The 281,022-nt window shown below is 40.1% G+C and overlaps 5 protein-coding genes across 5 annotated transcripts; 3 read left to right on the top strand and 2 right to left on the bottom strand.

Annotated features, from left to right (window-relative positions):
• Positions 1 to 62,858: 62,858 nt before the first annotated feature.
• VSNL1 (visinin like 1) lies at positions 62,859 to 124,750 on the top strand. Its single transcript, XM_059943113.1, has 3 exons — positions 62,859 to 63,020; positions 119,903 to 120,118; positions 124,410 to 124,750. The coding sequence occupies exons 1-3, from the start codon at positions 62,859 to 62,861 to the stop codon at positions 124,605 to 124,607; spliced, it is 576 nt and encodes a 191-aa protein (XP_059799096.1). The 3' UTR covers positions 124,608 to 124,750.
• Positions 124,751 to 134,205: 9,455 nt separating this feature from the next.
• SMC6 (structural maintenance of chromosomes 6) lies at positions 134,206 to 212,521 on the bottom strand. Its single transcript, XM_059942172.1, has 27 exons — positions 212,332 to 212,521; positions 203,907 to 204,049; positions 201,374 to 201,491; positions 199,248 to 199,353; positions 193,576 to 193,712; positions 192,866 to 192,927; positions 189,317 to 189,397; positions 187,942 to 188,043; positions 184,385 to 184,504; positions 184,184 to 184,282; positions 180,820 to 180,966; positions 180,473 to 180,561; positions 180,130 to 180,294; positions 179,541 to 179,719; positions 178,263 to 178,467; positions 174,625 to 174,739; positions 167,587 to 167,747; positions 164,022 to 164,157; positions 159,022 to 159,102; positions 157,744 to 157,914; positions 151,873 to 152,010; positions 150,738 to 150,883; positions 147,228 to 147,353; positions 144,211 to 144,316; positions 140,238 to 140,390; positions 136,960 to 137,057; positions 134,206 to 136,125 (listed from the first exon to the last, which is right to left on the bottom strand). Exons 2-27 carry the CDS (start codon positions 204,042 to 204,044, stop codon positions 136,011 to 136,013), a joined length of 3,294 nt encoding a protein of 1,097 aa, XP_059798155.1. The 5' UTR covers positions 204,045 to 204,049; positions 212,332 to 212,521; the 3' UTR covers positions 134,206 to 136,010.
• LOC132377087 (ubiquitin-like modifier-activating enzyme 5) lies at positions 161,577 to 162,885 on the bottom strand. The gene has a single exon (XM_059943112.1). It carries the CDS (start codon positions 162,785 to 162,787, stop codon positions 161,741 to 161,743), a length of 1,047 nt encoding a protein of 348 aa, XP_059799095.1. The 5' UTR covers positions 162,788 to 162,885; the 3' UTR covers positions 161,577 to 161,740.
• Positions 212,522 to 221,827: 9,306 nt separating the features above from the next.
• Positions 221,828 to 241,452, top strand: GEN1 (GEN1 Holliday junction 5' flap endonuclease). Its single transcript, XM_059943110.1, has 13 exons — positions 221,828 to 221,988; positions 222,677 to 222,863; positions 227,486 to 227,662; positions 228,774 to 228,884; positions 230,986 to 231,059; positions 232,737 to 232,828; positions 234,151 to 234,301; positions 234,604 to 234,640; positions 234,731 to 234,811; positions 235,780 to 235,910; positions 237,793 to 237,854; positions 239,432 to 239,572; positions 240,131 to 241,452. The coding sequence occupies exons 1-13, from the start codon at positions 221,828 to 221,830 to the stop codon at positions 241,450 to 241,452; spliced, it is 2,727 nt and encodes a 908-aa protein (XP_059799093.1).
• A 34,610-nt stretch (positions 241,453 to 276,062) lies between these two features.
• MSGN1 (mesogenin 1) lies at positions 276,063 to 276,644 on the top strand. The gene has a single exon (XM_059942622.1). It carries the CDS (start codon positions 276,063 to 276,065, stop codon positions 276,642 to 276,644), a length of 582 nt encoding a protein of 193 aa, XP_059798605.1.
• The last annotated feature ends 4,378 nt before the right edge of the window (positions 276,645 to 281,022 follow it).

Genomic DNA, 281,022 nt, shown 5'->3' with positions numbered 1-281,022 from the left:
ACCAACATAGAGCCAAAAATTGACTTTAAATATTACCAGTATTAATGCCATTTAAATTTCATGGTAAGACCAGATATTCGACAGGACAGTTCTTCTATTTTATGCCTCTTAATAAAGCATGTAAATGATGAATAAAAACATTCAACCTAAAACTTTATTTCAGACTAAGATAATCAAATATATTTTAAACACTTAATAAGAACAACTAACAAAAATATTTAAACCAGGGCTTCCCTGGTGGCACAGTGATTAAGAATCCGCCTGCCAATGCAGGGGACACGGGTTCGAGCCCTGGTCCGGGAAGATCTCACATGCCACGGAGCAACTAAGCCCGTGTGCCACAACTACTGAGCCTGTGCTCTAGAGCCCACGAGCCACAACTACTGAGCCCACGTGCCTAGAGCCTGTGCTCCGCAACAAGAGAAGCCACTGCAATGAGAAGCCCGCGCACCGCAACGAAGAGTAGCCCCCACTTGCAGGAACTAGAGAAAGCCCACGCGCAGCAACAAAGACCCAGCACAGCCAAAAATAAATAAAAATAAAAATAAAAAATGTATTTAAAAAAATTTAAACAAAATACAGGGGTTAAAGAGGAAAATATCACTTACTAAAAATATTTAAAATAAATATGGCTATAAATAACACCAAAATCAATTTTTATCAAGTCACTAAGAAGTTCTAGTTGGAAAAATATTTCAGAAAACCACAGTGCTCTGTACATCCACATAGGCAATTAACCTTTCAGCAGAGCAACAACTGTAACAGTAAAATGGTCTTAAATGAGACAATGTATAAGCAAATACTTTAAGCATTAAATCACCTCCTTATTGTCAATTTTCATTAATGACATCATTATCTACCCACTTTCCTAAACTAGAGACTCTTAGTGTTATCCTTAATTTTTTCTCTCTTTTACAGTCTTTCCCCATCACCCAACCCCTATGTAGACATTCATCAAATATTGTTAATTCTATATCAAATATAACCCAGGAATTAATCTTCTATTCTTTATCCATAACGTTTGAGCTTTATTTCAGGCCCTCATCATCTCCTGCTGAGAACAGTAAAAAGAATGATCTTTTTACTAGACTCCCCTCCACTTCTACCCACCACTACCATGAGACTTTTCTTCTTAAAATATTAATCACTTTGTTACATGTTTCCTGACTTAAGAAATTCTTTTGACTCTTTGATACATACAGAATAAAATACAAGCTCTTTAATTTGACATGCAAAGTTCTTCATAGTTCATCTCCAAACTGTTTTTTCAGCTTCTGTATACTTCCACAACACAACTAGCTTTCCTGCAGCACTAAGCTTCTCACCATTCATCAAATATATAAAGTCCTTTCACAATTCCAGGTCTTGGGCCTATGCTGGTTCATTTGCCTAAAGTGTAATGTCAGGCCTTACTTAAATCTTCTGAAGTCCTTCCAGTTTACAGCCATGTTGTATGTTTAGACATTCACAGTTTCATCTGCTCCCCTTTCTTTAGTTCTAAATATTATTTCATTAATGTACTATTATATTTTTTGCATATTTAGCTATTCAAAAATAATCATTTACCTGAGCCCTCAGTGTTGGAAAACCAGGGTGGGGGTGGGTGGGTGCTGGAAATGTTCAACTATTTCCAACACTCATCTGATGGTCTAATAAATTTCAGCATCAATTAAAAGATTCTTTGCTGCTGAAATAAAAGCAAGAGTCTGTATTATTTTGGAATTCATGCAACTGTAAATAACACCTCTTTTAAAAATTAATTGTGAATTCTTTTCAATTAAACTTTCACAAGAATCTTTTCAAAATTTTGAGGTAGCAAAATGTCTATGATTTTTATCATACAAACTTGTAATTACTTAGATTGCTTTCTCCTTTTGTATAGTTTTTCTGCTGAGATTAGTCACTTTGTTTTGGTTGGTTGCATAATAAATATTTAGCTGGACATGGCAAATTCATAGAACTACAATTTACTTCAAATTTTGAAGGAATTACATACATTTACATTAAATACAAAATACATTTAACATAAAAACTATGCTAAACATAATTTTTTATCCTGAAAGCAAAATAGAATAATATTTAGGTGAGTAGGTTCTGGAGTCAAATTGTCTATGGTTGAAGCTATGGTCCACTTCTTCCTAGCTGTGTAATGTGAGCAAATTACTTAACCTTTCTGAGACAGATTCCTATAAATGGGAATTATAAAGTAGAACCTACCTCATAGGCTGTTGTGTGATCTAAATGAAATACACCATGTAAGGCATTTAGAAGAGAGTTGGCTGTGTAAATAGATATTCATTAAACGTTTCTTAAGTAATGATAGTTATTATTAACATCACACTAGCAAGGTTAGACTGGCTCCTACAGTTTAACGAATTGAACATTGGCATCTCTTCCCAACCCCAAACGTCAGTCATTTCCTGTGGGTAGCTTGGAGTAAGCCATGATGGAAGTATTTCTATTTAAATTGCTAAAATCAGCAAACACTACAAATTAGGGAGTTTTTTTTTTTTTTCTTTCTAGAAAGCCAGTTGTTAAACAGTTACAAGCATAGTATTGAATCAAACTCTATTTCACAGTACTTTAGAAACATTATTGTATAAATCAATTCTCACTACAGAATTGCAGCCTTAGCAAGCCAGGCAGTGTTTTCTTTCTTGTCTGGCTAAGGTCAAAGAGAGGAAATTTGACAGACTCTATATTGGTGCCAAGACACAGTGTGAAAACTTTATTACAACAAAACAAAACAAACAAACAAAAAAAGTATGTTAATTTGTTTTCATCTCATTGGATCCTTTTTCATGAGTGAAGAGCCCCAATATTAGCCAAATACAAAAAAGTAACTGTACTTTTCAATATTTTAAGTTTGCTTATGGCTCTATGATTTCAGAATGGCAATAGGTTCAGTTCAGAGGAAAATAATGGATCAAAAGAATCCTTCTTCTATCATTATTTACGGCAGAGTTTAGTCACTGCTTACTGTCAATCAATAATCATTGACAGCTAAATAATAACAGTTTTCAAAGTACCTTAAGTAAATGCTCTCATCTGGTGATTTAATTATCCTTTGACTTGCTGAATGAATATCTATTATCTGCAAGAAAGTATGCCTCGTACTGAAGTAAATGCTATGACATGTAAAATGTAATTTTTGTCTCTAAAAAATGCATTCTGGCCAGAAATATGCATATAAAAAGATAAATATGCATATACAAAGATAAATATGCATATAAAACTAACACTACATGGCCCATTATGTAGCCTAGTTAATCAGGTCATTCACAACTTTGTGCTAGTCTATTTTCTAGCCTGATCTCCAGCAACTTCTTTCCCTTCTCCCATGCCTCTCACACTCTACCTCACCAAATTGCTTACAGTTCCCCAGATACTCATGTTTTCTTTTTGTTGTTCAGTTTTTAATACATTTATTGATTATCTATTATGTACCAGGCACTGTGTTAGGTATTAGATATTCAAAATTGACAGTCTTTTTTCAAGAAATTTACAGTATAGTAGGAGAAACAGACATATAGAGTTTATTACAATATAATAGGATAAGTGCTACAGTAGAGGAATATCCAAGCACTGAAGAAAGAGGACTAAACCTAGTCTGGAAGCTTAGGGAAGGTGCTCAGGAAGAAATGGTGCCCAAAAGCTTATTCTTGAAGGATACATTCATTCATTCCATTCCTATGAGCTGTAATTTTTTATAAAACTCCCTTTCTTCTCCATACTAATCAATTTTTATCCATGTCCCCACCATTTCAGACTTCTATTGTAATACTTATAAAATTACATAATGGTTGGTTGTGTATATACAATCTACTCCACTAAATTATTAGCTCCTTGACACTTAGAACAGTTACCTTGTTGAACTTTGTGTTTCCAGTGTATAGCATGGGACCTACCATACAATAGATAATAATATTTTTCTAATTGTTGTGTTGAATATATACCAAGTGAGTGATATATAAAATAAGCAGTATTAAGAAATAGATACTATAAGGAATTCAGTGAAGGAGGAAATGAGTTCTAGATAGGAAGGCAAGAGGCTTTACAGAGGGAAGAATTGAACTGGGCCTTGAGAAACGGAATTTAGACGGCCTAGATTCTGTTTCAACTAGAAAAGAAAAAATGACCTAAGGTCCAAAAAAATAGAGCTCTGCTTTCTCAGAGATTAAGGAAGTATAGAAATAGCTCTAGCATTGGACTGAGATATAGAAGTAAAGATGAACTAATTAGGAAAGTCATTAACCCAAGGGGTCTGGCTACAGGAAGAGCTACCCAGTCAGGATATAAAACAACTAGGATCTAGAAGAAACTGAGTGATATTTTTAAAAACCAAATCTAAATACAGTCTATGATATAGTAACGTACCTATTATGAATGTAATATATGCCCCAGAATTTCTCCAATTGTAATGAATCAGTTGAGCATGCTTTTCATAACTGAGTTCAGCATGTTCTATACATCAGTGGATCTTATAAGAGGAGAATTAATTATATAAAAATGTGACCAAGGCCATGACTCCCTTGAGCAGGTTTTTGAAGGAGTCTTGAAAAAGAGAGCCAAGAATCACAGAAAATGGGGAGGAAATGTAACTTTAGGACATGGGGAGAGGCAGTCAGTTGCCCATGGCAGTATGTTGTCACACAATTCTATTAAAGAGCAATCTTTTCCCTAATTTTTAAAAGTTTCTCATAGATAACTATACCCTATGAGAAACAAAGTAGGGCAAGAATACATGTTTAGTTTTGTAATGTTATCTGACACATATGCATTATATACATAATACAGTAAGTCCCCTACATACAAACAAGTTCTGTTTCTACAGTGCTTTGTAAATCCAATTTGTTCGTAAGTTCAACAAAGTTAGCCTAGGTACCCAACTAACACAGTCAGCTATAGAGTACTGTACTGTATGTAATAGGTTTATAATACTTTTCACACAAATAATACATAAAAAACAAACACAAAAAATAAACATTTTTAATCTTTACAGTACAGTACCTTGAAAAGTACAGTAGTACACTACTGTACAACAGCTGGTGCTTCTTAGCAGTACCAGCTATATCACTGCCGCTTTTATGCCTGCTTCCGGACATCCTGGGCTTGAAATAAAGCTACTGTCTTACTGTACTCTATGCATACCATACAGGAAAGTACACAAAAGCACAACAACTTGTAGAGGATGCACGCACGTGACGATGTACGCCAGACACGTGAGCTAACTTACGTGATTGGACATGCGAACGCACATTCTCATCTTTGAAAGTTCCCAACTTGAAGGTTCATATGTAGGGGACTGACTGTATTTGTTTTACATGGTACTTAATTATGAATAGAAAGGAAAGTTGCAAAACGTCACTTGTTTGACAACTTTGCCTGAGGCCAGTCATGCTAACCACCCACTTACTACAGTTATATATCAGCTTCCAAAAGCTAAGCCCATGATTTCTGGAGACCACTCAGAGGGACTCTAGAGGTGACTCTCTTAAAAGTTATGTAGTTCAGATCATGGACAATAGCCTGGAAAAACATAGATACAGGATATGGGCTACTGGATACAGTAAAAACGCCATCTTTTCAGAAAATAGAGAAACAGGGCAGGGGCTGGGCTTGGTACATAATAGTTAGCTAAGCAAAGACAGAACCACAGTAATCATGATTGGGATGATCCCTTTTTTATATGTGAAAAACTAAAAGGTGAGAAGGAGAAGCAGAAGCAGAAGCAGTGTGACCATATATTTCCAAGCTCTAATTAGGAAAAATAAGTATGTGTGTTCTCCAATATAAAAATAATATAAGGAATCAAAGGATTGTCAATAGGACTTTAGTTTAATATGATCTATGACCATCCATGTTTTGTAACAATTTAATGTTCAATAATAATGTACAAAAAGGCACAGAGGTTTTCTTTGGTTTTTGCTTATAAAATCTCTGCTGGGTGAAAACAAACACAAAAAAAAACCCACCTTATTTCAATTCAAACAATATTTAGTACAGAATATGTGCTCAATGCTGTATTGAATGCCATCCTCTTCTTGTAGTCATGAATACTTAAATATATATGTGTCTCCCTGTTGAATCGCCTTCTACTTGCAAAGCAATGTAATAGCTGCACCATCTTCTCCACTTTTTACTCTCCAAACTCCTCTCTTTAATAATTTTTTCAAAAAAGACAATATTTTAACTTCTGCATGCCATTGAAGAAAAGACCTCTTCCATTGGATTTGATCTATACACTAATTGTCTCAAACCATAATTACGTATCCATGAAGTATTGATACAAGGTCAAACTTTGTCAGGAACTTCAAAGTAGAAAGAGACTCTGTCAGTTTAAACTCCAAAAGGAATAGCTCAAGGGTCTGCAGGATAGTTTGGTACTGGGGGCTGACAAATAGAAGACTAGAAACAGAACTGTGACATCATTCACCATTAACCCTTTCCGCAGCCCTTGTCCTTTAGTACAGACCTACAACAAGAGCATTAGGGTTTGCATATAGTCAAAACTGCATTAACTGTGCTGCTCAGAAGTGTGCCTTTACTTTGCCAGAGCTTCAGTAGAATTACAAAATGATTTTTGGCTTTATTAATTTAAAAAAAAGGTATTCAAACTCTGGCAAGAAAATAACATCACATTTCAGGCTTTTTGCGTTTTTGTTGTTTTTGTTATTTTCTATTGCTTTTTCAGAATGAGCACTATAAATTTAAATCAACTTCAACTGAAATCATAGTAAGAACTTTAAGGTGGAGAGTAATGTCCAGAAATCTGTTGAGAGGCGATATAGAGAGTAGTTAAGAACATAGGATTATAGACTCTCTACCCCAGAAGTTCTCCTCATGCTTCAGTCCTCTACTTCTTTACCTGGGAAGTTTGTTCATTTTGTGATAATTCATTGTGTTGTACATTTATGAATGATATTTTTCTGTATGTATGTCTTATTTGCATTTTAAAAAAAAAAGAAAGAAAAAAGTGTTGATTCTGGAAGTAAACTGCCTAGATTTGAATCCTGGTGCCATAATTTACTATCTGTTTGACCTTGGGGTAAACTTCTTAACCCTCTGTGCCTCAATTTCTTCAACTGTAAGATGAGAATATTAGTAATAGTACTTGCCCCTTGTGGTGGTTATAGGATTTTATGATTCTATATGTGTAGGATTTTATATTCTATATGTAAAACACATAGAACAGTGCCTTACACATGATAAATTCTATATAAGCATTATAGTTATTAACAGTAACCCATTCACTTCTTTAACCATTCTAGAATAAGAATCCTTAGATAATCCTTTAAAAAATCATTTAAGGGGATTTCCCAACTTCTAGATTTTTCATTGATTTGTCAAATTGCTCATTTTTCCCCCTTTGTTTTACAGAGAGCTCCATGGGAAATAATTCTTTTTCATTTTCTCTCTAGATTTAATATAAAAGGAAAAGAGACTAAAATATATACCATTGGATATTTCCAAATATCTTCACTGATATATAGCTATCACTCTGTTTTTCAAATACACTATTAAGTCTGCTTTTTAAAGTGTCTATAACATATGTTTATTTATTAATCCTCATTTAAGAATAATTAGCTTAGCACTTTTGTGACTATATCCTGATTTTCTCTTCATCAATTGTTATCATTTAGAGTTTTTTTAATGGTTTTCCTAAATACAGCCAAATAAGACCCTCATTCCTAAGGACTCAAAGGTATTTACTCTGGGAACCAGTTTTTACTCAATGGAACAGACATTAAGTACTGAGTATCTATTATATATTCAATATTGTGCCAGGTGCCATACAAAGAAGTTATGACACAGAGACAAGGCATTAATAACAAAAAAAATTTAATAACAATATAAAGGTTTAAAAATTTTTATATGTAATTATAAATAGATTATATAAATAACGTATACTGTGGTTTAAAAGAATTGAGTTATTAAGGATTAGAATGGGTATAGGGCATCATAGAGAATATTTATGATTTGGACATAAACAGAATAGTAAAATATATTCCAGATGAGAACAAGAGCAGGAACAAAGGCATAAATAAAAGTGTAAGATATAATTGAGCAATAGTGAGTAAACAGGTGTTTTCGAGAGAGAGTGGTTTTGTAAGGGGGTAAAAGAAGATAGACAGGAAAGAGACTTGAGGTCAGGGTGTTCAGAACCTTGAATGCCAGGCTTAAAAGAAAGTGTGAACTTCATGCTATAGGGAAGACTATATTTGTGGGTTTGCTTCAGGAGAAAGAGGTATTTAAAATAGCCTTTCAGAAAAATTCACCTAGTGGCTGCATTTAGGATGAATTAGAGACAAGTGGGAGAGAACGCTGTCCCTAGCAGAAATTAGTTAAGAGGCTATTGCCATACACCTAGAAATATTAAGGATCTGTATTTGAGCATCAACCATAGGAATGAGAAGGAAAAAAATGGGAATGATATTTTTTTTAAAATATGATTAGAATTTAATTACTGTTGTGCTGTTGTGGAGGTAAAGAGTCAGCAATGAGTCCAAAGTTTCAAGTTTAGATGATTAGGAAAATAGAGACACCATTAAAAGAAGAGAGAAGTGGGAGAGGCTGTAACTTGTTTGACGATATATCACAAGGGTAAAGGCTAGGAGTTTGGTTTAAGTATATTGCATTGAAGAAATTGCTAAATGTTATTGCACTAGACTTCTAGTTGGAAAAAGAAATGGAGCTCAATAGCAGGAAAGAGCAGAAACTAGGAGGGTTTTGGTTTCATTTAGGGGCCTTCATTTGCTGGAGTTGAAGATTAAAAATTCTGGCAATCTTCCTTTTAGGTGACTCATCTAGAGTGTTAGAGCAGGTTTGACAGTTTAAATCTGGAGTGGCCATGTTTCCCATCCCACCCTGGTCCTTTTTACTGGAAGGGGAAGGGCCTGGTTCAGTCCACTAATAAACAGAGTTAAAAGCTACTGAGTGGAATCAACATCTGAAGGAAAACCAGAACTTTCTTTTAAAAAATCTGAATTTGATTGTAATAGTCATGAACAGGTTCATCAGATATTTTGTGTGGGAGCCTATGTTTTGTTCCAATCAATAGGCATTGGAAAAGCCCTAGGAATTGCCCAATAAAGTCATCTAGTATTAACCAAAATTTGAGAAACAGAGACCTGATTAAAATAAAAAGGGGCTTATTTGGGGTTTGTTAGGACAGCAGCCCAGGAGACATAGATTGAAGAAGCGCTTGAACTGTCAAAATGGGGGGGGATTATAAAGGCAAGAAGCACAAGGTTACAGTTAGTTATATGAATTGTTTATCAAGAATTATAATTGGATCTGGCAAGAAGTAAGGGTGCTTGTTAAGTAAGGATTGGTTGGGCTCTGAAATGGTTGCATAGTTAGAAGGGAGAAGAACCTTGAAACACAGTGTTGCAGCTAGCAGACGTTTTAAAAACCTTGGGTTAGGTATAGCTCACAGAAAATTCAAGTTCTTAGTGGTGCAGGGATGTGCCTGAGACCTGGTGCTCAATGGCTGCCCAAATCCATTTTTGTATGCCTGAACTATGATTACTCCATTATAATTTTAATTTGTCATCACTAGCAATTGCCCAAGCCTGATCGTACAATAAGTTAGTGGGGCTGGTGTTCTGGTTGTAATTCTAGAGAACTTTATGAAAATTTTAAACTGCCTAATAGACCACTAGAGGGCTAGCAAATGGATTTCATACAACTTCCTCCATCACATGGATATAAATGTATTTTAATCACGTGTGTATGTTTTCATGCTGGACTGAAGCCTTCCCTTGCAGACAGGCTACTGCCTCTTCTGTGGATAAAGTTCTTCTGGAAAAAATTATCCCTGCTTGGGGAATTCCTCTTGAACTTCATAATAATCGAGGAATCCAGTTTCCCGGTCAGGTGCTTTGACAAGTCTTCACTGTTTGGCCAGCTTTACAGTATTTTATTGCACTTAACACCCTAAATCCTGTTAGTTGAATAAATAGACAGCATTATTAAGACACCATTGGCAAAATTTGTAGAGGCCCTCCTAATACCCTGGCCAGAAGCATTGCCACTGGTCCTTCTAAATCTCAGATCCACCATTGTTGGAACTCATAAACACTCACCCTTTGAGATAGTCACAGGATGCCCAATGCACTTGGCTCCTGCTTCTTTTGACCCACAGCTAATATTGTGACCCACTGGAAATTTCATCTACTGGAAAAGACACCTCCAGAAGAACTTTCTTCAACCTTGCTGAAAAGGCTCCTATCAGATACTGCTAATCACCCCTTGTGCTACCAAACTCCAAGGAATAGATTCTTGGATTTATATGACACACCTAAAGAAAGTGCTGAAATCTACCTGGATCTGCACATCATCTGGTGACCTAAGAGTAAAGATTTTCCAGAAATAAACTAGATAACATCTGATGAGACAGATTTCCCAAGATATCTGAACCATGCCTCTTAGAATTTTGTCACCAAACCTTTGATGATAACATAACGCTTCAGATGCTCTCCAATGCCTATGCTCTTGATAACATATGGACTTTCGATAAAAAGTGCCTGAGAGGTTGTCCCTCCTACCCCTCCTTGTTACTCAGATGTGACTTCAATATGTTTCCCATCTGTGTACTTTCCCTCTGACAAGACACAGAACACTCAGGAAAGGCCCTTCCTGGCATTGAGGGACAAAAAGCCACTGAAACAGGGAAACCTGACTCTTGATCAGTGATGCTTTTAGAGAAAAATCTTGATTAAAAGGGAAAAATATGAAAAATTAATAAACAGAAACCTAAATTAAATAGACTCAGGAGACCAGAAGGGGGAATTCTCACACCATATGACAACAGCAGAGCCCAACAGGAAGAAGAAAAACTCCTCCTCTTCTTTCCTGGCAACAACTCAGCCAATGAAAAGCCATGGACTCTGTTTACTGTAGCCCTCCCAACTTTTCCCCTCTATAAAAGAGTTCTCCTCCCCCTGGCCTGTGCAAGCACTTGCACGTGGCTCACCATGGTTGCAGACCTCAATTGCAATTCTCTGTAGATCCTGAATAAACCCATCTTTGCTGGAAAAATAATTGGCTATCTATTTGTTTTAGATCAACAAGTATAACCTACACATAGACAATCACTTGCAAAATATTAAAATATATGACATTTCCTTTAGAAAGTATAAAAGGGAAAACCATTTAAACTTTTACAAAGACCTTGAAAAGCTATGATCAGGTCCAAGGAACAGTCAGAGAAAAAAATAGTCTAGCACAACTTTCATTTGGCAGGAGGAAGAAGAAGAAGGAGGAGGAGGAGGAGGAGGGGGAGGAGGGGGAGGAGGGAGGGGGAGGGGGAGGAGGGGGAGGAGGGGAAGGGGAGGGGGAAGGAGAAGGAGAAGGAAGAAGGAGGAAGAGACATCTATCAATATGTAAGGAAGAATATAAACATTTTCTTGGCTTGCAAATGATTATACTGGTTGCTAAAAGATGGTTTGGTTCCAGTGTCCAATGCCAATTGTAAACACTATTGCCCAGTCAAATAAATCTAGAAACTCCCTTTTGTCAAATATAATGTCCTCTTTCTTTCATAAATCTAATCACATGGCATTCACGGAAATTAATTCAAGCACTGTCACTTCTTGTTTAAATTCCTTTATAATATATTCTACTACATATGGTGCAAACCTATATTGAATAATAAGAAATATAATCACCTGCTGTAAGATGTTAAGTTTTCTCTTAAAATCAGTATAAAAACAACTGTTTTTCATTATTTGGGGTTCTGTAAACAGAAAATTATGTATCACACTTACTATACCAATTATGAAACAGAATCATTATTAAGTTATAAAAATAATCTTTCCAATTATCAGAATGCTCAACTGAATTTTAATTCTTCTAGATATAAAATCACAGAAAAATAACCCACTGAGAATGAACACTAAAGAGATAGAGGAAATTAATCCACCAAATAATTGCCAAGCTTTATTATGAATCAGGAATTTGGCATTTTGAATGAATCAAAGTAGAGATACAAGACACAGCTTCTGCACTAAGTAGCTTTAAAATATAGTTGGATATTAAAATCTAAAAGGAAAACTATGTGTCTTGGTGGTATTTCATTGATTATTCCATGCATCTTAAGTCTAATGAAAACTGAAAAGAAGAACTATCACTCTGGAATAGATTAATCAGGGAAGTCTTCACGGTATTTGAACAAGAACTTGAAGAATAAGTAGGAAATGTTACAGCTATCCAAATTCAGCAATGGCCTGTAATCTGACTCATTGGTGGAAATCTGCCAATCCATTCGAAAATTCCTCATTTGGTGGTACAAATTGGTGAGTCAGGAGATCTTTGTTTGAGAAGATCTTGCCCTGCTCAGTCTCATTTAAAAGATTCTACAGTGGGCCCTTAGTATCTATGGGTTCCACATCTACAGCTTCAACCAACTGAGGATCAAAAATATTGGGGGGGGTGGAAATTCCAGAAAGTTCCAAAAAGCCGAACAGGCAACTATGTACATAGCACTTACACCGTATTTACAACTATTTACATTGTATTCAGAATTAAAAGTAGTCTAGAGCTGATTTAAATTATATGGGAGGGTATGCATAGGGTATATACAAATACTAAGCCATTTTATATAAGGGACTTGAGCATCCATGAATTTTAATATCCACGGGGGTCCTGGAACCAGTCCCCCATAGATACCAAGGGACGACTGTATTCTACCCTAATTCCAGATCTAGGATCTGGTCAGAAACTACTACCACAGCCTGTTACTTGCCCCAGCTCCAGTTCACCCCACAGAAGAGTATCACCATAACTACCAAAGAGGACAATTTTCTGACGGAAAAATATTTTGTCATCAATCTGAAGAGATGCATCTTTGTCATCTTTCTATTCATTTATACTATTTTTGAATAAAATGCATCACCAAGAAACAGTGTGATCCTTCCTATGGGAAAAGCAGGAAAGAAATATTCAGAGAAATAAGTAGAAAGCATACTCACCTGGCAGCAGCAGGGACATTGTGTCTTAACTGCCTTAATGTTCCTGAATAAGGCTTCCTTAATTAGTTTTAAGGTGACCCTACAAGTTATTTTAACAGCTGCTGGAGAGATACAGACCACTCAGATGAACACTGGTAGTTTCTAAAGACATAAATAGAGTTGGGTTACTGTATTCTTTCCTCCTGGCCTAAGTGGCAAATCGTTCACACAGCTTTTAGGATACAAAGAGTACAAGCATAAATAATATCATTAATGGTCCATTCTCATAGATTAATAGATTTATTAGCTCCTAAGGAGAAAGAGCTTCAATCTATTAAGAAGTATTTAGAAAACCTTATTTTTAAAAATGCCTGTTTAATTCATAAAAGCCAAAGAGTAAATTTTAGCTGTTTCAAAACCGATTCTCATCCATTGGATTCAAATTGCTTTCAAAATGGCCATGATCTCAAATGTCAATCACTTATTTTTCAGGTAATACAATGATGTATGAACATTTTAATGTTTCCAGGTAGCAGGATTTTAATAAAATGTGGCCTTTATAAATTTAATCTTTGGGCTGTATCTATTTGTGAATGACTCTGAAGGTTATAATGACAGTAATATGTCATTTGCTAAAGCTCAAATGTAAACCTTATATGACTATGAAGCTGGTGGCTGTAATTGATAACTAAATTAATAAATCTGGTCAAATGACCACCCAGTGTCTGCACCTCAACCTAGCTTTGTTGTGCTTATTTAATTTACTGTCTCACTTAATATTCTATAAATAGGCAATATGGTTTACTTTACCAACAAAGCAATTTTATCCTAGAGTGATATTCATATAATAGGGAGTCAGGAAGGTCTTAGGACACATCCCTCAGGAATGTTAAGGGTCTACATTATATTAAGAAGCAATACAGTTAGGCTGTTATTTAGTCTTATTTTTTATCCAATCGAAAATCAACATGCTTGAACTTCTAATACTATATTACAATCTACACAATCAGAACCAATAAGGTCTATCGTCAATGAATGTTTCTAAAAACATTATATGTATTGTGAACTTAACATTGCTCTAAAAAGTAAAGTCTATTTAAAAAACATTATATTGGCAAAGTGTTATTTATATAAGTCTAATTTCAAAATATTGTTTAACACTACAGTGTTATTAATACTCAGGTTTATTAGAATATCTATAAACCAGCCTGAGAAATCTTAAACCAACTTGTACTAGGTCTAGCAGTGGTACTGGGATCACTGCCCCTAATCTGATTTTCATCAGCGATGTATGAAAGGTCTCTAAGGAGATTATTTTAAGTGAACTCAAAACCATGAATTTAATTTGGTTTTCAATTGGAAGAAACTGGCTCAATACTATCTTAGATGTAAATTAGCACTATTAACTTACTGTCTGGAATTTTGTGGATGTCCAATATCTTGAAGTTTTGAACTATAGAGCTCTACTTTTATAAATGAGGAAATCAAGGAATGAAGGGAACTTCAGTGATTTTCCCAAGTAGCAAAATTGGTTCTTGAATCACTACCTCTTAATTCAAAATCCAGTGATTTTTCACAGAAAAAAAAAAAAAAAAGAGGGGGATGGGAGATGTCTATTTGTAGAAAAGAAAAATTTATCTTTCTATTATCTCAATGCCAGAATATTCTTTACTGTAGACCTATCTGCTGAATACTATATTCAAATGCAGTTATCCTCTCTATTGATTTCCTAGGGCTGCTATAACAAGATACCACAGAATGGGTGACTTAAACAACAAAATTTTATTCTTTCACCGTTCTGGAGGCCAGAAGCCTGAAGTTAAGTTGTCACTAGGGTTGGTTCCTTCTGTGGGCTCTGAGGAAGAATCTGCTTCATGCCTCTCTTCTAGCTTCTGGTGGTTGCTGGAAATCCCTGCCATTCTTCGGCTTGTGCGTAACTCCAATCTCTGCCCCCTGACATTTTCTCTCTGTGTGTCTCTCTCTGTCTCTGTGTCTTTCCTCTTCTTATAAGGACACAAGTTATTTTGGATTTAGGGCCCACTCTAATCCATTATGACCCCATCTTAACCTGTAAAGAACCTATTTCTAAATAACGTCACAATCTGAGGTTTGGGATGGACATGAACTTTGAAGCGATACTATTCAACCCAGTACATCTTACCTAAATGGTGATAGGGGACAGTTACGAAAGATTTTTTTTCTATCCTGAGTTAACTTACCTTTCTTTGGCTTACAGATTTTTTTTAAAATATTTCAACATTTTATGGAACATTAAAAAGGATTTTCGGGCTCCCCTGGTGGCGCAGTGGTTGAGAATCTGCCTGCCAATGCAGGGGACACGGGTTCGAGCCCTGGTCTGGGAAGATCCCACATGCCGCGGAGCAACTGGGCCCGTGAGCCACAACTACTGAGCCTGCGCGTCTGGAGCCTGTGCTCCGCAACGGGAGAGGCCGCGGTAGTGAGAGGCCCGTGCACCGCGATGAAGAGTGGCCCCCGCTCGCCGCAACAAGAGAAAGTCCTTGCACAGAAACGAAGACCCAACACAGCCAAAATAAATAAATAAATTAATTTTTTTTTTTAAAAGGATTTTCAATGTGTAATAATTACTAACCTCTCAATAATTAACCAAATCTAAATAATTTCAAAATTATGACATGCATGTCCTGTGGATTCAAAATTCATCACATTGGATATGATGTACTAGTCATAAAATTTTAACCAAAAATAAAGAAATTGGAATTATATTTTGCCTTTCTACAAGAAAGTAGACTGAACTAACGGCTAGCCATATCTACCTGTCCTTTAAAGCTGGGTCTGAGAGAAGTTACCAGTACCCATTGAATAGGGAGAGAACCTAATGTAAATATAAACTCAACTCTGTTGGAAAATTTTAGATCAAATGGTGCTCACCAAGGAGGGATAAACAACAAAACAATATTGTACCTATGCATTGAAAATGCAAAGCCAGGAAAGAGGACGCTGCCCTAAAAACTCATGGGAAAATTTTATTTCTAAAAAATAAGAAAGGGAAGAAAATTTCAGAAAACAGCTATTTTGCATCTTCAGAAAAGATAAAAGAAATGGCCTCTGGAACTAAAGCAGGGAAATAGCAAACTGAGATGAAGGCAGAAATGCTAAAGCTGAAAAAGAAAACATACGAAATGTATTAACAGAATTAAAATCTGTACTGGACATAAAAGAGTAGAATTAACACTACAGAAAACCAAATCAATGCTATGGAAATCAAAGATTCAACCCTCCACAGTACACAGAGAAAATGGTCAAAGCTAAACATGATGAGAAAAGTTTACACATTAAATTTTCTGGCTCATGGAGAAACTGACACAACTCTCTCCATGTCAAGTTCAAACTTCCAGGATTAAAAACCCAGTTGGCGTTCCTAGGTTCTAATGTCCAAACAAGCAACACATAGTAGCCAAGGACCTGTTTCTTCAGACTAGAGGAGAGACCAGGGAGCTGTTTATTTGTGGCCTAGGCATATTCCTCCAAAAGTATCTACTACAGATCCCAAATATGAAAACAAAAAATTAGATGGATGGATGGATGGATAAATAGGCAGACAGACACAAATATGTATTTACATATAGATAAATTCATAATCATTAATTTAATTATTAATATTTTCTAAAGCAATTCAACCAACATGCATATATTTGAAACATATTTTATTTATTAACTATGGATCATATTCCCTTTTAGCTGGGTTAGATACACATAAGAACCCTTAACAATCATTATTTTAGTCCCACAAACACTTTTTTAAAGGCAATATCCTAAGTGTTGCTTAAAAAATACTAAAATGGGCAAAACAGCTATTACTTTCCAGGAGTTTGCAAACAAATATATAATGAGAATAACAAGTGCACAATAAACTCTCCCAAATTCCTTTTCCCAAACTTAGGTGATTTCTAGTTTTACCATTCTCATGCCTTTTCTCTATACTTGCCCCTTGTCAATCATATCTAGTCTCATGGCCTCAACCACTACCTGTATTAATAATTAATAGACAAATTGCTATTACATAGTATCTTATGTTTAAATAGAGCTTCATAGTTTGTATTCTCATATATGCTATCTCAGTTAACCTTCACAACAACCCTGTAAACTGTCTGCTATGCGCTAGGAAATGAAAGATTCTTCTGTCAGGAGATAATATTTTAGCTGAATTTGATGGATTAATAGAAATCTTCCAGGCAAAGGAAAGAGAGTTTCCCAAGAAGAATGAAGAAGCAAATGCAAAAGTACTGAGAAGTACAACTCCACAGTATGACGGAGCAAAGAAGAGTGAAAAGATGTAGCAGGAGATGAAGTTGGAAGGGTATGCAAGAGCTAGAAAATAAAGGGTCTTGTATGCTGTGCATTTTTATTTTTACTGTATAAAGTGAGAAACCACTTAATGGTTTTATTCAAGGGAGTGATGTGATTTTTTTTTTTTTTCAATAGTTATGAGAATGAAAAAGAACAAGTCTCAGGAGTGAGATGACCAAAGGCTGAACTAATACAGTGGCAGTGAGGGATGAGTTTGAGAGACATTCAAAAAGTGGGATTTATAGGACTTAAGTAATGATTTGATGGGGAATGAGAGAGATGGAGGAGCTGAAGGTGATACCCAAGGTTCTGATTTAGAGGACTGGGTTGGTAGGGGGCACCTTCAAAGTGCTAGGGTGCACAGGGAGATCAGTGGAGTTCGGGGGGTGGGGGGAAGGGGAGATAAGTATTTTGTACACGTTGAACCTGAAATATCTGTAAGAAATTCACATGAAGATGTTCTGTAGGCAGTTGTAAATAAGGAACTGGACAGTAATGTCTGGATTTAAGATCATCAGTGGTCATTTTTTCTCTTCTTGAACACTCCCTCTTTAGGATGGTAAAATGGACTTCGAGGAGAAATATAGTAAGGACAGAAAAAAAATGAGGGAGGCTTCTATTTCTGTTCTCCTTCAGGCAGTAGATGAAAAGGCAGGAATGCTGGGAAAGGTAGACTTTTATCTAAGCCTGTTTCCTTCCTGCTTCCCCCCACCCCAAAAAATAAATAGATGCTCTGTGGTTAAGGCAGCCAAGTAGCAGTCTGCCACATAGTGGAAGATTCTGAATACGTGACTTAGGGTTTGAAGTTTTCTCAGGAGGAAATGGGAGATTATTGAAGAGAAATAAGATGATCACGGTATACACAACACTTGTCTTGCATAGGTATATTAGGTGGATAAAAAAGTAGTAATTTACAAAGGGAGATCACAGTATCATTTGGAATGGGGTAAAGAAAAAGGAGGAATTAAGGCCAACTGAAGAAGGCATTTGGAGATGTTACTAATACATATGTTGCGTCAGTTTCCTCCTCATCTGTAAAATGGATTATAATAGTACCTATCTCACACTTCATAGAGTTGTTATTAAATACAATATTGCATATAAAGTGCTCAGTACACTGCCTGACACAAAGTAGGTGCTCAATAGGTGTCTGATAAATGAATAATGAATGAGATCAAAAGAAATTCAGCCTGCAGGCACTACTGAACACCACTACTGGTTACCGAGCATTTTCTTTCTTTTTAAAAAATCAGTACAATCCACTCTCCTAGAGACTATGGTACAGGTGCTAAACCTACGTTCTGAAAAAAATCAAAGGTCATCAATGGTCACTCTTTCTCTTCTTGAACCTCCTTAGGATGGTAACATGAACTTTAAAGGAGGAATATGATAAGAACACTAAAAATTGACAGAGCCAACTGTTTCTTTCCTCCTTCAGGCAGTAGGTAAAAATGTAAACTCCACTGTGAAAATACTTTGGTAAAGACTGTGGGTTTGTTTTTGTTGGTTGTCTCAGAGGGAGTGTAGAATTCATTATATTTATTTTTCCCTTAAATTATATGCTAAGATTCTCTGTTGAGTTTGAGTAAAAATTCAAAAGAAGTATAATAAGGAAAATAGAGATTGAAGGGAGAAACAAGTCATTAAGATCTGCTTTAGGCAGGAAGGGCTTTTGAAGACCCTTCAGGATCAGATGGTCTCCAAAGTACAGAAGTTCCAGAATATGAATCCATGATTATATTGGCAGTGGCTAGTCACACAACTAAAAAAGAGTACAGCCTAGCAAAAAGGACTACCTAAAAAGTCATCAAAGAAAAGGAACAGGGGCCATATATAGTCCAATTCTGCTATCATAATTTCTTTTGTGTCATCACTAACAATAGTAGTGAAAATTTCCAACTTAAGACCACTGCTATAAATTTACAGGTTAGGCCCAAATGTAGGAGACATGGAATGAATGGAAAGAATGGAATAAAGCATTTTCTATTTTTAAATAGTCATAGCAAGTGCTGTAGATCACCTGTGCTTGCTATGACTATTTCTAAGATTCCAAGAAACTTCTGGAAACTCAAAACTCTGACTATAATTCATTCAGCAGGGACTTTAATTTTTATTGTGGATTGTTCAAATTTTAAGAGAAATTGGTGACACAGCAAAGAATGATCTTTCAAACTGAATTTAGATTCAATCATGGATTACAGAGATAAATCAGGAGTGGGCTGGGTGAAATGATCAACTGAGTCCATTGAAACTAGGGCTTTTAATCCCTCTTCTGTGTAGAGAGGCATGGAACACTCCCTCTAATTGCATGGGAATCACTCCTTCATGGTCTTGCATTTTTCCACTTATTTTAGGAAAAAAAAAAACATGTAGAAAGAGTACAGACATATACAATGAAACACTTTATGTGTCAGAAAAACTGCTGTACAGTTTTATTCTAGGTGATAACTTCCTGTTTGAACTTCCTGTTTGTCTTTAGGGAAATTATTTTATTTTGTTGGTCTATCCATATATTTTTAAAAATAGGATTAAAAAAATCAGGATAAACATAATTATCTTACATAATGCCTCTCCTCTGTAATGATTAATACCCTTAACATTTTGAAATAAAGGCACTTTACTCATACAAGAAAATTACTATCATTATTCTTTATGAATTTAAATGAGTATAAATCCATTTTTCCAATTCCTGCGTCTTTTCATTTTCTAATGTTGTGTTCCAAACACTTACTTTTTCTTCCAATTTCTTAAATGCCCTCATGCCTTAAGTTCCACCCTTCTTGGCTCATATATTTTATACAGAGCATGTCTAATAAATAATATTACCATGAGGTCACAGGGCCACAGGCTTAGACCTGTTATATCACTGGCCATTTGCACTTTTACTGCCATTCTCAGTTTTCAACTTGTCTATGCCACAAATAAAGTGGATGGAAATATTAAATGAAGTTGTGTACACCTGAAAAATCGTCCTTGGTTTTATTTTGTTTGTTTGAATCTAGGAAGGAGTGAGGTGGAAGTAAGGCTACTTCAGAAAATAATATAATTTGTAACTGAGGAAAGGAAAATGGCTTCTCAGTTGTTTCCGGGCAAGTGAGGCTTCTACCAAGTACTCCAGAAAAAACAAACAACCCTCTCCCTAAAGCACCTTTCTCCCCTTCCCTCCTCCTGCCCCCGACGTACCGCCTCTCTCTCTCCCCAAAATCTCCAGGATGTGAAAGCTGACACCGCGGGCGGTCCGCAGTGCTGGCGACTTGGCTTCAAGTTATGCGACAACTGCTGCAGCTGATAGCTCCTTTACTCAACACGGTGCAGTGACCCAGTCCCTCTACCCCAGGGCAGCGCATCTCTGCTCTTCTGTAATTACATCTGGAAATGACTGAAAAAGGGAAGAAACACAGGGCTCCCTCATTTTTTAGTGTCCCTACCACAGCCCTCTTTTAAAGATCATTCTACCATCCTATAGAGGGGACCTGCTTTCTGTAATTTAAATGATAATTATCCCTTCGATGTTTTTAGGATGGGCTTCCCTACTGTGACTTCGTGTTGCATATATAAAAGGCATCACACACACACACACACAATTTTTTAACAACAAATGAGCTTAAAGAGATAAAGCTGCACAATTGCTGGAGATTAAAAAATAAGATATCGCCAAACAACGCTTCAGTGCAAATAGAACTAACAAGCAAAATCTTCTTGCCCAGTGAGACAAAGCTGCTTCACAAAAGCGCACGCTTCTCAATCAAATCTCCCCTACAGCACAACACGGTCTAAAGTATCAGTGTTCAGTTTTCCCTACACACAAGTTGTCAGTAAGTCATCAACGACCTAACATTGCCACGAAAGAGACCTCCAGGGCGCGATAAACAAGTACATCTCCTCGAAGCAAAGAAATGGCATCATGACCCCTACGGTTGATGCGGTTTGCAGCGCGGAGACTGTTCTCCGGAGAGAAACCAGAGAGCACAGCGTAAAATGCTAGAGTAGGGGAAATCGACAAAAGACTGGAAATCACTTTGAAAGCTTTGGAGGTTGTGTCCGTGACCAAACAAAGCGACTTATCGAGAACTGACTTTTGCCCCCACCCTCATCCCGAGAAACAGAAAGAATCGGGCCGGGCGAGCCCCGCTGCGCAGTGCGTATCGCGGCCGGGGAGCGCAGCGCTGGCGCCCGCCAGATTCACAACCTGCTCGGCTGCCGCAGCACGCCGGGGCCGCGCGCCCTGCTCCGCGCGAATCCACGCTCCGGGTTTCCGCGGTCACCGGCACCGCGCGGAAGAGCCCTGCCGGGAGGGTACCTCGGAGAGCCTTGTCCGGGGAGTCCCGGGAGCGCTCTCACGCTCTGCGCCACCTGCCCGAGGCGTCTGGCCCAGCGGCGCGCATTCCTGACCTGTGGGCCGTCCAGGTTGGCTTTGAGCTCGAGGCAGCGGCTTAGGCGTCACCGCCAGAGGCCCTCACCGAACACTAACCTTCCAACGCCTGAGAGTTGTCCGGCGGAGTTTCTTTTGATCTTTGCTTAAGTAGCCTCAGGTTCTTCCAAGCTGGACGCCCCCTACTAGCAGTCAGGGGTAGACTCCCTCCTAGCAATGGAGATTTGTCTGTCTCGAGCCCTTTGGCCACGGGAGATACTCATGGTGTCCTCAGAACCGAAAACGGCAGTTTTCCTGGACGTGATAAGGTATTTGAAGGCACTCTGCAAATCGTAAAACTCTCTGCTTAACGAGAAAGTCGATCTTCACTGCGCCTCCAGAATTTCCCTCTCTTGAAAATTCCCACCTGAATGTAAACCTCAAGAGGGATTTTGTTCGCTGCCTTTATCCCCAAGGCACTGAAAAGTGCCTAAAGTCAGTAGGCAGGTGGTCAGTGAATAATTGTTGAAATAAGCGAATGTACAAACAACACACTTGAGGAAACTGATCAGGTTGGGAACATGTAAGAATTCTTGCTTTCCTGGTAGGCAAGCCACCAAACATTTACTGGGCACTACTCCTTGCCAAGTCTTCCAGGCTTTGGCTAGGACAGTCAGGATCCGGGGAGGGCTGGCAAATGTACGTGTCCTTCAAGGACACAGAAAGGGGCTTTATAAAATGGCTTAGTCCAATCCCTCAACCCTGGATTCCGAGGAAGTTTCATTCCCTCCCCTTCACTATCCCCTCCGCAGCCCCACCCAAATCACATTCAATAAAATATATTTAGTGCATAAACAAGGCGCTTATTATTGAACGTTGGTTGATGATTAGCGTGATTTGCCCAAGGTCGCCCAGGACAAGAAGCTTCAGAGCCAGCTCCCTTCAACACACATTTCTCCAACGCCGTTCTGGACCAGGACCCTCCTGAGTAGTGGGGTACTAGAAGGCCTAGCTCCCTGTACTCCCAGTATAAGACCCTCGGAAGAAATGGCCCACACAAAGTGCCCACCATAAGAGTTTCCTCGACAGTGAGCCGGGAAGACGCGCTCACAGCTTGCTGGGAACTCTTCTTTCAGAGAAAGGAATTTCTGCAGTTTTCTCCTTCACCTTGCAGCCCGACACAGAGTGGGCCGGGGGCCCTCTAGGCATGAGGGTGGCGGGAAAAGCAGGCTCCACGTGTCCCAGCTCTGGCCTCAGCCTTCACCACCAGACGGGGTAACCGCGGGGCGTGGCGAGCCCAGCCCGCTCTGCCAGTCCAGGTGAAGGTTGCTCGAGTGGCCAGGCTCCCTTTTCTTAGCTACTTTCCTTTTGAGTTTCTGCTAAAATCTGGAGACATGGAATCCACTCTCGGAAACTCCGAGCCCCTCCCACTGAGCATGCGCCAATGCCTGGCTGCTTTTGGTCACGGCGCCAGATCTCTCCAAGCTGGGCTGCGGAGCCCGGAGGAGGAGGGAGGAGGGAGGGGGGAGGAGGAAGGAGGGGAAAGGGGAGGGGGTGCCTGGAGAGGCGGCGGCAGCTCCAGCGCCTGCGCATCCGGCTCCAGGGACCTTAGGTTTTCTATGGGATTCCCAATCTGCAGCAGAGACTTACCGGAGCGTGCTGCAGCGACTGCTGGACTTGCAAGGCGCGATCCAAGAGGGATTTAAGCACTCTAGAGCTCCACAGAAAAAAAAAGCGTGAGAGAACCATACACGGAGACGGCTTAACCGTTTATCCGAATTAAATATATATACATATATTTATTTACAAAGAACTGTTGAGTTTTATCATTTTCGCTAAGTGACCGTGAGCAGCGCTATAACAGTAAGTGGAAAATACAATCTTCGTTGCATTTCTGCATGTGTAGTGCAGCCAGTTGTCTGGGAGATGCTTTGACTATTGTCACTTACTTTGCTTTGCATAGATACATCTAAATGCACGGTGACAATTGCTTTGGTTAATGCTGGTGATCTGAACGTACTGTTAGTCCATGAGGGACCTTTTGGAATAACGGGGGTGGGGGGAAGGGGGAATGTTTATATGCAGCGTGTTTGGGGGATTGTCTTAGGCTAGACTTAAGATAGGTGAAACAGAGGTGCTTTTAAAGTTTGTCTATAAGTAGGCAGATTTCCTTACACAGATTTAAGTAGCTAATTGACCGACTGTGAAGTTTTCCGGTTGCTGATAAAACTATTGAGCGGTTGCAGTCAAGTACCAACCTGTCTTCCGTGGGGCTGGTGCACCATTTTTCTCACCGTGGAAGAGCAGCGAACGTGTTTGCTAAGTAAAACTGAGTGGACGAGATGGTGTGGAAACCAGGGTTGGTTTCCAAGTGGGATGTTAGTGTTTAGAACCACAGAGCTAGGCGCTAGAAGCACATTTCTCTGTTAGTATTTAGAAATGAGTAGATAATTGTTCGGTTTTGATTTTTCATCACGATGGTGAATGGGCAAAAAAAGGAAAAGATGTTCAACCGCCCTGTCAGCCCGGTCTATTCTGAACAGAGTCTGAGACTCAGAGCCTCTGAATGGGGATTGTCAGACCCAAACTAGTTACCTGCCTTTGCATCCTGTATTCGCATTCCGGAATGCAAGGGTGAAAAATGTAAACCCAGATGTTTTACCTTTGGTAGTGTTTCTTTAAAGGAGAAAAGGTCGTTCTGTGTTTTGAGTTAAAATGGGTTGTTCCTTGCCCAGAAATGGAAGAAGGGTCTTTGCAAGGTCAAACCCCCGTGGAAATCAGGGGCTCTGGTGAATTGGGGGAGGGGGCAGGAAATGGTGATGCTCCCTGTGGGTGCTCAGCGCTGCTCGGATCAGTGCCCTGTGAGATGCCAGGGTGGGAATCCATTTTTCTAGAGTTGCCCTCCTGGCCATATTTTGGAGACTGAAATGAAATGGAAATGCTAGTGGGTGTAGTTAAAACAAGTGTATACTATCTGTGTGTCATAGCCCACTTGAAGACAGGAAGAGCAAGGGAGCTGTGTTTCTACATATTAATTTTTTCAATTTAAAGGAATTTCACGTTGAGACAAATTAAAAATGAAACTCTTGGGAAGACACATTTTATCCTCACTGCCATTTAAACTGCCTACATGTGTGTGTTGTGGCTGGTGAGGGGGGGAGGGGCGTCCTGCTTCATTGAACACCTCACTCATGAGTATACTCTCATTAAACTTGGGTGTTAATAACCCCAGAAAATGCTGCACTGAAGCAGGCTGGCAGAAGGGCATGAGGCAGGCAGACAAGAGAATAGCATGACCAGTGTGTGCTGGATTTCCATGGAAAAAGTAGATCCAATTTCTGGGATGAAATGAAATAAATTTTGCCCCAAATAGGATAGATCATTATAGGACTTTTGGCTCTTTAGTCAGTCCGACTATCTGGAACCCTTTGAAGGAATTTATAATTTATTTAAGTGGATGAAATTTGAAATAGAAAATTCGAGAAAATCCTCTCCTTGGAAACCCAAAGTGTAAATCATACTGCCTTCTCTGGCCCTCCCTTCTTTACTCCAGGGCAGAAGAACCAATCATTTGTCATAATTGAGCCATACTCCTCGTCAACCCTGAAAGTTGGAATCAGTTCCCCGAATGGTGCGGGTGTAGCACTGCATTGATAAATGGGTGGTGGAGAAAGAAGGGGAAACCTGGTGTGAAAGCTCATAGATGTTTGCTCTCAGATACCCTGCTTCATAGGCTGACAGTTATAGAGGAAAACATTGGGCAGAGACCTTCGAAAGCATCTAATCCAAACCCGTTGTTTTACAGATGAGAAAATTGAGGCTCAGAGCCATGGAGCTAGGGGAAAGTCAATTAACTTCTAGTCTATGGAATAAAGAATTAAAAAGTATTGTTGAGTGGAGGTGTTCCCTTCTCTCTGCACTTACAGCGTCCTCAATGACGTAAATAATTGCCTGCTCCCCAGCACATCTTTCGAGAGAGTCCCAGGGTTCCTTTTCATACCATTGCATCTCTCTTCTCTGCCTTTTTTTTTTTTTGGTAAGGTCTCTATCTCTTTTTTTCTATTGTCCCTCACTTCTGATATACCCACCTCATTAGATGTTTAGTCTGGCCTTCCTAGCTTCTCAGTCCATTTCTTTAGAATCCTTCAAGTTTTTGGAGAGAACTGGCAAACCAGTTGGAATCTTCAGCTCCTGTTTGCAAACTGTCCAGGCCCATCTGTATCCCCTCTCTGCTCTATTCCCCAGAATCCTTTAAGGAATCCAGCCTTCTGAGACACTGCAGGTGCCTTCCCTCTTTTCTACCTGTCTCACCTCCTCCAGCACTGCTGCAGCTACAGGCACTGGGACCTAGTGGAGTGAGGAAGCTGCAGTGCAAACACACAGCAGGCTCTGCCAGCTCTCCTTTGGCTCCTAGAAGGCAGAACCCAAATCCAAGCTGCCTGTCTCCAGCCTTCATGGAAATCCTCCAGATGAAGCCACCTGCAGAGAAAGGGGCTGGGGGCTGGGCGAGAAGACTGAAGGAAGACGCCTGAATCATTCTACCTGAAGCAGGCGCTATAGAGGAGAGCAGTGCAGCTTTTTAAAACCTTTAGAGCTTTTAAAGTGCCCTCTTGCTGGACGGGGACTGCAAAGCAGGCAATAATACCTGCCTAATTGGCCCTTCTCTTTCCTTCTTTTTTTCTCCTTTCTGTTCATTTGCTTTCTCTATTTCTCTCTCATTTTCTCCCTTCCATAAAAATTTCCTGAGTGCCTGTGCAATAAAGCTCTAGGCCTTTTAAAGATAATCCAGGCATTTCTGTCCCTTCTCGAAGGTACTCAGAAAGAGACTGAAACTATCACAAATGTCCCCTTTGGGGAAATGCCAGGAATTCTTACCTGAAAAAGCTGAGACATTAGTGGAGGCTTGAGAAAGACAAAGTCTGCGTCTCTTCCTCATTTGAGAGATAAGCTAAATACACTTGGAAATTGTTGAGGAAGCTAAGGAAACAAGGTGGTGAGTTTCTCAACACGTTCCACAATCAACAATTTAATTTAACCACTTCCCTCACGGTAAACCTTTACTGAATTGGGATGAGCTCTGTCCCATAGAGTCTGTCCCTAACAGATGCTCTTGGGTCAGATGTCACCTGGTCTTGCTACCCTGTTCTGAAAACAGGCATGTCCAAGCTATTGTGAACACCACATAGCTTCTGCAGATATCAGAGACTTGTAGCTGCTAAGCGTCCGGCTTTGATTTGCTGTGCCATGAATCTCATTCTGTAATAGGATAGCAGGGTTAGAAATGTTGTCCTGGGCAAGCTATAGGTTTTCTATTTAGGTTGCATATAGGTATGGATTCCAAACATTGCTGAGGAGCTCCCTGTGGAATTTCATAGAATGACAGTATAATATCAATATGAAATGTGTGGTTTCCTAATTCGCAAGAGCAAAATATATTTAATGTCGTTCTAAACGTCTTTTTCCTTGTATGAAGTAATTTTTATGCTCCTACGATTAGTGATTATTTAGGAAGATAGGAAGATTCTTCTTATCGAGGAGATCACATTCAGTTAATCTAAGGTTGAAATTGACAATGTCCATCTCAGTTGCATTTAGTAGATATAAATATATTAATTTTCTAAAGTATCAAATGGTGCAGAGATAAATTAATAAATGAGCGATATTTCTACTATCCCAGTGGTTAATTCACGTAATTTATAGAGTATATGAACTGGATGGGATCCATATAAATTACCTAATCCATCCCTTCAGCATGTAAAAAATATAGTAGAGTAAGGAACATTTTTATCTTAAAGACATATCTGTAAAGTGAAAGCACATTTCACAAGGGCAGAAATTTTAATGATCTTTTTCATATTTCCACAATATCTATACAGTGTCTTATATAGTAGATACTCTATAATATTTCTCAATTAAATATTTGTTCTCATAAGAATCAGTTACATGTAACTTGTTAATTATGTCAAGAAATTAAATCATTTATACTAAAAGCACGCACAGAATTAGAATTGCTTTAAATATCTTTGTTACTAACAGGAGAATCTAGACTAAAAGTTATTTTATAATTTACTTTGAGTAAAGACATAAAAGCACTATATTAATACCTTTAAGCATGCTTTTTAATCCACTTACAGAGTAGACTCCCTTTTATTTCTTAATAAGTAAAAATGTATATTATTTTTACCTGTTTATAAGAATTGATATCAATATGTAAATCTAGACTATGGTAGATATGTGTACCAATTATTTAGATCATGGGTCTCATGAGCTGTGGAATTATTTTAACATGTTCACATTGTGAAGGGACCATAACACTGGATTTCTCATTTACAGTTTGTTTCTAAAGACAGCTTATGCTCTTTTAAGTGAATCAAAATAGTTTGAGTTGCTTCCAGCTTCATTCATTGAAAACTCCACAAATGGGATCTTGGGGGTGCTTTAGAAACTGCTTAATGAATGAAACAGAAATGGAATAGCAAATTACTGAAGAATCTTCAAAGAGCTTTGACACTTTAATAATAAGGTGTCTGTGAATACATTAAAGAGATGTTCTATACCCTTATCAGCTAACTTAAAGCATGCAAGTCAGATAATTTGTCCATGAATCTTCTGTTTTCTCTGGACTTCTCCACTGCCTTCCTTTACTGCAGTTCTAACACAGATGACCTGCTGTGTAGCCATCAATTGTTTTTTGGGGTTTTTTTAAGACAATGCACTGCATTTCTAACCATTTGTTGTATTATTTTCAGGTGAACAACCTATTTCCTTTTGTTCTAAATTACAATTAAGACTTGGAGTACTCTCATTCGCCAAGTGGCCTTCAAGCTCAATATATCTAATGCAATAATTGCTGAACTTTTTATAGAAAGAAGGGCTCTCTTAATTGAAAAGATTTCATTTTTTTGAAGTATTGCTCATAAAAGGCAAAGTGTTAACAAATCAGTTAAATTTACTTGCAATTATTATAGATCTATAGAATGAATACTATTTTTCTTTATTCTTGCTCGAATAGGGATTTTTTCTGAAAAAGAAATCTGTCACTTTAAGTGTATTTTTTTCTCCTTTCTTTGGATCTTGTTTATTATCTCTTGGGCTCTGAAACTTTTGAAGAGCTGAATGTAAATAGATTTTTTGCAAATTTTTAACATGTTAAATGTGCTTCGTAGCCTCGGTAAATTTTTTCCAATGTGAACAACTAGATACTAATATTTCTGTTGTTTCATACTTTAGAATGTTTATTGCATTTGAAGCCTTCTTAGAATAGTAGATTCTGGTGCTGCTGGAGTCTGGTGTTTTACATTTTGCCTTGGCTTTATTAATTTGTGATTAGCATGTTTATTTCTGATTTCTTGAAACCCAATCTTAAATTGAGTGAAATTTCCCATTGGAGGCCCATTAAGCATTATCAATAAAGTTGACATGTTTACTAATATAATATTTTATTTTTAATGTATGAAATAGTGCTGTACAAATCTGATTTTCAATTAGCAACTTCTGGATTTCTTTGGCTTTTGATGTTATCAGTTAATGAAAGACTATCAATTTTGTTTATGCCAGAAGTTCAAGTGTTTCTTAAATTTATACATAAGGTGCTTGGTGTTTGCTTTCTTACTCATATGGGAAATTTTATGAAAAATAAAAAAGAAATTGTGAAATAAGTTTAAATTCTAAACAAAATTGTTAGTTTTTCTTTTAAATGTTTATAAAGGTATTTATTCCTCAGAGTGAGGTGAAAACCATCCATTCAGTCTTCCCCCATTTTTAGTTAGTAAATGGAAAAATTCCTCAACCCTCACGAAGTTTTCAGTTGACCCAAAAGAAACTATAGGAGGAAATGTAAACCAAGAGTTTTCAAGCTAGATACATTTAGATAAAAATCCCCAGTTCCACAGTTTATTAGTTCTGTGACCTTGAATACATTGTTTAACCTCTTAGCCTCAGTTTCCATTTAAAATAGTAATTCACAGGATTGTTTTTTTTTTTTTTTTAACATCTTTATTGACGTATAATTGCTTCACAGTGGTGTGTTAGTTTCTGCTTTAGGACAAAGTGAATCAGCTACACATATACACACGTTCCCATATCTCCTCCCTCCCGCATCTCCCTCCTTCCCACCCTCCCCATCCCACCCCCCCCCCAGGCGGTCACAAAGCACCGAGCTGATCTCCCTGTGCTATGCGGCTGCTTCCCACTAGCTATCTATTTTACATTTGGTAGTGTATATATGTCCATGACACTCTCTCACCCTGTCACATCTCACCCCTCCCCCTCCCCATATCCTCAAGTCCGTTCTCACAGGATTCTTGAACAGAGAACAGAAGACTATGTATTAAAGGATATAATATGATGCCTCATTATTGAAAGTGTGCAATTAATGATAGTCATTGTCATAACTGTCATTCCTTTCATCAGAAATCAATGGTTCATAAACCACTTTAGTCTCTGAGCTGTAGTAATTCCACTCATAATGGAACCTCTGAATAAGGAATTGAGCTATGACCAGTGAACAGTTAATAGTGCTTAACCTACCTTGTAAAACAAATATTAAGTAAGTGTGCCAAGCACTGTGTAGTCACTGTGGAATCAGCATTAAATAAAATACAATGTCAGCCTTCAAGGAATTTATTCCTAATGAGGAAGATAAATACAGTTCAGTACGTCAAGTGAAATAAAAATGTGGTATAGATGCACAGAGGAAAAAATTTCTAGAAGAAGTACCTACACTGAGACCTCAAACTTCCCATTTCTCTCATTCTTTCTTTAAATGCATCCCATTTCCATTATACCTTTTCTTTACCATCATCTCCCTACCATATAATACCAGCATATAATTAGACACAAGAGAATATGGAACTAAGAGGACATTTTTAAGCTTGTTTCCTTATTGAATACATTTTAAGGTCATCTATTAATGATTTTCCAATGTAGCTAAATAATGTGGCCCTTGCCTCCCACCCAAGCCTCCAGTGGGTCACTGAAACTCAGTGAAAATATTTCAAGAGCCTTGCCTTTGGTTTAAATATTATACGATGATACTTCTATCCTTTAATACCTTCCAAAAGAGAGATTTCTGTCTGATACTCTCTGCTCACCTCCTTTATTACTCCAACTAATTTCATGACTAATCTTTCAAATGTATCTGTGGGAGGACTCATATGATCATACCATCTACTCCTTCATTTTTTTCTCCTAGGGCTTTTATGATAAGGAAAATATACCTCCTAATCCCTTTTTCCCACTGAACTGAAAACGTGTTTCCAACCCCTATATACATACACACACACACAAATCCAAAATGGCCTTACTGTCTTTAGATCTTCTAAGAGCCTTTTCACTTCTCCTCAGCTTTTTCCTCCCTTCTCCCCCTATTTCCTGCCCCACTTACTAAGGAATTTCAAGTATATTTCTTATCTGGAGTTAAAAAGGAGCATCCTTTTCTCCTTTTGAAGTCTACAAAAGTTGCACCTAAATTCTGACGCTATTTTGTATAGTAGGAGTATTGGATGATTCACAGAATTGGGTAGGACTTTTGATTCTAATTAATTTGGGGGGCTTTTTTTCTCACTTGTGAAATGGGATCATATATTTACCTTATAGGAATCTTTATATATATATATATTTATATATATATATATATATATATATATATATATATGGTGTCCTCAAGATATATATATATATATATATATGTATATCCATACCACCTAAAAGAGCTTAGTGCATAGTAAATAATTCTTCCTCCCCCTTCGGACCTCTACCTTCCCTCCTGCATTTCACCATTTCTCCTAGCAGAACACTTAGGTGTTCTGCTCTTTCCGGGTATATTTGTCCTAATTTGCTGGTGGTTAAATAATAGCTAATACACACATATCCCAGGTAGCATGGTGAGTGTGGTCCTAGAGAACGTATACTGACTGAATCAATGCCTTAGCATAGACCCGTGTTCCTGCATCTGTTTGGAAAAGTGCTCCATTCATTTAAGACATGCCTCCTACTAAAGTTCCCAGAGCTTCTATTGACTAATGTTCAGTTAATGAACAATCCGTCCCCATCCAGTGATTTATAATGCTCTTCATAAATTATGTCGGAGGATATCTGCCAACCTTTAATTATCTTCCAACCTTTATCCTCTCCTTCCTTTACCTTTTTCAGAGGTGCCCTGAGTGCGTTTGAAACATTCTGATGACATCCTTACTTCACTTCTTTGTGTCAGGTCTAGCATTATCAAACTTACATATTTTTGGTCCATCAGATGTCCATCAGATAACATCAAATAAATGGCAGAAAGGGAATCCTTAGTGGAGCACACAATACTATTACAGAGCATGCTCGAGGCAGGGTTGGCCTCTCAGAGCCTTTGTTTGTTGACCATTTGTAGAAGTGTGCACTAATGCATGTTGGCCAAGAGCAGAGAACGGCTCTCAAAGCAAGGGTGAGGGAGAGGTGCAGCTACATACAGATACATACCTACCTACATACATACATACACATATACATGATAGGCACACAATAAGCTCAATATACTGTCATAGATTGTTTTACATTTTAAGCAAAATATTTAAGAGCAAATAGCTTTATAACAAATCAGCACTTTTGAGATGGCATTAAAAGGAAGCCCTTTTGAAAGTTTTCTCATTCTAGGTGAAGTGGCAGAGTTGAAAGGGAAGGTGGTTTAAATTTGGTGGTAAGGACATTTTAGACTTTGTTTCTTTAAAGAAATATTTCCAAGACACTGATAGTTATTTCCCCTCAAAGAGTTCTGTGGAAACGTTTTTCGAGGTAAATAGTGCTTCCTACACCCCACTCTTAAATATTTTCAGTGCATATTTTCATATTAATAATAAATCTGAGTGGTCCTGTTGTAAAGACCCGGTATCTGCTTACTTTGCTTAATCTTATGTTTCCAAACCTGTTTACACAGAGAACTTATGTTGAAATATGCTTGTTACCATCTTATTGTAGTTCTGAAGAACCCAATAAGAAAAGAAGGACAAAAACTGAACTATGTAATGGAAAGTACATTAAGACCAGGAGTCATTAATTGTATGTTTTAGGCATCACAGCCATGTTTTAGGTATCATAAGTGTGAAGTCCTGGAAAAGTTACTTTACTTTTCTGAGTTTTAGTTTTGTCATGTGAAAATAGATATGAGATTGCCTACCCTCTCTAGTTAGGAGTTATTGTGAGATTGATATGACTTTGAACTTACTCTGTAGATTGTATAGTGCCATGTAATGGTAAGAAATTTATAATTATTATTCAACTTTAGAATTTTAGTTTATCTTTTATTTTAAAAGATAATTTAAGAATCAAAGTACTGATCTTGTGCAAATTATTGCATTGAGGTATGTCTGCCAAAATAAGTCCCCTGTCCTCCCCCACCTCAGCTCCTAGGATAGAATAACAAATATATGATAACTGTAACCAGGTTTTCACACAGTTAGACTGAAAACGTGATTTCGAAATAAAATAATTCTGGAGGGAAAACCTAAATTATTTAAGATTTGAGATACATCTATATCGTTTATATTTTTCTCAGGATTTCTCATGTTGTAGTTGAGCCCATAGCATTTTTCAGTGGAGTAAGCGTGTCTCAATTTTCAGAGAGAGTCTAGTGGAAAGAATGGCAACCATGGCATGCCCATGTGTTTGTTCCAGCAGGGAAGCTTTGGAAATAAGATTTTTATCCTAATGGGGTAAAGAGATCTATCAGAATAACTGGGCCTTCCATTCCTGGATTCAGCAGGTATATGTAGATCTGAACAATGTAAGGGCAGGGAAAACCGATGGAAGAAACAAAAGAGACCCACACGTGCATGTGTCCAAAGGGAATCCATTTTAGACAAGCCCCGTGCCTCTTAGTGCAGGCCAGCAGGGACAATGGCTTCTCCTCAGGGACAATGGAAATCATTTCTCATGAGTTTCCACAGCCCTGATGATCAAAATCTGATTCTTTCCTAGGAATCCTTCTCTAGTCATCCTAGCCTAGAGTTATCTCTCAGACTTCTTATCACATCTGGACTCATAGTCACTTGTATATGTGCCAGCTGTCCTATAAAACTGGAAGTTCCTTGAAAGGACATATGTCTGATAAATTTTTAGGTCCCTTTTAGAGAGGTGTGCCACTGGAGGGCAGTTGAATAGGAGTGGTAGCAAGTCAAGTGTACATTGCCCCATCAATAAGTTGTAAAGTTTGGAAATTTCTAATCAGGAGCTATTAAAGAGTTCACAAACACCCAGGATTATGAGAAGCAGCATCTGGGCATCTAACTCACAAAGGGTGTCAATGGCCACATTACACCAGCACCAGTCAAGTAAGACTTTGCCCATTTCCTATCTAACCTCCTTTTCTTGCCCACCTCCCTAGAGAAGTAGAGCAAAGGCTGGAGGAGGGAAGCAAGCAGGATAAAAAACAGATTACAATCTCTTCTCCACTGCTTAGTTCAAAACTGAGCTGAGAAAGGCGAGATCGGGTTGGATATATAGTGGAAATTTACATTTAAATTAGACTGAAATTTTTAATACCTTAGAAACAACCACTTTTCTGTTACCTGAAAAGATATAGATCAGCTCAAAATATCATCCTGGAAGGGGAAAGGGAGACACAGTAGAGCATATTTGAGGCAGTGATGAGAAAATAAAGCTATATAGCTAACCCATTCAATAAACTGGTTATAAAAGGAAGAATACAAAATAGCATATGATTCATTCATAAAACAAGAGGTATAGGCCAGAATTGCTGGTGTAGGTATTAGAAAGAAGAAACTGGTGTGAACTGGAGTGGCAGAGGAAGGTGGTCTGGATCCAGGTCACCAGTGGTACAGGAGAAACTGGAAAAGAGACATTCTTCCAAAGAGGTGCTCTGTAGATGACCATGTACACAGAGGCTTATATCATTCATCTTTGGCTCTTAACCAAGATCAGATTCATCTGAATATTGGAAGTTATCTCTAGGCTAAGTCAGGAGAGCAAGGAAATGAAAACAGAGATAATTTATACTTTGTAATAACATTAAATAGTAATGGTGTAAAGCAGGGGTCCCCAACCCCCGGGCCACAGACTGGTACCGGCCTGTGGCCTGTTAGGAACTGGACCGCACAGCAGGAGGTGAGCGGCAGGTGAGCAAGCGAAGCTCCATCATCTGTATTTATAGCCGCTCCCCATCACTCGCATTACTGCCTGAGCTCCGCCTCCTGTCAGCATTATGGCGAGTTGTATAATTATTTCATTATATATTACAATGTAATAATAATAGAAATAAAGTGCAAAATAAATGTAATGCACTTGAATCATCCCAAAACCATCCCCATCCCTTGTCCGTAGAAAAATTGTCTTCCACGAAACCGGTCCCTGGTGCCAAAATGATTGGGGACCACTGGTGTAAACAATTTAGAGTGTATAGGGCACTGTGTTGGATATTTACACATGTCACTTCATTGAATCCACATTACAGCTTTGCAAGGTAAGTGTCTGCAAGGTAAGCTTCATTTTATGACTGAGAACCTGTGTCTCAGAAAGTAATTTGTTCAAGGTCATACAGCTACTATGTGATAAAGGTGTTATTTAAACCCAGGACTCTCTCTACCTTTCTACACGGGCTTTTTTTCCCTCTTTTTAAAAACTTTTTGATTATGGAAAGCATACACATTTGAAGAGAATGATGTAATAATGCCCATGTACCCATCACCCAGCTTTAACCATTATTAAAGTCACTTTGCTTCACTTCTGTACCCATCCTTCCCCCTCCAGTGGTTTAGTTTGAACAAATTAAGACACTATATCATTGCATCTATAAATATTTCTATATGTATCTATAAGGACTCTTTAAAACATGTCCACAATACTGTTATATACCCCCCAAATTATTTAATATCATCAAATATCTAGTCAATGTTCAAGCTCATAAGTATTGTTATAGTTTTTCTGAATCAGGATCCAAATAAGGTCTACACATCCCAGTTGGCTAGTAGACAACATCCTGTTTTGTATAAGACATTTATATAAGACATGTTTCTCACTAGAGGGAAGTATGGTATGGATAAAAGAGACATGACTTCAAAGATGAGGCTAGTTGCTCTGAACAAGTTATCTAACTTTTGGAAAACAAGAATTATATTCCTGAGATTAATTGCAAGGATTAATAACATAATGTCTATGAAAGCACTTAGAACAGCCTCTGGCATATACAAGGATTTTAGTGAATTTTAGTTTCCTTTCTTAAAAGAATTTAAAGGAAAAAAAAATGGTATACTAGGCCAAAAAGCTTAAGGAAACTTCTTGGAGTACTTTGGTTACTGATCCTTTGAGATCACTCCCATTTTGTTTCTGGATTGAAATTTGACCACAGTTGTGCCAGAGTGGCTAGTGGTTAATAGCTCTGAATCCTCCCCACTGACATGTTCTGTATGGTTTCCCACATCAAAAGGAAGGAAATTTGTGATTTTAAAACGATCTCAAGTTCAGAAAAATGATTGTAAGATCTATATTGAATGTAAATTATAACCTGTCTCACAAAATTGTTGTGAAAACCAGAGGTAATACATATTAAATGCCTAGCAGAAACCTACCATTTAATTGACAATCAATTTTTAATAATAAAGTAGTATTTGCTATTCTCAAAGAGCTTTTAATTTAAATTGAGAAATTAAATGAATTCATAATCAAGAAGTATAGAACTGGGGCTTCCCTGGTGGCGCAGTGGTTGAGAATCTGCCTGCTAATGCAAGTGACATGGGTTCGAGCCCTGGTCTGGGAAGATCCCACATGCCGCAGAGCGGCTAGGCCCATGAGCCACAATTACTGAGCCTGCGCGTCTGGAGCCTGTGCCCCGCAACAAGAGAGGCCGCGACAGTGAGAGGCCCGCGCACCGCGATGAAGAGTGGCCCCCGCTTGCCACAACTAGAGAAAGCCCTCGCACAGAAGCGAGGACCAAACACAGCCATAAATAAAACAAAACAAATAAATAAATAAATAAAATTTAAAAAAAAAAAAAAAAAAAAGAAGTATAGAACTAAGTACAACTGACAGGCCACCTCCTGAATTGGGTACATCTAAACCATTTGTGAAGTTAATGGGTACTTTATTCTAGAACATGGATGTTTGAACTCAGAACATTGTATTTATAAAGGCTCATAGCCCAATGACAGTAGCGTAATGTTCTTGTAGTGCTTATGCCTGCTTATTTAGAATACGTAAAGTGAGCAGTTTCTTCTGTGTTATGTGGGAACCATTTCTTAAAATGCCAACCAGAGGTTGCCGGTAAAGAGTACTCAGATTTTTGTAATAGGTCTATAAGGCTATACACCTGTGAAATGAAACTCACTGGGAGGTAATACAATAGAAGGAAGGCTAAAAATTCATACAGCATTCCAGCTAGCTTCTCCAAATTGTTATTTGTTATTGGTTCCTATAGTAGATAATCAAGAATCACGTTATTTCTCTGAATTTGAATCTAACTTGGACACCACTGATTGTTAACATGGTGATTGAGTCTGCCTCATTATAACAATGAGAATATTCCAGTTTTGTGGTTGTCTAGGATTAGATATGAGTGTAGAATTTTTCTTTTTTAATTAAGTGAAGGAGAGATTGCTTTTTTCTTTCAAAAGACTTTTTTAATCTCATTTTAAAAACTAAGTTGACAAAACTGCAAAAACTAGAACTAAAGAGGGCTGCTGTTGGCATTCCAGGTAATTCATTGAACAAATACGGTACTTCAAGCCCCTATTCTTAATGACAGCTCTTAAGTGAGCTTCATTGAAAGCCAGGAATTTGCTCTTTTTAAGTACTTTTTCTGAATAAAAAGAATAATATTTACTCATTGTAGAAAAATTAGAAAGCAAAACACAGAAAAAATAAAATCAGAAAACAAAAGAAAAATCAGAGAAAAGAATAAAAATCACCTACAATCTATTATTTATAGGTTATATTGTCCTCCTTTATATTTTTTCTAATTGAGACTATTCATTTCTTTAAAATTTGTATTCTACTTTTTTTCCTTAACACCACCCTTGCAATTAAAACTCTTCACAAATGTAATTTTAAGACATTACACTCCACCATATGCATAGACAAGGTTTACTTCACTATTCTCTTACTGTTACACATTTTAACTTTTTATATATCACTGAATGGAATATCTTTGTGCACAAAGTTCACTGCCATTTTAAGGATGGACTGGACAATGTCCTTGGTGTAGATTTCTGGGCAGAGTGAGTAATTTCTTTGAACCCAGGCTTTGCTGCTTAGTGACAGAGAATGGGATTCTAGAGAAATAGTAGGCCTGAAGAGTCATAATGTTGAGTACTTTGCGGAAAATTCATTGAAACTAGTTTGTAGTTTTCGGAGCCTACTTTATGAGCAGATAGCTGTATTCCTTTCAGAAGCTCTGAAAAGCCTCTTCTGATCAAGACCTACCTGCAATTCCCTGAAACTTCATCACGTCTGTCACTTGGTTTTGGAGCAGGAAACAGGAAAGAGAGCTGAATCTAGGCTAACATCCCAGAACGTTATCTTATACAGGTTTTAATAGCATACTTTGCCTTTATTATCAGATCTGTGCTCTGTCCACTTACTTCACCTTGTTGCTTTTAGTTCACTCTGTTGCTTTTACATGAAGTACCATCTCTGTGTTTCATTATTCATTCACTCTTTCAACAAATACCTATTGAACATCAATTGTTTGCTTAGTACTAAATATACAGGGTGAACTAAAACAGCCATAATCTCTGCCCTCATGAAGATCAGGGTCTAGTTAGAGAAACAGATATTAAACAATTAATCACAAAATAACATACAATTGCAAATAAGATTAAGTACCATGGAAGAAAAATACATGATGCTGTAAGAAAATGTAATAGGGAGACCTGTTGTGAGCTGCTTGAAGTAATAGATTCCAGGGAGATCCACTGAGGTCTACATTTCCAACTCACCCTCCTGGGATTGCCACTAAGACATGTTTACAGTGGCTGGGTCTTAAGAAGGAGACGACTGCTCCCTTTCTCTTTGAGAAGAGAGGTGTGGGTCTTGCTCCCAGCTTTTAGCGTCTCCTACTTTATCCATCACTCACAAGCCCCCCAGTAATGAGGACAACAGAGCTGTTGTTGACAGCACATCTCCAAGAGGACCATACTCTTTGATGCATAGTTCACTGGGATAGTTTCCAGATAAAGAAATCTGCAAGCACCTGTGTGTCAGGTACTCTTCTCAAACCCTTGGTTATTTTCATGTGATATAGACATGTGGGTGGAGACAGATAATTGGTAGTCTGATAAAAACAATCATGAGAGAAGCAGCATGTGCCATGGGAGCACTTCTGGGGCACGCAGACCCAAACCTCCATAGGATAAGGGTTGGAGGTGGGATAATTTCAGGGATGCCAAGATTAGGAATTAGGAAGACAATGGGAAAGAGGAGTGAGGATACTATTATTGACAGAGGGAGCAGGAACCAAAATAAAGTATACGATAACCGTAAGAAAATACTTTCAAATGCGTGTGTCTGACATAATGTGTTAAAGGGTGGTAGAATCTTGATCAAATGTAATGGAGAGAAATGTGGATTTTGTAATCAGGCTCTATCACAAAATATTCCAAATGATGTGAATCATTTTATCATGAAATTTAGAAAATGATACCTATGGGACAGTATTATCATGGTAATTAAATTGTAAATATTGCCACATAAGTATATTTGATACCTGGACTTTAGAGGTAGTAGTAGTGATGATTTTAATGATAAGATCAATAATACTACCCGTGGTTAATTTATACTGACTTCATTACATGCATTTATTTTCCTAATGGTCACAAATCATGCTAAGAATTTTTATTCTGACTACAAAAAAGAGGAAATGGAGACTTAGAAACAGTAGGTGACATGCCGACTGTCACACAGCCAATAAGTGGCAACACCAGAAAGTCTGACTTTAGAGCCCATTTCTTAACTGCTGTCCATAGTCTGCCCACAGTAGTCAATTCACAGCTGTTATTATCATTATCATTATTTTAAATTTAAAGCTCTCGAGAATATAACCAGAATTCTATGAAACATCTATTATGCTTTCTTTCTTTCTTTTTTTTTTTTTTTTTTGAGCAAGAGCTTACAGCCTTGTAATTTACTAACAAACCAGTTAGAATCAGATTCAGCTTAAAATGATAGAAAACCCCCAATAACAATGACTTAACAGAAGAGTTTATTTCTTACTCATATAAAAGAAATCCAGAGGTAGGCAGTCCAGGGTTGATAGGGGAGCTTCACAAAGTTCTCAGGGACTCAGTCTCCTTCTTCCCTTTACCTCCGTGATCCTTAACATGTCACTTCCATCTCATGATCCAATGTGGCTGCAGCCATCACATGTGCTTTCTACCGGTAAGAAGGAGGAAGGGGAGATGAAGGGTGCATCTTTCCCTTTTAAGGATCCTTCCCTAAGTCAGACCTCCTGAAAATTGACATACATGCCATTGGCCATGATTTAGCCACATTTAGCAAAACACCTGCCATAAATTAGGGGTTTTATTATTAAGGAAGAAGGAAATGGATTTTGAAGGAAACCTGAAGCTTCTGCTGTGCTAGTAATAATAAAACTTTTAAGTTATAGTAAATATTTTAATTTAGATTATCAAATTATTTCTTTAAATGTAATATGAAAAAATCAGCACACAAAAAACAGTGTTTTAAATTCACATCTAAAATTCTAATTAACAACGTCTTTTATAAAAAACATTGTCCCAGAGGTCATAAAATCTTGGTATTCATGCCTGGGCTTTGCTTCTAGCTTTTTGTCTTGGTCAAATCACTTTCCCTTGCTGGGCTTTAGTTTCATATGTAGAATGAGTAGGGTTAAACTAGGATATCTCTAAGTTCGTTCCATCTCTACCTACTTTTACCAAATGTAATAGGTAAATCTCATATGTTTTCTTACTAGAATTTTAAAGTAGTATAAGTGTTATAGGGCAAAAATCTCACAATGAGCCACTTTTCTCAGGAATAGATACAGATTTATCTCTGTACATTTATACCTTGCCTTCTCTGAGAAAAATTAAAGACTTCTATTGTTCTTTACTTGTGCAAAAGAAATATGATGACAAAATGAAATAAGCAGAATAAACACTGAGAAAGAGATTAAGCTATCTTTTTTTTTTTGCTGAGCATATTTAGAGAAAATCCAAAGTTTCAAGTATAAACAGATATTAATAAATATTTTAAAAGGAGGCTGGATGCAAGATAAGTTACAAAAACAAATAGCCTTTTCTTTTAGTCTATCAAAAAAGCTTTCAGAAATGAAAATTGGAAAAATATTCTATGCACAATAGCAAGAAAGATGATAAAATATTTAGGATTAAAAATTATAAGAAAGGCAAAGTGCCTTATTGATAATAACTATCTGAAACAAATCCATTTTCAATAGATTTCTTAAGTTGCCTCTTTGGGACTTGAAAGTTTCTTCTGTGAGAGTACGACAGTTAATCCAGCTCAGTAGACATTAATTGATAAATCCAGTTTAACAGGTTTTAATTGACGGCTTATGTGTGAAGCCCTGTAATGGAAAAATTTAGAAGTGGGAAAAAAAAAGACTCTTTCATGGAGCTTATGGTAGGGAAAACACAATAAACAGATGATTAAGAATTGATCAGCGGGAAAAAAAGGAGGAAGATTATGCTCTGGTGGGCATGTATAACAAAGAGACTAACCTAGTCTAAGGGATTCAGGACAGAGACAAAGTGAGACTTATGCTGAGATCCAAAGTAAGAATGGGAGTCAGCCAGGTGAAGGAGGTACAGAAAGAGTGCTCCCCACACAGGTAATAGCATGTGCAAAGAGCTGGATTTGACATTGAACCTGGTGAGAAACTGGAGCTTAAAAAGGAACTTGGAAGAGTGGCATTAGATGAGGCTGAAGAGTTAGGCAGCAAGCAGCCGGATTTCATATTGCGATGAATCTTATAAGGAGTGTTAAGGGTTTTTTAAACTGTGTTCTAAGAGGAATAAGAAGCTATGGAATGTTTTAAAAAGGAAGTGACTTGATCAGACTTGCATTTTCAAAAGATCCTTCTGGAGAATGAATTAGGGAGGAAGTAGATGGAAACAAACCAGTTTGGAGACAGTTATAATTGTCCACATGAGAAGTGATATTGGCTTGGGCTGAAGTGGTACAGCACAGATTCAGAGACTTGTACAAATTTGGGTGATATTTAGGAGGTAGATCATACAGGAGTGTGACTGTATTTGTGAAAAGAGGGAAGAAGATACTGTGTTGGTGGGCGGGTTGATGGTGGTATAATTCTTCAGATATATCTATTTTTTTGATAACCAATGTCAAGCATCTATTTTTTTGTGACTCTTAACAATACAGCCCAGCAGTTAATAGAGAAACTGACACTCCCTTTATGTTGTTCTAAATAGGTGTACTCATCAGAATAAAAAATGTGACTCACACCAAATGCTCTAACCCAGCCAGCAGGGTCTTCAATACTCCCAGCCTTCAGAATTAATATTCTATTCTGTTGAGGATAAATTCAAACCTACTGAGGTTTCCTCAGGCCTACAGTTTGTGTTAGGTGTTCCCAATTTTTCCAGCGCTATTTTATACCTCTAGGACTTCTTTATAATGCCAACACTTTTTCAAGCTTCCAAGGTTAGTAATTGTGATTTCATTATTAGTTGATTGAAAGAACACAGAGTGACAAATAGCTACTATAAATTCAGTAATGCTTAAAATTTATATATTATTAATAGCAGTAGTGTTGACATATATTTGAAAAATAATGCAATGGTATGTGAAAAACACACTATTCCATTTCCAAGGCTTAGTTTTCATATGTATTCATAGACCCTTTGCAATAATTTAGTGGATTTTCCTACTTCCACACTTTACCCAGAAATCCACAGACCAAATTTTATCTTTCAGATGGTCATAAATGTTTTTGTTTCAAATAAGAAGCAAAGCTACTGTTAACATGATCTCTTTAAGAACTGCACATTCTTTAGAAATCAAAGAATAAATTTTTGCTCCCTTATGATGGCATTTAGACAGGGCCATGAGATTACAGAAGCAGGTATTCTCTCTGCCCTGGGATAAAAGAACCTAGAGTTTAGAACCTGGAGTTTCTCCCCAGTCAGGGCATACATTGCATTAAAGCAGTTTATCTGCCTCTGAACATTATTATACAAAGAATACTTATTTTAAGAATAAACATCAGAACTAGACCTAAGGAGCCGTCAGGAACCAGCAGAACTCTGAGGGTTTGCTGCTGCCTCCTTTTCTTGGTCTTGTGGAATCCAAGATGTTCCTCTCTCTATACATAGCATCTCAGCTTCTCTCTCTGCAGTTTAGCTTTGCAGTCACTATTGATGAAGGATGCAATACCATCTGCCTTCCGTTCCAAATCCCTGAAAGAGCAAGTCTGATTACTTTTATCTCTATTTGCAGAGCTCTTCCCACCATCCAACCTCATCGGCTGGCCTGTGCTGTGCCAAATTTGATTGGATTTTTTTTCTATAAATTTATTTATTTATTTTTGGCTGCGTTGGGTCTTCGTTGATGCGCGTGGGCTTTCTCTAGTTGCAGCGAGCAGTTGGTGGTGCACGGGCTTCTCGTTGTGGTGGCTTCTCTTGTTGTGGAGCACGGGCTCTAGAGGCGCAGGCTCAGTAGTTGTGGCTCACAGGCTCTAGGCGCGCAGGCTCAGTAGTTGTGGCACACGGGCTTAGTTGCTCTGAGGCATGTGGGATCTTCCTGGACCAGGGCTCGAACCTGTGTCCCCTGCATTGGCAGGTGGATTCTTAACCATTGTGCCACCAGGGAAGCCCTGATTGGATTTTTAGGTCATCTCTGCCTAAGAAAACCTTAACAATACTTCCCTGAATATGAAATACAGATAAGACCATCTCAGCTAAAAGATGAGATGGGACATATTAATACCGATGTGTCCAGTATATCTGGCAAGGAATAACTAGGAAGGTGAGATGAAGAGGGAAGGGAACTATTTTGTGACAAAAGTAATTCAGGCACTTCACATACATCTATAACGCAACACATTATCTTCAGAGCAAAACCAGCGAGTTTATAAAATTTCTCCATTTAATAGAAGACAGTGGGGCTTTGAAGGAGTGAACACTATGCTTTGTCATCCAGCAGATCCGGGCCTTTTTGACTCCAGCACTTGAGCTGTTTGCAAACTCATTCTAACCAGGAGTGTTTAGCTGTCCCTGGCATCAGTCAGTACTGTATGCTTAATTCTAGGGAGAACACTGGTTAATCAGTCAACCTGGTTAAGTTTAGGTCAGTCAAGACAGTTCTTAAGATGTTAAGCAAATATGTAATTGCTAAACATTTGAGAATTGCCTGTGTACTGTCTAAATGTGTAAGTCCTTTAAAAATAAGGTGTAGTTTCATTATAAAGATAGTCTTTGACAATCTGAAAACATTAAAGTAGAAAGAAATTTAAATCATCATCCTAATGTTCAAAGTTAATTATTGTGTTTATTTGACATATTTTGTTCTGATCTTTTTCCTGTATGCCTACTTTCTTACATAGTTGTGATGTAGATAAAATTTACCCTTTTACTTCTAAGCATTCCTTTTTAAAACCAATTCTTTTAACTATATCATGTGTTTTTCTAAAGTCATACTCCTCTCTGTTTTCTTTTATCTAGTCTTCTTCCATGCTTCAGAAGGGATTTCAGTTAGGTTTAGGAAATATATCAAGTACAGTAAAATAAAACAGAAAAAAAAGTGAATTAGAAAAGAGATTTCAAAAAAGGAAAACAAGAAAGTTTTTCTATGTGGCTTGGCAACCTCTCCTCTGTCCCTTCCTTGAGTCCTTCTGGCCCAAAATATGTTTCTAGAGCCTGTAAGCTGAAAGAAACTATGCCTAGATAGTTGGCCAAGGGTTGTGTTCTATTTTGGCAGTGAAATGCATATTTATCATTAAGTGGACTTTATTGCACCATTCCATGAGGCTGTTCAGAGTGACCTTTACAAAATTATCCCAGTACTCGTGCTTACGGTTCTGGAAAAACAACAACAGCAACTACAAGCAACTACATACTCATTTTATGTGCTTAGTACAGTGGCAGGAAACCAGATGACTGAAAGAGTTACTATCGTTCCAACTTTATTGATTCAGAGCCTCAAAAGATCAGAATCTATCAAGATTCCTTGCAAATGTTTTGTTAAACTGTTGTATCTAATATCCCCATTCACAGATGAAAATTGAAATTCTATAAAATCATTTTAAAAACACTTACTGAATGTCCATGTGGTAAAGTTGTTGATGAGCAAGCCAGGGTTCCCATCTTCAAAGTGTTCCAAGGGTCGAGCAGAGTCAGGCAAGTAGATAAGTAATTGCAATGCACAAAACTACCTTGAAAGTGTTAACTGCAGATGCAATTGTAGCACCAACAAAGCAGTTATAAGACTACGGAAATTAACTTGATTTCCATTTTGCTTTATGATACCAAATTGTGTATCACAAAAATGAAACCACTTGAGAATTACCAACGGAGAATAAGAGAAATGTATTTTTTTCCTAAACTTAAAATGGACATGCTTTAAATTATTCAGTAAACTTCTTAGAGTCTGGCACAATTTTCTCCTCAATTTTCTGCCACATGTTTTCTTTGAAATGAACATGGTTACTCTGTATGAGAGCTGGAAGAAAACATCATTATCCAAAATCATAATGGCACCCAAGCCATTTGATTAGTTAATCTTCAGCAACGAAGTATACCTAGGAAAAAGTCAGTTGGGATTAGAGAGAAATCTAAATTACCAACTGCTTTAAAGGAAAATATATTAATTTTTTGTTGTGAAAAATTTCAAACATACAGAAAAAGTTTAGAGAATAGTATAATAAATATCCATTGACCTACTACCTAGCATTCAAAAATATTAATGCCATCTCATATTTTGATATTATCATCATTTTTCTTCTCAGTCCCACTCACCTCCCTTCTTCCTCAGAAAAATCATTCTGTTGAACTTGGTATGCATTTTCTTCATGAATACATTTATTCTTTTCACTAAATATGTATATCTCTATAGTATCATTTTGGCTTTTTGATATTTAAGTAGATGACATCATATTGTATGTGTCATTTTCCAGCTCACTTCTCTCAAAAATATTTTTAAATCGCTGTTTTTATTCATATAATATCATTCATTCATTTTGACTACCGTATAGTGTTTCATCATGTGACTATACTTCAAATTAAATTACTCATTCACTATTTGATGAACATTTAGGTTTTTGTAACTTTTTTTTTTTTAATTTGCTATTGTAAACTTGTAGTGTACATCTTTTTCACATGTCCCCTTGTGTGTTTGTGTGAGTTTCTCTAGGGTATATATGTCAAAATGGAATTGATGGATTATGTTCTATATGCATCTTCTGCTATATTAAATATTGCCAAACTATTCTCCAAAGAAGATGTACCAATAAATACATGAGCAATATATTAGAAAGAATTCATATTTTTTCTACATCTTTGAAAACACCTGATATCAGCATATTTTCAAAAAATATTTTTACCAAACTGATTATAAAAAAATTTTCCTTCATAATTTTCTATTTTCTTATTCTTTATTGGCCATTTATGTTTTCTTCTCTGTAAATTATCTATTCATATGCTTTACCTATGTTTCAGTAAGATTATCTTTTTCTCATTCATTATTTGGAATTCTTTATATAATCTGAATACAAATCCTTTGTTATATACATTGCAGATATCTTCTCCTTGCCTGTCACTTATTTAACTTTATCCACGGTTACTTTTGTCTTAAAAACAGTTACTAATTTTGAGATAGTCATATTTATCAACCTTTAACCATGATTTGTGTGTTTTGTTTAGTTTCGGCTTTAATCCATCTGAAATATAATTTTGCGATTGGTGTGAGGTTGGGATCTAGTTTTATTTTTGCCCTTTAGACAATATTTTCCTAACACAATTTTATTGAATATACTTTTGACAGAATTTCAGACTAATTGGAACTAGGTAGGGTAGAAGGAATGATGAAGCATATACAGACATTTAAGTCTCTGACTTGGACTTGCAAACTCATGGCTCTTCCCTGAATTATTGAGACAGAGATGAGGTCCTGCCCCCTCTATTCTCCATTGCCTTATGCTTCTCTAGAAGATAAGTAGCTCATTTCTTCTGTCAGCTACTTCGTGCTTTTGTTGATGGAATCTAGGTGTAAGTTTCATTTGAAGAGAACGTTAGATTTGCAATCAGGAGATGAGGCTCTGGAACTACATCTTCCATAGATATTCTCTACACTCTTAGAAAAAGCTTGTGTCTTCTCTAGGCCTCAGTTTCTCATCTGGAAAAGAAAAGCATTAATCTAAACTAGGATCTATTTATTTACACTCTCTGGATCTCAGCCTTCTCAACTTTATAAGTGGGAAGATTAATTAGATTTTACAAAGATCTTTTCAAGTTCTCATATTTTAATGTAAGTTAAAATGGTAACTTATAGATCTCTCACCATTAACGTTAATGTGCTACCATAGAATCTTGTACATTATAGAAATGTGTTATCACTCCATATTATAAATTGTAATTAAATTTTTTATATATTATGTATATCTTCCACTGGGTCATTGGTTTCTACAGGAATTAAGCAGCTTCTTATTCATCTCCATATCCTGATACATAACGAGGTTTCTGCACATAGTCTGTATTTTGTAAATCAACTCTAACATTTTGTAAATCAAAAAATAGTAATAATAAACAAATTGTTTTTGATAATTTCTCTGATAATTCCCCTCAATATTTTCTTTTCTCACTCTTTCTGAAACTCAGACTAGTAATATGTTTGATTTTGTGGAATAGTCTCTATTTTTCTATTTTTTCTTCACCATTGCCTGTCCTTTTGTCTGCACTTTTTATTGATGGGTAAGGAGGAAGACAGGAAAACAACTGACTTCATTTTTTCAGTAAATAGTTGTAATTATAACGTGTATTTAATATTGCATGTCTGCTTTTTCCACTTAACATATCATAAGTAATTTGCCATGTTTCAACTATGTATTCACAACTTTATATTCCATTGAGTAAACATGCCATAATTTACTATACATTTCCCTAATGGGACACGGTTATAGTTCTAGAGTTTTTACCATTATTAAATAAAGCTGCAATAATTATATCCCTATATGCAACTTTTTTCTCTTGGATTATTTCTTTAAGATAGCTTCCTCTGGAATCAAAAGTGTTGATATTTAATGCTTCTTGATTTCTAGTACTTTCTAGTGGGTTGTACCAACATACAATTTTACCATGTTAGATTATTTGAACGATTGAAATTGGCCATTGATATTGTGTCTTTTGTTCTGTTCACGTTCATTGCCCAGCTTTCTGTCATATTCTCTTCCCATTTATTTTGAAGCACCTTTAATCCATAAATGACATTTATGTGACATATTTTTTGCATTTTGATATTTGCCTTTTTTTCTGGTGTTTTTAGACTCTCTAAACTTTGAATTTATATAGTTATATCTATCAATCATATACTTTATAGTTTCTGCCACTGCTTTTATGTTTAGAAAGTTTAATTTAACCATCATAAATAGGTTAAATATGTTTCTCTGGGTTTGTTAACTATTTGTGTTTACGCTGGCATGAATTATCTTTTCACATTCTGATCATTCCTCTTTGCTGATTCAAATGGTTTCCTTAATTACTGGTATTTGCTTTATATTTAAAGCTATATGTATATGTATATAATAGCTATTAACATTTTGTCTAGCATATTTTCAGTTTCTAATAGTTTTCTTTGACTTAATTTTATATTAAACTGTTTATTCCAGATGTTAGTGATGTTTTAAAAGATGTACATGGTGTGGTTCTGACTTACATTTTTCACCTAACTGCTATCAAGTGGTGACGATGGCATCCCTTACAAAATTACATTTCCTTTCCTCCTTGTTCTAAAAATCTTCCTTGATCATACATTAAGTAATTATGTATAGCCAGATCTATTTCTAGACTCTCCGTTCTGTTATGCTGATCTATAAGTCTGTTTTTGTGCCAGTAAATCCTTCACTTATTTGAAGAGAGCTCAAATTTCCTCTCTTGAGTCTTTGCTGCTCTAGCCTGAACGTTCCCAGCTTCTTCAATTGCTGCCCTTGTATTTAGCAACCAACCCCATCCCCAACACCCTGGGGGCCAGGAGATAACTGACCAGGACTCTCAGTACCCTTAAGTTGCCTCACTTGGGTAAAGAAATGCATAGATCAGGGCAGCGCCCAGGCCAGAAAGCAGAATAATGAACCCTTACATTGAAATAACAGTTTTTGCCCTGGAAAGCACTTTCTTGTTTCTCATCTCCTTTAATAAGGCAGAATAGCTAACAGTGGATAAGCGCCTTCCAGGATTCAAATCCCACTGTTTTCTTACTGTGCGACCTTGGGCAACTTTGTTAAATTCTCTGAGCCTTATTTTCCTTGACTGTAAAATGAAGACATACATGGTGTCTACTTCATTAAATGATTGTAAAGATGAAGAGCATAATCCATGAACACATGGTAAGTACTTACTAATGTAAGCCATGATCATTACTGCTAAAATATTGATGATATAAATTTATGATTTCATTTAACATTTTGAGATAGTTATTAACATACACCATTTAAAGTTGAATGAATGGGATAAGAAAGGTTCAATAACTTTCCTAAAGGCACCAGCTAATAGAAGTGCCAGAGTCGGAGATCTCACCTCATCTAACTCCGAGGTCCGTGCTCTTTTCTGCAGATGACACTACTGCACAACATGACGTAAAGTACTTACAACTAGTTCTTTGAGTTCTGCAACAGTTACATAAGTGAAGCTGTAAATTCTTAGGTAAAGGTAAATATAAGGTTCAACTATATGATCGTCTTGAGATTTCCTTTTGGTTTCAACATGGAAGGGCATTAGATGAATGGGAAGGAGAGATAATGGTTTTATCTTAATCTACAAATTAGCTGATGTGGAAACAGATTCCTTCAAACTAAGTTATTACTCAACCTAAGTGGCAGTGACATAGGCCCAGAAGCATTTGTCATCCCCACGGGGTGCCAGAGGAAGCAGCACTTCCTTTCCTTCAGTACATGTTACCTGTGCTCTCAGAGGGCCCACGGCCGGGAGGGGGGCGGGGAGAGGATGCCATGTTAGCAGCCTGTGCACACAACGGCAAAGTCAAACAGAACCGGAAGGTCTAATTTTAGCCCTCTCAGCCTTGGCATTGTTCCTTTTAGCCAAGATATTTTTCATGCACCACAGTAAAGTGCTTTGTTCCAGCCTTACTGGATACTTCACAAAGGCCCAGCAAGGACAGGTTGAGCATGATTCAGAGCTGGAAATACATCAAAGACAGGAACCTCAATGTTGAGGGCCAGCTCTCCTCTGGCAATTTTTGGTAAATATGCTCTTGCCAGCTACCTCCCAAAGCCCCAAGAAGGAGCTTGTGGTTGCCTCTGCTTCTCTAGCTTCTTTGTGAGGCTTCAGTTGGCTGCTCTGCATCAGCAGGTCTCTTTGCTCCGTCAAGCCTGGGATTTGCACGTCACTCTCTCTCTTCATTCCTGCTTAACAAAGCCCACTTCTTTCCACATGTCTGGGTCTTGTTTTCTTTCCCGAGGTGTCCTGGAAAGCGCTCTAGATTAAGAACTAGAAACACTTTTACAATTTACAAGCTGCCTCTGTGGTTTGTTCCTTACAATGACCCGGTGAATTAGGTGAGGCAGAAACTTTCATAGAACTTTTGGAGATGAGAAAAATGGAAGCTCAAAGAAGAAGCCAACTGTTGCCAAGGTCACACAGGAAAACATGGGCAGAGTTGGGACTGAAAACCAGCTCTTGTGTTTTAGGAAAAGGCGTGGTCACATTAACCTATCAAAACACAGAAAACCTGCACAGGTCATTTGGCAGGGCTCTGGGAAACTTTTCCTGAGGATGTCACTGGGTTTCATGGCCAAAAGTTCCAGGCTGAGAACCCAGGATGGTGGTCATTACCTTCAGGCAAATCACCGTTTCCTGTTTCCTGGGAAGATGGCAGGGAAGCTTGATCCCAGACACATCCAGAGATACCACTGTTTCCAAAGCCTTTGTAAGGGAGGAAAAATAATTTTCCTTCTACCCTCTAGGTTCTTGGTTAAGACAGATTAACTGGAGAAAAACATAAGTTTAATAACATGTATAACTTCTTATACAAGTGAAATATCCAAAAAACTGAGTAACTCTCTGAAATGGTCCAAGCCATCCCCTTAAATACTAACTTCAGCTAAAGATAAAAGAAGATGTTGATGGGAAAGAAAGCCAGATGTGAGACCCTATCAGGCAAAGCACAGTAAGCAAGGGTATGGTTGTTATGCAGATTTAAGTCAGTTACCTTCTCCATTGATAAGAGTTCCTGGAGATTTAGTCATCCTCCTAAATTCTGTACAGAGAGGGAGACACCTTACAAATGGAGATTTCCCTCATAAATGTAAATGTCTCCTTCAGAAGGGTAACTTCTTGGTTTTCAGAGATTCTCCTATGTTTGCTGTTTATTAAAAATAATCAGCCTAAAATAATCCTTATGCGAAAGAGGCATGTTTTGAAGTGACTAATTCTGCTCCCCTTCACCTTCTGAGATCTTTCCTTTGACCTTCAAATAGATCCCTCTCTGGACCTCATTGGACAATCCTACATCTGACCTTAGGCACCCAGAAATTATGATCTATGGCATTATCATCTTTCTCTATCTTTGAATTTTCCATCTTTTGAATTTCAATTTCAGTCATTATAATGAACACTGGATAGTGTATTGACATTTACAAAGCTCTTTCCTATCTTACACCTGTGATAACACATCTGAGATTGATAGTTTTGTCATCAATCTCACAGATGGCAGAAGTGAGCCTCAGAGGGGTTTCCCAACAGGGTAGATGCTGAGGGTCAGAGACTCTGACACACAGGGCTCCCCTCCCGACACTGTGTCTCCCCATCACTGCTTCTCCATGTGCCGAGATGGGTGAGGAGGCAGTGGACCCAGGTGTGTCCTGAGCTTCTCCTCCGTATTCATCCTTTCACCCAGAGCTAACCAGGGTGGGCTTGAGAACTAAAGGTCTTTGGCCTACAGGTGAACCCTGAAATAACTGCTGTGAGTTAACTGTTTGAAAAAGAAGTGGCTTTAATTGAAAGCACCACAAAAGTTCTCTTTCCAGGATTCCTGAGACTGTTTGTGAACAAAAGACATTTTGTTTGTTTGTTTGTTGAAATTATTTATGTACATGTTTTTCTGATTACAATGTTATATGTGCACATTATAAAAATTCCAAAATGATACTGGGGGGAGTGAAATATTACCATTATACTGCCAGCAGTTACAACCACTATTAACACTTTGATGTAAATTATGTACTGCCCAAAATTTCTGTGCACACTAACTTGAGCTTGTGTACATATAAAGTAAAAGCAAGGCGATACTACGTATACTGTTTTGTGACTTGCTTTTTTACTTAACAGTTTATTGCAATGTCTTCTCTCCTTTTTTCTTTCTTTTTTTGGACCTCAAGAGTACACTTATGTTAATCATATTCTTCCATTCGTGACACACAATCATCATTGTCTATATAAAGCCCCTCTTATGTTTTATTATGTTTTTTATCTTCTGCGCTCACTTCCATTCTCCTCCTCCATTCTATTGTATTTAATATATGTTCTCAGGTGTCTATCCTTGAGAATATACAGTTGTTTTATATGTTTGTGTGTTTTAATTTAAATAAATGACATTGACCCAATACTAGTTCATACCAGTCAATGTAGATCTACATTACCACTTCTAATGGCTTCATCATTTCCATTGTATAGTTCTACCAAAATCTATCTAACCAGTTTCCTTTGATGGACAGTTAGGTTATTTTTTGAAAAGGTTTTACTTTTAATTGTTTTAAACAATGCTGGAGTAAACATTCTTATATATATGTCTCTGCAGGCTTGTGATTATTTCCTTGTGATAATTTTGAAGGACCACTTTGTGAAAAATCCTTCATCCAATTTTTCATTTTTCAGTTCCTAAGGTAGTTTTGTTACTGATTCCTGGAGGTTCCCCGCCCCTATCCTCTTTCTCTGTCTCTCTGTCTCTTTATGTCTCTCTGTCTCTGTCTCTGTCTCTCTTTCAACACTTTGCTGGTCTCTCCCTAATGGCATTTAGCACAGTCATCTTTGATCTCTGTTTTATAGGTTCTTGCTTATCGCTCAGCTGATAAGCTGTAGCTCGTTGTTGACTAAGATCACATCATAATTGATTCAACAACGTTTCCTGTGCACCTGTTCAATGGTAGGCTCTGAACTGGATGCCAAGGTGAACGTGACAATCACTTTCCCCTTGAGAAAGCCCAGGTCTGGTGAGACAGCAGACATGCCTTATGGTGACCACGCCATGGCAGGTGGCATGGTGACAGCAGTGTGTACAAGAGTCAAGGTGAGAAAGAGGAAGCCAGACAACAAAGTCACTGAAGATGATCCCCATCCGTATCTGGAGTATGGATTGGAGTTTACTGGAAGATCAAAGTGGACCTGATGGGAACTGCCCTCAAAGCGAAAGGAAAGGAACAGCTAGTAAACAACCAGAGAGGTTTGAGATGACATAGGAAGTTGAAACATAGGGTGGGAGCATGGGGAGGGTGGACAAAAGGTGGGGTGGGGACAGAGTAGGTCCAGGTGAGGATTGGATTCAGAGTAAGGATAATGGGAGGCCACTGAGGGGTTAGGCAGAGCAGTGATGTGATTGGATTTTGTGTTTTAGAAAGGTCATTTTTGCTGTAGTGTGGAAGATGGAGGGCAACACTGTAGAGGGGAAAGCAAGCGAGTTAGGAGGCTATTGCAGTAATCAAAGTGAGAGGTGATCATGTCCTGCACTAAAGTAGTGGCAACAGAGAGAGGTAGATGAAATTTGAGAGAGAGTTAGGAAGTAGAATCTACAAACTACTTAACTGGATAATTGATTAGATACAGGATTATGAAGAAGAGGGCAGAGTCCTGGATAACCCCCAGGCTTATAAGGGACCCTGGGCAGGTGGTGGGGCCATTTACCCAGAGAGAAGCACAGGAAAATATGTTGAGTTTGATACGGTTGTAGGATATAAAGGTAGAAATGTCTAGCAGGTAGATGGATATATTCTCTACTATTCAGGAAAGGCCTACCATAGAGATTTGGGAACCACATTTATCTTTGTAATAGATGATAATATTGAGTAAAAGTTTGTTAAATAAGTGAACAAATTAATATTTAGTATCATACTTCCTTCAGATAGAGCATTTTACTTCTATCAAGTCACCTTTATCTGAGAATGTCAAAGTTCTTTGTACTTAAGGCCCACCAATGTGAGTTAAAGTGTTTTTTAGAATTACTGTACAGATAAGCATTTAGGAACATGGTAAGAGCAAATGGTTCTCAGAGGGGAAAGACCACCAGCCTAAGAGTCAGAAGACTTGAGTGACTCTGCCACTACTGGTAGACACTTGAACATGTCACTTGCCCCTTGGGATATCCAAGTCCTTACTCTGAGGGCAAGGAGAGAGCTTGCACCACTGATGCTCCAGGCTGCTCCTGGCCCCGTGACTGAGGATGTGCAGGTGATAGCAGCGCCCCTGGTCCGCACTTCTCTCATGCTCCCTGCTGCTCTGAGATAAGGGCCATGGTTCTTTCCCACTGGGGCTTGGTAGCACAACCTGGAACACAATCTGTTGGACAGAATGGGATGATTATTAATGAAAGCATTTCCTCTGTTACCTCACAGAACTAAGTGAGGTTCTGACACTGCCAGAGATGGCCCGTTTCCTTTCACAGAAATTGATGCTCAGAAACACATAGAATGGGGACTTCCCTGGTGGCGCAGTGGTTAAGAATCCGCCTGCCAATGCAGGGGACACGGGATCGAGCCCTGGTCCGGGAAGATCCCACATGCCGCGGAGCAGCTAAGCCCGTGCGCCACAACTGCTGAGCCTGGGCATCACAACTACTGAAGCCCACCTGCCTAGAGCCCGTGCTCCGCAACAAGAGAAGCCACTGCAATGAGAAGCCCGCGCACCGCAACAAGGAGCAGCCCCCGCTCGCCGCAACTAGAGAAAGTCCATGTGCAGCAACGAAGACCCAACGCAGCCAAAATTAAAAAAAAAAAAAAGAAACACATAGAATGGTCAGAGGCAAGCCACACAGGGAAGTAAAAAGAAGATGCAGAAAAGTGAGTGGCTGCTTGAAACACTCCCAGATGAAAGGTTACCAGCTATTAATCAGCTCACACTTCTGCTCAGTGGGTGAGCAAGGAATTGGATGGAAACTTCACTCAACAGGTGATGCTTCGTCAGGGCTGTGGGGTCCTCAGATGACTTTCCTCTGTCGGGTTGGATATGAAGCACTTTTTCTTAAAGGAAGGAGAGTAAATGGGACCTCAGTAAAATTCTCCATGTTTCACAATTTGTGTACTTCTGTTTACACATACCAGGCCTGGTGTAGGTGTCGAGGTTGGGATGACGCCAAGGGGTCTAGGCCTGAATCTTGAAATGTTTGCCTCTCCATCTTCTGGAGCAGCCCAGTTTGCTGGGTCCCACGATGAAGATAATAATAGCTACTGTTTGTTGAATACCTGCTACGTGGAAGGCACTGCTGGAAGGAATTCAATGTGTTCTCTCATTAATTCTCATAACAAGCCAGTGAGCAAATGTCGTCATTTCCGTTTGACTAATGAGGGATCCAAGGCTCCAATGGGCAAGTAACTTATCAAAAGTCACACACACCTTGTATGCAGCAGGAGCATCATTTGATCCCAGGTCTGACTCCAGCACACAGTTTCTCCCCACGAAACTAAGTCCACGTGCAAAATAAAAGAGGCACGTGTCCTGCTAGAAAGAGCAGGGAACCCACAAAATGGGGTCAACGGGAAACTTAGTCTGAGTAGAAACTTTCCCGAAGTCGTAGCCCAGCACCTGGGCACCAAGTGTGGCTTTGGGCTGAGTGGCATTGCCCAGGTGCTCAGGAAATGTTCTTTGCGCCTGGGAGAGGAGGGAGAAGACGGCAGTTGAATCTGACCCCCAGGGGCTGATGAGGCCACTGATTCCTTGTGTATCCGAGTCCCTGAGCACCTGGCCACCTAGTTACCAGGTGGGTTCAGTTTGGAAACACCTAGTCAGATCCAAGGGCTAATGTCCACTGGCAGCTTCTGTCCTGGGGTCAGGTCTGTCCCATCCAGCCAGGGCCCCAGGGCCCCTGCAGGCTCTCAGCCCCTAAGCGGTAGAAGGACAGCTCAGGTGGCAACTTGGCTGGAGCAGGCCACTCTTCACACCCTGGTCACAGGGACATGCATTGGCCCAAGGATCACGGGCCTGGCCGCTGCAGCAGCCTCGAGTTTTATTGCCGAGGCTTGGTAGCCAGGACGCTGCCAGAACCTACTGCTAACTTGCTGTGTTCCCTGGCGTAAGTCCCCTGACCTCCCAGGCCGCCTCTAGAAAACAAAGGGATTGGATCAGATGGCTGATCCCTGGGGCCCACTTCTGCTTTCACCTTCATGTACCAATTTATTCTTCTTTATGGAATAGAACTCTTGTCACTTGCCCTGACGGTGCCACTGCCACTGCCATCAAAACGTTTTTCCTCATTTATGACAAATCAAATAAGTACTCTTGCCTTATCTTGAATCCTCAAGGATGTAGTCTGTGCCCCCTGCCTGTTTTATGCTTGTGGGGTAGGATCTCCACTGTCATCCCAGGAGGTTCCCAATTTGAGGAAAAGTCATCAGAGAATGCCACGAGAAAGCATGTCTCCCCTTTTCTGAAGCTGTTCTAGTCCCCAGAGGCGGCATGAAAGGCCAGTCTGTGATCGACACTCTCCCTGCCCCCTGGGAAGCGCTGCTGGGGACTTGTGAGCCCTCGGCTTTAGGAGGATGAAGGAGAGAAGAGCAGAAAGGGCCAGAGGGCCAGATATTTGCCTTTATTAGAAAAGAAAACCCCACACAATGTGCTGGGAAACTTTGAGGCTTAATTTTCAGGGTTGTTTTAACAGTCTCTGGAAACTAGCAACCTAATGTCATTTGTTTAAGGGATCCAAGAGGATCGGTGATGGGGATTGTTTCAGCATCCTGGCACAGAGGTAAACATGCCTCCTGGCTTACGGGCTATGTGTGTTTGGCCTGGAGACAGCACACTGTGAGGGTGGGAGGGTGGGACTGCCCAGTTAGGTCAGGAGACTGGGGTTCTCATCCTGGCTGTGCCATCAGTTGCCTGTGCGATATTGGAAGACCTCAAACTCTCCAACTGAAACCAAGGGGCTTAAAACAGAAGAACCCAGAGTCAGATCTTTACAAGCTTTGGTCTTCCCTAGTTGTGTGACTTTTAAAATCTTAATGCTAGACCCCAGTACAGGATCTTGAAACCATGTCGAGGATGCCAGATGGAAGGAGTGAGGAATCAGAGACAACTTGGGTTATGTTTGTGCTGCTTTGGGTGTTTCCTCGTTAGACCATCTACCTTGATTTTTATTCATGTTTTTCATCAGTGATTCCCAAGTTGACTGAGAACCATATTCACCTGAGCTGCTTGTTAAATGTACAGACTTCCCTCTAACGGAGGGTCTCATGAAGCTGTATTTTTAACAAAATAATCAAGGATGATTCTTGCACTTAGGCAAGTTTGGGACGCAACTGCTTAAGAGTTTTCACCTGGGGACCAGCCACAGTTGAAGTTGCCTGATGGGGGTGGGAATTTGTCTCTCTGTCCCTTGTGCTCCCTAACGCTTGGCATTCATCTCTCCAGGCCCCATATTCCAAGAGGTGAATGTCTCCTGCATCCAGTTCTGAGCCCTTCAAGGCTGGAACCATGTCTTCTCTTTACACCCCACCGTGCCCAGCACAGGGCCTTTCTCATAGATGATGCCTATAAATGTCCACTGAACTGAGTTGCCCAGAGAGTTTCTATCTGCCTCAGTTAACCAGACCATCAACCATTATTGGTACAAATCCATGCCTTTAAGGACAGGAGGAGAGGAGATTAGTGAGAATTTGTAGAAACGTGTCACAGAGAAGACAGCATTGGAACTGAGCCTTGCAGAAGGAGTAAGATTTGGGCCAGTGGTAAGGAAAAGAAAGGGGGATCCAGGCAGAAGTCTAAGCATGAGCAAAGCCAGGCTTTTCCAGTTATTTTCATGTTCAGGTGAGAATCCCAGAGCCCAGAGAGAAGACCTGATGTATTCAAGGCTGGCCCAGGTAACTTGACACTAGAACCAGATGAACTCCATTCAAGACTCCTTCCATACCTGGCACTGTTGTGTGTTCCATAGGCCTCCCACCTGAGCCCCTAAAGCTCTTTCATCCTCTGCTCTGAGCCCTATTTCCGGGACTGTTTCCCCATCAATGTGCTCATCCTGCTGTGTGTCTGCATGTGTGGTGGTGCCACCCCATCTCAGCCCCCCAGTCTTTACATGAATCTCACCAAGATTCAGCCAGGCTGATGGTCCAATTACCTAGGAGAAGCCAGGCGTGCTGTTCTGTGTGCCTCATCGCATGCAGCAAGCCTTGGTGTGTCCTGAGAAGCTGGGCTTAGGTATCAGAGTAGGTAAAGGACAGGCTCAGGGCAACACACACACTCACACACACACACACACACACACACACACACACACACCACATATATATTTTATTTGAATCCTCTTTAAGGCCAAAAGGGTCTGTGGAGGAAAGATGCTCATGGGAGCTTCTCGGACCTTCTGGCGGGTCTTTTCTCCCTTCCAGGAAGTTTCCCAGTTCTCTCCTTAGAGCATTCTTACATGTTTTGCCTCTTCTGCTCTGGAATCCTGTTATCAAGACAGGGTAGGAAATGGATGAGAAGTGGCCAAACCCAAGGCAGGAAGACCAGTTAAGAGGTGGTTGAAGAATCCAGGCAAGAGATAAGAGCCTTTATCAGGAAACCAACGAGGTTTGAGACATCTTGTTCTCTCTGTACTAAGCTTTTTACTAGCTAGTTGAGCTAGGGTAAATCATGTAGTCTTTCTGAGCTTCAAACTCCTCATCAATAAAAGAGATGATAATTATCTCTTTCTTACAGCATTGTTATACGGGTAAATATTGTTACACAAAAGCCTTTTGTGAACTGTAGTGTATAAAAATGTGGTCTTCTGTGGTTATCATTTGCGATTTGGTGCCGTGCCCATGGGCCTATTCCTGGTGGTCTTCTCTGGCCCATCAGAACCCTTCTACCAGTCCCATTTTGTGCCTAGCACTGAGTCTCTATGACAACTCAAAGCATGAGAAATTATTTGATTTGGGGCTGGGCTGGCTTTCATCTTACAGCCTGGAATCCTAGCTTAAAAATAATACACTCTGGTATCTGTCCCCTCCCTTAGGTAACAAATGCTCAAGTACCACCAGTTTTCAGGTAAAGAATGCACAGAGCCAACATGCACCGACTCTCTTGAGACAAGCCAGTTTGAAGTCTGTGACTCATATTTTCATACTTAGAAAACTTATGCTGCCAATCAATGAGTGGTGGGGTCACAAGGACCTTAAAGGTCATCTTGTCCAACTCATTTTTCAGTTGGGGAAACTGAGCAACAGGGAAGGGAAGGATCTTGCCCAAGATCACAGATTTAACTAGAAATAGAGTGGTGATAAATCCTCCCCATTCTGTCATGGAATCTTTTGGGGAACATGTTAAGCTTTACTGTCATTTTACCCTTTCTTTCATCCCAGACTCATAATGAAAGAAACTACTTGGCCCATGTCACTGCAGCCCCAATACGGGGAGTGCATCAATTCATTTATCAGACATAACTAAGAATCACCTTTATGCCAAGTACTGAGGATGCTGAGACAAAGGCACAGGCCCTGGCTTCAGGCTATTTAGAATTTAATGATGAAGACAGACAAGGAAACAATCTCTAGAAGGTCAGGCTATTTTCTATACAGTTAAATGAAACATTCCTCCCATCTGCTGTCTGTACTTTATACTTATGATTGCATTGACTCTCCTCATACATAGATTATTATGAGGCTGATTTTCCCAGAAAGAAACATACCAAATCCCGTAATGGGACTGATGAAGACCAGTGACAAGGTCCTTCATAGTGGCTCACGTCCCCTTCATTCATTTCCTCAAAAAATATTTGTTGAGCATCTAGTATGAGGTACCAGGGTGCAAAGATAAATAAAAGCAGTCCTCTCAAGCAACTAACAATCCAGTAGAGAACTCAATAATGATCATGGAAGCTTTTATAAGGGAAGGGAGAGGCCGAGGACAAAGGATGCCTAAGTCAGCCTTGGAAAGTCTGCAGAGATTTCACAGAGGAGGTGGCACGTGAGCTGAGACTACTTAAAGAAGGAGAAGAAGTGTGCTGAACAGATAAAAGGGGATGACATTCCAGGAAAAGAAACAGCACATGCAAAGCATGAATGTGTGGAAGCATGCAAGCCCTGGGACCTGTAACAGTTGATTATTACTGGCATGTGAAGTGAAAAGACAGGTTGGCAGAAAATGAGGCTATGAGTTGGCAAGACCGTGCCATGCTAGCAAGCTGGGACTACATCCTGTAGACAACGGTGAACTGTTGAGCGTTTTTGGGAGAAGATCAGATGCTGAGGTTTGCATTTCAGAAATTCATTCAAGCAGCCATGCAGGAGGCAGGTTGGAGTAGAGAGCCCAGGGAGGATTATTAATCCAGGCAAAACCTGATGAGGGCGGTGGCAGTGCCACTCTGAGCCACGTCAGAACTTGATTTTGTACATGATTCACTCATTTCCAGGCACACCTGAGTGATGGTGCTGACCATGACCTGTAACCAAGATGCATGAAGTTATGCATTTGAGTCCCCAAAACTGTGATTCATGGTGCTGACAATGTTCCCCTTGTGTGTAAAAGACCATCCTCTCCCGGGTCAACTGAACAGTTTAAGGCATCGCAATGATCCGTAGAGAATCCAAGCTCCCTTGCTTCAGAGAGAAGCTGACACGTTGACCTTCTAAAGGCCCTTGGGGGAGGTGGTTTTTAATAACCCTTAACCCGTTTTCCCATCATTCATACCAACTCACTTCTGAGCTTGTGGTTTTGGTAAATCTAACAGGCTTTTCCAAACAAGAGCTTGGCAAAGCGATCCCTCTCTCATCCCTCTTTCAGCGCCAAAAAACACTGATTCAGCCTCTCAAACCTTCCTGCTTTTGCTCTTCCTGTTCCTTCTCCTGAAATGCCTTCCAACCACCTGTCTCTCGGTAACTGTGCACTAGAGTCTTGCAGATCCACGTTCAAATTCTAGCTCTGCCACTCGTTAGTTGTATGATTTTGTATAAGAGAGCTGCCCCAATTGTTTTGCTGAGTTGTCACAGGGTTAGAGGTCAAGTTTGTGAAGTGTCCATCCTCGTGCCTACCCCGCAGCCACTCTCAGGGTTCAGTAGCTATTGTTATTAGGTGAGATTCTAGTTCAATTAATGAAAATTTGCAATTCTCTACTGAAAAGAGAAGTACTGAAAGGTTGGTAATACATCTTTTGATTATCAAGATAACCATGAATTACTGTTTTCTTACCCAGATTAATTAAACCTGACACCTGAGTACCCACTTGATTTCCATATCTGGCTGTGGAATCCCACAGTAACTTATAATTAAGAGATGGCTTTTAATAAGAGACTTGAAAATTGAAATTAAGGGCAAAAATATGTAGAGAAACTCCATGAGAAAGGGCATAGTTGCTGATCCTCAGGTCCTTTCATCAAACAGAAGAGTTTGGAAGCAAATGGCCATCTAAACAGCATCTTTTCACCATGCTGTGTGCTTCCGAAGAGGAAGCTTCCCCTGAAAGCAGCAATAGTGGTTTGGTTTCATTATTTTGAAAGAATTGTTCAGTGTTAGGGCAGGTTACTGACAATGGGTGTGGAATCTGTTTTAGAAGAAGGTAAAAAAATAATAACAACAGGATATGTGGTAAGATTACCCCTTCTGGGCTATTGCAAGTATAGACCTGCTGAGAGCCTAGTGGAGAATTTGTCTCAAGCACACTGAAGGACTAGGTCCACTTGGGTAAATTCTCCAAAACCTAACTCTCTCCTCTAACAGGACTTTAAAGATCTTGTGATACTTGCCTTGTTCTGGTGATCCCCCAGATTTTCAAGTCTAACTTGACTTTTTTAATCACTCTGTGGTTAATTTGTTTTGTTTTAATTCTTTTTTGTTACAAAGCAACAACATTAAAGGGAAATTTTTAAAAATCATCTTTAATTTTCCTGCACTAATACAACTGTTTTAATTTTGGAATGTGTTTTGGTCTTTGTTTACCTACGTATTTCTTAATTAGCCATCACAGTAAATCTGAAAGAGTTTTTTTTTATGTGTGCTTTATTGAGAAAGAAATTGAAGCCAAAGCAGTTAATTAATATTGCCGTAAGCAACACATAAGGTAAATGGCCAAATCAGGGATAACTCTAAACCTATGCTCTGTCTACCTACACTTGACTGTGATGTTGGCCACACAACCTGGCATATAATCAATGTATTTTATATTTTATTTTATGCACTATTATTTTGACTTACTAGCAGTAATAAAAATAGAATGGAATTATGTCAACTGAAATTCACTAACCAGTCTTTTAAAAAAAGCCACCCAGAAGTTGTCAACACTGAAGGCAATGTTGTAGGAAGTTTCTGAAGATGAGAAGAGAGATAGAGAATTAATGAGATTAGTAAAAAATGAACTGTTGCCATTTGAAAAAGAAAACAACAGCAGAAACTTTGGAACTAGAACAACACATTCCCCACCATTGCTGATCAGATTTCCAAAGCCACTTTTCGATCCTTTGGCTATAAATCCTTCTTACTGTTCTTGTCAAGAATCCCACTTAATATCCCTGCAAACTACACGTAGAACTAGGCACCTGTGCAGTAAGTGCTAATGAATCATAATTCGTAAAATGAGAATACAAACATTTTCCATATACTTTACATGAATAGCATAAAAAGGGATGTTGGCTTTCCATGTGGGAGTCAGCGCCGTGTAAAAGATGACACATGATGGAGGAGGACGAACTCTGCAGCCTTTTGAGAAGTCTTTTTTGGTCATCTCGTTTCTAGAATATCAAATAGAAGGAAACAGACTTGGGGAGACTTTGATCAAACACACTGGAGGGACTTCCAGCCAAGGCACTGCTCAGAACTCTAGCTTGGCTCTTAATCAAGTTTGAAATGATCACAGCCACAGCGCTAATTGCATTAATCTGCTTTTCATCAGGCAGAATGGGGAAACAGAATAGCAAACTGGCCCCCGAAGTGATGGAGGACCTGGTGAAGAGCACAGAGTTCAATGAACATGAGCTCAAGCAGTGGTACAAAGGGTTTCTCAAGGACTGTCCAAGCGGGAGACTGAATCTCGAGGAATTTCAGCAGCTCTACGTGAAGGTAAGTTGTTTTTCAACTTTTTTTTAATCTTCAGGCCAGAAAACACTGTCTTCATCACATGGAGCTTCACATGGAATTATAACTTGAAGTAGCCAATTGGTTTCAACCCTGGTGGTTTTCCACTCAAAAAGAAAAATGGTCATTTTTAAAAATGCAAAGGGATGTGTTTTGTTCCAGACCTAAGTCAAGCAATTTCTGAACAAGAAGAGTAATTGTTCAATCAAAACACCAAACAGTTCAGAGGATGATAGCATCTGGTAAAGCATAGTAAAAATCTCAGATAATAGCATTTGCTGATGATTATTGACAAGCGCCTAATTGCACCATTGTTTGGCTTGTTAAAGGTATCTGTACCTCTCTCAGTTAGTGAGAAAGCATGTGGGAGGGCTTTTGTACCCAGAAAGGTCCCCTTATTTGCAGGTAAGAAAAATATACAGATCTCCACAGCTTTGCATTTAGAAGAAAGTAGGGAGTTCTGATATACATCAAAGTCTACCAGGATGGTCTTCTATCATTTTATCAAGGTCTAAAATATGGACTTTCACCAGGATTTTGTACTGTTTAGAAGTTAACATTCCCCTGGACATTAGATAAAACTGTTCCGTGTAAGGTATAATTTGTACTGCAGTGGTATTACTTCGGTTTGTCTGAGTTTATCATTTGTATTTGTTCTAGATTTGGCATGATCTAAGACATTCCATTTTGTTTATACTTCGATAATGTGAGGCTTGTGGAAAAAATACATTGTCTCTCTTTTAACTTTTTCTGACTAAAATACCAAATAGATAATAGTGCTCTTATCATTCAAGTGCAGCAAGTATCAATTAGAGCAGTGTGAACCATCCACATGCATATATGTGCATGGGATGATTATATAAAATATTAAACATTGTCATTCTCTCTTGAAGTTGAACATCTCATATAGCCTTTGCTCCAGCAATTCCATCCTTGCATGTGTACAAGAAGGGACATGTATAAGAATGCTCATAGCTGCACTGCTCACAATAGCAAACCTGGGAAACAACCCAAACGCCCATCAAAGGGAGAGTGGAAAATAAACTGTGGTATACTCACGTGGCAGTCAAAACAGTTGAACTGCAGCAACATTGAAACATTAAGTGCAAAAAGTAAGTCTCAAAGTACTTTAAATTAAACACAGATAAGATAAAAATATGTTTTATAGAACTACAAATAAAAGCAATAAAATCACATGAAAAAGAAAGCAAGAGAGTGATGAACACAGGATTCAAACTGCGTCACCCACCCAGCAGTTATTATGGTTACACCCAGTGCATAAGAGGCAAGGGATGAGATGGAAGTTTAGCCACATGGTTAGATAGATGGATGGATTGTGTCAAAGTCTTAGCTATGGCTTTGGGTGCTCGGTTTGCAGGTGGTTATTACATTAATAAAAACTCGCTAATCCTGCATGGACCACTAATGAATGTCAAGAATCCATGATTATCATTAATCCACTGCTGACCACCTGAGGGCTCAAGGTATCTATAACTATCTTTTTAAATGTGTGTAGAAACGTACACAAAAAGTGGTATGTGTGTATGTCATAAGATTACTGTGACACTTCTAAGAATATCTGAGTAATTAGTTTTTAGTATGTAGAGATCTTTTACATGGAAGCACTGAGAAACGCATTTACCATTCAATTGACATAAATTGCTTTTGCCGAGAAGTGGGATGGTATGCATTTTCCTAGATTTTTTATACAACTCACCGTAGTTTTCAAAGTCACATCTTCTACCATTTTATCACCCAGAAGTTAGCCTGTGCCTGAGAGCTGTCTTCCCTCAGCCCCAAGGAAAGTACAGACAAATGAGATTTGTCAAAGCCACTTTCATATCAGTAAAAGCCATGCAAGCTGTCACTCTGTGTTTAAGAGAGCTCTGTGTGCCATGTTTCTCACTATTTGTTCAAAGTGAAAGTGGTTTTGCCTTTGAAGAAATAGTTCAAATGCAGGAAAGGAAGTATTTTATTTACATGCTGGAAGTACTCAGCACTGAAAATAAAATCCACCTCAAGATAAGGGAGGGGGGTGTGTAAACATCAAACATCCCTCAGTGTTTTATGGTACAACTGATGTATATGTACCAACATCAACCCCTACTCCTACCTCCCCGACTCCACCCCAGAGTGGATTTTTTTTTCCAGGAAGGGGATATATAACTTGTGGATGAAGTTTAGATTCTTGGCAGCCTCTTAACAGCCATATTTAAACTCAGCCTGTGCTCTTGTATCAAATAGTTAGAAAGTAGGCAAAGTCCTCCTCTCCTTCCAGAGTTGTCCAAGGACAAAATACAAAAGAGAATCGCAGAGGAAATATGCCACATCCACAGGAAAAAAAAAAGAAAGAAAGAAAGACAGATCTGATAGGTTAGAAGGGAGAATAACAGAGAAAGATGTGGCTTATGTAATAAGGCCCAGGAGAAGGGCTGAGAAGAAAAATCTTCTTTTAATGCAGCTTAAAAGTACAAATGTTCAGCAAGAACAGTCTTTGTCTTGGTGAATAGGCACTTTTCAGTAATTCCTTCTATCTCAGTGTGGACATTGAGACATCCTGGAATCCAGCTGAGTGACCAAAGCCACCGGTGGCCTCTGCCCTCCTGCTTGTGTGGTCAGCCTGGCACATCTACTGTCACTGACCTGATCCATTTTAGGCTCCGGGAGAGTCACCTCATTTTGTGGAGTCAGTTCTGATGAGGGTGTGGGGTGACAGGATAACGGGAGAGGCCCCCCTGCAAGGCCAGGGGCCACAAACCCTCAAATTCAGAAGCCTTTGTATCCAAAATATAAAGGAATTCCATTAAGTCTACGTGTAAAACTGTCTAAAACTAAGGTTCAGAAAAATGAGGTAATTTGCCCAGTGCCGCAAAACGAGTGAAGTTCAGGACAGACATTAAAGATGGGTATGCTGACTTATGCTGCAACACACGGCCCTGCCTCTCGACTGGATTCCCCTGGCAGCCCCTCATCAGCCTCCCTCCAAGCCCCTCCACCCTACAGCTGCTGGAGTGGGATTTGAAAAACACAGGTCTGGGCATGGACCTTCCTGGTTTGTTACAGGTGTTACCGAACCAGGCTCATTTGCCCAACACGCAGCAAGCCGTACGCTGAGATGCTGAGGTCTGTAGCAGAGAGTTTATTCACAAGGCAACCAAGCAAGGAGACAGGAGAAGTCTCAGGTCCACCTCCCTGCAGGCAAAAGGCTTGAGATATTTATGGGATAAAGAAGCAGGGTGGTCTTAGGCATGGGGAAAGGTGATTGGAGGTGGGGAAAAGGTGAGGTAATCGGCGTTCTGAGCAGGAGAATTGGGTTACATGCTTCTTCATGGGATGCGTGTGCAGAAATGGAGGCTCTTAGCATGGTCTGAGGGTAGAGTTTTTGGCCCTCTGACATCAAAAGGTCATTCATCAGACAACTGTGCAGGCCCAGTTTTAGGCTCAGTGGTCCCAGCCAGCTTTTGTCAGCTTGACTAGACGGGAGTTGACTCCACATTTCTGGAAAACAGCTTAAGTGCCTGTTAGTCTAGTGACCCATACGTCAGAGGCATTATCTATAAGGGTGGTAAAGAAGTCTTGTGATATATTACCTAGCTACGTGAAGCTTGGAGGGTATGCAATTAAAGAAGGGAAAAAAATAACTAAAGCAAGCTTAATCAGTAAAGGCAGGTTACAAGCAGAGGGGTTTTAAGGAAAGCTGTTTCCTTATCTGCTGTTCCATAAGTCAAGGATTTCTGTTAACCCTATGGGGCACGGTTTCACAGGTTTCATTCTTTAGTCATGTAGAGAATAGTCACCTCACTTCAATCAACATACGACCCAGTGGCTAACACAGGGCCTGCCACAGAACAAGCATCAGTGTTTGGTGAGTGAATTGTATCGAATGCTGACTGTGTATCTCCTTCTCAGGAAGCCTTGTGGGGGAGGCATATAGAAGTGACTAAAGGACAGTCCTGCCTGCACTCCAGGATCTCACAGGCTAATTGGAGAGACACAGTTAACCACAACACAAGGCAGAACGACATAAATGCTTGTGGGTGGGGCACGAGTGGAAAATAGAGGTTATTTCAAAATGGGATATTAAAGTAAGAAGTTAATTAATGCAGTGATGAAAGGAAGACTTTTCTCCTAGCCTTTTAGAAGATAAAACATCTCTGAGTAGATAGCTTTTACCTTTGACAAACTTGGTACCTGTGAAAGGTGCCCATGCCCCCCCCAAATTCATGTGTTGAAATTTTCATCTCCAGTATGTCAGAATCTGACTGTATTTGGAGAGAGGGCCTTTAAAGAGATAATTAAGTTGAAATGAGGTCATTAGTGTGGGCCCTAATCCAGTATGACAGGTGTCCTATAAGAAGAGGCAATTTGGACACAGACATGTACAGAAGAAAGGCCATGTGAAGACACAGGGAAATGATGGTCATCTACAAATCAGAGAGAAGCCTCGGAAGAAACCAATCTTACCAACACCTTGATCTTGGACTTCTACCCTTCAGACCTTTTATTGTTTAAACCACACAGTCTGTGGTACTTTGTTATGGCAGCCTTGACAAACTAATAACAGTACTCGTTCCTTCTCTGTTACAAACTTCTCATGGGCAAACCCAGAGCCCTCTGTATCTGGTATAAGCACGCCTTCTGTCAGGAATGTTCTAACACTCCTGGCACACGCAGAGGTGTCCATGTTACTTCAGATGTTTCATCAGCCCAACCACAGTACTGCTGCTGAGAGGTTGGGGAGAGAGATTTTGCATTTTGTCACCAAGAACCAAGTACCTGATTTTTTTCCCCCTTGAGAATTTCCTGTTTCCAATAATTATAAGGATTGCCAAGTTGAGATCACAAATTAAGATTGAGAGTTTGCAATTTGAACTGTATTTTCAGAGAATTTTTTAATTTAATCTTAAAAGAAAACCAACCCTGTGGAAGAGCAAGCAGCTGCATGAGGGAGGAAGTGTCCCTATCCCAGGTCCTCTTCCTTGGAAGGCTGATACCATTCCTGCTTCGTTTAGTCTCTGTGACATCAAAGCCAAAGAAACCAAGTAACAAACCGGGCAGAGTCCTGCAAAGCGTTAAACGCATTTTGATATTTGTTTGGAGTTCGACTTTCGGGATTGTTTTCCTCAGGATCATTGGGTGGGTTCAGGTTGAGTTGAAAAGGAAGTTAGTTTAAAAAGATCATGGGATTTATAATCTGACAGCCCTGAGATTCAGTCCTAGCTGTGTTAACGTTTGCCAGATCTCTGCCTCTCTGAATCTATTTCCTTATCTAAGTGATGGAAATAATAAGCCCTGTCCTGTCACCTCAGTGGTGGTATCCTAAAGGAAAGAAGGGAAGTAAAAATGACTTACAACCTATGACAAGATGTTTTTGCCATCATAATTGTTGATCTGCTCATTTACTCTCAGAGAACCAAGGTAGAAAACAGCTTTTATTTCACATGCCAAAGGCAATGGCAGCATAGAATGGTCTACAGAAGAGGAAGTGAGGCTCTACAGAGGTTCAGTAGAATGTGCCTGAATCAAATAGTGTGTCTACCATGCTTTCCAGGGTAACAGGACCCACCACGAGGCTACTCCAACACCATTTCCTCCGTAGAATCTTAGACACTGAGCTCTGTGTCCTCTCCAGCACAAAGGCCTCTCCCAGCTCCCTGCTACCAGACAGGCGAGGCGTGGCATTCCAGACCTTCTTTTTTCGGTCCCACCAAGCACTTGGTGTCCTGTCTCTCATGTGTCTCCACCTGCTCAATCTCTACAGCATATCATTTTGCAGGTGGAGAAAGACATAAATTCTACCTCTTTAGAAAGAGGTAATTAAATGGCCAAAGATTGTTCTTCTGGGGTCTAGCCCAATTCTCCTGAGCCACTGCTTTTCCACCAAGCAAAAACCACTGTACCAAATTTTCTTCTCAAGAGTGTTAGGTGTTAGGCAACTGGAAGGTGTACCTGAGGCAGGTGGGAGGGCCCTCGAGTGCCATTTGATCATCCCTAATCCAACAGTTTGAATTTTAGTAAAACTTATCTGCATATAACAAAAGAGTTCCTGCTGAGTCATTCCGCATGTCCATCCAAGTGGTCGTTTCCTGAAGAGCTTCTGTCATTTGGTTATTAGAAAATGCCCTTGCAGCTTATCCTACAAAGAGTGGGTTTATTCATTCATTTAGTCATTCAAGACCCATTTCCTTTGTGCTTTCTGTAAGACAGACGCTGTCTTGAGTTTTGCCCTCGGTAAGCTCAGAGCCTGATAGAGCTGGAATATCATCTCATTTTTTTGTATAATGCTTTTCACTTCACAAAACCATGTTTATTTTCACAACAAAATGTAATTGGAATTCCATTCAATGAGAAATTTTCTAGGCCTAAAACATAGGAAATATAAATCTAGTCACCAAAATTCTATTGATACAACTACCCAGAGACGTGGATTAAAACAAAATAAAAATAAATTATATCACAGAATCAGGAGCACCTAAACATTTGATGATTAAAGACATTTTAATAAAACAAGAAAGATTTTCTAGTTAATGAAATATTATTACCTAATTCTCTATATGGCTTTATAATTTTACTCTCAAATTGTGTTCTTATGTTTAAAAACCTACTATGAGGAGGAAAAGGCATACTTCCTGAAAGTTATATGAAAACACATAATAAATGTAGGCTTTTAGGCATGTAATCTTTGTTTTGTAGAATTAGGAAATAAAACATGTGCGTCTAGTTTTGCCCTGTTTACTGCGTAACTTGGACAAGGGACTTTTTCTCTCTGATTCTCAGATTCATCATCTGTGCAAATGAAAAAAAATCAATCTCTATCGATGGCTCTCAAACTTGAGTGGGTATCAAAATCACTTGGGCAGACTGCTCAGTCAGCAGGTTGCTGGGCCCCTTCCTCCGGGCTGCTGTTCCACTAGGCCTAGGACAGAGCCCCAATGTCTGCATTCTTAATAAGACCTCAAAGATAGTTCTAATGGAGAAAATCCATGAATGACATTTTTGAGAAACACTGGCCTAGAGCTTGACCTGGGAGTATCCTGGGATAGGCTTCCGGAGTTCTGTACACACTGAAATTATATGTATAATTTTGTATCTACACTCTCTTGGGATAACTTTCCTCAGGTATATAAATGGTTCTTTGCAAGCTCCCAAAATGTTAAGAATCACTAAAGATAACTTGTAATCATTGGCAGGCCTAACATTCTAATTTCTGTGACCGTAGAGTTATTGGGTCTCAACTGACAGTAAGACAAATGGAGAAAATTTCCCTTCTAAACTAGACTTTCAAATAAACTTTACAGGCAGAAAAAGAACAAAAGTTTCTGGACTGCACTGTGTGAAATTTGTTTTCAGTTTGTTGTGAGATGTTTTCCTGATTCATTCCAGGCCCATTAATTAAGCTGTATTTTGTCCAGAGCCCCATGAAAATGCAAATGGGAAAGCCCCAAGGGGCTGAAATGCACCCCTGCTTGCCATTCATTCTCCTAAGCACCTGTGTGCCAGATGCTGTGAAGACCCTGGGTCTACAGAGACCGTCACAGATCCCTGCCCTCAGGTGACTATGGTCTGGTGCCAGCAAGAAGTCTATAGGTCAAGTGTATGGTATATACCACACACACACACACACACACACACACCCCTATAATACAGGGACCATTGTGATCAGTACCATGAAAGACAGGGAAGGACATGGAGGCCCAGGGAGGGCTGGTGGGGAAGGTGACATTGACTCTGACTCTCAAAGGAAGGGTGATTTGGACATGAGCTGTCAGTCTGTCTGGAAGCTCAAAAATCTCACTGACCAGAATCACAAAAGCTAGAATAAAACACAGCTATTGTGTTTGAGAGCTCCTCTGCATAGCGTTGGCAGGAGACCCACCAGATTGAGCATATTAGGTTGAAACAAAAGTACAATGAAACAAAACAAAACCAACCAACCAACCAACCAAAACCTCTTGGCAGACCTGCTGAGATAATCTGGAAAACCACCTGTTGAAGATAAAGCTCATACCCCCGGGGCTCCTGCCACAGGTCTCCTGTCTCATTTCTCCTTCTCTTCTCTCTCCCTCCCTTTCGTCCCTTCCTTTGTGATCATTCTAAAAGTGCTTTAATCTCACCGTTAGCTCACTTGATTCTCACCATGGCCAAGGAACCAGACTTTGGAGGTAGCATTTCCTTACTCCAAGCTGTATGGGTTGGGAAGTCAGGAGACTTGACCAGGGCTGCAGAGGGGCCAGCAGTTGAACACCTGGCCCACCTTGCGAGCAGCATTCTTCCCTCCTGCTGTACTTCCTGTGGCCTCTGGGTCACATGCAGGAACAGGCATCTGGGAGCTTCTCTGATCTACTTTTCTGTGAAGCAGATGCATCAAAGGCTCTCTTGTTGCTCCATTTCAGCCATCCTTCTAGGACCAACTTAAAAGCTTCTCCCTGGAAGAGCCTTCTTTGATCTCACGACTCTCAAAGCCAGAAGAATCTCTTTCTCCTCTGAGTTCCTAAGACTTTGGTTCCCCACTCCCCCTCACCTCTGTTAACAAGGACATTATAGTTTCGCAACACAATTCTGTAAGCTTTTCTCGCCGCCTCTCTAGGTAGAGCCCTTCTTCATTCCCCAGAGCCTACACTGCTATTAGTGTTTTGCCAGAATACACTTAAATGTGATGTGGTTTAATCAGAAGGCTGGATGTGTACCTGGCTCTACCATACACTGGTAGTATGAACTTGGGAAAGTCTTATGCTTAAAGGTTGTTAAATAAATCAACAAACCACTCTGACCCTCAGATTCCTCATCTGTCAGGTGGGGAGAATATTCTGAGCCCTGCTTCATCATGCTTGATCTTAGGCACCTGGGCATGGAAAGTCTTCCAGATGCCAAACAGCCCAGTCTCTTGGCTGTGGCATCAAGCGCTGGCTCCCCTATCAAATATTTTATCCAAAGAAAATGTGACAGAGGTGACTATTATCGCTTCTCAACATCTGATTCAAGTCAATTTTGAAAATAATACTCTTGGCGCAAGAAAAGATTTTTGGGTGATTGGTTTTCAGGGATTCAGATTCTGCTTGTTCATAAGAGGTAATTAGGAGTATGCCTTATTAAAAATTTGTTGGGCAGAGCTATATACAGAAGCATTTTAATTCCTTTGGGAAATAGACATTACATAAGACACAAAATGTTATCCAGATTGGGCTGGTGAAGACATTGCAATTTTTAGTGAGAACCTGGGAATTCATTTCCATTTGGAATGTTTGCCAACATGATCTAGGCTGCACTTCAAATTGAATTAATGTGGAAAACAAGAGCTGGGGTCTGAAATCTCAAGGAAGAGATGACAATAAAATTACAGTTCTGGGAAAACAGTGTCCCATGTGAGGCTCCAAAGACATTTTATTACAGCGAGATTGTCTCAGGGAATAGCTAGCTACTACCCGCATGTCTTGCGTTAGAGAGAGCATTTATCCCAGAGGGGTGGAAGTGATAACCTTCTCCTGTCTCAATGGGTGTGAAATTATTTTGAATGGCTTCCACACCTTGGGATTTTGCTTTCCCATGATAGGGCAGGTGTCAGTTAGACCTATCAGTGGTCATTGCAGCCATGCCATCCAAAGGAATGCTCTTAGAGGATACCTCAACTTCTGTGTCCTCAGGATAAGGTTAGAAAGAGCACTTTAGAAGTCTCTCAGTCCACCCAGCCCCCATTTTACAAAAGAGGAAACAGACGCCCTGGAGCGGGGAGGGCTGTCTGAGAACCTGTTTCCTAATGGCTCCAATTAACATCCAAAAGGATGTGTCTCAACTCCAGCCAGATTATGAGGTTTTAAAGCCAGAAGGACCTGCTCTCCAGTTAGCTCTTCTCTTCAGCTAATTTTTAAAGGACAATACATTTCTAATTGGAAATACAGGGTTGGACTGGAGGATAAAAAAAATCATATCTGGATCTCTTAATGTAAAGCTGTTTTACATTATTGGATTTTTCTGACCCTTTGAAAGGGTGACAGGGCTTGGATCAGGTATCATTGACCCACCTTGGTGGAAATCATTTCCTCCCCTCCTGTGGCCTATTTAGCACCTGCCGGAAGAAAGCTCTCTTATTGATTAGGCACTCCGGTGTCTCCACTTGGAATGGTTCTCGGACCCTCATCTGTTTCTCTCCGAGGCTGTTATGCAGCTTAGTGTCCCCTCCTTGTGGCAGTGCTGATGTTGCTGTGAATTGTGTCCCGCGCTGGGCTCTAAGACAGCTTCTCCCCTCGCAGATGCAAGGTACTCCTGTCATCACAGTGGAGAGATGGGGGGGAGGGGTGGTCAGCCGCAAAATAGGCCTAAATCCATCTACGAAATGCCCAAGGGCCTCCTTAGCTATCTTAGGGGAATCCTTTCGTAGATGATCATCCATAGTAGCTTCTAGCAGCCACCCACCTTCAACAAACACTACCGAGCAGTATCTATAACAAGTCTGTAGCCAAGAGCTATGGAGGATGCAGAGTTTGAGTCAGACCCCCTCACTCCTTTAAAGAGCTTGCAGCCTAGTAGAACAATCCATGTAGATAGCTAAAAGGTCATAGAGAAAGTGCTATCTGTCCCAAGACTCGTGTAAATATTCTAACGTAACGAGTTTCTATATAAATATCTTCACTGAAGATTTCACGGTGCCTTGAAATATAGGTCGGATTTGCAGCTGCAAGGATGACAGTCCTAAGAGGAGGGACAACCTAAGCAAGGGTACAGGGCAGGGAGGCAGGGGAAGGTGCGGGAAATAGCAAGTCACTGTGTTGGCTAAAATGTCGGATCACCAAAGAGGTATCAGGGGAAAAGTGAGGTTGGAGATGTGAGTGGGCCCCAGTCACAGAGGGCCCAGACTGCCAGAAAAGCTCTGAAGTCCAGAATGTTGTAGACAAGGCAAAGAGATGGCTTCCTGCTGGGATTTGTTCGATGACCATGGAAATTTTGGTGACCTGGTATTGTCTTCCTCTTAAAACAGCATAATGACGGTACTAGGAAGGAAGAATTATTTTTCATTTCCCTCATAAATGGTCCCCGTGACTCAGTGGGTGAAGCTGCAGGAGCTCGCAATGTGCCCTTGAACGAATGACTTACATCAAAGTTGACTGAGTTATTCATCAAGTATTTACCGACTGTACCTTGTCTGTGCTGCACTAAACCCTGAGGGGAGCAGCAGGTAGGACACCCGTGGAAGTGCCAGGCCGTGTGGGAAGCTGCAGCCTTCCAAGCAGATAACTGCAGTGACAACCCAAGAGCTAAGTGAGGTTATGGGTCAATCAGAGCTTTGAGAGCTCAGGGGAGGGGAAGGAAGAGAAAAGGCCAGGGAGGGGCTGGCGAGGCTTCCTGGGCAGGGGGAACAGGGGCAGCACAGGAGCTGGGGGCTGAGGCCCCAGGAAAGACTTAGACCAAGAGGGTAAAAACATTTTGCCTCCACAGAGCTGGTGGTCAGCAGTAGGTGGGCAAGGCCCTGATCTTGGAATGGTTGGCACCTCCTGGAATGCTCAAGGGGACTTGGAATTTTCCTTCCCATAGTCTTTCTGCCCGGGCAGCCTCTCTGCCTCCCCGCTTTAGCAGTAGAGGCTGACCCCAGCCCACAAGACTAGTCCTGTCCTGTCGTCCTGGCCCAGTTCCCAGCCAGAGCTGCCTGCTCTGAGCCCTCCAGTCGCTGAGAAAGAAGTGGATTAGTCAAAACTTTTGGGGTGAAAACGATGACACTGGGTGACCCAGGACGACCAGCTGGGTCTGGCGGTTACAGGCAGCATCTGTGCCGTCACAGCCCACGGCCACATCTTCTGTAGATGAAATCCCTTCTCTCTGAAGTAAAGAAGCAAACTCAATGTGTTCTGACTTGAAATGAAAAACAAATGGGTTGTTTTATCAGGGCAGTTCAGAGCGTGTTCAGGGAAAAGTGCAAGATGGATGTGGTCCTGTGTTTTTGTGTATTTTTTTAAATAAATTTATTTATTTATTTGTTTGTTTTTTATTTTTGGCTGCGTTGGGTCTTCGTTGCTGCGCGCGGGCTTTCTCTAGTTGCGGCGAGCGGGGGCTACTCTTCCTTGCGGTGCGCGGGCCTCTCACTGTCGTGGCTTCTCTTGCTGCGGAGCACGGGCTCCAGGCGTGCGGGCCTCATTAGTTGTGGCTCGCGGGCTCTAGAGCGCAGGCTCAGTAGTTGTGGCGCACGGGCTTGGTTGCTCTGCGGCATGTGGGATCTTCCCGGGCCAGGGACTGAACCCGTGTCCTCTGCATTGGCAGGCGGATTCTTAACCACTGCGCCACCAGGGAAGCCCCGTGTATGTATTTTTTACTAAAGGGCATAAAGATGTGAGCTGAAGTTATGTATATTATCATTTGGGGCTTGGATCCCTCCCTCTATCAGAGACACAGAGAGCAGCTTAGAACATGTGTTAAGTAAGAGCTGAAAAGGCAGCTGCTTTTGTGGAAGGAACAGCCCTGGAGCTGACTCTGCAGTTTAAACCCAGGGTCTGCCCCTAAGAGCTGTGAGTTCTTGGACGAGGTCCTCCACTTCCCTTATCTTCAGCTTCCCCGCTGTTAGATAATTCTTCGTATCTACCTTGCAAGTGCTTCCACTGAAGGTGCTCAATTAATACTCAAGGTCACTTTCATTATTACTGGGGCCCCAGGGACTGATGAAAAGAGTGCAAGGGTGAGGAAGCTGGTCTCCGCGTGCCAGAGAGATCCTTCTGGGTCTCTTCGCCTCTCCGCAGCCTCAAGTCACCATTCGGCCCAGGACACTGTCCCTCCCTTGGGGGGAGGGCTGTCTCGGCTTCCGTCGTGTGAACCAGTCTTCCCCAGCACGCCCTGCCGGCTGGCAAGCCATCCTGCCCCTGTGGAGAAAGAGGGGAGAAGGAGGAAGAGAAGAGATTGTCGCCGGGCGCGGGTGCCAGCGGGAATTCTCCCAGCGGTTGGGGAGGGAAGCCAGCAGACAGGAAATTCTCCCCCTCCCTGTGCTTCACTGCTGCAGACAGTAACAGCCTCGAAGGCGTTACACTGACTCCAGAGTAGAGCTCTGGGAGAAGAACATGCGGTCCCCTGGACCAGGCACCCAGGTGGGGCGTTTGGGGTGTGTGTCCAGCCCCTCTGAGGGCTGAACTGGAGGAGGGGGATCCCGTTTGAGACAAAGCATACTAACACGAGATACTGAGGTAGGTGGCAGGGACGGTTTCTGTTGTCCCTGTGCAATCCACACATTTACTGTCTGCTCCAGGGGACTGTCACACCCTGGAGGTGAGTAGAGAAGGGGCACGTTGTCATTACAACAAAAAATACAGTAGAAACCAGACACTTACATCCTTTCTAGAAAAAAATCAAAGTGTGACTAGATGCATAGATGAACAATGGACAGATGACAATAGCCAACATTAACTGAATGCTTATCGAGTGTCAGGTACTGTTCCAAACACAGCATTTTGTGTATATTAACTCATTTGATCCTCACAAGGGTGTATGAAGTAGACATTATTATTCTCCCCATTTTACAAATGAGGAAACTGAGGCACAAAATGGGTAATAACTCTCCCAGGGTCACATGACACTCACACCCAGGCTGTTGGGCTCCATTGCCGGTGCTCTTTACTAGGTAGATGGATCCCTGATGGAAATCTCAGGAGACCTGATCCCTACTAAGAAGGGTAGTTTGTATAGTTTACCTTCCTATGGTCTTTAATTGAAAACATTCAGATAAACAACTGGTGTGGTTCCAGATGACTTCTAGGCGGAGTGAAGACAGGTGGAAGGAACAAGGAGTCCAGGGGCCTGTTGGACGGAGGCAAGTTCTTCAGTCTCCGAGTCTGAGTTTCCTCATCAGACAAGGGAAAAGACCAGGGTACTTGTGAAGGCCAGCATGGCAGAGAGTCTGACGGTGCCTGCATTTCCGGTGCGAGAGCTCCTTTCCAGCAGTGTCGGAGTTGGGTCGGTGGAAAACCAGGGAGGGCTGACTATGTATACGAGGGTGGAGAAGCCCACCCACCACGAGGAATTACAGCTTCCTTCTCAAGCCGACTTAATGACTACAAATTATGGGACTGTGCCGCCTACTGCCTGCCACTGACCAGAGAAGACACAGAGGGGTGGCTGGATGAAATGAGGTGCCAGATGTTGTTGGCTATATGGCTATATATGACCCAGTGGCCATGGTCCTCTTCTTACCCTTTCCTCTCTGGCCATGGCCTACCTCCCACTGCAGAGGCCAAAAATCCAGGTCCATCTTGTATCTGGGATGTGGACATGTCACCCAATCCTGGTCAAAAGGGATCTGAGAAAAGCTCTGCTGAAAGCTGGGTAGGGTTCTGGAAAAGGATTTCTTCACTTGTAGAAAGACTAGCATGCTGGTGTTTGTATAGTGTCTGCATGTGATCCCTGGAATTGCTATAGCTAACTGTCAGAGGCGAAGGAAGATACTGATTCCAAGCCGAACGTGGCAGAATGGAAAGATAGAAAGAACCTGAGCCCTCGGTGGTATCCCTGAGCTGCTGACTAAATCCTAAAACAGTATCTGGACCCTGCGTTGTATGGGATAATTAACCCTCTGTGGTTTGGGCCATCTTTGGTTGGTCTTCTGTTCCTTGCAAAAGAAAGCATCATACTTAATACAAAGGAGAATGGAGCTGAGAGCCAGGAGGCCCTGGTCCTGGTCAGGACTCTGCTGCTAATAAGTTGTGTGATTCTGGGCCAGTTACAAACCTCTCCGAGTCATAGGGTCTCAATTTATTTATTTAATTATTTATTTTTATATTATACTGTTTTATTTTATTTCATTTTTAAATTTTTTTGGACATGCATGAGGCACGTGGGATCTTAGTTCCCGGACCAGGGATCAAAGCCACGCCCCCTGCAGTGGGAGTGCTTAGTCTTAACCACTGAACCACTTGGGGGAAGTCCCAATTTACTGAAGAGGCAAGTAATCCCTGCTTTACCTCCTTCTCAGAACATTTGTAAGACCACGTGAAACATTTTTAGCCCCACTTCCTACTTTGTTCTGAAGATATAGAAATGAATAAAATATGGTGTGGATAAAAATGAATGAATAAATAAAATGAAATAAAATAAATGGATAAAATGAATTTTAAAAGACAGATATGGGAGCAAACTCCATGTTCCATGGACAGAAGAAAGGAGTTCAATATGGCTGAGCAGAGAATATAAAGGGACCAGAGATAGAAGGTAAGAGGTAGAAGAGGTAAGCACAGCCTCAGTTTCTACCTTTGAAAAATGATGGAGAGAACCATATGACCTCTTAAGTTCTCTTCCAATGCCAAGATTCTAGAAGCCAAATGGAGCTGTCACTAGATCTTTGCTAGATGTGAATGTCCCTGTACCACATGTCACATGGCATCATAGCAGTTTTCCTGCCCAACTACCCTCAGGGGCAGGGACTGTGTCTTACTCATCTCTGTATCCCCAGCAGCCAGTAACAAAAGCTAATTGGTTAATAGAACAAGTTAATAAATGAATAAAGGACTCTGTCTTATAGATTCACTGAAATTCATTTTAAAGAATAAATGAAAGGAATGAAACATTTCCTAGTGTGTTATCCAGAATAATAAACCCACAGAGATTCATAATGAACCATTTTGATATAGTATGTTTAACTAAAAAGGATGCAACATCATGTAACAGGATAACATACCATCCCCATTCTCAGAGTCAAGTGGCTAATCTTATGAATATGTGAGGCAATTTTCAGCAAGAGAGTCGTCATGAACTTCCTTAAATACTATTTTTCCCAAAGATGAAATGAAAGGCTAAAATGTAAAACTCGAGATGTCTAATATGAAAAAAGCTATGTGGTGACTTGAAAATTAGGCTGCTTACGTTTGAGTTTGCAGTGAGATTGTCAAAAACAAAACAAAACAAAACTGTGAGAAGTGGAAGGATTTTCTTTTAGAAGAGGTGCGAGGGATACCATAAAAGACGTAGATGGTCTCTGAAAATAGATGGCTGTGTCTGCTTTCTAAGCAAATCTCACTGCATAGTCAAGGTAAGACTTATTTTTATCCATGTTCTTTCAAAAAATGTGACATGTCTACCAAGAGCACGATAGGTGATGACACTGTGTTAAAGCTAATACATTGTGGCTTCACAGCTTGGCCCCAGTAAAATCTCTTGCAGACTCAGAAGCTGGTGCTTGGAGACATCTTTCAAGATGACACAGCTGGGTTGCCAGGGTAACTCACTGGATGAGGATCTGCCTGGCTTTGGGAGAGATTACATAAGACAAGACCGACTGGGAAGAGTTAAGGGATGTCCTGGAGTCAAGGGATGAAAAGAGTTCAGGATGAGGACATAGGACATGGTGGGGACATTTGGCAGGGGGTAGCGTTAGACACCTGGATCAGCCACCTAAATGGAAAAAATCTTAAGAGTCCTGACTGATGAAGAATGCTCTGGGTAACTGAGGATTCCAGTTGATAGAGAATTCATATAATATATAAAAACAAAGAAGATCATTTCCCTAAGAATCAGTCTCACCATTTCCTTTTAAGATTTCAAAGGTATTGAAGAAGATGCCCTGTTATTTCGTGTAAATATATTTGTTTATATGGGTGCCTTTGTTAAGATAATAGTTCAGCTGAGTATGACAGAGACTCACCTGGTTTCAGCACGACTGAGGATTATTCTTCTCTCGTGGGAAGTCCCAGCTGGCCTGGCAGCTCTGCTCTGCAAGCCTTCAGGGACTCAGTCCTCTCCTTTCCTGGTGCACCTTCCTAGGGTGTTGCTCTGATTCACAGGACCCCAGATGGCTCCCCACAGCGTCGCATTGCAGCTAGTGGAAGGAGAAGAGAAGAGATGGGGGAGTATACCCTTCCCGTCAAGGGCAAGACCCAGAAGTTGCATATATCACCTCAGCCATATCCAGAGCTTAGTCTCACGGCAACGCTTAGGTGCAAGGGACACTGGGAAAGTAGCCTTAATTTTGGATGGCCGTATGCCCAGCTACAAAGTCAGTCATCCTGGAAGGAGAGAAGACCAGATACTGGGGAAAGCTGGCAGCCTCTGTCCAGAGGGTACATTTTGGGAGGCTCCTTTCTGTCATCAGCCTCTCTTCTAAGGTCAGGTGCAAGATGTGAAGCTACTTGAGCTTCTCTGTGGTTGAGATTTGAGGCCATGACAAGCAGAAATGGACTCACTCTGTGTGTGCTTTTGTTTTACCAAAAGTGTGTGATGCCGTTACCCTATTCTGCTGCCTGGGCTGGGCCTCACTACCTCCCCAAGGGCTTTGCTCTGTCTGATGCACCGGGGCTTGATGGAAACGTCATCCAAATAGAGTGTTAAATGTGGCCATAAAGGTACCAACGATTAGTCACTCTGTGTGCTGCAGGCAGTGGGGTTCATTTTTTAAACATGAGAAACTGTTGTCCATAATTTGCTAACACAAGAAGCCCCTGTCACCTCTACCCTTTTCCTGTGCCTGCTCCCCAAATCTTTCTCCCCACTGGGGCGCCTCTGCAGGATGTGCCACTGGACTAGTGGACCATGATTAGCGCTTGTGTTTCTCTCCTTGTGTCAGTTTATTTGCCCACTTGACTTGAATATCACGTGAACAGCAGGCCTCTGGTGGCATTAGGCAAATGCAGCATCATGTGAGGGGCAAACACATAACAGTGGGTGAGAGATATTGAGACATAGGACCTGTAATCACATTCATTGTAAGATTTACTGATGCAGAATGACTGTTTGGTCTTTGTATTCCTTCCATCTATTCATCCATCCATCCATCCATTTATTCATTAAAATGCCCTACAAAAGTACCAAATTAGGAACTTCCCTGGCGGTCCAGCAGTTAAGACTCCTCCCTTCCACTGCAGGGGGCGCAGGTTCTATTGCTGGTCGGGGAACTAATATCCCGCGTGCTGCACAGCACGGCCAAAAAAAAAAAAAAAAGAAGGAGCTCCTAACAGCAGCAAACGTTTGCAATCTCTCTTTTTTTTTTTGCCTGAGATTTATTTCTTCCTAGTCCACAAAGCCAACATGCAAGGCAAGATCCTAGATACTTCTCAGCCACACTAAAAATACATACATAATCTAATGGAAACAAGCACACTGGCAAAATGTTCCCCTTCCTGCCCATTAGTCAGCCTTTTATCAGAACAGCCCTGTCAAGGACCCAAGAACATGACGTTGGGTTGCAACGTGTCAGTGATATGGCACTGGAAGCATCCGGGTGACAGGGCCTTGGCTCTCCGTCTCCACTGTGTGTTTCCAAGGAATCTTCCTCTGAACTCTAGCCAGGCAAGGGCCACAGCTCAAAGCCTGAACTATGCTTGCTTTGATCCAGTAGTGCCCGTGTTGGCTTTTTCTCCCGAGGAACATGAAAGTCTTTGTTCCATAAAACAAGCAGCTGTGTCTCTTTTCTGGTCCTGATGGCAGTTTTCAGAAAAAAGAGAAAAGGGAAAGGAGGAGGGAGCTAATATTTACCGAGTTCCTCCTATGTGTCCAGTAGATGCTATGAGAGAAACCGAGGAGATAGAATCCCCTTGGAAGCAATAATGAATAGTAACAATAACAAGGACGAGTCCAATAATAATAGCAAACACTTACATAGCACTTTCTATATGCCAGGCATTATTTTATGTATGTTCTGTATATTAATCCACTTAATTCCTACAACAGCGTTTTGTACTAGGTACCTTTACTGGCTGCATTTTACAGATGAGGCAACTGGGCACAAACAGAGAGTAGTAACGTGTCTAAGGTCACACAAACAATGAACTGGCTAAGCTGTATACAGCCTTTAACTTTGGAACCCCCAGCTCTGGCCTTTACTGTGTGACACTGGACAAATTACATAAACTCTCTGAGCCTCAGTTTCTTCATCTCAGTGATGGAGGTAGCAGTGCTCTGTCATGTTCAATCATTATGCTGAGAGACCAAGCTTGTGTGGAGACAGAATGAAGGGTGACCATGTCTGTAACAAATATGCAGTGGAACGTTCGTGTACGGCTGCTCTGGGGTTGGCTTTATCCAGGAAGTGGGTCTTGAACTGGACCAGAAAGTAGACTTTTCCAGGTTAGGATGAGGTCTGGAGAATTATTCTGATGAGGACAGGGGTGGCTCCAGCTGTGAAATGAGCCAGTTTTGACCCCAGCATCTCCCCTTCCATTTCTCTGTGCCTTTTTCTCTCTCCCCACACTTATCTATCCATTCTTGCCATCCTCTCATCCTAACCTGCTCCCCAAATGTTTCTAATCAATTTATTTATACCAACGTATCAATGACCGATTAGATTAGTGTGTACATCATGCTAAGAGATTTATATCAATAGTTTAGCAGGAAACTCAAAGTAATAATGGTGAGATTTCAGGGCCTGTAGAAGGAACCTGTTTTATGTGCTGGAATTCACATCACATCACACAGGTGAGCAACACAAGGCAAGACGTTGCTAATCATCAGGGGTGGGAATTTGTCAAGCCTTGTGCTTCACTCCAGAGGGGTGTGTGTGTGTGTGTGTGTGTGTGTTTTAGGGGCGAGAAAAGGGACGGGTGTTTTGAAAGTCTTTGCCTTCATTGACTTTGGTTCCCTTCGGCGAAAAAAAAAATCTTGTTGCCACGCGGTTCTTTGCTGGGGCTAAAGTTCTCAACCCTGAGGAGGGAAGCAGAGGGTGGGTGGCCACAGAGGATGCTTGACACCCGTGTGATCCCTGTGGCTTGTGTGGGGGACTGATCAGCAAGGATCTCCCTTCTCAAAGTGTCCCCAGTATAAAGACCCCCTTCTCCCTCCACAGATATCCCATCAGTCCTTCATCAGAGGACCCCGGGGGGAGAGGTGAGTGTGAAGGTGGGACACAGAGTAGTAGTTCCTGTGGTTGGGAAAATCCAAGTAGATATTCAGTCCCACCAAACCCTACCGAATGGATCACCCCAAATATGCCTAAGTGACGACTCTACAGCCATTGCAAGGCCATCTGCAAGAGGCCAGGGAAGCTGAAGAATCCAAAAGCGCAGCTCCTAGCCTCAGGGGTATGCATTCTTGATTTCTGTGTGCCTGCTGGAGCTGGCCCCTCCCTCTTCTGATTCAGTATAAGGGAGGTGAGATCAACATCTATACTGTGAAAAAGCTCCAAGATGACTCTGAAATGCATCCCACTGGGTTTTAATACAACACCGATTGGGGACAGATGACTCTGGGTGACAGCAGTTGTTTCATTTCCCAGAAGGTGGGTTTTCCCATGCTACAGTTCATTCATCCACTCAGCAAAGAGTTCCCAGAGCCCTTCTCAAAGCCAGGCCCAGGCTCAGTCCTCAGTGCTGAGGACACAGAGGTGACTAAGACACTCCATGCTGCCTCGGGGGACTACGGTCTCTTCCCCCCGCCCCTCAGCACCCCACCTCCCCTTCCTCCCCTTTCCTCCAACCCCCTTCTTTGTCCTCGCCCCCAAATCCACTACCTTCACTGTTTCCATCTTCCCCTCTCTTCTCTCGCCTTCGGGAGCTCAGACCATGCACTGCAGCGTCCTTGCCCTGTGATCCGTCACAGGCCACCAACGGCCAGGAAGGCCAGCCCAAGTGGAACGAGAAAGAACATGACCATGTGACGGTACCTGCTACAGGAGTGACCTCTCCAGTCTTCAACAGGAGGTTATTCAGTGAGTGCACAGAAAATATTAACTGAGGTAGAAAATAGGAATTGTAAAAAACAAATTGGTTGAAACATAGAGTGAAATTCTTGGAAAGCGTTCGATGAATTATACATTTGTCTACATTCCTCAGATCATTATGGCCAAAGTCAGATGACGGCCACGGGATGGTGAACAGAAGCAGCCCGGGCAGCCGAGTGAGCACTGAGCTGAACATCAGCAGACAAGGGTTCTCGTTCCGGCCCGACCACTGACCCCCATGAGACTGGAGACCAGACAGGCCTCGTCTCTGGGTTTGTTCCCTCATCGTGAAAGGTGTCAGGACTAAATAACCTCTAAGGACTCTCCTTCTTGGGACAGTCAGCCAATGTTTCCTTTGTGTTGAACTCCCTTCTCGCTCATGGCAATGCCTAGGTGCCCCCCCCGCCCCCCCGCATGCAGAAGGCGGGGCCCTATGCAAGAGGATGCTCGGTTTTCCCCTGAGCAGGACAGAGCTACTGGTCCATAGCTCATCGGCTCACTCCACTTTCCATCCTGTTGCCCAGGAGTAAAGGATACATCTTTCCCCCACCAGTTATTCATTCATTCATTCCACCAAAACATAAGTAGCACGTGTCATTTAAATGGCTCTTTGTGGGGTGATCAAGACAAAAAGCAATCCAACAAGATCCTGCCCCAAAAGAGCTCCCAATCCACGGGGTAAGGGAGAAACTGTTAACTCTATAAGGCAAAACATGCTCAGTTCCCTTCAACAGGGAAGTCACAAAGGTTTGGAAAGTAGGGTGGGAGCTAGGAAACATGATGGGGAGGGGCTGTCAGAAGACATTTCATGGAAGAGGTTGTATTAGAGCTGAACCAGGGTAGAATTTCCCCAGGGTTGTGCCGGGGAGGCTATTGCACCAGGCATCCCTTTCATGTGGGCAAAGCCCCCTGCGGTATAGCTGAGGCCACGAGAAGACTTGGTGACCTCTCTCACCACCTTTGCTTTCGTGGCAGCAGAGAAGGGGGCATTGAAGCGGCACTTCCTGCTGTCAGACTTCCTAGTTGGGGGAAGCATTGGCTTAACAATGTTCAGCAAATTACATATTCACAATGAATCCTGTTGGCAGATTTTGCCAGCCCTGAGCACCAGAGAGTTCCTCTGACAGCATAATTACCCCTCCCTATGAGTTTGCCAGTTGTCATTTTCCCAAAAGCTTTGCTTAACAGTCAGCAGGGAAGTCAGGCTGATGGGCTCCACACGGCACTTCCTTTGGCTTTCTCGTCCTGTCCTTCTTTTCCTCCAAACCCATGCCACTTTGTCCCTGCCTCACTTGTTCAGCTCTGGCCAGCACCCAAGGGGGCATTGACCCTCAGGATCAGGTCCAGAGCAGTTTGCTTCCTAGCAGAACCCACCAGGAAGAGGCTCTCTGGGTGCCCACTTTGCGTGATGCCTCCCCATCAAGGCCATTCATGTATTTGCATCTGGAAGCATGAAACGTGTGGGCAGTTATGAAGGACCATCTCATGGAAAAATGCAAACCTGCTTATTGGTGAAATAGAGGAACCAGGCGCTTTAGGGTCAGATAGAACTGGGTTCCAAATCTGAGTGAGCCTGTTTCTTCATCTGTAAAACAAGAATAACCTCACAGAGGAGTTGGGACTAAGTAAAAATGCCTAGCATAGCGCTTGCATTTAGGAAGTTACCAATACGGCTCAGTTTCTCCTTTTTCTTTTCAGAGGGAGGAGAGATTTTGTCTAATTTTGTTTATGCCCTCTTTATATAGATTACTGAATACATACCAACTTCATCTTCCTTAAAGATATGCCATGATATCCTACCTTTCCTCAAAAGCCTGCTCTATCCATGCTGTATCATTAAATGAAAAGAGCCAGTTGCAAAACACTATACAGAGAGAGATGTATAGCATGATCCTATTTTTGCAAAATGCACATATATCTCTCCTCACACCCCTCCTTCTTCAAAGTGTTTACCTTCAAGAAGTGGGGTTGGTGAGAGTGGGCCCTTCACTCCTTACTTTATATGCTTTTTTATGGCCTGAAAGTTTTTGCGACACACATGTATTTCTTTTCATTTTAAACTAATCTTCAAAACAACAACATAAGCCCTTCTAAGGGGTCCCTTTGCGCACTGGAAAAAGTACCGATTCCATTTCCTTGCACTGGACCTGTGTCTCAGTTACTTGGCTATGAGTAACCAAAAAAAAACAGAGGCTTAAATAGACAAGAGTTTATTTTTCTCAAATAAAAAAAAAATATCTCTGGGATTTTCTTGGCCTTGCCCTCATGGATACAAGCTGAGTGCTGCAGTTCCAGGCATCACATCATTATTCAGATCTGCCAGAGAAAGGGAAAGGGTACCAGCTGCTTCAGTCCTTTTTTATCAGGAAATCGAAAGATTTCCAAAAGTGCCTCCTACCCACCCATCTTTAACAGACTTACTCTTCTGTCTCTTTGGCCTAAACTCTATCACATGGCGATGACGATCACGATGACGATGATGATCATGATGATAATGCAAGAAAGGATTGTCATGATTCGTTTTAGTCCAGTCGTCATCCAGTGCCTCAGGCTGGGAACATTGATGCTTTGAACAAAAGCCAAGTTAACAAAAACCCTGGGAAGGGAGAGTAGGAGGTGACTTAGACTCTCTGCTGAAGGGCCCAATAACCTTCCTTTCTCACAGCATCGGTCCATGCACCAGCTAACACAGGCAGCTTAGAGTCATGAAACAAGCTTCAAGGTTGCACCTCCAGCCCTGCACTCAAGCTGTTCTCTTGGCCTATGACACGCTCCCTTGGGAGGTCCTGGTGAAGGGAACAAGGCACTCACATACTGTGAGTGTCATCACAGAATGAAATCCAGCAGCTACACACTGATTCTTGACTCCGGGTGGCCCTGCAGCCAGCCCTGTTGCTCCTGTCGGGCTCTCATGGTTAATTGATAAACTTCAGTTTATTTATTATGAAGTGTTATGAAATGACATAGTGTAGCCTTGCCCCATCAACACTGCTAGCTCCCTGGACCCTCTCTGCAGCATTGTGGCAAGTCCCACAAAGATGGGGAAGGACAGAGTGAACATCTGCAAACACCCCATGCTGATGAATGGTGCAGTGCTAGGTGGCATGAGCTGACGGAGCGAGGTGAATTTGCTTTCTAAATGCACCCTTGGCCAAGGTGAGCTCCATGTAGACCCTGGATTGGATAACCGTTACTTGTGTGTATGTCTCAACTTCCTTGCTTGACTACAGCTCCCAGAAGTCTGGAGCTAGTTGAGCATCCTTAGAAAAGTTAACTGGTCAGTCAGCTTGGTTGGAGGAGTCTCTCCTGCTTTGTATTATCATGGCCCCAGAGTCCATTCTGGCCAGGAGCAAGGCTTCAGAGCTATGACACGGTTCCTGAGGAATAAATAGCACAGGGAGCGAGGTCCTTGGAACTCAACAGCAGGGGGTCTTCCAATGGATGGTGGCAGGAGGGTGGATTCATTGCCCATTCTCCTACCTCATTCACTGTGGAATGGGACACTCCTCTGAGAAGAATGGAGACTTGGAATGACACAGAGAGCAGCATCTTCTGGCACCCAGCTGTCCCCTGGGGCTCCCCCTCCGAGTAGAAAAGGCTAGTTTTCAGGAACACTAAGAAATAGCCATCAACCTGACTGTTCTTTAGCTCCACCCCAGTCTTTAAGTTTATTGTCTCCTGGTGAATTTGATCTCACAGTTGTTAGAGGGGATCTCAGGCACCCTCCTGGGCAACCCCCTGTTCATCATACTAAAGAGGAAACTGGGGCTCAGAGGGAAAGGACTTAACGAGGAGATCTTGAATCCTGTGCTCTGCCCACTGTACCTTGCAGCCTCCTATCCCTGCTCTCAAACCAATTTCCTGGCTTCTAGAATCCATGCAGTTAATTTAGAAAGAGGGAAAATAGCAGAAGTGCTCCAGCCTTGTGGTAAGCCGGACCCTGTCATGATGAGGAACTGCCAAGCACTGGGAGATGACTGCATTGTACAGCAGCAGAGCTGTGCTAAGGAGGCAGTGAGCAGAAGCCAAAGGATGCTGTTTCCATGGCAACTGCCTTTCATCCTCGGCTCGCCGGGTTGGGCATTCTGGAGTTGAGCAGGGCTGAATTATCGCCCCATCATGTAATATTTTTTTCAGTTTTGAAAATGCCTTTGTCTACACACATACACACACACACACACAGAAGTGCACACACACACCTGCACCTCTTTCCTCTACCTTTGCTCCGGGAAGGAAAAGCTTGGTTCTCAGTGGCACATTTCAAGTATGGATGTACCTTCCCAGCACCAGACAGCATCAGCAACCTGGGGAAGAGATGTGGGGAGTGGGGGATGAGAGAAGTGTGAGGGGGACCAGCTGTTGTCACGGTACCTAGTGATCAGAGTTTGGTGGTCATTGTTGCTGTCGCTGTTCAAGATTGTCGTCCCCTGGTGTATCAGTCTCCTACTGTTGTGACAGCAAATTACTACAAACTGAGTGGCTTAAAACAACGCAGATTTATAATCTTACAGTTCTGGAGGTCAGAAGTCTGACATGGGTTTCACTAGTCTAAAATCAGGGTGTCTGCAAGGCTGTGTTTCTTCTGGAGGCTCTGGGAGAGAATCCTCTTCTTTGGTTTTTCTCCTTTCTAGGGACTGTCTATATTCCTTGGCTCAGGGTCCCTCCTCCCTCTTCAAATCCAGAAGTGTAGCATCTTCAAATCTCCGTCTGCTTTTGCTTATGTTCTCACATCTCCTTCTCTGACTCGTTTAAGGACCCTTGTGATTTTATTAGGTCCATCCAATAATCCAGAAATAGTCTTCCCATTGCAAAATTCTTAACTTAATCATGTCTGAAAAGTCCCTTTTTCCATGTTTGTATAACATATTCACAGATTTCAAGAATTGGAGTATAGACATCTTTGGGGGAGGTATTATTCTGCCTACTACATCCAGGCTCTGTGAATGTGGGTTTCAATAAGAGTGATCTTTCCCACATATAGAGTACCTAATTTGTGATAAGCTAAACTTTTATACATATTAGCTCATTTAATCCTCAGTAAAGCTCCACAAGGATGGTGTAATTTTCCTAATTTACAAATGGGGAAATGGGATGTAAGAAACTCAGTGATACGTGTAAGCACATATCTGGAACTTAGTCGTCTTGTATACTTGTAATTTTTTTTTTCCTTTTGGCCGCACTGTGCAGCATGTGGGATCTTAGTTCCCTGACCAGGGATTGAACCTGCGGCCCCTGCATTGGAAGCGTGGAGTCTTAACCACTGGGCCACCAGGGAAGTCCCTGTATAACTGTTACTTCATACTTTTTGAACAGCTCCCCGTTGCCCCCTCCCCCAACCCTGGCAACCACAATTCTACCTTCTGCTTCTATGAATTTGACTATTTTAGATACCTCGTATCAGTGGGATCATTTAGTACGTGTTCTTTTACTACTGACTTCTTTCACTTAGCATAATGTCTTCCAGGTCCATCCATGTTGCTGCGTATGATAGGATTTCTATCTTTTTGTAAGGCTGAATAATATCCCATTGTATGTATATACCACATTTTCTTTATCCATTCATCTGTCAATAGACGTTTGAGTTTCATGTTTCGATTTTTAGAAGGAGACATTTTAGGGAGTATAATGCATATTTCACATAAATGTTAAATAAAATGTGAAAGTTCAAACTCAGCAGCCCCCGAGCCAGCTGAGGCCACAGGTATTCTCTACTCTTAAGTGTACACTGGCGGGAAATCTGAGCCTCAGACCTCAACATGCTCAATCAGGTTGATTTTCTCATATTAGCCTTTTTAGAAAAAGTAGGAAGTAGAGTAGCCCGGTCATGAACGATATTAGAATGTCTTGTCCTGATTCCCATCTGGTGCTCCTTTTATTTCATCAGCTGCATTCTCCCACCTGAAGAATGAGGGTGACTCATTCATTCATTGAGTAAAGATTTATTGGGCACCTGCTATGACCAGGAACTGTACTAGACACCAGGGATTCAAAGATGAGTTAATGTCAGTCTTAACAAAAAATAAAAATTAGATGTAGTCTCTACTCTTCAAGAACCCAGGGATGTTACTGGGCCATTCTAGCACGCGGTTGGTGCCACGTTGGAGTCCTGTTTGGGGTGTTAAGAAGGCGTGGAGGAAGGGCACTCCACCTAGCTTGAGTTCAAGCTTCCTATGTGAGTTGAGTACTGGTAGTTGTGTAGGAAAACGCCAGCAGTAGGAAGGCATCAGAATGGAAGCTTTCCATGTAATGGGAGAAGAATGGAGGCGACAAACCACCAGCCAGACGTTGGGAGGCACATTGGGAAGTACAAAAGTATATTTTACCAGGGCAGAAAGTGTGGATCAGGCAGGGAGGGCACCACTGTATGAATGGGATAAACCCTGGAGAGGTGAACAGGCCCCTTTTTGAGTAGTTGGTTCTGGCAGCAGTGTGGACAATGGGTTGGCAAAATGAGAGGGGCAGACTGGAGGCTACAAGGCCAGCAGCCACCAGCCAGGTAACCCAGGTGACCCAGGTGACCCAGGTGGGAGGTGGGTGGGGCCTGTCTCCTCCCTCGGGGAAGGTCAGCTGGGGATTACCCTGCATGGAAGGTTTTCAGGATGGAGGACTGTCTCTGGTTTTGGCCTGGGATCCCTCACCCACAGATCAATCCTGTAATTAAAACCAAGGGGCCACCGAAAGAGTGCAGTCATCTCTGCTCTCCTGGAAAAGTGGGCGGGTAGGTGAGTAATATGCTAGTCATATTATCTTTTGAGAAAAGGATTTTCTCGCCCACCATTGTCTTTTATCTAGTGCCATTACAAATAGATTCCAAGCCTCAGAAATCAACGAGAGTGTATAGTAAAAAATAGCAAAGATCATACAATGTTTCCTTGATTGTGTTGTAAAAAAGCACAGAGAGTAACTCCCGATAAATTCAGGAAAAAAGAAGAGTGAAATCTCTCAATTTAAACTCACTGGGGAAGGCTCATTTGAATTTTACGTGGTCCCTAAGAAATGGAATTATAATCCTCTCACATCTAAGCATAAGAAAACTGTAAGAGAATATTTGTGTAATCAGATGCCAATGCGTAGAATAAGGCAAGTGAATATGAAAATATAATAGACTGTGTTACATAATGGTGAGTCATGAGCAGAATGGTCATTTTCATATACAGGAATGAACTTGATGAAGGATAGCTTTCTTTTTTTCTCTTTTTTAATCATTTTTATTAATTAATTAATTTATTTTTGGCTGTGTTGTTGGGTCTTCGTTTCCGTGCAAGGGCTTTCTCTAGTTGCGGCAAGCGGGGGCCACTCTTCATCGCGGTGCGCGGGCCTCTCACTATCGCGGCCTCTCTTGTTGTGGAGCACAGGCTCCAGACGCGCAGGCTCAGTAGTTGTGGCTCACGGGCCCAGTTGCTCCACGGCATGTGGGATCTTCCCAGACCAGGGCTCGAACCCGTGTCCCCTGCATTGGCAGGCAGATTCTCAACCACTGCGCCACCAGGGAAGCCCAAGGATAGCTTTCTTAAAACAATATCCAGCATCTCACTTAATAGGGAATCTCACTTAGCAGGTAGCCCTATAAAAATCAGCAGTTTCTGGGGAGGCTACTGATTCCTAGGTTGGATTCTTCTGGATAGCTGGGAAGACTGGGAGGAGTCACAAGGCCAGAGGGTCGTCTGAACAGGTGACGTCTTCATGCAGTCTCCTCACTTCTTCTGGGACCCTTTCTTGCCTCCCCCTTCCCCCTACCCATGACAGAAGTCAAACCCAGAGGCATCCAAACCATCAGCCTCTTCCAGCTCATCTCTTAATCCAGCACCAATCTCACCTCTAAACATAGAAAAACTTCCATGAATCCTAGTCATCAATATTTAATGCATATTAAAACAATCATTCACCACTAAGTTCTTTCTTCCCCCAGGAGTTTAAGGATAGTTTGGCCTTAGAAAAAACTATACTTTATAATTATACCATTTTTTTTAAAAAAACCATATAATCATTTGGATAGATGCAATTAAAAATAACATCATCTAAAAGAAAAAAAAATAACTAATAACTGAAGGAAATTCTTCAGTTTGAGGAAGGTTCACTATCATAAACCTACATTGGTATCATCATCTTTAATAATAAACATTTATTAAAGTCAAGACTGAGGAAGAGACACTCATGATCTTTGACTACTGTTATTTATTTTTGTTATGGAAATTCTCCTCCATCCAGTAAGACAGGAAATCAGCACTAGTATCATAAATTAAGAGATATATTTATCATTATTGAGGGACCATGCCCCCCCCCAAAATCCATGAGAATCAACAGAAAAATTTATATTAATAATGATTAATTTTAAACTTAGACTAGATCTAAGTTATAAATGTAGTCATTATATTTATAACTTTCCTATATACCATCAATAATTAATCAGAAAACATATTATTATTGATAGAAAAAGATAACACTTGTAATAGCAATAAAATAAAATACCTAGTGGCAACCTTAAGAAAAAAAGTGTGGGACTTGTATGATGAGGGACATAAAAAAGAGTTAAGAGGGAGGGAGATGCAAGAGGGAAGAGATATGGGAACATATGTATATGTATAACTGATTCACTTTGTTATAAAGCAGAAACTAACACACCATTGTAAAGCAATTATACTTCAATAAAGATGTTTAAAAAAAAAAAGAGTTAAGTAAATGGAGAGAAACGCAATGTTCCTGGATAACAAAATTACATATTATAAAGATATCAATTATTCTGTAATTAATTTTAGGTGTAATTAAATGTCAATTTTAGATGATTCTGAGGTCCACTTGGAAGAATAAATGGCTGAGAGCAGCTGACTGTTAAGTAAGCGGGATGCTTGTTATCTCAGATATGAAAACATGTTTTATAACTTCAGTAATTAAAACAGTATGGTACTGGTGCCCACCACAGAAAAATGGCACAATTAAGTCAGAAACAACCCCTTGCCTACATAAGAATGTAGCATGTGATCAGATGCCATCACAGACTAAAGACCGCTGGGTCATTTGTTGGTTTTGGTATTTCGTGGGGAGAGAGCAGAAAAGAAATTCAGATTCTCCTCCTCCATCAGACAATAAATTCCAGATAAATTAAAGAGCTGATTGTTTAAATTAAATAAGTTGGTTCTTGGCCTTTAATTTGGCCTGTGGTGTTTTTGGAGCCATACTATCTTTAATTTGCATGCAGTCAAACTATGAATCTAACAGATATTTTCCATTACTTTTATTTTTAGAAATCACCTCCTCATCCAAGCAATTAACATCCACTTCTATTTCCTTATTATTTAATTTAAGCAATCAACTCTTTAAATTATCTGGAATTCATTTAGTGTCTGATGGAGGGAGAGGATCTGAATTTCTTTTCTGCTCTCTCCCCACAAAATACCAAAACCAACAAATGACCCAGCGGTCTTTAATCTGTGATGGCATCTGATCACACGCTGCATTCTTATGTAGGCGAGGGGTTGTTTCTAACTTAATTGTGCCATTTTTCTGTGGTGGGCACCAGTATCATACTGTTTTAAGTACTAAGGAAGCTAAGGAAATAGAAGTGGCTATTAATTGCCTGGATGAGGGGGTGATTTCTAAAAAAGTAGTGGAAAATATCTGTTAGATTCGTAGTTTGACTATATACAAATTAAAAGTAGTGTAGATCCAAAAACACCACAGGCCAAATTAAAGGCCAAGAACCAACTGGAATTCTGCTGTAGAAACACCTTGTGCTGAGTTACCATAAGGACTAAAGGAGCTGATCAAAAATACCGATTTCTGCAAGGCAACTCTTAAGAAAGGAAGCGCTCAAGTCTCCCAGACTTGTTTCTGGGTTAAGGCCACGGTTGATTCAGCTGATATGTGTCACACCCAGTGCTTCTGGGAAGCCAAGGCTGTTTGTGGACAGATACCTCCAGTGTGTGGTTATCAACTGGTCTGCAGCTTGCTAACTGGGTAAACTTGGGCCAGTCCCTCTGCCTCCCTGTGCCTTTTGCCGCCTGTGGAAAATGACAAATGTGGTAGGCAAAATAATGCCCCCAAAGATGTCCACATCCTAATCCCTAGAGCCTGTGAATATGCTACATTATGTGGCAAAGGAGAATTAAAGTAGTAGATGGAACTAAGGTTACTAATCAGCTGACCTTAAAATAGGGGGATAATCCTGGATCATCCAGGTGGGCCCAATGTAATCACAAGGGGTCCTCAGAAGTAGAAGAGGGCAGCCGAAGAGGAGATCATAGACGTGATATAGGGATTCCACCGCCCATTGCTGGCTTTGAAGATAGAGGAAGGGGCCCCAAGCCAAGGAAGGTAGGCAGCCTCTAGAAGAAAAAAAAAAACGGCAAGGGAATGGACTATCCCCTAGAGCTTCTAGAAGGGAATGCAGCCCTGCCAACACCTGGATATTAGCCCAGGGAGACCCATGTCATACTCCTGACCTCCAGAAGTGTAAGATAACATATTTACATTGTTTTAGGACTACAAGTTTGAGGTATTTGTTACAGCACCAGTAGGAAACCAATGCAACAAATAACACTCAAATGTATAATTAAGATATTTTCAATGAAAGCACCTATGTGAAATGCTGCTATGGTGATCGGCATCCAGATACTCAACTGAAACTACCCTGGTTACCGTAACAGTGGCAGCTGTAATGAGACTCAGTACTGGTAACCAGATTTCCTGAGGAATCTTGAACTCCTTGACTTATAAACGTGAAGTGGTTTTTTCCCCTTATAATCCCACATAGCAACCATACTACTCTGTCCTCTAGTAGTTGCTCTGACAGCGTCTTGGCAAGATTCCCTAAGTTTGCAGTCACTTTCGGTTATTAGAACAGACTCATTTCAGGTATTTGGGACTCAGTCCTATTCATTTAAAAAAAAATTCCATCTCCATCTCAAGTCTGGATCTCCTTCCTTCCCACAGCGTAGGCTGACTTGTCTGAGGCTGCAGCTTCTAGTGATGGGGGCGGGAATTTTCAATGATCAGCTCTTGGCAAAGCACTCCTCCTTCCTTTACGACTAACTAGCTCCTCCACCTCTTCAGTGCATTAGGGCAGGAGAAAACAGAGAAAAGGTTGTCTTCTCCTTACTGAACTAGGCAGGTTACAGGCCTCTCCTTGGCTGATCTTCTGATCTAGCCCATTGATTGACTCAGGCTCCTTGAAGGACGGCCGTGACTCCAGTAAGCTTCCCCAACAAGAACGGAGCTTATGACTATGCGTGCGGTTCCCCTAAGCATTGGTTGCCCCTTGGGAGTCGTGGATTTCATGCTGCTTTCCTGTGAGGACTCAGGCTGTACTCCCGCCTCAGCCACCCCCAGGCCAACTCTCACGCTAGTGGGCACATGCCAGATCCATTGTCCAACCCCCTTAGGAAGTAAGAACTGGAAAGGGGGACCGGAGTCGGGAGCATCCAGCCGAGGCATTCTCTACCACATCACGTGTCTTCAGTGCTCCCCAGGCAGAAGCACAGGGGCCACTAAGGAACCGCCTACACAGCACTCATCCAGGGAACAAGGTGCCAGTCTTTGCTTTACACGGAAACCGCTGTTCTTTTATATTAATTCCCTTGGAACCACCCACTTTTTTATTTTAATTCAATTAATTTGTGTATTTTTTTTCTTGAAACAGAAACTGCTTTTTTTTAAATCAATTTTTTTATTGAAGTGTAGTTGATTTACCATGTTGTGTTAATTTCTGCTTTACAGAAAAGTGATTCAGTTATACTTGTATATATACATTCTGTTTTAAAATATTCTTTTCCATTATGGTTTATCACAGGATATTGAATATAGTTCTCTGTGCCATATAGTAGGACCGTGTTGTTTATCCATCCTAGATATAAAACTTACATCTGCTAACCCCAGCCTCCCACTCCATCCCTCCCCCAAACCCCTCTCCCTTGACAACCACCTGTCTGTTCTCTATGTCTGTGATTCTGTTTCTGTTTCATAGATAGATTCATTTGTGTCATATTTTAGATTCCACATATAAGTGATATCACATGGTATTTGTCTTTCTCTGACTTACTTCACTTAGTATGATGATATCTAGGTCCATCCATGTTGCTGCAAATGACATTATTTCGTTCTTTTTTGTAAAAAGTCACCCACTTTGATGGTGAGGAGGGGAAGCATGGGAGGAAAGGGATCAGACTCTCTCAGCTGACCTGGGAGACCATGGTTGGATGCAGGACTGGCTTGGATTAGCACCTTCTCATACACCCCTATCAGCATATGGCTGACCCAACAGCCAGCAGCTCTCTGAAGTTAGAATGAGGAGTGCTTAGCACCTTTGATTCCCAGTTTGGGGCATTGGCCACAGTTCCAGGACACCAGGAAAAATCTGTCACTGGCTAGAAGCTTCATTGAATTCTCGGAAGAAGCACCGGGAAGATTCATTAATGTATTCACATGATGAAGAACTACAGCACTCTTAAGCCAGCCCCACTTCCAACTGGGTCTGACCCTTGCCAGGGCCTGCTGGGTCCAACATCCCTGCCACGGAGACTCAGGATGGGGTAAGCCCCAAGCAGCAATAAATCAATAGAGGGTTATTTTGTCCAAGGCCCACTGTTCCTAGCCTATCCCAGCAACTCCACCCTCATTTTAACAACACTGCATCCAAACAGCTTCATGGCCAGGGTGCAAACCCAGGTCCACGTGACTCCAGACTTGGCCCCCTTCTACTACACCACTGCTGTGTAGCTCCCTTGGTGTTACTTGAGGAGATTGGGGAGCATATTTCAAACACTCAGACATATTTACACACGGACAAGACTGTAATTGTTTCCAGGGCTCATTCAGTTATTCATTCTCTCAATGAGGCACCTATCTTGTGCCCTGCTCTGTGCTTTGAGGGATACAAAGAGAGACAAGAAATGACCTTTTCCCCAAAACAGATACCTACCTGTAAAATAAGATACACTAGGATAGGAACCCTAAGAGAAGTATAAATAAAAGCTTAAGAAAGCGCACATCCAGGATAGAGATTGTAACCTGAGTCAGCAAAGGCACAAGAGTGTGAGCTGAGGGCAGCCCTGCATCTTCTCTCTCTCTCTCTCTCTGTATTCGTCTGAGTCTAGTACGGTGTCTGACACATATTGGATATCTAACATTTGTTCAATTAACCTAGCATTGGAGGCATATGAAGAATTTGAATAAAACAAGTAATTCAATACGTGTAGGGTACAGCATAGAGGAGAGAGCGCGTGATGAGAGATCAGTACCCCATTGTGAAGGCCCTGGAATGCCATGCGTGGGAGTCAACACTGTTTTCCTCTGGGCGAGAAGGGGCAGGAAAGATGTTAAAGAGATCCGAGAGACTGTGAAATGTGTGTTATAGAAAACAGTGCCCTTGGGTGGTGATTAAAGGCAGGAGGTCTGGGAAAGTAGTTTTGTTCAAGGGAGAGAAGAGATTTGTGACGGCTGCAGTAATCTGTGTTCGGATGTGGGTTTCAGTTTTTTGGAACATCTTTTAAACGGTGTTATCGACTGAAAGAAAAACGCACAACGTAAGAGTCGTGAGTTATGTTTTTTTCTTCAGGGTCTTGCCAAGGACTATAATCCAGGAGACAGCCTCTCAGTAGCTCTGAGAAACTGCTCCAGAGGGGTAGGGAAGGAGCCAGTATATATATATGAATTGTTTTGGTTAGGAAATCCTTGTAGTCAGGTGTACATCTTGATAAAAGATGCCTGCTAATCACAAAAACGTATGTCTCAAGTTAATGATTTCAGTGCTTTTCTATGTATGGGAAGATGCAAGCATCTGGGGTCATTGAAATTCTTTCTGAGAGATACATCAAACTATCTATGGGCCCTTTTTCCAAAGTACAGAGAGCTCCGTCCTATTTTTTCCATCCTGAATTCCCCTCAGGGCACGCTGTTCCTGGGTTGTGACTTAACCCTTTGTAGAACTGGATGATGAGTGACACTCTTTGTTCCTTTTTTGTTCACAGTGTTAAAAGAGAAATTCACAATCCCACAGCCCTGGAACAGGCTACCCACCTCTGGGGTGCGAGGGAGGTTACTCCATAATACCCAAAGTCCTTGAGTTTAGAAGGTCAGGGAAGGCCCTGGACCCTGAGCTGGATGCGAAGCTCGGCCTCCTGCCCCGTCTGCAGCCCCATCTGTGACTTTGAGGAGCCAGGGCTCAGGAGCCGGCTCTCTGCCGCCCGCTCCAGGCCTGGAGGACTCGACCCTTCTCTCCGGGGTCCTCATCCTCGCCTCTGCGCCACCTGTTTCGATGCTGCCCTCCTCCACAGGCAAGGAGCCTCGGCTCCATCTTGTCTGAACTTCAAAACTCCCAGCTCCCGCTGGACAAGGTGAACGGCTGCTTTCCACGTGGAGCTGAGAGCCGGGCGGGGCTTCCGAGCGCCGGTCCTTCCTCTGTCCCTGCATTTCTCTTGGGTATCCGCCCACCTGGCCCCTCTCCCCGGGCATCTAGCCTGAGGCTCCGGAGCTGCCTCCTCCCCTCAGTCTCCACCCTCCCCCAGGCTGGGTTTTCAGGCAGTTCTTAGGTCCCTTGATGATCAGGGCGATTTCGTGAAAGGCTTAGAGCCAGACAGATCTAGGATCCAATCCCAGAGCTTCAGCTACCAGGCCTTGGTCAGGTCACCAAACCCTCGGCTCTGTCCCTGTTATATGGGGCGACATCACCCACCTCCAGGGTCAGTGGGAAGAGGCAATGAGATGCTTACATAAAGCACCTGCCCTAGGAGGTGGGCTCAAATTAGCAGCCCTTCTCCTCTTGGCTCAGAAAAGGCCTCCTGGGTCACCCCTGCTGAGATCTAGGCTGGGGCAATTCTCCAGAGAAAGACATAATTATTCCCCGGGGCAGGATTCTCTAAATTCCTTCCCTATGTATGCTCCTCCAAGTCCAGCAGTATTGACTTACCTGGTAGTGGATTACAGCTACCCCTGGGAATTCCAACCGAGAGTCTCTCGGGTTGTTCCGAGAGCTCAGTGCCTCCACTCCAAGCTTCGAGGCCTGGAACTCTGTGAGAAAGGGAGCTGTCTCTTCACACTCCAGGAGCCTGATCCGTTGGGCAGGCATAAATAAGCAAATGGATGCTCTTAGTTCTTGGATGGGAAGATGCAGTATTGCAGAGATGCCAGCTCTCTCTAAATGAATGTAGCAGCTCAAAGCAACCCCAATCAAAATCTCATTGGGTTTTGCTTTGTTTGGTTGTTTTGAAACTTGACCTAATTATTTTGAAGTTCCTCTGGAAGAATATATTTTCAAAATAATCCAAAATAGAAGAGTAAAGGGAATGATTGCCACATATTAAAATTTATTTTAAGCTTGCAATAATTCAGGCAGTATGCTGTTGACAGAGGAATAGATTGCCTGACAGCCAAAGAAACAGAATAATAAGTGCAAACATAGGCCCCAGGATATGGGGGAAATGTGACATTTCAAACAGGGAAAAAATGGACTGTTCATTAAATCATATAACAGTTGTCTACTCATTATATTCACAAAATAAATGTGACTGTTCAAGGGTAAATGAGAGAGAGAAAGAGAGAATTAGAAAAAAATGTGAAGGAATATTTTGAATCTTAGTGTGGGGAAGGCCTTTCAAAGTATGACCCCCAAGGGACTTCCCTGGTGGTCCCGTGGTTAAGCCTCTGAGCTTCCACTGCAGGCGGCACAGGTTCAATCCCTGGTCAGGGAACATCCGCATGCAGCGCAGCAAAAAAAAAAAAAAAAAAAAAATATGACCCCAAACCAGAAACCATTTAGAAAAACACTGATGGATTTGACTACCTGAAAATTATAACTTCTGTATAGAAAAAAAAAAAGAAAATTATAACCACGCTTACTTATGATTTTCTCAAAGGAAATACAAAAGATATTTAAACTTACCAGGAATCAGAGAAATGCATAAATGCTTAGATAATAACGTGATATCATTTTTCTTCTACTAAAAGAGGAGAGATGAAGGAGAAAGCTCACATCCAGTGCTGACAAAGATGCAGGACAAATTAACACTTTGGTTAACTATTGGAGTGTCATTTGGCAATATGCATCAAAATTAAAATTTGTGTACTCTTTTTTTTTTTTTTCATGTAATGTCTGAAACATTTATATTAACATATTTCCACACATATTTCCATACAAATACAAATATAAGATTTTTAGAAATTTCATGTAATGTCTGAAACATTTATATTAACATATTTCCATACATATTTCCATACAAATACAAATATAGGATTTTTAGAAATTTCATGTAATGTCTGAAACATTTATATTAACATATTTCCATACAAATAACAATGAAAGTTTAGTATTAGTTGTTTTGTTTGTTTTTTTATACTGCAGGTTCTTATTAGCCATCAATTTTATACACATCAGTGTATACATGTCTCAACTTCTGCCCTGCAAACTGGCTCATCTGTACCATTTTTCTAGGTTCCACACACATGCATTAATATACGATATTTGTTTTTCTCTTCCTGACTTACTTCACTCTGTATGACAGTCTCTAGATCCATCCACGTCTCAACAAATGACTCAATTTCGTTCCTGTTTATGGCTGAGTAATATTCCATTGTATATATGTACCACAACTTCTTTATCCATTCGTCTGTTGATGGGCATTTAGGTTGCTTCCATGACCTGGCTATTGTAAATAGTGCTGCAATGAACATTCGGGTGCATGTGTCTTTTTGAATTACGGTTTTCTCTGGGTATATGCCCAGTAGTGGGATTGCTGGGTCATATGGTAATTCTATTTTTAGTTTTTTAAGGAACCTCCATATTGTTCTCCATAGTGGCTGTATCAATTTACATTCCCACCAACAGTGCAAGAGGTTTCCCTTTTCTCCACACCCTCTCCAGCATTTGTTGTTTGTAGATTTTCTGATGATGCCCATTCTAACAGGAGTGAGGTGATACCTCATTGTAGTTTTGATTTGCATTTCTCTAATAATTAGTGATGTTGAGCATCTTTTCATGTGCTTCGTGGCCGTCTGTATGTCTTCTTTGGAGAAATGTCTATTTAGGTCTTCTGCCCATTTTTGGATTGGGGTGTTTGTTTCTTTGATATTGAGCTGAATGAGCTGTTTATATATTTTGGAGATTAATCCTTTGTCCGTTGATTCATTTGCAAATATTTTCTCCCATTCTGAGGGTTGTCTTTTCGTCTTGTTTATGGTTTCCTTTGCTGTGCAAAAGCTTTGAAGTTTCATTAGGTCCCACTTCAATGGCATTTTTTACGGAGCTAGAACAAATCATCTTAAAATTTGTATGGAGACACAAAAGACCCCGAATAGCTAAAGCAGTCTTGAGGCAAAAAAATGGAGCTGGAGGAATCAGACTCCCTGACTTCAGACTATACTACAAAGCTACAGTAATCAAGACAATATGGTACTGGCACAAAAACAGAAGCATAGATCAATGGAACAAGATAGAAAGCCCAGAGATTAACCCACGCACCTATGGTCAACTAATCTATGACAAAGGAGGCAAAGATATACAATGGAGAAAAGACAGTCTCTTTAATAAGTGGTGCTGGGAAAACTGGACAGCTACATGTAAAAGAATGAAATTAGAATACTCCCTAACACCATACACAAAAATAAACTCAAAATGGATTAGAGACCTAAATATAAGACTGGACACTATAAAACTCTTAGAGGAAAACATAGGAAGAACACTCTTTGACATAAATCACCACAAGATCTTTTTTGATCCACCTCCTAGAGTAATTTGTGTACTCTTAACACCAGCCATCTATTTTAGGAGGTAACCTGATCAATTTTATAAATTAAAAATAATTCACTAAGGTTTTGATGACAGTGACGTTTTAAACAAGTGTCCAAGACTTACGATTTGATTAAAGAAAATTACAAAACGTATTGACCATGAAAAAGAGGGTCATACATTTAAAGCCACTGGCATGAAAAGATTTTTATGGCATATCACTTAATAAATAAACCTAGTTTGAAGTTGCAAATATACATGTTTATGTGTGTATGTGCGTGTGTGTGCAGAACTGTTCATAGACGTATACATAAACAATGGCTAGAATGAAGAAAAGGCTTTTTGTGGGTCTGATTCACTGCTCTATCTCCAATGCATGAAACATAGTCAGTGTTCAATAAATACTTGTTGAATCAGTGAATGAACTGTTAATAATGGCTCTCTCTGAGTGGCAGAGTTTTGGATAATTATTCCTTAATTGCTATGTTTTAAATTTTTCTTCATAAATGTGTTTTATCTTTATAGTCAGAAAACAAATTGCTATTTTCATTGAATGAAAATAAAAGTGCTTTTCTAAAAACATCAACAATGAATCTCCTTCAGTTATACATCGAGCAGATCACTCTGTGGAGAAGAATTATAACAGAAATGTGGAATACAGCTTGTAAGAAGTTTCTCTTTGTTAACTTCATATAAAGTTACAACAGAGCTGTATATGACAGATGTGGTGGAGGGCTTCACCCATTAAGTAGATCAAGAGCTATTGATTGAATATCCACTGTATTGCAGGCACTAGGGACACATAAATGAGTCAGGCACAACCCTTCTCTGGAGGACCTCACAGCAGAGCCGGAGCAGGTGTATATAACAGATCATGATAATGACGAGTGTCCTGTACACATTGATACAGGCAGGGCTCCGTCATCCCTCAGAGGGTAAGCTTAGGTGGGGAGAGTGTGGGCTCTGGGCTTGAAAGGAAAGAGCAATCTGGGAAGACAGCTCAGAGGAGGTGACCCTTGAGCTGAGTGACAAAGGCCTAATGGGAAGTAGCAAAGAGTGAGAGAGAAAAGGGGTACTCCTGGCAGTGAGAGAGAAATTCGAAAGAACGCTTTGGGAGGAATTTCCGGTGGATCATACAGGCATGGAGTGCCCAAGGGGTGGGCTGGTAAATGAGGCTGGAGAGATTTGCAGGACCCAGGTCCAGAAGGGTCTGTGTGACTGAGCTAAGCAGAGTGACTTTGTTCCTGGGGCTGTGGGAGCCTGTGGCGGCGAGGACATCAAAAAGCTTTCAGTAGAGACCTGAAAGGGTTAGATTTGCTTATGGATTAGCTCGTTCCAACAGCAGGGCGGAGGCAAGACTCAGGGCCGGCTTCATGGGTGTGAAGCCATGAAGCACAGCGGCTCAGGACTGCATGCTCAGAAGGGCCCGCGCTCGGCTTAATGCTTAATCGTTGCTGAGCAAGGGGCCAGCGTTTTCACTGTGCTCTGGGTCCCACAAATTACGTAAAAGGTCCTGCCAAGACCAGAGGCCAGCTTTGTGCTGCAGTGAAGCAGCAGAGAAGGCAGTCCAGGCTTCCGTCTCTCCCTCTCGCAGCCGTTGTATTTAAGGGTCTTCTCGACACAGTGTACACGGCACGAGCAACAAATAGGATGGCAATGAGTGGTGTTGCCTGGGAAGAGGCCCTGCAACGCGGAAGTGGGAGAACTGAGTCCAAGGCACACACTTACTGTGCCCCCCTTCTCCTGTCCCTACACCCTCCTTTCACGTCTGTGTGGAAACTGGGATCAGCCTAGCAAGAATGGGGTTCTCAGTAGGAGCTGGGAGAGGAGGGAAGACAGGTATTTTTGTGTATTTTTGGGGTGGGGGGGAGCACAGCTACCAAAGAAGAGAAAACTCGCTACCTCCCTGCTTTCCGGCCACTTAGCTCCCACCCCCTACCTTCCCATCTCCCGCAACCCGGGCTTCCCTGCTGCTCCCGTGTTGTGCTGGGGTCCTGCTGCAGGGAATTCGTCCCAAAGGCAGCATGCTCGTGGGCAGCTGGGCCTGAGTGGGTGGGAAGCTCACCACCCCCATCCCCAGCTCCTTTAAACACACACACACACGCACACGCACACGTGCACGTGGCTCTGGGAACATGACGGTTTGTGTTTGTCACCATGAGGGTTTCCTCCCGCACATCTCAGCGTGCACCAGCAGCTTAGCAACAGGCCGTTGGGAAGAGCTGGGAATTAAATGCCTCTCTGGCTGCTGCAACCGCAGGTACCCCAGTGGGAGGAGAAGGGTCCTGGGGAGGGACTTGAGCTGAGGGGAGGGGTGTGCGGCCGCCAAAAGGACACCCCAGAGACTGTACAGTCAGGGCGCTGGTGCTGGGCCAGGAATCTGAGGGACCTGCCGGGAATGATGCTGCAGAAAACAGAATGCCGACAGAAAGCCATGGGCAGCGGGGAAGCTGCGGGGATGGCTGATAACAAGTGGCAGGCGAAATGTAAAAATTCATAAATATCTGCCTTTATGGGATTTGACTTGGCAGGATGATCTGGGTTCGGGTCATCATTCTGGCCACCCTAAAAGATTCCACCCTGGTTTGTGGCTCTTGTCTTTGGTGCTTAAGGTCAAAATCGCTCCCCTAGGAGTCCTGCCTCTGGTATAGCAGCGGGGCAAAAGGGATCAGCCCCAGGGCTCTGCAGGTAGATTTCCTAGGTTCACATCTCCACTCTGCCATTTCCTGTGTGACCTTGAGAAAGTTACTTAACCTCTCTGTGCCTCAGCTTCCTCACCTATGGGCGCTACCTCACCTATGGGCGCTACCTCATAGGACCGTTGCGAGAATTAAGTTAAAACAGGTAAGAGGACTTCATGTCTAGCTCATGGGTGTGAATCGATGTGTGGTCAGTTACACTTCTCTGGGATGATAAAGGTACTTCTGGTCAGAGGTGGCACAAACCGTAATGTCAATTCCAACACACAGACGTCCACCAGCCTAAGGGCAGAAGGAAGAGTTGTAAGCTACCTTTTTATCTTTTCTTTAGTGTCTTCCATGTACCTGGCACTGAACAAAATGCTTTACATAAGCTAGTGCGTTAACCACCCCTGGGATTGGTCTTTTCACACCTGAAATGAAGCGCCCTCCTCAAGGCCATACAGCCACTTCGCAAGAGGAGCCAGGGTTTGACATGGTCACTACGGCTTCAGAGCTCCACTCATTCCTCTAAGCCAAGCTGTCTCCCCTACCGCTTCTCAGAGAAGGAAAAAAAATTACTGACCTCTCCCGGGGGGTCAGGATGTGCTGAAGAGAGCTCTTCCCTAGAGTGGCAGTTCAGAAACGCTGTGCAAGGCCAGTGGCTTTACACCATGGCGCTCCTTGTGCATGTACGTGGGATGGGGAAGTACGAGTCAGGATTTTGGGGAAAGGAGAGATGTGGCCAAGGTACGAAGGCATTAGACACTGGATCTGGAATAAAGCTCCACACATCAGCAGGAGGCCCAGACCAGCTGGCCAAGAGGCCTGGGGTGTCCGAGGGCACGAAGAAAACCCAGTGACTGGGCCTGAGAGGTCACAGCCTTTACTCAGAGGCTCACGGCTTTGCTGGTTAACACACAAACCCCTGCTTCCCTGACCACGTGGACACTTACGCTATGACATATACATATTCCCAAAGTTCATTTAAAGCAGTAGCCTCTATTTCTAGAACTTAGGTAATTAAAACACATTCTTTTGCAGCGTACCCACTGTCCAGAGCTACAAGGTTCTGTACGGTAGCCATGAGCCACCAGCCCTCAGAATATGGCCGGTGAGAATTGAGATGTGCTCCAAGTATATGACATGCACACCGATTTCAAAGACTCCGTCCAAAACAATGCCAAATATTTCATTAATAACTTTAATATTGATTACATATTAAAATGATATAATTTGATGTGGTTTGAATATAGTGAGTTAAATTAAATGTTATTAGAATAAATGTCACTTTTTAAACCTTTTTTAATCAGCTATTATTTTTTAATATAGTCATTTCAAATGACATTTGTGGCTTGCATTTGTGGCTCACAATATCTTTCTGTCGGACAGGGCTCCTCTCAGAGGTACTCATAAGCGGCCCTGCATTTGGAGCGCACTTTAGCAGTCGTAAAGCACCTGCTCTTCTTTATGGTAGAATCACACAAAGTCAGACCCGGAAGGAAGAGCCTTAAGCCATTGGGTTCAGTCTCCCGATTTGCAGGCAGAGAAACTGAGGCACTGGGAGCAGAAATGATTCTGGTGGTCCAGGGTCAGCTGTAGACCCTCCGCTCTGACCCCGGCCCCCCTTCCCATGCCCACACCTAGGGCTGCTGGTGGGTCTTCTTCCGCGCCTCGTGCCCTGCGTGGTCTCCCTCCTCCCTTCCCCTCCTCTCCCCTCCGGTCCGGCAAGGCCTGGAGGTCTCTCCTCGGAGGCTCTGCGTCTTTATTCATGAGCCTGGCGGAGGGGAGCCCAGGGAACCTGTCCGAAGGCTGCTCTCTGCTCTCCCTGCAGAGGGATAAATATGGAAATGTGAGAGGAGAGCTTCCCTGTCGGGAGTCAGGCCTGCCACCTCCTCTAACGCCTAAACACCTGGGGCTGGAGGAGGGGCCCCTTGGGGCTGAACCAGCTCAGTCTCCTCAGCCCTGCTAACAGCCCCCTCCAGCCTCCTGCCCTCACTCCCCCCTTGGCAGGATCACCCAGGCTGACTCAGCTGCCTCACTGCGCATCTCCCCACACCGGCCCTTGCTTTCTGTTTCCCACATCGCCTGCCGCAGGCTGCCCCCAGCACCCCGCAAATGCACACGCGCCTCCTTACCTCCTGCTACCTTGAGAAGCCTCTCAGGCCCCACCCAGTACCCTCCCAAACCTGCTGAGTCAGGATCTGCGCTTTTTTTCTCGGCCACGCCCCACGTCATGTGGGATCTTAGTTCCCCGACCGACCAGGGATCAAACCCCTGCCCCCTGCAGTGGAAGCTCGGAGCCCTAACCACTGGACTGCCAGGGAATTCCCAGAATGCATTTTAACAAGACCCCCAGAAGATTCACTTGCACAGAAGCCGAGCTCTGGCCACAGCAGTGACCGCAGGACACGTGTCAGGTCAGCACCATTGGGAGCTTCAGAAGGTCTGCTGACCTCACCTGCCCAGCTTATCTGCTGCATCTGTCTGACTAGAATGGATGCAGATGGTGTACTGTTGGTACATGGTGAGGGTTAGAGGCAGAATTGGGATTTTGCCTTTTTCGGTGTCTGTGTTCCTGTGTTAGTTAGATCAGAGGCATGTAGCTTAGTGGCTAAGAGTATAACCTCTAGAGCAAAATGAGTTCAAATTCTGCCACTAACTAAGTATGTGATCTTGGGCAAAGTAACGTAATATCTCTGTGCCTCTGTTTACTCATCTCTGTAATGGGCTAGCAGTGGTACCTACGTCAGAGGGTTGTGAGAGGATTACATGGGGAAACATTGGCAGTGTGCTTAAACATGCCTGGCACGTAGGAAGTGCTATAAAAGTGTTGTTAATTAAATCAACATCTTTTGTCACGTATAATGTTGTCAGTTGTGCAGATTTAGAATTACAGGAGTTGATAGGCCCTCTCGGGCTGATAGAGAGCCAATTCCCTCATCCTACACAAGAGGAAACAGGCCCAGGTTGCTCAGACCCTTTCCCAACATCAGACAGCCAATAAGCGGCACAGTGGAACTTGGACGCTGACCCTTGTCTGCTGCGGGGTCACGGCCTGCAGGACATGGTTAGAAAGCAGAGCGGCTGCAGGTCTGGCACCGGAGCCCAAGTTGCCTACCCTTCTGAGGCTCCTGCCCTCTGTCCTCATCGGGGTAGGAGAACTCTATCTGTGGCCCCTACTGGCAAACTCTCCAGAGACTTCCCCTGTGTCCTGAGGTCTAATCTGTAAATTGATCCTTCTAGGCAACTGAGTCAAGAATCAGATGGCATTTGCTGGGGTTACTCCTCAGGGAGAGGAAACCAAGGAGTCTGAGTTTGGGAGGAGAGACTGCAGAGGTAGCCTCCGCCCCAGGGAACTGTGTCCAAGGCTGGCTCTCCTCTGTGTCCGAGGCCCTGCAGGGAGGATGAGAAATGGTGGGGGTCTGATGCCCAGGAGTGGCCGCTCTTTTGTGTGGGTTTTATTTCCTGCTCTTTGTCCCCCTGAGTTCTGACTCTTGGTGCCTCTCTTGGCCCTTCTCAAATGAACCCTCATCCTTCCCCCAGCAGGTTCTAGACTCTAGGTTGTAGTAAATAGGACCTCCTCCCGGAATCAGCAGCCCAGCAAGATCTGGAAATAGGGATCTGGGAGTTTTCTGCAGGAATCTACTGCGATGGTCTGTTCTGGTCTTTCCATCCCTCCGCTCAGGGGCTGGCTGGGGAGGCGGGATACACTGATGCCCTGGGGGCCGAGGGAGGGCCCGAACTCCTCAGAATTCTTCCTGTTGCAAAAATTCTTTGCCTCAAGTCAATTACTGGTTTTGAGCACATTTGGACTCTGGTTCAACTGGGTTGTGTATGGGCTTGAAGGTAATCAAAAGAAGTTATAAATACACCAGGATTCATCCTACACATCCAGCAAGGCGGGACGAGTGCCCCCATCCCTGGCTGGCTGTGCACTCCCTTGGCTGCCTCTACTGCTAGTTAACTCTGGGGGTGCCTCTGGGGGTGCCTCCCTAACCAGACTGAAACCCCGACCACAGCTTATGCTTTTCTGCATCCCTCTCAGCATCTAGCCCAGCACCGGGCACACCGTGGGTGCACGTAGTAGGTGATTATTGACTAATCACCCAATACATTTTTTCATAAAAGAATAAAAGAAAATCATTTCCTTTATATGTATTTTTTAGTGTTCCTCAGTTTTCATATTCTCGATGCATATAGAATACAGCTTTGCTGAAATTCAAAATAATGGTAACAATAATATAGCATCTTTCATTTGCTGAGTACCTACTATGAGCCAAGCACTGTGCAGGAGTCATTACCGACATCATCCTAATCCTCATTGCGAGGTCCGACCAGAGAAGGAAAGCCCACTGCCCCTAGTTACCCAGCTCCTCACGAGTGGGAGAACTGGTACCCAATCCCAGGCGTCCTGACTTGATTAAATCCCAGAGATCCCAGCCCAGCAGCCAATTCTCCCCCTGCCCATTTTTCATAAAAACAAAGACTTTGAAAAAGATTTAAAAACCCTTTGCCCAAGGTCCCACGTTCAGGAAACTGCAGAACTGATATTCAATCCCAGACACATCTGATCACAAAGCTCACAGCCCCACCACCATGGCACACCACCCTTACTTCCCCACATGATCTTTTCCTTTGTTTGTTTCTTGGTCTGCAGCCAGACGTTTTCTTACACCTCTGGCGGCAGAGATGGCACTACAATTTGGAACGATTTGGATAGACGTTATAGATATGTCAGTAATGGTGGACAGTAAAAACTTGGGGGAAACATTTTAGAGTTGGGAGGAAGAGTCCTCTTTCCAGGAAATGGAGGGCACATCTACTGAGGCAGTGGACCTGAATATGTTCATGTCTTACAAACGTGTTCAACTTCTACAGATAGAATTCCCCCACTCGGGTGATCGCTGCTGTGCCTGTCGCCAGCTGTGACGTACAGCTGTCTCTCCAGGGTTGCAGGCCTGGTGGCTCACGGCATTGGAGAGGATTTTAACTGAGATGCAGCCAGGCTAAGCATTCTAATCATTGTCACCATGACATTGTGAAATGAGTTGGGTGTAGGGTGAAACGGGGATCGATCTCGAATAGACCACTTTGTTCTAGGAGGAGTTTGGGAGATGAAATAAATAACCAGTTTCAGACCTGTTGCAAAATCTGCTGCTCTACCCACTTCAGTTGGAATAACTGAAGAGACTATCAGGTGAGGGATCCCTTTCCAGTTTTCCCCACACAACCAGCCTTCCACTGAGCACCTTCCAAGAGCCTCACCCCTTCCTTAGTTTCAAAGTTGAGTTCCTTTTAAAATTGACAAAACAGTCGTCTTTCTAATCTAGCAGATTGGCTTTAAATGGGAACTCATGACAATTTACTATTGTTGTGTAATTTACTATTGTTGATCTCCTATTTCATAACAAATGCTAACAGTAGACTGATTTATACTGGTGGCTCAACATTAATCAACAAGAGAAGTACTGGAGGAAACCCCCTGTCCCAAATCAAGATGTCATTGATCCAATTTGTAATGTGAATTGGGTATTGGACAGAAGTAGAGAGAGTTTGTTTTTAAAGTCTGAGTAACCAGTGGGTATCCCTCAGGGTCTGTAACGCTTCCAGCAGAGATACAGATGGAGATAGAGGTATGATAAAGAGCTAGAAATAGGGATAAAATACAAAGAGATAGACAGATGAGAGATAGAAAAGTCACAGAGATAGAGATAAAGATATATAGATAGAAATATAGATAGATATGTTATAGAGATATAATCTAGATATAGAGGTAAATATATAGAGATAGAAATAAAGATACATTGAGATATGATATAGAGATATGATGCAAATAGAGATAGATATAGAAATAGAGATATAATCTAGATAAAGAGATAAAGAGGTAGAGATAGAAATATAGATATGACATAGAGATAAAGACACATAGATAGATGTAGGTACAGATACAGATATAGATGTAGATTTAGATATAGATATACTTGTAGATATATTCACCCTTCAAAGTTTGATCCTGTAATTAGGACATACCAACACAAGGGGGCAGTAGGTGCTTTGGTTAACAACAAATCCAAAATCATGAAAGTATCACCCATTTGCCAAATTCATTATTTTCCTTTTTCTTCTTTTTCTTTTTTCAATATTTTACTTCCAGATTCAGAAAAATAAATAAAACATGATAGTTAAAAGGAATTTTGAAGCTTATCTGATTTATCCCCTCATTTTATATCCAGGGAAATGGAAGTCCAAAGTGACTTGAGTTTAGTCACAACTAGACATCCTGTCACAACCCAGCATCCACTCCTCTGCAACGAGTTGCTTCCTTATCCACCCTAAGCATTTATAAAGCAGCGGCAGCATAACAGATCCTAATCTAAAACCAGTGAGGATACAATAAAGAGCAAAGCATAATATTTCCCTTAAAGAAGAGGCAATTTTGACTTTTCTCATGGTGAGAATTTGAAAGTGAGGGAGACCTGAAAATTAGTGAGGAGTCTAGATTTCTACTGCCTGTGTCTTGTTTTCCACAGAAAGATAACAGAACTTCTCCGGGAGTTTATGACCTTCTTGGGACAATATGCATGTAGAGTGACCTGTCGAGGACATAAATGAAAATTTCTTCCCCTGACCCATGGGGCAAAACCCCTTCTCTAGAAATGTAGTTCAGGACTAATTTTCTTCTCAAGTAGATGCAGTTATACAAGAACCATGAGCTAATAGTGGCTGTCTCATAATAAAGACTGCAGTCCTGAGGGACCTGTGACTGTAGAAAATGGATATTGTCCCCCAGAGGACAAGAGAAGGGGCAGCTCTGAGAAGTGACCTCAGGATCTGGGTGACCCCATGGGGGCGGGGTAAGGTGGCTGTGTCTTTAACCTCCTTCCAGAGAGCCCACATGTGGGAGGCAGCTCATATTTTGGACTGCATCTACCTTTGATTTGTTACATCTGCTTGAGGGTAGGGACCGGATCTTATATTTTACTTGTTGCCCCTCCTCACCCTCCCTCCCGCCCACACAGAGCTCAGCATAGAGCCTGGCACTAACCTGGCTTCTGGGAGTATCTGCTGAATGAATACTTTGGCAGAAAACAGTTTTTGGATTCGCCATTTCTAATTAAGGGGAAATCTCTCTCTCCTTTTCCATCCATATGGCCAAGCGCATGTACTGCTCTGGGGATGAGTCATACCCTCACGCATCACCGGCTAAAGCAGTGATGGGAATGACAAGTTTTAAGGCCAAATGGAGCGCCTTCTTTAGCATAGCTGACTTAAGACAACCTTCGGAACACATTTCAAGCCTTTTACTGGTCTTTGGGTAGATTTGCTGCTGTCTCCTCAGGCTTGAAAAAGACCTGCTGTGCTGAGTCACGTGTTCATCCGACACCTCCTGTGTGCCTGGCCCTGTACTAGGCACCAGGGATCACAGCGATGGGCAAAACCAGGCCACTCCCTGCCTCTATTTAGCTTATAATACACAAGCAATGCCAGGAGCATTTCTTCACAATGATGATAAATGTTATCAAGGACGAGACTTGGTGATGTGCATGTGTGTAATGGGGGTTCCGACCTCAGCTCAGAGAAGGCATTCTGAACATGAAGACTGAAGCAAGGTCTAAAGAAGGAACAGGCATTAACTGGGCTGGGGCAGAAAAGGAGCATTCCAGACAAAGAGAGAAACATGGCAAAGGTCCCACAGCTGTGGTAGAGAGTCCAGCAAGGTCCCAGGTAGTGAAAGAAGCCCGGAGGGCAGAGGAGTGGACCAGAAACTGGACACGGAGGCTTGGGGATAATTTTGTTTCTTGTCCTGAGAACAATTAGATGCTATTGGCAGTTATGGGAAGTGGGCATGAGCCAACTTGGGTGTGAAAACTTCCCTCTGGACTTGTGAGGCCTCGGGGGCATGATGAGCCTAAAGCCAAAATCAAATACCAAGTTAATCGTCAAGGACACCAGCTTGACCGGTAGCCCTGGGCATGTGTGCTGAGACCCCACCGCTAACCACCTGCTCACCCAGGTGCCATCTGCGAGCATCAGGGGACGGATGCATCTCGGCAGCCCTGAGGGGAAAACGGGGGGGAGGGAGCAGCCTCCGACCCCCAGGGGCCCAGCTCCTTGCGGCCTCAGAGGGCTTCCACACGTGCCGTCCCCACTGCGTCTCACGGCAGGTCTATGTGATAGGTATTAAGTATTATTGCCATGGTTTGTGGATGAGGAAACTGAGGCTCAGATGGGTTAACTGACTTAGTTAATATCACAGAACGAGACAGAACTTGGTTCACCTCTCACTTCTGCCTCTCGTGAGCCTGAGGTGGGTCCTGCTTTCTCTCAGGGACACCACACTTCTGCAGCCCTGGGGGGAAGACGGAGTATCAGCACCGAGCTGAGCCATAGCCAAGGTCCAGGAGGTTGACTGCAGTCCTCGGACTCGGGCTTGGTTGACACTTCTCCCTCCACGGCGGCACCTGCCCCAGAGCTAGGGGCCACGGTCCCCAACCCCCTGGCCCAGCCTTTCCTGCTGCCTGGAGATGAGGGGATCTTCCCTGTGAGGGGCAGGTGTTTGCCTCCTTTGCCCCTAATAGTGGGTGCCTGCTCCCTGTGGGCCTGTTGTGACCTGGCCCAGCCTTGATGACAAAGATCGAGGCTCCCGTGAGCACAGTGCAAAGCAGGAGGTGCACGTGGGGAGAAGGAAGCAGAGAGATGGGTGAGATGGGCGGAGCCTTTCCAGATCCTGGTGCAGGAGGTGGATTGCAGCTCCATGTCGGTGCTGAAGGCCAGGCGGACTTGGCAGGTGCAGGAGAGGCAGTGTCTGCAGACCGAGCTGGGTTTGGTCCCAGCCCACCCACCCCACTAAGTGGTGTGACCTTATGCCAGTTACATAACGCAGAACGATGGCCCTCAAGTCCTAAACGTGTTGAAGGACCCTCTGAGGCAGCACATGAAAAGGACCTGCCTAGGGCCTCGCTCCCTGATAGGCCCTCGTGAAACGATAACAACTATTCTAGTAGCAGGGCCTGGAAAGGCGGTACTGAGTCAGGCTACCCAGAGGAGGCCTCTAGCTAATTCCAGCAGAGGTGAGGGGAGATGACCTTGGAAGCAGAGTAGCGATAGTTCAGGGGTGCAATAGAGAAAGACTCTGCTACCGAGTCCAAGCTCATCCTGCTCGCTGCACGACAGGCCCACTCATCGAGAGATGGGTTGTTGGACAAGGAATAGTGACTATTCGGAAAGCCAGCAGACTGAGAAGATGCTGTACTGGTGTCCCTAAGAACCATTTTGCTCCATTTGGATGCTTAGTTTCCTTTATAGAACAAAGAAGGGAAGGTGAGGAAGTAAAGTAAAAAAGCTGGTAAGTTGTTGCAAATATTTCCTGGTTGCAGCCAGACCAGACTCCAGAGGGGATGTGTTAATTTCTTCTTTCCTGCATCCAATCACAGGTGGGCCTGGTCAGGATGTTTCCTGTGAGCTTAAACAAAGGTATTTTAGCTTAATGCTCAGGCAATGGAGGCAGGGTTCCTGGAGGTGGGCCATTCTGTTACTTTAAGCCACAGGCAACATCCCTTTAATGATTAACTTGTAACAAAAAGCAATAGAATAGAAAGGTTAAAGGAAAAGAAACAGACCCAAAGTGGAGCCAGATTTGTTCTTCCCAATTACCACTCCACCCTTGGGGAGGGGATTCTGTTGGTGGGTTCATAAGCCAGACAATATAGGCTTCTGACATTTGAGAACAAAGGAAAACAGAACTGACCTGAGTGAGGACATTTTAAAAGGGGCTGTGTCTTGTGAGGGACTGGATGGCAGACGTCTCCAGGACAATGAGTAGCAGAGAGGTCTTCTGTTCTCTGATCCCATCATGAGCCCTATTTCAGGCAGACTAATGGGCAGAAATGAAGTCTGAGGTCCGAGGGCTGCCAGCATCAGCTGGGCGCTGGAGAGAGACCGTCCTCCTTGGCAGTCTTATTGCCACTCCCTCCTGACACCGCCATGTCAGCCATCACAGGGGGGCAAGGCCATGCTTGTGAAAACTCCCCCAACCGGAAGGTTGGGCAGAGAACTTCTAGGGGACCTGCATTCTCCATCAAATTGAGGCAGGCACCAGTGACACTGGGAGAGGGGAAGGATCCATGGGAAATGTTACAATGTTTTCTCGGAACTTAGTACAACTTCTAGAAGGATGAACTATACGCAGCAAGATGGTGCAGAGGGATGGAGTGGGGGATGGAAGCACAGTGTTTTGAGGCCATTTCTTAATGCAGCCACCTGTGCTGCACTGCAGGTGAAGGGCCTGGGGGTACAGACACGTATTCAGCATGAGGTGTCTGGGGTCATTCACCATCTCTTAAGGAAACAAACCTTTTAATATTCACAACTGGATAGATTATTGAAAAGATGGAAACGTGGGGCTTTGGCTCACTATCTGTAAGGAAAACCTCTGCTGTGGCTTTGGAACAGGCAGGTTAATTTGTGCAAATTCTCCTACTGCCTCCCTGGGGAGAGACACAAGTCCATGGGCATTTCCTGGGGTTTTCCTCTCCTGCACATTTGTCAGTTCCAAGTAAGGATGTGGAATACAGGGGGATACAGTGTAGGCTTGTGTAATCCCAGAAAGTTTCAGACTCTGAGACCTTTCCTAAACTATGATGAAGAGCAATGAATTATCAGCCGCCTGAATATTAGGTGGGGGAAGGGGACCACACACTAAATTTTTGTTAAGTTTCAAACTCATAAGATCATCTAGCAAAGGCCCCTTCACTTGGTGAACAAAGATTGTGCAGAGAACACGGAGCTGAGCGAAGCAAGGAACGTGTGGTACGGCAGAGGAAAGCCGCATGTGCAAAGATAACTCGGACGCAAGGAGAGAGGGGTTGACATCAGGCTGCGTTTGCAGAGAAGGGCCCCGCCGGAGGTGGCATCCGGGCTCCACTTCAGATGACGAGGAGGAAGATAGAACTGAGAAGTAGGCGAGGGTCCGACAGACAAAGGGCGCCTTGTGGGCAAAGACAGAGGCAGGAAAGCACAGGGCACTTATGATCCGTGGGTAATTCCATCTGCCTTCCACAAACAGGCGATCCTGCCCCCGTTAGAAACAGGGCAGGGGGAGTTCCCTGCTGGTCCAGTGGTTAAGAATCCGCCTTCCAATGCAGGGGACGCCGGTTCGATCCCTGGTCGGGGAACTAAGATCCCACATGCCGCGGGGCAACTAAGCCGGTGCGCCACAACTAGAGTGCCCACATGCTGCAATGAAAGATCCCGCATGCCACAATGAAGATCCCACATGCTGCAGTGAAAGATCCCTCATGCTGCAATGAAGATCCCGCGTGCCGCAACTAAGACCTGACACAGCCAAATAAATAAATAAATATTTTAAAAAAGAGAATGCCTACACTTAGGCAGAATTTGGAAAAGAAAAAAAAAGAAACAGGACAGGCCCCTAAAATTCACCTGTGAGTTGGTTTTCAGCACCAGGGTGACATTTTCCTACAGACATCATGCTACACCTTGTAGCTGGGTCCTGGTCCCACCCGAGGCCGGCAGCCTCTAGAGCTCGTTCCCTCAGAGCGTAACCAGAGCACAGGATTGTCCCTGTGGTACGACAGGGACACAGCACTGTGTGGCCTCGGGGTCAGGGTCTCATCAGCAGGGCCAGAATTCACCAGGGACAGAGGGTCTACTTTCTGGCCCCACCTTCTGCTACTAGGCTCTGAGCCCCCCAAGTGTCAGAGCAAAAGGGCTGTGGGCTGCACAGGGGTAAGGACAGGACTTGAGAAAGCAGGCTGCAGGGAGTCCTGGGAAGACTGCCTCCAGGGCACTTGCCCAGCCACCCATCACCCCCAGCCAGGGAGCCTGGGGGACTGGCCAGCTCACTGACACCCCCAGAATTAAGCCTAGGGCTCTGCTGGCCAGAACCTGGAGCAAACACTGCTCCACTCCCAAACCCTGCCCTTCAAAGAGGAGCCTTCTCTCGGGCACCCTCAGGACGACAGGCTGCCCCACAGGTGCCAAACCCCAAAGGATTTCTCCAGGAACCATACCACACAGCTTCTGGGGTCAGAAGGGCTCCTGGCTGGGGGCCTGGATTCACATCAGCGGGCATTAACTGACCATTTGCAGCTGCTTCCCAGCTGAAGATTTCTTTTCCTTTTAATGGAAATATAGGATACACTTGATATAACATTTTTGACCAAAAGTAGAAAAACTCTGTGTGCATGTGTACATAGGCATAAAAGAGAGGCTGGACACTTATTGAAGATTAGCTATGTTAGATTATCTAATACAGTTTCTGAAAATTTTCATAACTAAATTTATTTTCTTTTAAACAAGTTGCTATTGGTTGAATGTTTGTGTGTCCCCAAAATCCATATGTTGAAACTTAATACCCAAAATGATGGTATTAGGAGGTAGGGCCTTTGGGAGGTGCTTAGATCATGAGGGTAGAGCCCTCATGAATGAGATTAGTGCCCTTATAAAAGAAACCCCACAGAGTGCCCTTGCCCCTTCCACTATGTGAGGACACAGCAAGAAGTCGACAGTCTGCAATGAAGAAGAGGGCCCTCACCAGTACCCGACCATGCTGGCACCCTGATCTTGGACTTCTAGCCTCCAGAACTATAAGAAATAAATGTCTGTTGTTTATTAGCTACCCAGTCTGTGATAGTTTTTAATAGCAGCCTGAACTACAAAGAAGTAAGTGAAATATATATAATTATATATATTAAAAAATTTCAACCTCACCATTCTTTTTTTCTATTATATTAAAAGGTTTAGATTATTAAGACCGCCAAAAATTATTTCCACACCAATATTTAATGCAGGAGTTGAAGCAAAATACATTGAATTTTAAAAATAAAACAAAACACCCCGCAAGCAACAATACCCCCCAAATACTTGTACTTCTCAGGCACTATTTTCCTCCAAGAGAAGTGAATATGAGTTCAAGACCCTGATTTCCTCCTACAGAGATTGAAGGGAGTATGGCTTCATTTTTCTGTGATGACCCATCCAGAGTTGAATTATTTCATCAAAAGAAGGATCATTCCCCTGATTAGAAAAACTTGAAGTACTCAGAACATGATAGGATGAATTTTCTAAAGGAAATAACCCCTCCTGGTATCTGAGGGCTCTTGATCACACACTCAGTTCTTCCAAAGTAAACATGTTGGCTATAAAAGTCAGTAAATAGACCTTCGGCAAGGCACATGTAACTTTTATAGCTCAAAATTTACAATCGATTCTTTTCTCGAGGCCTTCCTGATCTAAATTAATTTTTAATATACTGACCTAAGGTGCCCAGTTATTTCTAGATAAAACTGTCAGATAGCCCTCAACTTAAAAGTCTGCTGTGAGGTATAAGATGGGTAAAGCATTACATCGCCAGAAACCTACATGGATAGAGAAAAATTATACCCAGTGGCCTCATGTCATTGCGTGTAGAAAGGCTGATGGCTAAACATCCCTAAGGAGACTTGGGAATCCACCAGGGGGCTCACTCTGCTCTGTTCTTGGGCTATTTCACAGGTACCCGCTCTGCCCAAGACCACTGAACGTGAAGCAGGTGACACAACAGCAAACAGCACACCCCTAGAGAGAGATGAAGGCCACTCATGCACAGGGCACATATGATATTGAGAGAGAATAAGAAATACATATTTGGTCTTAGTCCCCGGTTCCTGACACAGAAGCTTCTAAGACTCTTGGAATCTCTGGAGTGATAACAGTGTCTTTTGTATGTTAATGAGATAACTGGTGGCTGGGGGACCCCTAGCTTCAGGACTGGGGCAGGGTTGGGAGGGGGGCTGGTCCCAGAAAGACAATGGCAGATTAGAGAATTGGGACTTTCAGCTCCAACCCCGACCTCTGGGGAGGAGAAAGGGTCTGGAGATTGAGTTCAATCACCAATGGCCAATGATTTAATCAATTATGCCTACATAATGAAACTGCAGTAAAAACCCTCAAACTACGGGGCTGGGGGAGCGTCCAGGCTGGTGAACGCATCCAGGGGCTGGAAGGGCGGTGCACCCAGAGAGGGCACGGAAGCTCCACACACCCCCATGCCCACACCTTGCTCTCTGCATCTCCTCCGTTGGGTTGTAACCTTATAACAAACTGGTAGTAGTAAATAAAGGGCCTTCCTGAATTTTGTGAGTCGTTCTAGCAAATTATCCAACCTGAGGAGGGGCTGTGGGAATCCTCCAACTACGTAGCAGGTCTTTCAGAAGAACAGGTGGCAACCTGGGACTTGTGACTGGCGTTTAAGGTGGGCGCAGTCTTGTGGGACTGAACCCTTACCCTCTGGGGTCTGCTGTAACTCCAGGCAGTTAGGGTCAGAATTGAATTGAACTGTAGGACACCCAGCTGGTGTCCAGCCGGTTGGAAAATTGGTTGTTGCGAGGGGAAAATAATAAAACAAACCCACACACATTTGGTGTCCTAAGAGTTACGAGTAAAGAACAGTTCAGAGTACGTGAAGCTCGTAGTCACAGAATAAGTTCTTTGATTAGAAGAGACTGTCAGATTTTTACTTTCTGAGATTAATAAAATGAGTCGTGCAGTTTCCAGCCACTAAGTTTTGGGGTGGTTTCTCACACAGCAGCAGCAACCAGAACGGGTCCTGGCACCTGGAAGTGGGAGCTACTGAAATACAAGCCGAAGTCAGCTCCTCCCCTGGAACACTTGCCTTGTCCTTGGCCCGCCTGTATTGGCTCCTGACATGAAATGTTTATTTTGCTTCTGGAGGGAAATTTTCTATTGTCCAGTGTGCTTCTCAATGTAGGAAGAGTGGGCAGCCGAGCTCAGCAAGTCCCAGGGCAGGATGTACAGCGAGAAAGAGGACACAGCCCAGAGGGGCCACGATGCCGGCCGTCTGTGTGCGGCCAGCCCCGCCCACTTAGCAAGTGGCAACACCTACGCAGGAACAGGAGCCCCAGTGGCATCCTAAGGAATCTGCTTTGGATTTTGTAGTTACGGGATTTATTCGTCCAGAAACACATACACACCTTCTCTGCTTTAAAACACCACGTGGTGCGCTTTGGTTTTGTTTTAGGAATGGGGTGAGGGTTGTTTGCTGGTTTCCTGCGCTCCACCTGGAGAATGTCCTTTAGCTTTGCTGGGGCAGAAGGTCAGGTATCAGACCGGGATCCCTGCTGCGTGTCACCGGCCCAGATGCGCGTCTGGGGCCGGGGCCACCGCCTCGGGCTCCGTGTTCTCACTACCTGTGGGATCTGCCCCTCCTCCGCTTCCTGTGCCCATCCTTAGTCTCCTACAGTTCCCCGTCGGCTCTGAGAAGTCACCTCTTTATGTCTTTCAGAAATAAGCCCGGTCATGTTCTATTTTTAGTGGCTCTTAAATGATCTGCCAAAAAAAAAAAAAAGTGCCCGTAAGAAGTCACACCCTGGACCCTCACCCAGGGAGACGGTTGCGGGCTGGGGACGGGGGAGCCGCTGGCCGGAGGTCGGGGTCATGTCGCTCGGGCCCCGCGCACAGTGGACCTGGATTGTCACACCCAGAGGCACGTGGAAATCCAGGTAGCACCGCCCCGTGCGGGAGAGAAGTCGGCTCCGAAGCCGCAGATGTGGAATCTTAGCGGCCCCAGTCCAGGCCCCGCCAACCCAGAAGTGTCCCCAGCCTCACCCACCGGAGAGAGCGAGGGGCCTGGGAGCAAGGACACCCGGACGGATGGCCTCCCTGTGCCAGCCCTTGGCCTTGAGCGTTGGGCCAGACCCTGTCCGGGCAGGCGAGCCTGTCCCCAGTCCCGGGTGGCTGGGCGAGCCCGGGCTGTGAGCAGAAAGCAAGCGAGCGGTGGTCTCTGACTCGGGGGCCTGTGATTCGTCCCCTCCCGACGCCTGACCTTGTGTGTTTTGCTCTGTAGTTCTTCCCGTATGGAGACGCCTCCAAGTTCGCCCAGCACGCCTTCCGGACCTTCGACAAGAACGGGGACGGCACCATCGACTTCCGAGAGTTCATCTGCGCGCTCTCCATCACCTCCAGGGGCAGCTTTGAGCAGAAGCTGAACTGGGCCTTCAACATGTACGACCTGGATGGCGACGGCAAGATCACCCGCGTGGAGATGCTGGAGATCATTGAGGTGGGGCGGCGGCCCCTGGGGTGCGGTCAGGACCGGGGCTGCTGTGGGCACGGCAGGCCGACCCCTGGGAAGAGGTTCCCTGGGGCGCAGGCCTACGGCAGCTCCCTTCACCCCCCAGCCAGGAGCCCTGCCGGGCCTTGACTTCTCCGTCCCTGCTCCCTTGCTCCGTCGAGGCGCTGGGAGATGTCACAGGTCCAAGCTGCTGGGCCCTGGCTGTCAATCGCCATTTCAGCCAGCCATGCTCACAGTGTGACATCTCCCATAAACGTGAGCCTAGCGGGTGCAAAGGATGGTATCAGGACTCAGTTTCTCCAGCCCGTGTGTTAGCTCTGCCCTTCTGGACGCTGCCCTCTGACTCAGACCAGCTCCCTCCACTGTCCATTCCTCCAATGGCACAAGATCCTGCCCGCGGCCCCCAGGTTCCCATCATTCCATGGGAAGAGGCATCTTTCTCAGCTGCCTGTGCAGACATCCCAGGACCCCCTGCCCACTGCTCTGACCTTAACCTTCCACACTCCTCCCTACACACCACGTTCGAGATGCCTGGGCTTTCCTGGTCTTCCCGGAACATGCAGCCTCACGTGAGGGCCTTGATGTCCTCTCTCTCTGCCCAGGGCCCTTCCCCGGGCCCCTCACTCCACTCAGGGCTGTGCCCTCATCTCACCTCCCGGCAGGCCTTCCTCCCTGCGTTCCCCTCCCCAAAGAGTGCCCATGCCCCACCCCAGGGCCATCTAACCTCTTACCAACATGATTTTTTGTCACAGCGTTTATCACTGCCCCAAATAACCTCATATGGTAGAACGCAAGCGCTGTAAAGAGAGTACTCTGCTCGCTCACTGCTGTATCCCTAGAACCAGAACATTCCTGGAGCCTGGCGGGCACCCAATTACTGATGAATGAATCAGTGCCTTTTCACTGACTGACTGTCTTAGCATGTGTGTCCACCTCTGCACCGACCAGTGTGACCCAAGGTGGGAAAGGCACCACTTGCCACAGGCCAGAGCCAAGTGTCCCATCCTGGAGCTGGGGTGAGGCCCCGTCTAGATCACGGAGCTGAGATTCAGGGAGGGTGGATCCCCAAGTGAAAACTGGGGGCTGATGGGAAGAAACAGTAGCCAAAGCCCAAGTGACAAAATCCCCAGATGCCCACCATGCTACGCTCACTCTCCTCCCCTGGGGCGGCTCCCCAGTGCAGTTCGCTCCTCCTGCGGCCTCGGGAGCCCTGCCTGCCACTTACCCACCCTCCCTTGGCACCTTCAGTCCCTTTTCTCCCTTTGGTACCCACTTACCTTCCCAAGTAAATTGGAAAACCCAACAGCAGCAAGGGTCAGGCCTGGCGTTGCTGCTTTCCTGGCTATAGGGCTTTGAGGACACCAGAGCCTCAGTGTCTTGGTGAAAAAATAAAGGTAATAAAACCTACCCCCCAAGTCTGTGGTAACGATTAAGCACATGGCACGCTTCCTCTCATGTAGGAAATGCTCAGTAACCGGCAGTTAGCTCTCGAGGCTCTGTCTCCCTTGGAAATACCATCCGCCTCAACTCTCAGCTTCTTTCCTTCTAATCAGCCGTGTCACCTTCATGTTCCCTCTGCATGTGGCTTCCCTTCTCCACCTCTGGTATTTTCACCAACTTCTGGCCCTTTGCACCTGCGCCCTGGCACCCTTTCTGGCCTCTAGGTTCCTTTTTGCTGAGCTACCTTTCCAGAACCAAGGTAACAATAACTGATACAGTCTTTACAGCATCTCTGTGCTCCAGGAGCTGCTCATTCATTCGATCAAAAGGCTTTACAGAGCAGTTCCCCTGTGCCAGGCACAGGCACACAGGTCTCTGACAGCTGGCCCAGCCAGCATCTGTTTGCTTGCATGTCTGCTCCGGCCTCACTGTCCATCCGGGGCCCCTCACTCTTGCACACGCACAGCTGGCCATGCTTTTCCCCTGGAATGTCCTTCAGGGCTCTGGGCCCATCCAAATCCTCTCACACTTCAAGGTCTAGGTTATCTTGCCACGTCCAAGAAGGCTTCTTGGCCCACTTCACCCCAGAGTTGCCCACCACCCTCTAGGCTCCTGTAGCCTGTAGTCAGCTTTTCTGCAGGCGCCAACCTCCTGCAAGGTGGAGGGGAGACAGACGTGAAGAGACACAAGTGCCCACCCTGGAGGAGCTCACTGACCCGAGGGCCTGCATCCACACAAGTGATCAGGCAATGACAGCAGAGTGAGGCAGGTGCTGTGACGGGGGAGGGTCAGTGCGAGGAGAGACCAGCAAGGGCCACGTAACCCCAATGAAGGACAGTGCATCTGCCCTGAAGTGTTGGGCACAGGCCTAATGAGTCCACAAGTTTTGGTTGAATAAGAGAGTACTTGAGACAGTTATTTCTTCCTGGGAAAGCACCTGTGATAACATATCTTTTTTTCAGAGAAGACAGTGCTATATATTTCGTTGCATGCCGGAGTGCCCCATGAAGCATATGTGCCTACAGGGATTCCTTACATTTGTCAGGGAACACGTTCATGCTTAGTTCTGAGCCTGACATGCCCTTGGCCTAGGTTGGTGAGAAGTGTGAGTCTGCGACTGGAACGTCATTTCCTGGTTGTCATGTTCATGATCCCAATTGCAGGGCTGCATCTTGGATACGGTTAATGAGACCTGGCCATGTTCAGAGTTGTGAGATGCGGTCCAGGGTGGACTTTTTGGGTTTACATTTCTTTCTGCCGTGTCTTCATCAATGGTGCATTTGTCGTGCTAACAGCCTTTCTACCCATTGCTCCTTTAAGCCCTTTTCATTTCACCCTTCGGAGGACAGAGTGAGAGTAGCAGCTTGCATGTGTGGATGACCCATCTGTCTCTTTTTTAAAGTCCAGGCATGTCTGCTTTTCCCTCACATACCACTCAGCCTTCTAGGTTAATCAGGACCCCCTCTACCAATTGTCCCTCAAATGAAATGTCAATAGTCTGATTCTTTTTTTTTTTTTCTTTTGGTTGCACCATGCTGCATGCGGGATCTTAGTTCCCCAACCAGGGATCAAACCCATGCCCCCTGCATTGGGAGCACAGAGTCTTAACCATTGGACCACCAGGGAAGTCCCAACAGTCTGCTTCTTTTAAAGTCAAATGTCCTAGATTTTTTTCTACCATAAATCAACACACTCTAGTTACAAAAATGAGCAAACAAAATCTATTTTATCTCAATAGACATTTTACTTGTTCAATGAAACTCTTGTTATGGTTTACTCTAATTGGCATTCTTTAAAACTTTATTGAGTTATAATTAACAGGCCATAACTTCACCCATTTTAGCTTTACAATTCAATGATTTTTAGTAAACTTACCGAAGTATGCAGCTATCACCGTAATCCAATTTTAGAATATTTTAATTCAACCAATAAGGTCCCTCATGCCTGTTGGTACCCCCAGACTCTGGAAACTACCCTTCTACTTTGTCTCTATGGATTTGTCTTTCTGGACATTTCATATAAATGGAATCGTAGAATATACGTTTGGCCTTTTATATCTGGCTTTTTTTTTTTTTGAGGTTTATCTATGTTATAGCATGTATCAGTATTTCATTCCTTTTTGTTGCTAAAATAGTATTCAGTTGTACAGATACGTCATATTTTGTTTATCTGTTTACCAGTTGATGAGCATTTGTGCTGTTTTCACTTTGGGGCCATTATTTAAAAAGCTGCTATGAATATTCCCCTGCAGGTCTTTGTGTAGATGAGCATTTATTTTTTTAAGGCACTTTCCTAAGAAAGAAACTCATTTCTACATTTAATTCCCATTTGGAGAATTAATTATGCACGATTAATTGAACTGGAAAATGGAATCTTCCTACTCTGTTCTTTGACTTATGAACAGAGTCCCTGATTCACAGATCCCCCTAAACTAACTTCTTTCAGGGCTAAATTTTAGTGGTCCACCTTGCTTGCTTTCTTAACAGATTGTAAATTGGGACCACACTTCACCTTTTCCTAAATCTCCAAGGAGTAGAGCTTGTTGCCTCTCATCTGACCTCAAACTCAGAATGTTTAAAACTGAACTCATCATTTTCCTTCCTGAACCTGTTCCTAATCCGTTATTCTTGATCTCACCACTACTCTTCCTAATCACTTCCTCCAGTCAGAAACCTGGGAATCACATGAAATTCTTCTCTATCCAATTGGTCATGAGACTCACACAGGCTTGATTACACCACTATCTTACATTAAACCATTTAAGGAGTCCTTTGAAGTCAATTTAAATTCTTTACCCTATCATAGGAGAACTTTACGGTCTGTTTCCTGTTTTCCCAAGGCTATCTACAAAATGGTGGGCACCGTGATCATGATGAAAATGAATGAGGATGGCCTCACGCCTGAGCAGCGAGTAGACAAGATTTTCAGCAAGATGGATAAGAACAAAGACGACCAGATCACACTGGATGAATTCAAAGAAGCTGCAAAGAGCGACCCTTCCATCGTATTACTTCTGCAGTGCGACATTCAGAAATGAGCAGAGGTCAACGCTATGGACTGCACAAAAGTCTCAATGTTCCATTCAGTCTGCAGCTATTAACACACACACACATACACACACACACACACACACACACATACACACACACACATACACACACACACACACACACACAAATATTGCTTGGACTACCTATAAATGGACTTGCTTCTTGTGTTTGAAACACTTGTGTGCATGAGAATGTCATTTGCTAATGAATTTTAAAAGCATATATTATAAAACAAACAACCTGCCACAATGTGATATGTGTGATATCATTTCATTAAAAAAAAAAAACCTTCCTCCTCCAAAGCCTGGGCAGAAATGTGCTGCAAAGAGTTATATGATTTCTTGTTCATGTTTTGCTAATGCTCGTGTCTCCTTGATTACATAATGTTAGTAGCACTGAAACCCTCATGGTAATGTAACTGAATTATAAGCTGTGTCACCATTCTCCTGTAAAATAGTACTGGACAGACACCCAGAGGGGCCCTTGACTCCTCTGTGTGGTCCACACACAAGAGCTTGTATTATCAGTGAATATAAATGTACGAAATTTGCATGCCTTTTAGGTTTGCCTTAATTCTTACCTCATTTGCATCCTATGAATCTGGAAAGAGCTGTGTTGGAATTAATGCAGTATAAAACTTAAAAACACTGCTAAATGACTCATTAATTAAATATATCTATCTATATATACATATACTCAAAGATATTATTTATTGAAAGTAAAAAAAAAAGATGTATGTGTATTGATTTTGCTTGAATTTTCAAAGGCTTCCAAAGAGGTGGCAATAGATGTCCCAAATAAATTTATAACATTTGACTTTTTCCCTCAGTTCTTATCTCAGAATTTTAAGTTTGAAACAGGTGTTCATAATTGTCAAGGGTCCATGGCAACAACTTACTAAATTTACCTTTGAACACACAACTTGGGAATTCAAAGAATTAGTGACAACCAAAGGGAAAAAAGCAACTTCCCAATGCTTCATCCTGGCCCTCAAAAGAGGGACAATTAATATGGCGTGTAAAGTTTAAATAAAACATAAAACTTGCTCATTCTCATCTGACAATACACGTCTTCTCAGTGTGACTGTGGTGCTAGCCACGCACTATGTTTTACACAACTATGTGGAGGACACACTTCGCTGGCTGAGAAACGTCCTCCAAAAAGCTGTCTTTCCAAATCAAAAGTGTACTCGTTGTTTTAACGGTGGAACAAAATCCTGACTGTTTTAAGCTTGAGGAAGGAAGGCAGAGAGATTCCATCAAGAACTCTAAAGGCGGGCCTGCATTTTCAGAACAATCCTGAATGAGACCGTTTCTTTCTACAGTGCTGTCCAGTAGAACTTTCTAGAATGATGGAAACATCTGTACCTACACTGGCTACATGTGACCTTTGAGCACTTCCAGTTCAGCTAGTGTGACTGAGGGACTGCATTTTTCATTTCATTTTAAATTTAATTTGCCACGTGTAGCCAGTAGTTATTGTATCAGACAGTACAGTGCTAACTTATTCACTTTTTATGGAGCGCCTTTTTTTCTAAATACTCCTCCTTTGTCTGTCTTAGGATCATTAAATGAGACCACAGAGCAGGGCCTGATGATTCCATTCATCCATTCAGCAAGAAACTGGGAGCGAGCAAACCTCCCCACAAACATTCAGGGCAACGACGGTACCCGAAACCCCGACAGAAACAAACTTCTGCCCCCAGAGAGAACAGTCCTAAGTGCTAATAGGATGTCCTGGTGCCCTTAACCCCTGTGCTTGGTGAGTCCAAAGGAGAGATGTTCTGTGCCTCCCAATATGCTCTCCTCTGACTGAGGGCGGGGTGGGGTGAGGAGCCGGGGAGACTCCTTGGAAAGGCACTTGGTTAAGTCAAGCTCCAGGCAATGAATTCATAGCAAATTTTCACTGATCACCCTCTATGCACCCAACACCATTTGTATGGGAGGAGACAGACAATAAACAATAAACACACACACACACAAATGTCTAATTGTAAGAACTATGAAGAAAAGCACAGCAAATAAAGAAGGAGGGAGAGTGATGGGATGCAGCAGTGGCTATTTCCTATAGGCTGGTTGGGTGACACTAATGGAAGACCCAAGTGAAGGAAGTGAGCCACGTGGGTACTTGGGGCACTCATGAAAAACAAACCCTGCAGCAGACTCACTGGTAAATAAATAAATAAAATGTAGAAATTGGGCCAGCAAACAAACATCTTGTTTTGTGCTTGTTTTAGCCCTCTCTGCTCTGCTAGTGTCGACTGGGGCAGGGTCCTGACAGCGGTCCAGCGGTATTGGTTAGAATAAGTGTACATATGCCCTCTGACCCAGCATTTCCACTCCTGGGTGTGTTGCCCCAAGAAGCTCTCACAGGAGGATGTATGGGGACTTGTCCCAGGATGTCCGTGACAATTCTGTTTCTGGGGTGGGGCCTGGAGGCAACCTAGTGGTTCACGACTAGAGGACTAGGTAAGACATGGTGCAAGCACCCTGCGGCATACCAGGCTTCAGCTGGAAACTGATGGACACACAGCAACAAGCACATGTTTTTACAAGGCTGAAAGGGAAAAAAGAAACAATAAAATCTATTGCACCGTATAATACATATAAATGAAAAAGACATTCTCGCAAAAGTACACAAAAGGCACATAAAATAAAAGCAAATATCACACTGGAATTGTTTCCAGGGTGTGCATCGCAACATCTTATCCCCAAAATGTGATGGCTTAAAACAGAAGCAATCATTTTATTATTCCTCATGGCTTCTGTGGGTCGGGAATTTGAGAAGGTTCACCTGGATGATTCTAGCTGGGGGTGTCTCGTGCAGTTGCAGTCACATGGAAGCTTGAGGTGCAACAGGTGCCTGGAGCAGCTGGGAGTTGAGAGGGCATCTCTCTTCTTCCAGCCTCAGGGCTTTTCCACATGGGCTAGTTTGTTCTTCCTCACAGCATGGAGGTCTCAGAGCAGTCATACTACTTGCCTGATGGTTCAGGTCTCCAGCACAAGTATTCCTGCGAAGAAACTGGAAGTTTCATATTCTTTCCTGACCTAGCCTCAATAGTCATGAAGTAACACTTGTCCAGCATTCTATTGGTTACAACAAAGTCACAAACCTATTCATAGTCAAGAAGGAAATTAAACTCTATGTCTTGATAGGTTACAACAAGTTTCTAGAAGAACAGGAGAGATGTTGTTTCCACCCTCTCTGGAAAACGATCAACCACAGTCTGCCCCGTAGCCACAATTCACATCTCTTCCACATACGAAATGCACTCACCTGCTCCCAGGCAACCACAAAAGTCTTACCCCATTATGACTTCAGGGTCAGGCTGGAGGCCCCAAATCTCATCATCTACAGGCTCCTCAGATGTGGTTCATCAGGTACAGCACACTGAGTACCATTCTTTTTGATCCAAAGGCCTGTGAACCCAATGGATAATTATTGCTCCTTTTCCCCCTTACACAACATAGAATGTTGGGACAGGTGAAGTATAACTGCAATAGAGACACACTTTCAAAAAAGGGGAAACTGGAAAGCTCACAGCAGTCTCTGGTCCATAGCAATTCTGAAATCCAGCCACGTACACCTTGTAAGTTCCTTGATGAGGACTGAGTCCTATTTTCTGCAGATTGTTCTCCATGGCTTTTGGCTCTGCATTTTGTGTTCTTGTTCCTACCCTCTGAGTTAGCCTTCCTTTTTTATTAAAAAAAAAAAAAAAGTAGTCTGTTTATAGCTGAGTAGTTTTCTCTGCCTACTGCTTGCCCATAAAAGTTCAGGAGTATAATACCTTCTTTTCATTTTTGTACTGTCTCTTTCAGTCTAAGCTGATACAATTCTTTAAAAAAAAAAAAAAAAACTCTTAAGGGTTTTTTATGTATCAATTTATAAAATCCACTCCATTAGAAGGGGCTCACTGTGTGATTACTAAGGAACAACACCCCTTATATTCTTAGAAGCCTCTTCTTTAATGGAGAGGAGCTGAAAGTCACGCCCTTAGAAAAAGGCCCTTTCACACTCGCAGCTCGGCAAGGATGAACCGAGGCTGGGAAGCCCAGCCCAGGAAGCCTGTCCCCCACATCCCACCAATGACCCCCCCAGCCACACTGGCCTCCTCACACGCATGGGGCCCTGTCTCGGCAGGTGTCCTTGTCACACGGCCCATGGGCCTTCGTCTGCAGCCCCTGTATCCACTTGCCCCCCAGGGAGGCAGCCATGAGGGAGCAGGCCAGCTGTCACTGCCTTAGCCCAGCCAAGGGGAGTCCAGCGATTGACGTGGCTGATTGGCAGTGGGGTGGGCACTCCCAGTGCCCCCCGGCTGTGGGTGGAGCCCCCTCCATGGCCCCGTGATGACACCTTCCCCTTGCTCTGCGTAACGATGACAGATGTGGTTCTAAGATTGGCTGCTGGCCCCTGCCCACCACGTGCGGGCCCTGAGTGGATTACCTCTGTTTGGCCTGGAGGTCGCACAGGGACGTCCCTGTTCTCTCTGATGGCGGCCTTCATTCCTCCTGGTAATCCAGTCCTGCTCCATTTCCTTCTAGATTTCTAACCTCATTAACTCTTTCATATCACAGCCACTTTCCTTTCTCAACACAATTAAAGCCAGTCCTGCCCCCCCACCCACCAAAAAAAGAAAAAGGCCCTTTTTCTGTCTGAAAAGGTCTAAAAGCACTGCCTTAGATCTTTCTGAGGTCCTAAGCAAGGGTCTTACAGTTCTACCCTGGATTTAATTTTGCACTGAAGCCACTCTATAGTTTAAAAATCAGCTGTCGTCTGGAAGAGTGTGGGAATACAACATGGCTCCTTATATGTAACTGCTTGCTCTTTAGTTCATCTCTCCCCTCTCACATTTTGTCATAGGCAGCAAGAAGCCAGGAGGTACTTTTCACATTCTACCTGCACATGTCTTCAGCTAGATCACCAGTTTATTAGGTACATTTCCTACTTTCAATGTTACTGTGGCATCAGTGATGCCAACTTTCCACCGCTACGTAACAAGGGTCCCCTTTGCTCCTGCTTCCGATGGCATTTTCCTTACTTTCTTTTAGCTGCCACCAAGAGCATCCTTGAAAGTCTTAAGTTTCTGCTAACACTCTCCCCAAGGCCCTTTAGGCTTCCAGTAGCATCTTCCTCAAGGCCCTTTGGATTCATGCGTTTGTGACTCTAACCCTCCTCAAGGTCCTTCCAGCCAGTGCCACATGGTTTATATTTATTTTTGTTTGGGTACTCTTTTTTTCAGATACCTAAATCTGTTTGTTACTAATGCTATGTGACAAATCACCCCAAAATTTAATGGCTTGAAGTAATAATTATTGTATTATCTCTCATGGTTGTTTGGCCCAGGATGTCAGGAAGGACTCTGTTGGGCAGTTCTGGCTTGGGAGGTCTATTGCGGTTGTAGTGAGATGGGGGACTTGGGAGTTGGAGCACCTGACGGTGGCGGGGCACCTCTCTTCATGTAGTCCCAGGGCTTCTCCGTGGGGTTTCCCCACACAGGCTAGTCTAGTTCAGGCTTCCTCATGGTGTGGCAGCCTCAGGGAAGTCAGACTGCTTCCATGGTGGCACAGGGATCCAGCATGAGTGTTCTAGAGACCAGGGTGGGACTTCCGCTTCTCTTCATTGCCTTTTCTGACTTAGCCTTGGAAGTTACACATTTCTGCTGTCATTCTAATGGTTATAAGTGAGATACAAATCTGTCTAGTTTAAGAAGGGAATTAGACTCTGCAAGGCAAGGTTTTGGAAGGACACAGAAGGGATCTCTTGTTGTGGTCATCTTCAGAAAATACAATCTGCGTCAGGGAATGAAGACAGGAGGTGAAAGGAAATAAGTACGGCATGGACCAGAGATGAAGGTGAGCCATGAACTGAAGGGTGTGGTGTTTTTTTGTATTTTTTTCACACACTCACACATACTGTATTTTATGTTTACAAGAGATAAACAGACTAACACCAAGCATTGTAAATGGATGACCACAACAAAAGCAACAATGATTGCAATTACCAAACACGAAACACACTCATACTGTCATATGACATATGTCATATTACTGTCAGTCCAGTAATCCTCCACTGTAACAGCTTCTTTACTTTGCAGTGAACATTGATTTGTATATTTTTTGCCTCTGAGTCCTTGTGGGATTTTTTTTTTTTTATTCAAACAGAAAGTCACAAAAATTATAATCATCCTCATCGGTTCACTCAGTCCCATGTAATTAATTTTTTTTTCATCTTGATCTTTTGTTAGCACTTTTATGAGTTCATCAGTTTTTCATTAGAGTTCTGAAAATGCTTATTCATTCAGTTCAGCAGTACAGTCAGTTACCAGAAACCTGTACTTGTCAGAGTCATTTCCATGAATTCCTTGAAGATAAAACCCTTTTATAGGAACATTTTTGCAAAAGCATCAGAGTACACCCAGAACTGTCTGTAAATGACAAAAGACTTAAAAATGACCATGGTTAAAGATCTGATGAAAGTTCATAATAATGCAATTGACAAGGAAATTCAGTCATGTCTGAGATATACATTTTAAAGTAATAACTAGAATTATGACTTATAACATTATACCAGAACATATAAGATGTTTAGAAATTTCATGTAATGTCTGAAACATTTATATTAACATATTTCCATACAAATAACCCAAAGAAAGTTTAGTATTAGTTGTTTTGTTTGTTTGAAGGGTGTGTTTAACACAACTTCTGTAACTGAGTTCCGTTTAAACACACACACACGCCCCTCAGCAACGGGCATCCTCAGGAACCTCAGGGTCCCTCCCAGCCTGTGGTCCCTTCAGAAAGGACCAGCTGTGGGCATCCTCTCATCATTCAAGTGGGCCTGGGTTCTATCAGTTCCAGCTTATACTCAGCTACTCTTTTGGTTACCATGTTAATTGGCTCTTTAACTCCTGCTGCTGTTCTGAAAGGAAAATGCCCCCAAATGTCTTACTTTTATTCTAGCCTGAACTCTTTCTACGTTTAGAAGACCTAAGTTTCCATATTTCCTCTTTTTTATTTCTTAAATAACTCTAAATTGTTTTTAAAAGGGAATCATATTGCTTTAAGGCTTCCTTTTCCCTGTAGTTCCCTCATTCAGGATCACAGTCTCTAGATGAATAACATGAACCACTTTCTTAAAGAGGCCAGATGCTGATTTCCTCCACACCGCTGGAAACCATGTCAGGAGGTAAAACACACGCTTAAATAGACTTCTTCAGAGAGCCTTACTGCACCAGCTGTGTAGGGGTTTAGTGAGAAAATGACAGTCAATTAGAGCTTCTAAATAAAATGACACACTGTTCCCTTAGGTCCTTTTGTGTAAGCAATTCTGTTTCCCATATATTTTGGGCATGCAATTTGGGTTCTTCCCAGCGTTTTGCAGGCGAAATGTAGATCTCGAGACTCTTACCTTATGTTATTATTTCCCAAGTTCTTACATTTACCAACGTAAAGTTACCCATCAAATACCCGATTAACTAAATGGTTGTCTCAAACGCTGCCTGCTCTGATCAGAGCTGCCATACGTCTCCCCACCAGCCATCCATCGCTCTCCTCCACAGCCGCCCCAGCTCTCCACAGCCGCATCTTCCCTAGCTCTGTGAATGACACCACCACTCGTGCGGTTTTGTAGGCCCCAGACCCCAGGCCAATGATCTTTGATTCCTCTCACAACTCTACAGTACAGCTGACCCTTGAACAGTACAGATTCAAACTGTACGGGCGGATTTTTTTCAATAGTAAATATTACAGTGCTACCCCATCCACAGATGCGCAAGGGAGACAGGAGGAACCGCGTATATGGAGGGCCAACCATAAATTAAACTCGGATTTTTGACTGCCCCTAACCCCTGTGTTGTTCAAGGGTCAACTGTATTCTCATCAGCAAGTCTCACTGCCTCTGGACTTCGAATCTGAACACTTCTCTCTCGACCACTCTGGTCCAAGTCCCCATGACCTCTGACCTGGATCACTGCAAAAGCCTCCAGATTGCTTTGCTCTTTCCACTTCTGCCCAACTCTAATCCTAACCTATTCACACAGCAGCCAGAGGGATTCTTTGAAAATGCTTACCAGACCAGGTCTGAAAACCTGCCTAGGATCTGAAACCATCTTACTTCTTTGCCTCTGAACCTCATTCCCTATGCTAAGCTCTGGTCTTGAGATTTTTGGACATGAAGTTCATTCTCACCTTAAGGTCTTTGCACTCACTTCTTCTGCCTGGAACCGTCAACCCTACATCTTTCCATGGCTCTTCTATCGCTTGTGTCAGGCCTCTGCTCAAACAGTACCTTCTGCAAAGTCTTTCCTTAATACTTCATCCAAAATACCACTCCCTTCCACTCTCAACTCCTTATCCTGCTTTATTATTATTCACAGCAATTACCATAATCTGATATAATACATGGTATTATGTTTCTCTAACTAGACTTTAAGCTCCATGAGGGCAGATTTCGTATTACAGTCGGATTCCCAGTGCTTAAAATAGTCCCTAGCACATGGCAGAAACTTACTCATGTTAATGAATTAATCTCTGTATCCTTAAACTGAAGAAAACTTAGGCAGCAAAAGGCCCCTTAAGCTTGATGATTAGTGAGTATTCTCAGGCTGCTTCAGTACCTATGGATTCTATCCAGATGTCAGAGCCAAAATGAAATAGGCTAGGTATCAATATTATATAAAATTAAGAAAATTTCATTTGCTGACTCAAAGAAACAACTAATTTATATTCACTCTTTAAAGAACAAAACTCTTCAAAGATACATCAAAAAATATTTTGATATACCTTCAAGTCCACAGGCATTTAGTTCAAGTTATGAAATATCAATAACTGTTTAAACTTTTAGAACTCTAGGTTTCAAACCAATTCTTCTGAAAATCTGAGTTATGCAAAGTATAGGCCTCTAAGCAGATGAATAAACAAGTCAAAAATCTAACCAGGAAATTATTGACTCAGGACATAATTTGTACTAATTTTTACCACGTCTAATTCGCATTCAGGGAAAACTTCTAAGCAGACACTCTTGATCACCTGGTTTTCACCATAGTCAGCAACAATTCTGATCCAGTTTGTGAGTCCCAGGCAACAGTTTCTTATGCAGAATTGAAGCATTTCGGTCTCCATATACAAACAGCCCAGACACTTTGAAGACATGCAAAAAGGCACCAGGGAGTGAGAGGAAGGGAGGAGGGAAAATTTGGAAAATATTTCAGAAGAATGCAGTGCCTGAATCTGTAGTGTTGATGATCAGTATGAGTAACAATATTCCTTAAATGTTGGTTTATTAAAACTAATCACATTTGTCATTTTTAAGAACGATTTTCATCATGTCTAACCCAAAGTTATGAGAAGGTAGGATTTAAAAGTCCAAAGCAGCATTTCTTCTTTGTTTCCCAGGACTTCACGACTCAGTTCAGTCACACCTGCCCTGCTGATAAAACCAGGGGTAGAAGAGTCATCTCTATGAAGTATTCAAGTCACTATTCATGAAGAGGCTTGATTCTGTCACTTATAATATCTTCCCCAATTCACAAAAGGATGACTTTAACTACAGATAAATTTAAAGTTTTATTTTTAGAAGTTACACATATTTCAAAAAAGCAATTTCTTTTTATTCCAATTAATATTACCATTAATTAGAATATTAATTGAAAATATTTTCACTTATGATAGTTGAAACCAAAACTTTGTGAGGCCAAAGCAATGAATAATCTTCAACTCAACAAGAGATGCCTGGATACCTGAGCAGTCTACTTCCCATTCTGTATTAAGAAGCACAACATTAAAAAACTATCACAAAAATTCAGACACTGAAATTGTTTAGCGAATAAAAGTTTATGCATTTGGTATATTCTACTTCATTTTTTTTTTATTTGAAAAAGCACATGTATGTTAAAATAGTTTTGATACAAATGAATTATAAATGTACCTTTAAAAAAAATCAGACTTTGTATTGTTAGTGGAGGATGTTTAAAACATGCGGCACACGTTTTCTCTTTCTGTAAATTCTTAAGATTAGAAAAGCACAGTTTCTGGACTTCTCATTTACCAATGGATCTCAACTTAAGACTAAATTAGACTCTCTCCCCTCACCACAAACAAAATCCAGTTTTTCTCAGTAACTACAGAAGTGTCGCTGCTTTTAAAATAACTGTCTTTTTCTTAAAATACTTCCTTTCAATTTCACAAATATTTATTGCTAGCAATATAGGGAATTCTTCTTGTTGGATATCCACGTCTTTTTAAAAAGGTTAGCACTGATCCTAGTATCAAACATAGAGAATGCAAGGAGTTCTACTCATGTTTTCTTTAAAAAACAAGGTTCATAAATACCATTGCTTACAACAGGCTATATTTTATCATTCTAAGAAGCACACTTTTTAACAACTCTAAAATCAGGGTGTGCCTTGTAACTGACATCAGCTCCCTATCAGCAGCTGGGCCTTTGGCTCCCAGCTGCTTCTCTGCTCCAGGGGGAGCTGTCCTCTGCCCCAATTTCCCCAGCCCTCTCCTCAGCCTGGTCTGCACAGTGCCTCTGGCCTGTGTCCTCGCTCAGCTGAGCCAGAGCTTGAGACGCTTTGGACTGCAAACTGCGGGACTTTAAAGCAAGCAAGCAATCACGCTGCAGGTCAGGGTGCACCAGTGGGTCATAACCCAGTTCCGACACAGGCTGGACACTTAGGGTGGATGATGGTTAAGGGACTCAGAGAAAGACACCGTGTCAGGATTGGCAGTGCTTTAGTAAAGCTCCGAGAACGTGCCTTAATAGAGAGCATCTTAAATGTGATGAAACACAATAATTAAAACTACCGTCCAAATCTGCAATTGTATCTCTAGGGTTAAAAATGACCTCTGCAGAGATTGTGACCAAAGTTCCTACAGTTCTGTGTAGGTCCCTCCTCATTAATAAGCACAAAACAGACAATGAATCTACTGTAAACTGGTCCCTGTTCACAGCCCGTCTGGGCGCTGCCCCACCCCCTGCAGTGAGAATAATGTAATATTCTGGAAAAGCAAAACTAAATATAACTGGGTGATCAAATGTTTATTTTAATTCTTACAAAATACTATAGAAATGAACCCAAACTAAACAGATATGTACATGTACATATGTACAAAATTTTAAACTTCTGAAAAAGAATCTATAAAAGTAGATGGTTAAAATAACAAACAAAAAGATCTAAAACCAGTACTATGAAGTTGATTTTCTCAAAGCAAAGTAATTATAATTTTAAATTGCGGGCTGTGGCCGGTCTTCTAGGCTTATTGTGTCAGATACATGAGTGAGTCCTTCACCGCAGAATGTCTTCAGTTTCATTTTATTTCCCATAGTCCCGGGCGTCTCCCCTTACACGTCTTTCAACATGAGGGTGTGGCACAGTCAGCCACAGTAAATCAACCCCGGTCTTCTTCTTCTCCTTGAGACACAGGTCGGAAAGGCAACGTAGTTTGTCCTCTTTCAGGATCAGACATTCGAAGAATTCTAATCAGTTTACTTGCTGGAAGTGAACTAGAGGAAGCAAAATTAATTATTCCAATTTCCAAGAAAATTTTTTCATAAAAAAAGAAAAATTCTAATACTACCTCATGAAAATATATGTCTAAATGGCTGCTAATGGGGGGATATGTCTAATATCTGGAATTCTAGGAGAAATATAATTTGCAATAGGGAAATAAATTTTCATTTTTAAAAATTAACTTCCTGCTAAATGCCATGGGTTTTCAGTTTGGAGGAAAAGGAAAATGAAGGAGATTTATGTATCAACTATCTCTCTTATTCTTCTTGTCTAGTCAGGAAGGAGTCACCTGAATATTTCCAGTCATAAACTTGAGTCCCCATACGATCGAGTGACCACTTTAGAGAAAGAATATCAACTTTTAAGTGACACAGAGCCTGACACTATGGAGGTACCTAATAAATGCTGATTGACCGCAGAGCAGCGTTCTCCATTTAGGAAGACTGCTACTTGTAAGTCACCAGGAAGAGAATCAAGACTAGGAAATTCATGAATTGCTTCTTCAGTCTAAGCAGAATTACTAAAATTACTTTATACTAGTTGGGTCATGATAACCACAGAAGAGCAGATTCAAAACAGAAATATTAACAAGTCAATAATCATATTCAATTAAATTGCGTCTGTTAATGGGAGATAACACAAACAAAATTTTAAATATCTAATACGGGAAAACTACATTCGATCTCTGGAACTAGTTTAGGGGTTAATTTTTCTTTTGACTGGTCATTTATGCATTTGCATTTTAAAATTAAGAATATAAAAGATTTCTCACCCCCTTTTATAAACTTGATATATATATAATTCATAGAAGAGTTTTAAAAAGTTACCTCATGCTTTGAGGGGTAAGCAGGATAAACTGTCTGAAGCGCTGGGAATCTGCCATCTTGAGTATCATGTCCATCGCGATTCTCCGGTTAACCATATCCTGGAGAACAGAGGCAGAAGTCAGAGTTGCTGCTGGGTCAATCATGTTCCTGTGAAAGCAGCATTCTGCTGGTTGTTACGAACCCCTGGATTTTTACCCAAGGATCATCCATTACCTTATCTATGATGCCAAGCAATTCATACATACTGTGAAAGATAGTATCTAAAATTATTAGGGGAAAGTAACTGAGTAACATGTATCTTCCAGGAATTTCTATAGTCAAAGTATATAGCCCCTTGCCTCAAATATACTTAACAATTAAAATAATCGGAAAATAGTCAAAAGATACAACTAGATGTTGCAGAGTGAATCTAATTTCTACAGTAATATTTAATTACTCAGGAGAACAGTATCAAAGGTGACCAGATTCAAACTTACTAAGTCTCTCAAGTTTTCCCTCAGTGATTAAGGTGTTCTAAAAACTCTGTCCCCATCACCTTCTACAATTTGTACAATGTGAATCAATTTGAATTTACAGACTAATTTCTCAGTTGAATCTTTAAAATAAGTTAAACAGCACATCCGTGTATAGGGAAAAAATGCTTGGTTAAAACAGGTTTTGACTACAGGAATTAAACTGTGTGCTTACATTTTCTGAGTTAAATAACAGAAAAAACAAAAATCAAAGTACCTCTCTCCTCCCTTGAAGACTCCTGAAATTTGAAAACACAGACAAATGAAACCGCATGTGGCCGTACCGTACGGCGTGGCGGTTTAGAACCTGGGCTCTGGAGACAGACAGGGGCCCTGCGTCCCAGCTACACTGCTCAGTGGCTCTTATTCTATAAATTCTTCCATCAGGCATATCCCTAAAGTAATCTAACTTAACGTTAACAGAAGTGACCAGAGCTTGCCCAAACTGAAAACTGTCCTTTCAAAACAACGCCTTGGGGAAGCCCATCATTTAATAAAGAAGCTGCCAATGCACCAAGAAATATTTATTCATTTCCACTGGATTGGTTCTCAGAACTTGGGTACATTTTTCTGAATAATTTCAATGAGGCAAAATGTCATTCTGACTAAGAACCTGTAAGTTTCTGAAAGAGAAAGAAATTGTTCAGAATTATATCTGACTTATAAGATGGGTGATAAGTCTACATAATAGCATTTTGGACAGAAATATTATATGGAAAGAGCAATCATCTATGATTTGTGAATCAGCTGTGAAGCCAAATCTCAGAGGAATTTCTAACTAATCTTCAGCAGTGACAGCATAGGAAAAAAAAAAACCACTGAAGGATTATATAGCACTTACAAATATGAATTCTGATTCGTAAATAAGCATTTTCTAAATCCTAATTATGGGCTAGGCATTAGGAGTTAGAAATATGATTAAGAAAGAGTTGATAACTTCAAAATTGAAAATTTGGTGGGTGATTCAGACATGAAAATAGGGGATTGCAATAGAATGAAAAATATATAAATATAATATATATAATAATAAAATGTGTATAATATATAATATTAGATACTATAAAATATAAAAATAATATAATTGCATGAGTTGATGTCAGGTGGTGCTGAGGAAGCTCTGAGAAGCCCCTAATCCTGCCTGGCAGGGTGGTGGCCATGGAGGCTACATGAAGGGGACAGCCGAACCGAGTGCTGAAAGATGAGTCGGAGTGTGACATACAACGAAGAAGAGCACAACGGGCAGAGGCGCAGTGTCTGGAAAATCACAAACAGCTTAGTCCAGTTGAAAAAGTCAGGGGATGCTACATCATGAAGGGTTTCAAAGTCACTCTTCAGAATTAAACCAAAGATTTTCAAGCAAGTGAGTGACCACAATTAGATTTATTTTAGAAATATAAACCTGGCAAGACAGTGAAGGAGGAACTGAGAAGGGGCAGGACTGAAGTCTGAGAGTCTGGACAGGAAACGATGACAACAAGCAAGGGGTGAGGACACGAGAGGCAACAGGAAGAGCAGGGGGCGGGGCCCAGGGAGATACTTTTGAGAGGAAGAGACAGAGGTCAGACTTAATGTGTAACAAGGAAAGAAGAATCACAGATAAATCACTGGTTTTGCAGTTAGGTGTTGGGTTGGAAATGGCAATTTGCAACTAATCAAGGAAAATAATTCAGGAAAAGAAAGGCCTGGAGTAGAAAAATTCAGACTCAGACATGCTGAGTTTGAGATGTGGGTTGTTCACTAGATGAGGTCTCACAGGTAGTCGAGCACACGGGTCCAGAGAACAAGAGAGATGTCAGAACGAAATGCTTAGCTTTGGGAGGGATCCAAACGTAGACAGCAGGCTGTGGGACTGTGTGTGTCTGTGTGTGTGTGGGCCGGGGGTAGGTAGAACGTGATATCCAGGAAAATTAACACCACTATGAAAAACAAAGAAGACCTCAAACATTGAAGGGCACCTGAATTAGGGGAGGCAGACTGGCACACTGAGAACAAAGAGGAGGTAAGAAGACACAGTTTAAGAGATGGAAGGTCAGTCTGTGGTGCCATATACTTCACCGAATTAAAGTTCTTATGATTTTTGCTAAACAAGTTTTGCTGGAGTACTGTAGTCGAAACCCAGGTTACAGTGGATTTAGTGAAGAAGGAGGCAAGAAGCAGTAAAGAGAATGATTAACAGCTGATTTGGGAGGCCCTACTATGTGCCTGCACCACAGTGAGCACATTACAGACAGGACCTCACTGGAGCCTCGCTCTAACCCTACGAGGTAGGAAAGGTTAATCATCTTATTTTATAGCTGAAGAAACTGAGGCCCAAAGAGGATAGATATCTTGTCCAAAGTCAGCTGGGTGACTGGTGACAGAGGTGGGTCTCAATCTTCAGTTTTTTAACTTCGAAGTCCAGTGTTCTTGCTCCCTCATGTTACACACACTGCTGTTTTGAAAAGCGTGGCTGTGCAGGAAGGGAGAGAACAGTGGCGAGAGTCAGTGAAAGCAAGCATGGGGAACTGCTTATAATTACGTGTAAAAACGGAAGATGGAGGCGAACTGGGGAAAAGGCTGCAAATCCAGGACAGGGTCTCTGCCAGTGTGGTATGTTAGCAAGGGACAGAACTGGAATTCTTTGGTTCTTCTCTATCACTTATCACAGACTAAACTTTCAGAGCAGGATCTTTTCTGTTATGGGTGAAACTAAAGAATGAATTGCTTCCTTTCAAAATATACATTTCAAACAAACAAAAAATTAGAGAATTTAAAAGTCAACACTACCATGTAGACATCAAACTCATCCAGGCATCTGAAAGGAGATTCAGCAATGGACCACAGAGAAAGAATGAAGCAAACTGTAGAAAAAGAACGTTCACCGCCAGATAAGGCTCTCATGTCATTGAAAGCGGCTTTGTTTCCCTCTCCAGGCTGAACCTTGAATGAGTTGACAAAAAACAAAGTATAGGAAAAAAACAGATTAATTTCTTTACAAAAAAGATTGGCTACCATTAGAAAGGATGAATTTATAGTAAAAAAAAATCACTTAGTGACTTGGAAATGACATCTATTCAAAATATTTTAGAGTGAAACAGTGAGCTGTGTAACGGTGGTTTCTGTTTTATTGTGAGAGAATCAAACTGAAAACATTTTCTCACCATAACCAGATCTAACATACCAAAGTCCAAAGGCTTAATAATAAAAGTACCAACGTTAGTCCAATTTCATTTTTTGCATGTAGATATCCAGTTTTCCCAACACGATTTATCAGAGACTATCCTTTCCCCATTGTATATTCTTGGCTCCTTTGTCAAATATTAGTTGGCCACATATGCCTGGGTTTATTTCTGGGCTCTCTATTCTGTCCCACTGTAGACCAATTGTGTCTATTTTTATGCCAATAGCATACTGTTTTGATTGCTATAGCTTTGCAACATAGCTTCAAATCAGGAAATGTGATGCCTCCAGCTTGTTCTTTTTTCTCAAGATTGCTTTAGCTATTAGGGGTCTTTTGTGGTTCCATACAAATTTTAGGATTGTTTTTTCTTTTTGTGAACAATGCCTTTGGAATCTCAATAGGGATTGCACTGAATCTATAGATAGCTTTGGATAGTATGGACATTTTAACAATATTAATTCTTCTGATTCATGTACAAGGGTTATCTTTCCATTTATTTGTGTCTTCTTCAATTTCTTTCATCAATGTCTTAATAGTTTTCAGTGTATAGATCTTTCACTTCCTTGGTTAAATTTCCTAAGTATTTTATTGTTTTTGATGCTATTGTAAATGGGATCGTTTTCTTTATTTCTTTTTCTCAAACATTTTAAGTGCAAAGTTAATCTTTTGTTACTTGAATTCTAGTGACATCTAGTGGTTAAACTGCGTTCAAAGTAATTACCGAATGTCACAAGGACACAGGACCAACTTAAAGAGGCTCACACTGGTCAAAGAATAACAGCAGCAATCAATTGAAATACATAACTCTCTTTTAAAAATTTCTCTTAGTAAGTGTTCATGGGAACAATATAAAAGTAATTAGTGAGATAACATTTTCATATAATTTCCTAAGAAGACAGTATAAGTAACATTTGAAGGAACTCGATTTCATTTTAAGAGAATTCCAGATATACATATATGCACTCAAGGTGAAAAAACAGAGCACCAACCAGTTTTATCATATGTGTTTTAACAGATATACAGCTTCACGTATTTTCCAAAACACTATTTGAAAAATTATTTGGTTCTCAAGTGAGCATTCACTTATATTTTAATCTTCTAAGGGTTATAAAAATTCTGAATTTAAACATACACTGAAATTTTATATTTATCATCTGAAGTCTGAATTCTCTATGAAAATCCAAACACAAAAGCAACATAAGCAGTAAAAAGCCAAACAAAACCAACCAAACACACGCACGCACACACACACACACACACACACACACACACACACACACACCCCAAAAGAAAAGTAAGAACTAAGTAACAGGATGCAGTCTTTTGCTCCCAAACTGCATCTTGTATCATTCTAATGAATGAAGCCCCAGATAAATTACGGAGATCTAAATTTTATCCCTGGCCTATTAGTAAACCTATCATGGGACTTCTGCCTCAGTTTTCTTATTTGTAAAATGAAGACTAGAAAACTTGAAGATTCTTAAAGCAATAATATTCTGTTGAATAACAGCAATGATAGTGTCAGAAAATCTAGTTTCAGTTGTCTTGAACAGTTATGGCTCTGGGGATAAATTATCCAAACACCTAATATTTTCTTCTTTTTTTTCACTTTTACTAGAGTATAATTCGTATACAGTAAAGAACACAAAGCTTAAGTGTTTAGCTCAAATAATTCTGACATATACGTACACATATACACACACACCCGGGTAACCACTACTCAGATCAAGACAGGACATTTCTAGCATCTCAGCAGATTCCCTGTGTCCTCTCCCGTCAACTACCAGCCCCTAAAAGGTAACCACTATTTTGACTTTAATTACTGTAGATAAGTTTTACTGGTTTTTGAAGAGTTCTGAAAAGTGGAATTGCTTTAATAGACCCTGCAAGACAGGTTTCTAACTTAGTTCTACCAAATTATACTCCCACTAGCAAGGTGTAAGCGTTCTAAGTCCACAACCTCACCCACACAAGGTATTGTTCATTTTAGTCACAATAACAGGAGTGGGATAGTAACTTACTATGGTATAAACTTGTATTTCTCTGATGACTAGCGATACTGAGCACTTTTTCATGTGCTTATTCACCACTTGGCGAATTAATGACTTTTAACCATTTTTAAATGTCTTGTCATTCTTTTTCTCAATTATTATTATTCTTAAAAATTTTTAGATGAGTTCTTAGTTGCATATCTGTATGGCAAATTATTACTTATTCTAAGTATTAAAATGGAAGTATAAAATTTATGGCAACTAAGAATAGTAAGCAAATATTTGAGAAGTTTGCCCCAATTATTTAGAGTGCGTAGTTGCTTTTGACCTCCTGACTACACTATTTTTAATGCTATATCCCACACTCCTCCTTTAATGCATGTGACTAGGATAGAATCCAGACACACAGACTCCACAATTTGAAAGTGGTGGCTTCGTTTATATAAAAGAGGCTAGATCTAGGGATACCTTCCAAAATAAGTAGCACAAAGACAATTACATGGGGTCAAACATTCTTTGAGAAATTCTTTTCTGGCTTCCTATAGTGGGGCCAGAGAATACAGACTTTCTATAATGTCCCACGTAATTTAAAATGCTACATGACCCAGCAATCCCACTACCGGGCATACACCCTGAGAAAACCATAATTCAAAAAGAGTCATGTACCAAAATGTTCATTGCAGCTCTATTTACAATAGCCAGGACATGGAAGCAACCTAAATGTCCATCATCGGATGAATGGATAAAGAAGATGTGGCACATATATACAATGGAATATTACTCAGCCATAAAAAGAAACGAAATGGAGTTATTTGTAGTGAGGTGGATGGAGTTAGAGTCTGTCATACAGAGTGAAGTAAGTCAGAAAGAGAAAAACAAATACAGTATGCTAACACATATATATGGAATCTAAGGAAAAAAAAAAAAAAAGGTCATGAAGAACCTAGTGGCAAGACGGGAATAAAGACACAGACCTACTAGAGAATGGACTTGAGGATATGGGGAGGGGGAAGGGTAAGATGTGACAAAGTGAGAGAGTGGCATGGACATATATACACTACCAAACGTAAAATAGATAGCTAGTGGGAAGCAACCGCATAGCACAGGGAGATCAGCTCTGTGCTTTGTGACCACCTAGAGGGGTGGGAGAGGGAGGGAGGGAGATGCAAGAGGGAAGAGATATGGGAACATATGTATATGTATAACTGATTCACTTTGTTATAAAGCAGAAACTAACACACCATTGTAAAGCAATTATACTCCAATAAAGATGTTAAAAAAAATGCTATATGAATTTTAAAAAGGAACCAGTGGAGTGAAAAGAGAAGGTAAATATTTGTCACTGAAAATAAAATTCCTAATTATCACCATAAGAAAATAATGTGGCTGTCTGGGGGAAAAAAAAAAAAGCTAAAGTAATGGCTTTAGTCAGTAAAATCAATTTAATTTTCAACACTTTGGCAAAGACTATCTTTAACTTCAAAATAAGTTATTTTGTTTTCCAATGACAACAGATCAAAATATCATCAAAAGAAACGAAGCAGCTAATTCTCCTAATGACTAACATGCAAAGAGTTAAGATACTTACGGATATAGTAAGAGTTTCATTCTTGTGGTCAAAATTCATTTTTCCACAATAGGCCCGCTGGGATAATAAGTTGTCAAAGTACAATTTGCATCGTAAAGTCAAACACCTTGAAGAAAGAAATTGGGCACACTAAAAAGATTACAGAGATACAGAACTGTATATTCAGCATGATCTTTACACCAGCATGTAAGGCCAGATGAAAATATGCCAAGATGTTAACACTGGTGCCCATTTAATAGGTAAAATTCTAGATGATTTTTGCCTGTGTCTTTATATTTCATTCATGTCTCCACATTTTTACCACTTCATTTCCTTTTTTAATAAACAAACATCGATAAAATGAATAAAGATATCATCCCACATATAATGAAACCCATTATATTACAGCCAGTCCATATGAATGTATCAATCATTCAACTAATTTATATATCACCCTAATACAGAAGACATGAATCTTGTCCTTGAGAGAATTAAACTCTAGTAGTGTTAAGATAATGGTAAACTGCCTATTCATTTGCTTGTCTCCTCCTAACTTTACAGTAGCAAAAAGGGCAAAGGCAATCTCTTAATCATGCTGTATCTGTAATACCTTACGCACTGTCTAGCACAACGTGAACTTCACTTATTTGTCATATGGCATTCTGCTGTAAGGAAGAGCTTTCCCTTCTTCCTCATTTATTTACTTGCCACCTTTCTATTTATAAGGATGCAGTCACAGGTTCTTATTTTATTCATTGGGTTATCATCCATTACTGTTCCTACTTATTTTGGTCTTCAAATTGTCCCAGATTTTGCCAATGGAGTCCCTTCAAGCTGCCTATGTCCTTTTATCATGACTCCACATTTTTGGGGGGCACTTCCTTACTTTCTGGCATAGCAAGAGGCTCATCTATACTTTCCCTGCTCTGCTCCGGTATCATCAGCCATTTCTCAAAGGAGCCTTGATTCCTTTTGTTGGGGAATGGTATTTAGAAAATAAGATCTAGGTGACAAGTGACTGGCTATTTTTCTTAGCATCTTTGCTCCTTAATGAGTCTAAGGCTCCTTTCTTCAGAATAACTATCGTTTTATTCTTTTCCCTCCCGATTCCCTTCCTAAACTGTATTAAATCTCCACATTAGAAAATACTGAATAGTCTGAGTTTTCTTTTGCTGCCACAACTATTGCTAGCTGGTTTTCAGAATTTTCCGTTAACTTTTCTTTCTTTCAATACTCATATGTATTCTTCAATTGCTTCCACTCATGGGATGACTAAAAGAGACTGTCCTCATAAAATGGCAAGGTTCTCCAGTGTAAAGAGATAAACAATTTTAAAAATTTGACCATTTTTATTGTCCTCCCAAGATTGGATAAACAATATAAAACATGTCAGTGGTGAAGAAACATATCAAGATAATAAACTAAATAAGACCAATACCTTTACAGAAAATATTCTAAAATTTTCTGAATAACAATACGAAAACGAACCCTACTGCTTCTGGAGAAGACACAGTAATAGGCATTAGATTTACTCTTCTGCGTGAAACAACTAGAAAACTGGACAAAATCTATGAAGCAAGAGTTTTTGGACTCTGGACATCAGACGTCGCATTCAGTTCCAGTCAAAACAATCTCTGAAAGATGGGAAACAAACAAATTGAGCCCCGTGAATGCCCCAAATGACTTTTATGTTGAGAGTAAAGGGGAGTGGAAACCCAAGCAGAGTCCAGAAGTCTTCCTGTTTAGGAGTCTGGGGTGGCCAAGGCACCTCCGGTTCACGAAGCAGAGTGTGGGAAAGAGGGCAGCACAGAGCGAGCTCTAGGGGACCACAGAGGCGGGTGGGAGAGCCTCAGGCTGAGTACCCTCCTCATCAGTGTCAGTGTGAGGATACTGCCCGAGGCTGGTGAGAGAAACACCCAACAGAAGCAGAAACAACCCCCGAGGTCACCCAGAGCCAGGAATAGTTCATATTCCCAAAGGCACGAGTGGAATAACCTCACAACATATCAGTAGAGGACCCAGAAGAACACAGCTTCACAGGTAGGAAAAAAATCAGTCCTCCACCAAAGCCTGCTCTGGTCCCACCTAACAAAACTGCAAGGCAGCCTCAGAAGGATAAAATTAAAAACTCTTCAAGTCAAGTCCTAATAACATGCATATAAAACTGAAATACACATTTCAAAAACTAAGCTATAGTTTAGTTAAGGAATATGGTCCAACATGCAAAGCCTGTTTCTCATTACGGCTTTATTTGAATTTCCCCATACGTACTAGAGCTAAATTAAAAAAAAATTTCTACAGTCTTAAGATTATAGTTTTTGGTATAAGTACAGTTAAAACGCGTGTTACTGAGGGAATGCCATGGGGAAAACAGAGGTTAGGCGGAAAGACAAGGGCTGCCTTGGATCCAAGTATATCAAAGGGCAACCCTACCCTATAAACTGTCCTTTATTTCTGCTGTTTGTGATTTTAGCTGAGGTTAACTTATCTCTGTCAATCTGCACATTTCTGGGTATATTAATGACATCCAGTTTTGCCGATCCTGTACTCATTCATTCAACCAATATATATCAAGTTTCTACTATATTTCAGGCACAGTAGTAGGTACTGGGGATACAGCAGCAAACAAAACATAGATTCTGCATCCATGGAGCTACACCATTCTAGTAGATCATGGTAATCAACTGAGAAACTGCCTTAACATGTCCCATCAAAACTCGTATGCCTTAAGAACATGCAATGTCCAAGAGTGAAATAGTCTGTTAACAGAACCAATGAGCTTCCAAATGACCCATTTAAGCATACACTGAACAGCCATCTATAAGTTATACAGTAAAGCATATCTAATGCAGTTTAAGTTTAAAAAGCTCACTATAAAAGTCCCTTCAAATCCAGGATCCCAAGCACTACCACCATTTCTTTTCTGATTAAATCATGCAAGTTCTTTTAATTTAATTTTATTATTTATAAGGGAGAATGTGAAAACAAAGAAAAAACAAAAATGTACAATATGTGGTAATATTCTTTAATGCACTTACCTTCTAAATTGTTGATATGTTTTATATCTATGGGTCATTATTTCTTCCAGTAATTTAATAAACCTTTTTAAAGTCCTTACTTTGTTATCCAGATCAAGATAGGTTTCTCTTGCTTCTTGATATTGCCTATTTTATGAAAAAAATGTTAAGTAAATAAATGCCATTCAATGAAACATAAAGTAAAATCTCAGATATATTTAATAGGAAGAACAGGGAGCGCAGGGAGCACTGAGAGGGCCCAGCAGTAGCAGGTTTCATAAATCTCCAGACAAATACACTGCCAGAATGCGAGCATGCAGCCCTGACTGGGGAGAGCTGTTAGCAGGGCTGGGCAGAAACAAAGTGCAAGCCCTAGAGAAGGCAGAGAAAGTAAGTGAAGAAAGTGCCCAAGTGGGGCCCAGAGTGGCTGATCGTAAGAGAATACCAGCAAATACAGATCTTCTAGCAAGGAAGGGATCACACCAGAAGGCAAGAAATGTTCCCCTTAGTGACAGATGCCAGTGCAGGAACAGAAGAACACAGGTTGGGCATTAGGATCCCCCCAGCCCCAGCCTGAACAAGACAAGGTCAAAGAGGCCGGGAAGACACGGCTTCTCAGGGTGCTACTGTGGAGGCAACAGCTCATTGCTGTAGTGAGGGAGAGAAAGATCCTGACAAAGGATGAAGGGCGAACCCTGGCCAAGGCTCTCAGTGATCCGTCCCCCATCTTCCTTCAAATGTCCAGTCCCAGAAAATCCAACCAATTAAAAAACGAATAACAAAAAAAGCACAAACAAAGCACACATACAAAGATATTTATGGGGGGAAAAAAAGCGCTGGGAAAGAGCAGCAAAACTCTCTCTACAGACAAAGAAAACTTATTACAACAATGTCATCACAAAGCAGATTAAAACTGTAATTGAACACGATAAATTAAAACAAAAGAAAACAAAACAAGACACAAGTGCTACCAGGAAGGAATACCTCAAAGCAGAAATGAAAGAACTGCAGGAAAAGATAAATTAAAGAATTCAAAGCTAACAGATAGGTAAACAACAACAGGTTACAAACAGACAAGAGGAGGAGAAGCATGCACTTGCAGAACCCAAGGTGGGGCAAGGGAGTGTAGACAAAAAGCAAAAAAGCAAAGACATGAGACAAAATGAGATGATGCATAGGAACAAACAGACAACACAGAAAACATCAACAGACAAAGAGATGAGAAATCAGAAAAACAAACAAAACAGGAAAAAAACCCAGATAAAATGGTTAGACAAATTAACTAGAGAAGAAAAAATACATGCAACATATGTACAACTGAAGACCTCTAAAAAGAACACTAGACAACAGAACAGAAAATACTTAAAAGTAAAATACCAGAAAACTTTTAAGAAGTAAGACTTAAATCTATATATTTTTAAAAAAAGCACTGTGTATACCAAGGAAAGGATCACAGAATTTGACATTCTGGATAAGTTACAGAACGTAACAGATGAGCATCATGATACACAGATACTCAGGAGAACGGGGCTTTTATACCAGGCTAAACTCTTATCTTTCAAACTCAAAAGCTAGACACAAATAGTTTTGAACTTGCAAAAATACAAAAAATATTACTCCTATGGCCATTCTTAAGAAAACAATTAGAGGACCAATAACTTTTCAAATGGCTAAACAGCCGTTTGGAAAAAGATAAAATACATTCCTCACATCAAAAATATTCACAGAAAAAGAAATACAAATAAATGGTTCTTAAGACATGAAAAGATGTTAACCACATTTAATAGAAGTGAAATGCAAATTAAAATTACACTGAGGTGTATATATATATTTTTAGGAAATATATTTATCAGCAAAAAGAACCTAAGATAATCACACATTGTTTAGGCTGTGGGGAAACAGGCACTCATTGCTGATAGGAGTGAAAAAAAAAGGACAATCCCTAGAAAGGGGACTCTGCCAAAATGGAGTTTATCCTATTAAAAAAACAAAAACCAAAAACCCGAATTTATACAAAATAATGCATGTATAAAATTATTTGTTGTGTACCACCATTTATAATAGCAAAAAATCAAGTTAGAACTCAACTATCCATCAGTAGGAGATGATTAAATACTCTGAAACATAAAAACACAATGAGAAAATGCCTATGTACTGATATGGAAAGATCTACAAAATATATCATTAAATCAAAGAAAGCAACCTAAAACAGCTTAGTGTACCACTTTTTGTATCTGCAAGGATGAAAACACATACTCATATCATCTTGCCTTTGCATACAGAAACATGAAAGCATATTTAATAAATTAATTTAATAAAATAAAATAAAAGTGAAAAAATTCATTGTCTGCCCTTTCACATTATATTTTTAAAACATGTAAGGTATTACCTATTTTAAAGAAAAACTTGTTACTATTTTTGTTTCTTCCCCTTTTTCCCCAAAGTTTGTGAAAACAGAATTGAGATCACTCCTGTTCCCTGCCTTTTTTAATATGAAAAATTCTTCATAAAGTTTAATAGCTATAATTTTCTACTGTAATTCAATCATTATCATCCAGTTATGCAAAATTTCTAATTGTTTAGTGTTACACAAACTACTATGTATAAAATAAATAAGTTACAGGAATATATTGTACAGCACAGGGAATATAGCCAATATTTTATAATAACTATAAATGGACTACAATCTATAAAAATTCTGAATCACCATGTTGTACACCTGAAATATAATATTGTAAATCAACCATATCTCAACTAAAAAAACACTAATGCTGCAATAAACATCCAAGTATAAATTGTTTTTTTCATTTTGGATTATAACAACAAAATTACTTGGCCAAACTGAAATTTTTAAAGGCGTTTAACATAAACTACCTTAAAACTTTTCAGAAAGACTAATAATAACATCTAACATATTATGTATCCTATACATTGTTTATTATGGGTTATCTCATTTAATCTTCATAACAACTCTATAAGGTAAGTACTGTAATTATACCCATTTTACAGATGAGAAATTTGAGGTTCAGAGCGATTAGATAACTTTCCAAAGTCAGTTTAGTAGGTAACAGAATTGCAATTCAAACTGAGGTACTCTTGCTTCAGAACCCGCGCTCTAACTAAACTAGAGCTTCCATTTTCACAAGTAATATAAAAATATCCATTTCACTGAAATCTCACTGACATGAAATATGCGTTCTTTTCATCTTGATATATATGAAAATGGCTTCTAATTGTTTTGCTTTGCATTTCTTTGATTACTTCTGAAGCTGAATATCCTCATGTCTATATGAATCTTACAGGTATAAAAATGGCAATTATGTTAAAATGTCATTCTGTAATGAGTTCTGTAATAATTCCGAAGGAAAAAAGTTTATTATTAATAATACATGTATGAAAGGCTAGTTTAGCTATAACTATATGCCATAGCAACACTTTACCCAAATTTAAGATTTATATATAAATGTTATTTTTTGTCTATTATATATCTATGGATAATATCATAAAGTAGAAAAGCGAGCAATCACTTACCTCATTATTTCCTCTCGATCTCCATGACTAGCATGTTCTGCCTGTATCTTTTGTCTTAATCTATTAATTTCTTTGTCTAGAATTGATGCAGATTTTTTTACTTCTATCCGCTCTGGGCAGATTTGTCTTGCTTGTGACATTTTCTCCTAAGATAACAGATGTTTAACTTTAAAACTCTTCTTTGACATAACAATTCACTGTACTACTTGTGCCAAAATATGCAAAATAGAATTCTGAACTTATGTTTAAGAAATGTATTTTAATTACGTTTAATATCATTATTGTTCTAAGCTTTATATTGAGAATACGGTCCAGAGTTGTCATAATCTTCAAGAGAAAATTGCATTGGTGTACACAACTTTAATAATTTGTAAGAGCTCCATAACTTCCTAGTGAAACAAATTTCAAGTAGCAGTTATGAAAGGTTTGGCACCCAGGGTGCTGAGGTCAGACACAGCATTTTGTGTGTTTTAGGATGGATTCTGAACTTCAAGTAGTACTGAAAACACAAAGACCCTCGTGTTTGTAAAATATTAAACATAGTATTTATATTCACGACATTTGTAGTACAGTAAGTTTTAAACAAGCAGGGAAATGAATTACAGAGTTTAAATCATTTTCCTAAGCCATGTAAAAGCAAAGCTGGAATTCGTCTCTTTTAGGTTAAACCACGGTTGCCCTCAACTTACTCTCCTCTAAAAACAGGGCTGCTGCTTTCAGTTGTCAACAAAGGTTATCTAGTGAGTGGGAGCTGAACTGCAACCCAGCTTACAACCAAGTTACTCAGAGGCAGGGGAGCATTTTTCTGACATAAAGCTGTATGCACTTGCCAAGCTGGGCATTTAAGGAACTATTTCAGCAGAGGGAGTGCCATTTTCCAAATCACTCAGTGACACTACATGGGGATGCTGCAGTGCTGCCTAAAGTCCTCTTCATGTTGGTCTAAGAAGTCCCCACACTCTGAGAGTCCCTCAGTCTTTTCCTCTGTTGATTCACTGAAACAGCTGTTACTTCATACAAAACAGATAGTCATCAGACAACATGTCTATGTCTGGAAAAAATGACATTAGGAAAACACACTTTAATAATCATGACTAAGGGTATAAACAAAACATTAAAAAAAATGATGGATAACCTCTAGTTCTTTTTCTTTCATATCTAATTCTCGTTTCTTTTTATTTAAAGTAACCAAGTGTTCTTTTTGCTTGTCTTCATAATGCCGTTTCCCTCGTTTTTGGTTATCCACTTCGGAATCAGCAAGGTCCAATTCATCCTGTTTAAATAAAACCAAAATAATCTATAAAGATTGCTTTAAAAAATTATCAGCATAGGCATAAACTAATTGACAACTCAATAAAGTGGACAGGATTATGCTGCTTTAAGAGGCAAGTGTTATTAAGTTCATATCCATACGTTTCTGAAGAGAAATGAGGAGTTTCCCAAATTGAAAAGTCACATTATCATATTAAAGTTCTTGTCTGAAGTCTCCATACCTTATGGTGTTCTCAACTTTATTTTGGTAAACAAGGCGGTTTCCTGGGAAGCTACGATAGCCTGAAAAGGCTTAAAACAATGCAAGTGTTGTATATTACAGAGGTACCTGACAGAGGAAACCTGGTTTTAAAGAAAGGTGAATTGGGGTGGAGGAGGAAAAGATGTGAAGAAATTTAACATTGACTTATTTGGTCATCATTTCTGGAGGTGTAACCTCATAATTTTGAGAACAAAATATAATTGTAAAGAAGCTATCCCAAGATCACTTTAAAGGGAAACAGTAGTAAACTATAAGGTAAAGATGCATATTGTAATGCACAGCAACCACTGGGAAAAAACCAAAAAAACAAAAATTGTAGCTAAACAAACTAGTAGAGGACATTTTAAAAAGGAATACTAAAAATTACTTGGCTAATCCCAAAAGAAAGAAATAAAGAGAAGAAACACAAACAAGAACAAATAACAGCTAACCATTACTTTTTTTTTTTTTTTTTATAATACTCATATTTTTATTTATTTATTTATTTATTTATTTATGACTGTGTTGGGTCTTCGTTTCTGTGCGAGGGCTTTCTCTAGTTGTGGCAAGTGGGGACCACTCTTCATCGCGGTGCGCGGGCCTCTCACCATCGTGGCCTCTCTTGTTGCGGAGCACAGGCTCCAGACGCGCAGGCTCAGTAATTGTGGCTCACGGGCCCAGTTGCTCCGCGGCATGTGGGATCTTCCCAGGCCAGGGCTCGAACCCGTGTCCCCTGCATTGGCAGGCAGACCCTCAACCACTGCGCCACCAGGGAAGCCCACCATTACTTTTAAGATGAAATAACAAGTGCTTTCTTTTTAAGATTAAGTACAAGACAAGGACGTGCAGTCCCATTGCTTCTATTTAACATTTATTGGAGGTCCTGGATGGTTCAATTAAAATAAGGAAAGGAAATAAAAAGTATACAGATTGGACAGGAAGAATCAAATTGTATTTAAAAGAGAGATGACTGTGAATAAAGAAATTCCAAAGAAAAAGTTTTGAAATTAATAAGTGAGTTTAGAAAGGTCACTGGATACTAGGCCAATACAAAAATCAGTAATATTTCTACATAGAAGGAATAATTGAAAAATGAATTAAAAATCTACAACATTTACTATAGTACTAGGTACTTAACCAAGAGAAATGAAACCCTATCATACAAAAACCTACACTTAAAGGTTCAGAGCAGCTTTATTCATAACCACCAAAACTGAAACCATCCAAATGTCCTTTAATAGGTGCATGAATAAGCAAGCTGTGGTACTTCCATACAGTGGAATTATTACTCAGTAATAAAAAGGAATAAGCTATTGATCAGATAATGATAACATGAATAACTCTCAAATACACCATGCTAAATGAAAGAAGCCAGACTCAAAAGGTTACATATTATGATTCCACTTACGTGATATTATGTACAAGGCAAAACCATAGTGATAAAGAGCAGATCAGTGACTGCCAGAGATTAAGGGCGGGGGAGGTTTGGCTACGAAGGAGCCCTGTAAGGGAATCTGGGAAGGGGGGAGGGGGGAGGGATGTTAGAACTGTTCTGTATCTTGATTGTGGTGTTGGGTACACAACTTTATGCATTTGTCAAAACTCCTAAGCGTACACAAAAAAGAGTAAATTTTACCCTATTTAAAATTAAAAGATGATTTATTAAAAGTGCTATACTTAAAATAATGTAGATGAAAGAGAAGATCAAGAGCTCTGGAAAAATCCATCACTCAACTCTTCTAATTACTCAAACTACAGCTCTAATCACGATAAAGATGCCAACCCAGAAGACACATGAGAAAGGTTAAAAAAATTAATTCATGAAATGCAAATGGAAACAAAGCAGTGTTTCTAAATGTTAAACATATCACTTTGTACCTGTGATTTTCTGTTCATGTATAATTAAATTAGTAGACCGAATGTCAAGTACAGATTTTGATTATTTTGCCTAATAGTTTCATATATGAATGGCAACTAAAATATATTTTCCTTTGTTACTGGATTTTTCCCTTGTTATGGGAATCTGCCTTCTATTTGAGTACATGCGGTAAACAAATTTCTTTAAAGGAGGCATAGCCTGGTGAAAAGATTTTATTTAGAAGATGATATATATATATATATATATATATATATATATATATATATACACACACACATAGCCACCAATTGCAGCAGCTTTCTCAAATACTGATATACAGCTTGACTTCTGTATCATCAATTTGGATGTTTTAAAAAATAAACAGATTTCCAAACTCCACCTTTGGAGATTCTGTTTTAGTAGGTTGAGAATCCCTGAATCTCAATTTTTAAAATGGCTCTTGATTTAATAACCACCCAATTAAATTTTAGTCAGTTTGCTTTTTGAGCGTAGTACTGGACACACATACTACGATGATCATGTTCAGCCTCAAGAATCACAGTTACAAGGAAAAAGAAACGAACACAAACCAAAACAACAGCATCAAGGAAGACAGAATATTTGGAGATATCCCGAAAAGAAAAAGAACACGTGAAGTATCTAAAAATTGCAAGTATTTACCTCATATAAAAGAATAGATGTAGGCTATTTGCTGACCTAAGAATACAATTTACTGCATCTTGTTCGTACTGCTAAAAATAACTATCACCCAAGGTAGACACTTAATAATATACAGCTTTTATAGCAGAGTTCTATTAAAAATAAAAACATTGTTATATGGAGTATGGAGATACATCTGTTCCTTTACTTTGAGGAGAATGAAAGAAAATGGGTGCCATTTACATAGTAGGAGATACTACAGTTAGAAATTGGAATAGTTTATGAAACAGAATGGTTGAACACTAAACTTTCTAATCATTTTTGGTAGAAACTTTCAAAATAAATATGTCCACGTTTGCTTTAGGGAACCAAATCAGCTTTCTAGAGCCAAAGGGGTCAATTATATCAGGGCAGATCTGTGCTGCTTAATCTTTTCTCCTAGCAACTTTAGAAAGGGAAAGACGTGACTTATAAAATAGGATGAAAAGAATTTAATGTTCTTTTCTCCATGTTTATCATGGCTTTTGACTTGTCCTTATATATTTAATAAATTTATATCATAGGTATCATCAAATTTAAAACTAAAAAGAAACCAAGAGAGTATTTCTTTTAATTTCATTTTGTTGATGGTGAAACAGACTTAGAGATATTAAAGGCCAGTTAGTGACACTCATCCTGGTTTTGGGGTGAGGACTAGGTCGGATTAGATCTAAAATTAATTCTGATGTAGCCCTAAAAAGTTCAGCCTTTAAAAAAATACGCTGAGGTGCTAGAAGGGACAGAATCATTGAAAAATTTTATTCTCTTTGATGTCTAAATAACCAATTTTAGTTACCCGACAACATTGGATAAATTGCTACAGTATGTATTATAGCCACTTGCTTCATATAACTCTACATCAATTATGAGGTTTTAAAAAGCTATAGATCATTAGATCTTGGAATTTTCAAAAGCATAGTCAGCCTCAATCCAAATAAACACTCATTATCCCTATCAGAAACTGAGAGGCCCTCCTACTCCAAAATGCAGACCATCATTCTTGACGTAAGGTCATGCTCCCTGTACAAAAAATTTAATTTGTGACTAAAGCATTAAGTTTGCAGTGTAAATCAAAATAAACTGTTCAAAGGGAGAAAAATATTGAAATCTTATGCCAAGATTACAATGACTACATATTTGAACAGAGTATTCCACTCCTCACCACTCCTCTGACATAAAATGAACAAACATCCTGATAGCAAACAGATTATATTTAGAAGCTGCTAATATATCACAAAGACAGTTTCGGAGGAATTAAATTCTTTTGTTAGCCAAATATTCTTGGTTCTGTTGTTACTGATGGCTACTGGGATGTCATATTGCAAAGCAAAACCCTCTTGGCTACTGGCTGACTGCATGCGGGTTTACTGAAGGACTCATCTAGCTTTCACTTATTTGCAACCAAGGCAAGGAACTTAAGACCAAGAATTCATACTGCCTTCTGCCCATATGTTCTGCTCTTGAACTTATCTACGGACTCCCAATTCCAGGAGTTGCGTTAGCCTACACGTCCCTAAAAGAACAGAACACAGCTTATCCTTCATTTTTTGTTTTTAATTTTAAGCTATCTGGGACAATTTGGGTGAGAATTGTTTCTTTTCCTATATTGTTTTAGCATACTTTATCATTTTAAGTTTCCCTGCTCAATCCTTCACCCATTTAAAATTTTCTTTTATCTCATCTTTGTTTTAACTTCACTGCTCTAATTTCTGAGTTTTGAATTCTCTCTCTCCTATTCCTGACAATTTTCATACTTATTTTATTTCTTCTTATTCTATTTTCTTTTAAAAACTAATTTTGTCTTCTTTTTTATCTTGGACTTTTTGTGTTTTTAATTCTAATTTCCTGTAGTAACTGCTATTTGTCTTTTTCAACAGTATCCTTAATACTTTTTCCTTCCTCACAACTTTATTATTAAAATTTTATATTCTTCTTAATCAGTAATTTATCAGTCTATTTTCCCATTTTTTATTCTTATCTCAAATAGAAAAAAAGTAAACCACCTTGCATTACAACAGCAGGCAGGAATCACAGCTCTATGGAAAGCAGCTGTAGAGAGGCCACCGCAAACAGAGAAAAGCTGTTTCTGCTCAGCTCCTCCTCTAACTTCTTTTAATAAATTATGTTTTCTAAAATTGTCAATGGAGACAATTACAGTAAAGTTCATATGCACGCAAATTCTTTTCAATTTTTAAAATATCTAAATACATTTTGATTCAAAGGGGTAATTTTCCTGCAAAAAAAGGGGGTTATATCATCAATAAAACTTTCTCCTCTTAAAACATACTATTAATTGTTTTCAATGTCTTATAAATAAAATTTGAGGTTTCGAGAATTGAGCTATTCATAAAAATGAGAATGATAGTAAGCTACTTGACAACAAAGCTATTAAACATGGTGAAATTTACATAATTTAATTGTTAAATAACTTTATTTCCCTACTTTGGTTCCAAAAAGTATGTGCTTTAAAAAAAAAAAAAAAAAGCTAATTGAATTCTAGCTGGAATATAATGCAGATATGTTAATAAATGGGAATTGGGTAGCATTTTATTTCAAGTTGGCTTTTATATCAACTAATTCTTCAGCTATTGAGGAAAAGTGGGACAAGAGAACAGGTAAGCACAGAAACAGTATAGACAGATAAGATGTCCTGCCTCTAGTTCTAAAAGAAGAAAAAAATCTCACAAAATAAAAAGGTAACAAAAGCTGTAATCTTCTGGGGGGTCAGAAATTTGGCAATTTATTCTCCTTAAAGGTGTGAGCAGAGTGTCTAATTCTAATTGATCTAATGATGAAAAGTTGGTTTACAGCCCGGTTTTATACAGTTATATTTACATTTAGCCATAAATTCTGTTGAGGTAATATCTAGCCAGTATACCACATATATAAAACTGAAACATAAAAAATATATATAGTAGAGTAACAATAATACATACCTTAAGTGGATCTGCTAGCTCTGATAGCTGATGAATTTTCTGTTTAATTGCATCATACTTGTTTTCTGCTTCTATTTTCAGACTTTTAAAATGTTCCATATTTTCTTTTTGTTGTTCCATATTTTTCTCAACCATTTTCATTTTGATTTTATTTTCTTGAGCTTCGTCTTCCTGGCGACATTTACAGAGCATATAGAATTAATTAAAACACTTAAGTAATCAAACAGAAAAACAGTACAAACAATTCTAGAAGAGGAGAAACTATAGGCTACAAGTAAATCAGATTAAAGACAAATACAAATAACAAATTATGATATTTTCATACTCTTAATAGTAAATTAGGAGGTAGAAGAAATAGGTTCAAAAATATAAAAGGATTACATTTAGAAGACAAACTATATTGTGCTTGAGGTCATAAGCAAAAGGGGTAACTTTTATTCTATCTACTCACTTTTTCTTTCAAAATATAATGTATATACATATATATCTTATGCCAGACAATGTGTTAGACGCTGAGTAAACAAAAATAAACAAGACACAGTCCATACCTTTAAGAAATTTAGTCTATCAATAAAAGTAATGAAAGCAGAAAAACACTAAGTGGAAAACCAGATTACTAATAAAAAATGAAGACAAATTCTTATTAGAGTAAAGCTCCATCGGTGCAGGGACTTGATCTGTTTTGTTCACTGTTGTGTCCCTCAGCATTTAACATGATGCCTGGTCGAGGGTAGACAACTAGTAAATACTGATTCATTTTAACAAGACTCTGCAATCTATCTAATTCACTACTTATGGTAATCCAGGGAGCTAAGCTGAATGTCATAAAAAGATGTCTAAGAGAAATTAAAATAGAGTAACAAATATGCGGTGAATTAAAACCATTAACTTGGAAAAAAAAATAATGCAAAGAGACCAACTTCAACTGACTAAAAGATATCACTAATATTGATACTGATTAATTCTGAAAAAAACTATGCTAGGTAGTTTGGTTTGAAAGGGAACTATTTACATAATAAGCTCTGATAAAGTTTTATTTCATGTATCGACAGAAGAAGACAAAACCAATTACAATGTATGCAAGTTACATATACAAAATATTAAGGAACTTGAAGGCCATACACCAGGTAGTTTCTACCTTATTTGTAAATGGACATAGTAATCATAAAAAGTAGCCTCAAAAAAGGATTCTTTTATAAAGCTGAGAGTAGATACTCTTAACTTAAATGACAGATTTGTCCTTTAACATTACATTTAAATTGAGGAAAAGAATCTTACCAAGGTTGCAATATCTACAGACTGGTGTTCTTCTATAGTCTCAAGTTCCCGAATTTCAGAAATACTTTTTCTTATTTTCATCTTTTGAAAAAAAGTATTTAGATTTTAGTAAATAGAAATAAATGAAAAATAAAAACAAAAACCCTGGGGAAGGATGTATTAATCAACAAAGTTCTACTCTGCTTTATGTTACAGAAGGATTCCATAGTTAATGAAAGAGACACATTAGTATTAAATGAACCAAAGAAAAGTATGTATAAAGTCTGCCTTGATCACCATTATTGCTAATCCACTCTCATGCAAAGCAGATATAAGTACTCCACCTTAGCATTTAAAATGATGACAGTGTTGAGTCCACAGAGAAAGTACTTTCCTGAAACATCCAGTCTCAGTTATGGAAAGATTACTCCAGTGGTTCTTTTTTTTTTTTTTTTTTAATTATTTATTTATTTATTTATTTATTTTTGGCTGTGTTGGGTCTTCGTTTCTGTGCATGGGCTTTCTCAAGTTGTGGCAAGTGGGGGCCACTCTTCATCGCGGTGCGCGGGCCTCTCACTGTCGTGGCCTCTCTTGTTGAGGAGCACAAGCTCCAGAAGCGCGGGCTCAGTAGTTGTGGCTCACGGGCCTAGTTGCTCCGTGGCATGTGGGATCTTCCCAGACCAGGGCTCGAACCCGTGTCCCCTGCATTGGCAGGCAGATTCTCAACCACTGCGCCACCAGGGAAGCCCACTCCAGTGGTTCTTAAAGTCCAATCCCACTATCTCCTGGGTGTCTCTGAGACTCTTTCAGAGGGTCCATGAAGTCAACACTATTTTCATAAAAACACTAAGGCATTATTATTTATTTATTTATTTAAAAGCTTTTTTTTTTTGCTGGTAAGATAATAACTTTAATGGAAGATATAAGACAAAAAAATTAGATAAGATTTGGTACAGTATAAGACACCAGCAGGGTACAGTGCCAAATTAAGAACAGAAAAAAGGTCTTTAGAAGATAGCAGGTTCTAATATATATATGTATAACTGTTTCAATTTGTGTACACCTGAAACTAACACATATTGTAAATCAACTATACTCCAATAAAAATTTTTTAAAAAAAGGATAGTAGGTTCTAGCTATTTATCAAACTATATAAACTTATAAGTAAAGCATTACCAAATTAGTGTACCAGAGGTACCAAATTAGTGTACCAGAGGTACCAAATTAGTATACCAAAGGAATGGGACTTAGAAAGACTGCATTTCTTTTTTGAAATTCAAAGCATCTCTAGGAACTAGAAAAGTTATTTTACAGATGACTACACTAAAATTTTAAACAACAACAAATGACCTACTAAGGCAACGTAGATATGTTTCAAGGCTAGAGAAACTATCCCCATACTTTCCTGGCATCACTCTAAACATAAGAATCGCAGTATGCTAAAACCTCAAAGCTAATATATTAAACATATTTGATATTTGGGGCTTTCTGAAATTATTTTTACAATTTTACTTTACAAGTGGGAAATGCACTTTTAACTTTTTAATGACATTTTCCTCCTAGAGATAGAATTTAGACATTTATATCTTTTCAGAGCAAAAAAAGTCATCAAAATAGGAGACTAGCATAGTACCAGCCTACAGATAATGGTTACACATGCATGTGTCTTTATTACTCTCCAAACCATTAGGAATTTATTTCAAACAAGGTTCTCTAAGCCTTCATTATTTGTATGCAAAATCCAGAGAAAACCAGTTTATCAAATTACGATTTAGTGGTCACGATCAGGGAAAATGATACTCTTCCCTGTGAAGAAATACATGTCAATCGTTGCAGAGGCAATTTTGACCTCTTTTATTGTCTGTTATCCAGGACAAACCTTTGCCAATATCTAACTACCCACGGAATCAAATTTAAATAAAATAAAGTATTAGAAGGTAGCCCATATGATGGGTATAATTTAGATGATCTTAGCCTAAATTTATCTTTTGCTCCTCAATAAAGCACACTGACTCAGATATATGTTCCACAGATGATATGCTTTTTCTTAATCAGTGCAGAAATATAATTTGTACATCCTGAAAATATCTTTATCTGTCTATCCATGAAGAAAGCTTCCTCTTATTTGACTCTGTCTTGTTTTGAATATATAATTCAGAGGTTTACAAACTTTTCCAATGACTGTATTTCAGCTTGTGTTTCATCAGGAAACATTTGAAAGGATGTTTTTATTTTATAGGTTTACTATTTGAAATTCATTGTTGCTCAAGTTAGTAGTAGTGGGCAGTTTTCCTGTAGAGAGCAATTCCAAACACAATGAGTAGATGCCTGCTGGCTCTAATCAATAGGTTGTACCTCTTGTCCTTTCCCTATACTTGACCACATACTATTCTGTTGTCCATGGCCTCAGGCAAATCAAATTGGTCCTTTCTTCCCACCCCTCCCAAAAGGCCAAAACAGTTCAATGGCTAAGTTTTAAATAAGATTTATAACTGCCTGCAATAATCCTTTGAAGTTTTCTTACTAGAATGAAACATAAGTCTTAGGAGAGTTTCTGATTTAGTTGTGGGGGGGAGAGTAACAAGCAATAGTCACAGTATTTTTAAACAGTATAACAGTTCAGTGAAGATTATACGTCAACTGATGTTGCCCTCAGTTTTCTCAGTTTTAAATGATTTTGTTTTTAATTGCTAGGGAACAGGTTTAGACACAGGAAATAAAATACAGGCCAGTCCATTATTTACATGTTCTTCATCTTGGCCATGAGGTCTTCCAAGCTTTCACCAGAATCTTCCACTGTTACTTCAGGTACAGAATCTTCTTGCTTTTGGGGAACTGTATACGCCACTGTAATTCCTTCAGGTAAGTCAGGAATTGGACCTGAAGAATTTTTCAGTTCCTCTTCTGAAACCTCAGATACCAACTCAGTACCCCACTCATTGTCGTCATGTATTATCTTTTCCTCTTCTTGAACAACCTCCTGTGTGGGCAGTGCTGCTACCTTTTTCTTATATTCTTCCTGTTGCTTCCTACAATTTCTGTCATCACACTGAGGATTTGGCTTCATGGACATAGTAGGGAAAAAATCCTGCATTGCATTGTATCCAAGGTAAAAACTAACAGTACCAAAATTTAACAGAAACTTTAACACATTTTGTACCAAGGTCCCAGCAACCACTCCCATAGTGGTAGGAAGACTGGCTGCACAAACACCTTCTCGTTTCAGAGTCTTCTCATCAATATTTGCAGCAACTACAAGCGGTGGAGCACACGCAAAACAAGCAGATTCTCCAGGAATTATGAGCTGTATATGCCCTGAAACTGCATTTTCACTGACCCCAGACTCCATCCATGTTTGTCCAAGCTCATGACAAGCTGTATTTATTGTCATTCGAGCTTCAAAACTGTCCACACAGCTAAGAACTAGGTCAACAGGTTTTCCTTCTTCTAACCCACCATTACTTATTCTATTCATGAAACGTTCAAAGTTTTCTACTGTGGTTATATTGTAGTTGTGTACTTCAAAAAGAACATCAGGATTAATGTTCCTCAAAGTATGTTCTGCTGCTTGAACTTTACTTAATCCTGCTTGATGAGGTTGGAAGAAAAGTCTATTCATATTGGCCAGTTCCACCTTGTCATAGTCAAAGAGCAGCAACTTACCAATGCCACATCTTGTCAGCATTTCAGCAGTCACACTGCCAACTCCACCAACACCTACTATTGCTACAGCAAAGGTACGGATTTTCTCATAGTCACTTACAATTCCCATTCGTTTCAATGCCATCAGGCGGCGTCTCCGCCGCTCCCGCGGGCCTCTCAGCGCGCCGTTTCCGGTGCGTTGCAGTCATCGTTCCCCCTCAAGGAAAAACCAACCCTTTCAGTTTCCCTCTTCGCCCGGGCTGAAGCAGGGCCCGGGTCATCAGGGTCCAGAGCCGGCGGCCTGCGATGTTGCCTTTCCAACCGGGCGGCCAGGAGAATCCCCAGGATCTTTTATTCCTGGGCTCGAGGTCCTGACGGGCCCTTTTCTGAACCGGACGCTATAGGTTTTCCGCCTGCCGGTGCATTAAATTTGGAGGCGGAGGAGGCTTCGGCGTTTGTATTTACCCGTAGTGACTAAAGTGGTTTTGCTTTCTTTAGAATTGAGGCCTCCAACTCTGAGGCTGACTGAAAATTTTAAATCCAAACACACGAGGCCCTTCTGGCATTTCCTGACACGGCCCAAGTCGTGGGCCAGCGCTGCCCAGCAGCGGCACCTGGCGGGGGGGGGGGGGGGTCGCTTTTTTTTTTTTTTAATTTATTTTATTTTATTTATTTTTGGCTGAGATGGGTCTTCGTTGCTGTGCTCTGGCTTCTCATTGTGGTGGCTTCTCCTGTTGCAGAGCACGGGCTCTAGGCGCGCGGGCTTCAGTAGTTGTGGCACCCAGGGTCAGTAGCTGTGGCGCACGGGCTTAGCTGCTCTGTGGCACGTGGGATCTTCCCGGACCAGGGCTCGAACCCGTGTCCCCTGCGTTGGCAGGCAGATTCTTAACCCCTGCGCCACCAGGGAAGCCCGGCATTATTTTTTGTAAGACCAATTTTACTATCAATTTCTTACAGGTGTACAGGAGGTTTATAACTATGATGTGTAATATTGCAACAGACTGATTACAGAAGCTGATATGACAGTTCAGGTGAATTTTATTAAGCCAGATGTTAGAGATTTAAAACAATATAAAAAACGTCAATCTTTTTATAAATCTTTTTGGTTTTGGAAAAGTTATTTTTCATAAAAATGTTATTTATGTTAACATATAATGGACTTATTATTTTTAAATGAATTAATAAACTTAAATTTTGCTTTAATTTTTAATAATATGAATACTGATAGATAAAACCCACACAAGCAAAAGCTCTTTTAAGATTGTAAAGGGGCTTGAGCCAAAATATTTGAGAACTATTTGTCTAACTAAATGAATGTTAAGACCTTAAAAATAACTTGGAAATGATTAAGCTGAGAAAACAAAATGATGTTTTTTTACCTTTAACTCTCTGTAATGTAGTTGGCACCTTCTAAGAAGTTCTTCATTGTGTTTAATATCCTTTTCAAGGGCAGACAAATGTTGCTGAAGATTTGCTATCTGGGCTTTCTTATTTTCAACCTCATTCTCCAAGTCACTTAACAGAGAAGAGAGGGTAAAAAAATACTTTAAATTTACTTCTGAATATTACAAATATTTAGATCTTTACAAAGAAAGCCCTATTTGTAATAGCTTTTTTGCAAAACCTATGCAGTTAAACCAGTTCTCTATTCCTACCAAGTAATTCATAACATGAAAATACAGAGATTTCAAAAAACATCTTCTAAACTGGAATTAAATTTTACTTCATTAGTAAGTATTTATGATTTATCTGTGGTAGGCATTGTGCACAGTGATAGGCAGAGGTAGAAAAAAAATTAAGGCATAAAGGAATCAAACAAAAAGGCAAAACATCAGGAAATAAACCATAACATTGAAATGTGAACAGGACACTGCACTATATGTCCACAATACCACGGGAACCTAAGAGTAAGTCTGGGAGAAGTGACAACTGACTTGTGTTCTCTGAAGTTTTCACCAGATGGACCACCTAGAGGAGAAGATGGAGAGAAATACACAAAGGTACAGAGAGGTGAAAAACAAGTAAGACTGAAGGTCAGTAAAACTGAAGGTCAGCTCAACATTTTCTGTGGTGAATACATGCTATGAATGTGTGGGGAGTGAAAGGGAAGGAGAGAACAATGAAAAGAGGTGGAGGATAAGGTCAGCAGATGCCAAAGCCATAAGGGGTCTCTATGCCAGCAGAGGCAACTGTCTTCAGAAGTGATCTTTTCCTGTCTCACTGACTCTCTCTTCTAAAACTCTGTGCCTGGTGGAAGAGAACCACCTGTGCAATTAAGAACAACTTTTCTCTGATAAAGAGTGTATGCCAGATTTCACTAAGATGCACATTTTTCCACATTTGAACATCTCTGAATTCTGAAATCATCTTCCAGTCCATGGTTCAACTATCAATACTTTTCTTTTTTACTGGTATATAAAATAATAGAGCATCTTAATTTGATGAACTATTAGAAACGTGCTACCTTGTGGAAGTCTCAAAATTAAAAACAAAAATCAATGATGTTAGCTGAATGAATGATAAACAAATGATAAAATGAGAAAAAGAGGAGAGTAAGTGTGGTATTTCTGGTAAAAATGGAGCCAGATGCAAAAACTTTTTCAGAGCCATCTTTCATCAACAGGAATCTGCCAGTGCTGAGTTGATGAGGGTATAGAAAAGCATACTTCATATACTCATAGTGTGAGAGGGGATTAGGGAATCAATTGTTCTGTAGTCATTTGGCAATTGCTATTAAATGATCAACTTATATAATAATAAAATAAAATTTAAATATTATTTATTTTAATAAATATTAAGGCTCATTTAATATTATTAAGTATTAAAAATATTAGTAATTGTTTAATGTTATTAAATATTTAAAGTCAGGCCATAAATTGTATGTTAATAAAACAATGACAGTCATTTGGCAACAGCTATTAAAAAGTTTTTAAATTCACATATCCTTTGACTCAGCATTTTCACCATTTAGAATTTAATCGATGCACATACTTTCAGAAGTATTCCAAGATATACATGTGTGTTCTCACTGCAGCACTGCTACAGTAGGAGAAAACTGCAGATAACATGTATGTCCATCAACAGGAACTGGTCAGGTGGATTATGGAACAGCCATACCAAGGGGCAGCTCTAAGTGTCCTGATATGGAACCATTTCCAAGATGTAACATTGAGAGACAAAAAGCAAGACACAGAAACCATATGCATACTTATACACAGCACAAATGGATGAACCTTGAAAACATTATACCTAAGCGGGGGCAAAGGGCTTCACTTTTCATTGCATACATTTCTGTACTGTTTGAATTTTCTCACCATATGCCTATATTACTTTTAATCATTTTTAAAATGTCAACAGGGACTGTGGAGAGATGGAATTATGAGCTACTTTTGTTTTCCAATTTATATTTTCCGTAATTAAAAAACACCAGTGAATTTTTTTAAATTTCCAAATATCAGACAACTATCATACTGGTTCAGGTCAAAACAGATGACACAAATATCATTTAAGTATCATGATAACTTAGTACATTTTCAATCAATAAAGTTTATCAAGGTGAGAAACAATTTTTAAAAAACCAATGTTCATCTGGCTTTTTAAACAAAAGCTCTGTCCACTACACACTGATGCAAATATTTTAGCTAAAAATGAAGCCAATTATTAACTTCATAAGTAAGTCTTAAACCATTACTACTAAAATGCTAGAATCAGGGATCCTGATTTGCTGCTGATACACTTACTACCTTTTCCAAGAATGTCATACTTTTTTTTAAAGATGTGGAACACAAATGCACAAGGCATTTTTTGTTGAAAGAAAAAGCATGAATTACACACAGTAACACTACCATGATATTGCCTATACATTTGCATTCATGTTTGTTTGAGTACTATATAATTTAGTCTTACCCAGTTAAGAATTAGAAGGGCCTGATTTAAGTGTCATGGCACAGCGGACAAAAATTTATCACTTTACAGGTCACTTTTATACAGGTACGTTCAGACATTGATGAATTTTCATCTATCCTATCACAAAGATTCAGTGTCAATTTAAAATGTGTGTTGAGTGCTGTAATAACAAGTTGCAGGTCATTCAACAGTTTTCTGTTGCTAAAAAAGAAATTTTACTAAACTTTCCAATATTCACTATGGTTATTTTGCTTTATGCTGCTCTCATAATCATACAAAAATAACTAATATAATTTGAAAATCAGATATCTATTTAAAAAAAACCTCATTTGCCCCTATATATAAAAGCCATTTAGAATACTTTCACTTTTACTTAGTTTTCTTAGATAGTGCTTTTACCTAAGTTCTATGTTCTTCTGCTTGAGGTCTTCTAGGTCATTAATTCAGCTCCACCTTATCAATTCATCAACTGACAGTTCAGTTGGGAAAATCATGCTTTTTCGTACCAAAAATTCTTTTTGCACGCGTTTGAATCTTATTAAGTACCTTTAGTTTTTTGTTTGGCTTCTCACTGCGTCTCCTCTAGCAGCTCTACCTCCCTAAGCATTTGATCTAACAGTGCCGACTGATTTTTCTTCTAGAACAGTGCAACTCAAAGTACCAAGCAGAGACACAGCAAGGACCTTGAGCCAGAATGTATACCCACCACACTTGTACTCTCGCTGAGAAAAATCAGCAAAACTAAACAGTGGTATAGTGATGTAGCTAATTTACATTCTGAGTTGAGCTCCTTACCTCCTTGCAGACAGGTAATAATCAATGTGCAGACCAGCTCGTCAAGCCCAGAATACTGTCATCAAAGTCATGATGGAAAATAACCGTCAATCTAGAATCCTACATCCAGATAAATGATCTTTTAAGACCAAACAGATTACTCACAATTCTTCACTTACATAACTACTAATAGAGTAATATGAAAAGAAATGAACCCCAAAGAACTAGTGGGAATAATACAGTAAAGCTACACTGGACACTAACCTTATTTCAGAATCCACATCTCTGCTGAGAAACTTAGGTCTTTTATATTCAGATGAGTAATAACGCCCTGCAAAAACTTGATCACCATCAGCAGTAAAAGCTTCTCTACAGTTTTTGGGTGGCTTTTGGGACTGCATTACTTTACGAGCTACAGAATTATTCTAAAAAAATAGAGGGGAAAATACATTTTAAAAAAATGCCAAAGCATTTCTCTTGTATATAATTTCAAAATATTACCTATTACCACTTTAAGATTCAAGTATTTTTATTTAAACATTCAAATGAAATAATTCCATGAGAAAAATAAAATAATTAAAAAAACAACTTTCAAGATTCAAAGAATTAAACTATTAAGAGTCTTAAAAACATAAGAAATGATGTTTTATGACAAACTGATATATATATTTTTGAATTTTATTTATTTTTTATACAGCAGGTTCTTATTAGTCATCCATTTTATACATATCAGTGTATACATGTCAATCCCAATCTCTCAATTCATCACACCGCCCCCCCCCCCCCGCCGCCAGTCTCCCCGCTTGGTGTCCATACCTTTGTTCTCTACATCTGTGTCTCTTATTTCTGCCCTGCAAACCGGTTCATCCGTACCATTTTTCTAGGTTCCACATATATGCGTTAATATACGATATTTGTTTTTCTCTTTCTGACTTACTTCACTCTGTATGACAGTCTCTAGATCCATCCATGTCTCTACAAATGACCATATTTCGTTCCTTTTTATGGCTGAGTAATATTCCATTGTATATATGTACCACATCTTCTTTATCCATTCATCTGTCGATGGGCATTTAGGTTGCTTCCATGACCTGACTGGTGTAACTAGTGCTGCAATGAACAATGGAGGGCATGTGTCTTTTTGAATTATGGTTTTCTCTGGGTATATGCCCAGTAGTGGGATTGCTGGGTAATACGGTAATTCTATTTTTAGTTTTTCAAGGAACCTCCATACTGTTCTCCATAGTGGCTGTATCAATTTACATTCCCACCAACAGTGCAAGAGGGTTCCCTTTTCTCCACACCCTCTCCAGCATTTGTGGTTTGTAGATCTTCTGATGATGCCTATTCTAATTGGTGTGACGTGATACCTCATTGTAGTTTTGATTTGCATTTCTCTAATAATTAGTGATGTTGAGCAGATTTTCATGTGCTTCTTGGCCACCTGTATGTCTTCTTTGGAGAAATGTCTGTTTAGGTCTTCTGCCCATTTTTTGATTGGGTTGTTTTTTTTTTTCATATTGAGCTGCATGAGCTGTTTATGTATTTTGGAGATTAATCCTTTGTCAGTTGATTCATTTGCAAATATTATCTCCCATTCTGAGGGTTGTCTTTTCATCTTGTCTGTAGTTTCCTTTGCTGTGCAAAAGCTTTTAAGTTTCATTAGGTCCCATTTGTTTATTTTTATTTCCATTACTCTAGGAGGTGGGTCAAAAAATATCTTGCTGTGACTTATGTCAAAGAGCGTTCGTCCTATGTTTTCCTCTAAGAGTTTTACAGTGTCTGGTCTTACATTTAGGTCTCTAAACCATTTTGTTTATTTTTGTGTATGGTGTTAGGGAGTGTTCTAATTTCATTCTTTTACATGTAGCTGTCCAGTTTTCCCAGCACCACTTATTGAAGAGACTGTCTTTTCTTCATTGTATATCCTTGCCTCCTTTGTCATAGATTAGTTGACCATAGGTGCATGGGTTTATCTCTGGACTTTCTATCCTGTTCCATTGATCTATATTTCTGTTTTTGTGCCAGTACCATATTGTCTTGATTACTGTAGCTTTGTAGTATAGTCTGAAGTCAGGGAGTCTGATTCTTCCAGCTCCGTTTTTTTCCCCTCGAGATTGCTTTGGCTATTCGGGGTCTTTTATGTCTCCATACAAATTTTAAGATTTTTTGTTCTAGTTCTGTAAAAAATGCCACTGTTAATTTGATAGGGATTGCACTGAATCTGTAGATTGCTTTGGGTAGTATAGTCATTTTCACAATATTGATTCTTCCAATCCAAGAACATGGTATATCTCTCCATCTGTTTGTGTCATCTTTGATTTCTTTCATCAGTGTCTTATAGTTTACTGAGTACAGGTCTTTACCAACTTAGGTAGGTTTATTCCTAGCTATTTGATTCTTTTTGTTGCAGTGGTGAATGGGATTGTTCCCTTAATTTCTCTTTCTGATCTTTCGTTGTTAGTGTATAGGAATGCAAGATTTCTGTGCATTAATTTTGTATCCTGCAACTTTACCAAATTCATTGATTAGCTCTAGTAGTTTTCTGGTGGCAGTTTTAGGATTCTCTATGTATAGTATCATGTCATCCGCAAACAGTGACAATTTTACTTCTTTTCCACTTTCTATTACTTTATTTCTTTTTCTTCTCTGATTGCTGTGGCTAGGACTTCCAAAACTATGTTGAATATAGTGGTGAGAGTGGACATCCTTGTCTTGTTCCTGATCTTAGAGGAAATGCTTTCAGTTTTTCACCACTGAGAATGATGTTTGCTGTGGGTTTCTTGTATATGGCCTTTATTATGTTGAGGTAGGTTCCCTCTATGCCCACTTTCTGCAGTTTTTATCATTAATAGGTGTTGAATTTTGTCAAAAGCTTTTTCTGCATCTATTGAGATGATCATATGGTTTTTATTCTTCAATTTGTTAATATGTTGTATCACATTGATTAATTTGCATATATTGAAGAATCCTTGCATTCCTGGGATAAATCCCACTTGATCATGGTGTATGATCCTTTTAATGTGTTGCTGGATTCTGTTTGCTAGTATTTTCTGAGGATTTTTGCATCTATATTCATCAGTGATATTAGTCTGTAATTTTCTTTATTTGTAGTATGTGTCTGGTTTTGGTATCAGGGTGATGGTGGCCTCATAGAATGGGTTTGGGAGTGTTCCTTCCTCTGCAATTTTTTGGAAGAGTTTGAGAAGGATGGGTGTTAGCTCTTCTCTAAATGTTTGATAGAATTCACCTGTGAAGTCATCTGGTCCTGGACTTTTGTTTGTTGGAAGATTTTTAATCACAGTTTCAAGTTCATTACTTGTGATTGGTCTGTTCATATTTTCTATTTCTTCCTGGTTCAGTCTTGGAAGGTTATACCTTTCTAAGAATTTGTCCATTTCTTCCAGGTTGTCCATTTTATTGGCATAGAGTTGCTTGTAGTAGTCTCTTAGGATGCTTTGTATTTCTGTGGTGTCTGTTGTAACTTCTCCTTTTTCATTTCTAATTTTATTGATTTGAGTCCTCTCCCTCTTTTTCTTGATGAGTCTGGCTAAAGGTTTATCAATTTTGTTTATCTTCTCAAAGAACCAGCTTTTAGTTTTATTGATCTTTGCCACTGGTTTCTTTGTTTCTATGTCATTTATTTCTGCTCTGATCTTCATGATTTCTTTCCTTCTACTAACTTTGGGTTTCGTTTGTTCTTCTTTCTCTTAGTTTCTTTAGGTGTAAGGTTAGATTGTTTATTTTAGATTTTTCTTGTTTCTTGAGGTAGGCTTGTATTGCTATAAACTTCGCTCTTAAAACTGCTTTTACTGCATCCCATAGGTTTTGGATCATCGTGTTTTCATTGTCATTTGTCTCTAGGTATTTTTTGATTTCCTCTTTGATTTCTTCAGTGATCTCTTGGTTATTTAGTAATGTATTGTTTAGCCTCCATGTGTTTGTGTTTTGTATGTTTTTTTCCCCTGTAATTGATTTCTAATCTCATAGTATTGTGGTCTGAAAAGATGCTTGATATGATTTCAGTTTTCTTAAATTTGCCGAGGATTGATTTGTGACCCAAGATGTGATCTATCCTGGAGAATGTTCTGTGTGCACTTGAGAAGAAAGTGTAATCTGCTGTTTTGGGATGGAATGTCCTGTAAATATCAATTAAGTCTATCTGGTCTATTGTGTCATTTAAAGCTTGTATTTCCTTATTAATTTTCTGTCTGGATGATCTGTCCATTGGTGTAAGTGCGTTGTTAAAGTCCCCCACTATTATTGTGTTACTGTCGATTTCCTCTCTTATAGCTATTAGCAGTTGCCTTATGTATTGAGGTGCTCCTATGTTGGGTGCATTTATAGTTATAATTGTTATATCTTCTTCTTGGATTGATCCCTTGATCATTATGTAGCGTCCTTCCTTGTCTCTTGTAACATTCTTTATTTTAAAGTCTATTTTATCTGATATGAGTATTGCTACTCCAGCTTTCTTTTGATTTCCATTTACATGGACTATCTTTTTTCATCCCCTCACTTTCAGTCTGTATGTGTCCCTAGGTCTGAAGTGGGTCTCTTGTAGACAGCGTATATATGGGTCTTGTTTTTGTATCCATTCAGCGAGCCTGTGTCTTTTGGTTGGAGCATTTAATCCATTCACATTAAGGTAATTATCGATATGTATGTTCCCAAGACCATTTTCTTAGTTGTTATGGGTTTGTTTTTGTAGGTCCTTTTCTTCTCTTGTGTTTCCCACTTAGAGAAGTTCCTTTAGCACTTGTGTAGAGCTGGTTTGGTCGTGCTGAATTCTCTTAGCTTTTGCTTGTCTGTAAAGCTTTTGATTTCTCCGTCAAATCTGAATGAGATCCTTGCTGGGTAGAGTAATCTTGGTTGTAGGTTCTTCCCTTTCATCACTTTAAATATGTCATGCCACTCCCTTCTGGCTTGTAGAGCTTCTGCTGAGAAATCAGCTGTTAACCTTATGGGAGTTCCCTTGTATGTTATTTGTCGTTTTTCCCTTGCTGCTTTCAATAATTTTTCTTTGTCTTTAATTTTTGCCACTTTGATTACTATGTGTCTCGGCGTGTTTCTCTTTGGGTTTATCCTGTATGGGACTCTCTGCGCTTCCTGGACTTGGGTGGCTACTTCGTTTCCCATGTTAGGGAAGTTTTCGACTATAATCTCTTCAAATATTTTTTCAGGTCATTCCTCTCTCTCTTCTCCTTCTGGGACCCCTATAATGCGAATGTTGTCGCATTTAATGTTATCCCAGAGGTCTCTTAGGCTGTCTTCATTTCTTTGCATTCTTTCTTCTTTATTCTTTTCCGTGGCAGTGAATGCTACCATTCTGTCTTCCAGGTCACTTAACCGTTTTTCTGCCTCAGTTATTCTGCTATTGATTCCTTCTAGTGTATTTTTCATTTCAGTTATTGTATTGTTCATCACTGTTTGTCTGTTCTTTAATTCTTCTAGGTCTTCGTTAAACATTTCTTGCATCTTCTCAATCTTTGCCTCCATTCTTTTTCCAGGGTCCTGGATCATCTTCACTATCATTATTCTGAATTCTTTTTCTGGAAGGTTGCCTATCCCCACTTCATTTGGTTATTTTTCTGGGGTCTCATCTTTTTCGTTAATCTGGTACGAAGTCCTCTGCCTTTTCATTTTGTCTATCTTTCTGTGAATGTGGTTTTCCTTCCACAGGCTGCAGAACTGTAGTTCTTCTTGCTTCTGCTGTCTGCCCTTTGGTGGATGAGGCTATCTAAGAGGCTTGTGCAGGTTTCCTGATAGGAGGGACTGGTGGTGGGTAGAACTGGGTGTTGCTCTGGTGGGCAGAGCTCAGTAAAACTTTAATCCTGTTTTCTGCTGATGGGTGGGGCTGGGTTCCCCCCCCCGCCCCCCCCCCCATTGGTTGTTTGCCCTGTGGCGACCCAGCACTGGAGCCTTCCCGGCTCTTTGGTGGGGCTAATGGCTGGCTCTGGGAGGGCTCACGCCAAGGAGTACTTCCCAGAACTTCTGCTGCCAGTGTCCTTGTCCCTGTAGTGAGCCATAGCCAGCCCCTGCCTCTGCAGGAGACCCTCCAACACTAGCAGGTAGGTCTGGTTCAGTCTCCTATGGGGTCACTGCTCCTTCCCTTGGGTCCCGATGCGCACACTACCTTGTGTGTGCCCTCTAAGAGTGGAGTCTGTTTCCCCCAGTCCTGTCGAAGTCCTGCAATCACATCCTGCTAGCCTTCAAAGCCTCTAGGAATTCTTCCTCCCATTGCCAGAACCCCAGGTTGGGAAGCCTGACATGGGGCTCAGAACCTTCACTCCAGTGGGTGGACTTCTCTGGTATAAGTGTTCTCCAGTTTGTGAGTCACCCACCCAGCCGTTATGGGATTTCATTTTATTGTGATTGCGCCCCTCCTACCGTCTCATTGCGGCTTCTCCTTTGTGTTTGGATGTGGGGTTTATTTTTTGGTGAGTTCCAGTGTCTTCCTGTCGATGATTGTTCAGCAGTTACTTGTGATTCCGGTGCTCTCGCAAGAGGGAGTGAGCACACGTCCTTCTACTCCGCCATCTTGAACCAACCTCCCTGATAGATTTTATTTTTAAATTCTAATATTGCTATCTACTAAAATTAAAGATTTTAAGTACCTTTTCACATGCAAATATTTACCTTAGAAATCTTATTTTTCATAGAAAAATGAAATCTTATTTTTACTAAAGGTCTTTACACCCTAGAAAAGATGTGAGAGAACAGCAAATTCCAATAAAAGATTAGTACACTGAATTATGTAGGGAAAGCCTGGAAATATTTAGTATTTTACTTCCCAGAGGAAGTAAAAAGAGGATTAGGCTTAACTGAGGCCTAATCAACCTTCCTTGGAACAGACCTTTACAAGAGGACTTCATTATTTTCTTTCAAGTATCTGTCTAAAATATGAGAGGGCCAAGCCCAAAAATAATTACAATATGAACTTGCAATTCACATATACACATTTGGATGACTGATGTCATTGCCGCTCAGGTTCCATTAATGAGAAAAAGAGACTCTGTTTGTATTAATTACAGATTTGTTTTGAATTCCCTTGTTCCTTCTCAGCAAATTTATGCCAATAGATGAAACACAATATTGGTGATCTAATCTAACAAGTACGTATCAATAGAAATATGTATACTGATGAAGAATAAACACTGATTTACTTTACAGAGCTCTAAGTTTTTTTAAGAAAAAGAATTCATAAAATATCAAGTACTTAAGCAGAATAGGAATTTATATAACCAACCTCAGTTTAGGAAATTTAAAATAATATAAAATACAGCAAGCATCTGGTCTTACTTTGATCAGCAGCACTGTCTCTATGCTTCTCATGTCAATTAGGCTATTTGTGACCACTGCATTATCTATTTCTAAAGCTGTCAGAACCGTTGGGAACTCTGGATGATAAGCAGCTCTAGGAGACAAAAATATATAAGGATTAACTTACCAAACTGTAATTATATATGTATATTTTAAAAATGGGTGACAAGATGATGGATAGTAACAAGACATGGAAAATATGTGATAATGTTTGAAAACATCTGTAATAGGTTTATTTTATTTTATTAGCAAACATTTATATAATACTATGTGCTAGGCACTGTTCTAAGCATATTATAAATACAGTTGACCCGTGAACAACACGAGTTTGAACTGCATAAGTCCACTTATATGTGGATTCTTTTTCAGTGAATACAGTATGCACTGCAGTATCCGTGGTTGTCAGAATCAGCAGATGTGGACTGTGGCTACAGAGGGCCAAGTATGGGGCTTGAGCATCCACAGATTTTTATACCCACAGAGGGATATCCCTGCGGAAACCTGTATTAGCTCATTTAATCCTCAAAACAACTATATGAGATAGATAATATTATTCACTCTATTTTTTTTTTTTCCCAAATGAGGAAGCTTCAGAGAGTTTAATAAGTTCCCCAATGTCATAAAGGTAAGAGGTCAGGCTAGGATTTAAACCAGGCAGCTCAGCTCTAGAACCCAGATTCTCAATCATTATGTCCTATTGCCTGTTATACTTAATCATTACAATTTTCTTAAATCTTATACTCTATCATACAAACATAAAAGTCATTTAATTAAAACACATTGGGAAATGGCAATGGCATTCTTACTGCTTTCTTAGTTCTAGAATTCCAAAACAAAGAAATATGTTTGTATATATATGTTTTCCACTTATTCATTCATTAATTCAACATGTATTTACTGAGCACCTACTATGTGCCAGATGCTGTTCAGAGGATGAGGAGATAGCAGTAAACAAAACAGACTATATCCTTCTCCCCACAGAGCTTACATTCTACTGAAGGGAGACAGAAAAATCAAGAAAAAGTGGCATACCGTGCTTTTTCACACAGAAAGGTTCAGGAAAAGCCTTACTAAGGTGTCAACAGGCAGACACCTGAGGAAATGGGAGTTACATTAGCATACTGAAGAAGAGCATTTCGTGCCCAGGGAGCAGCATTTGCAAAGGCCCTAAGAGGGCTGTTGGAGAAGCCGGGAGGCCAGTGTGCTGTGGTGGACGAGCAGTGCTGCGAGTGCTACTGGACACAAGGACAGGAGAGATGGCAAGAAGACAGGTCATGTGGGCCCGAGAAGTCGCAGTTAGGCCTAAAGAGGATGAGAACGTACAGGACGATTTGAGCAGAGGAATGACATGGTCTGACTTTACTCTGGCTGTGATACTGAGAGTGTGGATGGAAGGGAACCAGAAGCAAAACTCACTTGAGATATGATAATGGCGTGAACCAGGGTGGCACTGCAGAAGTGTTTAGATCCTGGATACATTTATAAAGTATAGCCAGTAGGATGTGGGATGGCAGAAAGAAGTCAAGGATGACTGAGGTTTTGGCTTGAGCAACTGAAAAATGGAGATGGGGATGACTAAAGGAAGAGCAGTTTTTAGGGTGGATCTCAGGAGTTTGGCTTTTAGCTATGTTAAGTTTCAAATGTCTTTTGGACATCAAAGTGGAAAATATAAATTGAATGTATTATATTCTGGAATTCAGAGGAAAGAGCCCAGCTAGAAACATAATGTGGTGATCATCCGTGTATGGACTATATTTAAAGCCATGAAACTGGATGAGTTCACCCAGGAAGTAAGTGCTGGGAGTAGGTGCACATGGAGAAGAGGTCTGGAACACTGACACTGGAGGTTCCCAAATGAGGAGAAATAAGCAGAAGACATTAAAAAAGAATACCTAGAGATTTGGGAAAACAAGAAGAGTGACATCCTAGGGACCAAGTAAAAAAAAGTGTTTCAGGAGGAATTAAACGATCAACTGAATCAAATACTGCTGGTAGGTCAAGTCAGCGAGGAGGAAGGAAGGACGACAGAACCAAGCCCAGCAAGGCTCACTGGCGCCTGGACAAGAGCTGCTCTGGTATGTGATGAAGCTATAAAAACTTGACTGGAGTAGGTTCAAGAAGGAAGGGGAAGAGAGAAATTAGTGACACAGACAACTCTTCTGAGAAGTTTTTCCTGTTAAAAAGAGGCAGAGAAATAGGATAGTAACCTTAGGACAGAGTTCAAGTGGAAGTAAAAACAAAGATAGGAAAGAATAGGGGGTGGGCGCTCTAGAAACATCAAGCAGTGTCAATGAAACAACGCAGGGAGTGAGCGGAGAGAGGATAGGGAGCCCGAGTCTGAGAGGGAGGGGACGTGGAAGGGGACTGTGGTGAAACATAGGCTCTGGCCAGTCCACTGAAAGCACAGGTTTCTACGCTAGGAAGGAGCAAGTATTTTGGAGCAGGCACAGGCCACTGCTAGGCAGGGCTGCTCCCACCAGCTTGCTCTAAAGCACCCCGTCACAACCAGCCCTTCCTTTTGCTCTACTTCCCTGGGATGCACTTCATATTTAGTTTATATCACAATTAGCTGCCCGCTGAGAGATGCTGTAAAATCAGTCGAGGAAAACTAAAAGTAGGAAGGAATAGTAGCAATAATGTGTCAGTAATGAGACGAGGAAAGGACAAGTATGGAATAGGCTCACTAAACAACATAACGTAGAAAGCCTAAAGAGGACGGGAGGGACACAGGAAAAACCGCACATCAAATTCCAGGCGAGCACGGTGAGCCTCACTGGTAAGAGGAATTATAAGACAAGATGATTTGATGATCCTAATTAAGCTCAGAAGAAAGCTTGAATAAACACGCGATTTCCAAAGCCAAGTAAAAGGAAAAATACCACAATCAAATTAAATATAGAAAAAACATGCTTAAAATGAAGGGCATTTTTAATGTTTCCAAATATAAGGCAATTGAAAAAAGCAAAAATTGGATTTATAAGAAAAAGTGGAGTGGGAGAGAAAAGAAATTTTAAAACAATCTGTTAATAGGAATATAAATATATAGGAATATATATATATATATAGGAATATATATATAGGGATATATAGAGAGGACTATATATATGTAGGAATACACACACACACATACATGTGTATCTTTAAAGGTAAAGTGATTAGCTAGCCAGCAGCTAAGAAAGAAGGCAGTTTGGGTATGGTGCCCTTGAGAAGGTTTGTTAGGGTCATTAAAGAAAACAATCACAGCTCTTTATGGAATCTGTAAACCACCTAGAGCTGAACTGTGAGTAATGAGCGCCCAAGTTCTTCCGTACACCCTCCCTCTGAACGTGGCCAGGTCTGCACCATTCCCTTCTTCAGTACAATTTCTAAGCCACACAATGTCTATTTCCCAGTATGTCTCCCAAAACAAAGCTCATGTAAGGACCTCAAAGGCAGGGAGTATCTCTCATTTATCTATGTATCTCCAATGCCTAAGATTCAAGTTAAAGACGTGGCCTGATGGAATTTTACAAATCAGTAGTGTAGATATGGTTAACATTAAAAATGTTTTAACGTCTTTCTGAGCTTGCACGTAACGAAGCAAAACCAGAAACAGTATTTAATTACTGATGCCTTACCTGTGTCTTACATCATACACATCATTCCGAAACTCAGAAACTATTATCTGTGGCCGTGAGGTCCCTGGTGGGTAAAACCTTTTCATCAGTGCCTGAAGCACTCTTTCATCAGCATGATTATGGCAACAATAGGCTTGCAGAAGTCCTTTTAAGCAAGATTCAATAGCCAAAGCAAGCTCAGGGTCCCGAAGATGAATGCAAGCTCCTAATAGTGAGAGAAAATTATTAAAAAGCCCATAAATACTTGAAATATTAATGTAACTGTCTTTTTAATAGTTCATAAATGACTTTAAAATACTTTCATATGAAGCAGTTTAAATGATATTATAGATCTTATTTTAATCAAATGGGAAATACCCCATTCCACTGGATACACTGGGGAGAAAACCCACCAAATCCTGTGAAAAGCTGTCTCGCTCTAATGTAAATCAACAGTATTTTTCCTACGTGTATATATATATAATACTATTCCAGCCTCTGAATGGTGTTTTGAAAATCAAGCCAAAAGGGTTATAGACTCTTCACTATTTTCTGTAAAACTGATTAATATTGAAATTTTAGATTTAGAGAGGGAAAAAAATACCTCATCTATTGAAATGGATCCTGGTATAGAGGTACATATCATTTAAATGAAGAGATATTACTACAATACTTAATACAGTACATAATACTGTACTTATACAGTACTTTACTAAAAAAGTATATTTATATTTATAGCATCATTTTCACCTAATGATGTACAGAATTAGAGATAACTCCTCAGAACTCAATTGATTTTTTTTTCTCATGTATATATGAGGATAACTAAATAACCTCAGGCTTATAGCTGAAAGAGGACTTAGAAGTAATGTTGTCCAACCTAAACAGAAACTTTAAAAGACAAGTCATTTTATCAAGTTTTACACAAAACTCAGGTGATTGGCCTTTTAACTATATCTTGATATCACTGAATTTTCCTACTAATCAATTACATGCAAATTAGTTCATTGATTTATTCATTCAGAAAAAATATCAAAACCAGATTATTCAACTCTATAATAACTTTTCCTTTTCCTAAGTTCTCTTTCTTTTGGCTTTTTTATGCTTAAAATATACAAGAGGAAAGTTACAAAGTTTAAAGTGATTTTATCATTATTTCTTAAAATATGTACAAAGTCTACATATAACTACATGGTTGTTCGATAACAGCGTTTTAAAATTATATTCAACAGACTCCTTCCTGAAAATAAAAATGTACTTCTAATTTTTATTATACCCTGACTAATTGGTGACAAATACCTAAAGGGCCTACAGGTTTATAGGTAAAATGCCCCCGTCTGTAAGCATCATCTATGGCTTCCAGAAGAGCTGGAACATGAGGGCCAAATCTTTTCAGTCGATCAGTTTTACTATCTTTCAATTCTTTCAGTTGCCTCTGATTATAGTTCAGTGTATTCTTCACATCTAACTCTTCTCTCCTACAAAATACAAGTGGAAAAACAAAACAGATATGTGATACAGTTAAACAGAAATACTCAGTCTTTTCCCCTAATACCTGCATACCAGTGAATGACACAGCTGACCTAAAAACTAAAAGCGGATTTCTTCATTTGAAAACAATTGTGTTACCAGGAAAAAATAGTCAGAAGACCTCAAAACTTAGCATGGAAAAAAAAAAAATGCAATCGTGACGAGGACTAGAAATCCCAGAAACTGTCCAATTCTACAAGTTTAAGAAGTCTTATTAGGAAAGTGATTTTAAAAGATCCCTTATTATGCGGAAGAAGAAGAACAACAACAAAAAAAACATGCATTCTCTTTTCATATGAAGAGGAAAACTAGATGATTTTCAAATAACTGAAAAAAGTATAAGAATGTGGACACTTACTTAATTCTGGTATGTTCTTCTTTGTCCTTTTCTATGGCTTGCTGAAATTGTTCGATCTCTTGATTGATGGAAATTTCTTGATCCTGTAAGACCTTTACTCTTTCTTTTAAACAAGATATTTTATTTTGCCTTTCCAACCGTTCAGGTTCCAAAGACTGATCAGCACTAACGGTAAATAATACAAAGTGGAAAATGTTCAATGAAAAACCTAACATTTAAAAAACATAAAGCAATGTGATAAAATTCCTTTAGCAATAATACAGAAAATAAAATATCCCATTTCACCTGGATTACTTTATTACAAAATGAGGTAACTATGAACACTGCAAAGTAACTACCTTACCTTTTTCTCAGTTCTTCAATTCTTTTGCAAAGCTGCTCATCATCTTTCTTTAATGCTCTATACTCGTTTAGGGAACGGTTGTACAAAACCTAAAAAAAATTAGACATACTTTAGTAAAATGAAAAAACAAATACCCCATTCAAGACCACTTTTGCCAAATCGTCAAATCAGAGGTTGAATATATGCAGAAATATATTTTTAAAACAACATACATATATGGCCATATGAAATCATTACACATTTTAAAGTCTGAAAGCAACACAATTACAAAAACCTCTACTTTTAAAAATAAATGAACAGTATTTATAGTTGATATGCAATTTTTAATACTGGAAAATTTCTCTCACCTCAGCTTCATTATAGGTCCTTTTCTTAGAAGTAAGATCTGCTTTCAATGCCATACATTCTGGTGCTCGTGCATTTGTCTCTTGACTAATCTTTTCTAGTTTATCTTGAATATCCTTGTATTTTTTTTCTGCTTCATCAAGTCTGACCTTTAAGAAAATAACATTGTTGGAGTATATTTTATTTTTCTCCAATAAACAGAAAAAATTTAAAAATAATTATATATGGTTCACATTTCAAATAAACTTAATTTTGCTCTAACTAAACTTGAGACATTAATTAGGTAAACAAACATAATTATATAAAGTGTTAAATATGTATTTTTTTAATTGAAATATTGTTGATTTACAATATTATGTTAGTTTCAGGTGTATAGCAAAGTGATTCAGTTATACATATACATAGATATATATAGATAGGTACATATCTATGTATCTAGCTAGCTAGCTAGCTAGCTATTCGTTTTCAGATTCTTTTCCATTATAGGTTATTACAAGATATTGAATATAGGTTCCCTGTACTATACAGTAAGCCCTTGTTGTTTATTTTATATATAGTGGTGTGTATACATTAATCCCATACTCCTAATTTACCCTTCACCCCTTGCCCCTTTGGTAACCATAAATTTGCCTTATATGTCTGTGAGGCTGTTTCTGTTTTGTTAATAAGTTCATTTGTATCATTTTTTAGATTCCACATATAAGTGATATCATATAATATTTGTCTTTCTCTCTCTGACTTACTTCACTTAGTACGATAATCTCTAGGTCCACCGATGTTGCTGCAAATGGCAGTATCTCATTATTTTTTATGGCAGAGTAATATTCCAGTGTGTGTGTCTGTGTGTGTGTGTGTGTGTGTGTGTGTGTACCACATCTTCTTTATCCATTCATCTGTTGATGGACACTTAGGCTGCTTCCATGTCTTGGCTATTGTAAATAGTGCTGCTATGAACACTGAGGTGCACGAATCTTTTTTAATTAGTTTTCATCTTTTCTGGGTATATGCCTAGGAGTGGGATTGCTGGGTCGTATGGTAACTCTATTTTTAGTTTTTTAAGGAACCTCCATACTGTTCTCCATAGTGGCTGCACCAATTTACATTCCCACCAACAGTGCAGGAGGGTTCCCTTTTCTCCACACCCTCTCCAGCATCTATTATTTGTAGACTTTTTGATGATGGCCATTCTGACTGGTGTGAGGTGATACTTCATTGTAGTTTTGACTTGCATTTCTCTAATAATTTGAAATGCTAAAATGTATTTTAATTCCACATTTAGCTTTCCAATAAATGTGCTATCTTCTGGGGATACAAAGATATAGTAACAACTGTCTTCAAGTAACACAATTAAAGGGAGGTAGACACAATTTAGCAGAGAAACAAACATGCAAATAGATCATGCAGTTTGGACGCAATAATGCTTAAGTAGGGTACGTATATTTATAATTGTGAAAGCACGAGGAAGAATTTATAGGTCTGTCAGAAAAAGTTAGGAATGCCTTCAAAGAAGCATTTGAGCTGAAACTTGGAAGATTAATCAAAATGTACCAGGAAAAAAGCTGGGGAAAGGTGTTACCGGGAGTTGGAAAAGCATGTGGAAAGGCATTAAAACCATTTTAGGAATTAAAATTATTTCTGGAGCTTGAACTGAGAGGGTAGTGGTAGGAGATGAGATGAAGGGGTAGAAGGGCTCTGAATTCCATGATCAGCTTACAACTTAATCCTCTAGATAACAGGGAAACAAGATACGAAACTATATGTAAATCTATAACGAAACTATATGTAAATCTATATGTACAATCACTTTGGAAGCACATGGAAGGCAAGGCAAAGGGAAAAATTAAAGGAGATGATGTCAGTAAGAAGTTAATGTAATGTTCTGGGACAAAAATAATTAGGGACCAAAATGTCGCACTGAAAATAGGAATAGATTGGAAGGGACAAATATGAGAACTATTTAGATCAGAGATCAGCAAATTTTTTCTAGAAAGAGCCAGATAGTGTATACTTCAGGCTTTGTGGGCTATAAAGTCTCTGTCACAGCTATTCAACTAGAAATGCTAAGTTTGAAGTGTCTGGAACATGTAGGTAAAGATGGGAAGACAAATATTTGAACCAAGTGCTCAGGATAAAAGTTTGATTAGGAGATACAGATTAGGGAATCGTCAATATGTAGGCTATTTAGGAAACATTATATAGAATGGTAGTGTAGTTCTGTTATTAAGACATCAGTAGTATAATCTCTATGTGTTTTATAAAAATTGAAGTTGGTCTAGGTGTTATACAAACTAAATAGAATTCATCTATCTTCAGTTTAAATTAGGTTAATACAAGTTTAAAGTCTGCTTTAGACACTATTTCTTCAGAAACCTTCAATAGTTATTCTATAATCAATAAACAAGCATAAACTACGTGAAAGGTTTTATGTAAGACATGGTGGGAAGGATATAAATACAAGATAGTCCAAACCCTCCAGAAATTTACCATTTACTACATAGTCTGGCCAAATACTTAAGTAGAGCAAATAGCCACAGAACTAAATATCATCGAACCTCAAGATTTTCCTCTCCCCACTTGAAAAAAAAAAATGAGTGTTTATTACTAAGACTGGATTTCACTTTTAGATTGGGGAGTATCTAAAGAGGAAAGCAACAAGGTCTTCCCCTATGACAAGCTAAGAAATGAAGCTGAGAAGAATTGAATGAAAATTTCAGAATATTCTCTCAGAAATGAAAATCTAAGGTGAGAGAGGTGGGTGGGGTTGAATTTCCATTTACTACCTGAAGAGGGAATAAGAAGTTCAGCCCAGAGATCACTAAGTAAATGTACTGTCTTCACCATTTCTGTTACTTTTACACAGTCATCTATTACCTTTCACGGATTAATGTCATAACCCTTAAAAGGAAAAAGACTGACCTGCTTATCTTAGGGGTAGACAGGAAAAAGTAAGGTGGGAAAGGTTACACCCTGTACTACAACTAAGCCTGGGAGCCAGAAGCTCGTAAGCTAAGTAGAACAAAATACTAAGATGTAAGTCAGTCACACTGAGTACACGGGGGCTCCTATAAAGAAAGAAAAGGCTAGGAGATCTACTTCCAGCATGACAGCAGAGAAATTCCACAGTGGTGGCTGTACAACCTTGTGAATATACAAAACAACCACTGAACTGTAAACTTTAAATGGGCGGATTATATGGTATATGAATCATGTCTCAATAAAGCTGTTAAAAAGAGAATGGCAAGGTAAATATAAAGAGCGGGTCTGCTCTGTGGTACAAAGGTCCATATGGAAACCCTCAACAGAAAATTACTCTCTTTATTTACCCCTCAACCAACTTCTACCTCTGTATAAAAAAAATATAATTACCTGCTGTTCTTCCGTTTTCCTCTCAAGTCTAGCAGCACGATCTTCTCCAATTTTGATGTTATCTCTGATAGCATTCAGTTGTTTTTCAATTTCATTGACCTAAAAAGAAATTATACAGAAAGTCACATATAAGACTAACTACAACCAAGTATATTCTGTATATTACAAATATGTGTGAATAAGTAATTAAGTGAAAATTACCACTGCCCAAGCCATTTCATGTTTCAAGTATTCCAGATTGGTCTTCATTGTACCTAAGCCAGCAATACTTTGAAAACGTTCTTCCTTCTCCAAACACTGGCGCTTTAGTTCAGTAAGTCGCTTAAAAAAAGAAAAAAGAATATATTTCTTACCAACATTGAAGAGACAAGACTTTCTGCAAATGTATTTCTTTTGAATACTGCCTAAACAAGTACTGAAAAAGATGTGCTAGGAAATGACTTAATTAAAGCAAAAATAAAAAATATTTTTGGTTCTTTGGTATACTTTTACTAAGTGCAATCATTTTGTTAATTTCTGCACTATAAAAATGACCAGATACTCTTCAAATGAAGAAGAGCAAAGGAATAACAGTTTCAAGACCACACAAGTATAGACAAAACTCAGTGTCTCATTTTCTCTCAATTCCCTACCTGACAGACAGACTGGACTGTTCTTCTGGGCGAAGTATACCCAGGATCCATTCCAATGATAATGGAAGGCTCAAAAGGAATTTATTTCTAAAAATCAAATGTTACATTTTTTCTTACCCAAGTTTTCTCTTAATAATTAATCAATAAAGCAAAAACCAACTATAGTGACGTATGAACAGCTTCTAAAGCTGCACGCCTGGGTAGACGGCCTCTCCTCTTCATTCATGGTTTCCAGGTTCAACTAGGGTCTTCACTATGGAGCTTAGTGTACTTCCCTATCCAAGTCACTTTCCCATTCTTCAGGATTATTTCAATCCATTATCACTCTCTTCAAACCTCATATAACTGCCACCCTAATCCCTTACTCATTCTCCCTGATGCTTATTTCACAGAACTCAGAAGCTATCAGAAAGAAACCGTCTCCAGTGTTCAACAACCTTATATATAAACCTAAAGCAGTCTTTTCCTCCTGCTAAAATGGAAGAGGTGGCTTCATTATACTTAAGTGCAGTTCCTATCTCTTACTTAGATCCTACTCACCCCCCTTCTGCCTTCTCAAGAGGTCTAAAGTAGTTGATTTTTCATCCCATCTTTTTCATCTTTTTTCCACTTAATCCTCCTCACTGACTCCTTTCCATGACCACATTTAAAACTTTACTTACTTATCTTTCCAATTTACAAACAAAACCACCAATATCCACCCCTGGATACCACCTCTTCCTCTAAAAGCCATCTTCCCTTTCCATCCAAGTTTCATGAAAATTATCTCTAGCTCTTCAATTCTCTCTCTGGTTTTCAGACCCACAAATCTGGCTTCTGTTTTCACCACTACCCTACCTGTCCCACAGAACATTGGTCCAAACCATTTCAAAGCTCTTCTCTACATTACCACTGCCACTACCCTAACTTACATCATCCTCATCTGTTTGGACAACGGTAATACCTTCCTTAGTGATCTCTCTGTTTGTTCTTTCCTTACAGCAGTTCACTCTCTTCTGCAGCAGAGTGATCTACTGAAAATATACATTTAATCAAGCCATCCACTTTCATGTGTTGTACTGCCCTTAAGTTTTACAAGGTCTTCCATCATCTGGCCTCTTAACTCTCATGCTTGTGTTCTCCACTTTAGACAATGTAGAATTCTTTCAGCTGTTTAAAACCACCACATGCACTCTTGCACAAGACCCCATTCATGCTTATTTCTTGGAACACACTTCCTCACTCTCGCCATCCTTTGCCTGGTATTATTCACCCTTCAGTTCTTACCTTAGACATTACTTACTTAACAGCTATACCTCTCCCACTGCCCCTGCCTTGCCCCTAACCCCTGTTGCCAGTATCCTATTAAGTGCTTTTGCACAAACTAATCTTTAACTCCTTTAGTAGTGCTCCCCATAGTCAATTATCCACCATCTGCTTTCTGCTGAATAGTTAGGTGTATGACCCCAAGAATCCTGGTACGTATTTGTCATTATATGGTCATGGCCAAAGCACAATGCTAGCAGGCACATGGTAGGAACTTAATATTTGATGGCTGAATGACTTCCAGTTTCTAATCTTCACATTCTATTGCTTTTTTTTGACTTTTTCATTTGTATCTCCCACTGTATCCTTTTTTGTTGGCTTGGGGTTGTTTGTTTGTTTGTTTGTTTTTTTAATTTGTATTGAAGTATTGTTGATTTACAATGTTGTGTTAGGTCACATTCTACTTCTTAAAGATTAAACTATTCAAATCCAGAGCTTATTTTGAGAATATAGCGCATTTAATTAATTAGGAAACAATTTCCTATCAAGTGCATATTATGCATAAGCAACTCTGATACATGATATGGGGACGTGCTTCTTAAACTTCATCAACAAAGTATCTTCAGTAGCTTATGACAAAGTGTACCATGAAGAAAGTGGGTATTTAAACACCAAACTGTCTGAAGCAAACAAGTTTCTTCAAAGTCCTGATTTATTGTTTTTAAAATAATAGATGTTAATATATACTATGTACATTTGCTTGAATATACAATATTTCCTTTCCCCAATAATAACACTGACACTCCAATAACTTTGATACTGCAATAACACTGATACTCCATCATCAATTCTGTGGTTTATAGTACATCCTTGCACACTATCACACACCTCAGGTTTGAAGAAATAATGTGGGGAATAAAAATAAATATACTCATCTTTGCTTTTTCAGTTTTCACTTAATGAACCATATAGCTATAAACCCAATTTTAAATATGTATGTCAAAAACTTGAAGTAAAAAGGTCAGTGTAACAGCTAATAAAGTTGACTTGGGTCAATCATTAATACAATTCTATCTCAAAAGAACATGCTAAAAAGTTGCTGAAAGCAACTGACTGTATAAAACTGACTAAGTGACAAAAGAAAAAGATACAGAATCATACAAAAATTGGTGGCACTTAATGTACTGGATGAACAGCTGAAACATAAGCCTTATAACTCTGAGGTCTCTGATTATCAAACAAAGGTTTGCTCTTCAAGAATCAGAAGAAGAAAGTACAAGAACAAACTATAGCAGATGTAAAAACAAATCTAAGTAAAAAAGTCACATTGGCTTGAGTGATTTCAAATTCAAGCACATTCACATGGCTGCCAAGCTGGTGAATACTAATGTGACAGCTGCTACCAAGCTATCAGTGCTTAAAGAATGTTAACATTTTACCAATGTAATGAAAGAGTTATCTATCGTATATAATTATAAATGCATATTATGTTTAATACCAACTTGAGGCTTGTGCTTATTTTCCCATCAAAAGAAATATAGTTTTTAAACTACTTCCAAGTGGGAATTAGTGATATCTTATTGTGGAACCAAGGGATAAGTATGTTAGATACTGCCCTGTCCTCTATTTTATAGCCTCATAGAAGAATTAAGATATAGACATACCCATTATTATAAAACAAAAAAGTAAAGGCTAATAAATACCCTGAATGTAAAAAACCACACTTGTTATAGCTGATAGAGTACTATAAAAATGTTACCAGTTTTATATAGATATACATATATAGATATATAGGTATATAATTTTACAATACCATTTACCCGATAAGTACTACAGGAATTTGACTGATCTCTAAAATAACTGCATTAAGTGTTTACAAACCTCTTCTCCTTGATTTATCTGCTCCTTTGTTCTTTCTTTTGTTTCCATGATGTATGAATAATCTTCCTTCATTTGTTCCAGTTGGGTTGCTTTCATAAAGAACTATATCAACAACAAGAAAAACACAATTAGGAGTTTGTAAACTTCCACGGGACTATGAAAAAAAGAAGAATTTGGTCTCTAAAAACTTTTAGACCAATTATGTAAAAAGACATTAAAAACATACTTAAGCAAGTAAATACATTGGGTCTCCGTTGCTGCACGCGGGCTTTCTCTAATTGCGGACAGCGGGGGCTACTCTTCGTTGCGGTGTGCAGGTTTCTCATTATGGTGGCTTCTCTTGTTGCAGAGCATGGGCTCTAGGCACACGGACTTCAGTAATTCTAGCACACGGGCTCAGCAGTTGTGGCTCGCGGGCTCTAGAGCGCAGGCTCAGTACGTGTGGCGCGTGGGCTTAGCTGCTCCATGGCATGTGGGATCTTCCCGGACCAGGGCTCGAACCCATATCCCCTGCATTGGCAGGTGGATTCTTAACCACTGTGCCACCAGGGAAGTCCCAGTATCCTTGATCTTAATGCATCATAATATTTTAGCATAGGGAATACCAAAACCCATTCAAAAGTCACACTGTAAGCTGTAGTAGTAGTCATATATTTTGTTGGCTTTTAAAAAAGTTTTAAATAGGGGCTTCCCTGGTGGCGCAGTGGTTAAGAATCCGCCTGCCAATGCAGGGGACACGGGTTCGAGCCCTGGTCCGGGAAGATCCCACATGCCACGGAGCAACTAAGCCCGCGCACCACAAGTACTGAGCCTGTGCTCTAGAGCCTGCGCACCACAACTACTGAGCCCGTGTGCCAGAACTACTGAAGCCCACGTGCCTAGAGCCCGTGCTCTGCAACAAGAGAAGCCACCGCAATGAGAAGCCCGCGCACCACAACGAAGAGTAGCCCCGCACTCGCTGCAACTAGAGAAAGCCGGCGTGCAGCAACAAAGACCCAACGCAGCCAAAAATAAATAAATAAATAAATAAATAAATAAATAAATAAATTTTAAAAAAAGTTTAAAATAATCTAACATTTAAAAGTTATTATGTATGTTTGGGCAATCATTCCCTTGTACTTCCATTAAGATAAATTTTAGAATTCATTCTCTTTCAGAATTAAAAGCAAAGAAGTTAAAGCAAGGATTTACCAAGAAAATTATACTTCTGTCTTACTTAACAAGTTCCTAAATTAGTCCTACAACATTACTCTAAATAGCGACTTAAAAAAATCCTCGATATTTACTATGTGACCAAGATTAATGTTCAGTATAGATGTTAATCTATAAATGTATTCTTTTTGGTTAGGTTTATGTTTACTTTAGTGCATCTTACTTTGTATTTGTCTCCCTCATTTTTAGACTGCAAGAACTGCTTGCTCATCTCTTGCGTTAAGACAGAAACTGGATTATCTACCTGAAACAAACAAACAAACAAACAAACGATTATCTTTAAATATTTCATTTTAATTCCTTAAAGAGAAATGAACTAAAATATCCATTACAAGTGATCTAAGAGAGAAAATATTTCAAAATTTCATTATATTAAAATAAATATCAATACTACAGCCAAAATTAAATATTCTGCCATTACATGAGGGCACAAGCACAAGAACTTTCAAAAGAAGTGTGTTTTTTTAGAAAGTTTTCATTCCTTTCACTGGTTTTATAGAGTACCACTCCTATGCTACTGGTCAACCATCAGACCACAGAGCTGGAAGAGCTCTAGCATGAGAGTCAGCTGACTTGGGTTCTTATTTGGCTCTGTCTGAACCTCCTATGTAGCCGCAGGCAAGTTAGTTATTTCCTCCAACTAAATACAAAAAGTCCAACTCAGTTAATTCTAATCAGAACTATAATGACAAGTATTGTTTATTTTTTGTACAGCAGTTCTTCAGATTTCTTATCCTGTCATTTTTTCATAAGGATATTGTAAAACAAATGGAAATACTGGGATCATTTCTATCTTTTGAAGGAGAAGTCATTTTAAATAAGCCATTACTTGAATTAAACTACCTCTGGCTAACAAATTAAAGTACAGTTAAAATAACAATATAATAACAGTTCAAAGTGGAGTTGAAAAAAAATTTTTTTTTAATTCAACTTGTTTCAAAAAGATTCATTTTTCATTTATATCTTTGGTGTTAATAACAAAGTAATTTATATGTTAGAAAATAATCTTGTTTATAAGGTATAGAACATGAAGGACCACTCTAAAGGAAAAAAATGCTTAACTCCTTCATTTTACCATCTGTAAAATACTGACTGTACTTTATTTAGTATACCCCTGGTGAAAACCTTTCTGTTAAGCAAGATTTTGGGTCTTATCTTCTAAGACGATAAAAGACATTTATGCAGTTATAAAGAAACCTCTACATATCACCTTTTTCTCATTATATAGGTAGACCAGACCCTGATTGCCACGTATTTTTTTTAACAAGGTCTGTATGGCATCTTAATTTCACACAGTATCTGACTTCTTAAAACTAAGACCTAGTGCACTAGCTTTAATGACAGACATTTTATCACCAGCTTTGGATTAACAGCTTCACCAAAGTTCATGTTCTTTTTTCTACATCCTCTGAAATGGGGTTCCTAGTTTCTATACTACACCAGAGATGATTTAAAAATCTGGCAGCTTTACCCATCAAGACCCTGGAGTAAGCAAAAGGCAAGCACACACAGGTAAACTTCAGAGAAAAAGTAAGAAGAGGCACAGGGGACAAATATAATCAGGTACTTAAAGACATTAAACACTCTCCTTCCTCCTGGTAGTTCTAGGCCAGCGCTGTCCAATGGAAATATAATGCAAACCACACATATAATTAAGTTTTCTAGTAGCTACATTAAAAAGATAAAAAGAGACAGGTGAAATTAATCTTAGTATTATATTTTTAATCTAATATATCTAAAATATTATCATTTTAACATGTAATCAGTATGAAAACTGAGTCATTCCTTTGCATTAAGTCTTCAACCTCCAGTGTGTACTTCATACTAGAGCACATCTCCATTTGGACTACCCACATTTTGAGGGCTCAATATCCATCACACGTGGTTAGTGGTTACTCAGCAAGTGTAGCTCTAGACCTTCCGTATTTTGATCAATGAACTTGAACCTTTAGTTAACTGAATTGTACAAGAAGAGGACTAATGAAGTTATGATAACAATCTTCAAATATTTCAAAAGAAAAGAAACATATTTTATATTCCCCAAGGAAGTGGGAGCTTAGAGAAACTGACTTTATTCAACTTTTCCCATTAACAACAACTTTCTAATAAATACAGCCACCTACAGAAGGAATCAGCAGCCTCAGGAAGAGGGCATTTCCCCATTACTACCCACTCAAGTACCCGCTGAAGGAACATCTGGTGGAGACTGCACACAGGGTAAGCATGCAGTGTGATACTACACTGGATGCCCTTCGAGACTTTCCCAACACCTGTGAATCCACACACTCTAACTTTTGGTTTTCCTGATTTTGCTTAGCAAGTTGACCTGTGTTCTAGTCTCAAATTTACTTGCTGTATCTGCTTTTCTCCAGATTTTACTAATTATTTTTCTGAACCTGTGCCGCCCAATATGCAAGCTACTAGCCGCATGCAGCATTTGACACTTAAGTAAAATACAATAAAACATCTGATTTCTCAGTCACACATTTCAGTTGCTCAAGTAGCTAGTGGCCACCCCATCGGACACCATAATACAGAATATTTGTACCATTACAGAAAGTTTTTCTGGACAACTTGTTCTAAACCAAACTGGGAAAGAGACCCATACTCATAATTATTCTTTTTCCTTGGTGACTACTCTTGGTGTTCTTAATCCTGGAATAAGGCAGGGTGATACAATGGATAGAGCATTAGAATGGAACAGGGACGTCTGGATCCCAAGGCAGGCTCCACCAGTACCCACGCCTAGACAACTGTAAGTGCAAGTTTACTTTTGCTGGCTCCCAGTTTCTCACCTACAAAATAAAGGGTCCAGAGTAGATGACCTCCAAAGACAATTCCAGTGCTAATGTTATAGGACTATATGAGCCCCATTTCCAATTATTCAGTCAAAGTATCTTAGCAGAATGGACTCAAGTCTTGTCTCCTATAGGTATGATGAAATAACTCCAAAATACATAAAGAAACGCTTTCTTTATATGGCTAGAATAAACTTCCTTTCTACAAAAATTTAGCAACTGAGTTTAGGAAGCTATGATGCTATTCTGACTTGGACAGCAGAAAGCAAAGAAACTTTATAACAAACTTTATTAACATAACTTTTGGCACATACTAGTATAGACAAGATACTCTTGTGTGTTCTGTCAAATTAAAGATGTTATATTATATATTGAAGGTTCCTGTTGAATTAGGAAGCTTTAAGGAACTTCACTAACAATAGTTAAATACAGGGCTTCCCTGGTGGCGCAGTGGTTGAGAATCTGCCTGCCAGTGCAGGGGACACGGGTTCGAGCCCTGGTCTGGGAGGATCCCACATGCCGCGGAGCAACTAGGCCCGTGAACCACAATTGCTGAGCCTGCGCGTCTGGAGCCTGTGCTCCGCAACAAGAGAGGCCGCGATAGTGAGAGGCCCGCGTACCGCGATGAAGAGTGGCACCCGCTTGCCGCAACTGGACAAAGCCCTCGCACAGAAACGAACACCCAACACAGCCATAAATAAATAAATAAATAAAATTTAAAGGAAAAAAAAAAAAGCTCCCTCTTTCACAATGACATGGTTTAAAAAAAAAAAAAAAAAAAAAGTTAAATACATTTGTCCTGTGGTCAATTTACTTATATGAGACCATTTAAATTCTTTCCACACCACAAATGAAACCACACAAAAAAGTAACCAGTTGTGTTTATTAATCGGAAACACAAATTTAGCAATTACCTGTATGTTAAAATGATCAAGAATTCCAATCAGTTCTTCTTTCCTAGTGGAAACCACGGTGCCTAGTTATGAGAAACACAAAATGACCAGACTGTTTCTAGGGCAATAATACGCTTTTTAAAATAAGCAATTATTTATAAACATAAATGTTAACTAGTTTTCCTGATGTCATCAAGAAAGGTACCACTGCACATACACACATCTGAATGAACTGGGGTGACACACTTGTTATGACACAAGTACGCAGGAGGCAGAAGCACACAAATGCAGCGGCAGGTGCTTCTCTTCTTCCTATAGCTAAACATTTCCTTTTCCTTCTCATCTGTCTCTTTAGTAACTCTCCACACCCACCTCCTCTTCCTTTATGTCTTTTTCTACCTTTGGCTAACTTTCTCTTTCCACATGTGATAGCAACTATGGGGGTGAAAGGAAGTCTGCAAGTGAGATCAAAATGACTTATCACAGCCTGTTTCAAACAGACCCAAATTCTGCTAATCATGCTTTTGCTGTAGAATGCCCTGTGGTAAAGCAACTATGTACGGATATATACGTGTGTGTACACATACATGCAACCAACCAATCCTCTTGCAAGAAAGCAGTTTCAAGAGATGAGAAGTGTCCTCTCAGTGATACCAGCACAATCACTTAACTCTTTTTAACTGGATGTTTACTAATACTTTATATGAAATAAAGAGAAATTCACAGCAAACCTGTTTCACTTTTCAGTTTATAAGATCGACTTCCATCCATGCTGATGTGCTGTTGCACAATTATAGAGTCACCGTACACACTGGCTCTATAGGCATCATCTCCTCTGTTCCTTAATGTTATTGAGATATCTGCCGAGCTAAAGCAATAAGGTTAAGCTAAGTCACATGAAGGTACAGGGCAATTACAACACTAGGTTACCATAATTTTAAAAACCTCCAAGAAATTTGGCTAATTTGCTTGAAAAGCAGCTTTATACCAGCAGTTGATGGCTGACAGGCTACTACAGAAAAATGTTAAAGATACCAAGCAACAAAGTTGAGAAGAAGAGAAACTTTATAAAAAATAATTGACTATTTTATCCATAAGAGAAATACATTTGCACAAAACCCATTTAAGTTTTGGTTGTTTCACACCATGTAGATAAGTTACACATTTTCCCATCTGCTATGTATAATCAATATTACACTGCCTGACTATGTTAAATTATATAATAAAGCATCATCCTGACAGCAGGCCTCTAAGAAAGATGAAGTAAGAATTAAAGTGAAGTTATATATTTTCTAAGAAAATTAGAATAAAGGGAAACAACTTGAATTCTTCTATTACTTGGCAATTAAAAAAAAGCTTAAGTATTTGATATCAAGAGATGTAAACGAAATCTCAAAGCTTCTTAAAATTTTATTGGTATTACAAAATAATCATTTTTAAAGTTTTAAAGACGTCTGAAGCATTTATAGCCATGTATATTTTAACATATTATGGGGGGGGGAATCCATCTTTATTTTTCTACTCTAACTTCTGTTCAAATAAGACTTTGTAGAAAAATTTTTAAAAAATTAATGAAGGGCATTAATAAATACATACTTATAATTTCCTTAAACATAAAAGCAGATAATACTTTCTCTGGTTAATATAAATATCTGCCAAAAATGCTAAAGTCCTTTAATGCAAAATTGCTTTAATTGGTACTTAAATGACATATTTAACAGAATAAACTTGTTTTCATCAATTCGGAGTAATCATACCCCAAAATTGTTCCTATTTGCAGGAAATGTAGGTAAAAATACTCAAGATGAATTTCACTGTCAACTTACACTTGGTGGACACCCTGAAGGGTGCTCAGCTCTTGCCCCCCCGTACTTCTGTGCAAGTGCCCTCACAGAAAGACGCCTTAGCAGCCTTTTCAGCCCCCATCCCTCCCTCCACAGATTGGGCTAAATATAGAAAGTGAATGCTAACTGCGCCATATTCCCTTCTTTAAAAACTCAAATTAAGAAAAACTAGTAAAATCCAAGTAAGGTCTGTAGTTTAGTGAATAATATTGTACCGGTGTTAACCGCGTAGCTTTGATAAAAGTACCTCAGTTATTTAAGATGTCAACATTAAGGGAAACTGGGTAAAGGCTGTAAGGAAACTGTACTATCTTTGTAATACTTACATAAATCTAAAATTATTTCAAAACCACAAGTTTTTAAAACAAACTCAAATTAAGACACATCAAGTGGAAAGGTGGTGATTCCTTGGAGATACAAAGTTCTGAGGCCTCTGGGACTAGAGAAACCAATTTGGGGCATTATATTCTGATGAACAAGTATAAAGTCTGCAGAGATGACAGAGAGAAGCAGGAGCACAGAACAGATAAACTCTTGGGAAACCACCTGGACAGACTGGCAGAGACATATAATCACAGATACTGGCTGTGAATCAGAGACACAGAGAACTCGAGAGCACTTCCTTCCATGTGCAGCCCCACACACCAAGACAGTAAGACATAAACGCCTGACCACAAAGACACAGAGTACCAAAGACCTGAAGAATAAGAAAGAGCACACATGCTCCAGAGACAGTGAGAGGGAAACACATTCACACACCTGCATGCCTGTCACAGGAGAAGGAGGGAGGAGGGCACAGCACAGAAGTGCAGCCACTGAGGAGCGGCAGGGAGGTCGTATGGCGGAAGAGCTGCAGCACACACCCGGCTAAGGAAGGAAGGGAGACAGAGGCCTGGAGACAAAGACACAAAGAAAGGCAGAGACACAGAAAAGAAAGACCTAGAGACCGAAGATCTTTGGTTCTGAGTCTCTCAGTTCTGGTCATTCATGAGATCCAATTACGCTGCCTCACTGAAGTTTCCAAGACATATTATATCCCTGCATCTTTATGATAAATCTCCTCTTCTAAAGCTACCCTGACTGGTTTGGGGGGGTTGTGTATTTTTAATCAGAAATACCTAATTAAGACAGATATGCTCCTGAAAAGTTGTAATCAATGAGATTTTTGAAAGCTCTCTGGGTTGATTCTAATGAACAGCCAAGGTTGAAAACTATTAACTAAAGTATACAATAGGGGAAGGGTAGCTGGCCTACAACATGGAGCAAACCATATTTATTGCATTAACTAGTATGATTACCTAGTATTAAGTGAATGTACCTCATGAAAACATTTTAAAAATAAAGTGACATCTCCCTTGATTAGCAAACATCTACTTTGTTATTTTCCTTCCTAGCTACTCCTTGCATTTGAAAGCTATCTTTAGTATTGTGAGAGCTTTGGAGGCACGGGTATCCTACTGCCATATGAATTTAGTAAATATAAGAAAGGCAAGTTATTTAAAAAATTAAAGCTTACGGAAAAAACCCTCACAACAACTGCTCAAAAAACCTGTACAAGGAGACAGGGGTAACTGAGCTGGGACTAACTGCTGTCTCCCCACCTACTAAGGCGACTGCTGCTGAATTACGGTCAACAGCCCTAGAGCCCAGTGTGTAAATAAAGAGACCCTTGAGTGAGAAGAGAGACTGCCACCGCGAGTTCCTTCAGAATGACAACACACACAAGCAGCGCCACCATAAGGATGTGGCTTCTTGCTTAGCTCCAGGAGAACCTATCTGCACAGAAATGACGGGTAGCATCATGCACTCATGGGCACGAGGAACAAGGAACAAGGAAAAAGTCATGTAAAAATAGGATGCATCTGTTCCTTCTCTGGGTGGCCAGCTCATCTGCAGTAAGTCCTGTAACCTTGACTAATAAGTCAGGAATGTACAGCAGGAGCATGAGTTTTTGTCCCCCCGTAACCCACTCCCAATGCCACAGCTGAGGTCAAAAACAGGCCTGAAAGATCCCAATGCCACCAGGACTAGGATTAGGACGGCCGAGGGAGGGAACAGTAAACTGAACCTGCTGAAGAACCTGAACAGCTAGAGGTCTGAGACCTTGGTCACTGGAGAATTCCATCACCTGTACCACTCACTGCAAAGCCTCAGTGGATAATCAGAGGCCGCAGCGCCAAGAGCCTCCAGGCACAGTCGTCTGGCTTCTCCTAACCATATTCGGCAAGCGTCTCTAATTGAGGAGTTGAAACCCTCTACAAAGGTAGCCCCGAGCCCAGGCGTCACAAATGCAGAGTGTAATGTTTCAGATGTGCGGGAGGGACAGAGTCCTGAGGACCACCTCAAACCTCTGCCAGACTGAAAGACATTCCTCAGGAAAAACGGGATAGCCTCATAGATTTTAGGTGCAGAATAGAACCGAAAAGCTCGATGAGCTGATTCTGTAAAAAAGTGATGACAGAATCAGAGACTATAAAAGAAGAGAAATTTGATAGATACCAAATGTTCTAAATGAGGAAGGGGAGGACAGAGGAATAGTAATGGGTTTGGAAAAGCTCGTTTTAGCTATTTTTTTATTTTTTTAATTAATTAATTAATTAATTTATTTATTTATTTTTGGCTGTGTTGGGTCTTCGTTTCTGTGCGAGGGCTTTGTCCAGTTGTGGCAAGCGGGGGCCACTCTTCATCGCGGTGCGCGGGCCTCTCACTATCGCAGCCTCTCTTGTTGCGGAGCACAGGCTCCAGACGCGCAGGCTCAGTAGTTGTGGCTCACGGGCCTAGTTGCTCCGTGGCATGTGGGATCTTCCCAGACCAGGGCTCGAACCCATGTCCCCTGCATTGGCAGGCAGATTCTCAACCACTGCGCCACCAGGGAAGCCCTAGCTATTTTTTTAGACGAGGTCAGTAAAAAGGAGACTGAGCTCAGGTTAAAGCTTTTAACTGTTATTAACTGTTTAAAATATTTTAATGTTCCTATCTACAGGCAGCTGTGTCCTTCAAAGTTGGTGATTTGTGTAAGCTAGCCTTTATCTTTCTTTCTTTTTTTAATGGTATTCCAAGGACACATCTCAGAAAGAAGTTTCTGCTTTGATCCAGCTACTTCCCATATGGAAAAAACATTTAAAATCTTTAATTGAGACATAAAACATTTAATGGTGCAGAAAAAACAAATTTCTTCCTGAGGCTTCTATTTGAAAGATCAATGTGTTGTCTAGCTAGGCAGACTAGGTAACTATTTGGACAACTAAGAAATGTAGAGTTCAGTATAATGAATTGAAGCAGAGTTGAGACCATTACCTTAAAAGTGTTAAAATAACTAATTTTTGACTTCAGCCATAATTTTGTTTGGAGACTGTGTGAGAGAAGACCTTGCTGGGCTGGCACCCAAGTAAGATAAGGAGAGACAGAAAATAAGCTGGAGAATTGTTACTAAACAGTTCTTTTTCAAGGCCATACAGCACAGAAAATGATTTTTTCTGTATCTTTTCTTCCCTTCTCCTGAGTCAACTTGGAACCCTGGCTTAGGGTTAAGATTCCCAAGGTTTCTGAGAGATACATAAGAAACCCGCAATCTTGACTCACATCCCGTTCCCGTTCTATTTTTTAGAAATAAAATGGAAAATGGGGGAAGTTAAGTAGATACAACACTGAGCAGGAGGAAAGTCTGTTACATGAAGGAAAAAAAAAAAAAAAGATATCACTGTTAATTATCAAAGTTCCAGAAGTTCTGGGCACCGGGCGTGTGAAAGAGGAAAGAGCAGCCTGACTCTGGGAGCTGATATGATGGAGTCTGGGACATCTAGCTGTCAGGAGAAACGAGGATCCCTCAGAGTTTTCTGAGGCAGAATTAAAAAGAATAAGGAGATCAGCCTGAAGAGAGTTTCCTAACGGCCAAAAGGCCACGAGTCTATGATGATGCAAACTGAGCAATTAATATATAGTTAGGTGATGGCAAACTATAACAGAAAGAAATACAAATGTAAAGCCACAGAGGGTTGTTATATGACCATTCACCAAGGGTCAAGATGGACCCCAAAGAGACTTGGTCCTCAAGTCAAGCTCACTGGTGAACCCCCTGCATAAAGGATATAAAATGAGAGACAGATGGAATACTTTTTTGAAATTCTTAGAGCTGAAATTCTGTTTAGGGACACCTTGGCTGGTCACTAACTCTGCCTTAGCCTACATCATACTGACGTGGACTTGCTGAAGCTGGGTTTGGGTCAAGAGCCAGCAAAGTCCAATATTTATAAATATTCCTTTAAACAGAAGTACACAGATTTATCACTGCTCGGTCTTCCAGAAAGGTAACAGAAACGAGTGTTAGTGGGCAGGCACATGGCACTAACTGACACAAGCATTCTGTTGGGTGAGGTGAACAGGCAACAGTGGGCTATGCTGGCAACAGGGGGCAAGAGAAAGGAATGAAAAGATATGATATCGCTGCTCCGGTTCCGGGAAGCCAATTCATTTCCTACCATGTCTACATGAATTGGGATTCTAAAGAAGCTGCTTCTTATCAAAGAACTGAAAAATACACATAGAAAACAAACACTTACTTCTGTCCATCTTTCACAAAACCTTTCAAAGAAGATCCTCGGTTTGTAGCAATTGCTTTTCCACCAAGACCAACTATGAGAGCTGTGAGTACCGCACTCTTCCCACCTAAAGAAACAGGTGTTGAAGAAATCACGTTCATTAGAGGGAGAAAAGAGAAGTCTGACTCCTACAATTTGATGTAAAAAAATTTCTGAAATAAAACATTATACTTCAATTATAATTTTCTTCAAGTGCCAAAAACAAACAAAAAGTTGTACATATCATGAAATATTTAGCTGCTATTAGAAAAAAATCAGTACATTTCAGGAATCAAATCTTTGCCACTAATAAGGAAATGGAAAAAATGGTTGACACCTTTCTAACCTAAAACTCTCATTGTGTCATCTTGGCCCATCAGCCTATTAAATGAATTTATCTTTCTAATTACCCATATACATTTAACTCATCTAATTTTTCTTACATCCTAATTTAATCAAAATTTACTTTTTCCATAAATTCTCAGAAGCCAGAAACTATTATTAACCTTGAATGCAAGCTCCAGAGGGACAGGACTGTTGTTTTTTATTCATTGCTTTATCTCCAATATTAGCCCATAATAGGCACTCACATATTTATTGAATGAATGAGCTTAAATATGAAAAAATTATCAGTCATATAGACAATGTTTTTATATAATATTTTGACGATTATTACTCCTAATTTGAATATTATCCATTTGCTAGCTCTTTGAAGAGTATACTTCCTTTTACCCTAACAGACATAAAATATCACAAGCTAAAATTCCAAAATCTTTAACAATTATGGTAACCATTTTCTCAACTCCACAATCAACCAAATTAATCAACTCTCATCAGCTAATCATCTTCCACAATATACTCCAAATTAACCAAAGTAGACACTGGTTAGCCCAATTTAGTTCCTGGAATGCCCTTCAAGTCCCTATCCTAACTCTCTCCTTTTTCTTCATTTCCAAATTCACTGCCTCCACCACTTGCATTATATTAACAACTTCGCTGTTTCAGGAGTTAAGATCTAACCGCAGAACCAACCCACCAGTCTGTCTTTACTTCTTGTCCTGTTTGACCTCCCCGTAGCTCTGGTTCCTTTGTCTATTCCCTCCTTCTGAAAATACTTTCCTCTTGACCGAATAGAGTAGGGAAAACAAAGAACAACAACTAAACAGACCATGGAGCTACCTGTACTAGTTTCATGTTCTAGCACGGCCACCAGTCGTGGACCCTGGCAAGCTCCTCTCCCTCTGTACTGGCTCAGTCAAGCAGTCAACATCTCACATCTGGCGAGTCTACGACAAAAGCTACCTAACTGGTCTAACTCCTATGTCTTCCCCCTTCTAATCTACTCTCTACAATGTGGTCAGTTTGTTTCACAAATCTTCACCATGTCACCTCTATACTCTAAAGCTTTAACTGCTTCCCCACTGACTTGTGAACGAAATCCCCAAATATTTATCATGGCAGTCAATATCCTCAACAACATCACCTACAACTGATTCTCCAGTGTATGCTTCTGCCCCTCCCTACCATGTATGATATGATAAAACCCTATGAGGTTGTTCACTCTCTCCACATACATCTGCTTCTACCCCTCCCAACCTTTGGTGATGAGCAATCTTTGCCTGGAACATCTCAGCTTCTTCTATCCCAATAAGATCTAAAGAATCTTTCATTTTTATTCAAGTACCACCACAAATACCGCCTCTTCTTAAAGCTTTCATTGGCCACAACAGTAAGAATTAGCTTCTTTCAAGTTTGGATTCCCAAGGCACTTTATTCACGCTGTTACAACATTTAATAGATAAAAGACACAGGCCTGCCCCAGTTGCAGTGAGGATGGCTTGCCTACTCTTCTGTGGTATGAGTTCCAAGGTACATAGACTCAGAAGAATAAGCAGGAAACGTTTATCCCTATTGCATAATGAGCCTAAAGTTAACTCATTTCTTAAAGTGCAGACTGGCAGGCAATACTGAAAAAATTCATGACCACAAATCAGAGGTCTAAAACTTAGATTTATCAGCACTAGTAGTCACCTATTTTAAAAAGTTAATGCATTCTGATCTCAATGTACTGCTCAAAGTCAAATAAGAAGGAGGGCAAAAGCACTTACTTCCATTATTGCCAACAACAAAGTTGACATTAGAACCAAATTTAAAGGGTCCAAGCATCGAATGACACATGAAGTTTCTGAGCTGAATACTCTCAATTATTCCAACATCTGCTGCTGTCTATTAATTAAAAAAATGAGAGGAAACAATCAAATTCACTCACTACAATCATCCAATCATTTGCTAGAAGAGAAAGGTCAGCAGTGCTACCAATGAAAAAAGTTACAGGAAGTATAATTTTAAATGTTAACTTTAGTCAATGAGTAAATGATATTAAATGGAGACCTTATATGATTAACCACCCATTCTAAAGTCCTTATAGGATCTAATAAGTGTATCAAGGTTTCTTAATACGGACAATACCAACATTTTAATCAGATCATTTTTTGTTGGAGAGAGGCTGTCTTGTGCATTGTGGGATGTTTAACAGCATCCCTAGCTGCTACCCACCAGATGCCAGTAGCACTCTCCCCCCACCCTAGTTGTGACAATCAAAAATATATTCAGACACTGCTAAATGTCCACTGTGGGGAGGGTATATAATTATAATTCTCATATTGTGAATATATGTCATAATTAAATTAGAGAAGGTTTATAAATGCTTTAAGCAAAAGTTCGGCACACAGTGGTCAGACTTTGTAGTTAAAAATATGAAAATAAATCACACATATTTTACCAAACCTTCCAAATTGTTTTAAAGAACACTTAACGTCTCCAGCCTTTTTAGTCATTTATTTAAAAAATCCCTGGCTCTCTTCTACTAGACACCAGCTTATTAAAAAGCAGAAAACATTTACATCCTTGTATGAGTAGAATACTGGAAATCGTGGTTGAAGACTTTTTAAAAATACATTTTATTTTGATCTAATTGAAGACTCAGATGCAGTTGTAAGAAACAGTACAGAGAGATCCTGTGACTCCTTTACCCAGTTTCTGCCCAAGGTTACATCTCGAAAACTACAGTACAATATCACAACCAGCATACTCATATTGATACAGTGACAATACAGAAGATTTCCATCACAAGTATCCTTCATGTTGTCCTTTTAGAGCCCCATCCACATCCCACCCAATCCACCCCCTCCTTAACCCCTGGTCCGCTTATCTGTTCTCCATTTCTGAAACATTGTCATTTCAAGATGTTATATTAGTGGAATCACACAGAATGTAAACTCAGCATAATTGTCCATTTTTGCCTGTATCAGTACTTCACTGCTTTCTATTGCTAAGTAGTATCTCAGGGTATAGATGCACCTCAGCATGTTTAACTACTCACTCACTGTGTGACATCTGGATTGTCAGTTTTTGGCTATTATGAATAAAGCTGCTATGAACATTCGTGTATAGATTTTTGTGTGAAGATAAATATTCTTTTCTCTGTGACAGATGCTGGGTTATATGACAGATAGTTGCATGTGAAATTTCTTAGAGAAACTGCCGAACTATTTCCCAGAGTGGCTATATCATTTTACATTCCCACCACTGAATGATCCAGTGTCTGCATCCTTGCCAGCATATGGTGTCGTCATTTTTTAAAAAAATTTTAGCCATTCTGATGGGTATGTAGTGATATCTCATTGTGGTCTTAATTTGCATTTCCCTGATGACAAATTATGGTGAACATCATGTCATGTGCTTATTTGCATCTGTATATCTTCTTCTTCAGTGAAATGTCTCTTTTATGTCTTCTGCCCATTCTCAAATCGGATTATTTGCTTTTAACTGCTGAATTTTGAGAGTTCTTTATACAAACAAGATATTAGAACTTTGTTGGACATGTGATTTGCAAATATTCTCCTGGCTTGACTTTCCATCCTTATAACAGGGTCTTTTGCAGAAGAAAAGTTTTTAATTTTGATGAGGTCCAATTTATCAATTTTTCATTTAATGGTTTGTACATTTGATGTTAAGTCTAAGAATTGCTCCTGAATGCTAACCCGAACCTGAACCTGAACCCGAACATTTGGTACAATTCTCCAATCAAACCAACTGGGACTGAAGATATCTTTTTTGGGAGTTTTTAAATGATGAATTAAATTTCCTTTATAGTTACAGAGTGATTAAAATGATCTATTTCATACTGAATGAATTGTGATAGTTTGTGCCTTTCGAGGAACTGGTCCACCCTATCTAAGCTGTGAATCTATGTGTGTAGAGTTGTGAACAGTATTCCCTTATTATCCTTCTGATGTTTGCAGAGTCTGTGGTCATATCCTCTGTTTCATTCCTGATATTAGTAATTTGTGTCTTCTCTCTTTTTTCCCCTTTGTCAATCTTAGTAGAGGTCTGTCAATTTTATTGATCTTTCCAAAGAACCAGCTCCTAGTTTCATTGTTTTCTCTACTAATTTTTTCTAATCATTAACATAAACTTCAAAATTAGTCAGGTGATTTTATCTCAGCTTTTTAAAATTCATATTACTTTTCCTCTGCAGCCAGAGACCCAGCTCCTGATACTGAATTAAGAATATGACATATAAACCAGACATGAGAAACATGCAAATCAAAAGACATAATATTGTAATTTTGCACTCACCAAAGTAGAGGTACCATTAGTAAAAGAAACTGTACATTCATCTTCGTCACCATCTTTATCAAAATCATCCAGCTCTTCTTGTCTTGGTCTTTTGGCATTTCCAGGAGAGAAGAAATTTCCTTCCTTTCTTTTGGCCATCAGGTCTAAACAAATATTAGTGACAATGAAGAAAATCATATATAGCATCCATAAGATTGTTCCATATACATTAAAAAACTTAACAAGACAGGCAAAGCTTAAGTTTTAGGACTATATCCATTCATTTTTACTTTAAGAAAAGTAAAACTATCATCTGCATGGAGGGAGGGGGCCGTGAGCCAAAAAATGCAGGTGGTCACTAGAGGCTGGAAAGGCAAGGACACAGATACTCAAGAGCCTCCAGAAAGGAATGCAGTCCTACCGCTCCCTTGATTTTCACCCAGGCAGACATGTCAGACTTCTAACCTACAGAAGTATAAGATAATACATTTTTGTTAAAAAAAAAAAAAAAAATCTGCATATGCTATACTAGTTGATTTTACTTCAGAACGATTCATGACCAAGGTTTTTACTCATATGGGCCTACCTAAGTGTTTTAACTTCTAAGCTCACAAAAGGTAAAAGATCTTATTTGTGAAACTGTGGATCTATTGATAGAGATGGCATACTGCCTCTGAAATGATTCCAGAGCAATCATCCAATTTTTATAAGTTATAAATAGTGAATCACATAAAACTAATTTTAATTATTTTCCCAAAGAAGTATATTTGGAGCAGTGTTGCCTAGCATCAATAGTGTCCTTTAACTCTTCTCTAAAGAAACAGCCCATGCTGATTGTCTGGTTTTGTTTTTGTTTTTTACTGATATACTATAAAATTTATACCTAGAAAATGAACGTCATCAAGATTTTCTGAACATATAAATGCTGCACCTCAAGTCAAAGCTGATGGTCTTTGATTGAAATTAAATGGTTGACTACTCCAAATGTTGCTTTCATTTTTCTCTTAAAAATTCACTTAGACATCTAAAACGATAGGTACCCAATAACTGCTGAATAACTGGAAAGAAAAGTCCACAGCATAGGTAATAAAAAATTTCTAAGATGTAAGAATATGAAAAATAGCTCTACTCTCAACCTATTTAGGTGCCCCTAGTGCTATACTATAGCAGCCCTGTTTGTACCAGGTACCTGGGCAGCAGTGGATTAAATGAGATTTTCTCTCTCATGCATTTGGATTGAAAGATTCAAGTCAGTTCTCAGTAGAAGAGAGGAAAGCTCCACTTGCTGATGTACCGGCAGGGCAAGACAGCCAAGCTGAAGTGTGTGTGTGGGGGGGGGGGGGGGGGAGGCTGGGGGGCTAGTGGAGCGGTGTTACAGAGACGGCATAAAGTAGACGGAGAACAGGGACCCTAGAGCAGGGATGCAAGAGGAGGAGGGCGGGCGAGACAGACATTCGTACAGTGTTTAATTTTTATCCACTGCTTCCCAAAGTTACACTGACAGAACCAATTTTGCAGAAACATCAAATATCTATACATACTGTGTTGGAACTACATTGGGGAACTATCTTTGACGGGTTTTATTGTGACAATGCATGCTTCATTAAGTGAACTGGGTAGTTTCCCTATCTTTTTTTTTTTTAATATATTTATTTTTATTTATTTATTTTTGGCTGCGTTGGGTCTTCATTGCTGCGCGCGGGTGAGCAGGGGCTACTCTTAGTTGCGGTGCGTGGGCTTCTCACTGTGGTGGCTTCTCTTGTTGCAGAGCATGTGCTCTAGCCGCGCAGGCTTCAGTAGTTGTGGCATGTGGGCTCAGTAGTTGTGGCTCACGGGCTCTAGAGCACAGGCTCAGTAGTTGCGGTGCACGGGCTCAACAGCTGTGGCTCGTGGCCTCTAGAGCGCAGGCTCAGTAGTTGTGGCGCATGGGCTTAGTTGCTCCGCAGCATGTGGGATCTTCCCGGACCAGGGCTCGAATCTGTGTCCTCTGCATTGGCAGGTGGATTCTTAACCACTGTGCCACCAGGGAAGCCCTCCTCATCTTTTTAATGCTCTGAAATCACCACTCTGGCATGACACTGAAATGTTTTTTGAAAGTGAGAAAGAACTAAGCTTAAAGATATTAGATGTTGGAGACTATTTTAATTTTATGAAATCATTTCAATTTCTTTTTTGTACACTGGTTATTACAGATTCATTATATCTTCCTAGAACAAGTTTGCTATAATTTTATTTTCCAGAACACTGATAATTTAAACCTTCAAATTTACTACACAAAATTACCTTGTTTTGTAAAATCCTCAACTGTGGTCATGACTCCTTTCACATCAATTCTATTTAATTAAATTTACACTTTTTTCTCCCAAAAGTAGTTATTTGCGTTTTTCAAACCTAGTTTTTCTTTAATGAAAATATTTTAATGTTTAATGTTTTCATATATTTTTATACAACCAAATATAAGAGATATGCAGTGGGGCTGGAGTTCAGTCTCTAATTCTTTATCTCAAAGTGCAAGTTAATAAAAGCAATCAGAGACTTCCACTTCCAGGAAGATGGAATAGATGTAATTTTCCCTATTCCCCCTGCTTAGTAAAACTAAAATCCTTGAAAATTATATACTATAAAGCAAACATAAGACGACTCTGAAGAAGGAGGCAGACTGGCTAGGAACCACGTGACCCAAGGAATGACATCGTGGTGGTTCCCTGAGTTTTTGTTTTGCCTCAACTATCCCAGACTTGGAGAAGCCAGCAACTGGGGAAACACCAACAGGTGCAGGGGAAAAACAAAAATGCCTAATGAAAGCTTGCTCTCTCTAGACAAAGGAGCAGGAAAAGGGGAGCCTAACAAGACAGGAAACTTTTAGACAATAATCACTCTACTCCAGTCAAATACCACTAAAAGAACTGTTGGCCCTCCCTCTTCGCCCACAACACCAGCAAAGGCCAAGTGGGTAGCCTGGACTTCCACCCTGGTGAAGCTGGTTTCAGAGAAGGCTGTGTAGGCCAAGTAGGGAGCCATGACGATGGCATCAGGTGGAGAACTTAGATGTCCGCCCCCAACAGGGGGTAACCGGATGCTACTTACTCCCATTCCCCCTTGGATGGGGCCAGAGGAGGCCTTTTACCACTGCCCGGAAAGGTGAGGAGGCCACCCCACTGCAGTGTCCACGTGGGGGGCTGAAACTCCCGCCCTAGCCGAACAGCCACCAGAAGCTATGGAAAGAGCTCTGGTAAAGTTTAGATGTGAGTCTTTGTGTCCATGGCCTAAAAAAACCATAGGGCAGCAGTTCTCAAAGGTTGTGGTGTCTTAAAAAGTACCAAGGACCTCAAAGAGCTTTTGTTTAAATCTATCAATATTTACCATATTATAAATTAAAATTGAAAAACTTTTAAAACAAGCAACACACAAGTACACATTCTATCAGTCGTCAGAGCGATGGCAGCATCATGTGTCTGTAACCTCTGGATAACTCCACTGTATAGTCACAAGTGAACGAAAAGGAAAAAGGGAAATAACATCTTACAATAATTATGAAAACAATTTTGATCTTGTAGACCCTTTGAAAGAGTCTCATGGATCCCTGGACCACACTTGGCAAACTGCTACTGTAGGGGATACTATAAGCATGTCCATGACACAGTGCCATAAATGACAAGGCATAGCTACCAGTAATAAGGCAGCAGAGAAGAAGCCAGCCATAGAATGACTGGTAGACTTGATATTCAAAGTGTGGTCCAAGGACCATCAAGCAGCCATCTACATCTCCGAGGAACATGTTAGATATCCAGAATCTCAGGCCTCAATTTAAACCAACTGAATCTGAAGCTTCATTTTAACAAGGTCTCGGGTGACTCACAAGCACATTAAAGTCTGAGAAGAACTGTTGTAAACAACATTAAAATATTTGGGACTTTATCCTATCCTGAAGGCAATAAGGAACCTAATTTATCATGATAAATCAAATACCACTTAAAAGGCATATTAGTTAACATCCAAAGAAGGACATTTAACAAATGCCTTTTGAGACAGTACTAGTGTTACAGTCGCAATTACATAATATTCACCATCTTTTTTACAAATAATTTAATGTTTATCTTGAATCTCTTACACAAGTCAGAACTTGAAAATCAAACAATTCTCAAATTATTTAATAACAAGAATTAATGTATATTAGTTTCAACTTGTTGCTAATTTAAATTCCCTAGAATACCACCAGGCTATTATTTTCCCAACACTTCCTTCTTTCCCACCTATACCTCTATTCCTTTCTCAATTACAGTAATTTATTTATTATAGAAGAGCAAAGAAGACGCATTACTTTTTGGTTTTCCCAACATTAAATGCCCTTTTAGACACTGTTTTTATTAATGCTTAATACACGATCTTGCAGTCAGCAGACACATCAGCTGACTGATTTTAGTATTTTACCATTAGAAAATGGTAGTTTTTCAAGTAAAATTGCGGGGAGCAAGGGGCACGAAGGTAAATGTGATTAGCTCCTCACAATGGATGTGAGATTCTATACAAGACAGAAGACAGTGTGCTACATGAAAATGATGTTTTTTATTTGCTGTGGTTAGCCTGGGATTTGCAGTTTGCTGTTAGGTTGCCATGGTAACTTGCATCTAACAGACACTGAAGGATCCTACCTTTTAAAATAGGAATCACTTTGTAATTTAATGATAATGGATTTTTAAAAACACACATGAATGCCCTGAGAGTTAATTTTAGGTTACAATAGTAAAATTGTTTCTAATAGGCTAAAGAGACATATAAACAGATGCAAAGAAAAATACTTTTAATATCCTGCAATATATAAAAATAGAAAAAAAAGCTCCTCTGGGATTTTCAATATATCCATAAAGCTCTTCATGGTCTTTAATATTTGTTTATTTACAATAAAAAAATTAAAATTAAGGGACATATCATTTCCCCCTCACAGAAAGCAAACTCCATCAGAGCAGGAATAGTAACAAATATGCAGATTCTCAATAAAAAAAAAGTTCAAGAAGAAAAATCAATCGCCAAGGGTTAATTACAGCAAGCATGTACATAGGAAATTTGATAAGAGACCAAAAGCATTTTAACAAAGGACTATAAATTTCTAAATTTTCAATTTTATTGTGAGTATGTAGTAATTCACATTTCCCATTCATATCAAAGTAGGGGCTAACAGCAGTGAGAACAGTCATAACAGAACTGGAATTATTAATAGAAAACAGTGGTTAAAAAAAAGGTAAATTGCTGCTGCTTCTGAATCTGCCATGGACTATTTACCTCATTCCCAATTCTACTTCTCCCACCACCACAGACAAATTCATTCTGCATTATACCACCTCATTTTTAATGTACTGAATTAATTAAGCACACTACTTGGAATATATCATGAAGTAATGTGAGATGCAATAGATAATAATATAAATAAGTGAAAAAACTCATTAGGCCATCCATCAAACAATTCCAGATGAGCAAAACTAGGAAGTACTAAGCACAGCACTTCAGACAATAAAATGTGAACACTCAGATTTGTGTTTTAAAAAATCCCTGTGACCTCAATATAGAAGACAAACGAAACAGAGTAAGAATAGGGGCAAAAGAGACCAGTCTCTAAAGGATAAGGGGTGCTGAACAAAAGCAGTGGCATGCACACCAATGTTCACTGCAGCATTATTTACAATAGGCAAGATATGGAAGGAACCTAAGTGTCTATCAACAGATAAATGGATAAAGGTGTGATACACACATACACACACAATGGAACATTACACAACCATTAAAAATGAAATCTTGCCATTTGCAACAACATGGGTGAATCTAAAGGGTATTATGCTGAATGAAATAAGTCAGACAGAGGAAGACAAATATCCATAGGATCTCACTTATATGTGGAATCTAAAAAACAAAAGAAACAAAACAAAATGAAAACAGACTCACAGATATAGAGAACAAATGGATAGTTGCTAGAGGGAGGGGTCGGGGATGAAATAAGTGAAGGGGATTAAGAGGTACAAACCTTTCCTTTAATCCTCAACATCCTTCTAAGTATCGTCCTTATTTTACAAAAGGGGATATTGAGGCTCAATTAAAAGATACCCAGACTTATGTAGCTATAACTTAGCACAGCCTAGATCCAAACCCAGGTTGTCCAAACCCAAAGTCAAACCTCCCAAAGTTAAACCAACTGAATCTGAAGACTTATGTAGCTATAACTTAGCACAGCCTAGATCCAAACCCAGGTTGTCCAAACCCAAAGTCAAACCTCTTTAACGTCCAGGTTCCTCGTGGTATGAACTGAGTTTAACCAAGTTTGACTATTTATAGGCAGTGAAATTGGATATTAATTTTGGATTAATATCCAAATTGGATATTAATTGGATATTGGATATTAACATAATGTATAAAACTACATAAAGGATTCTAATGTGATATGTCCCTCTAATGTTACTATTCAAGCCAATTAAAACTTGGGCTTGCTTTATAAAATTTTACCTTGTGTTTAATTTTCAGAAACAACCTTTACTCTTAATACTAAATGCCATGATCAGTAGACTGAGCAGGTTTGGAAAGGAAGGAGGATAAATAATACATTTATGTTGTTTGAAAACACTGAGTTTGAAGTGCTCCTGAGATACAGAGGCCAGTAGGCAGTAAAACATACTCTGCAGTAGAGGCAGATTTGGGAGTGGAGCTAAGAAAGCCACAGGAGTATTCTGAATTTGGTCACCAGGGAAACTATGTTTAGTGAGAAAGATGTATCTCATTAACTAGTGAATCCAAAACACTAACATTAATTTAAGTATCTACACTTGTACACTTGACCCTCAGTCATCTGGACTTATATGTGTGCGTGTGTGTGTGTGTGTGTGTGTATATATATAAAACTGTGACATTTAATTTTGCCTTAAATATAATGCATACTATTGTGGTAAAATTTTGAGTTATTTATTAATTCCTGAAAGGAAGCCAAGTATGGCTTTGATTAATTTTCCTAACTTAGGTCTAAAAATGATAGTCAAGATTTAGGCAGGTTTTACACAAAATTCTACATCCAGGCACTCAGTAAAATAAACTTTTGGGAATGAAACTGGTTTTTCACTGTAACCACTTTAATATGCCTTTTGTGCTGACTTTTTGCCAGGCTCAATTCTAAATACTTCATACTAATTATAGACAGGTACAGAGATAAAACTCTCTCTCTCTCTATCCCCCCCCCACCCTCACATATTTAAGAATCCTGTGAGTTAGGGACCATGTTATTTTCTCCAATTACAGAATAGGAACTGAAATTTGCAGAGGTGGTACCGACTTGTCCCGGGTCACACAACACTGGTTCTGTCTTGCACAAAAACATGTTTTTTAAGCAATATTCTAGTAATCTCCAAACTTCTTTGTACTTACAGCCATTCAAGGAAAAAAAAAACCAACACAACTGTAAATACACATCCTCATAGGAAATTATTACTCTGCATATTTCACACAGTGAAAGAACGAGATAAAGTAAATCTAAGTAGTTCCAATATGCCCCCTCTCCACCCATGCACCCATGGAACTCTCTGCAGGCCAGTGCACATGCTAGTGAACATGTTAAAAGACTACACAGCAGCCGTCTAAAAGCTGTCAGCGAATTTGGACTTTTTTTCTTTTGAATATACATTCCAGAGTAGCTTGTCTTTAAAATACTCGCTTGTAATCGTCTCCTCATGAAATATACAGAGTAGTAAGCACTCACATAAGTTCTGTCTTCAGGGTTTAAACAGCAAATAGTTGCTCTTTCTAGGAATTATCCCAGGATCCTCTCAAGCCCTTTCTCTACCCTGGAGTCCTGTGTTCCGCAATTCCCAACAGTGATTCTTCTCCAGCTCATCTCCACGAGAAAATCAGGGAAAAGAAACGACATCATAAAACCTCCAAACACCACAATTTAATTCTTCCAGGTACAGAACAGTCTGCGTTCTCATGAAACTGGCATTTAGCAACAAATCCAATTTAAGTAATATTTACATACATCTCTTAAACATACTTAAGTTGCTACTTGCGAGGTACCATCAAACGGGTGATAAGAGCCCGATTCCCGAACCCAACCTCACCCCCCGACCCTTATACCCCCCAAGCCCCTCGTCAAAGCCTAAAGGGCCGTTTGGGGCCGGGCGCCGGGTCCCGCAGCCCGAGCCGGGATTGGCAAGCCTCGCCGCCAGAGCCGCCCGAGGGAGGAGCCCAGCAGACACACGGGCAAGTTTCCCGCGGCTGAGGGGACCTGTGCCGCCTGCGGAGAGGGCGCGAAGATACCCGCCGGCCGTGGGCCGGGCCGCTCGAGCCCCCTGGACACTGCCGCAGCTCCGCTGACCCGGCCGCCACCGGGTGGGCTGCGGGCGCCAGCTAGGAGTGCGGTGAAGGGGCATGGACCCGCAGCAAGGGAGAGCGACGGCGCGCGCCCTCACCCTACCTCGAACAAGTCGAAGTCTCCCCAAGGAACCCGATCGGCGGGGCGGTCGCGGCTCAACAGGACGATGAAGCCACCCGAGGGGCGTCTCGGCGTCGGCCGGCCGCCGTCGGCCCGCGGGGTTCCGCGCGCCCACCGCGGGAGAAGGCAGCAGCCCGGCCGCCCCGGCGCCCACCGCGGGACACTCCGCGCCTGCGCCCCGCCCCCCCCCTCCCGCCGGGACTCCGCCCGCGCGTGCGCGGTTCGGAGTTTTCGCGCCACTGGAGTCTAAGAGGAGGGGCCGGAAGTGCTCCTGGGCGGACGGAGAAAGCTTGTAGAAGCTCAGGGCTCGGCGACAGCGGGACGCGGGGAGTTGGGCGGGTGATTTGCCTAAGTGAAAGTGAAAAAAAACTCGGAGCCCCCCGACTACAGTTCTACCCATGCGTACAGCGACCGGCTGGGAGGCCAGGAAGCCGAGCGTACGGCCGCGGTCGCGGAAAGGGGCCAGTCACTTCCCGGAAGAGGCGGGGCCGTGGGCGAGAAGGCGCCGAATTCGAAGTGCTCCCCAGGAGCTTTCCGGGGCAGGGTGCTAAGCGCCAAACGGTCGACTTTGCTTGGGGAAGGAAAGAGAAAGTCTTTCCTTTTCTTTTTCTTTCTTTTTTGAGAAGAGAAAATTTAGAAGCTTGGAGACAGCAGTAGTTAGGAGTCAGGCCAAACTGGTAAATCACGGAAGGGCGTCTTTCAAAACCAAGGAGGAAGGGTTGCCCCGGTAAGTCCCGCAGAACGGTGGAGAGACGGCACCGCCCGGGTCCTTCCACTGGCTCCTTTGCACTCTGGGTTGGGGGCGAGCTCTGTGTTCGCGTCCCTGTCGCGCCTGCCCCTCCTCCCAAAACACCGTCAGAGGCTCCCTTTGGGTCCGGGAGGACAGCGATCCGAAGTTCCCGGCCGGATTCAGCCCTGCTTTCCGAGCCCGGAGTCTCCCCGTCCCTGCGGTTCGCCCCGGCGCGTGGGAGCTGTCGGCCCCGGCTCCGCGCTCTGCCGGCCGTGCCGAGGCCGCTGGGTCCCGAATGTCCCTCCCCCGGGCACCGTGGGGTACACTCCCACGCCTGGTGCAAGGCCATCCTCGGCGAGCCTTCCCTGATCCCCGTGGGCACACTTGGGTGCTCCTCTTTTTTGGTGTTAGCTTTGTGTTTTGGAAATACTTCCATTATAGCAGTTACCTTAAGGCATTGTGGTTGTTTATTTACAATCTTTCTTTCCGCTGGCGCGTGCCTACATTGTAAACCCTCTCAATAAACATCGGAACTAAAGAAGTTTAAGTTCCCTGGCTTAGCTTTCAGCGCCTTCTCAACCCGACATTAAGCTACCGCTTCTGTCTTTACACAGCTCTTCACGTGACATGCTGATGTAGCTACGTAATATACTTTCTATACCCCAAAATCTTCCTTTCTAGATGGAAAAAAGGGGTATTTATTGCTAACCCAGAACACCCCCGAAGAAATTGATGTCAAACTTATGGTCTCCAGTAAGGAAATTCCTACCCTTTTACTTATAAAGATAATCAAATATATGTTCCTATCCTGGCCTTTGCCATGATACACATATGACATAGTCAAAATAGGTGAAAACACTACGACATCTGGCCCAAGTGGTCCTTGTGGGTAAAAGATGGGAAACACAGTTGGGAGGTCTCTGCCTATATGTCACTTCCTTTAAGAAGTCTTCCTTGATGCCCTACACTAGGTAGGATACCTTCTTTAGCTCTATTTACTCCTATAGTTCTCTAGCCTTACTTCTGTGCCTGTACTTGTCACATTTTTATAATTCCCTTTTTATCTCTAATCTCACCTAACCACGGTCCTTAAATGCAGGGCTTGATCTTTCATTATTGTATCTCCAGCACCAAGAATAATTCTGGTAAATAGTAGGCATTTAATAAATATTTATTAGTAACAAGTAATTTAAGCCTGGGTTATATTATTCTTCAAAGTTTAAGCTAAATTCATATGAAAATAAAACTGAAGAAATAATAAACACAGCATTAATTAGTGAAATTATGTGGTAAGTCCTATACAATACAATCCTGAACTGAAATAAGCATTATACAGTTTACCAAACTTTATATGAAATAGAGTCATCTGCATGGGAATTGGGAAATTTAAAGTAGTTCCTGCTTTATTGTTAAAAAAGTTTGTTTCTAATGTTTTTGCTTAAAACTGAAATAAAACTGGAAAGCTGTTAGTTTAATAAAATGTATATTTTTACATATCAAACCATTGACCTCTTTTATGTTCTTTAAATTTGATTCATTAGTGGAATTAGCAAGGTTCTGTGCTTTTCTCACCTCATTCAGTTTTATAATTAACCAATAAAGCTTATTAGCTTTTAAGGAAGTTTTAGGAGCATAAATTGATTTATGGGTACCATATGGTTACATCAAAGGATTTGGTTTTGTTTTAACCTGAGGGGGATCCTTAAGCTCTTTTTTTAAACTAGAAATTCATGTTCTTTCTACCAAGAAATAATATCTGAAATAGTGATTTGTTTTTAATACCAAGCTATCAAAATTGGTGATGAGATTCAAAAGATATCAGAATCTTGTAATTCATTTGGTTTAATACCTCTCGTTTTGTAGATGGGTTAAATGTCCTCCCAAGGTTGTACAGCTAGTCAGTGTATATCCAGGATCAAAATTTTAGGCTTTCTATCCCAAGTCCAATGCTCTTTCACTAAAGCATATAAATTGAAGCCACTAGTAGATTATAAAGTTATTTGCTATGGGTTGTTCTGATTTTGTTGATTCACATAAGTATTCTTGCATCACATTAATTCTTAAGAACTATATTAGGAGACTTTTTAAAATATATGTAATATACATTGATTGCATGAGCAGATTGATGTCAATGAAATCATTACATTATAAAAGATAGGAGTAGAGACTCACCAAATCTTACGTCATAAAAAATTTCAAATTTCACCCTATTAAAATAAAAATGGAAGATAAAATTATACATAGTTTGGGGTGAGTTTGCTATATGTAGTATTTTTAAATTTTACTTAATGCTGTGCTATTTTCAAGCAACCTTTTCAGGTTGATCATGACCTCATGCAAGAACCATCTGTTCTATCTTTGAGTGTAGTTGTACTTGAATATCTTAAAAGTTGTTGCATTCTGTCCCCTTTTGGAACTTTAAATGCTTTTACAGTCTTACCATTGCTACTTAATATCACTTCAAAGGAAGGTCTGGTGCAAAGAAAGTGACAAGGAATGGGAAATAATAGATCGTGGAAGTAGACATTTTAGATTAAGTGCATTCTTAAAACATGTTATGGGGAGTTCCCTGGTGGCCCAGTAGTTAGGATTCTGGGCTTTCACTGCCGTGGCCCAGGTTCAGTCCTTGAGTGGAGAACTGAGATCCCACAAGCCACACGGCACAGCCAAAAAAAACAAACACACACACGGTGTAATTTTTCATAAGATATTTCACATAATTTTACCCTTTCAGAACTATTGAGGTATTCGTTTAATATTCTGCTTTTACAAGTGATTTTCAAAAGGAGCACAAAGACCTTAGGTTGTAGATCTATTGAAGATAATCCTAAAATAGTATTTTAAAAGAATGTATTACATTTAGAATGCTTTGTAATTTTACAGTAATATTTTTTGCATTTTACAACTGGCTATAAGATAGCACCATAAATGAAGTAAATTAACTGGTAACAAACAAGTTATGTCACCCTTAAGGAAATTCACTATCCATTACCAGAAAGATGAAGATTTTTAAATATGTTTTAGATTTTTAAATAAGATCATTGTGGCTTCTATGGGGAGGATGATTGCGTGGGTGGCAGGTAGTAAAAAGTAGAAGCAGGAAGGCCAGTTAGCAGACTTCAGGTACTAGAAGAGTATCTTTAGAAATGGGGATTTAGGATGTGTTCTGGAGACAGGGGACTTGTTGATCAAGTTGCTGTTAGAGAGTGAAGTAAAGAGAACAATCAAGAATGACTGCTAGGTTTTTGGCCTAAGCAACTGGATGTTTGGCAATGACTAGGGGTAGAACAGTTTTGAGGAGAGATGGTGGAATCAAGAATTAGATGCATATTATGCATCCATGTAAAGATAAAGTAGGAGATTAGATGTTCTTATCAAGAATTCGGGGAAGTTGTCAGATGATGAGGGATAAATATTAAAGAGGGAAAGTGAAGAGAAGTTTCTTCATTATAGAGTATTCAAAGGAGACTCAGCTCTCTGACTCTAAAAATAATCTTCCTGTGACTCTTTCTTCTAACTTTCTAGTTCTTATGCCTACCACCAATCCTTTAAATAGTGTTGCTTGGCATAGTTCTAATCTATTATTTTTTAGTTAAAAGTGGTGAAGGCTATATAAAGTCTTGCAGTTATTCAAGAAAGTCTAATGGAAATTCATTAATGGTAAGTTACTAAGAAAGAAAAAAAAAAAAGACTCATTGGGGCATGTTAGAGAGAGGCTAGCTCCTAAAAATTGTCCCCTTGGGTCCTATCATTCAGAGAAAAAAGTGAGAGAAAGCACGTTTCACGATAGCAGCAATTCTTTCATGGTTATGAAAGAAAGAGCAGAGCATTACTACTTTATAGGAGTATGCTTGGGGGACACGAGAGATTTTAACCTTTTTCAAATGCATTTCAGTAGATATATTGGGACTCTAGGTCAAGGTACCAAAGTAGTTTAAAAAGGAATTGGATGAAGGTGGTCAAAGGTACAAACTTCCAGTTATAAAATAAATAAATACTAAGGGTGTCATGTACAGCATGATTAATATTAACATTGCTGTACGTTATATGTGAAAGTTGTTAGGAGAGCAAATCCTGAGTTCTCAACACAAGGAAAACATTTTTTAATTTTGTGTCTTTATGGGATGGTGGATGTGGTAAACTTACTGTAATCATTTCATGATGTATTTAAGTTAAATCATTATGTTGTACAACTGAACCTTAAGCAGTGCTGTGTGTCAGTTGTATCTCAATAAAACTGGAAGAAAAAAATATGGTGACCAGGAAGACTGGCAATGAAAGAGACTTTTTTTTTTCCTAGAAAATGTCATATAACTAAGGAAAGTGGAGAAGAGAACACCTTAGCTCAGAGATAGTAACTTAATTTTTACTTTCTGAGACCTAAATGATAATTTTGTTACAGACCTTTTTTCTTTTTGCCTGCGTTTTTCGTACTAGTTGTGTTTAAGCAGCCATTGTTACAGCTTTGTAGTCTTTGCTCATATTATAATAAAGGAATAGCCAAAATAGATATCCTAGGTACATATCTGTTCAGCTGCCAGTGCTAGTTGTTCTGTAACATAACCACAGATGCTCATTCCTTTTTTTAAATTTATTTATTTATTTATTTATTTTTGTCTGTGTTGGGTCTTCGTTACTGTGCGCGGGCTTTCTCTAGTTGCAGCGAGCAGGGGCTGCTCTTCGTTGTGGTGCATGGGCTTCTCATTGCAGTGGCTTCTCTTGTTGCGGAGCACGGGCTCTAGGTATGCGGGCTTCAGTAGTTGTGGCACATGGGCTCAGTAGTTGTGGCTTGCGGGCTTTAGAGCGCAGGCTCAGTAGTTGTGGCACACGGGCTTAGTTGCTCCGCGGCATGTGGGATCTTCCCGGACCAGAGCTCGAACCTGTGTCCCCTGCATTGGCAGGTGGATTCTTTACCACTGTGCCACCAGGGAAGTCCCGGGATGTTCATTCTTTAAGCCAGGTTTATTTCTGACAAAAGAAATTAAAATAACATGAATAATTAAGTTTTAAGTGTAATGATCATATTATATTAAAGACATTACTTATGGGCTTAGTTAAAAGCCCTCTTTGTCTTGCTTAAGGGATCCAATCTGTGGGAATCTTAAAATATAATAGAATCAGTTCTGGGTTTATGTTTATTTTTCCAGGCATGGCTGCCCCAGTGAATAATATATTCCATTAAAATCCTTAAAAATGTTCCAAATGTGCTTGAAATAGAGGACTACAGTTTTTAAGAGTGAGTCTACCTCATTAGTGTTTCTCCAATTTTTTTTCCCACCACCCTCAGAAGGAATACAGGGTACATCACAGTCCTATACATAAACATGTGTTTGTGTGTGCCATGATAACACTGCACCATGCGACAGTCTTTATTCTTACTATTCATTTATATATGTGTAGTCAGCCTATGTAATGAAGCATTAGAGACATGGTAGGAAGGATTGAACTTTAGAGATGGAAGGGCCAGAGAAAAGATGTGCCTTGCCTAAGACCATACAACTCATTCCTAGGCATTCTGGAGGAAACCAGAAAAAGTGAATCTCTTATCCTTAAAAAGGCATACTGAAGTCATATTTGATATTCAGGTACTCATAAATTTGTAGAACATTGCTTTTTTTTTTTTTTTTTTTTAATTTATGGCTGTGTTGGGTCTTCGTTTCTCTGTGAGGGCTTTCTCTAGTTGCAGCGAGCGGGGGCCACTCTTCATCGCGGTGTGCAGGCCTCTCACTATCGCGGCCTCTCTTGTTGCGGAGCACAGGCTCCAGACGCGCAGGCTCAGCAATTGTGGCTCACGGGCCTAGCTACTCTGCAGCATGTGGGATCTTCCCAGACCAGGGCTCGAACCCGCGTCCCCTGCATCAGTAGGCAGACTCTCAACCACTGCGCCACCAGGGAAGCCCGAACATTGCTTTTTAATTGACCCATGAACTGTGTCCATATTTCATTACTTAATATTTAGGCAAGACATAAACCATCTAAAGATTTCTAGTTTATTTGCCCAACCCTTTACAGATAGGGCCACATTTTTTAGCTTTTTTTTTTTTTTAGTTTGAAAAGTAATACAAGCATATAGTTATTTAAAAAAATAAACACAAAAATTAAACAACACAAAGTAATTTTTCACATCTCTCAACTTAAGTCATCCCTAATAAATAACCTATTTTGTACCTGTTTTCATTTCTTTCGAAACTTGGAGACTTTTTTCCATCAGTACAGGTAGATGTATCCATTTTTATTTGCTGCATCATCTATTCCATTGTTTGAATATACCATAATTTGCTTAAAGATATGTCTGTTGTGCTCATTTGGTTCTTCCCAGTGTCTAATATAAACAATGCTACAATGAATATAAATCTGTAAACACTTAAGAGCATATCCTAAAGTAAATTCCTAGGAGAGCTACTGCTAAATCAGGAGATACCTGCATTTAAAAATTTGACAGCTAGCGTCAGGGTCAAATTTAAATGAACTAGAATCAGTTATGATAACGTTCCTCCAGAGAGAAATTGCTTAATTTCCTTCAGTAGCAACACATTCCAGTATCCAGCATGAGTCACAAATAAAAGGAAAGCACAATTATCAATAAGAACTTCCCCCTCAAATTTTCTATTTCTGAATTTTACATGTTGTGGTGGTTAATACTTTATTTTTTTCTTTTCTTTTAAATTTATTTATTTATTTATTTTTGGTGGTGCTGGTCTTCGCTGCTGCACGCGGGCTTTCTCTAGTTGCAGCAAGCAGGTGCTACTCTTCATTGACGTGCGTGGGCTTCCCACTGCAGTGGCTTCTCTTGTTGCGGAGCCCGGGCTCTAGGCGCACGGGCTTCAGTAGTTGTGGCACGTGGGCTCAGTAGTTGTGGCACACGGGCTTCAATAGTTGTGGCTCGCAGGCTCTAGAGCGCAGGCTCAGTAGTTGCGGCGCACGGGATTAGTTGCTCCGTGTCATGTGGGATCTTCCCGGACCAGGGCTGGAACCCATGTACCCTGCAGTGGCAGGCGGATTCTTAACCACTGCGCCACCAGGGAAGCCCTAGTGATTAACACTTTAAAAGGCTTATTTCCCTTCATAATAATGCCTTAGGGAATACATGCGCCCCCCGCTCTTTTTCCAGAGTTTACTACAACTTTTCACTAACAAAGAGATAAAACCTTGACTCTGAATCCATGTCACAGTGCCACCTACGTTCAATCTGTGGGCCTTCTTGATGTGCAATAGACAATATTAGCACTGGAACTACCATTACTACCTAATGCTTTCTTCTCTGTATTTAAATCCATAATTTTCCTTCTAAAGTGACATATCGGCAAATATTTGTGCAGCTCTTCATAAAAGCGAGTGCACAAAATACTACTTAGGGTTACACTGACCACGTTTAAAATTAAGATTCAGAAAAGCTCAGAGAAAATGACAGATAGCCACATTTCCAGCATTTATTTTCTTTGTAGCCATGTACAATTTGAGAACATTTGCTTTTACTATGGACTCTGTTAAAGGAACAGACCATACAGTTACATTTTATTTAGAATGGCTTTACATTGTGGTGATAGCTTTTTGTCTTAATATGTCTTGTATCCTACCTTGTGTTTGTAGAGTGAATTAAGGTCATTATTCAGAGGATACATAGTCAGACTTTACATAGTCAGACTGAATCTTCAATGCAAATGCTACATAATATTTTTTATCAAATAATAACAAAGGAAAAGAAAAACAGCTATATGTGTTTAATAAGGAAAAACTGGCGTATAGAAAATACCAAAGCAGGTTACAATAGCAGGGTTTAAGCCAATTTTGTTTTTAAAATGTCATGTACATAGAAAAGAGTTTAACATCAGTTTTCTTTGGATAGTGGAACTATAGGTGATTTTAAAATATTTTTCTTTGAAAAGATTTTTTATTTTCCCACAATGAACATGCATGACCTTGCAATTTAAAAAGCCAATGCTCTTTAAAAAAAAAAAAATTATGTATTCCTTCAACTCTTCCTTTTCTATCTCCCCCCCACTTTTCCATCAGTTTTCCTTCATTAATCTTTTGTGTTTTTTTGTTTATGTGTTTGCATTCTTCCTTGCTTTTGTCTTTTTGTTTTTCCTGATTATGATAGAGGACTAGTCCTATTCTCTCTTTAGGTATGTAAACCAAGGAGTGAATTCTCAAGAAGAGAAATATGCATTACCACATCTGTGGATTTTCTTCCCTTCTCAGCATTTGTTAGCTCTTATTAGCTGGGACAAAGCCAATTACCACCTTTTTGAGATGGGGGTAATTTTTCCTTTTGTTTTCCAAATTTCTTGCAATATTAATGTGACCATGTGAAAAATTTTATTCTCAGTCACTGCTAAAGACTGCGTGGAAAAGAGGAAAGAATGAGGAGGGACAAGGCAGCCATTGACATTTGGTTACATTAAGTTTAAAAATAACTATTTTTCAGTACTATAGAGAAACATATTTGGTGACATGAGTGGATTTTAAGGACAAATTCAGCATGCTATAATCTGTTAATAACTTTTCATCTGTTAGTTGTGTCAATATTTTTGAAGCCACTAAGTGTATTACCACCATTTTTAATGTTTCAGGTGTTCTTGATTCATTCCGAAGAGCTGACCAATGGAAGAAATAAGAATACTCTATTATTTATGAATCACCCCACACTAGCTCAAAATACACTGTTTGAATTTCTGTTCTGAGCTTCTATGTCTTTTTACAATCTTTTGAAAAGTGTGCCTCAAATAACAGCAGATAATCACCAGGATGGGAGTGAATGACTTGTGGCAGATTCTGGAGCCTGTTAAACAACACGTCCACTTGCACAGTCTTGGTGGGAAAACCATTGCGGTTGATCTGAGTCTCTGGGTATGTGAAGCACAGACAGTCAAAAAAATGATTGGGACAGTCATGAAGCCCCACCTCAGGTAGAGTAAACATGCTCAGAATATAAATAGATGATTGCATAAGCAGTGGATGTCTTGGTTTTGTTTCCACTTCATTTCTTTTGTTGTTGCTGTTTTACATTTTGAGATTTTAAAATGTATTAACATGTCTCGATCTGCCATCTCCATATTGATAACACAAATTTGTACCTCGTACCCTTTGAGCTTCAGACTCATATACTTGGCTGCTTATTTAACATATCCGCAAGGATGCTTCGATGACTAAAAGCCAGAAATTTGGGAGCCATTCTCCCCCTGTTTTGTCCTCCACACATCCAATCCATCAGAAGTCTTGCCAGTTCTACTTCCAGAATATACCCTGCGTTCACAAACTTCTCTCGATGTCCAGAAGCACTGCCTCAGTGGATGCCAACATCTCTTATCTGCCCTGCTGAGATGAAATCTTCGCTAGTTTCCCTCCCTCCTCTCTTGGCCTCCTCCTCCTCCAAACCATTTTCCACATAACAATTAGAATAATCATAAATCTCCTTTGCTAAAAGACACACAGTGGTCTCTCAGTACAGTCTACTTAAAATAAAATCTTAACAAATAAAATGTTATTGCATATAACATTTTTGATATTAATGTTCTTGCCGTTATGTCATACTGCTATGTTGACTTCTGCTATCAATATATGATGATTAATGTATTATTAACTTTTATATTTCAGGAACCTATTTTTTCGTATCTCATATTTAACGCTAATGGACGTAAAACTGGTGTTCGTTATGGAAGGGGAACCGCCAAAGCTGAAAGCTGATGTCATAAGTAAGAGGAATCAGATTCGGTATGGAGGTTCGGGAAAAACATGGTCTCAGAAAACAGGGAGATCACATTTTAAATCAGTCTTAAAGGAGGTGAGCATTCACATCTGATTTAATAATTGTGATTTGAATTATAGAGTATATTTTACTTTGATAAAGTTTTTCGTTCAGTATCCTTAATACTTGTTAACTTTACTGTGACTAGAAGGACAGTGTGAATAGAGAAGAGAGTTTAAGTTTTGGAGTGAAACTCACCTGCATTCAGATTCTGACTCTGGCCATTAGAAACTCTGGGACAGTGGGCAAGATTTTTAACCTGTCTCTGCCTCGTTTCCTACTCTGTAAAATAGGATAGTAATACTTTACAGGGATATGGTGAAAATTAGAGAAAATATATCTAAAACAACTGGTGCATAGTCAGGACTTAATATGTTACATTTTATGACATCTTCAGCACTTAAAGAATTCCCAGAATAGAGGTCTCATTAATTCATACTTAACTCATTCAGGATTAGAGTTCATAGATACAATACGTATTTGGCTTTCTTTAGGGCTCTGTAATTTTAAAAAGTACTTATTGTTATATTTTAATATATTTATACGTTATATATATTTTTATAAAAATTTAAAGAGAAATCTATAATACGATAAAGTAAGTAAAACAATAGGAAGCTATTATTATTTTGTCTCATTTTATTTATTTTTTTATAAATTTATTTATTTATTTTTGGCTGCGCTGGGTCTTCGTTGCTGTGCGGGGACTTTCTCTAGTTGCGGCGAGCTGGGGCTACTCTTCCTTGCCGTGTGTGGGCTTCTCTTGTTGTGGAGCACGAGTTCTAGGCACACGGGCTTCAGTAGTTGTGGCTCGCGGGCTCTAGAGCACAGGCTCAGTAGCTGTGGTGCACGGGCTTATTTGCTCCGTGGCATGTGGGATCTTCCCGGACCAGGGCTCAAACCCGTGTCGCCTGCATTGGCAGGAAGATTCTTAACCACTGCGCCACCAGGGAAGTCCCCTGTCTCTTTTTAAAGTGTATATACTTTTAAAAATTGCGGTAATCATGCACAAATAATTTTTATCTGGAATTTTCACTTAACATACCCATGTTTCCCTGTTACCATATTCTATTCAAAATCATTACCTTAATGATGGTACAACATGTATGAAGGTATGAAATCATTCCCCATGATTGTATATTGTATTGTATATTGTTTGCTTTTTAGTTCTTCTCTATTATACAGGAAATTATGATGAACACTTTTTTGTAAGCATAGCTTTTTCTTGTGATTTTACGGTAAAATTACCCAAAGTGGGATTGATAGACCAAAGTTTAGGAGTGATTTTATAACTCTTGCCAATTACTTTCTACCAGTACAGATATGAGATAGGCAATTTCATTGCACCCACAAGATTATTGGATATTAGGAGGTTTATCTTTGTACTATTTGGTATGCAAAATCGAAGACATTTCTTTGTTTATATAATACGTATAAATACATATAATACATATTTAATATGTATTGTTCTTTTAATGGTGAGGTTAAACATTTCACTTAGTTTTAGTCCCTCTCTGGGTAATGACCATCATATCCTTTCCCCACTTATCTTTTGAGGTTTTACTTTTTCTTTTGTTCAAATTCTTTATATACTAAGGAAGTAAACCTTTTATCATATTTGCTTTGAGTTCCTATCCCTGTTTTTCTTTTTAATGTTGTTTAAAATTTTAATTTCTTTTAAAAGGCATTGCATAAATTAATAAGCTTTTTTCTCCAGAAATTCTATTTTCTATTTTTATGTGACTAAAAATAATAATTTTCAGTTAGTGATTCTTCTACCTTAATGACTATCAGTAATTGAAGAAAATATCTGTACTGAATTCTAATTATTTCTTCTGTAATCAGTTCCTGGAAATATCTATGGTTTACATACTTAAGGCATTAAATACCCAGTATAAAGCAAAAAGATGTTTATGTCCTTTTGAGAAAATTGCTCTATTCCTATTTCTTTATTTCTCTAATTGTGGTGTTCTTAGGCATTTTGTATTGGTTCAATGTTGCCTGCCCATTAATCATTATCATATTTCTGTACACTCAGTTACTAAGCCTTACGTTCTCCTAATCTACTGCCATTTTTAGTTACAAGCATGAAAAGCACACATTAGTCCTCCAACACAACCTCCACCCCACGTGATAGAGACTTAGGGTAGAGAAAATTGCAACCAACCTCATCACAAATTCTGTGCTGGTTTTTGAACAGAATCTGAAATGACTTTTAAACTCTTGTTTTTTATGAAAGGATACTTTTTATGTATGGGTAAATTAGAAACAACTATGGTGTTGCAGTAGCACCTATAACAAAACCGTCTCTCTAAAGTCACCCAGCTGGAGTTCTGAAAAGCACCTTTTTTTTCGACATAGTACTTTGTCTTTCTGAACCTTGTCCACCTTGGGCAACATCTGGCAGAGGTTTTTATTACATCATATAGCATGCAAACAATTAATCAGTTACAGCAAAAGAGATGATATTTTTTCTGTCTCTAGAAACTACAGGTAAATAGCCTCTTTTCCTCACCATATCCAGTATTCCTCAGTGATAGAATGAGAGTATCACATATGACAAGAAAGAATGCACTAGGCTGTAAAGCTAAACTATAAGCTACTCAGCTGGGTTAAATTCATAACCCCAAGAAAACTGCAAATTGATATAAACATCCTGTACAGACGTTTGACTTCCTAGGAGCACTCCATCAACGTACCCCTGTGTGGTTCCCCATAATGTGAGAGTTTCATCGTACAGGGGAGGTGATAAGAAGTGAACTTTACGGTCTCAAGCCAAAATTGTGTAATAGCGTCTTCTTTGGAAGGGCTCATATTGGGATGATCATCATGTGAGAATTGCTGTAGTTTTACAGATGTAAATGTTAATGTGATTAATTATTATTATGTCAAGATATTTTCAGACTCTTGAGATAATAGCGTTGAACAAAACAATGAAAATTGCATATTCATTACTTTTTTAAGTACTTTTAAAATTAATTTTTTAATCGAATATGGATTACTTTTTAATTGACATTAAAATTTTTAGCTTTTCCTTACAGAAAATTTTAAACGAATACAAAAGTAACCCATCACCAATCTTTAACAATTATCAACTCTTGACCAATTTTGTTTCATCTATACTCCCACCCACTCCTCTACTCCCACATTTTTTTTTTAACATCTGTATTGGCGTATAATTGCTTTACAATGGTGTGTTATTTTCTGCTTTATAACAAAGTGAATCAGCTATACATATACATATATCCCCATATCTCCTCCCTCTTGCTTCTCCCTCCCACCCTCCCTATCCCACCCCTCTAGGTGGTCACAAACCACTGAGCTGACCTCCCTGTGCTATGCGGCTGCTTCCCACTAGCTATCTATTTTACATTTGATAGTGTATATATGTCCATGCCACTGTCTTACTTTGTCCCAGCTTACCCTTCCGACTCCCCGGGTCCTCAAGTCCATTCTCTATGTCTGCATCTTTATTCCTGTTCTGCCCCTAGGTTCTTCAGAACCATTTCTTTTTTTAGATTCCGTATATATGTGTTTGTTTTTCTCTTTCTGACTTACTTCACTCTGTATGACAGTCTCTAGGTCCATCCACTTCACTACAAATAACTCAATTTCATTTCTTTTTATGGATGAGTAATATTCCATTGTATATATGTGCCACATCTTCTTTATCCATTCATCTGTCATTGGACACTTAGGTTGCTTCCATGTCCTGGCTATTGTAAATAGAGCTGCAATGAACATTGTGGTACATGACTCTTTTTGAATTATGGTTTTCTCAGGGTATATGCCCAGTAGTGGTATTGCTGGGTCGTATGGTAGTTCTATTCTTAGTTTTTTAAGGAACCTCTGTACTGTTCTGCATATTGGCTGTATCAATTTACATTCCCACCAACAGTGCAAGAGGGTTCCCTTTTCTCCACACCCTCTCCAGCATTTATTGTTTGTAGAGTTTTTGATGATGGCCATTCTGACTGGTGTGAGGTGATACCTCATTGTAGTTTTGATTTGCATTTCTCTAATGATTAGTGATGTTGAGCATCCTTACATGTGTTTGTTGGCCATCTGTATATCTTCTTTGGAGAAATGTCTATTTAGGTCTTCTGCCCATTTTGGATTGTTTGTTTTTTTTGATACTGAGCTGCATGAGCTGCTTGCAAATTTTGGAGATTAATCCTTTGTCAGTTGCTTCATTTGCAAATATTTTCTCCCATTCTGAGGGTTGTCTTTTTGTCTTGTTTGTCTTGTTTGTCTTGTTTTTGGTTTCGTTTGCTGTGCAAAAGCTTTTAAGTTTCATTAGCTCCCGTTTGTTTAGTTTTGTTTTTATTTCCATTTCTCTAGGAGGTCCCACATTATTTTGAAGCAAATCCCGGACATAATATTGTTTTAGTATTTCAGTACCTTTCTCTAAAAGATAAGGGCTCTTAAAAAATAAAAACATAACCACAATACAATTTTTATTATTGCACCTAAAAGTTTAATACTAATACTTTGCCATTAAGTATTCAGTGCTCAAGTTTCCAGTTTTTTCTTAAGTGTAATAAGTTTTAAAACACCTAAATAGCTACTATTAATATTTGTGATATAGAAGTAAGTTAAATACTGAAAAAAGCAGAAATAAAAATGTTCTTAGATTTGTTGCACCTACTTTTTCTTTGCAGTGTCTTGATATGCTGGAATGCTTAGGAATTCCCTGGGTCCAAGCTGCTGGGGAAGCTGAAGCCATGTGTGCTTACCTCAATGCCAGTGGTTATGTAGATGGCTGCCTCACCAATGATGGAGATGCTTTCCTTTATGGGGCCCAAACTGTTTATAGAAATTTCACTTTGAATACCAAGGTATTTTTTTCTTTCTCTTTTTCAGCATTTCTTTTACACACTACTTTTTTTAAAGGGATTAATTCTTGGCACTTAGCAATCACTAAGTAAAATGTTTACTGTTACTAAAAATATCAGTGCCACATAGTTCATTCTCTTTGAAATGTGGATTTCTCTCCTAAGGGCTTGACTTGTTTCACAAGGTTTAATTCTAAATCAGTTTCAACTACATATTATAAAATTGCATACAATATGTATTGCCTTGACCCAGAATTTGCACTTTTAGTAAGCTTCAAAAACACCTTCAAATATGCAAGGAGAGATATACAAGGATGTTAACTGCAGCATTGTCACTAATTACAAAAATTTGGCAAACAACCCAAATGCCCATTGATAGAGAATGGCTAAATACAGCCACGGTTCTCATGGAGGGAGGTAATACATGGGACATTTTGGTTGTAACTGTTCAAGGTTGGGCAAGGGAGACTATGGACCTTTGGTGGATTGGAGCCAGGGAGACTAAACCTCTTGCCAAAAAATTCTGTTATCTTTCTGAAAATGCTCCCAGTGTCCCCATTGAGAAACACTGCCTTAGAGTCCGTCTAATGTAAGCAATCATTAAAAAGGTATGTATTATTGATATTAAAGATACAGTTATATTAGTGGGCAGGAAATATTGCAAAATAGTATTTTTATATAATCCTATTTTTACTGAAAAATAGTGTAATAAATATTTGTATGTATGTGTCAAAGAACTTGTTTCTTAGAAGAATATGCCTGATGCTGTTAATGATAGTTAACTTCTGATGATGTAATTACAATAATATACAATTTCTATAATATACATTTTACAGTGCTTAATTGTGCAAGATGAAAATCTACTTTTGTAGACACCAAAAAACAATAAAGAGGAAAAAATGACTACTATAGTTAATTTTTTAAAGCCATTTTTGAAACTATGACTTTATTTCCAGATACTGAAGTGTTAGATTTTATGAAGATTCTGGTGATCAGGATAATGTTAAACTTATAGGAATAAACATTTAGAAACAGCTTTGACAAATTATTTTTTATAATGTTTTTTTTTTGTTTAGTTTTTTGAAGATGAAACTGAATCCGTTCTTTCTTCTAGGACCCACATGTTGACTGTTATACAATGTCATCCATCAAGAGTAAACTAGGTTTGGATAGAAATGCTCTGGTTGGGCTAGCAATACTACTTGGCTGTGATTATCTTCCAAAGGTACGCTGAAATTGTCATATTCATTTACTATTCAGAGTGGGGTTTTTTTGATACCTTACACGCTGCATAAATATGAATTACAATATCATTTTATATAATTAAGAACCTAATTTAGAATATAGGTGTAATAAACTATTCAGTAACTAAAATAATCAGCATTTCAAGTGGCATTAAACAGCTTGCTCATCATGATACTGAATGTTATAAATGAGAATAGAATTATAACTAGTACCACAGCTTAAATCTCAGTAAACCATTACTCTAAGAGTTTCACATTCACGTTTGACTGTCCTTTTAGAGAAATGTAGGAATTACTCTTTCCTTGTCTCTTGCCAATATTAGTTTCTATCACTGTTGTCTGAGTTTTGCCTCTCCATTGTAGCTTTCTATTTGTGCACATGCTCAGTGTTATTGTTACTGTTGCTAGGCAACATGATTATTGGGTTAAGCCATTCATCCTTCCATGCCTCTTAGCATTGCATTGAGTTTTGCTCATGAAAACCTTTTATTTTATATCTTAAGATACACAATATAGTTCTCTGTAACAGGTATAATAGGTGAGGGATAAATTAAGAATTACAATGATAACCACATTCATAAATACGATATTTAAAAATATAAAATGACTTGTACTGTAGCTCCTACTATTTTTATATAGTCCCATTATTATGTCCCTGCTGATCATCTTTGTATCCTTACTAAACCCCTCATTATACTATAGACTCTATCCCCAAGAGAAGTCTAAAGAAGGATGACATATAATTTTTTTTCACTAGAGCTTGGGAGAGGAAAAAATAGTAGGATAGTAAAATTATTAACTCTAATTTCTAATCTGTGTCACCAGTGACCAAATAGAGAAATCAACAATTTTTTTTAACTAGTAAGAAAAGAAAACAGGAGGAAAAGAACTGTTAAATAACACAGAAAATAATTATTATAGTTCTCATTCTGAAATAGATTTCTGTTTCCCATATGTAATTGTATCATAATTAAAGTCTAAAAACAGCTCAGTGTTGAATATAAGAAAAAATTTGCAAACTTGAACTCACAGAAACCAATTTTAGCTGCAGTGGTATTACATTATACACTAGCCTTACCTATTTTGATTTTTTGTTTCCTTGCAACCAAAACTGATATCTATTTATATCATTGTACCTAATGATCTTTAAGACTCTACTATCATGATTTGCCTAAAAAAATTTAATATGTAATTAAATGCTAATACATGAAGGGTGACATACAAAATATCCAGCAACTGTTTTGCTAAAGACATAGGCTGTAGAGATGGAAAATGCTTCTAGATACCCTCTGTTGTGCTATGTGTTACCCTTTTAGCTGAATCCTGAGTGTAGGTGGGTTGGAAAGGGAATTCATTTTAAGGGGGAGACCCCTTTGCTGGCAGGCACTCAGGGTACATGGGCATTGGCTATTTACCAACCAGTTTAGAAGTATTTTAACACTGGTATGTCTCTCCTGATGCATGTTGGCTAAAGAACAGCCTTGCTTACAAAGACATATTAATAAACTTTTATAGGAACTGGAAGACTCAATTTAAACCAGAAATTGTCGTGTGAATATACATTTATTTATATATTTTTTGTGTAGGAAACTTAATGCTTATTTTAATTTTCTTAAGTTATTAATTTCAAGAGTTAACTTGGAACTCTCCTTTGTTCTCTTTGGATATCTGGATCTTTAAATATTATATGTTCATATAATCAAATGAACATGCCTTTTCCTGATTACAAATATAACATAAAGTTAGGTCAAATTAAAATACTATCAAAATAATTAACATAGAAAATGAAAGCCCTCTAAAATTCTGTTCCTCCCTCTCCTAAAATAAACAGTCAGTGGTTTGGTATATAACACTCTGACTTTTTTGTTTGCATAAATTAACAATATAATTGTTATTCAACTTACAAATCTAAATCATACTGTATGCTATTTTGCAATTTTCATTTTACACGTAACAATGTGTCTTGCACACAGTTACCTCATTCTTTGAGCTACACAATCTTGCATTGAATGGACATCTCACCCTTCATTTATCTATTCCCTAGTGATTAACATTTGAATTTCTTTTCCCACTTTCTGAAAGGGAGTCCCTGGAGTTGGAAAAGAGCAAGCATTAAAACTTATAAAGATTTTGAAAGGGCAAAGTTTACTTCAGAGGTAACTAAAAATTACTTTTTCTTGTGACATTAGTCTTTTATTCTTGTTGAACTTAATAGTGAATACAAAAAGTATTGTGCTTTCCAAAAAAATGTTTTGTATTTTTAAGATGATCTGTATTTTTATTTAAAATCAGTTATTTTATTTATTCAGAAGTTTTCCAAAGAAAACTGAAAAGTATATGTCCTAAGCCATATTTTGGTTTTTTCAATATTATTAACTCATTACAAACACAAGTAGTAAGATGTCAAATGCGTTTATTTATAACCATGGGCATTTGCCACAGGCTATTTTAGACTATTTCATCAAAAAGTAAAGATAAACTAACATTAAATTAATTTTATATTTTAAATTACTTTTTATATAAATACTTTGATACTATATTTTTCTATAAATGAAATGCCTGACATGTTGCAAATATTTAATAACACTTGATCAAAAATTTTACTTGACTGCCCTTTGTTCTATAGCCACAAATTTAGTAATACGTTCATTCTAATGAATTAACTGTACAATTTGAGGATACAAGACAGTTAGGATACAGAGTATATTAACGTTTACAACCTGTGCTGTTTAGTTTTGAAAGCATATCAGTTATATTTACTTGATGAGGACAATGTTTTATAAAAATTAATACTTATGATGATAAAGTATAAAATGAATAAAAAAGAAAGGAACTAGGACACTGGGGACTTAAAATAGTCCTTGCCTCCAGTAGTTATGAGATAGTGAGTACATGAAAGGAAACATTAAGTGGTAGAAATGAAAAAGGGATGGGGGCTTCCCTGGTGGTGCAGTGGTTGAGAATCTGCCTGCCAATGCAGGGGACACGGGTTCGAGCCCTGGTCTGGGAAGATCCCACATGCTGCGGAGCAACTAGGCCCGTGAGCCACAATTACTGAGCCTGCGCGTCTGGAGTCTGTGCTCCACAACAAAAGAGGCCGCGATAATGAGAGGCCCGCGCACCGCGATGAAGAGTGGCCCCCACTTGCCACAACTAGAGAAAGCCCTCGCACAGAAACGAAGACCCAACACAGCCATAAATAAATAAATTAGTTAATTAATTAATTAAAAAAAAAAAAGCGATGACTATGAGAAAGATTTCAAATAGCCATGCTCTTTCTTTTAGTGCTTCTCTTTCAGCTGTAAAGCTACTGATCTAAGACTTTAATAACATTATTATGTTATTTAATAACATTATTAACATCTCTAAAACATCAGTGATTACTGTTTTCCAAAGCAGAAAAGCAAAGGTATACTTTGGCATGGGGGTGAGTTAAGGAATCATTTGGGAATTGTGAAGAATAAAATAAAAAAGGAAAAGCAAGCAAATATGGCACTTGGCTAACCGCAGATCATTCTTATTGAGACAGTTTCAGCAAATATGTACTTTTGGCAACATTTTATAAAATGTTTGCCTTCACGCTTGAAAATAATGAGATTACATTTTGTTATAATTATCTGTCATTCCAATTTTTATTAATTTAGACTAACCTTCCCCCTGGTTATTTTTAATTTTTTATGTTTTTATGTCCCCAGACTGGGACAGCAACTTCACCGCCAAAGGAAAAATAAGTAGGCAGGTGGAAAGGAACAGAATAGCCTGATATTTGAGAACATGGCATTTTGGTGACCTTATTATTTATTTTTTCTTTTTAATACCATTTTCTTTTATAGGTTTAATCAGTGGAATGAAAAATTTTGTTACTCTATTTCACAACCAGCAGTCGTTAGCAAACTGGCTCATTGCTCTGTATGTTCCCATCCAGGTAAGCAGACATAGGGAATGATACCTCTAGAATGTTATTGTCTGATACCCACGTTTTCATCTCTGTTCTTATTGTACTTTTTACATACCTACCTTCCTTACCAGATTGGGAACCCTCAGTGTCAGGAGTTGTGTCACATACACACAGTAGACACTCGATAAATATTTATTGAATGAAATAACGTGATGTAAATGATAAATATAGGATATGTGCAGTTTCGAACTATGTTATCAGATTACTGTTATCCTAAAATTATGTTTTCAATATAGAAATCCATTTTAAGAAAAAAAATTGTACTGATAAATCTTAGGGAAAAATGGAAGTGAAATCATTTGCTTATGTATCAGTGATTTATCTTTATATATTTAAAGAATTCTTAACTGTCCTATAGTGCATTTTTATTGTGTGTGAAGATAGTGACTTAAAACTAATTTCTAATACATGTTCACTGTTAAGTAGCTTGGACCCTGTTCATTAGTCTTGATAAAAAAATGATGTCCCTGACATGTACTGGGTTAAAAAGGCCTTTTGCTCTCAGGAGAGATTAAGAGATCATGTTAGCTCATCTTTTAAAAGAAATTCTGCTTTATCTATTTGTCTTAATATGTTTTCATTAGCCTTTTAAAATGATAGATGAAACCATGGAAGAAATCAATGTTTTTATAGATAAAATGCCCTTCTGTAGTTTTTTTGGTACCTTATAAATGATGATTTTAGGTCATGTCAGTTATGTAGGTTCTTTGTGTTCTCAAAAGTGTTGAAGGTAGTCATGCTTTCCTTTTACTGGGCACTAGGACCCCACACCCAGGCCACAATCACAATTTATGTTCCAAGCATAGTTTAAAAATAGCTATATAGTAACTGAGAGCTAGCCACTAGCAGAGGTAATTAACTGCTCTATTCTTTTCATATTCTTATTAAAGAAACCATTTCATGAATTAATCTATTAACTAAATAATGTTTTACTAATAATGTCCTTCTTTTCTTGTATGTAGCTACCACATACACCACAGTTTTCCATTTGAGATTATTATAAATGTATAATTTCATATTATAAATTAACACTTTCAGACAGAAGGGTAATTTACAGAAAAAAAATAGTGTCATATGATAGTAATAGCTAAAGATCTGCTTTATCGTAAGAATTATTATTGTGTTCATTACTCTATTCGGCCTAAATGTATTGAAACCCTTCTATATGCTAGGCATTTTGCTAGGCAGTATTTGTTTTTGAAAATTCAGATAAGGGCAAAAAAAAAAAATGTACATCGAAGGTAATGCTAAAAAGCAGTGAAACTCATACTTTTTGTGTCTCCATGAAGGTTCACCTAAAGGTCATGAACGTAATGGATGCAAATTATGTAAAACTGATCGATATTGTGAGCCACATGATTATGAATACTGTTGTCCTTGTGAGTGGCACCGAACAGAACATGAGAGACAGCTAAATGCAGTAGAAAACAGTATTAAGAAGTAAGTTTTTTGTACTCATTGTTTCATGATGTGGCCTATTTATACACCTGTGGTTGAATTATTTCTTCATAACTTTCCCCCATTACATTAATAACGTTTCACAGAATCCTTTTCTAGACTCTGTTCAAAAATTAGGCTATCTTAGAAGATAGTAATTTAATAATGTTTCATTGAGAAGCTTGATGACTAGGATACTGCACAAGGACGCTTTCCATTAAATGAGAAGAGATTAAATGGATGATTTTAGAGTCTATCTAAAATTGCCTGATTGTATTAATAACGTGTATATAACTTATTTTCAGAAAAGCTTGCAGTTGTGAGGGATTCCCATTCCACGAGGTAATGAGTAATAATTCAACCATGTGTTTATCTCAGAAGCTTTTTTTAAAAGTTTGACATCTCAATGGCTATTTTCTGTTCTCTTGCTAGGTTATTCAAGAATTCCTTTTGAACAAGGATAAATTGGTGACGGCAATCAGGTACCAAAGACCTGATTTATTATTGTTTCAGGTATCTGAAAATAAACTCTTATTTTACAGTGTGAAGTTGGATACTAGGAAGATAAGAAAGGGTAATCACTTTGACTGATCTGAGAGGAGTTTGAAATAGATGGCTCTTGAGTGCACATGTATTTTTCAGCATTTATATCTAATCTCCATTCCTTTGCCACACAGTAACTATACTTTGCAGCCCATAAGACAAATCACAGTTATGCTGTTCTTTACAAGACACCTTAAAGACCATGTACAGGTGTATTGTATTCAGGGATATGTTGGGGGAGAGATACTGATAACCAGAGAATGTAAAGATATATATTGTTATTGTATATTGTTATGGAAGACAATATATTGTTATGGAAGACAGTATAGTTTACAAATGCATTGGGATTTGTAATCAGTGACCTAAATTTAAATTTGGACAGTCCGTTGCTTACCATGTGACCCCGGATATGTGTTTTCCTCAAAATAGAAATAATATTACTTACCTTGTGAAGTCACTATGCAGATTAAATGAGATTATTTATATTAACCCCTAGTATAGTAGCTAGAGAAACAGAGTGGCTCAATAAATTGTAACTACTTGTTGCTTAGCTCTACCAAGAACAGTAGTAATAATGGCAACCAACATTCATTGAACATTTAAAATTTGCTGTTATATTTAACACATTACATGTAATCTTCCCTAACTTTATAATGTGTGTGCCAGATTATATTCTACAGAGGGAAAACCTGAGGCTAAAAGAGGTTAAGTAACTGACCCAAATCTAGGAAATATTCTGACCTTCAAACCCAGAACCCTCACACTTACATCATTGTGCCATATTGCCTCCTTAGGAGGCTCACTGTTCTTTCTGGGAATATTCTCGTTGATACAACTTTAGCTAATGTTATCTCTTAAGGAAAGATAATATCACCCTGAGAGTGCTGTTTGTCTCCAAGAGATAACAAAATCTTGTTTTATTTTTATTATATTTACAGAGATTTACTCTTGAAAAAATGGAGTGGCCCAGTCACTATGCATGTGAGAAATTGTTGATACTGTTGACGCACTATGACATGATAGAAAGAAAGCTCGGTAGAAGGAACTCTAATCAACTACAGCCACTTCGGTAATATAAAGAATTGTATGAATATGTCCCTGTGTTTTCATTGGAATATTTTATCTAAAATATTCTTCTTAATATCTTTAATAGTGGGATATATATCTCTTTGTTTTATAAAAATGGAGGAAAGGTCTACTGGAATATTAAGAGCTTATTCAGGGCTTACAGTCCAGATAACATAGTAAGTTCATGCTTTGACACACTTCTCTGCCTCAAACATATAGTAATAGTAGACTATTAAAAGAAATAAATATAAAAAGATATAGCTAGGATTAACTAGATAATTATTTCCGTGGACCAGAAAGGGAACAGAAATGTAAAGTGAATGGAGGGACTGAAACGGAGAATTGGTGGCTCTCAGTGAAGGGTATATGATTATTCATTGTACTCTTCTTGAAACTTTTTTTTTTTTTTTTAAATTTATTTTTTGCTGCGTTGGGTCTTCATTGCTGTGCGTGGGCTTTCTCTAGTTGTGGTGATCGGGGGCTACTCTGCGTTGTGGTACGTGGGCTTCTCATTGCGGTGGCTTCTCTTGTTGCGGAGCACAGGCTCTAGGCGTGCGGGCTTCAGTAGTTGTGGCACACGGGCTCAGTAGTTGTGGTTCACGGGCTTTAGAGTGCAGGCTCAGTAGTTGTGGCGCACGGGCTTAGTTGCTCCGCGGCATGTGGGATCTTCCCAGACCAGGGCTCGAACCCGTGTCCCCTGCATTGGCAGGTGGATTCTTAACCACTGCGCCACCAGGGAAGCCCGAAACTTTTCTTAAGGTTTGAAAATTTTCAAAATAAAAAGTTTTGGGGAAAGTATTAAAGAAAAAAGATAAGCTACAAAGGAGTGACAGTCTGCTACCATACATCTTTCATGACAATAGTAGATTCCAGAAGATGATGGAGTAATATTTCAAAGCTTTGACTAAAAATAATTGGCAACCCAGACATCATTAAAATTATTCACTCATTGGCAAGGCATTTTCAGACATGTGAAGACTAAGAGTTTGCCACTCACAGACCCTCATCAAAAGCACTGTTAAAGGATGACTTCAGCAAGAAGAAAAATGAACTCAGGGGGAAGATGTGGATAACAACAAACAGTGGCCAACATAGAAACTGATAAAACATGTTTAGCTAATTTAATAAATGGAATGGAAAAAATATCTATATAAATATCTTAATAATGCTTGATGGTTAGTATATGAGGATGATAATAAACTAAAACTCCTAAAGTATGCATGTAAACAGTTAAGGGTAACCACTAAAACATTAGAAATACAATCTCTATCTTTAAAACCAATACATAAAATAAGAAAGTAAAACTATCTAACTGAAAGAATACAGGAAGGTGAAAGATGGAAATAGCATAGAAAATCTTAGTAACCAAAAACACAAAATAACATGTATGAATGAATCCAACTATATCAGTAATCACAATAAATGTAAGTGGATTAAACTCATCTATTAAAAGACATTATATCAGATGAGTAAACAAAACTCAACAATATTCTGCTTTATAGGGCATGTACAGAATAAAATTATGTTAAGTTTGAAAATAAAGAGATTTATAAGATTTAACCAGGCAAATATTTACCAAAGTGGTGTAGCAAAATTAACAGAAGCAAAAAAGACCTTAAAACAAAAACCATTATTATGGAAAAGAGGAACACTGAATAATAATTAGAGGAAAAATCTACTGATAAGATCTAACAGTTATAAACTCTATCTTTTAAATAAACAAGTCAAAGGAATAGCTATACAATAATTCTTAAAACATTTTTAGAATATTATTAAAACAGAATAAAAATTAATGGGAATTGAATTATTCAATCTACAAATTGAAAATTTCCAAATAACTCATGAAATTAAACCTCATTAGATGAGTTTTTTTTTTTTTTCAGAATTGTTAAAAACCGAATCAGAAATGGAGTTCATTGCTTTGAAATAGAATGGGAAAAGCCTGGTATGTATACACTTTAAGCAAAATTTATAACATTTGGTCATGTATGTTTAGCAAATATCATATACATATGTAAAACATATGTATGTATATAAAAAATAAAGACGAAAATGTATCACATACACCAAGGATTAATTTCGTAGTTTACCTGTGCTGTGTAAACAGCTGTTGACTAATAGTAAATATTTAAAACTTAAGTAATTTTATTTTAATGTCTTAAATTGATATTTCTTTTGTAATTAATGTTTACGAAAACAATATGGAAATAGTTTTGATTTATATTTCTCAAGAAAATACTGCTACAAATGGTCTAGTCATTGGATTTCATTGTATAGCTGGGTCTAAAGAAATCAGGGTTGCTGAAAAGCACCTGGGGTGCTCTTCCTCTCCTTTCTTTACTCTGTTTAGTTTTCATGGGAATTTATAATGGTCAAATTACTCTTCTCTTCTACAGGCAGAAATACAGTGAACTCTGAATTAGCTCCAAAACTGAAGGCAAGGAAAGCACATATCATTTAAAGTGGAAAATAATACCAAATTCATTTGTATTTGGCTTTGAAATTAGATTGTATAATTACATGTGAGTGAGTGAGAGAACAGATTTGAAATGAAATGAAATCAAATGAAAGTTGTAGGTAACTTTGAAGAATTAAATGATAAAGAATTAGATAAGTTGTTCTAAGCAATAATAGGAAAATAGCTAAAGAATTTTGAAAACTGTTTAGGAACAGTTCCACCAACTGTAGTAGATTTTCAGGAAAGACAATGGCATTAACCCAGTTTGGCAGTGCATCTCCTTTGTTAAGAACTGAGGATTGGGTGCCCACTTTCACTTATCCTTGTAGGAGTTATCCCTTAAGGGAAAAAATGTACCCCACACTACTTTAACTAAGAAATATTCTAAGTTCACTTGTTTCCATTGTTTCTACTTTAAACTCATCAACTAATAGTTTCATTATAGTTTGGCTTCTTATGCAGTTTTGCCCTCATATAAGATAAATACAAGAATCTAGTCTACTATTTACATATCTTATTGTAAGTTTACGTATAAGCATTCTCATTTTCATTTATCAGGTGCTTGTGAGTCCAGTAAGCCTGGGTGTGTCCTCAAGAGACTGATAACCTTTGAAACAACAATCTGGAAAATAGTGATAGTTTTGATGACCATTTCAATTCTGTCCTTTTCAGAAGCTACCACTAAAGAAAGCCAATGTTAAAGTTTTAGGAAATTGTTTCCATTCTTTATCTGAAATTTTACACTTATTATATGAAATTAAAACAAACTAACCTTATCTAAATAAAGTTTTCTATTCTCTAAGCTGCTCCTACCATCTCTGAAGCAAGAGAAATTTAAAGTTCTAATTTAAAAGGAACCTCTTTCCAGCTCTTCCCAGGTGGAATAAAATCACTTCTGTACTAGTATCAACAGATTATTAGAATAGAGATGTTGTAAAGCAAGATTTGAATGAATTATCCATTTGTGAATGACCTAGTTGACTTGGTAAACTGAAGTTACCTGGAAAAATGTAATATTTCAAATCTGTAATTAAAGCTGTTTTATTGTATTTTTAATCCTTTAGAACATTACTCTATAGAAGATAAACCTGGAGAATTGGTTTTACAAACAATAGAAGAAGAATCATTGTTTGAAGCAGCTTATCCTGAGATTGTTGCTGTTTACCAAAAACAAAAGTCAGAAATTAAAGGCAAGAAACAAAAAAGTAAGTATCACATTTGATAACTATTTAGGCTGCACACAAATATTACAAAAGAGCGACCCATCCTATTTGAATCTATCTTGTCCAAATTTTGTTGAAAGTTCTGTAAAATCAAGAGTAAGGATTGTACTTTTTCTTCTTTGTCTCAACACACTTTGTTTTAAAATCTAAAAGCCAAGAATAGACCGTTCTGCTCTGAGTCTGCTAACTTAACTGACTGTTAGTAATTATACTAACCACTTATTGAGCAACTAGTATATATAACATATTTTGGATTTTAAATACATTTTCTTTATTTCCCAGAACTCAGTGAGGAACTTACAACATTATTTTATAACATGCCACTCAATTATAACATTGTTTCCAAAATAAAATATTTTATAATATTTTAATAATTATTTTGTTATAATTATGTATAACACAGTTTTCAGGAATGCTCTGAGACAAAAAAGGCAAAAATTGATCATACAGAAGATATCTGATCTGAGCTCTTTAATTTGTTTACCCATATTAGGAAAATAAAATAGATTTTAATTGTATTATATATATTTTTTCTTTCAGGCATGAAAACTAAGTCTAAAGAAAACAATTTGCCAGAATCAGATGATATGATGACTTTTCAATCACACATGACTTTAAAACCCACATGCGAAATCTTTTCTAAGCAGAATTCCAAGTTAAATTTGGAAATTTCCCCCGATTCTACATTACCCCAGGAATCTATTTCTGTGTCATTGAATACCTTGCTTTTACCTGAAGATGCTCCCTGTTTGAATACACAAGAACAGTTAATATCTTCTCCAAGACCTTTGGCTGTGCAGCAAATTAAAGCTGTCAGTAAGTCTCTGATTGCAGAGTCTAGTCAACCCAGTACCTCATCCCATAATATATCTGCAATTGCTGATCTGCACTTGAGCACCATTGACTGGGAAGGTACTTCTTTTAGTAATTCTCCAGCTATCCCAAGGAACACTTTTGCTCATGATGTAAAATCGGAACTTGAAACAGCTATCCCTGATAGCTTTAAAAATATTACAGGGCAATTGTCATGTGAATCAGAATGGTGCACTACAAACATTAATAAACTGTTCGATTGGAATCTTCAAAAGACTGATCCTGAAGAGCACCTACTTTCTGGCATTACTGATTTACATCTTCAGGATTTACCTTTAAAGGAACGAATACGTATAAAATCATCATATCCTCAGAATAATATACAACCAGATGATGATCTGAAAACATTGTCCCTACTTACTGTACAAGAACACTGTATTGCTGATAGTAGTTCTGAATGTCTATCACATCTTTCAAAGGATCTTCTAGGAATTCATTTGCAAAATGAATCTAGAAACTGTAAAGTCCTAAAAGGAAACCAGCTGTTTCAAGAAAACTATAAAGCAAATACTTCTATACCTTATTCTGTCAATAACCCAATAGTAAAGACCTCCAATGTTAGAATTGGACCACCAAATACTGCTTTAGATTATAGTAGAAAAGTTGATGTGCAAACCACTCGGAAAACTGTAATGAAGAAGAGTGTTTGCCTTGACACACATTCCTCTGGTGAAGAAATTATCCCAGAGTCTGGGAAAGCTAAGTCCACAACTCAAAAAATGAAACAGAGTTCTCAGAAACATAGCCCAGCCCAGTTCAAAAAAAATGATGCCAACAAATTAAGTAACCCTAAAGCACATATTAAAGAAACTGAACAGTGTGTCCAGCCTTATAAAACAGCTGGAAATGAAGAAACCTGTTTCCAAGATGCAGCAAAAAGATCTCTGAGTTTTCTACAGTGTCGTGAGGAAAAAGACGTCTCTGGTACCTGTTTGGATAGCCCTCTTCCTTTAAGTCAGAGATTAAAACTAAGGTTCCAAAACACCTGAAATTAAATTTAAAATATTCAAGTATAACTTATAATTCTAGTACTGTTGGCATTAGCAGAAGCAGAAGGAAGGTATCTAGTTAATGTATATTAGAAAAATTTAACGTGATTCTATATGTTGTGAGACACTTGCCATTTTAATCAAAACTGTAATAAAAAATGTTACCTAAAACTTTGGTTTTAAAAGACGATCCTCTGTAGTGAAAACTTCAGATAATGTATATTTTTATAACATACTTTTTTCATTAAAAAAAAATCTTTATTGATTATTCTTTAGTTATATCCTTAAAATGTTAGTACACTACTAGACAGAGTAAATGCTCCATTCATTTGCTGATTTTTATTCATTTCTTCCACAAGCCCCTAAAGCATTTTTTGATATTCCAGCTTGTTCCCAAGGGAAAACTCTTTATAATAGCCTGCATTCTCACAACATCTTCTGTTGTGCCTTTCTGAGAGTTAGATTAGCTTTCAATGTGAAGATACTTTCAGCTGCTCTCCCAGTTTCAGTAATCTTATTCTCTCTTGTGAGGGACAAAAAAAAAAAATGGAAAAGGAGGATGATGATCAATATATATAGTGAAAATCATGGTTGTGGCAGCTGAATAAACTGAGGAAATCTACTTCTTACATATCCCCAGAAGTCCACAGGTATGCCAAGTGGAAAAAGATTTGGAAAATAGAATGTATAACCAGAAGAGGATTAGGAACTTGCTCAGGATCATACAGCTAATTAATAGTGGTATGGGAACCAGATTTCTTGCCTCTCAATTCATTGGTTTTTCTGTTAAAATTTTTCTTCGATAGCACTTTTTTCTTCCCCTTTTGTTTTAACAATGCATCTATACGATATTAACTACAGTACCTCCAAATATTAAGCTATTCATTTATTTATTTAGCACTCAAGAAGTCTAAAGGGAACCAGATTGGAAAGATAAAAGTAAAACTGTTGCTACTTACAGATGACAAGATCTTGTGTTTATGAAATTCTGAGGAATTCACTAAAAACTATTAGAACTGATAAATGAGTTCAGCAAGGTTGCAGGATACAAGATCAATATATAAACATCAGTTGTATTTCTATACCCTTCTAATGAATAATACTAAATGAAATTAAGGAATTCTTTTTACAACAATAACAAAAAGAATAAAATACTTTGGAATAAATTTAACAATAGTACAAAATTTTTACTCTGAAAACTATAAAATATCATCAAAAGAAATGAAAGAAAACCTAAATAAAAAGACATCCCATATTCGTGGATCAGAAGACTTAATATTAAGATGACAATACTCCCCAAACTAATTTGCATATTCAATGCAATCCCCGTCAATACTGGCTGATTTCTTTGCTGAAACCAATAAGCTGATTCTAAAATATATACGGAAAATTAAGGGACACAGAATAGGCAAAACGATCCTTAAAAAAAAAAAGAAATGGCAGGACAGGACTTGCCCTTCCTGATTCTGACTTCAAAACTTAACCACAAAGCTACAGTAATGAAGAATGTGTTGAATGGCATAAAGGTAGACAGGTAGATCCGTGGGATAGAACTGAAGGTTCAGAAATACGTCCTCACATTTATGTTCAGTTGATTTTCAACCAGAGTGCCAAGACAATTCAATCGGCAAACAATAGTCTTTGAGCAAATTTTACTGGTACAACTGAATATCCACATGCAAAAGAATGAAGTTTGATCTCGACCTCATACAATATAAAAAAACTAACACAAAAATGGGTCAAAGACCTAAATGTAAGATCTAAAACTATAAAAGTCTTAGAAGAAAACATTAACATAAATCTTTGTGACTTTGACTTAAGCAAGGGTTTCTTAGATATGACACCAAAAGCTAAGGCAACAAGAAAAAATAAACTTCATCAAAACCAGAAATTTTTGTGTTTCAGGGGACATCATCAAGAAAATGAAGAGACAACCCACAAAATGGGAGAAACTATTTGCAAATCATAAATGTAATAAAGGGGCTTATATCTAGAGGGACTTGTATAAAGAACACTTACAACTCAATAATAAAAAGACAAAAGTGGGTAAAATATCTGAATAGATATTTCTTCAGAGAAGATATACAAATGGCCAACAAGTGGATGAAAACATTCTCAACATAATTAGTCATCAGAAAAATGAAAATCAAAACCACAAAGAGTTGCCACTTCACAGCAAATAAAATGGCTAGAATCAAAAAAGACAAATTAAAAAAAGTGTTTGGTGAGGATGTGAAGAAACTGGAACCGTCATAACCTATTGGTAGGAATGTGAAATGGGTCAGCCACTATGGAAAAAGACTGTTGGTTCCTCATGTGGTTAAACATAGTTACCATATGATCCAGCACATCCACTCCCAGGTGTATACCCAAGAGAAATGAAGACACACCCACACAAAAACTTGTAAACAAATGTCCATAGTGACATTATTCACAATAGCCTAAAAGTGGAAACAACTCAAATGCCCATCAACTGATGAATGGATATACAAAATGTGGCATTTCAATACAATGAAATATTGGCAATAAAAAGAAATGAAGTGCTGATACATATTACAATGTGAAGTTTGAAAACATGCTATGTGAAAGAGGCCAGTCACAAAAGACCATATATTATATGACTCAGTTTGTATAAAGTGTTCCAAATAGGCAAATCTATAATATATAGAAACACAAAGTAGACTCATGGTTGCCAAAGGCTGGCAGAGAGGGGAGTTTGAAGAAGGAGAAGGGAAATAACTGCTTGTAAGATGGGTTTTGGGGGGAGTGGGTGATGATGAAGATGTTCTAGAATTGATTGTGATGATTGTGAAAGTTTGAATATACTAAAACCATTGAATTCTGCAATTTAAATAGATAAATTCTGTGGTATGTGAATTATATCACAATAAAGGTGTTTTAAAAACAAAAAGAAATTGTGGAGAGTTTTACCTGTCCAAACTCTTTAATATCTAAAATGTATATAGTCTAACCTCACTGTCATATATGCACTGCCATCATTATTTTCTAGATTTGAAAATAAGTCCAGAAAAGTGAAGAGATTTATTTTCCCAGGACTGGAGATGGAATTGTGTTTATTTATCTAGTATTTATTTCATTATACCATGTTGTAAAATTAGGATCAAATTTGGGATATATTTGAAGTTTTGTGCTTTTCTGAAGTTATGATTTTGTTGTGGTTTTTTTGAAAATTCTACTAAAAATATATAAAATACTTTGAATCAAGTGTAACATTGTTTTAGAAAAGTGTCATGTCTGCAGAGCACTTAATATATATAAAATCTTACTGGGCAAGGAGAGTACTAAATAAAGGCAGTCAGTCCTCTGCTCTCAAGAAACCCACCTATTCTAATTGAACTGATATATTTTTTTAAAACCTAGTGATTATTTGTATTGATATAAGTGTATACCTTTGAACAATGTGGAGGATTAGGGGCACCAACACTTACCCCCCACCCTGCACAGTCGAAAAGCCTTACAGAGCCTTACAGTCGGTCCTCCGTAATTGTGGTTGCACATCCCAGACTCAACCATCCACAGATCATGTAGTACTGTAGTACTTATTTATTGAAAAAAATTTCGCCTAAGAGTGGACCTGTGCAGTTCAAACCTGTGTTGTTCAAGGGTCAACTGTATTTACTTTTTAAGGTAATACTTCTGTGTGGTTAATTAAAAAGGTGAAACAGTACAAAAATATAGAGAGTGAAAAAGTCAATCTCCTTTCTATCTTTAATGCTCAGACTCCAATTCTTGCATCTAGAGGCAAACACAGTTTCTAATTTCTTGTAGATCCTTCCAGAGGTGTTCTGTACCAACATATTAATGTATCTTAGAAATTTCCCATGTTAGGAAATATGATGTCTCACTCTTTAATGACATCAATATCCCTACGTGTGTATCTTTGCGCAGATGCCTAGAGATATATAGTAGATGTGAATGTCATGTTTGATTTTAACTGTTGATAAATGTACAATTGAAACATTTTTAAATCTCTAGGGCTAACTAAACTATTGAAATTCAGATATGTGAACTAAATCATATGAATGCTTTTAAAACTCATATTTGACTTTGCTGTAAGCTCCCTCTTTTAAAATTTTCCCATATGCCCTTAAATAGTTAAGCATAATTGTAAATGACATGAATTTACATATGAAAATAATAAATTTACTTTGAAGACCTGACATTAAAAAAAACTGACAGTATGGCTACCAAGAGTGTTATTTCCGTGGCAAAATCACCACATTTTAGAGTTTGACCAGTTCTGAACTAGTACCACATATTTTTAGTAATCTCAATTTTAAATGCCCATGTAATGTAAGTTTTTAATTTTTCAAGGAATCATGCTTTTGACATAAATTGGACATTAATTACTTCATAGGTGTGCGTACAGCTCTAAGTTCTGAGGTTAGAGTTGTACAAAGACCCAATACTCTACATTGAAGGGGATGAGTATGAAATTTTACTTTGGAGTAATTAATTTTGTTTTGAACTGCTCACCTGATCCCACACCCAGTCAGTTTATGTTCTCAGAAATAAACCTAAAGACTCAATTCCTTTTTCACTGACTTTTTTTCTTTATTGAAGTTTAATTTACATACAATAAAATCCACTCATTTTAAGTGTAAAGTTTGATGAATTTTGGTAATTGTATACAGTTGTGTAACTTCCACCACAATCAAGATATGGAAAAGTTTCCCTTAAGTTTCCTTACGCTCCTTTGCAATTAATCCTCTCTCCCAAGCCTTGATCCCAGACAACAACTGGTACTCCTTTCTCACTATGGATTGCCTTTTCTAGAATTTATATACATGGGACCATACAGTATATAGTCTCTGTATTTGACTTTCTACTTAGCATGTTTTTAAGACTTATCTAGGTTGTCTATATTAATATCTTGTTCCATTTCATTGTAGAATAGTATGACATAATATTAATATACCATAATTTATTATTCTTTCATCAGTTGATGGAAAAATAGGGTTGTTTTCACATTTTGGCTGTTATGGATAGTGTAGCCATGAATATTCAGATATAAGTCTTTAGGTGGACACACATTTTCATTTCTTTTGGATAAATATCTAAGAGTGAGATTGCAGGTTCATATGATCAGCATATGTTTAATTTTTTAAGATACTACCAAACTCTTCCAAAGAAGCATTGTGTTCCCACCATGGGGGTTTCAATTATGCTACATTATCACCAAAACTTAATATTGTCAATCATTTTCACTTCAGTCATTCTAATTAGTGTATAGTGGCATCTCATTGTGGCTTTATTTGTCTTTTCCTGATAACTGGTGGATTAATTATCATGCGCATATTGGTCATTCATATATCTTCTTTTGTGAAATTTCGATTCTTTTTGCCAATTTTTAAATTGGGTAGTTTGTCTTCTTGTTATTCAATTATAAGTGTTCCTTATTTTTTTCTAGATACAAGATGTGTTTTGCAAAAATTGTATCCCTGAGTCTGTCATTTTAACTGTCTTTCAAAGAGCAAAATATTTAAAATTTTAATGTCTACTTTATTAATTTTTGTTTCCAGTGGCCTATTTAAGATATATTTATCTAACCTAGTGTCCCAGATATTTTTTCTATGTTTTCTCCTACAAGTTGAATGGTGTTTACCTTTTATATTTGGGTCTGTGGTTCATTTCAAGTTAATTTTTGTGTACAATGTGAGGTAAGGATTGAGGAAAAATTTTTTCCCATACAGATATCCAGTTGTGCCACCATGATTTGTTGAAAAAACATCATTTCCCTCATTGAATTACCTTGGCTCCTTTGTTGAAAATAAATGGACCATGTAAGAGTGGGTCTATTGCTGACATATTCTTTCCATCAATCTGTATGCCTTTCATCACTCCAATACCACACTGTTTTGATTACTGTAGCTTTATAGTAAGTCTTGAAATCAAGTACTGTATTTTTGTTCATTGCCTGTATTTTCTTGTCAAGATCACCAACTGACCTTCGTGTTACTAAAGCTAATAAACAATTTACAGTCTTAAATTTAACTTTCTGCAGAATTTGGGACTATTGAACTTCCCTCTTTCTTGAAAATTTCTGTTCTCTTGTTTTCCATGTCAACACTGCCTCTTGGTTTATCTCCCACGTCCTTGGCTATCATTTTAAACTCCTCATAGGCTTAAATATCCACACTCGTTAAATACTTGTGTTCCTTCAGTTCTCTCTCTGGCTCTATTCTCTCTAGATATTTTCTATACTCATGACTTCAACTGCTTATGTGCTTATGACTCAGATATAGATCTTTGGCCAAAGCTTCTCTCCTACTCTATAGATCTGCCCATTTTACCAATTTCTGACATCACCGGGGATGAGTATGGTAATAGAGATGACAGAGGCTCTGAGGTGCTCGACACCTGTAACGCGGGATGTAGTTCCAAGCCTTGCTGTAACTTGTTCCTAGTTCCAAGTGAAGTCATTTGGGTAGTGTACATTCATTCAGCCCAGAAACATTTATTCAGAGTCAAATGAATAAGTATTACACACATCAAATGCCAAGGGCTGCCAGGAAAGACAAAGTGGAGTAAAGCCCAATTTTTACTTTCAAGAAATTGACAAGTTAGAGCAAGGTAGGGCAGTGTGGCATATTTGCATCCAAGAAAAAACTATATTGGCTAACACAGAATTGTTAAATGAATGCAGTAGGCAATCAATATTACAGGAATCTTTCAGAGGAGGGAAGATTCTTTTAGCAAACTAAAAGAATTAGGGCTTTGAAGCATAGGCAGCAGTTTGATTGGCAGAATTGGAGCAGCATTACCAGCAGAAGATATTTCAGTGGATGAGTGAATAACCTGAAGTAACCTTGACACAGATTAAAGAATGAGAGTTGTCATGTTTAGGGAATGGTGAAAAATCCCTTTCAATTGTGGAGTTATTTGGAACTCCAGTCTCTAGAGAACAAATTGCTATGCAGGCAAAGGAATCACCAGGAACTGAGAAGAAGTAATGAGGAATCTGGAGCAGAAAGCAAGCTAGGCTATCTTAGGGCAAAGAGAAAAAAGAAATATAGCAAAGAACCTGACCAGGATGCTAAAGGATTCTGAGTGTATAAACCACATATAAAAGTTTATGTGTGTCCTTTTTGACCCACCTCCTAGAGAAATGGAAATAAAAACAACTAAACAAATGGGACCTAATGAAACTTAAAAGCTTTTGCACAGCAAAGGAAACCATAAACAAGACGAAAAGACAACCCTCAGAATGGGAGGAAATATTTGCAAACGAAGCAACTTACAAAGGATTAATCTCCAAAATTTACAAGCAGCTCATGCAGCTCAACATCAAAAAAACAAACACAATTCAAAAATGGGCAGAAGACCTAAATAGACATTTCTCCAAAGAAGATATACAGATGGCCAACAAACACATGAATGGATGCTCAACATCACTAATCATTAGAGAAATGCAAATCAAAACTACAATGAGGTATCACCTTACACCGGTCAGAATGGCCATCATCAAAAACTCTACAAACAATAAATGCTGGAGAGGGTGTGGAGAAAAGGCAACCCTCTTGCACTGTTGGTGGGAATGTAAATTGATACAGCCACTATGGAGAACAGTATGGAGGTTCCTTAAAAAACTAAAAATAGAACTACCATACGATCCAGCAATCCCACTACTGGGCATATACCCTGAGAAAACCATAATTCAAAAAGAGTCATGTACCACAATGTTCATTGCAGCTCTATTTACAATAGCCAAAATATGGAAGCAACCTAAGTGTCCATCGACAGATGAATGGATAAAGAAGATGTGGCACACATATACAATGGAATATTCCTCAGCCATAAAAAGAAATGAAATGGAGGTATTTGTAGTCAGGTGGGTGGACCTAGAGTCTGTCATACAGAGTGAAGTAAGTCAAAAAGAGAAAAATAAATACCGTATGCTAACACATACATATGGAATCTAAAAAAATAATAACTGGTTATGAAGAGCCTAGGGGCAGGATAGGAATAAAGATGCAGACATAGAGAATGGACTTGAGGACACAGGGAGGGGGAAGGATAAGCTGGGATGAAGTGAGAGAGTGGCATGGTCTTATATTACTACCAAATGTAAAATAGATAGCTAGTGGGAAGCAGCCACATAGCACAGGGAGATCAGCTCGGTGCTTTGTGACCACCTAGAGGGGTGGGATAGGGAGTGTGGGAGGGAGACACAAAAGGGAGGAGATATGGGGATATATGTATATGTATAGCTGATGCACTTTGTTATAAAGCAGAAACTAACACTTTTATTCAAAAAGAAAAAAAAAAATTATGTGTGAGTTCATCAATTCACACACATTAAGTACCAAAGTTGCACCCAACTTGCATAGAATGGAAGGAAAACAAGGACAAGGAATTTTAAATCGCTGGGCAAGGGACTTCCCTGGTGGTGCAGTGGTTAAGAATCTGCCTGCCAATGCAGGGGACACAGGATCGATGCCTGGTCCGGGAAGATCCCACATGCCGTGGAGCAGCTAAGCCCATGTGCCGCAACTACTGAGCCTGTGCTCTAGAGCCCGCGAGCCACAACTACTGAGCCCGTGTACCACAACTACTGAAGCCCACGCATCTAGAGCCCGTGTTCCGCAACAAGAGTAGCCCCTGCTCGTTGCAACTAGAGAAAGCCCACGCAAAGCAGAGAAAGGCCACGTGGAGCAACAAAGACCCAACGCAGCCAAAACATACATACATACATACATACATACATAAATAAATAAATAAATAAATAAATAAATAAAATTTATAAAAATAAATAAATACATCACTGGGCAAGGGGAAAGCTAACATTTCCTGAGTACCTACTATGAATGTGCAAAATAAGGTTCCTTACAAGATTTTTTATCCTCTCAACAACTCTGTAAGGACTGTATTGCAATATTTTGTGCCCCCAGAATGTTGCACAGAGTTTGATTCTTTACTTTACTAATTCTTATTTACTGATCAAGACTCAGTGTAAACATGGTCTTCTCTAAGAAGGGTTTATATAGCTTCTTATGGATCTCTACTAGTTCCTATACATATCTAAGATATTAGCTATAAGTAGTTTTGTGTTGATTGATTTGCATTTTTGTCTCGGGCACCAGGCTGTGAGCATCTTGTATTTCTGAATCTGTAGCACTTAGGAGAGGGGCTGGCATAGAAAGCATTCAGTGAATGGGTGCTGATTGCCTGGTAATGAATTCAGGGTCTTAGTTCTTCCACTGACTGTGGAGAAAAAGATCAAATCCATTTGGATGGTTCCTTGATCACTGGTCCCATTTAGTCATTTTAAGATGCCGTGGTGAGATGCCTTGCTTTCTGAAGGTGGGGGGCTAAATCACCTGCCGACTGTTCCTGTTGTGCTGGTAGCACTTAGGGTAAAACAGCTTAAATAATATTACTGAAGTCAGCCTCCTTTCATCTGCAGATTAACGTGGCAACGTTTATCACCTTCTTAGCCAGGAAAAGCTTTTATCAGGCTCAGCTAACAGCTCGCATTAGCCTCTTGCAAGGACTTGCCACATTGCCTTTAACCTGAGATGCTGCAGAGTCAGCCCAAATACTCCAAAATGTGGAACCTTGGCAGATGATTGCCAGAATAAATAGCTTATTTAGGCCCAGACCAGATAAATTCAATAAATTGTCTGTTTGGCAATGGAGGGGAGGGTCATCAGCAAGGTAGGCTGACCCTTCTGTGGGCAGAATGGCTGAATATTTTGCTAATATTTGGAAGAATTCTTTTTGTAAGCACTAAAACAGAACTTCTTTAGTGGGGATTAAGTGTCTGTGCTTCCTCAGCATTATTCTGTGCCAAGACCTGAAAAGGAAGATACTGACCTCCCAAATGGCAAAAGGTGCCTGTATGTTTAGAATTCTCTGATCAAAGACCTAATGAATGAATTCGATAGTGTTTGCATCATCATAACTTAAATCTCTTCATTTACCACTCAATAGATACCTGCCTTTCAGCTGTGAATAACGTCTAAAAGGGCTGTCCTTTGACTCTGCAAATGAGAATGAGTGATTTATTCACCAACCATGTGAAGATAGACTACAAATCCTTTGCCTTTTTTGTCTTGTTTTGTTTTAAACCAATACTGGTTGCAGTAACTGCTCCAAAGTAATTATTATGGCTTAAATCATTTACATTTTTATTAAACTGAGAATGCTGATTCTGTGGATGCCAGATGCCAGAAGGCTTATTTTACAGGGCTGTGTCCAAAGGCAGACGTCTCTCATCCAGGACCTGTGAAGGCCCCACGACTTCACAGCTGGGATAGTTCTACGGGAGGTGTCAAAGGACTCAGTACAACCAGGTTGACATCCTGTGAAACAGACCAAAGGACACTCTCTTTAACCTGGGAGGCAGTGGTCTGAGTCATTGTCCTAGTTCTGAAGGAGACTAGTTGCCTTGGGCAAACCTTCCCAGCCTTCAGCTTGCTTCCCTTCTTGTGAGTGGGAATGACGCCTCTGCCTCTCTTTGCCCTCATTTATACACTGAGGACAGATGGCTTTGGAGAGACATATATTAATGTATAAATTTAGCATTACTGATTTTGATATGCTAAATCCATCGATGGTCCACAAATGATGTCATTAAAATGTGTTCCACTATAACCTGTATAATTTTTTTTGAGAAGGCAATTGTCTCTAGTTTACATATGAAGAAAAGAGAGGCAAAACATATTGGGCAGTAAGGAGTGTGAGTAGGTTCACACAGTGATGCAAAGTATTACTGACTCTTGGAAAAAGAGAAATGACATATATTGCTTGTTTACTATTATGCCCACCCACTTTACTGATTCTTCAGATTCCTCCTATATGCCCCTCAAAAACTCTGAAAGGCAGGCACTTTTATCCCCTGTTTCTATATGAGGCTAAGAGAAGCTAAGGAATTTATCCGAGGTCAAAATCTATTAAACAGCAGGACCAGGATTTGAATCCAGAGCTAGTCTAACTCCAAAGTTTCTTTGGCAAAAATTAAGGCTTCTGTATACTCCACATTTATCTAAGTCTGTGTCACTTTTTGTTTAATTAATTAATTAATTAATTAATTAATTAATTTTTGGCTGTGTTGGGTCTTCGTTTCTGTGTGAGGGCTTTCTCTAGTTGCGGCGAGCAGGGGCCAATCTTCATCGCAGTGCGCGGGCCTCTCACTATCGTGGCCTCTCTTGTTGCGGAGCACAAGCTCCAGACGCGCAGGCTCAGTAGTTGTGGCTCACGGGCCTAGTTGCTCCACGGCATGTGGGATCTTCCCAGACCAGGGCTCGAACCCGTGTCCCCTGCATTAGCAGGCAGATTCTCAACCACTGTGCCACCAGGGAAGCCCCTAAGTCTGTGTCACTTTTAAAGAAACTGCCCATCAGAGAGATGCAATGACTTCTACTGATCTTATTTATAGGCAACTGGCCACTAAGTCAGAGTAGTTCAGAATGTCAGAAAAGCAGTATTGTGAACATTCAAGACATGATCACAAAAGTTACTTTAATTTTCAGAATTAAAAAATAATTATCACAGTTAACACTCGGGGAGGTTGGGGATTTTTGTGTGTGAGGAAAGAATAGCATGTGAGGGACAGGCAGGACACCAAATATCCCAGAATTTTTGTCCCCTTCCTTCAAAGCTCTAACCACTAGGGCCAGATATCCTCAAGACGAGGTTGTCTGCAAGTTCTCAGTAGAGCATTAATTAAGAGTGTCTCCTTTTTAGCATTCATCTCTGACTTGAATCATCTTTGCACAGTGCCTAAAATGGGCCAGAGGCCCCATAATAATCAAATCAGTTAAGCACATTTTTCATTAATCTTGAAAGCAATGTAAGGGAGTAAAGCAACTCGCCTGTGGTCACACTGTTAGTACAAACATCTCCTCCCAGTTGTATTGCTACCTCCAAAGGGCAGGTACCATCATCTCTTGCAGGAACTCCTAAAAGCGCCTTCTGATTGATCTCTTTGCTTCAAAGCACTCACTCCCTTCCTTCGTAGTGCACACATCAGCCAGATAAATAAAATGCAAATCGCTTTCTAACAGCCCTCCTGCAAGAACTTCCCATCACTCTCAGTCTAAATTCCAAAGTCCTCTACAGAGCCTGTAAAGTCCTCTGTGGCTGACCCCTGCTTGCCTCCCTAGCCTTATCTCCTGCCTCTTTCCCCTAGCTCACCTGCCTCCCGCGGCACTGGCTTTCTCTTTTTAATTTTAACATCTTTATTGGAGTATAATTGCTTTACAGTGGTGTGTTAGTTTCTGCTGTATAAAAAAGTGAATCAGCTATATGTATACATATATCCCCATATCCCGTCCCTCTTGCATCTCCCTCCCACCCTCCCTATCCCACCCCTCTAGGTGGTCACAAAGCACCGAGCTGATCTCCCTGTGCTATGCGGCTGCTTCCCACTAGCTAGCTATTTTATATTTGGTAGTGTATATATGTCCATGCCACTCTCTCACTTCGTCCCAGCTTCTTAAACCCATGGAGCTCATTCCACATTCCAGCTCCTGAACCTGCTGTTCTCTCTGCCTGGACTTCTGGCAGATCTCTGGATGGTAAGCTCCTCCACGCCATTCAGCTAGAACTTCTGTGACCACGCCAGCTGAGTAGTGGCCTCACCTCCCCACTCCAACCCCACTATTTTCTTCACAAGTGATTAGATTTTGTTTGTCTCATGTCATTAGAGTAACAACACAAGAGAAGAAACTTTGTCTTGTTCTTTGTTATATCCCCCGAGCTTGCAGCAGCGTCTAACATGTAGTGCGCATTTAATACATCCTTGTTGAATGAATGAGTGCATGAAGTTAACCTTTGAACCCAAATCTTCCTGAAGCCAAAGCTCAAGATTTGACCAGTAACATGCTGCAATTTTTTTTATCATATCATTTTATTTCAAGACTTATCTTCTTATAATTTTCCCCTAACTGTCCTCATCCAATCGACACCCCCCCCACCTGCCATTTTTAGCTGGAAGGTTACATATGAAATAAGTGATGTGCTGCTTATATTTACCTGAAAATGCAAATGCTTCAATTTGTGATTGAACTTGAGATGGATTCAGTCCTGGCGAGGCATGGTGCAGAGCACACAGGAATAATACCTGGTCCTTCTCTTCAAGATGTTTGTAACTTAGTTGTGAAACCAGACTCTCTGTTCTTGAAATAACAGATTCTACAGATAAGTGCCGGGTGAAAGGAGTGGCAGCAGAGTGCAGAAGAGAGTGGTCAGCAAGGACCTAGGTGATCGTCAGAGGCTCGCTAGAGGTGAGTGACTTGATAGGAGGCTTGAATGGCAGATGCAGTTTAGAGCTGGGGAAGGAAGGCTGTCAGGTTCTTGGATAAGATGAAGTCAGGTGAGTTTGTCCAGGAGGAGTCTCGTAAATGACATGTGTTTTAGGGCATTCCAGGCTGGACACATTTATTAGATTCTTTTATCTTAAAAAAACCCAGTCACCCATTACGTACAAGTACTATTTCATGAGAAAAACAAGGCCAGCAAGGGAAGAGGAAAGGAGGAAAGGGAGTGAGGTACCTTGTTCCTGACTTAGGATGGTGGTGGGGGACCAGGACCTGGCACACGGTGTCACATAATTATTGGCTCTCTTACCCCTGAAGTTCTCCTCCTCTGTAAGATTTACCTGGAATTACATACTTCCTCCGGAAATAAATCACCAACAGGGACTTATATGAGGAAGCCACCTTTTTGGGGCAAATGGGAGGGCAAAGCTGCTCTGCAGCATTATGTGTGCCCAGGTAGGGGCTGCACAGAGCCCTGGCCACTGGCAGATGCCATCCAAGCGTTTCTCAGAGGGCCACAGCTGCCCTTCATGAGGATACCCCCTCAGACAGGACTCCCCTCCACCTCCAACCATGGCTCCCAGTGAAGTGCAGATAAGGAGATCCCTGAGGACTAGGTCAGCAGCTGGTGAAGACAACTTACTATGCCCAGAATTAACATCCATCCATCCGTCCATCCACTCATTCATTCAACAAGCAGGTGCTCTATGCCAAGTACCATGCAAATTGCAGGGGCTATAGTAAGGGTTAGACAGTTCCCTTGAGGAACTCATGGTCTATCCACAAAGAAAACCATATGGAGTTAGTGTCTTAACTCTCTGCTCAGGTCAGAGTTGAATGAAATCCAGGTTTGGCTACAAAATCACACCAAAGCAAACCAAAACACTTCATGAAGGGAAAAACTATACTTGACATTTTTTTCTCTCAAGCTCTTCCCAGAAAGGTGATAATGGAAGATTTGGTCCCAACAGGGCCACAGACAAGGGATTTGCATTTTAAAGTTTGACAGATATTTATAGGCCTTTTGATCTCCTTTCTCCCCTCTACCCACCCAGCCCCAGCCTTGCCTGCCTTCCCCACCCCCAGTTCTCTACACTGCACCAGGTACAAGCTTGAGAAATGATGGCTCCAGGCCCAGAGGTTTCTAGGATATGTGCCCTGGGTGTTATGCTCATAGTCATATTATAAATAAAGCTCCTATTTATTGAATACCAGCTATATATCGAGTACTTTTCTTAATTTCTAATCCTCACAACCTCCCTGCAAGTTTCGTTATTTACCTTTTTTGTTGTTGTTAAGGGAAAAGGAAAACGAGGCTCAGAGAGGTTAAATAACCTGCCCCAAATCACTGATAAGAAGTAATGGTGCCAGAGTTAAAACTCAGGTCTGTGTATCTCCAAACCTATGACCTTTTCATGAAGCCAGCCCGACTCCAGTCACAAAGCCTGGTTATGGTAGGCTACTTAGCTGAGATCCTTCTTGGAAAAGATTACTCTGCGTTCCAGTTTTCTTGCTGGTGTTATTCTGGAAACAGCCCAATAAACGTCACAATTTGATTTACTCGGGACAAACTTGCAGCTGTCTTCCTTCGCAGCTCTTCTTGGGCTCTGAGGTTTTTCCTTTCCTTCTTCTACTCGTCTTTCACGCAGGCCTCTGCAGCCCGACAGCTGCACGGCTTGGTTGGAGCCGTCCTCTGCAGGCCCGTAGGATTTGATGAACAGAGCTGCCTTCTGATCCAAAGAAAGCCTGTTGGAAACAAGCTCAGAATCTCAGACCCTTACTTTTTTGCAGCTGGAGAGGATCCTAGAAAACATCTAGGAAGCAGAGGTTCCGAGAATAACTCATGTAAGGTAGCTGGTGTCAGATTTATGAGAATACCTGCTATGCATTTACTATGTTAAAAGTGAAAGATAGGGCTTCCCTGGTGGCGCAGTGGTTGAGAATCTGCCTGCCAATGCAGGGGACACGGGTTCGAGCCCTGGTCTGGGAAGGTCCCACATGCCGCGGAGCAACTAGGCCCGTGAGCCACAATTACTGAGCCTGCGCGTCTGGAGCCTGTGCTCCGCAACAAGAGAGGCCGTGATAGTGAGAGGCCCGCGCACTGCGATGAAGATTGGCCCCCGCTTGCCGCAACTAGAGAAAGCCCTCGCGCAGAAACGAAGACCCAACACAGCCATAAATAAATAAATAAATAAAGGAGTTCCTTCTAAAAAAAAAAAAAAGTGAAAGATAAAAGAGACAAATCACAGGGACACTTGACGTGCTGGGTGCTTTGTCTTATTGAATCTCCACTACAACCCAGTGAGGTACAATCAATTATTATCCTTGTGTTACAGGGGAGCCCTGGCTCAGAGAAATAACTGACTGAAGGTTCCACGATGAGTGACTATTGGAACCGGGATCTGGACCCAGGCGACGGTAGGACTGTACAGAGCCTTCCTTCCCACGGCAGGCGGTGGGATGGGCTGAGGAGCGCAGACAGCATCCTGGCCGGGGTGACTGGCCTGTGAAATGCGCTCCTGTGCTGAATTCAGAGCAAACAGCAACAGGACAAAGAGATGAATGCTATCATTTCGTGGATTTTTTGGGAAGTCAAGTCTAAACTAAGGTTACCTGGCGTTCACCAACCACCACCTGGGTGGTCTTTTGACCAATAAGGCCTCCCCTGGAAACAAGGACCACTCGCCTACTTGCAGCCTCTCCCCAGACTTTCTGAGACTGTCTGCTACAAATCAGAAGGTTCCGCAAGTTCCCTTCCTCCTTGGAAAATCCATCCCCCACCCTCAAAGAGGAGGCCTTAGAAGTGCCAAATTGGGAGCCATAAGAAAGTTGTCGCTAGCGCCGAGTCTTCCTGTTGAGGTTGAGAGATCAGGTTCAAAGCTCAAGCCGCAGCTTCCCCACCTTCTCTCCCCACCCTGTCTCCGATCCTGAGAGGGGATGCGCCTTCCCTTCCCCCGCTGCAGTTCCTGTAAACGCCTCTGGATTGTGCTGAGCTGCGGGTCAGACAGGGGGTCTGAGGCATCCTCTCTGCTCTCTCCAGATGGATACCATGGCAGAGGCTCTTGGGGCAGCTCCTCTCCAGGAAGAACGGCTACAGAGGCAGAGATCTCCATTTCTGAGCACCAGGGTAGGTGCTGGTGTGGATTGGGCTGCTCCTAAGACAACTCTTTTCTGAATGACTCGCACTGACTCTGCAGCGGTGGGTCCCGGTGTTCAGAACAACATGGGTAGGAGATGACGCTGGTCCAGCGGCTTCAAATCTTACCCAGCAAGCCCTGGCTCAGCCCCAGCTGCTCTTAAGGTACAACTCACAACCCATTTCTCCCAAAACATTTTTCTTGGCCATCCATCCAGGCTAATCTCCATTCTCCTCAGAAATGAGATACACCCACACGTAACTATCAGGAGGATAGACTGTCATTGGTGGCATTTAGTTGTGCGACCAGGGACACTTTTGACCTCAGTGCATAAGGAAACTTTTCTGCATCTTGATATCACCCATTCTGGAGGGAAGGGATGACCTGCTAATAACCGTGTTACTGATGATCCTGATTTGGCATCATTTTGCTGGCTTGCAGTGATGACATTTGCTAGCTTGCCAGTGATGACATTTTCTCTTTTTAGAAAGCACTCAACATTGTTATCAATCCATCCAGTAGCTCTGAGCCCTTTTTCAGTTATGCCAAACCTTTAAAACTTTTTGAAAACTCTTACCTACCAGTAAACTTTACATGGGAACATACATGATTATTGTTGTGTGCTATATTTGACACCCTGATGCCCATTTCTGACGTCTATCACACTGCTAACCTCTGTTCTAGAGAGAGAGCACCCTGGTCCAGGGACCTCGTCTGGTTCCTTGTGTGTGTCTCCAGAGTGTAGTGGGGTTTCTGGTGCATAATAGATACAGTACTCGGGAAATGTGTGTTGCAAGTTGAATGAATTAACTGATCTGGAAGTGAGTTTGTGAGAGCAATGCTGGCTTGGTGATAACCCCATGAAGGAGGCCATTGCTCTATTGGCCCAGTAAGAGTGACATTAAGTGACACTGTGCATAGCTCAGAGGGAGTCCCCAAGGCTGCACTTGGGTGGAAATGAGAGAGGGCAGAACAAACAAGGCTGACGGCATTGACAAGGGAAACACCTTGGGATGGCATAGACCGGAAGAGGGGCCAGGTGAGTGCCCTGGGGATTGCAAACCTCCAGACCAATAGTTCTCAAATTCAGCCTCCTTAGGACTTGTCTGAAGAGTCTGGTGGACCCCACCACCATAGATTCCGAGTCAGGTGGTCTTCGGATCACACTTAGAGTAACACTGCTGTAGATCAGAGAAAGATGTAGAGGCTGAAGAAAGAAAAGAAGGAAAATAATGTTGTTTGGGGCACAGACCCATTCACCATAGCACGATAAGGATAATGAATTTCTCTCTCTCTCTCCCTCTCTTTCTGTCTGTCTCTCCTTGACTCTCATTCTATCTCCTTCTTTTAATCTGCTGCAGCTATAAAGAGCTTTTGAAAGTTTATGACACGTTGCCCAGAGTGATCAAATATTAGCCTGCAGAGTTTTGTTTGTTTTTTCTGAACTCACTGCTCTGGCAGAGGCTGGTCACTGCGCAGGCAGAAGCCACTCCACAAGTTCCTCACGTGGTAACGGGGAGGAGCACAAGCCTACAGAGGCTTTCACTTTGGCTCCCACGAGGGGAAACCAGCAGACCCGCCCGGGACATGAGCTGTTTCTTCGAGCCCTGTTTTTCAGGTGCTTCTCCCCGAATGACATATAACAAGAACAGAAGATGCCAAGGCTGCTTCTAGCCATGGATTATGGGAGGTCCACCACAGCTGGCCTCCCAGAGGCCCAGAGATGATCATTTGCACCTGGCATTTCCAAATGCAGCTTCCCAGACTGGAATCCTTAAGCTGCGGGAGGAGCACCCATGGAGCTTTGTGAAATATGGATGTCTGGGTCTCACACCCTTGAACTCTGGCTCAGAAGGTTTGCGGTGAACCCAGGAACCTGCGCTCATTTAAAACCACCAGGTATTTTGGATGGGCAACCAGATTTGGAAACTTTAGGAGGACTCTAGCACCACAAAATCTGTTTCAGTCCTCCAGCCGGCTGAGATCAAAAATTCCCATCCTCGATCTGGTGTGGATGCCTCCAGGCCTTTCCCCTGTAATCTCATTTTAAGACCCAGTTCTGAGGTCACTTTTTTCAGGAAGCCTTCCTGGGACGTCCAGCTGAAATTTATTATTTCCGCCTTCTCTCTCCTCCATGGCACATTTCCAGTGTCTTTATGACACTTTATAGCGGGACCCACTCCTCATACGACATTTGTCCACCAGTGCTGTGCAATGAAAATGTAATGCCAGTCACATATACAATCTTGAATTTTCTAGTAGCCGTATTTTGTTTAATGGAAATAAATAGGTAAAATTAATTTTAATAACATGTTTGATTTAACTCAATATATCCAAAATGTCATTTCAACAAGTAGTAATATAAAAATCATCAACGAGATTTTTTAAATCACACTGAGTATTTGAAATCTGGTGTGTATATGACACTTAGATCTCACTTCAGCCTTGCTTACATTTCAAATGCTACATGTGGCCACATGTGGCAAGTGGAGGCCATACTGGGTAGCACAGTCCTGGTTCTTTGAGGGCAAGTCTGTGACTTTTGCCTCTGGGTCTTCAGAAGCAGAGCCTTTCCCTGGACCCAGTATAGGAGCTTAGAAAGTGTCTGAGTCCATTCAAATACAAATTCCTCCTGGACCAGATCCTTTGGCTTTGTGTTTGTTTTTGTTTGTTTTAAGGCACAGTATCTCTGTAGATGAGAGTGGATAATGGGTACATCTGGAAAGGGGAAAGCAATCCAGAGCAGGTTTCATTTAAGAGGACTGAGTATTGGGAGAAACCTGGGGGAACAGGGCATTCATCAAAGGGAACAGAAAAAGGCAGTGGATCCCAAGGGGTAGACACCAGGGTCACTTCTCCATCCTGCACCGTGGGATCCGACCCAGCAGAATCGGGCCATGGTGGCACCGAACCATATGTTCAGTCTCCTTCTGCAGGTTACCTTGAGCTGCCTGAAGAACACCGCCTGCCAGAGGATTTGATTGAGGTGTATGTGTCAGTTAAGTCTCTGAAAAAGAGCTGCAGCAAGAACATGTTCTCAGCAAAGATGACTTCTGAAAACACATTCAGCCCGTTTATACCTTGGCCACAGGCTTCCCAAGAAAGTTCACTGGCTTACCTCATAATTCACTCATAGTTGGTTCAATTAAGAGAACGGGCTACCACTTTGGTCAAAAAAGAATTGCCTCCAAGCCAGTGCCTACAGACACATGATCATAGCTTCCCAGGAAACAGATATCTCCTGAGGAAATCAGAATTCAAGCCCCTTTCCCTACATCCTCTGAGTTCAAATAATCGATGTATAGAGGTACAGGGACTGGAGTTCGGTACACCCGACCACTCCCTCCAAGCTGCTTGTCACTAGCAGTGTAGTAAGTTTCAACCAGGCATCTAAGGAAGAACAAACCCTTGGTTGGACCATATCGTTCCTAGATGAGGCTTGGGATATGGTAGCAAGAGCCTGGCCTTGGGAGAGGAACACCCCATTCTCCAAATGCCAGCCCACCCATTTATTTGGAACATCTATTGTATTAGAACTGTTCATTTGTACACTTCCTAGAAGGGCTTTTCGGTGTTTTATGCAAAGCACTGTAACGAATGGTTAAGATCTTGGACCACGAGCCTGTGATTTCCAGCAGGTTACTTTACCTCTTTCAGCCACAGGTTTTTCACTGTGAAATATGGGCACTAACGGTCCCTACCCCCTAGGGTTGTGTACTGATCAGACCCAGGAGATAAAGTACTAGTCAAAATGTATGGAAAGTGCCCCATAAAATTTCATAATGATTTGAAAATTCAACCCAACATAAAACAGGATAGTTTAAAGTAGAAAAATGAGTTTAAAAGAGTAGAGAAATAGATATTTTCAAGCAAGTGGGCACTGAATACATATGATTACCGCAGTAAGTGATGGGCATCTGAGGGTAATTAGAAGAAAGGAAGCCTGTTCTCTTAGTGTTCAGCTTACAGTCTAGTCCAGTGGACTGTACCACAGGAGGATAGCCTTGTGTTAGCCCATGTAGCACCCATTATTAACACAATAGAGGTCACCACCACGGGGTTGACTGGCAGTCAGAGTAGACCAGAAAAAACAGTTTGGCTCTGGAAAGGCAATGGGATGGCACCACTCACCCCAGGCAGGAAAGCTACACCAGCCCACGTATAACAATGGGCTGAGCAGCCTGTCTTCTAAGGAGAGTGAGAAGGGAAAGTCCAAACTGAAGGAAAGAGACAGGTGAGAAGGGAATAAGAAACTTTAGTGACAAGTAAGCTGGATAATAAGAATATCAAAAGAGAAAACAGACCAAGGGCTTATCAGCAGGCACAGTCTCCAAAACATCGGAAAATGTTGCTAAGATCCGTAAGATGACAACAGCTTGCATCGTGGGGAAGGGATGGGAAGGGAGGGAGAGGGGGAGTGGGAAATTTGTCTCCAACCCCACTGTCTGCTCCTTAGCACAGACACTCCCAGGGCTCCCGGCTCTGCCAAGAACACGCTTCTGCAGAGCTGATCACAAATGCTGATGATTGAAAAGGTTGTGCAGTCCTCAAAGACTCGGCTTTCCATTCCTAAGAATGTCCAGGAAAGGCTAGTTTAAGACACTTACCTTCTCTCTGCCTGGCTTTCTCACTTGTGCTTGCCAAGCCTGGTCTTCCTACAAGGAGTAATTAGATTAAATCTTTAGGACGTTTTGAGCTGCGAGAAGGGAGAACACCAGCACGTACATACAGGCACAGTAATTTTCACAGAATTCCATTTCCTCTGTTCTCTTTGAATTCACCTCCTGGTAACAGCTGTCTGCCTCCCTAAAGCAGCAACAGCTGCAATAATGAACCCACCATTTGAGCCTGTGGATGACACAGGCTCAGCCCCGAAATGCAGCTGTTCTTTAAAGCCTGATGTCTTAGCCCTCCCCAGGTCTAGACAACAAAGAGAGCCATTCATGAACACCCCACATTTCAAGTTTTCATATGGGGGATCCCCTATTCCTTTTACCAGTGGCACAGTTTCTTATTTCTGCCCCTTATTGGTAGTTTTACTGAAGGCAAGCTCAAAAAGCCTCTCTAAACCTTAGTTTCCTCAATTCTCTGATGGTGATGATAATATTACCCACCTCATGATGTTGTTTGTGAAGCTCCAAAGACATAATAGATATGAAAATCTTTTACATGTTATAAGGCAATATTCTTGTATTAGGTATTATTAAGGTCCTTGTTTCTGATTTTAACAAGTGAAAAATTATTAAACAATATAATACACTTCTGAATAATAATAAACTTCTGAATGGGCTGTCAGTATAATAAACTTCTGAATTGGGCTGTCCATATAAATGGCCTCTGAGGAGTGGAGAAATCACAGAGGTTTCTGGCGAAGACACTTGTCCCCGGCTTAGAGGGACGGGTAGAATCTGAGAGGTTAAGGGAGAGAGAGAGAGATTTGGGTGAGAGACACAGCCCAGGCAAAGGGTGAGAGAAGAAAATGTGGTCTACTGACAAAGTAGGGCCATCCTGGAATGGGGCAGGGAATGTGCCTGAGGACCAGGGGGATGGAAAGTTGGAAGGGTCAGGATGAGCCAGAACATGGATGGCCTTAAATGACAGGCAGAGAGGTTATCAGGAGAGATTTTCATAGCATGAAAAAGTCAAGCCTGGGAGGTCACCTCCTCCCTGCCTCCAAGGGTTTATCTCTCTCCAACAGTCTAGACAAAGGGCCTGCCCTGGACATGCTCTTGGCTTTCTGGAGCCAGGCTCAGTAGCTCTTGGAGTCCTGGAGGTCTTCTCTCTGTCCAAGTGAGTGATTCCCAGCTTCCCTGCTTATTAAAAAAAAGAGATTCCTGGGCTCCAGCCTAGACTTATCAAATCAGAGCTTCAGGAGAGGGGCCTAGGAATCTTCCTTTTCAAAATAATTCTTCCTCTCTCCCCAGGTTATTCTTGCTGTCATGGAAGTGTGGGAGGTGCGCACGTGAGCTATGTGCCATGCGTGCTAAACGCGGAGCCCCAGAAAGGACTCAGCAACCTTAGCACATTCCACACTTAGGGGATGGACACTAAGGACAACCTTAGTTGATGTCCTAGTGTCTTTACAGAGTCCCTCCCTCCGTCCCTCCCTTCCTCCCTTCCTTTCCCCTGTGGGGATCTCAGGGGCCGTTTGAGGATAGATTTTCACTTTGTGATTATTTCACTTTAGATGCTCTTTTTTTGCATTTTTAACGGGCGTAGCAGCTGGACCATCCACCTTCCCCCACCCACTGTCCCCCCTGCTGTCCCCCCGGCTGCCCTGGCCCTTCCTTCCTTCCTTCTTTCCCTCCCTCCTTCCGACTTTGTCTTTTCTTTCTTTCTTTTTAAATAAGGGGACGACCCAGATGCTTTGATTCAACTTGAGGGCAACTGTAATCCTCAAGTCTTTGTACTGTATACTCTACATGGACCTACTCAGGCCAGCCTTGCCTAGTCACTGCTTTGAAAATTCTAATTTTTAAATTAATAATTTTTTGAAACTGAGAGAATACTGACAACTATAAAGTATAGTTACTTTATAATAGCAACTACAAATAATTGAAATTTCTTTACATGTATTAATCTTCACAGCAATCCTGTGAAGTAGGTGCTGTTATGATTCCCATACTACAAACAGAGAAACTGAGATGCAGAGAGATTAAGTTACCTGCTTAGGATCATATAGTTACAAAAGTAGACAAGTCAAAGTTTGGACCTAGGAAGCCTAGCTTCAGAGTCTACACTTTCTAACCATGACACTAGACTACCCCTCAAGAGGAAAGATGAATGAAGAAAACTTACCCTCAATTCCTATTACCAGAAATAACCACTCAAACACTTAGTCTTTTTCTATTAAAAAAAATGTAATTGTATCAAAGTATTAATTTCATATATCTTGCTTTACAATTCTAATATTAAATTATAGTTCCTATATTACATGTTCTTCATAAATACGGTTTTTATCCACTATATAGCATGCCATCATATGGAGAGGACATAGTTTATGTAATCACTGCTTTGTTATTAGATGTTGAGGTTGGTTCTAATTTTTTACTCTCATAATACTATGATGAACATTCTTACTCATAAATATTTGACTTCAGCTTGGTTTAGTTCTATAGAATAAAGTTCACGTGTCGAAGAGACTTTTAAATCTCAAATGCATTCTGGAGACTTTAAAATATTAAAAAAAATCTAACCAGTTTACCATCCTACAAGCAGTGTGTGGGAGGGACCGTTTCCTCACCCTCTTGCCAACTTTGCCCATTTGGGAGGTGAAAAATGGCCTCGCCTTGTTGCTGCATTTGCATGTCTTTGATTACTAGTGAGGTGAACATTTTCTTCTGCGTTTGTTAGCCGCTGGGTACTTCTTCTTTTGTGAGCTGTTTATTTATGCCCTTGTTCATCTCCCCAAAGGCAAGCTTGTGTTTTTCTTGTCTGTATGAGTTCTTCATAGCAATATCCTTTTGACTCATATTTGTTGGAAATATTTTCCCAAGTTTGTTCTTTGCCTTGTATCTGCCTTTTAGGTGTCAATTAACTTGCAAATATGGAAGTCTGAATTGAAAATGGTCCAAAGGAGGGGCCAGAGTTTCTGAAAATGAGCAGACTCATGAGACAGATATCTTGCTAAAAACATTGAGTATTCATTTAATACCAGGAGTTTCAGCATCTTAGTTATTGGTATTGGCAATGACTAAAGAAGAAACTTCGCACTTTTCTGCTGCTCAGACTGATAAAAACAGAGGGAAATCCTTAGAGAACAGCCTCAGTGCAAATTGCTTTCAACTTTTTTGACATGGGTATTAAAATGCCACCCCAAATACCAGTGGTAATAAAGAATCCAACTTAAAAGAGGGAGTAGGTGTAAATGTAACACATGAGTTTTTTTTTTTTTTTTTTTTTTTGGAATCTTGCTAGACTGTTGCTGAAGAATCAGCAGTGAAGCTCTCAAAGCTGCCTCTCCTTCCTTGTGTGGAAAACCCCAGGCTATTTGTGGACTAAATGTTGACATGAGATTTTGAAACAAGACCAACTGCTCATATTCCCTTGCAATAGGAAAACCCGACACATTCTGCCCTGCTCCTCTCAAGGGAGAATTAGCTTCACTTCCTCTATTTATTACCCTCTTCCCCTGCTCTGATGTTCCTCCGCCCCTCACATCACATGCCCCTCTCTGCTACCGTCCTGTCTTCCACCGAACTGCCCATTTTGTGCAGACACGGTGACTGGATATTTTTCCCAAATGAACACATTTAGTCTTATATTCAAAAGTGAAGGTGGCTCATATTCTGATTAGAAACCATAGGGACGGGGCTTCCCTGGTGGCCCAGTGGTTCAGAACCTGCCTGCCAATGCAGGGGACACGGGTTCGATCCCTGGTCAGGGAAGATCCCACAGGCTGTGGAGCAACTAAGCCCCTGCACCACAACTACTGAGCCCGCGTGCTGCCGTTACTGAAGGCTGCGTGCCTAGAGCTCGTGCTCCGCAACAAGAGAAGCCACCGCAATGAGAAGCCCGCGCACCGCAACGAAGAGTAGCCCCTGCTTGCTGCAACTAGAGAAATCCTGTGCACGGTAACGAAGACCCAATGCAGCCAAAAATAAATAAATAAATTTATTAAAAAAAAAAAAAAGAAACTGTAGGGACCCCACAGGGGCATGGCTATTTGGAAATAGCCTTTTTTAGGCTTTTTCTTAGAGAAAGCCACACTGCCTTGGCATCCATCTACATTCATTTGGCAAAGGAAATTCACCCAGCACTTGGCTGTGGAGTGGGTTGATGAGTGAGGACCTTGAGCTCAGGTCATGCAAGCGCTTGAGGAGAAAGAAGTCTTAGAGGTGTTTGGGAGCAAGGGTGCTGCTCTTCCCCATGACATCGCTTAGCCAAGGGGATGGAGATAAACATCGTTTCAGGTCAGGTAATCCTCCTCAGGAACTGCTTGAGAAGTCCGCAAGGGTTTTCTCTTTCTGTCCTAAAGGATTTCTACAGTTTAGCATATTTATCTTCTGTCTCTCATCTCTCCTATGAAGTAAGCCATATGATTTCATTCCTATTTTTTTTTTTTCTGCTATTTTGTCCTAGTTTAAATACTCAGCTGGTGAAAGTCATCTATGTGCACAATGCACAATGTTTTGCAATTTATTTTTAAGGGGACGAAAACAAAAAGATTACTCTTTGGCTTTCCAATGAGCCTCAGACTCAAATCATGAGAGCCAAAAACTTTTATTATTTTCCTAGTTTGTAGAGATAATGATGGCAGTGACGTGAAAGCGATGCTGGGAGGAACCACCACTGGCTTCGCTAGAACCCTCACGGGCTTCACAGCGCAGGAGGCTGTGTCAGTAACCAACTAGGAAACTGCTACTTTTATTTCTCTTTACCAGCTCAAGGACATAGGAAGATATCACATTGCACTTAAGTGTTTTCTTTAAACACACACCCAGACACACACACACACACACACACACACACACACACACATCATACACCCTCTGCCCCATGAGAAGTATCTATTATCTAAGTGTGAGCTGGGTGCTGAGGTTGTGTGACAGGGCAAACGGTCCAGGTTTTTAACTTAGTCCCAACTGTGTTCAAGCACTGTCTGTGTCCCTTGCCAGCAAGAAGGCCAGGAGCTAGCTTGGGCAGTGGGGTTCTGTGGGAGTGTGGCTAGGATAAGGGACTGCGGGTTATACAAAGGTCGGGGGAGTGTGTGGACCCCAAAGGCCAAGGACAGCTTTTGAAACCAGGGCCCAATGAGTGTCGGCGTGCCAAGCACAGGGCTAGAGGCAGTGAGGGCTGGAAGTGGCCGCGTGACTGGGCTGTGGCTCTGGGGTGTCTGCTGCACAGGTGTTGGGTAAGCCTGGGCCTCCAAAGGGGACGCTGTGTCCTGTGAACCTTGGGCGAGGTCCTGAGCATCTGAGCTTTGCATCCTCTCTTGTAAACTGAGGATGATGCCTACTTTACTGGATTGTATCAAGGATTACGTGAGAGTGTAGGCAAAGCCCTCATTTTTAGCACCTAGCACAGAGTAAGTGTTGTAAGTCTTCAAAAAAGGTGTTATTGGACTTCCTTGGTGGCTCAGTGGTTAAGAATCCGCTTGCCAATGCAGAGGACACGAGTTCGAGCCCTGGTCCGGGAAGATCCCATACGCCGCGGAGCAACTAAGCCCGCGAGCCACAACTGCTGAATCCTGCGCGCCTAGAGCCCGTGTTCCACAACAAGAGAAGCCACCGCAATGAGAAGCCCACGCACCGCAACTAAGAGGAGCCCCCGCTCGCCGCAACTAGAGAAGCCCGCGCACAGCAATGAAGACCCAACAGAGCCAAAAATAAATAAGTAAAATAAATAAATTTAAATAAATAGATAAAAATAAAAAAGACATTGGTGACTTACAAAAGAAAAACATCTCTTAAAAAACATAACTAGCTTTAGAAAAAATGGTGTTATTACTGCTGTGATTGACGTATATACATAAAAGTGTTTTATCTATACAAAAAAATTCTTTCTAAAAATTTCAATTATAGGAAAATATGTCTAAATATCACCCTTACCTGCTTGATAAAGATAATTTTGTGGCCTAAGTCTAAGTAGAAAGTGGTATGGGGTGACAGAGGCCTTTATTTTGGAACTGAAAACCCAAAGTTGGAAAACAGTGGCAAACCTTACAACAGGCTCCAAGGGGACTTCCAAAACCCTCCCTCACCTACCTCTTCCCTCAAGATATAAAATCACTCCCTGGAGCTTGATGCTCCAGAGTCAGACTGCCTGGGTCTTGACTGTGTCTCCTCCACGGGTTAATCTTGTGACTTTGGGCAACTTTTTCAACTTCTCTAAGCCCCAGTTTTTTCTTTAAAGGATTTTTTGTAAGATTTAAATGGAATAAACCATACAAAGCACTTAGCACTAAATACGTTTATTATTATTGTTTCATCACTGGGATAAGTGTGTATGGCCAAGAAAGGGAGTGCTTCACACACACACACACGCACGCACGCATGACACTCCTTTTAGACTGTAAGAATTATGCCTGTTCACTAACATGGCAGAGAGGAGCGCCTATCTTATGTTAACATCTAATTTAGGAGTAAGGACAGCAAGTCTAAACCTACTTCGTGTTTTTAGCCCCTACAGCGCCGATCTCAGGCGCCCTGTATGTACTGTTTACATGATTGAATGGTACCAATCAATCAGGCTTCTCGTATTTACAGAGTCGAAGTTCAAGCTTGAGTTCTGGCTTCAAGAGCACTACAGGGACCATCATGCTGATGCCTCTAATTCTTCTCAGGTGTTTTGGCCCGTGGTTAAAAGTCTGGACCCGAGGCAGCCTGCTTAGGGTCGAATCTTAGGGCTACCAGTCATTAGGTGTGGGGTTTGGGCAAATTACTTAATCCCTCTGTGCCTCAATTTCTTTTTTGAAAAAAATATGCTATTGAAGTATAGTTGATTACAATGTTGTGTTAATTTCTGCTGTACAGCAAAGTGATTCAGTTATACATATATGTATTTTTTTTCATATTCTTTTCCATTACGGTTTATCACAGGATGTTGGGCTACACAGTAGGACCTTGTTGTTTATCCATCCTATATATAATAGTTTGCTTCTGCTAATCCCACACTCCCAACCCTTCTCTCCCCCACTTCCCTCCTCCTTGGCAACCACAAGTCTGTTCTCTATATCTGTGAATGTTTCTGTTTTCGTAGATATGTTCATTTGTGTCATATTTCAGATCCCACATATAAGTGATATCATATGGTATTTGTCTTTCTGACTTACTTCGCTTTAGTACGATAATCTCGAGGTCCATCCGTGTTGCTGCAAATTGTGCCTCAATTTCTAATATTAGTAAAAGAGGATTGGTGATGATCATGGCACATACTTCATAGGGTTGTTTCGAGGATTAATGTGAGTTAACCTCTGTTAAGCACCTAGAATAAGACCTGGTGCAGCCTTGGCCTCCAGGCATGTTCCACTCAAACATGTCCTCCACAAGCAGCTGGAGTGATGGCTCCAGGGTTCTGCTGGCCAGATCCGGCCTCTGCTTAAATCTCATGGTGATGACTAGAAGCTCCTGTCATCTACAAGGTAAACTCCAAGTGCCTTATCATTATGAACAAGGCTCTCCTCTCCAGCTCCAGTTGACCCCCTGGGACCATGGAATGACTGGTAGTTTCTTGCACAATTCTTGCTAGGTCTAACCGTCAAGCAATGGCTAGAATTCTCTCCTCCAAACTTTCACCTTGTTAAAAGGGCTCCACTTTTAAAGGAACAGCCTTTTAAGAACCCACAGGAATGTTACTTAAAAAGCAAGGCTGCAGACGTCATACCTTGCAGAAAGCCCTCCAGATTCTTTACCGTGACCTCATCTGTGTACAACTATTTCTAAGATTTGACCCAGGTTTAGTCTGCCTCCGATGGCTCTCCTCTTGACTCTAATATCACTTTCTAGCCATCCACCAGTGTTTGGACAGCCACTGAAGTACTACAGGTACTAATATTGCAATGGGGACACAGAGGGCTCCCAGGGCTGCCACATACAGTTGTGCAGGTGGTGCCCTATGATTCAATTTATCATAGCACTTACACATGGTTTTATAAGTATTTTTACTTCTCTATCTCCACCCTCAATACTCTCAGCAACACAAAGAGAAGAAGCTTTTTAATTTAACTTTCTGTCCTCCGCACCCAGTGCAGTACTTGGTATGCAGCATGTAGCAAATTAAAACTCACAGGCTAATCCATGATTCCTTCTCAGCTCCTTGTACCATGCTAAGACCTTGCAAAATAATCATCCGTACCTTCAAGGAACGGCAATGTGATTGGAAAAGTAAGTTAGACTTATGTGACTAGATAACTAGAACATCAGGCACTAAGTATTAGTGGTGAATGAATGGGGTCAAAGCTTTGTACTGTCTGTCCATCAGAGAAGGGAAAATTTCTAAGAACTGAGGAGATGGGATGTGAGCCAAGCCTTGCATCTTGTAGATGCCCCCCGAGACTACATTACATGGATGACTTCTTCTGGGAGGCAGTGTGTGTAGTGGAAGGAGCCTGGGACTTGGCATTTGTGCCCTTAGGTTGCACCCTGCCTTTTCTATCTTCTTGCTGTGTTTGCTGGGTCTCTTTCTGAACCTGGGCTTCCTCATCTTTAGAGGGTGGTTTATAACCTCTACCCTACCAAATTGCTATGAAAATTAAGATGAACTAGTGAATCTAAAACAGATGAGTGTAGGGAATTCCCTGGTGGTCCGGTGGCTAAGACTCCACGCTTTCAATGCAAAGGGCACGGGTTTGATCCCTGGTTGGGAAACTGGGGTCCTGCAAGCCTCTTGGAGTGGCCAAAAATTAAAAAGTAAAATAAAATAGATGAATCTCATTCTCTGCACACAACAGGAATTCAACAGAGTAACTCTCATTTTAACTAGACTCCAGGCTTAGATTTTTTTTGGTTACCGACCAGATTCTTATTTATTGAAGGCTTTTCTGCAGCATCCTGGGAGGTTGCAATCCATCTGACCCTTCCCTCTGCCTTGAGCAAACAGCTCACACAGACTGCCTCATGTGTACGGGGATCCAGGAAGTCACAAGGGAAACAGACCCTCCGCCTTGCTGCTTCTCCAGGGTCTGGTGACAGCACTATTTCTCAGGAGATAGGCTTTAAAGTGCCATTGTCCATGTTGATTTATCTGCTGTTACGGAGCATGGCAATATTGATTTTATAGGTAAAGTAGTTATTTTTGTTAATCTTGAAAATATCATAACATATTCCTATAGCCCTTTACATTTTCCAAAGGCAAGCTTCAGTTTTCAATCTTCTTAAATTTCTAGCAACAAGGTGTATAGGACGGTCCAAATTTTCACACAAGGGAGGCAAGGTCCATAAATGAATGAGTCACTCAATGTTCCACAGTAGAGTAGGGTCAGAAAGAGGAATAGGGTTCAGGTGCCCTGAGTCACAGTTCCAAACTGCTGGGCTAAATTTAAAGTTCTCTTTGGCAGTGGTACCAAGGATGGGGTTGTGGTGGAAGTGGGCAACCCCAGCACGGAGTAGTCGTTTTATTATTGTCATTGTTTGGAATTGACACTACATAGCGGTAATAAAACACAGACCAACTTTTAGTCAGCTTTATCATTGTTTCTAAATTATCTATAGGTAATGCATCCCTTTATTAGATAATGCATCTTCAATCAGCACCGGAGGCTGATTGACTCTGACCACCCACCCAGGGTAACCATTGCTCTTTGGTAAAGAACTCTGTCTAAACTGGTTTCATCTAAAATTATCTACCTATCTGTCTGTCTGTCTGTCTATCTATCTATCTATCTATCTACCTATCTATCATCTATCAGGTTGCATTTGAAGGAGGGAATTTTGATTTCTAAGCAGAGGTGACTTGAGGTCAAAGAAAATGGGAGAGATGCATTTGTGACTACATGTATTGTGGCTCTTACTTCCCTTGACTCAAGCAATCAAGAATTGACTGAGCGCAGTTTTAAGCTTTTTTGGCATACATACAGCATACCATGTGTACACAAGGTGAAGGTGTGGTCTCTATGAGGTCAGTATTAGTATTTCAATTCTACAGACAAAAGCTGAAGCTAAGAGAAATGCATTAACACGTCCAAGGTCACAATGACTCAGGAGCCAATGTAAGGTTAGTCTGACTCCAATGGCTGCATTCTTGTGATAGTACCACATTCCATCTGTCCACCAATGTCTGAACAGCCACTAAAGTACTAAAAAATGCTAATATTGCAAAGGAGGCACACCACAGAGGGCTCCCCGGGCCACCATTTGTGGAGTTGAGCCCTGCACAGAGGTGCTTGGCCAGAGGTCAGTGGGGCTGAAATAGGTCCAAGCTCTGCATTTTCCTAACTTGGTGCCGAGATGCCTTATGGGCTAGCAGTGCTATGGGACCATTGGTAGTTTCAGACTCAAGCATTGAAGCAGTCTATTGCCTCCTGTTTCCAGTTGATTCTTCACCTCTGGCTAGTGTGATATGCCCAGTTGTCCATGCCTCTGTCATGACTGTTACTGGGGCCATGGCTGTCATTCCCTTAGAAGCTTGTCATTCTGAAAATTAGGCACCAAACCACTCATTAATCTGTGCAGCAAGTCCTGGGTCCTTCTCTATGGGTATAACTACAGTGAAAAGTTTACCGTAACAACCTGGGATTTGAAAGCTGAGACAATCTGTACCCGTATGTTACTCTTTGGAAAAGAGGACCAAGAAATTTTAAAGTCCTCTTAGGAATATGCCTTGGGGTTGGAGACTTCTTTTTAATGTGTTGCAATCATAGTCACAATAGCTTATAAATGTTTTTTGAATGAATGACATTTAAGTTCATATTAAAATATTTATTCCAATAACTCAGTACTGTGGGAACTATGCATTCTGACTGATATGAAAGCTTATCTATCACTTAATCTGTATTAGCTTCAAGGGAAGAAAAATGACAGATCTGGGAGTCAGGCAACTTTGGCTTTTCTATTCCCATCTTTGCCACAGCCTTTTGGTGTGACACTGAGCAAGTCATTGTCATCTCCAGAATGCAAATAAAAGGATGGACTCAGTAGTCTCTAAGTCCCTTCATGGGTGTGATCATGGGTTACTTTCGATCAAGTACCATGTTCACACAGTAATGTGTTTCATCGCATTTTAAAGCTGGAAGGGGGTTTAATGATCCTCTGGTCTACACTCCTCATTTTACAGGTGCTCTTTGCAAAGTAGAACAGATGTTATTATCCTCCTTTTACAAATTAAAATTCTCAGGCCCTGAGGGGGTGAGTCATTTGCTCTAAAGGAGGTGAGCTCTAGCTCACTTCCTGCTACTCCACACTGTCAACTAGGCTTTACTGGGTCCAGTTTAGTCTTGTCCGCTTTCTGTGGCCTGGTCCTCCATGCAGATAAAAAAGCACCAACTAGCATGGGCTCAGCTACAGGCCTTCGAATGCTAACAGTGTTAGGCTGTCCTGTGCCTCCATTCTCCTCTGAGGGTAGAAATGCTTCATTGCAGGGGAAATGCAAGTCTGATTCTGGTTTGTTTCTTACCAGAGTGAGAGTCTACATTGACAAGCATGGAAGCCAGGCAGCTTTCCTTGTTGTAAGAGCAGGTTTTCTGGGTGACCAGGGTCAGGGGAGAGAGGAGTCAGAACCCAGTCAGTCGTGCTGGTACTGGTTAATTTGACCGTGCGCATACAGTAACAACGAGAACAAAACCTACATTTATTAAGTGTGTATGTATACCAAGGATTTGACAGATATTGTCTCATTTAGAAAATGAAATTTCTGAAAATAGAAGTTTAAGAAATCAGCAATTTTAGAAAGAAGCTTTAGAGAGGGAAAAATATGATGGCGTCTGGAAGCGGAAATGGTCTTACGTGGTTTAGAATATAAGGCCTGAAAGTCCACGGTGACGGGGACCACCACATCCACCTGAGGTCTACTGAGAGTACCCCTCTCTCCGAGTCGCAGTCACGTCACCTGCCTCTACCGAAACCAAAGAGGTTTTTTTCTAAAGGTGGGCTTTGGGGTCTTAAGAGGGATCTTGGGTCAACCACTTCCTAGTGGCACTACCACTTCCTACCAGGAAAATCTCTACTGAGTCTCTCAACCTCTTAGAGCCTCAGTATTTTTATTTGTAAAGTGTGCTTTGTTCTTTTTTAGATAAAGGTTATTTATAACAATATATAAAATTCCTTGAATAGAATCAACAGATTCTAGGCTTTCCAATAAGAGTTGAAGGGAGAGAAAGAGGAGAAGGGAAAGGAGAAGTCATTTATTACATTTATTATGTTTCATTAACGTTATTATTCTTCAAGATATGGCTTAGGGTCTTTTAGTAAATGGCCAAATTAAGAGCATTCTTCCATAGATGACCTGCTTGAGGATTTTTTCCCCCTGAGCCAAGCTAATTAAAAAATACCACAAATGTTCTAATTATGCCATTGACATTTCTTTTCGATAACTGCAAAGGGACTTTAATAACCATGTTAAAGGGCACATTAATATGAAATGTAACTCACTGTGATTCTGATGTTCATACGAATTTGTAGAATTAGTTGCACAGAGAATCAGTTACATCTGTGGGACAAATGGGGAATCTGAGACCCCCTTTCCAAAGCACAGGGTCTATCTCTCAGAGCATTAGGAAGTGAAGCAAAGTAGCAGGACCATCCAACTTAACACATTCAGTGGCATTTGGAGCTATGGTGGGGAAAACAGGCTCCCGAGTTAATTTCACACTTCCTCTATACATTTCAAAAAACAAGGTGTGACTCTGCAGCTGGATTTTAAAAAGACCTTCAGAAGGCTAAATGCCAGGTATTTTCCAAACTCCCTGCCCTAAAGGAGCTTTCTGTTTCCCCGTGTCTGCTTGCTGGGGTGGGGGGGGGGGGGGGGTGGGAATCCCAAACTGCTCAGTTAAAGCTAAGGCTTTAAGCTTCTCGAAGGATATTTCCTGCTCATTGAGGCTCTGGGTTTACTGGAGCTGCCGGCTTTTGTCATTCTCAATGTAGGAGTGCTGGGGGCTTGTCTGCACTCTGCAAAACCCAAGGAAATTTGCTAAAGAGGAAGGAAAGGAGGAAGCGGGCATCCAAGGTTTGCCTGTGTTCCCTCCTCCCAAGAGCCCCATGAAGTAAGAGCTGTTGTCTGCATTTGACAAATGAAGAATCCAAGCTCAGAGGGGTTACCTTGTCCCCAGACCACACCGCTTCTCCAACACTGCACCCCATCTGCTCTGAAATATCTAAGCGGTCGTGGCCCCTCTGGGGCACTCTGCTCCTCTCCACCAGGCCCCTCACCACCACTTCCTTGCTGCAGATTGCCCTAGGTTTGTTTTTCTTCGCTCCCTCATTAATGAGTTCCACAGGACGATGTTAAGTCTAGTTATGCAGCTTTAATTGGTTTAGTTACAACAAGATAATTCCTTTTTTCTTCTCTCAGAGGCCTTTCTGTTTAAAGACATTTTAGCTGGAAGATGCTAATTATCAATGAGGAGAAAGTGACACCTGAAGAGTTCATTTTCCATCTTGGTCCTTGGTTTCTCCTTTGAACTCCCTCTACCCGGCCCTCTTTCCCACTTCATCACTTCTCCCCGACCATCATAAAAGAGACCTCTGCCCTGGCCGGGCGGCAGAACTTTCCTTCTCACTTGCCAGGGAGTCGTTCTCTCTGCAGTTGTGTCGCAGGCATGGACAACCTGCGTGAGACCTTCCTCAGCCTCGAAGACGGCCTGGGCTCCTCCGACAGTCCTGGCCTGCTGTCCTCCTGGGACTGGAAAGACAGGGCAGGGCCCTTTGAGCTGACCCAGGCATCTCCCACCCAGAGCCTCTCTCCGGCCCCATCGATGGAGTCCTATTCTTCTTCTCCTTGTCCGGCTGTGGCTGGGCTGTCCCGTGGGCACGGAGGTGCCAACAATGGGGGCAGCGATGCCTGCAGCGGCCTTGGGACTGGCGGCCTGGTGGAGGTGGGTTATGATGTGTTAGCTTTCCAGCCTGCCTATCTGCAGGGCGCTGGTGGCCCCAAAACCCAGAAGGGCACCAAAGTCAGGATGTCCGTTCAGCGGAGACGGAAGGCCAGCGAGAGGGAGAAGCTCCGGATGAGGACCTTGGCTGATGCCCTGCACACCCTCCGGAATTACCTGCCACCCGTCTACAGCCAAAGGGGCCAGCCGCTCACCAAGATCCAGACGTTGAAGTACACCATCAAGTACATCGGAGAACTCACAGACCTTCTCAACAGCGGGCGAGAGCCTCGGCCCCAGAGCACTTGAGCTCGGCCCAGGGACTCAGGGACTTACCACCCAGCCCCCTGGGCGGGGGCAGAGCAGCTTTAAAGACCTGGACCACCTCACGGCACAACAGTACCTGGTTATCTTTATACAGTGAGCGTGGTGACCTTGTTGTCTGAAAAGCTCTAAGGGAATTCCCACTGGACTAGTCAGGACCACCAGAACACTTAACTGCCAGACAGCAGGTACCTTTGCTTCCAGTTTTCCCACCATTTCTCAAGAGACTTGCCCTTTGCAAAGAGACAGTTGGCTTTGCCCTTTTCTGTCTATTCAAGGTATTTTTAAGGGTCAATGATTTCAAATGTATTTTTTCAATTGTGTAAAATTGTTACAATTAATCTTCTCCTGCCATTTTTGGGGGGGAGCTTTCTTTCTGTTGCTAACTAAACCTGTATTTTGTACGGGATCCAGGGTGACACCTGGATTCTTATTTAGAAAGATTAGTGTCAAGTAAAGGGCTACAGTGCTCCTGTTTTATTTTGTTTGTGTGCGTGTGTGTGTGTGTGTGTGTGTGTGTGACTAAAATCAGGCCTTTGCTTTTGCAGGGAACAAAATCACTTAAATGCAGAAGAAATTAGTGTCATGGGATATAGAAACTCACAGGCAGACAGGCTACATTAAGACAGAGTGGAGAGTTTAAAGACCAGCCCCTTCTCTCTTAAGGGAAAGAAAAGGAGGCTTTATAGGCTCTTGGAGCCAGAGAATGAGGGGGTTGGAAGGAGGAGGAAAAAGAGGAAGACTCAGCATCACAGCCGGGGCTTGAATAGAGCTGGGAGGGTGGGCGCTCCCTGAGCCAGGCCGGGTGTGAATATGACCTCATTGAATCCCTTCACTTACTCATTTCTCAAATGAAGAGATTGGCCCAGAAAGAATAGGAGACTAGTTTGAGTCTAGAGATAAGTGAAAGGGTCAGGATTAGAACTCAAGTCTATATCTAACCCCTCCAAAGGGATTTATTTCTTTATCCGTATCTCCTCCTCCTACACCCCCCAAATCACCTCACATGCACGCCCACACAAACACACCCCCCTCTTCACAGTACCTCATCTTAGGGTGGTGACTGTAGCACCCTCAGCTTGGCTGATTTGATGGCACATGTCATTGAAATGGAGGCTTTGAATTAAGGAGTTTCTCAAAAACTAGTAGGCATTTTTAGGGCTGAATTTTTCTCCCAATTGTTATTAACCAGCTGCATTTTTTTTTTGGTGAATTGTCTCCTGTCATTTTTTCTACTGGTTATTTTTCTTGTTTTTAATAACAGATTACAAAGGCAGTAGATGTGTTCACAATTTAATATATAACTTCTCCACTTTCTTTCCTTTGCTGATACAAACGTATACAAATAAATATAGGTGTATATACATTTTTTAAGAATACCTTGAATTCTGAAAATTGCTTTTTTTTTACTTAGCAATATATAGTAAAAGTCCTTCCAGTTTAACACAAATAAATCTGTGTTGTAAGTACCATTATTTCCTTGATTTTATAGATGAGGAAATTGAAGCACAGACTTGCCCTAAGTCACACGTGAAAAATATAGTGGAAAGTAGAGGTTCAAACAATGTTCCATAGCACAGGTATGCTATGCTAAACATAATTTGTTTAATTAATCACCTTTTGAATGAAATTTAGGTTGTTTTCAGTTTTTTATTACCAAAAACTGCTGTTAACAAACATCACGGACAACTAGCTTTAGCCACTGATATTATCATTAGCCTGAAAATTTCCCAGAAATGGGATTCCTGGATCAGAGTTGTGTGCTTGCACATTGTAAATTTAAATAAATACAGTTAGTCGTAGAAAAGTTTGTAGTTATTTACCCTCCCCCAACATTATGGGACAGAAGCAGCTGGTCCACGATGTCCCTGGATATCATCAATCTTCTGAAATTTTCAATGGATTAAAAAAGGGTTATGCTGTTCTTGTGTTAATTTTAATTTCCCTATGTACAATTTGAGATGGCTCATCTTTTAAAAATTTTTTGTGACTATTGTTCATTTTGGTTCTTCTATAACTCTCCCGTGTATGTTCTTTGCCATTTTTCTATTGGGTTATTTATCTTCTTGTTAAGAATTTGGGAGATTTCTTTGCACACTATATGTATTGAAAATTTTCCTCCCAGTCTCTCATTTTGTTATCATCTTTGTGTATGGTATCTTATATTTATGATTTTGATTCTGATATCTTTTGTTCTTTGAAGCTTTTCATTTGTATATGATCAAATCTCTCCTCTTTTTTTTAATGGCTTATGTGTTTCTTCCCTTTGCTTAACTTCTCCCAGTTCCAAGGCTATCCAAATATTTTGATTTTTCAAATATTTTAATATTTATATGTGGATCTTTAATATACATGCAATTTATTTTTGTCCATAGTGCAAAGAAGGAATCTAACTTTATTTCTGATTAATCTTTTTATAACTGCAAAATAAGTATAACTTGTCATTGGGGGTGGTGGGTGACAGTGGGGAACAGTTGCTAAAATGTCATCCTATGTATACAGATCTTCATCTACTTCTGATGTATTTCTTGTTGGTGCCTTACAGGAGAAACAAGAAAATGTTGAATAATATCAAGATTTTCTTCAAGGGATTCCACCCTGGGCATGTACAGGTGTTCATATGAGCGTGTATGTGTGTGCAGATGTACGTTTTTTTGTTCCTGTGTGTGTGTGTGTGTGTGTGTGTGTGTGTGTGGTGTTTCATGTGTCGGGGGAAGAGAATTAGAGAGGATAATAATATGGGAAAGGGAGTGTTCAGCCTTTCATCAGCGTCTAGACCAACTGGTATTTTCCTTGCCATTTTAAAGAGAGTGGAACCCAAATGTGCTTGGCTTTTGATTTTTTCAAGCTCAAGCTTTAAGCATGGTTTATAAATAGCTTGAGTAATTTTGGTTGCCCTGGGGACAAAATACTGTGGATGGGTTAGGAGGTCCTGTCTTTACTTTCAAAAAATTCTGGAAAGCCACCAACTCAACTACTAGGTGGGCTTGCCCTCAGGACTCCTAAGGTCCTTCCCAGTGGGGAGGCATTTGGAAAGCCTGGAGAGGGTGACAGCTTCCTGGGAGTGGGCCTCTGGCCCAGGGCCTTGTCTTACTGTCACCACCTGCGGCCCCGGCAGGCCGTCACCAGGAGAGGCAGCAGCACATCAGCGTTCGACTCCGCAGTAATCCCCAGTGAAGTCGCCTCCCGAGTGGGGAGGAGAGCTAGCTGGACCGGGTCCCTAACTCTTCTACAAAGCAGTTAAAAGCAGTTGGCTCAAGCGTAGCTCAAGATTAAGTTATTTCTGGTGCTTGGATAGGGAACCACAATTTGTGTGCATCTACTATGTTGTGGTCAGTTTTCACACTCATAATTTCATGTAATCCTCCTAAGCGCCCCTGGAGGTGGATTTATCAGTCCCATTTTGAGGATGAGGAAACAAAGGTTTAGGACAGCTAAATGGTGTAAAGCCACATGATTAGCTGCGGGCACGTGGTTGGCTCGTTAGCAGCCAGTGAGTTCAGCTCCAACTCCAAAGCTGGGGCCCCTCCTGTAGAATCGCGCTGCCCTTTCCTCCAGCCGACTCTGTGTGCCCTGGGCTGAGCAGACAGAGAGCTTTCTCGGCAAATGCTCACTCCCAGGTTTCTCAGCTTTGTCTCTGCCTCGCCGTCTCTGGGGCCCTCATTTCTTTTACTGTCTGAAGCATTTCTGAAAGGGCTCTTCATCTTGTCCTCTAAACTATTTCCCTTTGAACTTCTGCCTCTGCCCCAAACATTTCCTCCAAAATTCCTTTCACCTCCTTGCTGGCGCCTAGAGTCCTTCTTAATCCACAGAGAAACCTGACTTCTTCTGTTCATTTGTGTTCAATAAAATGTTCCACAATTCACACCAGGCTGAGGTTTCTTTGTTCTTCTTGTAGTTTCAGCCGCATCAGCTAATTGGGAGAGAGGTCAGAGCTGGGGTGGGAGAGGGCCTCAGCAAATTGACAGGTCGACAGAATTACTTTAAGACATCTTAAAAAAAAAAACAACAGCAAAAGAAGATGCGTATGCAAGTGAGTTCTGGTGCTGCCGCTCTGAGCTCCCGTTACAGTAGCTTAGCATGTTATGTGACTCCTGTGAGGTGTTGTTTGACTTCCATACAGGCTCCAGGCCGCAGGAAGGAGACTGGACCTGGGCGTTGACCCCTGTGGGCGCAGTCCAAGCTGGCTTGACGGCAATAAGAGCTTGGCAAACACCTCTCGTCCTCCTGCTGGGAAGCCGAGATAACCTCTACCTTGCAATGAAATACTGAAGACTAAGCAGTGCCTCTTAGAGCAGCGCTGGATGGACTTGCTCTTATTATTTTGGTTCTAGAAAGTCCCAACCCTGAGGACGAAGAAAGC

Source organism: Balaenoptera ricei, chromosome 13, assembly GCF_028023285.1.
Source record: "Balaenoptera ricei isolate mBalRic1 chromosome 13, mBalRic1.hap2, whole genome shotgun sequence".
Lineage (NCBI taxonomy): Eukaryota > Metazoa > Chordata > Mammalia > Artiodactyla > Balaenopteridae > Balaenoptera > Balaenoptera ricei.
This window is presented reverse-complemented; position numbering and strand designations above follow the sequence as displayed.

What these genes read in the sequence shown, in the direction of transcription:
- MSGN1 (XM_059942622.1), top strand. Translation starts at nt 276,063, where the DNA reads ATGGACAACCTGCGTGAGACCTTCCTCAGCCTCGAAGACGGCCTGGGC.
- LOC132377087 (XM_059943112.1), bottom strand. Translation starts at nt 162,787, where the DNA reads ATGGCATTGAAACGAATGGGAATTGTAAGTGACTATGAGAAAATCCGT.
- SMC6 (XM_059942172.1), bottom strand. Translation starts at nt 204,044, where the DNA reads ATGGCCAAAAGAAAGGAAGGAAATTTCTTCTCTCCTGGAAATGCCAAA. An exon ending in ATTGAAGAACTGAGAAAAAG is followed by an intron (nt 180,295 to 180,472) that starts GTAAGGTAGTTA and finishes ATTTACCGTTAG; the next exon opens with TGCTGATCAGTCTTTGGAAC. An exon ending in AGACAGTGCTGCTGATCAAA is followed by an intron (nt 167,748 to 174,624) that starts GTAAGACCAGAT and finishes CTATTTTTTTAG; the next exon opens with AATAATTCTGTAGCTCGTAA.
- GEN1 (XM_059943110.1), top strand. Translation starts at nt 221,828, where the DNA reads ATGGGAGTGAATGACTTGTGGCAGATTCTGGAGCCTGTTAAACAACAC. An exon ending in TTAAATCAGTCTTAAAGGAG is followed by an intron (nt 222,864 to 227,485) that starts GTGAGCATTCAC and finishes TTTTCTTTGCAG; the next exon opens with TGTCTTGATATGCTGGAATG. An exon ending in AATCAACTACAGCCACTTCG is followed by an intron (nt 235,911 to 237,792) that starts GTAATATAAAGA and finishes TTTTTTTTTCAG; the next exon opens with AATTGTTAAAAACCGAATCA.
- VSNL1 (XM_059943113.1), top strand. Translation starts at nt 62,859, where the DNA reads ATGGGGAAACAGAATAGCAAACTGGCCCCCGAAGTGATGGAGGACCTG. An exon ending in TTCAGCAGCTCTACGTGAAG is followed by an intron (nt 63,021 to 119,902) that starts GTAAGTTGTTTT and finishes TTTGCTCTGTAG; the next exon opens with TTCTTCCCGTATGGAGACGC. An exon ending in AGATGCTGGAGATCATTGAG is followed by an intron (nt 120,119 to 124,409) that starts GTGGGGCGGCGG and finishes TGTTTTCCCAAG; the next exon opens with GCTATCTACAAAATGGTGGG.